Consider the following 288358-nt stretch of genomic DNA (forward strand, 5'->3'; position numbering starts at 1 on the left):
CTGCGTGCAGCCTTACAAATACAGATTAAGAAAGCCCAAGGGTTCCTCACATACACACAAGTTAAGACACACATATGGCTTTGAGCTTCCTGACAGATGATACATAAAGAAAATCTATTTATTATTTACCTGATTCTTATTGTTTATATATACTATTTCTCATTTGCATAAATAACAATACAATGGAAATGAAAGTCCCTCTACATTCAAAGTTGTGCAAGCTTTGAGCTTCTGACTCTTAAATTTCAGAGTTATGGTAAATTCCGAGTTAGGGTACATGGTCTCGGTGTTCCAAGCAGAACCACCTAGTCTGTGAATCTAGAGTCTTAAGAACAGTACACCCATGCATGACTGAGAAGCGATGAGAAGGAGAAGGACAAAGAGGGACAAACAGAGCAGAAGACATTACCGTGACCAGGAAGAGCCTTCACACCAACAGACCCACAGGTACACAAGACCAGGAACAGAAGAGACGCAAGGAGCTGCACCCAGACACATGCAGGGTTTCCTTGCTTGGCCAGTCCATCCACATTAGGTGGTCTAGCTACCAGGGTGCCCACTGATTAATCACACTAGTGTCTCCTCCTCCCTTGGAGGGGCTGAAAATGCTATTGGCAAACACGTGTGTGGCCCGAAGAGAGTCCAGCATGCCAAAGTCTCTCTCACACCCTCTCATTTTTATTCAGTTTTAACCTATACCCAACAATAAAGCCAACTTTCAACCAGGGAAATGGTGTCTCGTTCAGGAGAAGAGCTCTTTCTGCAGCTTCCAAAGTCTAGCAGGGTGGGGAATTATTTTCACCTACTAAGTAGGTCAGAACCACCACCAAACATTAACTCTGGAACACATTTACTACTAGATTAAATTCTCTTGCAATTAGCTTCTCGTCGCAAACTGTGCCCAGCTACGCAGTCCAACGTGGTTCATAAGAAAGAGTCAGACAGCGAGCACCAGGTGTTGGTTCTTTCTATTATGGGGAGCAGAACACTGCCCCCAAACGAAGCTGAAGCAGAGAGAGGAATGTATTGTCTCACATAACTGACAAATCAAGATGTGGCACTGCTTCAGACACATGCTGTGTGGCATCAGATCTGGCTGACCTCCATCTTTCAGTCCTTCTACCTTTGTATGGGCTTAATTCCCAGGCAGGCTCCTTCCACGTGAACAGAGGACTAATATTGTCTTGGTGTGTACAACCTTCCACCTATTCAGCCTGAAAGAGAGCTGACCTGAAGGCTCATTGTCACATGCCTATCCCCGAAACAAGAATCCTGTGACAGATTGGCCAGGACTTTGACTTTCTCCAGCCCCCCAGAGACAAAATCAAACACTCCCAAACCCTTGGACTGAGAGCTGGAGAAGGATGGCTTAATAAAACAAAATAGGAGTGCTTTTATTTGCAAAGGAGGAGGACAGATAACCAACAGGCCAAAATAACAGATATTCAGGCACACAAATGGCCATGATATTCCAAATGTAAGAATGGAACATCTTCCCAAATTTGAACATAATGAACACTGTTCTGTATTACCATTTTCTATTTAAATAATGGAATTCACTATTCCATTTTACCATACAGACATGAAAATGCCAAATAAAACTGTATCTCCTTGGTAAATTAAAGTAGTAAAACAGTGAAGTCCAATATGCTTTATATCACAATTTTCTTTTGTGGCTTAGTTCAGATCCATAGATTTCATTCAGAAGCCAGGGCAAATCATAAACTTTTATCAGGCATTGTGGGGCTTGAAAAATATATCATCCCCTGAAATGAATGTAACACTTTAAATATTTCCAAAATTTAACAAAACCATGCAAGTCTTTGATAGGTCAAGAGGCAAATAATAGTCCCTACTTGTTAATGATGTTTAGAAAACACAAATGGTTCCTAGATAGCTAGGCTCATTGCTACATTAAATAAACTTGGAATGTTGTTGCTAAGGAAAAAATAGGAGTGGCTATTTTGGGAAAGTCTCAGTCTCTACCTACTCTCCTATAGGATCAGGAGGAGAAACGAAAAACATGCCCAAGGTCCAAGGTATCCTCTGACTAATAAGAAATTTTACACAGTTTTTATATTGGTAGATTAAGTAAAGCAAGGCCATGAGGTCATAGCCTGTGGGTTAATTATCACAAGGTTAGTGAGAAAATTCAATTACCAATGACAAATATAGCCCATAAATGTAAGTGAACAAATACAATTTCCTCACATATATGTTTTATAAGCCTTGCTTACAACCATAGCTTGCAGTTCAAAAGGTTACATTTTAAGGGAAAGCAACGGAACCTTTGTAGTTAATGGCCAAATGTGAAAGGAGAGTTTCTACCCTTCTTGGTGAAAGATAGAAGAAGGCAAATCCATGATGATAAATTGCTGAATCCCCAAGGATGCAAACTGAATAAGGCCTTTGTGCTTCTTGGGTGATACTTTAACAAATTTGGAGTCAGTGGAGATTGTTTACTAGCCCACTTTTATTTCCTCAAGGACTTTTTCATTAACCGTTATAACATACATTTTAATTTTAACATGAAAAGGATTAGTTTCTTTAAAGCTATAATTCTTAATTCTCATTAGCAGATAGTGGTGCTGCTAGTTGCTTTTCTATAAACCTGGAGGAAGCCCCAGATTATCTTTATGCTGTTCCCCTTGATGTTTCCAAAACCCAAGATATTAGAGGCCAAGAGTTGCAACTGTCTTGGTCAGATGCTCTGCCCTCATCTTTCCTTTCTTCAGCACTTAATTCCCAGATACTGAATAACCTTGACCACTTGAGTATCAGCATAAAATTTTCTTTCCATCTTTGGTAGCAGTGCTTCTAGCATGACCTGACTTCACCATTCCCCTGGCCAGGGTCAAGAAACAGATTAAATGCAAAAAGTTAACAAGATTCTCAGTAAGATGAAGATGAGCAGATTCATCAGCAACTATTCTGATGCTGCCTCCCAAGGTTCAGAAATAATAATCCAAAACTAAACATCTTCCCACAAAAGAAATCTGTCAGCACTTATCCTGGCCCCCCTTGTGGTCAACAAAAGTGCATATAGTCAAAGCTATGGTTTTTCCAGTAGTCATGTATGCATGTGAGAGTTGGACCATAAAGAAGGTTGAGCACCGAAAAACTGATGCTTTCGACCTGTGGTGTTGGAGAAGATTCTCGAGAGTCTCTTTGACAGCAAGGAGATCAAACCAGTCCATCCTAAAGGAAATTAACCCTGAATATTCATTGGAAGGACTGATGCTGAAGCAGAAGCTCCAGTACTTTGGCCACCTGATGCAAAGACCTGACTCATTAGAAAAGACTCTGATGCTGAGAAAGATTGAGGGCAGAAGGAAAAGGGAGCGACAGAGAATGAGATGGCTGGATGGCATCATCGATTCAATGGACATGAGTTTGAGCAAACTCTGGGAAGATAGAGAAGGACAGGAAAGCCTGGCATGTTGCAGTCCATGGGGTCGCAAAGAGTCGGACACAACTAAGGGACTGAACAACGACAACATCGTGGTCTGCAGTTATAGTTGAAGACAAACTTATTTTGTGATGTATCTTTCCTGACTCTAGCTAGAACTTTTCCATGTCCATATGGACCTCTAAGCTCTAGGAGATGGCTCTGTAGTCATGGCCTATTAAGAGTGCTGGCCCTGACCCTCAAGGAGGGGAATCTCAAAGCTTGGTGCCACTATTCTGTTTGAAGTAACCTGCCACCATCAACCCCCAGCAACATCATAGCCATGCACGGTGAAAATCACACACATTAGCCAAGTCTGTTTAATTCATTAGTGCATCAACTGTCTCCTGCAGAAACACTGTCTCTCTTCTCAGACCCTCATGACGCCACATGGAATGTTAATATCAAAGAGATGATCTGCATGCCTATGTATCAAAACAAACTATTGTCATTACCTAGTAGCACAGAACAAGGCAATAGAGGAGAAGATCATAGTCACATCTCTTTTGGCAGAATAATACAATTAAAATCACATTTATAACAATATACCTTTCTTTTAGAGTATTCATCACTGTCACGTGCTTACATTTATGTGTTTTATTGTTGACTATATGCCTGTCTCCCCACTAACTCTTTACTCTTTTAGAGCAAAATGAAACAACAACAAGAAAGTTCTGATTTGTTCATTACTTAATTGTGTGTGGGGGCTCAATCAAGTCCGACTCTTTGCAACCCCTCAGACTGTATATAGCCCATCAGGCTCCTCTGACATAATTTTCCAGGCAAGAATACTGGAGTGGGTTGCCATTTCCTTCTCCAAGGGATCTTCCTGATCTAGCATCTCCTGTGTCTCCTGCACTGGCAGGAGGACTCTATACCACTAGTGCCAGCTGGGAAGCTCCAGCTTAATACCACACCAGGGCTTCCGAAGTAACTCAGTGGTAAAGAATCCGCCTGCCAGTGCAGGAGACGCAGATTCAATCCCTTGGTCATAAAGATCCCTTGGAGGAAGAAATCAACCCACTCTGGTATTCTTGCCTGGACAATTCCACGGACAGAGTAGTCTGGTGGGTTACAGTCCATGGGGTCACAAATAGTGAGACACAACTGAGCAACTGAGCACAATATCATGCCCAGCATACAAGAAGCACTTGAACTTAACAGTAACATCTGAGCTTGTACTAGATTAACAATTCATTCTCATTTTTAGGGGAGGTATATTGGGTCTCGAAAACAAAAACAAAAAATAACCTTGCAAAGAGGGACTTCTCTACAAACATGAATCAAACTTGATTATTCACATGAATTTTCTAAAGTGTGGTCAGACACTCAGTCATGTCTGATTCTTTGTGACCACATGGACAGTAGCCTGCCAGGCTCCTCTATCCATGGGATTCTTCAGGCAAGAATTCTGGAGTGGGGTGCCATTTCCTCCTCCATGGAATCTTCCCGATCCAGGGATTGATTCTACATTGGCAGGCGATTCTTTACCACTGGGGCCACTTCAGAAGTCCAAATTTTCTAATATCAAATACTAAACAGAAAATGTTTCCCCAAATTCCTGAAGAGAATGTAATATTTGAGTTTAGTAATTTTTAATATCATCTCTAAATAAAAGCCAACAGCATGATTTATATTTCCTTCAGTTAAATGATTCCACCAGAAGTCAAGGCCCTGTGACTCACAAACTCAAGATATTCACTGCTTTGACTCAATTCAAGTTAAAAACAAATAAGCAAATATAACTTCAACCACAACCTGGAATATCTAAAGGAGATCTAGAGGATATAATAATTTCTTCCATATAGAGTTTCAGGAGGAGATGGATTTCAAAGTTATATTCTCTGCAAAGCACTGGATTATAAGCACCATGTTCTGTGGTATAAAAAACTACAGACTAGTGAAGGGCAGTGTTGACAATGATTTACAAATCCATAATGCCATCCTCAACAGATGGATATCTTACTTTTAGAAAGCAGGACTAAAAGTTTTCCTTTAGGGAGAAATGAATCTTTCCTGAATATATATTACAATTTGCTACAGTAAAAGATGGAAAAGGCAATGGCACCCCACTCCAGTACTCTTGCCTAGAAAATCCCATGAACGGAGGAGCCTGGTAGGCTGCAGTCCATGGGGTCGCTGAGGGTCGGACACAACTGAGTGACTTCACTCACTTTTCACTTTCATGCACTGGAGAAGGAAATGGCAACCCACTCCAGTGTTCTTGCCTGGAGAATCCCAGGGATGGCGGAGCCTGGTGGGCTGCCATCTACAGAGTCACACAGAGTTGGACACGACTGAAGCGACTTAGCAGCATAGTAAAAGATCAACCTATTAATCAAACCCCCAAAAGCTCTACACCACAGGTAAGAGCCTCCATCCGTGCCATTCAAATGTGCCCCATGGATGGATGGTGGTCTGGATATTTCTACCAGTCCACAGTGATATGAATTCAGAAATTAGTAATGAACATGACAAGACATATAACAATTTGATATTGGCATGCCACCCAAGCACACAATCAGTGCATTATACAAACATATTAGAATGTGACTGCATGAAAATTAAATATAGAATAAGAACTACAACAACAAAATAGTTCTTTATCACAGATGATTTAAGAAGCTTTGACCTAAATGGTTTCACTTGTAAAGTTTTCAAAAAAAGTTTTAACAGTTGCTTAAAATAACCAATAGAAAATTCTCATTAATGAAATTATATAAAACTTTGTTTGAATAGGGGCATCTGCTAGGATTAATTATTTGCACAATGTGTCTAAAAGTAACCAAATGAAACGATTTATTTTAGTGAATGTTATCAAATAAAGTGATGTTAATGCCAGATTGATTCTTTGTAAGGCATATATTCTGATAGTAGAATTGTCCATTCAAGCCAAATAAAACAATGCATTATCATAATATGATCAACAGAATTTACTTGCACTTGGAAAAAATAAAGTTTATTCTTTTTACTATGCAACTCTTCTTACACACAAACTGCCTTCAAAAAAGGATGAGGAATGTTTTGAGAGAGAGAGGTGAGTATTTGGGAAGAGATGCCTAAGCATGATTTTTTGGAATGAAATTTTAAAGCTGCATGATGTCTTTAATTTTCATAAAATATGTATCTTCCAGTAATGACTTACAGAGTAAGAGGGAAAAGGATAGTAGTATTTGGAAATACAAGACAGCATTGCTCTTGCTTCAATGTTGACAGACACCAAAACAAACAACAGAAGGCAGAAATTCTGAAAGTGGAGCCAGTTATACCAACTTTACATACAGGAGGATGTTTGTCAGTGTCTTCTCAAAAATACACAAAAATTTAACTCAGAAGTTTAATCAGCCTTAAATTACCATTTAACACGAGATGAAGTCAGGCAACTCAAAACCGTGATTTAATTTGTCCCTAGAGCATTTGTACCGACCTAATTCTCCCAGTGGTTCTGGCTTATGGCAGTATAAGCAACACTGAACAAGGGTTCATACTGAGTTCTTAGGTGATAACCCACAAAAAGTTCCCTTCCACACAGAGTCCAATTCTGAACTAAGGAAGAGTCACATTATGTATTATGTTCCTGTCATAAATTCTCCAGAGAGTGACAGAAGGAGGGTTAATATCCAAAGAAGCTCCTTGCTCTTCATGTGACAGCGTGATTAAAGTCCTCAGACTTGACATTGGTCAGAGGAAGCTCACAAAATTTAGATGCAATGCTTGGACATTTTAATACAGGTAAGATACAGACGCATTTGTATAAACATGGGATAAACCATGCTGTTTCTCAGAGCAAAAGGGACTTATAAGAAGCTTAAATTACACTGTTCTTGGAATAGTAGTTTTTAAAATCTCTAGGACACAGATAACTGAAGATCTAAGTCCTTGAGTCATTTAAGTAATTACAGTGTTTGGGCAATTGTACTATATGAAGCAGTCGAAGTATTCCAACCAAAGATGGATAGAAGACAATTCTGATAATTTTCCTGCCATTATTGAGATGGAAAATTAACTATCAAGTTAAATGTAGTTCAACACTGGTTTGAAAGGACAAACCCAGTATCTCTACCTGAACTTACGGTATTTGAAATATTGGAATATTGGAAGCTATATGCAAAAGGGTTAAATAGGCTGAGATCTTTAGGAACCCTTTCCATGAGTCTGTCTCACTTGCCTCACTGATTTTCATCTTGCTGCTTCTTTCTCCCTCACATAGCACTTGTCAAACCAAGAACTTTAAGTCTAAAACCTACATTTTTCCAAACATGAAACAGACCAGATTTATTAATTCTCTGCTGATAAGAGAAGAGGAATCATCACTTGCAAAACAGTGAAGGCATTTTGAAGTATTCTTAAAAATAGAATAAAAGAGAATAAAAACTTTCCTTACTTTTTCTTGCTCTTTTCAGAATTGTCATCTCACTAGTCAACATATGGATACACGTAGACACAAGAATACCTACAACCACATCAGATAAACCAAGATACTTTGTCTAAGGCTGAAAAAGCAAATGATGAATTCACTGTAAAGTAACCAGTAACACTGCCTTGGGGGTTAAAATATACATGAAGTTTTCCTAAATATAAAAGTGACTTGCTTTCCAAATCTGCCCCACAGGCTATCTACTCGAGTATTCTTGCCTGGAGATTTCCACGGACAGAGGAGCCTGGTGGGCTACAGTCCATGGGGTCGCAGAGTTGGACACGACTAAGAACTTACACTTTGACTTTACTTTCTACACTTGACTTGACTTCGCTTTCTACACTTGACTGAACTTTTCCATTTATTTCATTTAGTGAAGTAAAATTTTATATGTAAATATAATACAATGAGAAATACGTTTTCCATTAAAATGACTCAGCTCTTTGTAAAGAAACGTACCATCTTAAAAGTTTTCCCTAGAGCAGATTTTCTGCAGGTACCTACAAAAGTCTTGGAAGAAAAGCTATGACCAACCTAGACAGCATATTACAAAGCAGAGACATTACTTTGCCATCAAAGGTCCATCTAGTCAAAGCTATGGTTTTTCCAGTAGTCATGTATGGATGTGAGAGTTGGACTATAAAGAAAGCTGAGTGCCAAAGAATTGATGCTTTGAACTGTGGTGTTGGAGAAGAGTCCCTTGAACTTCAAGGAGATCCAACCAGTCCATCCTAAAGATCAGTCCTGAATATTCATTGGAAGGACTGATGCTGAAGCTCCAATACTTTGGCCACCTGATGCAAAGAAATGACTCATTGGAAAAGACCTTGGTGCTGGTAAAGATTGAAGGTGGGAGGAGAAGGGGAAGACAGAGGATGAGATGGTTGGATGTCATCACCGACTCAATGGACATGAGTTTGAGTAAACTCCAGGAGTTGGTGATGGACATGGAAGCCTGGCGTGCTGCAGTCCATGGGGTCAAAAAGAGTCAGACACAACTAAGTGACTGAACAGAAGTGAACAAAAGTCTTCACAAATAATCATTTCTGGTATATACTAACATATAATGTACTATAAGGACTTTGCAGGTAGCCTAGTTATAAAGAATCTTCCGGGAAATGCAGGAGACACAAGAGACATGATTTTAATCCCTGGGTCAGGAAGATCCCCTGGAAAAGGAAATGGCAACACAGTCCAGTAATCCTGCCTGGAAAATCCCACGGACAGAGGAGCCTGGTGGGCTACAGTCCATGGGGTCACAAAGAGCTGGACGCGACTGAATACACACACAGAATGTAATATAATACCATAACATATAATAATGTATATTATATATGGTATATAGTCAAGTCAAAGAGTTATTACAATTTAATTCAAAATCTGAGCAGGCATCTTCTGCTTTGGTGGGAGTGTCAAATGCACATGATAAATCATATGGAAAAGTAAAGGCAGGTAGAAGGCAACTTTTAGTGGGGAATATGGGTCAAAGGAGCTTCCCTGGTGGCTCAGATGGTAAAAAATCCACCTGCAATGCTGAGACCTATGTTCCATCCCTGGGTTGGGAAGATCCCCTGGAGGAGGACATGGCAACCTACTCCAGTATTCTTGCCTGGAGACTCCCTATAAACAGAGGAGCCTGGCGGGCTACAGTCCATGGGCTCGCAGAGTCAGACATGACTGACCACATATAGCACATATGGGTCAGAGAGTTTAATAGCTTTATCTCTGCCTCCCCAGTACCAATTCCCCCTTTACAGTTGGCAAGTATAAGGGCTTAAAACATGGCACCTGAGGAAAGTTATTTTATAAAATTGCAGGTTGCCTCTAAACCTATAGTATTAATATCCAACAGAAAACCTCAAAAAACCTACACCTGAAGATTATGCATTAGTTTTCCTGCCAAGCCACAGTTCTGGAAACAAACCTTGGAATTTGTAAGGCAATCTTCATAGAATCTGCCAAACATGAAAAAACACATAAATCTGTTGGCACCAACTGGAAAGATGGAGCTTACTCAAACCAAGGATTTAAGGAATGTATGTGGGTTTCTGATGAGAGAGAGAACGAACTGTCTGTCTGGAATAGGTCATGTGCCCAGGTCCTGTGCCAGCTGGAAAGGAAGCCCAACAAGTACTACTTCAAAATATTTCTGAGAAGAATGGGACAGGATGCTGATAAGGGAAAGCCTGAGGGTTCAATTACCCACCATTGTATATCATTCTATTAAGTGGTGGTGATCAGTTTGGCTTTCAAAAGAGAAAAACTGTCAACGTCTAGAGAAAGTGAAGGCAAAGTGTAAGTCGCTTAGTCATGTCCAACTCTTTGCGACCCCATGGACTGTAGCCCACCAGGCTCCACTGTCCATGGAATTCTCCAGGCAAGAACACTGGAGTGGTAGCCATTCCCTTCTCTAGGGAATCTCCCCAATCCACAGATCCAGCCCGGGTCTCCTGCATTGGCAGCCACATTCTTTACCATCTCAGCTACCTGGGAAGCTTGTGAGTTTTAATTTACGCTCTTTTTATTTTTTCTAAACCTAATACTCTGCTTCACATTGTGCTGTTTCTACAGCATGCCCTGTTGAACTGTGGTTAAACTGAACTGAACACATGCTAATCTCTGAGAAAAAGATGAGGTTTTCGTCATTCTAAACATCCATCATGCTGAAGACTCTTAAATCTAGTAGATCACTTTACATAATGGGAGTTTTAAATCAAAATTCTATTTTGGGGACTGTCATTAATAATTTCTACAGGCCCACTTCTACAAAGACATTTTTTAGTTTATACTGGAGCCGAGTCAGTTTATGAAGCTTATGTTGGAGTGGAGTCAAATTCTCCCACACTCTTCCTGCATTTCTTTGTATAATGACCCCCATTCCCCAAACTCAATCTCTGTTGTTAATTTCCTGAGGATTGTATAGAATGCCGCCTAAATGAGAAACATCAGTTTTAAGGATGTAGGCAATGCCTTAATTGATCAGATAAACATGGTCCATTTAGTTTTGCTTTAACTCAGACTTCAAAGTACCAAGCTGTATGTTTGCTCCATTTTGGCAGAAGCAAAAAGCCTGAAACTCTTCAGGAGGTAAGGAAGCAGTGGAAATTAGGCATCTGCCCAACATCTAGGATGAAGAATAAACACTTAGAATCCCTTTTAATTTCTCCTTTGAACTGAAGAGAGAAGGACTCATGAGAACATTTGAAGACAGGAAAAGTACAGTTTTCAAGACCATGAACTTGAACCCATTTGACAGCAGAGGATGTGCTCTCGGGGCCACGGAATACTGGTCTTTCTTCACTGAAGCCCCATCATCCCAATCAAGATATAACATAGGCTCTAAAATCCGCACTCTTCCACCTACGTGCACTTGCCTGTTGTTGTTTAGTCACTCCTAGGCAAGAATTCAGGCCTAAGCTTGGAGAATTCCATGGACTGAATAGTCCATGGAGTCACAAAGAGTCGGACACGACTGAGCGACTTTCACTTTCACTTTCTCAGGCAAGAATACTGGAGTGGGTTGCCCTTTCCTTCCCAGGGGATCTTCCTGACCCAGGGATTGAACCTGAGTCTCCTGAACTGCAGGCAGATTCTTTACCGCTCAGTCACGGGGAAGCCTGGACTTGCCTGGGGAGAATTTACATATGCCTTTTTGAACTTCTAATAGAGTCTCTCTTCTGAGTAACCATTTAAAAGAAGATTAAATTTAATTAGGCTGTATCTTTTTCCTGTGACATGCTGCCTTCAAAGCCCACTTTATTACATCCGTCTACCCCAGCAGAGTACTAATGCTGGCTGACACAGGGCACCTTCAAGATGCAGGAGGAAGGACAGAGATATTTGCACACTCACTTTATCCTCTGGGAGTATATTGGAAAGGGCTGACATGCGACACCTATGCCAGTCCAGCAACATGCCTGAGTAATTATTACTCAGGGACCAATTGACAGGCTGAAGGAGTCACCTGACACCCCCACCCCCGACCTCAGCCACCTGCCCTAGGTAGGAGCTCAGAGCCACCTTGAGTTCTATCATCCATTTACACCCTATTTCTTTTCTAACACTCTATCATTCTCTGAATTTATTAATAACAACTGCACCTCAATAGTAGTTGGTATGAACTCACTTAAGGAGAAGCATCTGTTTTATCCTGAAACCTAGGCATGATCTAATTTATGAACTTCTCAGTCTCATTCACTCTTGAGACAGTGTTCACACATATACTGTGAATAGTATTCATTCAAACAGAAGCAGTGTCGATGGCTTTAAAAGGATTCATGGGAAGCAAGTAACTCATCTGCTATTCAATAATTAGTAAACCACTTGGAAATCATTCCATGTAAGATTCAGAATTTTAATTTTTAATAGGGTAAACTATTAAGAAAAGAGAAAGAAATATGATAAAAAGAACTAAGCATGAAAAAAGATGAAAGTCAGTATCTTCAAGCTGGTATTAAGGATCCATTCCTCTTAAAGGGGAAAAGCAACGCAGCTGCTTTAGAAGCCTTCAATTCTATCAACATTGTTGAGGAGCATAGACGAATATGGTTTTCTCGCTTCATAATCATGTTTTGCTTTAACCAGGATGCTACGGCATTTTACCAACCTTTCCCTACCCAGCCACATCTTTTACAAAGATGAAGAAAGAAAACCAACAATTTTTAAAGCAATTCCTTCTTCATTTTGGTGTGTTTTTCAGCCATGCTGGAGCATCTCTGTGGCCTTGGCTGTGGGCTTACTGTTCAGTTCTCTGGCCTCTAAGGCTCCCCCACTGCTTGGACAGGGGGAGGCAGAAGGTTTGTTTGTGATTTCTCAGTTTTTGCTCTTTCACGGGCATGACAGTGCACAGCAGTCTAGCCTATCCTTTCATTTTTCACTGGTGTAGAGGTGCATAGTCACTTAGCAAAAAAATCCACTGTCGGCTAAAGGCAGCAAAGAGGGGAAAAAAAGGAGTTGGCCAGCCTGGCCTTTCTCTGGGGCCTGAAACTGCCTGAAGTTAATTGCTTGCATAAGAAGAAGAACTGGTGGTGCTGTAATTGAATTTTTATGGAAATAAACAGGTGGCAGATTTACTATAGCTGTGGGGATAGTAGGGGGCGAAATGCTGTAGCCACATTAACCTGTTTAATTTAATAGCTTCAGTACTCATAGGAAAAAAAAAAAGGCAATGTTGCTTCTGGTGTCAGTTGGATGCCAAATGTAAATAACTACGATTACCCTAGCAAGCCCATGTGGTTGAGCCAGAAAAGGGCACTGTGCCAGCTTCCACTCAGTTTGCATGTTTATTAATTAAGCTCCTGGAAGTTTCAAAATAAGAGTTTTAACTCACCAAGAACCCTGGAAAAAGAGGGAAAGGAAAGAATTTGACAAAGAAAAAACATACTGACCGGCAGGTGGACAGACAGACAAAAGCAGTGCTTACATTAAAGGCACAACGGTCCTTGACCAGGAGGTTTTACCAAGAGTCTCCACTACCTGGTACATGAAGGATAAGCTAAAGGCTAACTTTGCACTATGCTTCCCCCCAGTGGTCAAGTTTTGGAAATGCATTTTTCTAGTCAGGAAAGAAAAGCTGGGGACCATTTGGGCGACATACACAAAGAATACCATTAGCTTCTTAATGTATGGAACCCGATGCTCACTTTTAAGCGGAATAATAAAAAGGGAGGTTTGCATTTAAATTGTTGCCAATTTGCAAATATAAAATGTATATATTTGAAACACATTCTAAAGAAAACATATTAAGGGTTATAAGAGACAGATCATATACTATCTAGGAGGCACACCCCTAGCATTGTGAACAGAAAGGTAAAAAAACAGGGGCTTTCTCTGCCAGATTTCTCAAGCTTGGGAAATGTCCTAGATCAGCAGTTTAAATATAAAGCAGGGCTTTCTGAGTACTGTAAGAGACACACAAGAAATGGGGATAAGAGTAAAAGAGTATCAGAAAGTCACTAGATAAATGAGAAATGCTTTATACTTTATTTGAGTCAATAAATCAAATACTTAGTCACCAACATTATCAGAACCAGAGGATCTGAGGGTGAAATTTTATAGTTAGTTTTACTATTTTAGGGTAAGCTTGCAGAAATGACAGGGCCTCTTTAGGTGCTCTCCTTTCTCTCCTTTTCCATCAGTTTTATTTCTTAAGCCCATAAACCTTTAATGAATCATTGCTAGGTACAGTGACTGTGCTCACTGCATTCCAGGGGGGACCAGCACCTTATCTTCTGAAGTCCTTCAGGGCACATGCTTGGGCTTTTCTCTTATTACTCCACACTTCTCCACATCTCTGGCCTCACTCCCCATCTACGGACCAGTGACCCCCATATTTATGATTATTTCAACACCAAACTTGTTCTCCTTCAACCTTGTGTCTAATTTTTCACTCAACATCTTTACATAAATCTGTCAGACCCCTCAATCTCTACAGGTCCAAGAACAAACCTATCATCGCCCCCATTTTATTATCATTCAGTGACATATGGATAGACATATTTTCCAGTGAGTCCAGATTATAGTGAAACAAATGAGCCAAAAATGAGACCCACTCCAGTCAGCTCAGATTAGACAGATAGATAGATACGGGCTTCCCAGGTGGCTCAGTGGTAAAGAGTCCACCTGCAACGCAGGAGACTCGAGTTTCATCTGTGGGTCAGGAAGACCCCCTGGTGGAGGGCATGGCAACCCACTCCAGGATTCTAGCCTGGAAAATCCCATGGAAAGGGAAGCCTGGGAGGCTACAGTCCATGGGGTTGCAAAGAGTTGGACATGACTGAAGCAACTGAGCATGCACAGATATATAGAGATAGAGAAATATTTTCTGCTATACCAGCTAGAAATATGAAAGTATTGTTTTATGTTTCCTACTGCTGGGTACCCAATATTCAATCCGTCATCAACAGCCCATCACCAATCCTCTTAATAGCACTTCCTAGAATACCTCATAAATTCACCACACGATTTCTACATCCATACCACAAACGCTCACTTGAATTGCTGCAACAGCTCAGTGATATCCTACCACTCTCTGTTCAGACCCCTACTGCAGTCAATGAAGTCTTTTAAATATCTGATCATGGCATTGTACCTACTTATAACCATGCACTTGACTTCATGGATAGTCAAGTAAGAGCAAATCCGGCAAGTTTCATCCCCTGTCGACTACTTCAGCATCCTCTCTTGTCACTTCGCCCTTCACACTCATCACTCCAGCCACACTGTCCTTCATCAGTTCCCCAAGCACACACTTCTCTCCTGCTGTCCGTGGTGTCAGCTCCCCCTGCCCCCATTTTGCAAAGCTATTAACAACACCTGCCTCTGCTCCCGAGGACATCTAAGTGTAACTAACTAAAGAAGGACTTCCCTCACCTTCCCTGCTCCCTCCTCCAAAGTCCGTCTGAACACACATACACACAAATGCCAGGGCTCCCTTATAAAACAAGCACTTAGAATTATCTTGAGCAAAAACTGCTTAATTATCTTGAGCCCCAAAATATCTGTGCCACAAAAGAAAGACTCATGAGGATTTGCTCATCAATGTACCCCTGATATCTGGCACAGAGCATGAGTCTTGGTTGGTACTAAAAAAATGTGTGTTAAATGGATAATTGGGTATAATTTATAATCCCTCAATGTATCTCCACGTCTTCTAAGCCCATACTTCTTCCAGACAGACCTAAATAGAGACATGTAAAAAATCATCGACTCTCCATCTTTCATGATGATGTCTTTCATTTTCATGATTCAACTCTGGATGCAATATCACTTTGGATTTTAGTTCTCTGGTAGCTAGGAGCAACTCCAGAAGAGTGGCATTTCCAATTGCAATAGCCATAGACATGGTACAGGGACCCAGTGGAGGTTCCCGCCAGAGACCTATTCCAGTCAGGTAGTCAGAAAAATAACCAGAAGACCAGACCACCTAGAGTCACGCTCCAATCAAAACTCAATTCATAATCTGAAGTGCAATTTGCTGTTCTCATCAGTAGATCACAGCGGTTTTCTCAGTCTCCAGGAATTAGGTAACTCAGCATCAGTGTTTAACAATATCTCATAGCCGTTTTTTCCCCTTTCCCAGGGCATGCTTGGGATATAGATGTTCACTGTATGGAATTTTACAGCTCCTTTCTATTCTATTCACATGTAGATAATACCTAGCATGAAATGCCTGTGTAGCCAGTTTCTAGAAAGTGTTTGTATCCGCATGACCTGAAATGTAAGCAGTCTATTTTTGTCACAAAATCGAAACAATAACATTTGGTACCTGAAAATGTTTATGTGAATGCTGACCCCTGAAAGCACATTACCCTCAGAATGTAATACCGCTATTCTTAATATTTGCTAGATCACTGGTATAAAAGAGCCATAGTTCTTTGGAATTCATTTTCCAAAATGACAGCATCTCCCAGCCATTCAGAATAAATCCACAACAAAGAATAGGCAACCAAATTAAGGGCTCTATAGGAAATAGCCACAGACCCTTTGGTGAAGGCGAGGAAGGCCAGGAGTGATATTATTGCAGTCTATCATCAAGGAATTATGATTATGGAGACAAATCTAAGAATTGGGTGAAAAAGGGAAACTCCCTGTAATGATAGTCCATGTCAGACCTGTACTTCCCAGTTGTAGAATGTTTTCCATAACGCAAATCAAGAAAGGCTAAGGTACTGTCTCCCATTTCAATCCAGGGACCCAGTGGTTCACCAACCATGACCAAAACTTCCTGTAATTCACAACATTCTGACCGATGAGCTTGCCCTGCTGCCCATTATGGTAAGCCAAAACAATTTCACCTTTGAATTCTGTCATGTGACCTCAGATGCCCTACAAGAGTCTCCTCCTCATCTCTATCAAGGAAACAATTTCAACTGAAGAATCAGCCACCAGCATCCTCTGCCTAGAAAGAGCCACAGCACAAACTCTTTTCAAAACTCCCCTCACCAACACATTTCTTAAGACCTTTTTCAGAACCTCTTGGGGGACAAATTAGAGTGAATGTAATTTGTATATGATTATTTTACCCCAGAGTCACTTGCCACCCTTCTCTGTGTTATTCAAGGGATTTTCAGAATCTCAGCTTCACCAACCTAGCCCTCCCCTGAATCCAGATTATAGTCGAGCAAATGCTCCAAAGAACAAACACACGCCTGCCAGCACAGACTGACACAATCACTTCTTTGAAAAACTATGCTTTATCTGTTCAATGTTAATCATTCATATTAGACACCATTTTTCTTACATATATCCCCAAGTTTGGTCAACAACTTTGTCAAAAAAACATAAAAGGATAAAACGTCTTCAGTCAGGTTTTGCAATGCAACCAACTCCCCTGGGACATGTTGATTTGAAATTTGGGAATGACAGTAGGTCTGTAAGTTGGAACTCCCTTGCAAAGTCAGCCCCAGAGAAAAACCAATACAGTCTCCAAGCAAGAAGAGACGGCCCTATCAAACAAGCCGGAAGTACTTCTGAAATCTCAAGAATAGTGATGTGCTGGTAAATGTTGAACAACCCACTCCAGCAAGAGGGGGAGAGGTGCTCCCAAACTGTAGCACCATGGTTGGCATTTGATGTCCATGTGGCCACAGAGAACAGAGCTGGGAAAAAGTAAATGCAACTGTCCCACATAATCCCATGGACAGAGGAGCCTGATGGGCTACAGTCTGTGGGGTTACAAGAGTCAGACACGACTGAGCATGTAAACCACCAGCAGCAGCCATAAAGAGCCAGCTCCAAGAGACCACTGAAGCACAGGGAAAAGGCTAGGGGTCCAGGGCATTGTGCCTCTTTAGAATCAGACCACATGGTCCCATTCTGACCAGTGCTTTCACTCCCACATAAAAAGACCAGCAGGATATTAAGGTAATTGGTATTATGATTCAGCAACCATATCAAACCCGAGTTTCATTTTCAAGTGCATGGAAGTTGAAAGAAGCTGAGAGAATGGAGAGACTCTTTGAGCATTGTTAGAATTCCTGAGATCCAGCCTTTGCCCCAATCAAGAACTTAAGAGGAACAATTTATCATTTACCTTTTCCAGCTAGTTAGTGTTCTCAAAACATTCCTGGTATCCCTATAATCTTTTATTTTAGCTAGTTAGTGACAGCAGCAATATGGTTTCCCCAAAGCCTTTCCTTGAACAGACATTTCATTCCAAGGGAGTCTTTCATTCCAGAGGAAAGAGGCTGTGTTTAATTAGCTCTTCACCACTGCATGCGATGAGCTGCCAGGGTTCTGTCCCCAAAGACAAATGGGATTCATCATTTTCAGCCCCGTTTGCTAATAAGTCCCACACCCTCACTCTTCACTCCACTCCCCCAAAGGCTCCATTCCATTAAACCCATTCCTAAGTACCATTATCTGTATCAGTGAGGTCTTTTAAGTCAAAGGGACATAAACCAAATATGTTTCAGTGAAGGAACAAAAGACATTTACAGAAAAGATATTAGTTAGCTCAAAGAATGATGTGAAACTTGAAAAACCAGGATCAGAAAGGAGAAAGGACCCAAAAGAGATGAGTCAACCAGAAAATACTGCAAAGAAAAAGCCGAGTTTGAGATACAACAGACTTGATGGCCAGCACCATCACCTCTGTCCCAGGCTCTGTGGCTGCTGCTGCCGCCTCTGTTTATAATTTCTCCTCCATCCCCAGGCAGAACCATCCAACTCCCAAGCCAAGACTGCATGCCTGTCTCTAGCTGTATCTCTTCAACCTTAAACATGATCCCTGCCTTTTACCAAATGTGGAAATTCGAGAATTCGCCCCTGAGAGAGAGAGAGTGCTCAGATGCTGAATGGTCGAAAACCATGACAACTGTATTCAATACATAGAAATTGTGCACTTTCATAGAACAGTTTCAAAGAACGGAGAGCAGAAAATGAGATTACAATACAGAGCAGTAAATGAAGAGGAGAGACGACAGAAGCTGAGGCTACTCTTACAAGAAACTCTGTAAGAATAAAAGCAACAATAGCTCGAAAGGCAATGTAGTTTTGGAAGAAATGTTTTCTTTTCCTTTATAAAAGCTAAATGCAAGTCAATCCAAGGGATGTCTTTAAGAGGAAAAGGCTGAACATTTTAGTAATTAAGGGAATAAGAATGAGTAAAATCGGGCAAAATTAATAACACATGTGTTTGGATTAACTTCCTAAAGGATTAGGATAATTCTTTCACTAAAACTGGGGGACATGAAAAAATAAATTCAGGGACACTGTCAGTCAGAGGAGCAAGTTGCAGTTGCTTACTAAATGATTTCTCTCAGCCAGCCCTGACCTGTTTACTTAAACAGGAGGTATGAGCAGTGATCAGGGCTGAAGGGGTGAGGCAGCATTAGAAGTGGGGAGGGGGTCACTGGAAACCATTTAGAAAAGCTACTATGAAAAGGAATCATAAACTAGGCTTGAATAAATTACCTACTCATGGACTTGAGGAACACTTCCCATCTGACTGGCTACAAAGCTGTTACCAAACAGTCACTGAAGTTGGGCTGACAGAATTTTCCATTAGGGGAAAAATGTATATACTAAATCCAGCTTCCCCAGCCATGGTAACAGCCTTCAGCGTGATTATACAAACAACAGATGCAGGAGAAGATGTTAGCTGCATACCCACACACATAAAAGGCACAAATACCTTCCTGCAGTCATGTTAAGTTGAAATAAAATATTGCAAAGGATGAAATGATTGTGACAGATGGCAAATAAGCACCAAATTTCAGTGTTTGGGGCAGCTTTCTCTGTGGTTTTGCGCTGTCTTTGATGGCTACTTAAAGGAACTAGAATTCAACCACCCATTGAGAGAACATAAGAGCACAGATCAGACCTTAGATTCACCTTGGTCTTCTGAGGTTTGTCCCTGTTCCACAGTCTTCCAGATGCATTCTGTAATGACACTCTATCAAGCCATGGAGATGGACTGCCAAAGCCCAATCTGCTACAGGAATCTTCCTAGCAGAAAAGGATGTTTCATCAGAGGCAGTCATTCATCCTAGCCCACACCTCGCCTGCTTCTGATCTTCCACTGTTAAAAACATAACACACTGGAGGAAGATTGTGCTATATTTCATGAGTGCTCCGTGCTGCCACCGAGGGACAGTTCCATCTGTTATTTGCTCTCAGCATTGCTTACTGATAAAACAGGAAGGACAGCTTGCTGATGGGCTCTTTGAAGCAAATGGCTCCTCTCTTTCCTGCAATTAATGTTAATCAATTATTTCTACAGTAGACAGTATGTATGGTACCATGATTTCAAAATTAGTTTCAATAAATTAAGGGCCTGCATTGATTACAAGTGGAGCTCAGTTACAACGCACCTCATGGAGCTTAGTGTTGAGGGCTACCTGCAGGAAATCAAACAATCATCAATGCTGTTTATCATCCCCTCCCAAGATTTTAAGATTGGATGTACACTTGTTGAAATTTCATTTCAGGCACAGTATACCAGAGGGTCTTAGTTTACAGAAAACAGGATTCTCAGTTCAGTTCAGTTCAGTCACTCAGTTGTGTCCGACTCTTTGCGACCCCATGAATCGCAGCACGCCAGGCCTCCCTGTCCATCACCAACTCCCGGAGTTCACTAAAACTCATGTCCATCGAGTCAGTGATGCCATCCAGCCATCTCATCCTCTGTCGTCCCCTTCTCCTCCTGCCCCCAATCCCTCCCAGCATCAGAGTCTTTTCCAATGAGTCAACTCTTCTCATGAGGTGGCCAAAGTATTGGAGTTTCAGCTTTAGCATCAGTCCTTCCAAAGAAATCCCAGGGCTAATCTCCTTTAGAATGGACTGGTTGGATCTCCTTGCAGTCCAAGGGACTCTCAAGAGTCTTCTCCAACACCACAGTTCAAAAGCATAAATTCTTTGGTGCTCAGCTTTCTTCACAGTCCAGCTCTCACATCCATACATTACCACTGGAAAAACCATAGCCTTGACTAGGTTCTAGGGCACCTCAAAATTTAAGAGACTATTTTAGTAAGTAGCCCTTTGGTGGCAGCAAAGGGAAATGGTTCATGAGACCAAAGCACAAATATAACTAAAGTGATTTATTTCTCCCCCAAATTACTCTGCCTTTCCAATCATATAGCATTCCTGTGGTAGAGAAATGAATATATATTTCCTGGCCTCTGCACTATGTTAAAAGAGATTTCCACAGACCTAGAATATGAATCACTTTTTCTAAACTGGAAAATATTCTTTCACCTCAACTTGTCATGCATCCTTTATTTCTTTGGCTTAATACCTGGGACAAAATTTGTCTAGATTTTCTTTCTAAACTAAATATTTTCTCATGTTCTATAATGATCCATCTTCTAAGAAATAATGACTATAAAACTGATATGAGGCTTGTCACTTTTACAGTTTTAGACTAGGAAATTTAACTTTCCAAGCAACACCTATTAGTTCAAAACCCAAAAAAGAAAAGAAAATGAAATCACGATTTCTAAAGACTCCAGGTTAGAGACAGAAGCCTTTGAACAACGCAAGAGTCATTAAAAGACTCTGAAAAGCCCAGGGAGGCAACCATCTCTTCATCCTCGTGGGAGATCAGATGAGAAATAGAACTCCTGCAAGGAAGGAGGATCAATGGAGACAGGAACACCAAGATTGCCGGCTACACAGAATAATGCAGCATACCACCCAAAAGCGCTCCTCCTCAGTACATGTTAATAATAGAAAATGGGAAGAAAGAATTACTGGCACACGAAGAAGGAAAAAGAGGTCTGAGGCACTCCCCGCCATTCACAGGATGCATATAGGAGAAACATTACAAAAATGCAGGCCAGTGCTTCTTCACTCTCCGTGACCATTTCATCTTGGTTCATAGCAGCTCGCAGAAGACGATCTGTGTCGTGTGTGCCCATGGAACTATGAGAGTAAATTTAAAAGCATAGCAGAGATTTGAAACCTAAAGCCTACTGCTGAAAACACAACTGATTGAATTATTAACTTTAGTGAAATTTGAATTACAGCATTCTTTGTCAACTCCATCATTTACTGGGAAAGAAAATAAAGCCCCTTTGAGATGGGGCCACATACATTCATAAAGATCAGAAAGAATAAAATGTCCACTGTGTTTTATTTTTGTCATTAAATCTGTTACCTTCATTGTTTTCTAACTTTCCAAGTACCCTGCCATTCTTAGTAGATTGAAGCAGTATTCAAAACAGCATCAGTAGCAGATACAAACTACTTTGTATAAAACATACAGAAAAGGTCCAACTGTATAGCACAGGAAACTACATTCACTATCCTGTAATATAAAATAGATAATAAGAACCTTCTGTACAGCACAAAACTATTCAATATTCCGTATTATCCTATATGGAATAACCAAAACAAAGAAACAGAGTGGATATATGTATATGTATAACTGATTCACTTTGCTGTAAACCTAAAACTAACAACATTGTAAATCATCTGTATTACAATAAAAATAAATAAAAACAAAAAATCCTGTAATAAGCCATAGAGGAAAAGAACACACACACACACATATATACATACATGCTGCTGCTGCTGCTGCTAAGTAGCTCCAGTCATGTCCGACTCCATGCGACCCCATAGACAGCAGCCCACCAGGCTCCTCCGTCCCTGGGATTCTCCAGGCAAGAATACTGGAGTGGGTTGCCATCTCCTTCTCCAATGCATGCATGCATGCTAAGTTGCCTCAGTTGTGTCTGATTCTGTGCGACCCTATGGACAGCAGCCCACCAGGCTCCTCTATCCACAGGATTCTCCAGGCAAGAACACTGGAGTGGGCTGCCATTTCCTTCTCCATAAACATCTATAAATACACACACAACTGATTCACTTTGCTTACAATAGAAAGCAATACCACACTGTAAATCAACTACATTCCAGTTAAAAAGAAAACAGCACTGATGAAATGAAGAAGTGATCAGAAAATACAGTTACAAAAAACTAATTGAAAAATTATTTTTTAAACACCTCATGATGAGATTAAAAGAAATAGTTACCAGCAAGGTAATTGTATTGTTTAAAAGAGCAGGAACATCACTGGCCTTTGTGTGATGGTTAAATTAAATGATTTTCCTATCGAATCTAGTTATCTCTTTAGGGGGAAATTTAGATAACCCAGGAGCCGCTGGAATGACTACACATTTGACAAACCTCTCTGGTAAGTTTATACTCCCCAAGACATCAGGGAAATAGAAACATTCACAGAGGTTAGAGGAATGAATAGATTCAAGTATTCTATTAAAAAAAAAAAAAGGGAATAGCATGCATTGAACCCAGAGAATAGCCTACCATGTAAAAAATTTCAGCAAAAAATGGTAACTCTGTTTTCCATAATTATGAAGAACACACAATTTAAAAAAGAAAAAAAAAAGGATGTAATATGAGAGACTGGAGTTGAATCCATGGCAACATACATAGAACCAGAAAGATATCAACCTTCTTTTGAGTTTTAGAAACACATGTGTGAAATACTGTAGCACCATCCTTATTATACAGAGAAGGCAATGGCACCCCACTCCAGTACTCTTGCCTGGAAAATCCCATGGATGGAGGAGCCTGGAAGGCTGTAGTCCATGGGGTCGCAGGGAGTCGGACACGACTGATCGACTTCACTTTCACTTTTTGCCGGGGACCAGCCCCGGCTGATCCAGGGTATTCGAAGGAGAGACGGCGTAGGCGAAGATCAGGAAACAATTGCTTAATTAAACGTTAATTAAGGATATAAAGAGTAATAGAATGAGGATAGCTCAGTGAGGAAATTCAGTGGAGAAAAGAGGCTGAAATAAGGATAGCTCAGTGAGGAAATTCAGTGTAGAAAAGAGGCTGAATGATTCAGCCAGAAGGTAAGAGAAAGAACGACATGGTGAGACCAAGTTTCGGTGAACAAGGCCCGCACTTTATTTTCCAAAGTAGTTTTTTATACCTTAAGTTATGCATAGAGGATAATGGGGGAAGGGGTAGACTCATGCAGTAAGCCAGGCTTTCTTCCTGCAAACTTATCATATTCTTCCTGCAAACTTATCATATGCAAAAGTTTAGGTGATTTGCATCATCTTCTGGCCCGGAGGCCTTTTTCTCTAAAGGTGATTATTCTAAAGTCAGGCGCCAGCCTCCAAAAAGCATTAGATAAATTTGCATTCCTGCAGAGCAAAGGTGTGGTGGGCTATAACAAGAAAAAGAATTAACTCAAGGGTCCCAGGTTACAAACATTAAAGCTACTACTTACACCAATTATATTAATCAATACACTGCCAGGGACACAGCAGGTAAGGGATATGGAGACTTAGCAGCAAATATTGGCCCAACAAGTGAAAATCCCTTCACCAATACAATTTCTAATCAATCTTTTAACTGCTCAAAGGAATCTGTATTTAGACAGTTTAGAACATCTCATGCCTCTCACAGTTGGGAGGCTCTGAACAATCACGTGTGGCCGGAAAAACCTATTCAGGCAGGCTAGAGGATTTCCAAAGGAGTTTGTAGGTTGAAACACTGTCGCACCCAGGAATTATTAACTGGAGCTGTAAGCTAACTCTTTTTTCAGAGAGAGGTAGTGGGGGACAGCCCCCCATAAAGTCAGAGGTGTAGGTGAAAGCACAAAGCAGAAAGTAGGCAGACTCTGGTTTTGGGGGTAGATTGCTCGAGAATTTCCAGGGAGACTCCTGAGGCTTGATCCCGCCTTTGCGTATGTCAAGCCTCCTTCCTCGTGACCTTTGCCATGGGCGGAGCTCGCTCCCCACATCTCCCCCTTTTTTATTTCTTAAAACAGCCAGATGCAGCTCAGTCGCGAGCTTCTGAATGTTCTGCCGAAGAATCCTGACAATACAAGGAAGAATGATTATGAGAAGCAAAATTAAAGCACCAGCAGCGATGTATCCAAGGATATTAGACAGAATGTTTTTTCCTGAAATGAAGTTAGAGAAAGTGTGAAAAAAGTCATTAGCTGCTCCAGCGGTGGTAAAATCCAGTTGAGAGTGTTCCAGGGTCTGTATTTGATTATGAAGTTTCCCTAAGTCCAGGCCAATGTCAGAGCTGTTCCAAACACCTGAGATATGATTTTTGATTTTTTCCCATTCATAATCTGTCTCGTTTACCTTTAAAGATGTCACGCATATCCACCGGTAATCAGCGTGGCAAGACAGAGCCATTTTCACTTTTAAAGCCTGTAACTCAGTCCCAATATGCATTATTGCCTCTTCTAAGGCGTCTACTCTCATCTCTAATTTCCTATCTATAGCTTCCTGTGTTGCTAGAGTTAAATAAACATTTTTAGACATGGTATCAACATATTGGGCAGTATGCACTTGTTGAGTCAATGATATTGCTGCCGCAGTAACAGAACTAATTGCTGCTATTAAAGCTGATATTCCTAAAATAAGTACCCACAAATCGTCATGATCACATTAAATCTTGTAGTTGTTGTAACACAGTAAGACCATAGCTATCATTTCCTTTTTGTTTCCCTCTTTCATTCTCCCTTCTTCCTTCTTACTACCTTCTCTTTCTTTCATTTCTTTTCCTTTACCCTCTTTCTAACTTTTTCTTTCCTCCTCCTTCTCTTTCTCTCTGTATCTCTTTTTCTAACTTCCTTTTTTCCTTTCTCTATCTTGCTGCGTTCCCTGATTCCTTCCTTCTCTGTTCCTCTCTCCTTTTCACTCTTTAGTTCTTTTTCTATCTTTAGATCTTTCTCTATTTTCTTTCCTTTTTTCTTTTTCACTTTTTTTTCTTTTTTCTTTTTATTTTTCTCTCTTTTTTTGCTTGGGTGAGGCCCCGCTGATGGGGTTTTTCTGCAAGGAGCAGGCTCTGTATATTGTGTATTCTTTAAAAGCTCCTTTGTTTAAAAGAAGTCTTTTTTATCTTTTTCAGCTTTAAGCAATGCTCTGGGAGACTTTGGATGTAAACTGGGGAATTTTTAGGCCCTGGGAGGTGCAAGCGGAGGTGGAGTAGTCGCCTTAAATCAGAAATTGTTGGATAAATTTTTAAAGGTTTGTGTAGAGGGGGAGGGGGCTCGCCAGGGCGCCCAGCCGCAGCGTCCTGTAAGCCCTCTCCTTCCTCAGGAGGTAGAGCACAGTCTCCCTCCTTTTCTTTGTCAATGGCAGAAAATATGATCTGCACAGAAGGTGGAGACCCACTACCATCCACCGCTATAGCCTCTCCCATAGGCTATCCCACAGCCTCATGATGAGGGTCCAGAACATTTTTAATCATATTTATAGGATAAGTGTTTAGTTGTTTTTTCACCTTCACCAAAGTATCTAAATTAACAGTAGCCTCTTTAACAGTTTCAAGATTACTGTATAAAGAGTTGCCATTCTTAGTTTCAGTGTTATCCATGTCAGAAAGTTAAATATAATAGAAGATAAAGCTTTTAGCTTTCAAAAGATCAGGCTTTTCTTTGGCCTTTTAACTTCAGAAACCATTTTTTCTCTCTAACTCTTTAACACTTTCAACACTTCCCACTCCTCTCGCCCTGTCTATCCTACAGGGGGGTCCGCGGCACCCTCGAGTGGGGTCCTAGCCGTCCCGAACCCTGGAAGAACAATAGGGCTGGTGGCCCAGATTGTTCCGGGGGAGGAACAGTAGGCTGGTGACCCAAACTGTTCCAAGGGAGGAGCAGTAGGGCTGGTGACCCAAACTGCTCCGTGGGGGAACAAGAGGGCTGGTGACCCAGTTGTTCCGAGAACGGGGAGCAATAGGGCTGGTGACCCTGATTGCTTTGGGGAGCTTACCTTCGAAAATCCCTGTCTCGGGCACCACCCGAGTTTGCAGGAAGAAAGCCTGGCTTACTGCAACTTTTCACTTTCATGCATTGGAGAAGGAAATGGCAACCCACTCCAGTGTCCTTGCCTGGAGAATCCCAGGGACGGGGGAGTCTGGTGGGCTGCCGTCTATGGGGTCACACAGAGTTGGACACGACTGAAGTGACTTAGCAGCAGCAGCAATCCTTATTATAGACCTACTCGTGATGATCAGCCCTAATATTATTCCCTCTGATACAGTTTAGAAAATAAGTTTCTGCAATTAGCAAATGGACTGAATCATAAGCAACTGTCTTTTGTTCCTGAATTGGCTGCTTTGATTACTCATAGATTCAACTAGTCAATATTAGGGGGAAAATGCTCGTTTTTTCTTTGAAAGAAATTAAGTGCCTATTTTTTGAGGACTTATTTTTTGTGTTATTTTTCAATGAAAGCTGACTGATGTTTAAGGGTGGCTACCTAGATAGCATATTAAAAAGCAGAGACATTACTTTGCCAACAAAGGTCCGTCTAGTCAAGGCTATGGTTTTTCCAGTGGTCATGTATGGATGTGAGAGTTGGACTGTGAAGAAAGCTGAGCGCCGAAGAATTGATGCTTTTGAACTGTGGTGTTGGAGCAGACTCCTGAGAGTCCCTTGGACTGCAAGAAGATCCAACCAGCCCATTCTAAAGGCGATCACTCCTGGGTGTTCATTGGAAGGAATGATGCTAAAGCTGAAACTCCAATACTTTGGCCACCTCATGTGAAGAGTTGACTCTTTGGAAAAGATTCTGATGCTGGAAGGGATTGGGGGCAGGAAGAGAAGGGGACGATGGAGGATGAGATGGCTGGATGGCATCACTGACTCGATGGACGTGCGTCTGAGTGAACTCCGGGAGTTGGTGATGGACAGGGAGGCCTGGCGTGCTGTGGTTCATGGGGTCGCAGAGAGTCGGACACGACTGAGCGACTGAACTGATCTGAACTGAGGACAACATGATCACTGGCTACTAGTAACAGGTGGTTTTCTTTTGACACAGAACTTAAAAGTTTTTAATTATTATTTTGAAATTTTCAGTTGCCTAATGAACACAGGGAAAATGGGCAGCACAGGGCTAGTATTCTGGAAAAAGACTAGAAGTTCTTAAACAAAACAACACAATAGGTGACTACAGGGAGACAGCATTATTTAAGTGTTAAAACTACCTATCATTCAAATGAATGTTTTTATTCAAAGTAACCTCCACTAGAAGCTGTTATTTCAGTGACAACTTTGTTCTAAGTATTTTGAAAATGTCAGTCTTGGAATTAATTTTGTACACAATACCAGCTGTGCAAGAAATCAGGCACTATAGCTTTGCATGTCCTATGTTCTTGGTTCTTTAGTCACTCAGTCGTGTCTGACTCTTGTGATCCCATGGACTGTGACCTGCCAAGCTCCTCTGTCCACAGGATTTCCCAGGCAAGAATACTGGAGTGTGTCACCATTTTCTCCTCCTGGGGATCTTCCTGACCCAGGGACCAAACTCACATCTCCCATCTCCTGCATTGCTTGTGAATTCTTTACCACTGAGCCACCAGGGAAGGCTTGCACATTCTATGTAACAGCTCAAATTCCGTGGCCTCCCCCCAAAATAGCAAAATAAATGTTATTTACTTAGAATATTTGCTGCCTCCTCATGTCATTGATAAAGCCATGCAACTAAACTGAAGAGCTTTTAGAAATTTTAAACTTGTACTGAGAACTATTAATTTCAATACATAATCATAGGCTTAAATTTTTGCATCATCATGTGCTAAACAGACCATGTGAATGGTCATGAACCAAATCACTAATCCACTCTGATTTCACCATTGATTTGGTTACATGAGGTACTCTGTATCACCAGATAAACATGTAGGAAGAAAAGTTGCCTACATAGTGCAGGTGAGATGTCACAAACCAGTTAATATATTTTGGTCCTCGATTGCCACTTTATACCAGCTCAATATTAGTGCAAATTCTGCAGCCAGCTAAGGACTATCACGCACTCCTGACACTGCTGTTTACAATTTCAAGAATGATCATGTCCCTCCACTTAGGAAGACAAACATTTTAGGAGCAAAACTCCTTAAATTATAATCTCCAATCTAAACAAAACCTCTCATTTCTTATCATGCTGAATAGAATTATTCCTCCTTAAAAATTGTTGAAATATTGGCTGATGGAGTATAGCAGCATGGCGAGTTTTTTAAAGGAAAAAAAAAAAAAAAAAACAAGCAAATGCCAATAATAAGTAGTGAAATAAAAGGACATAATTCCTGTCTTACAAATATTTATACTGTTTCTATAATGGATAATGGCAATATAGAGTATAATAATCCTCCAAAGTCATCACCATATTGCCTTCATTATTGTTTTCAATAAAACATCTTGCTTTCAAAGGGATGGTGGGAAATGTGACTAAAAATGTTTGTAGGTTAATTGCATAGATTACGTGTCTACTGTGTGCTCTATTAGCATCAGTTCAGTTCAGTCCAGTCGCTCAGTCGTGTCCAACTCTTCACGACCCCAAAAATCGCAGCACGCCAGGCCTCCCTGTCCATCACCAACTCCCGGAGTTCACTCAGACTCATGTTCATCGAGTCAGTGATGCCATCTAGCCATCTCATCCTCCATCGTCCCCTTCTCCTCCTGCCCCCAATCCCTCCCAGCATCAGAGTCTTTTCCAATGAGTCAACTCTTTGCATGAGCATAATAGTAGTTAATATTTCTAGAGAACTTACTATGATCTGGACACTATGTTTCACCTGTAGAGAAAGCACTACCAGCCCTATTTCAAAGAAGAGTAGGCAGGAGCTCAGAGAGGCTAGTAACTTGCTTTTGGTTTCATCCCTAAGAAGTTAGTAAAGCCAAAATTTAAATCTAGGTCTAACTCCAGTTTGCATTCTTACTATTTCTGAGAGTTTTGACTAATCCTAGTTGTTGAAATTTTTAGTAGGAAAACTCTCAGTCTCTTGAGGCTGAAATAAACTGTTGTAAATGACAATATCTGTCAGCTAGAGAAACACAATTTAAAACCATGTTTAAATCTGAGACTAAATTCCATGTCCTATTTATCATTTCAACAACAATTAAACAAATTTCTTTCCCTGATGGATTAACACCAGTGTGGCATATGATATATTTGGAATCCACCACCCAGTCTCAAATGGCCAGAAAACAGCAGCAGCTTTCATGTCATTTCTAAGCAAAAGTTGAAAGCCAAAAAAAAATCACTGGCAAAATTCACTCTGGTGAGACTTTCAAGTTTATTCTCCCCTGAGGTTCAAACAAACTTCAGATAATCATCATGAACATGGTAATGAACCAAACTCAGATTCAGGCTATGGCTTCTCAGAAAGTGAGCCCTTCCATTTAGACTGAGGCACAGCTTCAAGTGAGAAGCCAAATGGGGTCAGATGTTCAATAGTTGGAGAAAGCCTCAGCTGTCATATTGAAACAATGTTGACAAGATGGCAGGCTTTAAATAAATCTCCTGTGGAGGTTATTGACAGCATTCTTCCTTTCCCTTCCTTCTTATCCAGCCTCACTGTTTTCTCAATCACATGCCAATAATGCACAGTATTTACCAAGAACAACAAGGACTATGCCACATGACAATATTTTAGCAACAGGAGTCTGTCCTAAGCACACACACAGAGCACTTCCTTGACTCCTCAGCCCAAGATAAAACGTGCTGCTGATATATATATATATATCCTCAGAAAGCCACCACAAGCCTCAGCCACCAGAAATTAATCCTTTTCAGTTAATTTTACTGAATAAACTGGGCACTGAGCACCATGAGTTCTTCTTTTAAATAATCCATTCTGGCAAATGTCCTAAGACTATGGATTGATTCCAGGTAGGTGACATCAATCTATCTTTCTAGTAGCGAGAACCTGGCTTACCAACTTTGAATTAAATACCATATAAGGTTTAGAAATGGGGATCCATTAACTGTTTGAGTGGTACATTTCTCTACAATAGTAACTTGGAATTCATCAAGTATAGCCTAAAAGTTTAGTCCAAATTATGACAACACTAAACTGTGAGATTTCATGATCTTTCAACGGGCATGTGCCATTATCAACTGTAGATTAAGAGCTAGCAAGGCTGTAAGGAAAACTAACTTTTGATACATTACTCCTCTGTTCTAAAATAATTGATCATCCTATAGATATATGAGAATAATAGGAGAATGATATAATCCCAATAAATATAATTTGATATTAAGGAGATATTGTTTTAAATCACTAAAAGCTATCTTTGCCTTTGGAATCTATATAATACTTAATTTCAGCCCATATACCTTTTAGTTGGAGAAGATAATGGCTACCCACTCCAGTATTCTTGCCTGGAGAATTCCATGGACAGAGAAGCATGGTGGGCTACAGTCCATGGGGTCGCAAAGGGTCAGACACAACTGAGCAACTAAGCGTGTGCACGTGTGCACACAGACACACATGTTTGTGCACACACACACACCTTTTAGTTACAAGATTCTCAAGTTGGTAGATAGATATCTCAGTAAGCTCACTGGGGTGTCCTAAACCATCAGGACACTCAGGTAAATGGCTTTATTACAATGAAAAATTGCAAAACTATTAAAATGAAGGTAAACATTGAGAATGTTTAAAATGGGGTCTTAGAATTACCCCATTCTTAGGCTATTCATATTTTTAGTAGTCTAGGAATATTAAAGTCATGGATAATTTAAAAGCTAGACCTTGAAGGCACCAGAAGATGATTTGATTCCATCCTTTACAAATGGATTGCAATGCTTTATTCAAAGGCTACTCAAAGGTGATAGAAGCGTGATTCCCCTGCCTGCTTCCATCACAGGTCTTTTCAGCAGTTTCTCTTGGGAAAATAAAATTGTACTGTTAAGAGAAAAACTAAAAACCATAGATCTTATCCACTTTCTTTTACAAGGGAATAAATTATACACTAATAATATAGATATAATATAAAAATAGATATAGATATAATATAAAAATGGGCTTCCCTGGTAGCTCAGCTATAAAGAATCAGCCTGCAATGAAGCAGATCCAAGTTTGATCCCTGGGTCGGGAAGATCCCCTGGAGAAGGGTATGGCAACCCATTCTTGCCTGGAGAATTCCAAGGACAGAGGAGCCTGGTGGGCTACAGTCCACAGGGTCACAAAGGGTGGGACATGACTGAGCAACATTCACTTTCATCTATAAAATAGATCACCAACAAAGACCTATTGTATAGGTCTATACAAGGAACTATACTCAATACTTTGTAATGCCTATAAGGGAAAAGAATATGAAAATATGTGTATGTGTGTGTGTGTGTGTATAACTGAACCACTTTCTGTATACCAGAAAGTTACACAACATTGTAAATCAACTATACTTCAATTTTAAAAACGGAAGTTGAGAGAGGTGAAAAGATCAAGCCAATGTCACCCACCAAGGCAACGACCAGCTCATAGGCGCAGCAGCTCCTCCCACTCCTGACACTATAACACGTCAGTCCCTTTCAAGAGACAACAGTTTTGTTCATGCTCTTTTTTCTTCTGTCTGCATCACCCAGTCCTGTGTGATTATTATCCTGAAACGTCCTACTCCTTTTTTCCAGCATAAATCCATGAAGCCCTTTAGGGACCCCAGGCAATTTTGTTTCTGTCACACCACTTACCCAAAACCAAAAGGAAACACAAGGAGAAACTGGTGTCAGAGAGAAAAGCCAAAGCTAGGGGGGAACTTCCAATTCAAGATTATCCATATCATTGTCACCATGATTATGCCATCATCTTCATCACCGTCCATTATATTAAACATTGCACACTATAATACACATGTCACTTCATTTGATGACCAATCAACAAGAACTATGAAGTATATTAATAAACTAAGTGCTGGGGAAAAGCAGACTGCTTTGTAATCTCCACAAGTTGCTTAGCATGTGCAATTTCTCTCAGAAAATAGATTTTACAACTTTTGAAGTCGTCTGTTATGCCTCCTGTTACTTTTTTATTACACAGATCTCTAACAAAGAGATGCATTTATAAAAAAAAAACAATCTGCAGATGACTGGTTCACGAAACTAGAAAGAAAACCAACACCCTTCACCACAGAGTCCAGCGACTAAAAGTCAGGCTGAAAGTGGAATCAACCACAGACGAACTGCAGGGAGGCAGCAGCCCCAGTGACCTCTCTGTGGCTCCTGATGCTAATAGCCAAGCCCTCCTTCCTGAACCTTCCATTTCCTTTGTTTTATATATCACTGCTCTCTTCTTGGCTCTTTGAAGCTTCCTTCTCAGTGCCATTGTATGGCTTTGCTGACCCTCCACAGATTTTCACACTTCTGAGCATTTGCTCATGATATTCTTTTCTTGCTTTCCCTCTGCTTGAACTTCTTATCTTCCAAGATTCACCTCAAACACCACTTCCCTTCTAAAGTCTTTTCTGACCATCTAGGCTGGAATGACTTGCTCTCGCCTCTTTTTTAAAAAAAAAAAAAATACTTTTAGTTTTTCAAACAGATAATGCATTCACAGGGTTCAAGAGCCAAAAAACATAAATAGGCATGCACCGAAGTCTCCTTCACCTTTTCATACTGTTCAGGGAGATGGTGAAGGACAGGGAAGCCTGATGTGCTGCCGTTCATGGGGTCGCAGAGAGTCAGACACGACTTAGCAACTGAACAACAGCAACGAAGTCTCCGTTATACCACTGTTTCTGTCATCCATTGTTCCCCATGGGTTGGGTTTTCTTCTGTTTCCATAGATATACAAATAAGCAAAGACAAGTGTAATTTTTGTCTGGTTTTGTACAAGTGGTGGCATACCACAGTATGTTTTGCATGTTGTTGTTGTTTTTTCCCCACTTAATGGGGTGTTTTGGAGAGAGGATATTTTCCTACTAACACAGAGAATATGGCATCATTCTCTCATATTCTCTTTATGTGGAGTATTTTATTGCTTAGTCACAAAGTCTTGTCTGACTCTTGGCAACCCCATGGACTCTTTGCAAGCCCCAGGGACAGGCTCCTCTGTCCACAGGATTTTCTAGGCAAGAATACTGGAGTGGGTTGCCATTTCCTTCTCCAGGGGTAGTAATTTACTGCAGAGCTATAAATAGTATATTTTACTTCTCTTTTATTGATGGAAATTTAAGGCATTTCTAACTTGCTATTTTAAGCAATGAAACAATAGTCTAACAACATACTTTTACACACACATACTATTATATCTACAGAATAAACTGGAATTCTATAAAAAAGTGTGAAATTTTGATAAACGTTTTCAATAGTCCTGAATATTTGTGTTGTAGGAATGCATATATTCTCAAGCAATATGTGAAGTGCTTACCTGCCCCCCATTCTTGATAACACAGTATTAACAAACTTAATGTATCTTAGTCAATCTTAATAGGTAAGAGATGTTATTTCAGTGCAATACTAATTTGTATTTCTTCTTTTATGATTAATATTGAGTACCATTTCATAGTTTTAAGAGGTAAGAATATCATCTTTTTAATGAATTATTTGTTTATACCATTTCCACATATTTCTACTGGGTAATGTGCCAGAGTTAAAGCCTCCTGGAACACACTGAAGATTTTGTGCCAAGAGTCCTAGTCCCAGGAATCTATTTAGAAATGATAGCTTTGAAGTCAATAAATAGAAAAATTCAAGGAAATAAGAGACTTGCCCTTCAAAGAATCCAACATCAATTAGTACTACCTCTGTTCTTTATTTTCCTCCTTGCATATCCTAAATACAAATTTTATGGGTTTTTTTTATAGAAAGAAAAGAACATTTCTAGGATCAGCCACTTATTCTCATTCTATTGCTTCTCAAGTGTTTCCGTGGTTGAATGAAACACAGTAGCATTGTGTTGAAAGAAAACACAATGAGAACAAAGGTTATTGTCCAGTTGTTCAGCAGGGGCGGAAGGCATGGAATACCACACACACGTTCACCCGTAATTTTCTCTTTGGTCAGACTTTAACGAGAATCCGTGATGTCCCATTGCTTTGTTCAGATTCGAGACCTCTGTGCTAGCATGCAACTGTTTAAGAGCAATTCACCCAGACTCACCTTCCCTATTTAATTTTTGTCTTTTTTCTCTCTCTTTTTTTGCCACTGATAATTGCACCAAAATAAACAGCTTTCCTATGGTGCTCAACAGCATTCAAATGTGCCAGGGCAAGGACCCCTTTTCTAGAAAATGAAATAAAACATATGGAAGGAAACTAAGCACTCTTGTCAAAATTATTCCACTGTGAAATTAGTTACATTCCACAGGAAAATATAATCACACCGAGGGGTTCTTTCTTCAGTGACTCTCACACAAACTGCAGCAGGAAAAAAAAAATCTAGTGTTCAGCTTCATAAGCTGTCAGTGCCATTGGCTACTTAAACCCATTCATATTTGATTATTTTCAGTCCACTGCAATTTCTATACAGCCCTGGTGGATATTTCTTTGGTTCATTGAATAAAACATTCACATCAGTCTATGATTGTGTTGCTGCTGTCTTTGCTATAATTAACACAGCAACAGATTAAAAAATACTACTTAAAATAACTGGTATACATTCACTTCCAAACAGAATACACATAAAAAAGATTATTCAACAGAGAGCTGCCAAATGTACTGTAAACTGGAAGTGTTTCAATATCACTTAAACACTCGGCTAGAAGCTAAGTGAACCACATCTCTGCTGTCAGCAGAGCATGAAAGTCTGAGATTTGTTTCAGTTTCCATCCGGTCTCTGCCAGTTAAAACTAAAGACTTCTACAGGCTAAATACATATTTCCATTTTTACTGGCATTGTCCACTTACTCTTTTCTAAGCAATACAGTTCCTTCTCCAGGATGCTTGATCCTTTTATGAAGAAGATATTCTGAAAAGCATTATGGTCTGACAAACTTTTCCAAATTTCATCACCACCCTCATCTCTATGAAGCCTTTCTTGGATGCTCACAGTTGTGAATGGCACCATAGAGAAAATCTAATAGATGCCATTCCTTTTCCTATGAGAACATATCACACACACACACACACACACACACACACACACACACACACACTTGGGTGCACACAGTTGTGAATGGCACCAGAGAGAATCTAATAGATGCCATCCCTTTTCCTATGAGAATGTATCACTCACACACACACACACACACCAGAAAGAGAAACAAATGCAAACAGAAAACCTGCTCCAAATCCTCCACTGAATTCCTCTTTATTATCAAATCAAATCAAATGTTCTCAGCATGTCAGAGACTCCCACAATACAAGCCTAGATTCTCTCTCTCTCTCCCCAATGTGTTCTACCAATCACTTGAGTGCATCTCCTATTCCTAGTAAACCAGATTACTTGCAGTTCCTGTGACATTAGCATTTTCTCCTGATCTGATCCTGCCCCCTAAATAAGCAGAGAACTGGGGCCCTGGAGTCTAGAGTAGGGTATGTTAGATGCCTGATTCAGAGGGAAGGGAGGGAAGGGCCTAGGGAGGAAGAAGTATTCCTTGTAATCTTATCCATGGGTAGCTGGCATGCAACTAAGAAAATCATCTGAGCCAGATCATCCCTGAGTTGCTATGGAGGAAAGTCATGCAGACCAAACATGTTGTCAGTTTAAATGAGTGCTGCAGAAATAAGGCTTTGGTGATGAAACCAGGATGAGAGAGATAGGAGACAGGAAATATTTAAAAGTGGAGGGGTTGAGATGCAGTCAAAGCTGCAGAAATGAGAGATCTAAAGACTTCCTATAATTGCTGCATCTCTGGGTGGTTGGGGACAGAGTGTGAAGGATGTGAATAGAAGTAAGTGCCGCCTCAGTGCTTCTACTCATGGCATTCTTTCTGCAAGGAATGTCTCCTTCTACTCATCCCAATCATACGCATTCATCAAAACCCATCTTAAATACCGTATTTTCCAAGAAACCTGTACCTATCCCTTCAAAAGAGGCCACTGTCCCTCTTTTTCACTTCATCAGACATGGTTGGTACTTCTTCATGGCCTTTCTTAGGTAGATCATATATTACAGTCTTCAGTTTATTCGTCCCTTTACTATATTATATAATACTGTAAAATTATGGATTTCTTCTTAATATCAACTCTGTGTGTGCACGCACAATCTCAGTCATGTCCGACTCTCTGAGGCCCCATGGACTGTAGCCCACCTGGCTCCTCTGTCCGCGGCATTTTCCAGGTAAGAGTACTGGAGTGGAGTGCCATTTCCTATTCCAGCTGATCTTCCCAACCCACGGATCGAATCTACATCTTTTGTGTCTCCTGCATTGGCAGGTGGATTCTTTACCACTAACATCACCTGGGAAGCCCAATATCAAATGTAGCAACTACAAACCCTGGTGCATAACTGTAACTCAATAAATACTGTTAATATTATTTTAACTAACATCTAGGTAGGGAAGAAATATTTGCATGATCTATGGAACAAGGAAAAGGGTAAATGGTCCAGATATGTCTCTAGATGTTCTCCCAGGCGGCCAGCATCACTGGCGTTCCCACGATATGTTTTACAGAGATAACTAGAAATGTTCAGCTTATATTGAATATTTATCATGGGCCTACTTACTCAATTTGCTCATGTGTCAGAGAAAAATCATTCACTATATTCTCAAGGTATATGAAGAATGTTTAATAAATATCACTGCAGAAATATAGAAATGTCCATTTCAATATTCTCTTCCGTTTTTCTGGGCACATCCAGGAAGCCATTTCATCCCAACTAAATCTCTGAGACCAAGACTAATTTAGGTTATGTTGTGACTAAAATTTAGCTTGCTTTCTTATTTAACAATTATCTCTCACTGTATTATCTTTTTGCTAAATATATCATTTTGGAAATAGATGCTTGATATACATATTTCACATAAACCAATGGTAGGATCCATAGGAAAAATCTTACACTGTTACAGGAAATAAAATACTTGAATGTTGTTTATGTCAGCTGCTAGAAAGATTGAGGTCAAATTTTCAGCCAAGCTATAGCAAAGCCTATTGGACATTATGGAATATAATCTATGTTTAAACATTATCCCCAGATTTATTTTACTTTTCCTATTTATTTCCCTATTTTCCAATTTTATTACCTAAAAAAATGGTATCTTATAAGCCCTTTTAAATATTTATTTTAAAAATGAGGGCTATAAGTAATAAATACATAAAATTAATCTACTTTTCTTGAGACTGCAATATCCTAAAGTCAAAAATATTACACAGGTGTATAATTCTATTAAATAAAAAGAAATTACCAGCTTTAGGATATTTTCTTAAAAGTAGAATGATTTTAAAATTAGTTGGAAGGTGCAAGAAAACTCTAAAGATTTCCTAATTTGCTCCTAATGTTGAGATAAGCCATTTATTCATTTTTATCTATTTTTTTCCCTCTAAGGGTAAGGTAAATAAAACTTCCACCTGGCGATCTCACTTTTACAATTTTATCATAAAGTACAAAGGTTAGAAATCTTGGCTTTCAAAATTCCTTGCAATACTCACAGAGCTATAAAGTTATAAGAAATGCAGAGTGGTACTATTCACTAAGAATCTTGTTTTCCAAGGCTACAGCCATGCATCAACTAAACAAACTATAAATATGAAATATTATTGGCTATTCATCATCTGAAAGACCTTCAATTCAGTTTGGTCGTTCAGTCATGTCTGATTCTTTGCAACCCCATAAACCACAGCACACCAGGCCTCCCTGTCCATCACCAACTCCCAGAGTCTACCCAAACCCATGTCCATTGAGTCGGTGATGCCATCCAACCATCTCATCTTCTGTTGTCCCCTTCTCCTCCTGCCCTCAATCTTTCCCAGCATCAGGGTCTTTTCCAATGAGTCAGCTCTTCGCATCAGGTGGCCAAAGTACTGGAGCTTTAGCTTCAACATCAGCCCTTCCAATGAACACCCAGGATCGATTTCCTTTAGGGTGGACTGATTGGATCTCCTTGCAGTTCAAGGGATTCTCAAGAGTCTTCTCCAACATCACAGTTCAAAAGCATCAATTCTTTGGCGCTCAGCTTTCTTTATAGTCCAACTCTCACATCCATACATGACCACTGGAAAAATCATAGCCTTGATTAGACGGACCTTTGTTGGCAAAGTAATGTCTCTGTTTTTTAATATGCTATCTAGGTTGGTCATAACTTTCCTTCCAAGGAGTAAGCATCTTTTAATTTCACAGCTGCAGTCACCATCTGCAGTGATTTTGGAACCCCCCAAAATAAAGTCTGACACTGTTTCCACTGTTTCCCCATCTATTTCCCATGAAGTGATGGGACCGGATGCCATGATCTTCGTTTTCTGAATGTTGAGCTTTAAGTCAACTTTTCACTCTCCTCTTTCACTTTCATCAAGAGGCTCTTTAGTTCTTCTTCACTTTCTGCGATAGGGTGGTGTCATCTGCATATCTGAGGTTACCTTTAAAATGGGCTTCCCTGATAGCTCAGTTGGTAAAGAATCAGTCTACAATGCAGGAGACCATGGTTCAATTCTTGGACCAGGAAGATCCCCTGGAGAAGGGATAGGCTACACCCTCCAGTATTCTTGGGCTTCCCTTGTGGCTCAGCTGGTAAAGAATCTGCCTGCAATGTGGGACACCTGGGTTTGATCCCTGCGTTGGGAAGATCCTTGGAGAAGGAAAAGACTACCCACTCCAGTATTCTTGCCTGGAGATTTCCATGGACTGTATATAGTTCATGGCGTCACAAAAAGCAACTTTCACACTAGTCACAAACACACCTTTAAAATATGTAGTTCTCTCACTAAAACAAGATGAAAACTTAGAATTTGAAGCTGATTAACAGCAAAAATCACTGCAAGTGTCATGAAATTTCATCAGAACTTATTTCCAAAATTTCCCATCTTTAGTAATGCCATGTCATACATATTTTGCTTTTATTTGTATACTTTCATTTCCAATTAAAATGTTTCAAAAATTAATGTTTTGAGTAAAAAGAGTCACTAAAAGGCCAACGCAAAATATGAAATTTTACAAAAACAGTCTTTTAAAAAATATGTCTCAGATTAAAAGGTTTTTTATGAACTGGTTATTTAAATGTGTGGAAGTGAGCAAATGTTGTATTATTGCTGACTCAAAAGAAGACACTTGCTGTGTGGGCAGAGAATGTGGAAGCTATTTGTGAAGGGAAGAGTTTGTCACTTGAATTAATGTGGTAGACTTGCCTCATAAGTCATCTCCACCATACTGCTCTACTACACTGCTGGGAAGAGTCAAGGTCAATATTCTACTCATTTAGAACATACAGAGCCTATTTATTTACTAAAGGACTCATATCCCTTCATGTGGTCAGGATACAATAAGACTCAGAATAAAAGCTTCTTTAAGAAACCAATTACTCAGGGAAATGAATAAACTATTACATTTGAACAAATATGTCAAAATCTTGCTTGCTCTCCTCTGCAGCTGAATGCCACGCCTCGCCTATCCACACAGAGGAGGTGGTCACCTACCAACTCAGATTTCGGTCCTACTGAATAGGTTCCTTATTACAATGCAATATTGTTTCTCTCTTTATGTCTTCCTTGAAGCCCTGATTTCTATTATATTTTCCCAAAGTCCTTTAAAAAAGAACAAAGCATTCCTTTGCGCAATAGGATTTAAGAATTGAACTTGTTTATGCAGAAAGAGCTCTGTCTTCAACATGGCGGCCAAGCTCTCAAAAAGCAGAAAGTCAAAGCAGTACATGGGAATGTCAGAGAAAAAGAGACACTGAAAGTGTTAAAAACAAACTTTAGCGGGGGTCAGCATTTTGTTTCTGGTTCACTTTTTGCTGAAGGTAAGAACATACTCCATATACCTAGGATAAGAATTCACTCTGAATATTCATATTGATGATTTCTATTTATAGGAAATAATCATGGCTGGTCATAAAAATAACTGAATATGGAACAAATGGACTCTTCCTGGCCCTGTGGGCCAGTTTCCAACAGTGAACATATTCTTGGTACTATTTTGTTCCCATAGATTCACAAAGAGTGGCTGCTTTGGTTTTCTTGTCCAGAGAACTGGTCCATTCAGCACATCCATATGGTGCCCTAGATTCTATTGAAAAGTCGATGAATCATGTGGGTGAATGGACCACTTCTATGTCCTCATTTTCTTTTCCATTATTTGGGGCTTTAAAACTTTGGTTTGAGTTCATTTTGATTGCTAACTATTAATATTGACTTTATGCTGTGCTCAGTCACAGTCGTGTCTGACTCTTTGCGACCCCATGGACTGTCACCCTCCAGGTTCCTCTGTCCATAGGATTATCCTGGCAAGAACACTGGAATGGGTTGCCATTTCCTGCTCCAGTCTCTCTAGCTGGTTAGAACTGTTAAAGGAGCTAAGAAAATGGTGGGAAAAGGCAAAAGGCTGGGAAAAGACTCAAGGTTGGCACAGGCATGCAGCCAACTAGGATGTCCATTTCCTAATGCTCTGGAAAGATCTCTGTATTAAGCTTTTCTGCTAGTCTTTGCTTCAAACCAAACTGATCAGCAACTTCTGTCAGGGGATATTTTAAAAATACTCATTAAGCACTAAGTATACATGAAGCACTGTTAGAAAGACTTTCAATTACAATTTTTTTTTTTAAATAATTCCTATTTTCACAGAGCTCAGGGTCCTTGTGAAGTCACCATGGAAGTAATACACCTGAATAAAAACTTCTCCAATGACTGGGGGCAGGTTATGAAGAGATGAAAGTGTCTCAGGAGATAAGATATGGAAAGGTTATCTAGCAGAAGAAACAAAGACTATGATAAAGAAAGCGTCATAAAACTGCGACTGAGAAATATAATATCATTTCAACATATGAGAAGCAGGGAATCACTTCCAATTTCTCACCAACTGGGGAGATAATAATACAACTGGAGCTTTGTGTTTCTACCCCATGCACTTTTAGCTACCTCCTATTTCTATTTATGCACCATTAGCTGGTTGCCTGGAATCTCTGCTACCACATGTTCATCATCCCTGCTCCTCTTTCATTTTTTATGAAAAATGACTCAATTTCTGTAAACAAATGTTCTCATAGGTCTCTATTTCCCTATAATTTTATCATCGTTAGACCTTTCCTTGACCATTTGTAAGCTCTCTAAATTCAACTGTAATGGAGTTTTCAGAAGGGCAGAGGAATCAAACCTGGAGCACATCAAAATTGGTTTCCCTCCTCCCCTGTGAAGTACGGTTAAAATGAATATCAAGGAAATCTATGAAGGCAACTAAACAGATAGGAGATCTCTTAAAACCAGTGAGAAGAAAAATGAAATGAAGCAAAAAGTAATTAATCCCTGCTTCTTCCGCCTGTGGAGGAAATACTGTCACAGGGGCGGGAGTGGGGACGCAGCCACGGAGGGCTCTCCCACTTTGTCTCCCTGCGTTTTCCATGCGACATAAAGCAATCAAACCCCCGGTGCCCGCTTCAGGCCTGCATGCAAGTTGCATCCCTGTGCTTGCAAAAACCCTCCATTCAGCTGGAACAGAGGGGACTAACTTAGTTCTCACAGCAAGGAAGAAAGCACATGGAGCAGAAGTTCAGCTGCAGAACAGACAAGAATACACCGGTGTCTCAGAGGGCCTCCAGCAACCGGAAGCAGAAGAAACCAGGCAGAGCACACACAACACAATCCAGAGCAGAAACGCTTCCGCGTGTTCAGCACGCATTCACCACCCTGCCCTTTCTGCCCGTCAGTTCTCCAATAACTGTCTTAGGTACTGACACTGTACCTCTCCCATTAGTAATATTTTCACTTGTCCAAATATACTTCTGCTCTCAACCTCCTGGTGTAGGAGATAGGATGGTAGAATGGCCACTATTCTCTTGAAAAGCAGATCCCATCTTCAGTTGTTTACTGAACGGCTGACAATAGTTCACTCCTACCAACCACTTCCAGAAAGTCAGAGAAGGAACTGCCCATCACCCTGAAGGAGAAAGAAAGGTAATTTCTCTGTGATTTTTAAATGCATGAAAAGAAAAATCTCTACTGCAGCATTAACTATAAACTGCACAAACATTAAATTGTTTTGAAGATTAAGCTCCCAAGAGCTGCCATGATTAATACGAATCAATGGCATCAGCAAATTTTACACAACAGAAACACAGCAATTGTGAAAAACCAACAAGCACAACTAAATTTTGTTGTAATTGGCTCAAGTCTTCTTAGATGTCATGAAAACGGAAAATAAAACAGTATTAAATGGTACAAAGTTTAGGAATCCTGAATTTGTACCGAAAGAGTTTGATTTTAATTGTAAAATTTTAGGGTAAGTTTTGATTCATAATGTGTTCCCATTTTCAAGGATGTAGTTTTCTTAGGCCAAACACATAGTTTACCATTAATGTAAGATTTTTTCCTATATTTTTGGATCTTTGACAAAAATACTTTATTTAACCCCTTTTCATATCCTTTATTTTTTCTGCCTACTGGAATAAGTTTGAGGTGAATGAATAAGCTATCCAATTTAGCAAGCATTTTCAACCCTTAAAAAGCTGATGTAAAGGTGGCTCTAAGAGATACCCAAGAAAATAGAATGGATCAGTAGGATAATCTAAAGCAGAAGGGTTGTCTCTGATCTTTTCTGCACCTCTACTTATTGTCTAATGCAGGATATAGCATAGACTAGGTTTTCAGACTTGCTGGATGAAACTGGTTAAAGATGAATATGCTTATATTGTAAGAATACAGTAAATTATCATTTGTCACCCAGTTCTTTCAACATGACCTCCACAGAAGAGAGCACCCTGACTCTTGGAAGTAAGCCTTGAAAGATGGATTTGCCAAAGGAAATGTCAATAAGGCCAGTTACAGGATCATCCTTAATAATCAGATCAATCTGGGCTAAAAATTTAGCTCTGTATGTGTTAATTAGAAGTGATATTATTGGAGTTTTAAAGAGTGAGACTGCACCACAGTTTAACTCAAAATGTCTCTTCAAGGAGGAGTCATGTAAAACAGAAAGAGCACTGAGGCAGGAGTCGGCTGACAGAACTCTATCTTGACTGACTGTGTCCTTTTAAATGAATTTCTTTAATTTTTGAGGTCTCAGTGTGCTCATCTACAAAATGAAACAAGTTGAATTCCCAAATTTCCTATGTATGTCAGGGTGAAACTTTTTAAGTAGCTTGTTGGCTTTCATCTAGAAAACCAACAAATGTGAGATAACCAAAATGGAGGTCTTTAAATTTTAATAATTAATAACAAAAATTGGAAAAAAATATGTGATGAAGGGGGCATCTTATTTGATTTCTTCCCCAGGGCCTTGTCTTTCATCATCATTTTTCTTCCTCATTTTTATGCTGTTAGTATCACGGGAGAGCATGTGTGTGCACATCTGATCCCATTTTGACTACCTAGAGGGCTTAGTTTCTTGGATTTCCCATGAGATTCAATTTGCCTGCCTGCACCAGCTCTTTTGTGATTTTTAGTAACTGTTCTCTAATCTCCAATATCACCCACCCTTCCAGAACATCACTTCCTCATCAAGGCCCCACATTTGTCTATAGTCTAATTTTTTTTCCACAAAGTCTAATAAATCTTTTATTCCCATGGAACTTAGACTGGCTCTGTTCTCCTAACTGAAAGCTGATGGGTACAACGGCATGACATACCACGCTGACCACCAATCAAGTCTCTGACTTGTTTGTACATGTTGAGTCTCTATCTTCAAATCTCTTTGTCCTCAAGAAGATACCCCAAGGGAAAAGGACAATGAACTTCCCTGACAATGTGATACATCCAAAATCACTGCATATTATACATCTATTTTTTTAATTGGAGAATAACTAGTTCACAATATTGTGGTGGTATCTGCCATAAATCAATATGAATCAGTCCTAATTATATTTATATGTATAAAAAATACATATTATATATGTGTGTGTATGTATGTGTGTGTATATATATATATAGAGAGAGAGAGAGAGAGAGAGAGAGACTCTCCGACCATTTCACCACTCCAGGTCATCACAGAGCACCAGGCTGGGCTCCCTGTGTTATACACCTTTTTTTCACCACGTGGAACATGAGGTCTTAAGGGCTGCTTCTTGCTGAAAGAACTTCCCTGCCTATTCTGTGGGTATAAGAAGACAATTAGTATGAAACAGAAATCTTTCTGGGCAGTTCTCTTTTTTAGTATCATCTAAAACTGTGGAAAATTCTTTTAAGAGATGGGAATACCAGACCACCTGATCTGCCTCTTGAGAAACCTGTATGCAGGTCAGGAATCAACAGTTAGAACTGGACATGGAACAACAGACTGGTTCCAAATAGGAAAAGGAGTACATCAAGGCTGTATATTGTCACCCTGCTTATTTAACTTCTATGCAGAGTTCATCATGAGAAACGCTGGGCTGGAAGAAGCACAAGCTGGAATCAAGATTGCTGGGAGAAATATCAATAACCTCAGATATGCAGATGACACCACCCTTATGGCAGAAAGTGAAGAGGAACTAAAAAGCCTCTTGATGGAAATGAAAGTGGAGAGTGAAAAAGTTGGCTTAAAGCTCAACATTCAGAAAACGAAGATCATGGCATCCGGTCCCATCACTTCATGGGAAATAGATGGGGAAACAGTGTCAGACTTTATTTTGGGGGGCTCCAAAATCACTGCAGATGGTGACTGCAGCCATGAAATTAAAAGACGCTTACTCCTTGGAAGGAAAGTTATGACCAACCTACATAGCATATTCAAAAGCAGAGACATTACTTTGCCAACAAAGATCCGTCTGGTCAAGGCTATGGTTTTTCCAGTGGTCACGTACGGATGTGAGAGTTGGACAGTGAAGAAAACTGAGCACCAAAGAATTGATGCTTTTGAACTGTGGTGTTGGAGAAGACTCTTGAAAGTCCCTTGGACTGCAAGGAGATCCAACCAGTCCATTCTAAAGGAGACCAGTCCTGGGTGTTCATTGGAAGGACTGACCCTGAAGCTGAAACTCCAATACTTTGGCTATCTCATGCGAAGAGTTGACTTGTTGGAAAAGACTCTGATGCTGGGAGGGATTGGGGGCAGAAAGAGGGGACCACAGAGGATGAGATGGCTGGATGGCATCACTGACTCAATGGATGTGAGTCTGAGTGAACTCTGGGAGTTGGTGATGGACAGGGAGGCCTGGCATGCTGCAGTTTATGGGGTCGCAAAGAGTCAGACACAACTGAGTGACTGAACTGAACTGAACTGAAAACTGTTCCTGAAGGTAAGAGACAGGAAACTAATTATCAGGTGGAACTCATGTCACTGTCCCCAAGACCTTTACACATTTTAAAATCTATGCTTTGTCTCCTAATAAAAATTAGAGTGAACTGCAGAAAATAGGAAAATGAAAACCTGATATGAAGGATGTATTTAGTTAATGAAAGTCAGTATCAGATGTAAACATACTAAAAAATAAAAGCAAAACTATTTTATTGACAAATAGATTTCAAGTTGTTCAATGACACAGAAACGTAATCACTAGTCCAAGTGAAGGAAAGTATGACCTTCACTACTTTAAAAGGCACTCTGTCTTCTTTGTCCTATTGTTTTTCCAGTCCATTTCTAAGTGGCAATGCCCTATCAAATGCTCAAATGCAAAAACTTGAGTTCACATAATTGTCAGCACTTATCTGAACTCTTTTTTATTCCATCTTACATTTCTAAATCATGTTTATTTCATAAAGTTAAACTCAAGCCAGATGAAATCCCTTGACAAAAGAATCGAACAAGTCCAAATTGATCTCTTAAGTGGATCAATAGAAACTTAACTGAAATGGATTGGGGATTTTATCAAACTTGATGTAGTAGAACACTAATAAGATCACTTCCAATTCACACATATAGAACGAAATTTTCAGCACAAATTGATCTTATTGCTAAGGATGAATGGTCACCTTTAATAATGGACTAAGGTGGTAAAGAATTCTCTTTTTATTCAAAAATCTTTTTTTTTTCTTTTAAACTATTGGAGATTGTCTTAACTTTTTCTCTTACATTGAACTTTACTCACTTTTTACATGATCAGGTTTGAGGTTTAGGATTGTTTTAATTTTCATAATTTGACCTGGATTTTTAAACTCAGAAATATCTTCTGATGTGTTCTCAAAGGAGAATTTTGTAACAGCCAGAAAATCCATGATGATACAAATGTATTGCTCCAATAAACCATAACATTCCTACAAGCTGTTTGTAAAACAGTGCAAATAATAGTTAGTAAAGCTGTCAGTATGACAGAGGATTGTACATTTGAAGTGCTAGGTTTGTCTATTTGTGACTATTAATGTGATAATCAGGTATGTTTCTTATATCTGTTACATGCTAGAATTTATTAATATTATTCATAAAATGTATGCATGAAAATTTGATGATCAATCTTCTAGGTGGTTTCGGTAAAGACAATATAGTGAAGAATAAAGGCCAAAGACTTTATCTCTTTAAAAAACCCTAATCTACCTCCAATCCATTTGTTTGTTTGTTTTCATTTTATTTTATTTTTTAACTTTACAATATTGTATTGGTTTTGCCATATATCAAAATGAATCCACCACAGGTATACATGTGTTCCCCATCCTGAACCCTCCTCCCTCCTCCCTCCCCATACCATCTTTCTGGGTCGTCCCAGTGCACCAGCCCCAAGCATCCAGTATTGTGCATCGAACAATCCATTTGAAATATCAGAAGATTTATCCATCCTAAAATCCATCTCTTCATGTCTACATGCAGAGACTGGCCTCTGCAATGGTGTCAAATGTTGGTTCAGATTGCTCCCAGCAATTTTTGCTGCTCTTCAGTAAAAGAGAACTGCTATGAAACGTTCAGATACTTGGAGATTTTACTGGACACTTTGCCAGTGAATGCATGTGGACGTAACTTTTCCAGAATGTTTCTTCCTCCATCTCATATTAGTTAAATAGATCCAAAAGAAGAAAATGTCTCTATACCCAAGAAAATGTTCAAACATTCATGTAAAACTTTGTATCCTGTTCTTGCACTCACTTCTGCCTACTGGTGGGTGTGCTCTGAATTATAAATTCTTAACTGTATTTGCAAACATTTAAGGCATGCTGCAGTCCACGGGGTCGCAAAGAGTCAGATACAACTGAGCAACTAAACTGAACTGAAACATATTTGTGCTTCAGTAAGGAAATACTAGGCTTCCCTGGTGGCTCAGACAGTAAAGAATCCATCTGCAATGCGGGAGACCTGGGTTCAATCCCTGGGTTGGGAAGATCTGCTGGAGGAAGGCATGGCAACCCACTCTAGTATACTTGCCTGAAGAATACCCATGGAGAGAGGAAGCTGGCGGGTTATAGTCCACTGGGTCGCAAAGAGTCAGAAACAACTGAGCGACTAAGCACAATACAAGTAAATAATAAGATAGGTAATATGGTGTACTCTGCTTTTATGTTCTTAAACCTAGAAGGGCTTCCCTAGTGACTCAGATGGTAAAGAATCTGCCTGCAATTCAGGAGCCCTGGGTTCGATCTCTGAGTTGGGAAGATCCCCTGGAAAAGGGAATGGCAATCCACTCCAGTATTCTTGCCTGAGAAATCCCATGGAGAAAGGACCCTGGCAGGCTACAGTCCATAGATGGTTTAGATGGAGAAAATCCACCCAAAACATTCTTGATCTTTTTGGGGCAGGATAACTCAGAAGAGTTTTATATTGGAGTATGGGTCTAAATATGGAGTTCTATATATGGAATTATATGAATTACCATATAAGAATTATATATTATATGGGTAAGACTAGCGATCTCTTTAAGAAAATTAGAGACCCAAAGGGAACATTTCATGCAAAGAAGGGCACAATAAAGGACAGAAATGGTATGGACCTAACAGAAGCAGAAGATATTAAGAAGAGGTGGCAAGAATACACAGAAGAATACACAAAAAAGATCTTAATGACTCAGATAATCATGATGGTGTGGTCATGCACCTAGAGCCAGACTTCCTAGAGTGTGAAGTCAAGTGGGCCTTAGGGAACATCACTGCGAATAAAGCTAGTGGAGGTGATGGAATTTTCAGTTGAGCTATTTCAAATCCCAAAAATGATGCTGTTAAAGTGCTGCACTCAATATGCCAGCAAATTTGGAAAACTCAGCAGTGGCCACAGGACTGGAAAAGGTCCATTTTCACTCCAATCCCAAAGAAAGGCAATGCCAAAGAATGTTCAAACTACTACATAATTGCACTCATCTCACATGCTAGCAAGTCAATGCTCAAAATTCTCCAAGCCAGGCTTCAACAGTACATGAACTAAAACTCCCAGATGTTCAAGCTGGATTTAGAAAAGGCAGAGGAACAAGAGATCAAATTGCCAACATCTCTTGGATCATAGAAAAATCAAGAGAATTCCAGGAAATCATCTACTTCTGCTTCATTGACTATGCTAAAGTCTGACTGTGTGGATTACAACAAATTGTGGAAAATTCTTCAAGACAGGGGACTATAAGACCACCTTACACTACCATATGTAAAATAGATAGCCAATGGAAATTTGCTGTATGACTCAAGGGAACTCAAGCTGGGGTGCTGTAACAACCTAGAGGGGTGGGAAAAGTTGGGAAGTGGGACAGAGGTTCAAAAGGAAGGGACATTTGTACACCTGTGGTTAATTCATGTTGATGTATGGCAGAAATCAGACCGGTATTATAAAGCAATTATCTTTTAACTAAAAATAGATAAATTTTTAAAAAAGAAAAAAAAATACCACCTTACCTGCCTCCTGAGAAATCTGTATGCAAGTCAAGAAGCAATAGTTAGAATCTGACATGGAACAACTAACTGGTTCCAAATTGAGAAAGGAAGATGTTAAGGTGAATACTGTCACCCTGCTTATTTAACTTATATGCAGAGTACATCATGTGAAATGCCAGACTGGATGAAGCACAAGCTGGAATCAAGATTGTTGGGAGAAATATCAATAACCTCAGATACACAGATGACAGCATCTTTATGGCAGAATGCAAACAGGAACTAAAGAACCTCTTGATGAAAGTGAAAGAGGGGAGTGAAAAAGCTGACTTAAAACTCAACATTCAAAAAAATTAAGCTCATGGCAACTAGTCCCATCATGGCAAATAGATGGGGAAACAATGGAAACAGTGACAGACTTTATTGGTGGGGGCTCCAAAATCACTGCAGATGGTGGCTGCAGCCATGTAATTAAAAGACACTTGCTCCTTGGAAGAAAAGCTATGACCAAATTAGATAGCATATTCAAAAGCAGAGACATTACTGCACTGACAAATGTCCTTACAATCAAAGCTTAGGAATTTCCAGTAGTCTGTATGGATGTGAGAGGTGGACCATTAATACAGCTGAGCATGGAAGAATTGATACTTTTCAACTGTGGTGTTGGAGAAGACTCTTGAGAATCCCTTGGACAACAAGGAGATTATACCAGTTGATCCTAAAGGAAATCAGTCCTGAATATTCATTGGAACAACTGATGCTGAAGCTCCAGTATTTTGGCCACCTGATGCAATAACTGATGCATTGGAAAAGATCCTGATGCTGGGAAAGATTGAAGGCAGGAGGAGAAGGGAAAGACAGAGGATGAGATGGTTGGATGGCATCATCAACCCAATAGACATGAGTTTGAGCAAGCTCCGGGAGTTGGTGATGGAGAAGGAAGCATTGCATGCTGCAGTCCATGGGGTCACAAAGAGTTGGACACAACTGAGCAACTGAACTGATATATGGAATATGGAAATATCCCCTGGAGGAGGGCATGGGAACCCACTCCAGTATTCTTTCCTGGAGAATCCCCATGGACAGAGGAGCCTTGCAGGCTATAATCCATAGGGTCATAAAGAGTCAGAGATGACTGAAGCAACTTAGCACATGGGTCTAAAGCCCTAGAAACTTCTGCAGTGTCTTTTCCCCCCGCCATGGGATGCCTTCTCTGTTCAGCATTGCCCAAAAGCTTGTCTGCATACATACACACACATATACACACAAAGACATAAATGCTGATTTGTCTAATGTAGATTTAGATATGTGTTTCTAAAAGTAATACTGCCATAAGGAGGGTCACACACATCTTTTTAACACTGGGGAAAGTAATTAATATAAAAAACGAACAAGATATTATAAATACTATCAAGTGACATGCAATTACCACTGACTTCCCTGAAGTCAGTCTCTCCTGTGTGTGTGTGTTTGTGGGTGTGCATGCATACACACATGTGCTTAATAGTTGAGTTCTGTCCAACTCTTTGAGACCCCTTGGACTATGCCCATCAGGCTCCTCTGTCCATGGAATTCTCCAGGCAATAATACTGGAGTGGGTTGTCATTTCCTATTCCAGGGGATAATCTGGACCCAGGGATTGAACCTGCATCCCCTGTATGGGCAGGCAGATTTTTTTTTTACTACTGTGCCACCTAGTTCAGTTCAGTTGCTCAGTCATGTCCAACTCTTTGTGACCCCATGGACTGTGCCATGCCAGGCCTCCCTGTCCATCAACAACTCCTGGAGCTTACTCAAATTCATATCCATTGAGTTGGTGATGCCATCCAACCATCTCATCCTCTGTCATCCCCTTCTCCTCCTGCCTTCAATCTTTCCAAGCATCAGGGTCTTTTTTAATGAGTCAGTTCTTTGCATCAGGTGGCTAAAGTATTGGAGTTTCAGCTTTAACATCAGGCCTTCCAAAGAATATTCAGGACTGATTTCCTTTAGGATGGGCTAATTGGATCTCCTTGCAGTCCAAAGGACTCTCAAGAGTCTTCTCCAACACCACAGTTCAAAAGCATCAATTCTTCAGTGCTCAACTTTCTTTATAATCCAACTCTCACATCCATAGCTTTGACTAGACAGACCTTTGCTGGCAAAGTAATGTCTCTGCCCTTTCATAAGCTGTCTAGGTTGGTCATAACTTTTCTTCCGAGGAGCAAGCGTCTTTTAATTTCATGGCTGCAGTGACTTTCTGCAGTGATTTTGGAGCCCACAAAAATAAAGTCTGTCACTATTTCCACTGTTTCTCCATCTATTTGCAATGAAGTAATGGGACCAGATACCATGATCTCAGTTTTCTGAATGTTGAGTTTTAAGCCAACTTTTTCACTCTCCTCTTTCACTTTCATTAAGAGGCTCTTTAGTTCTTCTTCACTTTCTGGCATAGTGTGGTGTCATCTGCATATCTGAGGTTATTGATATTTCTCCCGGCAATCTTGATTCCAGCTTGTGCTTCATCCAGCCCAGTGTTTCTCATGATGTACTCTGCATATTAGTTAAATAAGCAAGGTGTCAATATACAGCCTTGACGTACTCCTTTTCCTATTTGGAACCTTTCTGTTGTTCCATGTCCAGTTCTAACTTTTGCTTGCTGACCTGCATACAGATTTCTCTAGAGGGATGTCAGATGGTCTGGTATTCCCATGTCTTTCAGAATTTTCCACAGTTTCTTGCGATCCACACAGTCAAAGGCTTTGGCATAGTCAATAAAGCAGAAATGTTTTTCTGGAACTCTCTTGCTTTTTCGATGATCAAGCAGAAGTTGACAATTTGATCTCTTGTTCCTCTGCCTTTTCTAAATCCAGTTTGAACACCTGGAATTTCATGGTTCACATATTGCTGAAGCTTGGCTTGGAGAACTTTGAGCATTACTTTACCTGCATGTGAGATGAGTGCAATTGTGCGGTAGTTTGAACTTTCTTTGGCATTGCCTCTCTTTGGGATTGGAATGAAAACTGACCTTTTCCATTCCTGTGGCCACTGCTGAGTCTTCCAAATTTGCTGGCATATTGACTGTAGCACTTTCACAGCATCATCTTTTAGGATTTGACATAGCTCAACTGGAATTCTGTCACTCCCACTAGCTTTGTTCATAGTGATGCTTCCTATGCCCACTTGACTTTGCACCATAGGATGTCTGGCTCTAGGTGAGTGATCACACCATCATGGTTATCTGGGTCATGAAGATCTTTCTTGTACAGTTCTGTGTATTCTTGCCACCTCTTCTTAATATCTTCTGCTTCTGTTAGGTCCATACCATTTCTGTCCTTTATCGAGTCCATCTTTGCATGAAATGTTCCCTTGGTATCTCTAATTTTCTTGAAGAGATCTCTAGTCTTTCCCACACTATTTTTTTCCTCTATTTCTTTGCACTGATCACTAAGGAAGGCTTTTTTATCTCTCCTTGCTATTCTTTGGAACTATGCATTCAAATGGGTATATCTTTCCTTTTCTCCCTTGCTTTTCACTTCTCTTATTTTCACAGCTATTTGTAAGGCCTCCTCAGACAGCCATTTTGCTTTTTTGCATCTTTTTCTTGGGGATGGTCTTGATCCCTGCCTCCTGTACACTCTTTAATTAAAATGTTTTGGAAAATAAGTTCATTGTATTTTTTCTAAATGTAAAAGCAATAATGTGCTTATTATAAAATAAATGTTTGGAAAATATAGAAAACTAAGACAAAATTAAAGATATAAAAACTCATTTAATACCACAAATCAGAGGAAAATCACTACATTTTAGTGAGAAACTAGTCTGGGCTTAAGCTGAAAAGTTCTGGAGCTAAAGTGTTGAACTGGAAATGTCTTTCTGTTTCTATACCAAATCCCAAATAGTGGTCACATGTTTCAAATATTCAATGGAAGGAAAGACCACCATTGCAGAAAGAAGCAGAAAGAAAAATGTTTAGGATATTCACAGAGAATAGTTACTTTATTTTTTTACTAAAAGCTAACTAGTTCCATCCCCATTCCACTCACTCGTCTTACCTGATTATATCAGAAATAATTCAAAAGGGAGAGAGAGTAAATATGCATGATCTGACAACTATGAGAGAGAGGATGCTCCAGGCTACTGGCAGCACCAGCGCACTCCATCTCGGCACAGAGAAAGCCCCTATCCATTTTCAGCTGGAAGATAATGTCTCTGACTTTGAGCAACTCATCTCCTTAAGGCCCACTGAGTGGAATATTCCTACCTCTTCTCAAATAAAGAGTCAGAATGTTGTGAGAGGAAACAATGTTTGAACTCCTTGAGAGTCCAGAACCATAGCACAAGATATGACATGAGTATGGGTAACTAACAGGGAGTGGCGACAATTAATTAACGTGAAATAGTGCACTTCCCATGTGGCTCATCGGTAAAGAATCCATCCGCCAATGCTGGCGATGCGGGTTTGATCCCTGGGTTGGGAATATCCCCTGGAGAAGGGAAAGGCAACCCACTCCAGTATTCTTACCTGGAGAATTCCACGGACAGAGGAGCCTGGCTAGGCTACAGTCCATGGAATAGCAGAAGCGTCGGACATGCGTCAGTGACTTCACCACCACCACTACAAAGTGGCCAAGTTATTTAGTGTGAGACAGTGGAGGCAATGAGAGCTGAGGGTCACCTGCTGTGAGGTCCAATGTTATTCCTTCCCTTCCTTTAGTGCCCCTCTTGGGGGGATGCTTCCACTTCCCCACTCTGCTGAACCTGAACTTCCTCTGGCCAAACAAACATGTGTGAAGTGCTGTGAGCTAATGAGGTGCAGAGCTTTTAAGAGCCTGTGAGTGGTTTGCCATGCCTCTTTACTCATTCCAGATAGCTATGGTTCCATCACCTTAAGTTCTAAGGGAAATAAAAGGAACAGATAACTAATTTCTCAGGCAGGATATAGCATGAGAAAAATAAATATGACAGTTATAAGTTAATAGGATTTATGTGTTATTTTATGAATAATAACCTATTCTGATGGATATATGCCAAGTACCAAAGATTTCACCTCAAAGATGAGAGATGTAATAGATGACACCAACAAGAAGGAGTAGAGCAAACACAGCTGTGAGAACTGCAAAAGAGATTTGTTTTTTTAATATAAGAGTGAAAGGGAAATTTCTGGAAGCTGCATACACTCAATTTTTCCCCCACGTATTTGATTTTGAGTCATGTTGATTTTACTCAATGTAATACTGTGAACATTTCTCATGTTTTGAACATTTGGGGAAAGCAACATTTTTAATGCTTATCTATCTCACTTATTTACTTATTGCACCACTGACATTTATCTCCTATTATATGCCATTTCAATACTATAAAAACATCATTATCTTGATACTCAAATTTTGAATATACAATTTTCTAACCTTAGTTGACTATGGATTTTACTTATTTAATATCTTTTTTGTACTATCTCTTGTATTAGATTATAGCTCCTTATATGTACATTTTATGTTTATTATTTTCTCTTAATTTCCCTTGATACTTATCCCAGTAAATTACATAGAGCTAATACATATAGTCATTATAACTTGCCAATTAACCAAATAGTGCCATGAACATGCTTTTCTCCGACTCTTATAGAGATAACTAACAGGATGGTGGGATGTTAACAATAGCTTATGTATGGGTGATGTAACAGCATAAGCTTTCATATTTACTTATAGGAAGGCTGATTCTGATTTTATTATATTCTACTTTTGATATAGATGGTCAGGTTCTCATTAAAGTTCCTTAGACAATTTAAGAAAAATAGCAAAAGCCAATACTTAATATATCCAAATATCTATTTTACTTCTTATTCAATAATTAAAAGCTATGAAACACAGTAAGATGTTACAAAATCAAGTTCATGACTGATTCAAATGTGAAACAGATAAGTATGTGAATGAAAGAAAAACTAAAGTCTTTACAATTAATCATCCGTAGATGATAAACATTCATGCGGACAATTTAGATAACCCAGAAGGGAGAGAAGGAAAAGAACTAAGCTTCACTCAAATTATCATGTATGCTATACAATTAGATTCTAAATTCACCAAATGTAATGTATTGATAAGCTACAGTAGGGTGATAGTTGAGAATGATAGCCAAAATTCTGACTTGAGCAGCAAGGTGATACCATTCTCTAAGAGGGGGAAATATAGGTTGAGGGGCTGAGTTGAAGAGCAAAATTCTCAAATAATCATGGACATGTGGAAAAATGTGAGACCAGGGTGTCTAATGTGTATATACACACAATTATCCACTTGTCAGATTGGTGGTAATTTCCTATACTTATAAACCTGGTTGGCACAGTATCTAATCCTATTCATTAGCTATTAATAGTTATGTCCTGTGATTTAAACTTACAAGAGGACAGAAAAGCAGTGGAAAAATAGCAAAGTGTTTTACTAAGGCAGTAAAGTAGAAATAAATGCTTACACAATAATATGCTTTAACTCATTTGGAGTAAGTGTTGGTCATTAAATATAGTCAAAACAGTTACCATGCTGTGAATTACAGGGTCTTAAACATTCCTTTCACTGATACTTGACTTGTTAAAGGATAATGGTGGGTGGAGAGAGGAGTATCACAATAAATAATTGAAGACAAATTCTAGGCCTGTCAGCAGTGATTTCTTATGTATTATTTTCACTTAAACAGTGAAAGAAATGACGAAGGCATAAATAGAATGAAAGCCAATTTAATAAAGTCTCTCTTTCACAGTTCAGCAACGCTGAATCTAAACCAGTTTTCAGGCAGGGCAATTTTGGCACTAGAATCAGATCTCATGACTGGTTTTCTGGGATCAAAACTGAGATGCACTTCTAGCATTGTCTTTATTAGAATGAGCCAAAATGGTTAATATCTTCATATCATCTAACTTTTTGCATTTTTTCAAATTGATGGTGTCTGCAATATCCTTTTAAGTTTACAAGATTTATACTGTAGGTAGAGATGGGCTTCTCTGGTGGCTCAGATGATAAAGAATCTGCCTGTAATATAGGAGACCCAGGTTCAATCCCTGAGTTGGGAAGATCCCCTGGAGAAGGAAATAGCAAACCACTTCAGTAGTCTTGCCTGGAGAATCCCATGGACAGAAAAGCCTGGTGGGTTACAGTCCATAGTATTGCAAAGAGAAGGACATGACTGAGCGACCAATACCACCACCAGAGATGTGCTGCAGATTAGTGAATACTAAGTTGTTTCAGAGTTTTGCGAGCAGCAGTAAATCTACATGAAGAAACACTAGAGACTTTCAAAAGCTAATGGGTCTCCAGTACAAGTCAGTCTACTTTTAGCTTCTAAGAGTGTCTATCTGAACTGCCACTGATCCAAATTTACATCATCACTACAAAATCAAAGCAAGTCACAGTCGTAAAGAACAATCCTATGGACACCAAGTGGGAAAAGGGGGGTGGAGGGTGGGGATGAATTGAGAGATTGAGATTGACACATATATACTATTGATAATGTGTATAAAATAGGTAACTAATAAGAACCTATTATATAACACAGGGAACTCTATGCAATGCTTTGTGGTAACCTAAGTGGGAAGGAAATTCAAAAAAGAGAGGATATATGTACATGTATAGCTGAATGGGGAGAAGGCAATGGCACTCCACCCCAGTACTGTTGCCCGGAAAATCCCATGGATGGAGGAGCCTGGTAGGCTGCAGCCCATGGGGTCGCTAAGAGTCAGACACGACTGAGCGACTTCACTTTCACTTTCCACTTTCATGCATTGGAGAAGGAAATGGCAACCCACTCCAGTGTTCTTGCCTGAAGAATCCCGTGGACGGAGAAGCCTGGTGGGCTGCAGTCCATGGGGTCGCACAGAGTTGGACATGAGTGAAGTAACTTAGCAGCAGCAGCAGCAGTAGCATAGCTGAATGACTTCGTTGTACAGTAGAAACTAACATGCCATTGTAAGAAACTATACTCCAAAGAAATTCCTTTTCAAAAAAAGCAAGTCAAAGATTATACTGTATTGACTTGCCACATACTTATAACTGTCTAGAAACAAACTTTGCTTCAAGAAAGTCAGTTAGTTCTGTATATTAATACATACATTCAACCATTTTATTGAGAAGGTATTTAATGTCAGATATCAGGTCAATACTGATATAATCAAAATATTAAGTGTACCTTCCCCATCTCTCTTTGAGACCTAGATATATGACCTGAATTGTGATGGCTGATTCATGTGAATGTACGGCAAAACCACCACAATACTGTAATTAGCCTCCAATTAAAATAAAATTAAAATAAATAAATAAAATATTGGGAAAGTCAAAGCCTTTCTCACAACTGATGTTTCCAGAGCCCTGTTTTATCTTGAAGCCATCTGCTTCCACACCCATCCATTTGTGAAACTTAGTGCTTCTAATGGAAGGCACACGCATGCGGTGGGGGCTCAGTGGTGAAGAATCGCCTCCAATGCAGTAGCCACAGGAGACACAAATTAATCCCTGGGTTGGGAAGACCCTCTGGAGGAGTAAATGGCAACCCTTTCCAGCAGTACTGCCTGCAAAATCCCATAGACAAAAGAGCCTGGTGGGCTAGATAGTCCAAGGGGTCGCAAAGAGGCAGGCACGACTGAAGCAACTGAGCAGGCATTCCCACACATGCACACCTGGCTATTTCTCAAGTTTAATGATGCTGTTAAACAATGTGCTCCTGGGGCCTCCCTGGTGGGCCTGTGGCTGAGTCTCCACACTTTCAATCCAGGGGGCCTGGGTTCAATCCCTGGTCAGGGGATCCCAAGTGCAGCAACTAAGAGTTTGCATGCCACAAAGAAAGATACCTCAAACCACAACTAAGACCAGCCAAACAAATAAATATTTTTAAAAATGTACTCGCGAGTATGAAATTAACATGGCAGAATGTATAGCCTTCTCCCAGCTCTCTAGTTCCCTGTGTCTCTCCACTAAAACTCTCTTCTCTTCCTCCACTCTCCTCCATCTCTCAAGACCTAAAGGGCAGTGTGCTCCGTGTTCAGGCAGATCTTGCTTCAACAGTGTTTGGAAAGAACAGATCCAGGGACAGCCCTTGTTGCACTCTCTGACCACCCTCCAACCTTTTTTTCCAGCTGGAACCTTTGGAATCAGCCACTCAGCTGTTCTCCGCCACCTTGACCAACCAATTTCTTTTCTTTTCTTTTTTTTTTTAGCTTAAAATTCCTTATTACCTATCATCCACGAGCTCTTGGATTCCTCAACTTATTCCAATGAGGTGGAGGCTATCATCAGACACCGGGTCAATGCGCATCTGCGTGCCTCCTACACTTACCTTTCTCTGGGCTTCTTTTTCGACCTCCACAACGTGGCTCGGGGCCGCTTGGGCCACTTTTTTTCCCCACAAAACCGCGCAGGAGCAGCAAGAGGGGGTCAGGCCTCTCTTCAAGTGCAAACCACTGCTGTAGCTGTTCCCTCCCCTTCCTGAACGTGCTGAAGCCTTCTCAAGTCATTGAGTGGCGTGAAACCCAGCCCACTGTGGAAGTCCCCGTGCTCACAGAGAATAACCTGAAACATACCCTTGTGGATCGCACGTCCCAGGTCCTGCCCTTGCAGACCCCTACCTCTGTGACTGCCAGGAGAGCCACACACTAGGGAGCAGGTGAAACTTATCAAGAAGATAGCGACCAGCTAACCAATCTCTGCAGGCTGACTGGTTCTCAGGCTCGGCTGGGCGAGGATCTCGTGGAAACTCTCACCTGTAAGAAGGACTAGCAGCTTCCGAGGCCCACCAGTATTTGCGGTGGGGGGGCGGGCCCTTCTGGTGTCAGGGCTTCTATCTGAAGCCCCTCTCTGCAGTCACTAGTTGGATTTTTAACCACCCTGAAGTTGTCTCCCAAGCCTTGGACCAAATAGAAACAATAAAGCTTCTTGCAGCAAAAAATAAATAAAAGACCTAAGCAAATTCTTTTTCCAGATGCATGCCTGATATTTCTGTCTTATTTTATTGAAATGTTCTAAATCAAACACAAGCCTCTCTCTAGAGAGTCTGTTAAGTTGTATGTTCCAGTAAAACCTCTAATTTAAAGAGCAAGGTTGCTGAATATAACTCATTGCAATGAAGGAAATGTTCAATATTCATCTTGTCCATAGAATAGCCATGTGACTACTAAACATCTTAAGTGTAGCTAGGACAAATAAGGACCTGAAGTTTTATTTAATTTTCATTAACTAATGTTTAAATAACCACATGTAGCTAGAGGCTACTATATGGAACAGCACCACTCTAGAGCAAGTAACTTCTGCCAAGCATTCAAGTACTTACTTAATAATCAGGGTTATATTAGCAACCAAGTCAGTAAGTGTATCCTTATAGACCTCATTTTATTCACATTAAATATTTTAAACTCTTAAAAAAAAAAAAACAAGGACTGATTTAATGAATTAGACTCACCTGAATCAGAGTTTCAAACTTTGAAAGTGAAAGTGTTAATCACTCAATTCTGTCTGACTCTCTGTGACCCTGCTAAGTCTCCTCTGTCCATGGAATTCTCTGCGAAGAATACCAGAATGGGCTGCCATTTCCTTCTCCAGGGGACTTTCCCAACCTAGGGACTGAAGCCAGTCTCCAGCATTGCAGGCAGACTTTTACCATCTAAGTCTTTTGATTTTTAAATCAATCTTTGAAACAAGCAAAACAAAGAGGGCTAGAAGCCCTCCTACAGCTTCCCTGGTGTTTTCTCGCCACATCAGAATACCTTCCAGCCCTGATTAACATGAGATCACTAATAATATATGTGCCTACACTACCTACACAGAAGGGATCTATTTTAATTGTAAAATAACTTCATTTTATACCAAATACCATGACATTTCCTGAAAGGTGATGCCCACACATCCGTAGATTTCATTCCCCCAAATTCACAGATTCCCATAAGCAATCATGGACAGACCACAGCCTTTCATAGATAGAAGACTCTCAAACTGCTAAATACCATTAGTGCATTTCCCAGCAGTTCTGTAATTAGGATGTTTATAAGAAGCCTTCTAGGTCACCTTTGTTCTTTCTTGGAGGCATTTTCCAAGTAAAGGAAGAGAATGGATCAAAGACTTGATGCTTAAACCTTCACTTCCTACTCAAGAAACTGTGTTCACTGAAGCTCTGCTGAATCTTATGTGCATCCAACAGTTAGGCAGCTATGGTGAGCCCACTCCAGTACTCTTGCCTGGAAAATCCCATGGACGGAAGAGCCTGGTAGGCTGCAGTCCATGGGGTCACTTAGAGTCAGACAGGACTGAGCGACTTCACTTTCACTTTTTACTTTCATGCATTGGAGAAGCAAATGGCAATCCACTCCAGTGTTCTTGCCTGGAGAATCCCAGGGATGGGGGAGCCTGGTGGACTGCCGTCTATGGGGTTGCAAAGAGTCGGACACAACTGAAGTAAGTGACTTAGCAGCAGCAGCAAGATGTAGTTCTATATTTGGTTCAAGTTCAACAATATTAGGGGAGCACTGAAAATGAACTCTTACTATCAGCTTCAGGTTACCTATAATATGGAAATCTAGAGTTTTAATGTCTAATATAGAAGCCACTAGACACATGTTGAGTCCTTGAATGTGACTAGTTCAAATTGAAATGTACTGTGAGTATAAAATGCACACCAGTTTTTGCAGAATTAGCATTTAAAAAAGGAATGTGACATATTTCACTGATAGTTTTACATTAATTACATGTTTAAGTGAAAATATTCTGGATATGTTTTGTTAAATAAATTATTAAAACTAATTCCATTATTTATTTTTACTTTTTTAAATGTGACTACAAGAGCATTTTAAATTACCAACGTGGGCTTGTCTTTTGCAATTCACATTATATTTCTATTGGGCACCACTGGCCTAAAATATCCTAATTCAAATATACTTTTTTTGTTGTTAAAATTCAAAGCCTCTTTTTGATCTCTTGAAATTCTAAGATTTTACATTTCCATGGCACTTCTGCCAATACTTCCTCTATACACACTATCTCTGTTTTGCTCTATCCCAGCTCAGCCCAAAATTCATAACCTTTATCAGTTATTGATTTAAATGAAAGGATTTACAAGTACAGAAATGTTATTGACAATTTATGGGCCAGAGTTGTATCTTAAGATCTCCTGCATTCTCTTTGCTTTCTTACTTTTTCTTTTTATTCTTTGTTCATTCTTCCTTTTCCTCTCCTCTCTCCTCAGGAACAAAACAATCTATCTCTCTTTCTCCCACAAAGCAGTTTAGCAGGCATGGTATTTTGTTTAAGCATGCTTTTGAGGTCTGTCTCTTTACCTGAAGACAGGCAAAATTTCTCCCCAGGATAAAGTCTAAGGAATGCTTTTTCTCCTCATCTTTTTATTCTTGCAATACAAAGATGAAAGCCACTGGGGAGATTTTTAAGTGTGTTCATAATCTAGAGGAGGATACAGAGAAGTAAAACAAAAATGAAAATGGAATATGAAAAGAGCCACAATCAAACTTTGCACAAGATGCTTTGAGACTATAGGGAACCAACAACACGAATCGTTAATTAAACAGATTGACAAAAGCAATCACAGCTGCATCATTTTGGCTACATTCACCCTATGCTCTAGCCAAGCAACTATGTGACGTTCATCATTCACTCTATCCCAAATTCTCTACTCTGGAGATTTTCATATTTTAATACAATTCTATAACAAACACCCTCATTTAAATAAAACCCTATGGGAAAAATGTGAGCATATGACTCAAATAAAAGCACAGTCATTTTGATTTTGGTGACAGATGCAGGGTCCCACTTATTCACTCCTTTTTGCTATTGTGAAATAGGTAACCCCTAGAGGGACTTTGAGGAGTACAATGTAAAAACTATTGCTCTGTTGTCTTGGCTCCTGAGATATTCTCTTCAGCAATTTTCTAACAAAACCTTTTTCAGTCAGAATTGAGGGCTTTTCTTCCAAACATCCCTAACGTCGGCTTCTTGTTGTTCTTCCCACCCTCAATTTCTTCCGATGTGTTTTCTTCCAACATGGCCTCAACTCTGCTGTCTAAAGGCTGAAAACATCCAAATCTAGACTTCCAACACAATTTTCATCCAGGTTTCAGGTTCTGATAGCAACATGTCTGCTAGATAACTAGATATCTCTTGTTGGCTTGAAGTTCCACAGGTACCTCCAGATCTACGTGCTCCACACCTCACATGTGAGTTGACAATTAGCATAACCTGAACAATTCTTCCTCCAGTATACCCCATCCCCATTGATGGCACCTCTGAAAGTCAGCTAAGTTAAACAGCTAGGAGTGTTTCACTTTCTCTTTCACTTATTCCACACCATCTTCATAAATTACTGCTGCTGCTGCTGCTGCTAAGTCGCTTCAGTCATGTCCGACTCTGTGCGACCCCATAGACAGCAGCCTACCAGGCTCCCCCATCCCTGGGATTCTCCAGGCAAGAACACTGGAGTGGCTTGCCATTTCCTTCTCCAATGCATGAAAGTGAAAAGTGAAAGTGAAGTTGCTCAGTCGTGTCTGACTCTTAGCGACCCCATGGACTGCAGCCTACCAGGCTCCTGTGTCCATGGGATTTTCCAGGCAAGAGTACTGGAGTGGGGTGCCATTGTCTTCTCCATCATAAATTACTAAGTCCTCCTAAATATTTTTTCAACTTGTCCCTTGTGGTAGACAGAATAATGACTCATCAAATATGTTTCCATCTTTATCCCTCACACCTGTTCATACATGGTAAAAGGAACTTTGTAAAGGGGATTCAGGTAAGGATTTGTGAGATGAGGATAATAATACAGGATAGTATTATCTGGGTGAGTCAATCCCAATGTGAGTCATTATAAGAGGGACACAGGAGGGTCACAGTCAGAGATATGATGACAAAAACAGAAGTCAGAGTGATGCAAGGAAGAGAAAATGAAGCAAGGAATGCAGGAAATCTGGAAAAGGCAAAGAAGCAGATTCTCCCCTAAAGCAACCAGAAGGAACACAGTTTTGCTGATATCTTGATTTTAGCCACTTAAGACCTATTTCAGACTTCTGACCTCCAGAAATTTGCATTGTTTTAAGCCATTTAAATATGTGCATGGGTGCTAAGTTGCTTCAGTCATGTCTGACTCTTTGTGACCCTATGGGCTGTAGCTCACCGGCTCCCCTGTCCATGAGATTCTCCAGGCGAGAATACTGGAGTGGATTGCCATGCCCTCCTCCAGTGGATATTCCTGACCCAGGAATATCTTGCATCTCTTATGTCCCCTGCATTGGTGGGTGGGTTCTTTACCACTAATACCACATGGGAAGCCCCCATTTAAATATGTAGTAATTATTAGCACCACTGTATTGCAGCAATAGAAAATCAATACACCCCTTTATCTCAGTCTCAATGTCCACAGCTCTGGTTTAGTTCTTGATGTGTCTTGTCTAAAAAACTGTCAGAACCAATTTACTGTGATTCTTCTTACATGCTAGACTCTAGTCTCTACCCACTACGGGGTTTTGTGAAACTTCCCCTTGCTTCCCCCAAGGAATCATATAAAGATTGTTCACCAGTGTTGTATGTCATTCCATGTGACCTCTGCTTACTTCTCCAGCTTTATGCTTTTATACCTCCCACAAACACCACTTGAGGTCCTGTAGTAGAGAAGAACAAACTTGATTCCATACTGGATCTGTTCCTTATTCCTAACTCTAACCCTTGTGTTCTGTTGCCTGTGCTTAGTCATGCTGGTCCAGCTCCTTTTGTAAAAGAATGTTACCTAAAGCCTGAAACTACAGAATGGCCCCATTCTCAAGGCTCTAATCTTTAAAGGAATAACACTTTTCCATTCATATAGAGATTAAAAAGTTGCAGACAGAGAATAACATAGGAACCCCATGACCTGACCCATGTAGACAGCTGCAAGAACAAAGGATTCCTGAAATAAGGAGTGTGCAACAACCAGCCACACTCCCTCCCCTTTTTGTATAAAATAAGCCTGAATTCTAACCTAGGTAAAGATGATTCTTTGGAACACTAACCTGCCACCTTCCCGGTCTATTTGCTTTCCAGATAAAGTCGCTCTTCCTTTCCCCAGCAGCTTGTCTTTTGATTTACTGGCCTGTCCCGTGGTGAGAAGCACAAGCTTGGAGCCTAACATGGTCTCTGTGCACTCTGTACAATTTCTTCCTCCATGGCATTACACACATTGCACCCACTAGCTAGAATGCTTTCCACAGTCTCCACCCTCCCATACCCCCTTTGCCTGGGTAACCTTTAACGCCAGGTTGATTCATCACCCCTCCAGGATCTCATCTCTATTCTCTTTAGGTGGGATTTGGTTTTACTCTTAAAGGCTCCCATAAGCCCCCCATGCATGCCTCTATCCAGCCCTTATAACACTGTCTTAAATTTGTTTATGGGTCTCTTTTTCACTGTTAATTAGTTGAGAAAAACAGTACACAACAGTCAACTATGGCACACAGTAGTTGCTTTTCTATGTTGCATAAATTTAATTATTCCATTAAACTACATAATATTGTACATCTATGCAAAGACTAGTTTCTAACAAAGGGATGGAAATAACTTAACAGCAAATTGGAATATTGAGAAACTGTGATAGAAACATATGTCACCAGTGAGAGAAATCTTAACGCATGTTATAAAACATCACAACTCATTCTGTTATTTATAACCTGGAAAATCCATCTAAGATAGGAAATGGTGTATAAAACAACCCAGGGTTGCAATGGTAAATTTCTAGTTTAAAAGTAGAAATTACTTTTGCATTGGTATGATGCAGATAAGACTCATATTTGCTCAATGAAGGAAAAAGATTTTATAGGATAAGAAGTAATTTTAAATTGATATTCATATTGGAACTCAAATGAAAGTCTCTGGAATGATCTCCCTTTGCCATATTTATCTTATTATATAGCTGAAAGGTTAATAAGCCCGTCTCAAGGCTTCTTTTTGTTGCTTCATTTAGTATGGAGTTAAATTGTGGAGACTATTTTATGATTCATGCGATATTAGTATTTGAAAATTATACTACCTGGAAACTTCAGATGATTAGGTCAAAAATTTGGCCAGGCAAGCTGAGAAGTGAGGAAGTTTGTTCTATGCTTCGTTTTTCTCTGAAACCCAGAAACAGGAATGAATTCCCTGGATAATGAAGCAGAAGATTGCAGTAATCCACAAAGGAAATGGACTTCTCTTGCTAACATGGCAAACTCACCATCTTTATTCTTCTTAATGTTTTACTGTCTTTTATGGATGACAGATGCATAAGTAACTAAAAAATTGATGGTAATTTATAACATGCATTGACATTTCATTGGTACAAACATTTCTATTACAGCTCCTCAGTATCAATTTAATTTCCTGTAAAACAACCCCCTACCACTGGACAAGGAAATGGCAACCCACTCCAGTATTCTTGCCTCAGAAATCCCATGGACAGAGGAGCTTGAGGGGCTACAACCCTTGGGATCCCAAAGAACTGGACACAATTTATGGACTAAACAACATCAATCATTCTAAAAACTGATTTAAATGGAACACATTCTTATTGCATTACTGCAGTTAATTTTTTCAAAACTATTATCTTTTTAAAATACAGGAGAAGGCAATGGCGACCCACTCCAGTACTCTTGCCTGGAAAATCCCATGGACAGAGAAGCCTGGTAGGCTGCAGTCCATGGGGTCGCTAGGAGTCAGACACGACTGAGTGACTTCACTTTCACTTTTCGCTTTCATGCATTGGAGAAGGAAATGGCAAGCCACTCCAGTGTTCTTGCCTGGAGAATCCCAGGGATGGGGGAGCCTGGTGGGCTGCCGTCTATGGGGTCGCACAGAGTCAAACAGGACGGAAGCGACTCAGCAGCAGCAGCAAGCAGTTTCTCAGTTCATGACCTGTCATCTTGAACAACATGTGCAATGCCTCTGCTGGTTTTGTGGCTGTTATACTGTTGTTATTATTGTTGATTTCCCCGTTCATCTGCATCTCCATTCTCCTTGCCTTCAAAATTTCCCTCCTAAATGCTTTAACTGTCACGGAAAATTGCTGGCTGGTTTGTGCTCTTCATTATCATGTAGTTCTAGGTATTCTATAAATTTTTTACCCAAGAGTACAGATTTATAGACTTTAAAGCTATACTTTTCTAATTTCTAATTTACCATATTATCATCATAGTCTCCAAGATACTGATTCCTTGAGATTTAGGTGGTTTTCCTTGAGTTCCAACAGAAGCTAAATATCTGTGGGTGGTACATGGATGCTCAAAATAGTATTTGCTTATTGGTATTAAATACACACATATGTATATACAATTTTATACATCAACATATAATTTATATGTAATTAATTATATAAATATAATTACTATTTTCAAACATTCTATAGCTTCATGTCTTATGTGTTTGATATAAACAATTTCTGAGGAAATGTTAAAAACTTCCAGTCAAAATTGACAGTTCATCCAAATCTCCCTGCCGTCCTACCCACTGCTCACCCCCACTGCATCCCTACTAATAAAGTTTCTGAAGCCAAGAAACTAAAAGGAACATGGAATTGTTAGTTAGAAGTAGAATCATTTTTACTAGCTATAGGCTCAGGGTAGGATTGCGGAAGTCAGGTCTATAATTTGAGTTAAATTGTTTTACTATTTGCAGGATTTTCCAGTGGTAAGAGAACCCGGCAAATTACACTTCCACTCTTAACATCTTCCCACAGCTGGATAAGGTATCCTCCAGGTGAATATCAGCACACCCTGTGACCTATGAGTATCCCAAAGAACCAGTAGTACTATCACCAATCCTTTCCATTATCAATCCTTTTACCAATGGAGGTTTCCTGAACTTTTTCTCAGTAAGCAAATGCAATAATTATGAACAGACTAAAAATAAAATATTTGGTGGCTGGAGAATATGAATAATTTTTAAATGTTTTTATTTAAAGACATCTGAAATGTTCCAGACACATACTGTGTGATTTTGGATGTTTTGGGCTTGATTCCAGCTTGCCTTCATTTTTTTCCTAAGAATACTGCTACTGCTGAGTCGCTTCAGTCGTGTCCGACTCTATATGACCCCATGGACGGCAGCCCACGAGGCTCCGCCGTCCCTGGGATTCTCCAGGCAAGAACACTGGAGTGGCTTGCCATTTCCTTCTCCAATGCATGAAAGTGAAAAGTGAAAGTGAAGTCGCTCAGTCGTGTCCGACTCTTAGCGACCCCATAGACTGCAGCCCACCAGGCTCCTCCGTCCATGGGATTTTCCAGGCAAGAGTGCTGGAGTGGGGTGCCATTGCCTTCTCCGTCCTAAGAATGAGGACCTCCAAATGTTGTTATCACATTAAATGAGTTAGTGTATAGTGCTTAAATAGTGCTAAAGGCAGGTAACATGCATTTGTTAAGCGTTAGCTATTTTTATCTTGCTGGTTGCATTTCACTCTTCCTAGTCATTCCAGCTTCTGGATTTATTCATGTTTTACATGAATGTGTCTGTGTATGTGCGGTATGTGTGTGATAGAGAGGAAACATTTTATAGTGAGTGCAGCCTCTGAGAATTCTTCCTCCTCTAAAATATGTATCCATTCAGTTGTGCAGGAACCTGAAAATCATAACTGGATTCTGCTTGGGGTTAAAATTCATTATCTGACTAAAAGATCTGAGAGTTCATCTGAGTTTTTCTCTTGATTGGAAGATGTGCGTAAATTCAGGCACTGGATACAGAAGGACAGTACAGGGGAAAATAGAGGTAGAATAGAGTCACACAGAGATGGAGATAAGGAATGGAGAGAATGTTTCCCAGCTTCCTGGAGCTCTCTGTTCCAGGCCTGGGCCCTCTCTGAGGCCAGACCACATTCCTGACAAATGGTTCTTCAAGGTATGGCTATAACCATACATCCCATTTCCTCTTTTGCTTCATTACTTGAACTGGTTTCTGTTACCTGCATCTAATAAAGTCTAAGTAATATGTCACAACAACTTGGTTAAGGCTGAAACATGCCCATTAAGGCTGAAAAATGCCCATTAAGGCTGAAAATTGTGTTTTTGATGGATCAGAAGATGAAACAGTAATCACTGTTGGACATCTTTTCTTTAATCACATTCCTGAAACCACAAAGGCTAGAATAGCTGTCAACTTGATCAAAATATGGAAAAAATAGAGAATGACATCAATGGAAGTATTCTGAAACTACAACACATCATGTCGTCATGCAAAATAGACAGCCATCTCAGATCTACAGTCATACTAGGTGCCCTCTGTCCTTTTCCCACTTAATTCCCTTAATCCCCTTGCTCCATTTCCTGCCCATCTCAGGCAAGTTCATTCCACGGGGCTACACTTTTCTCTTTTTACTCTCTGCAATGGAAATCCACCAACTTGGATTTCTGCAATGGAAATCCACCAAGTTGGATTTCTGCAATGGAAATCCATCATTTTCAACTGACAATTTTATTTACCCATTTAATCAAAAACTATTTGTTGGGCAATTAATATTTTCCAGGTACCAGATTATCAGATTGTAGATACGAAATACGTATTTTCTGAACCCGTGAAGGTCCGTTTCTATACAGAGCACTTCTAAAGTGTTGGGGTGAGAAAAAGAAGTGGTTCTTTCCCATAACTGATATTTACTCCCATGTAGAAACCACCATGAGACACTCTTGGCCTCATTCTAGAAAAGTAGTGCCCTAATCTTACTGGTGAGTTTGGAAAGAAAAAAAAAGAAAGCTGACTATACATCTTTTCCCTCTTGGGAGCCATCCTGGCCTCAGAGGGCATTAATTCTGCTGTCCTGCTTCATGTCTTAAGTTTTCCAGGGCCAGAGACCCAAAGAAAGAGGTGTGAATGGGTACAAGACTGCCTGCAAGGGAGTGAGGAAATCTTTCTAACCCCAGAATTCAACAGTAGAAAGCCCACTTGCCCTTAGCTTCTAATATAGAAGAATCAGATTCTTCTATATTAGCTGCATCAACAACAAAGGTGATCTTTTATTCTATCTGCTTTAAAATTTCCACTTATAGCTTAATTGATTTATAATTCAAAAAAGGAAGAGAGGTGTTATGTATAAGCCTTCCCAAGAATATTAACAATGTGTATCTAAATCCTCTCCTCTCACCTGAGTTCTTGACTTATAATCTGTTCATCAGGGGATGTGTCCAGATGGAATTATCACTATCTCAAATTTAGCACTTCACAAATGAAAATGTGCTCTAATCTCCAATCAGCTCAAAAAAGGAAATCAGAAGTTTGCCAGCAAACATGTCTGTTCAGTCACATGCTCCTTTATTTATTTATTTAGCTCGTTCAGGTTGGGCTTCCCTGATGGTTCAGCAGGTAAAGTATCTAGCTGGAATGCAGGAGACACAGGAAATGTAAGTTCAATCCCTGGATCAGGAAGATCCCCTGGAGAAGGAACTGGCAACCACTCCAGTACTTTTGCCTGAAAAATTACACAGACATAGGAGCCTGGTGGGCTACAGTCCAATGGGTGGCAGAGTTGGACACGACAGCACAGCACAGGCTTCACACCATGGAGTCACCTATGACCCCTGCTCCTCTTAATCCTCCAAAGTAAGTCAGGCACAAAGGTTTGACTTTTTTGCTAAATTTCTTATTTATCTGCCCTTTTATCTCCAATCCCAACTAGACTTCTTCATGCCTGTTTATTGCAAAAACTCTTCAGCTAGATTTTGCTGAACCCAGATTTGTCTTCATAAACTCTAGCAGAGCTGACAACTGCCCAGTTGCCACTTTGACCATATGATTCCCTTCAGAAATGCCTTCAGTGGCTTCCATCCTCAGATCACGCTCGTTCTCCTGATTTAAAGGTACTGCCATAAGTGACCAGGATACAGTCAACTTCTCTGTATTTACCACCCTCAATTCTATTTGGACTTACATCCTTTATGAACCAAAGGCAGACTATCCTTTTAATATATGCCTTTCACCAAATTGTAAACCATATATACACATCATCCAAATCAACTTCTACTCTACAATCTCCTTCAAATGTTTAAGGACTAATGCAAAGTCCAACACACATTTTTCAGTTAATCCCATAATGTATTCAATTATGTGTCCCTGTGGTTTATTACAGATTCTTCTTTATCCAAGCTGAATTTGTGTGAGATTCAGCTGAAGAATCATGGTACATTTCCCATACCATAAAGTTCACTGTAAATCATAGATATGAAATAAATATTTAATGACTGATTGACTTACAAATATAAGAAAGTAATTGTTTTCAACCTAAGCGATGATTTGATCCAACATTCGGGAACTTAAGAGTGATTTAAGTAGTAATCAGAATTTCTACTCTGATCTCTTTGACTTTCTCTGTGGCTCGAGGCAAGCATTTTAGCTATTTTGGACTCATTTTCTTAATCCAAAAATGGAAGTAAGACTTGTCATCTGTCTTATTCATAGAAAGTGTTGAGGAGTATCCTAGTCAATGCAAAGCACATGGCTAATACAAAGTTTAATAAAAATGATAAATAACATCTATTACGAAATTGAACCATTGTTCAATTTCTTCTGCCCTTTCAGTCCTTTGATTCAATATTCTCTCACTGGAATCTGAGAGCTGTGATTTGCGAAAGTGCTTTACTAATAATCATAGACTTTCCACATTAACCTTTTCTTATCATTAGCCACACCTGGATGATATCAAATTATTCTTTTAAGGAAATCAATATATCACTATAAATACAGAGAAACATCTGGTAATGGGACTTCAGATTAGGGAGACTTGGGTATGGAAAAACTGCATCAGAGCAAAATGGCAAAATGGATGGTTCCTGACTTCAGTTCCCCTCACAGAAAGAGTGACTAGCAGTGCACACAGACAGACAAGATGCCTTTGTGAAGATCCCAGAACATGGGGACGAAGCTGAAGCACACACCTGGACCACAAAAACCAAGGAAAAACATATTAAAAGGGTCAGGGAACTTGCTTCCTTTTGGCCAAATCTCTCCTACCCCAGGCCAGTATGCTGCCACACCAGGAGGTTCCCCTTCCCCACCAACTTGACCTGTAATTTCTCCAGGGAAAAAAGGAGGGCCCAAGGCAGATACCCAGCTTCTCCAGCATGCAGAAAGCTTCCCAGGAAACCCTCTGAGGTATTGCCTCATGGGATTTCCCTGGGGAACAGCTAGAATTGGGATGGAGGAGCTTACAGATCTTGACAGACAACTTTCTGCTGGTGGTGACGCCTGATCTTAGATTCCAGCCAGCAGCTCTGTCCATCTGTAGACCCAAGTCAGTGGCCCTGTCTGGCCAGACAGCTTAGTAGGAAGTTTTGCTCAGTTTCAGTCCACAGCCAGTAGGCTGTCCCAGTGGCAGGGCCCATTCTGTACACTTGCCTAGACAGTGAAGCAAGTCTGCAGCTCCACTCAGCTGCTAAACATAGCCTCCAGCCCTGCCTGACCAGCAAGCCCAGCCAGAGACCTTGAGCAGCTGTGATGCTCACCCTGGAACCCAGCTGAGGCAGAGAGCCAAGTTGGGTGCCCCAACCAACCACAGTACATAACTTCCAGTCCCATGGCATGGCATGGGAGCCCAAAGCATGACCCTAGGCATTCTCGTGTTGAGCCCACACTGCCGCTTAAAGGCTGAACACAGCCATCTTCCTCTTCTGGGCAGAGCCCAGCCGGCCACCCTTTCCCAGCCATGGTATGTAGACTGAGGCTCCACGTGCCCAGGAAACTTGGACAGCAACCCTTACAGATCACAGACTCTAGCACCACCCAACTGCAAGGTACAGCTGGAGGGCCTGCTCCGCCAGGGATCCCAGCCAGAGACAAAGAGTGAATTTCAGCCAGCAGACTCCATGATTACAGACTGTAGCCAGGACTGAACACAGAGTCCAACCAGGGGCACCATCCAGCTGGGTGGGGCACAGCCTGATGAACACAGATTCAAGTATTGTGAACAAAATACAAGCAAATGAAATTCAACATTAAAAGGATTGTACACAATGACCATGTGGGATTTATTTCAAGGATTGTAAAGATGGTACAAATCAATGCAAATCAATAAATAGGATTCGTCATATTAATAGAATGAAAGATTAAAATCATATGATTTTCTCAATAGATGACGAAAAGGCATTTGATAAAGCAGAATACCCTTTAATGATAAAAACTCTCGAAAGATTGGATACAGGAGGAATATACCTCAACATACACATGTATGGCAAACCAAACAGCTAACACCATATTTAACGGTGAAAAGCTGAACGCTTTTGCTCTAAAACAAGGAACAAGAGTGCATACTCACCACTCCTATTCAAAGAGTACTAAAAGGCCTAGCCACATCAGTTAGGCAAGAAAGAGAAATAAAAGGAGTCCAAATCAGAAAGGAAGACGTAAAATTGTCTTCGTTTGTCGATGACGTGATTATATATTTACCAAAAAACTCTTAGACAAATACTTTCTGATCTCACTAATATGTAGAATTTAAAAAGTCAAATTCATAGAAAGCAGGTTTATGGCTACCAGGGACTGAAGGGTGGCAGTAATGGGGAGATGGCCAAAAGCTACACATTTTCTGTTATAAAACGAACACATTCTACACATGTAATATACAACATGGTGACTGTATTAACAATACTGTACTGTACACTTGAAATTTGCTAAGAGAATAGATTCTAAATGTTGTTAACACAGGAAAAAGTGGTTACTGTATGAGACGAAGGATGTGTTAACTAACTTTACGTGATAATCTTTTCATAATATGTATCAAATCATCACCTTGTACTAAACTTACACAATAATATTTGTCAATTGTATCTCAACAAAGCTGGGGGGAAAATGGTATCAGAGAACTCCCTATTTTCCATGGATCTGTTCTTTAAATAATCTCAAATCGTTTTTGTCACTGTTCTTCCCAATTGCTCAAATAAAATTCTTGTTCTCCTGTTGGAAGTGTCACTTTTCATCAATTGTTGATTATGAAGACTGGGAAAAAAATACTAAACATTCTTCTCCATATTTCTACAGAACCAGAAAAATTTCGAATATTTATGGTATTGACATTTTTAAAATTAACCCATTAGAGTCAAATGTATGATACTTTTACCTGTGAGACAATGACTCTATTATAGTAGGTCATTCAAGGTAGACTTTTGTTTAATATTTTCATTTGGACAAAAAATAAATTTAGAAGTTAAGAAGAGATGTAAATTTATAGCACCAGAGGACTACCTCTCAAAAAAAAATTACAAACCTTCCTAGAGATGATAGTTGATGAGGTTCAACATTGTAGATCAGATGTGATCTAACTTGAACAAAAGAGGGGAAAACATGCTAAGGAGAGCCAGCAATAAAATTCCTGGAAAGAGAGATTTATCTCTTTTGTTGATTACACATTCCTGTAGTTACTTTCTCTTTCAATATTATATGTTGAGCCTATTGTACTTTGCAAATACTTCTGGCAGTGTGAACTAATTAGATAAGATATAAGAATAACAAAGTGGTAAAAAACAATTCATCATTTACTACTGAAATAATTATATTTAGAAACTTTACAAAACGATAAAATTTGAAATTTTGATAAGGTTCAATGTTCACGCCACATGCGAATTTCATTTGTCTCTACCATCTCCATCATACTGGGTAAAGACCACAATTTTGAACATTGCCTAATAAGTCCTCTGCAACTGCTCTTCTTCTTTGGAAAGTACATTATGATTTTGTGTTGTGCTCTAGGAACACTGATCTTGCATCTATTTCCTTTAACAAATGTTGCTTTTTTTGGCTCAGGGCCTTTATCACACAGACTGCTTTGCCTATAACCCTTCTCATCCCACTTCCACTTTACCTGGTTAATGAGCACCCATCCTTCAATATGAATTCACATCATATCACTAGGAAAGCCTTCCCCAACCTCCTAGACCAGATCATATCGGAGTATACTGCATTCTAGCATCTGAGATTTACCCTAATTCTTAACAAGACATATGAGTGATTAAGGGAAAAATATCTATGTCCTCAACTTTTTGAATCATAGGCAATACTAACTCTTAAGCACTGTATCTCTAGCATCATTATACTGCTTGGCATAGGGCAGGTGCTTGAATTTTTGTCAAATCAGTAAATGAATAATTAAACTTTGATTTTAATACCTTAAGTAACAAATTTGAAAGGAAAATGACAATGTGGGAGTGAGAAATAAACATAAGTTTAAGATAGAATCCAGAACATGAAAGAAAATTTTATGGTGTATTGAGATTTTAGAAAATGGAGTACAGAATGATAATAATGACATATTGTATATTTACAATGTTAATTACTATGAGAAAAGTAAGATTAGTCTCTTATTTTTAACAAAAATTAGAATGAGAGGAAAATAACTGGCTTACTCATACATTTCTTAGGGTTATACTCATTTATACTTACCAATTTACTTTATTATAGCTAGAGGGTATTTCAATTTTTATAGTAATTTAACCTGAATTAACACCTTTGAAATTCTCTTTCATGTCTTTCAGAGATTAATAAATCTTCAAAGCTAAACATTTAAAAGGTATTGAATCCTAATTATATTTTTATTTCTAAATTCTTTCAAACATAAAACATTTTAAGATCATAGTTTTGAGTTAATGTCTGCTGGGGACCAGGTGTTCTTAAACTTAAGACCATAAAAACAATAACGTGGCTATGAAGACCCAACCTTCAAAGTCAGATTTCTAGAAAGTCTGAAAATGTAATTCCAGGGCATGTGGAGGCAAAAGCAACAATTCAGTTATTTAGGACCTGCCTACCCATTCCAGAATCAGTTCAGTGCAGTTCAGTTGCTCAGTTGTGTCCAACACTTTGCGACCTCATGAACTGCAACACGCCAGGCCTCCCTGTCCATCACCAATTGCCAGAGTCCACCCAAACCCATGTCCACTGAGTCGGTAATGCCATCCAACCATCTCATCCTCCGTCATCCCCTTCTTTACCTGCCTTCAATCTTTCCCAACATCAGGGTCTTTTCCAATGAGTCAGCTCTTCGCATCAGGTGGCCAAAGTATTGGAGTTTCAGCTTCAACATCAGTCCCTCCAATGAACACCCAGACCGATTTCCTTTAGGATGGACTGGTTGGATCTTCTTGCAGTCCAAGGGACTCTCAAGAGTATTCTCCAACACCACAGTTCAAAAGCATCAATTCTTCACTGCTCAGCTTTCTTTATAGTCCAACTCTCACATCCATACATGACCACTGGAAAAACCATAACTTGACTAGATGGACCTTTGTTGACAAAGTAATGTCTCTGCTTTTTAATTTGCTGTCTAGGTTGGTCATATACATCAGCTCAAATTTTTATGAATTAGAAACAGCCTAAAATTCACAGTAGAAAATGATTAGATGTAGTTCAGGTGCAAAGTCATTGTGAACCTAAACCAGGAGGTTTAAGAGCCTAATTATGTGTTTTCTAATTTTTTAACACATTTTCAATAAATACATTTCTAGTTATATTCATTAAGATAAGTATATAAAATAAGTATAAATACATACCACATGGTTTGTATTTCTCTTCAAGTGTTTAAATTTAACAGGTGCAAAAGTTATTAATAGTTTCCTTTCTTATTGTTCTCCTAAAATATATTAGGAAAAAGTGCTACTTAATCTCCTGTGTCTACTTCAAAGAGAAGCTGAATCATCAAAGATATAAATTTTCTGTCTATTTCAGACCATTATTTGTTTTCATGCTACTGTTATGAAAAAGATACCTTATCAAGACTGCTGCTGCTGCCAAGTCGCTTCAGTCATGTCTGACTCTGTTCGACCCCATAGACAGCAGCCCACCAGGCCCCGCCGTCCCTGGGATTCTCCAGGCAAGAACACTGGAGTGGGTTGCCATTTCCTCCTCCAGTGCATGAAAGTGAAAAGTGAAAGTGAAGTCGCTAAGTCGTGTCTGACTCTTAGTGACCCCATGGACTGCAGCCCACCAGGCTCCTCCATCCATGGGATTTTCCAGGCAAGAGTGCTGGAGGGGGGTGCCGTTGCCTTCTCCGTTATCAAGACTATAGGAACCCAAATATCTTTCATGGGATGAGTTCATAGTAGGTCATTTGCCATTTTTTCTATTCAAGACCCACTTAGCAACATGAACTAGCAATGCAGGAGGGTGTAGAAAGAAAGGAGAGGAGAAAAGAAAGACTGAAACTCTCTACTTTTCTTATGTTCTGAAGGTAAGACATTTCATAGAACTCCACAGAATCGAAAAGATTGCTTAAAGGTAATACAAACTGCTTCCAAAAGAAAAAAACCTTACAATGAAACCTAATGAATAACCATTACTGTTCATTTATTGAATGTATGAATCTAAAACACTGAAGACTTCCCAGGTGGTAAAAAAAACCACCTGCCAATACAGGGGACATGTGTTCGATCCCTGGTACAGGAAGACTGCACATGCCAGGAAGCAACTAAGCCAGTGCATCCCAAGTACGAGCCTGTGCTCTGGAACCCACGAGGCACAACTGCTGAAGCCTGCATGCCCTAGAGCCCATGTGCTGCAGCATAGAGAAGCCACTGCAGTGAGAAGCCTGCACACTGCAAGTAACAGTATCCCCCTCACTGCAACTAGAGAGGAGCCCCCCTTGCCACAACTAGAGAAAGCCTGCACGCAGCAATGAAGACCCAGCACAGACATGAATAAATAAATAAAAATCAAATAAAACACTGGGTACCTATTATATACTTCAGTTGAGTAAAAGATAACTACATGTTGCAAATCCGGGCAGAGAAAGGAATTAGGCAAAATCAATTTCAACGCTGTACTATGAGTTCCACTAAAGAAGCGTGCTGCAGAAGATGAACATGGTCGGCAGTCAGATCCTAATCCAACTTGGAAGATGGAATTAGTGACTTTGCTATGGTTTTTCCTGTGGTCATGTTTGGATATGAGAGTTGGACTGTGAAGAAGGCTGAGCGCCGAAGAATTGATGCTTTTGAACTGTGGTGTTGGAGAAGACTCTTGAGAGTCCCTTGGCCTGCAAGGAGAGCCAACCAGTCCATTCTGAAGGAGATCAGCCCTGGGATTTCTTTGGAAGGAATGATGCTAAAGCTGAAACTCAAGTACTTTGGCCACCTCATGCAAAGAGTTGACTCATTGGAAAAGACTCTGGTGCTGGGAGGGATTGGGGGCAAGAGGAGAAGGGGACGACAGAGGATGAGATGGCTGGATGGCATCACTGACTCGATGGACGTGAGTCTGAGTGAACTCCGGGAGTTGGTGATGGACAGGGAGGCCTGGCGTGCTGCGATTCATGGGGTCGCAAAGAGTCGGACACGACTGAGCGACTGATCTGATCTGATACTCAAACTTGAATGTTGGGTAGAAGTATGCTATGTTGGGTGTAGAACATCAATGGGGGAGATTAATATAATTCCTGTAGGTATCTGCAGAATCCCTACATTGTTTCAACTATGTCAGATGAAACGATGGTATCTTTTTCTTTGTTAGACTACTAAAAAGGCATTCAATATTGTGGCAGAGAATATGGAGGTGGCCATTTGCAGCTGGAGAAAGAAATGTGGCAGATTATGGAAAATACTGCATGCTATACAGAAGTATGGGTTTTACCCACCCAGGAAAAAAAGTTAATAAATGTGAAACTATCGAGGATTTTTATCATCGCTGTGTTTTAGAAAGAACATCCTGGGGAAAACATGTGAGGCTGAATTAGAGATAGACAGGAGATAAGACTTTTGTTAAGACACAAGAAATAAGAGGACCGAACTAGGACAGGCAAAAAATGGAAGAGAGAAGTTGCTAGATATTTCAGGGCAAAGGACAGATGAATGTAGGCCATGAGGAGGAATGTCTACAGTGTTGCTGAATTCACCACCACTTTCAGGGTTTAGTATAGGAAATTGTTTTGAAGTGAGACACTCCAACAAATTTACATAATTAGTGAAAAATCCAATCATTAAAACCAAAACCTTCAATTTAATGGAATGTACACTAAAAAATGTATGCTAAATAAAAACACAGCATAAATTTTTTTGGTAAACTATCAAATGTTTATTTAATTTCCATTTAAAGTATTTTCGACTAAAAATATGTACAAAAATATGTATTCAAAGTTTGAACCAGAAGCATGACAGGTATACATGTACATAAATACAACTGAAATAAATGCAATGCAACACTAACATCATATTGCACCAAAATTTATTCCACAAGAAAACACATGCATCAAGAGTTTCCACCAGATGAATGCACACTTATTTCATAGTATCTTACCACTTACACAAATAGCCCATAAACACCATCTGGTAGTGTGATTGCTGTACCAGAACTCTCCCCAGAGGGCAATCATTAAGCTGTAGAAAAATCCATTTTATTTCACATATCACATGCTGGTATAGGTATCAGTGCCAGAGAATCCTAAGAAGCACTGCACACTCCACAAACGAAAGTCCCTTTGCATCATTTGAATTTTCATAAATCTTAGTACTTCTATTGTCTTGGAATACAGATGCAGAAAAGGAATTTTGCGCCTTAAGAATTTATCAATGGATACTGTGTAAAATGTGTATAAAATACACACAGTCCCATTTGCCAAGGTTCACAATCACAATGCTAAGAGGCAGAAACACTGCCGCAGATGAGGACCAGTGAGAATGGTGAGGCTCTCTCCCTCCGCCCGACTTCTCCTTCTTCTACTTGAGAGCATCAGGCCAACCCCACCTCCCTCCCTCTTCCAATCAGAGAAACATTCCAAGGTCTTGGGGAATGCATTCCAGACCCAAGTTAATGGATTAGGCTGGCTGGCTGGTCTATTCATTACAATCTAAGCCAGATCAAAGAGACAGCTGCCGACACAGCCCTCCAGGGTAACCGAACTCTTTTCCCACTGGGCTAAATTGATTCCCTTGGTGCAAATTACTGGTTCTTGCCAGAGACTATGAAAGACATTTAAATACATTCACATATAGTACCTAATAATATGTTAATGACATACCAATACATATGGATATTTTCTGTCCCTTGATAGTTGAAAAAGAAATTATTGTTACCAGGTCAAATCTGAACAAAAAATTCACTAAACCCATTTTTCATAGGGTCGATACAGTTATATATATACAAAAGACAACATGAAAGATTCAAAATGAAATGAATTCTGAGTCAATAAGTAAAAACCATCTCTACCAGTGCATTGCTACCGTCTATGAAAACTAAAACCCAAGCACAACAAAGCCCAGCATCAAAACTTTGATAGCAAACTAGGAAAAATTAAGTTCTCAAAGCATCCAGTACAAGAAGTCCTTTGTTTTTCCTCTTTGTGACTTGTATTTATTATAAAACTGCAGGTAATCAACATGTAGTATCAGTTAAACAATTCTACACCACGTTTGTCCACCCTAAGAGAAGACACTGCATTACATGGTAATAAGCAATGTTTTTGTTTTGTTTTGTTTTTAATACAAAACATCCAATGCTTATGTTTGCAAAGTTCCCCAAATACTGAGAGGTACCACTGAAAATTCATTACTATAGTGCTATAATCCATCTACAAAAAGATAAAAATTTGGGGCAAATGCCTGTGTTCACAATAAGCAAGAATAGAGTGATATGCCATTCTTAGAACATGGATATTGTCAAAAGATGAACCCTGTTTTCAAGATATAAGCATCAATAGTTTAGTTCTAGATTTATAACAGTAGTAATAACATTCACAAGGGAAAACCATTAGATAAAACATTTCTCCAAAAAGAGGATCGAAATAATCCCAGACTTTAAAAAACAAAGAAGAAATAATTCTAGACCATTTAAAATCTTTGAAGGGTTCTTGTGGTTTGTGTGAAAACCATAGTTATATGCTTCCAGAGCAATTAAAAAGTGCTGTGTGGTAGTGTTTGAAGTAATTGACATACACAGTAGTTTAATGTAGATAATTTCTATTCTATTATAATCATACATTCATTTGAAACAATCTGTGTTTTACTTTTCCAAAGTATTTTTACTTTATAGTCCATTAGTCAGTGAGTGAAGATTTGGAATGAAGGAGGAATGCAAGGGAAAAAATAATTCAGAAATCCTTTAAAATAAGACAGTTCAAACTCAAACCAGGGAACCGTACTGCATCACCCTCTAGTGCACTGTGAATGTGTTTCCAAGTGTGCACAGAAAGATGCTAATCAGTAGAAATAAGCTGAGTCCAACTTCACAATCCTCATTTAAGTCAGGCCTCTCAAACCCAACCAGCTACACAGCTGTGACATCCAAAGGCCTAAACTGTTTTCCCACAAGATTCTGTGCAAAATACCCTGTTGCACAAAGTACTCAAATACAGTCACTACTGCAAATGAGATAAATAACTGTGCGTTGGTCTTTTTTTTGTCTCTCTCTCTAGCTTTCAACATGCCCTTTAGAGGCTTCAACAAGAGGTAACAAGAGTCCTTGTTAGGACTCAGGAAGCAAATCTTCTAACCAAGAAAATTAATTCACTTGAAAGTCATACTTTCAAAAATAAAATCAGTAGTGTATCTGTTGAGGGAAAAACGTATGCTCACTTTCAAACCAGTGCATCCATCTGTATGGGCTCCCAGACATCTAATGTTCCACAGTTTCTCTTTCTTGAGAGATCATTATCTATAAAACTGTTAAGGCAGTTATTGATACTATAAATGTACCCTTGGTCCAAGTAGCCAAAACACACACAGGTAACAGATAGCTATCTGGAGACTGTAACCATCCTCCACCAATATTTTAAAGCCAATGGTAACAAAGAGAAGGTTGTGGGGACTCCTAAGTACCCACAACTAACCGAAGTGGTAGCTTCATGCTAAGAATATCAAGTAATTGTGTAAAAGTAAATTAAGGCTCACTCTTATTTTGAAAATAACTTGTCAAAAAAAACGAAAAATAAAAAGAATCACTGATTAACTAAAAGGAACAGAGAAATGCTTCAAAAATATCACTTATCCTGATGAGGTGACAATATCTCACAACATATGGAAAATTGATGAACTTTCTGTGAGACCATAATGAACACCTTTGTGAATTTGTATCAGATCTAAAAATAGATCAAGCATTTATTTTTAGATGCCAACTAATTTCTAAATGCAACAGAAAGAAGAAAGGATTATCTCTCAAAATTGGCTATTAAAATATCTTCTTAAGTACAGTACTAATAATACCTAGAGGTTACACTTCTAGGTAATATATATATTGAGATATGTTAAAAATAGTTTATCAGAAAATTAACCTAAAATACATTTATAGGTAATAAACTCTGTCCATGGGATTTTCCCAGCAAGAATACTGGAGTGGGTTGCCAGGCCCTCCTCCAGGGGAATTGCCTGACCCAGGGATCAAACCCACATCTCCTGCATGGCAGATAGATTCTTTATTGCTGAGCCACCAGGGAAGCCCTAATAATTATTTTATATATAAATAATGTAAACAGAAGCTGTCAAAATGACTCATTATCTACTCTAATTTGCATCCACCGTGAGCTTCTCGTCAGTTACACAATGACATGCTTTGATTCCTGACTTTGAATGGTTAGGAGAGTTAGGAAATGTAGCTCTGTAAACATGATCAGTACCAACATACAGCATATTACACAGGGTAAAATGAAGCAGGGTTTAACTAAAATCAAATTTCTTGACTCATCTGCATTCAAATCTCAAATACCTCCATATTTCTTTCCAAACTAAGAAAAAGAGCTACAATTAAAATCTCATTCATTGTTTTCCTATCATTCAGAATTGACACATAAAATGTCAAAAGTGCAACTCTCTCCTTATATACTACATATAATATGTATTAGGAGAAAGCCACTCTATAGTTACAAAGAGATAATTTAATTAACTCACAACTATATTCCTTAAAAAATATATCCAACAAATATCCCATGCTTATTTCTAGTGGAAAAAGGAGTGAGAATCCTTTGTTCTCTCTCACAGGGACAGATGCAGATTTTGTAGGGCCAGAAATAAATATATAATTTTGCCAATCTTCTTCAAGAAAAGTAATACAAAATTCTTAATGCAAAATGAGATACAGGACCCTAACAAAGGCATGTCTAAGTGACAGGCACTGAACCTTACATTTCATTAGCTTTTAGGGGTATCTGTGTACAGCAGTTAATTTTTACAAATTTCTCTGACTATATTGCATAATGTTAGACCAAAGTATTGCTACCTCCAATCACATACTACCTTTCATTTCCTGCTACTCTCTATCAGCTTCTATCTTTTCATAACCCATTCCTTGACTGTAAGAAACCAGCTACAGGTCAAAGGTGCGCCCTTTTTCAGTTAGCATTACATACATCTCAAATACTAGAGATAATGAGTTTCCTGAAGACTGATTCAGTTCAACATGGAATTCTATTGAGTTATGTAATTTTACTCATGTTAACCATTTGTTGATATATCAAATAGCAATGGGGAAACAATTGTACCAGACACACAAAACAGTCTAGAAACTTCCTTCAACATATATTATCTTAGTGTTAGAGAAACTCTCATGAGCTGCTAATGTAACCTAATACTCTGCCCTAATTTTGCACCTCACAAATGGGATAGATACAGTACAAGTACGTATGCAAATATGTATATATTTTACATATGCAAATGTGTGTATATACATATTGTTATATGTATATAACAATCTACTGTTTATGTTTGGCCATCTTTTCTAAGACAAATCTTTAATCTCCTAATGAAAGACAAGAAGGGAGTTTATTTCTAGCTGACCAAGACACCATTTATAACGGTCAGTTTTCTTCATTACACAGAAGAAAAAAATCTCAGAAAAATAACCCAATATTTTTTAATGGGGGTCAAAAACTTTTACTGAAATATTCATAATTGTGTGAGGAGAGTCATTCCATTTCATCTATCAGACTGCTTGAGCTTTGGAAGTCATTACTAGGTCCATTTAATTCATAATTAAACACTTGAGAATCTATGTTCCAAAAAAGCAGAACATTTGAAAATGTTATATTAGTTGTTGTAAACTATACTGGCTACTTACACTTTTTGCATTATAATAAACTGATAAAATGTATCTAAACATTTGAAAATGTACATTGGTACAAATATATCACATGCAAAAGTTCAATATATAAAATATATATATGAGAAAATTTTTCCTAAAGATATGAGAAAAAATTATTTAGTATAAAAATACACATATACAAAAAAGTGTGTAGGAGAGTTTTCAAACTAGAATCTGCTTGACATAAAACCATTACGAATAAATGTTGTGAATATTAAATGAATGATTACAGAAGGTCTGTGTCTTGTCATGATATATCTTAAGAATAAGTAGAAATACAAATTAATCATCACTTTAAAAAAATTGCTGACTTTCCATCTCATTAAAATGGCATTACAATTAGAAATTTAACAATGATAAAATCATTTTTTAAAATGATGAAAATAATGTGTAATCTAGTCAATTTGTATAATGATATATTTAAAAGAGAAAGTGAAAGTGAAGTCACTCAGTTGTGTCCAACTCTTTGTGACCCCATGGATGGTAGCCTACCAGGCTCCTCCCTCCATGGCATTCTCCAGGCAAGAGTACTGGAGTGGGTTGCCATTTCCTTCTCCAGAGGATCTTGTCCCAACCCAGGGATCGATCCTGGGTCTCTGGCATTATAGGCAGACGCTTTACCATCTGAGCCACCAGGGAAGTCCTTTAAAAGAGAAACTAGAACCAAAACTAAAGAAAAAATAAAATGAGGAGACCTATCTGTCACTGTTGATATAAGCACATTAACCTCAGGAATAATCCAGAAGTATACAAACTTCTCCATGATGCTTCACCATTATTTTTTTCCATTGGGGGGAAAAAAAATTCCAGAAGAGTTTTCTGGTTTAGATTATATGGGCCTAGACTAGAAAAAATAGTATACAAGAAATTTGTTTTTACTTTTAGCAACTATTTAGTGGGAAGAGACATAGACAAATGGGTAAAAGAAGTATAAATTTCACATCCAATTTTAAGAACCCATGGTAAGAGAAAAGGAAGGAATTTTTGTAAATTCATTTAAAGACCCAAACACTAGGTTTGGGCAAAAAAATTTCAATCTCAGATATATATTAAATTGAAATTTAATTAATCAAATTTTGAAATTGAAATTAATAAACTGAAAGTTAATGAATTGTAATTGCCTCAAATTATCAACTGTCTATGAACCCAATATCCGTTACTAATTTTAATCAGTATAATTTTTCAAAAAATTCTTTTTTTCACATGGACAAAAATTAAAGAATGAAAAATATTCTGGCTGTGACTATTCAATCCAAGACTTGAGTAAGAGTTAAGAAATTTCATTATATTATTCTTATTTGAAAATTCCCCAATGTTTTCTAAACCTGGCATAATAGTACCTGCCTGAATATATACACTGCATGCAGTTTCTTTGAGTGAATTTCTTATTAGTTATCTCTTTCACAAGTTGAATGATAATTAAGGTGAAGAGATTACTGACCAATCCTAAATGCAGAAATGGAAAATTTTTTAGAAACATCAATTGTAAATCTTATTTAGCGGTGACATTTCTTCCTTAGCATGCGTGCATGTTGTCACGTCCAACTCTTTGAGACCCCATGGACTGTAGCCTGCCAGGCTCCTCTGTCTGTGGGATTTCCCAGGCAAGACTACTGGAGTGGGTTTCTGTTTCCTTCTTCAGGGGACCTTCCCAACCCAGGGACTGAACCCAAGCCTCCTGCATATGTCTTTTCCTAATTGATCTGGACAGTTTTGCCCAAAGAGAAAATGTACAAACTGTCAAAATTCATCACTGTGTAAAAACAGCTATGAAATTAAAATATTATTCAGAATCACTAACAATGTATACAGATCTATAGATCTGGGCAATATATTTTGGACATTTTCTCTCTTGGTGATTTCTGTCTTCTGTTGATATTGTTAACTTGAAGATTTAAAATGCACATATTTAGATAAATTTATCAAAGAGTAAATTATTAGTGAAACACATGACTGTGCTTAAGAGAATTTAATACCAAACCGACTATTGCTTTACTCTAAGAAAGGTGCTACATCCTCTCCTGATCAATTAGGCTACCATGAAAACAAAATGGCATGTATCCATGGAGCTTCCTGATAATGAATGAATAAAAAAATCCTAACAATATTCTCAAGAATATTTTTTGCTTAAACATAATTCCTGGATTTGCCTCCTAAACAATAACCCCTAGAAGCTCTTCTTTAATGGATTCATTAAAATTAGGCATACCCTCTCTGTTCTTTGTTCAAAATGCTCTGGATACAATCCATTAAAACATGAATGATATCTAAGTTGGTATCTATGGGAAGCAGTGCTATGCCCACGTAAAATAAATTTCTTTCCACTGTCCATAACGATGGCACACACTTTTCTTTACCCAAAAGAGTAGAAATAATTTTCACAGTACAGTCATCTACAGTATATAAAAATTGTTTTTACAAAACCCTTATATGCAGAAAACATCTCAGTCTTCAATTTGAAGGTTCTTAGCCATAAGATATCTTACAGACAAAGATGACTAGAATTGTACATTCTACAGTCTTTTTCCCTAACCTCAACAGGTAGGTATAGGGAACTCAATGATCATACGAACTTATGGTATATCTACATGTCAGCTTTCTAGAACTACATGGAGTAATAGTAACTAAATTTCTTAGTAACCACTTTGAAAACACTGGAAAATTAAATAGAAATAACCAATTCCTTTCATCCATCCCCATAGTTGCAATCCTCTGGATTTTCATAAAATGGAGTGAAGATCCATTTTTTTGTTTGTTTGTTTCAGCCTTTGGACAGAAACAAAGCCAAGGATTGAATGCCAAGATTTCAAATGCATTAATTCATAATTTATGACAATCTTCTTCTGGCACAACTTCCAGTATTATTTGTAATGTTCTGGTTATAATGTCTACAAAGAAATAAAGAAGACAAATTTAAAATGCATGGATGTCAGAAATGCATACAAACAACTAAATGCAAGTTATCTGGGGTTGAATATTGAAAACCCACAACCACCTATTTCATAGAGCACTTTCAAGAAATATTTATTTCATTAGAATCCTATCATGTTCAATTAATTTACTTGTCACCTCTGTAACTTCCTATGATGGCTTCTCAGCAAGAGTACATTAATATTTTGTGTTCAGATAAAGACTTTTATTCATGAACCAGGAGGCTAAGAATCTTTTGAGACAATCGGACCAAGGTATAAATAAATGTTCAAAACTACACTTCATCTTGAGTCTAAAATTGGTTTGTTGTTTTTGCACCTACGAGAGTACATCCAATTCTGCAGCAAAATCAGAAGAATCAGAATATAATTTCCAGTCTCAACTTGTAGTATGTTATTGAGCAAAACATATTATCTCCTAGGTAGGGCCTCATTTGCTTCATCAATAGAATGAGGGACCTGGGAATGACATCAGCAAGACAGAGGGCAGGGATGCTTATCTTCTCCCCCTAAACCAAGCAAACAAAAAAAGAAAACCAAGAACAATAAACAGCTACAAATGGAAGAAACCAGCTCAGGCAAAGCTCTAGACAATAAAGAAGCAGTAGCAAAAAGCATGGCGAGCTCAAAAATCAAGGATGGCCACATGGGAAAATAAAGGCAGCTTTTGGCCCCCATTATCCCATTTCCCTGGAGGGAACTGCTAGGCACCAGAAGGAATCCTTTCAGAGGAAGGTCACCACATGAGGAGGAGAGCAGAAGGACCACAGCAAGCCTCACCATCATGGGTGTTAGCAGCTTTGGGTACAAGGGTCTCAGTCTTCAGTGATGCTGACCCTAGCTGATGGAGCAGTCTGTAGCATCAAGGCTCTGGGCTCTGGATCTACTCCCAGAGGCTGGAGCTGTTGCCAAAGTGAGACCTACCCTCAAGGGGCCCAGTTGTTGCCATGCCCCACTCTCACAGATTGGTACCACAGCACACCTCCCCATATGAGACCAGAGCCGCCACTGTTCTTTGCCCACCCCAGTCCCAGGCTTTGCTCCACCATTACCAAGGCAACCTTCCTGGCCTGAGCCCTGCCTTGGCAGGTAGTGGGGGTTAAGACTCAGATCCATCATTGCTGGGACTAGGCTGCCTGTACCCTGAGCTTCACCCCTATCCCAGGTTGAGGCTCTTGAACCATCACTACCAGGAGGGCTACCCATCAGGTTTCAAGTCAGGGCTCTGACTCATCAAGGCTGGGACCAGGCTACCACTGCCCTGAACCTCCCATCCCAGCTTGAGGCTCTGAACTGCCACTGCCAGGGCCTTGCTACCACTGCCCTGTGCCCAGTTCCCCAGAGTCTCAACACAGAGCTCTAACCAACAACTACTGGGGCTGTACCACTCTATCCTGTGAGTGTTCTGCATGGTGGGGAGGGGTGCGGGCAGACTGGAGACTTCAACCTACCACTCCAAGGCTGTACCACTACTGCATTCTGCCTTCTGAGCCCAAGCCACCAGTGCACCTTGTCACCCCAGGGCCCTTGTCACCGCCATATTCCCTCCCCTCATCACAAGTCGCAGCAGAGAGCCTGTGAAACCCAAGGACCAGTTCCACAGGCTACGCACACATGTCGACACCCTACACACCTGTGCCATGCCCACCGCAACTGTGCCTATGCTCCAGGACCCTGGCACTGCAGTAGTTCCACGAGTGCCTGGTCCTATGAGCCCTAGCTCTGAGAGTCAGCACATCAGACCAGGCACCAAGAGGGGTCTCCTCAACTAGACCTCTCCCACAGGCAAAGAGCAACCTCAGACTCCGAAGATACTAATAGCCCCATCTGCTGCCTGTCCTCTGTAGCCTTAGGCATAAAAGACCCCCTATTCCGGCCAAGGTCAGCCAGTGCAGTAGCATGGAGTCTGAATCACTGTGCCTCCTCGGGAACCAAAGACACTGCATCTCACCCAGCAAGTGCTCTCATAGCTACCTCCGGGGGAAAGGCTTTCCCTACTGAAGCCAGTCTGAAAAGGCCAGAAGAGATGACTTCACCTCAAAGGCATAAACATCAGCACAAACCCATCAAAAATATGAAGGAAATACGACACCACCAAAATAATGCAATACTACTCCAGTAACTGACCCCAAGTAAATGGAGGTCTGTGACCAAACTGAAAAAAAAAAAAAAAACTGAAAATAATGATTTGAAAGAAGCCAAGTGATATACGAGAGAATACAGACAAGTGAATTAACTCAGGAATAGTACATGAAGAGAATGAGGAATTTAACAAATAGAAATCATTTAAAAAATCAAGAAATTCTGGAGAATAAAATACATGAAATGAAAAATGTGATAGCTTCAACAGGTAGGCTCAAAAGAATCTGTAGGCTTCAAGACAGAGCTCTTGGTGTTATCTAGTCAGAGGAGAATAAAGAAATCAAAATAAAAAAGAAGCAAGCCTATATCAACTGTGGAACATGATCTAAAGAAAGAATATCCATATTTTGGGAATCCCAGAAGAAGAGAAGGAGAAAGATACAAAAAATTTATTTAAAAATATAATGGGGAAAACTTTCAAATCTGGGGAGAGATATGGCCATAGTATTGGTATGAGAAGTTCAAAGATTCCCAAACAGATTCAACCCAAAGAGATCTTTATTGGATGCATTGTAGTGAAACTCTCAAAAATCAAGGACACAAAGAAAATCTTGAAAGCAGCAAGACAAGAAAGAATCATCACATATGAAGGAATCTTGATATGACTATCAGCAAATTTATCAACAGAAATCTTACAGAGATTGGGATTGGGATCCCAGGACAGAATGGGATTATATATCCAAAATACTCAGAGGAAAAAAAAAAAAACTACCACCAAGAATACTTTACCCAGAAAAGCAATCATGAAGAAATGAAGGAGAGATAAAGACTTTCCCAGACCAACAAAAGCTGAGGGAATTTGTAGCCATCAGACATTCCCTATAAGAAATCCTATTAGGAGTTCTTTAAGCTGAAACAAAAATACACAAATCAATAACATGAAAATATATGAAAATATGAAGAAGAGGGAACACTTCCAAACATTTTATGAAGCCAGCATTGCCATGATGGGCTTCCCTGATGGCTCAGTGGTAAAGAATCTGTCTGCAATGTAAGAGATGCAGGTTTGAACCCTGGGTCAGGGAAGATCCCTTGGAAGAGAAAATGACAGCTTATTCCAGCATTCTTTCTGAAGAATTCCATGTTCAGAAGAGCCTGGAGAGCTACAGTCCAAAGGATTGCAAAGAGACACTATGCAAAGAGAGTGACTGAGAACAATTACCCTGAAACTAAGTACAGACAAAGACCCTGAAGAAAAGAACATTACAGACAAATATTTTTGGTGAATACAGATGTAAAACTTCTCAACAAAATATTAGCAATCCAAATTCAACAACACATTAAATGGATCATTCACCAAGATCAAGGGGGATTTATCTCTGGAATGTAAGGATGCATTCAATATAGTAATGAAAGTTCTAGCCAGAGCAATTCGGAGAAGGCAATGGCAACCCAGTGCTCTTGCCTGGAAAATCCCATGGATGGAGGAGCCTGGTAGGCTGCAGTTCATGGGGTCACTAGGAGTCGGACACAGCTGAGCAACTTCACTTTCACTGTTCACTTTCATGCATTGGAGACGGAAATGGCAACCCACTCCAGTATTCTTGCCTGGAGAATCCCAAGGACGGGGGAGCCTGGTGGGCTGCCGTCTATGGGGTCGCAGAGTCGAACACGACTGAAGCAACTTAGCAGCAGAAGCAGCCAAAGCAATTAGGCAGAAAAAAAAATAATAAAAGGCGTCCATGTCAAAAACGAAGAAGTAAAATAATCTCTGTTCACAGACAACATGATCTTATATATAGGAAACCCCAAACACCAGTAAAAAGCTGTTGGAACTAATAAATGAATTGCAGTAAAATTGCTGGATATAATACCAACACATAGAAATCAGTTGCATTTCTATACATTAACAATGAATTATCTGAAAGAGAAATTAGAAAGCAATCTCACTGACAACAGTATCAAAAATTAAAACAACTAGGAATAGATAAAACCAAGGAGGTGAAAGATCTGTACACTAAAAACTACAAGACTAATGAAAGAAATTGAAGAAGACAAACCAATGGAAAGATACCCTGTGTTTCTAGGTTGAGAGGAGGTCATACTGGGGAAATGTCCACATAACCCCAAGTGATCTAAAGATTCAATGCAATCCCAATCACAATTCCACTGATATTTTTCACAGAAGAAAAAAAAAAAAACTATCCTAAAATTTGCTTAGAATCACAAAGTAATCCTAAAAGATCAGGAGAGAGCTGGACACATTACAATACTTGATTATATATCAAGCTATATTATAAATAGAGCAATCAAAAGAGTATGGTGTTGTCATAAAAACAGGCCTACAGATCAGTGGAACTGAATGAAGAGTCCATACATAAACTCCCATGTATACAGCCAACTAATTTTTGACAAGAAGGCCAAGAGAATGGACAGTTTCTTCAATAAAATGTATTTGGGAAAACTATATATATATACACCAAAAAAATAAATGAGTAAGTAATATAAAACTTAACTTATACCTAATACCACTCACAAAGATTGACTTAACATAGATCCAAGATTTAAACCTAAGATCTGAAAACATAAAATTCCTAGAAGAAAACATAGGGAAAAAGATCCTTGATATTGGTCTAGGCAATGATTTCTTGGATAAGTTACCAGAAACACAGGCAACAGAAACTTGTTGATTGTCCAGGAAAGCTGCAGGCCAGTGGCCTCCAACTGCATCCCTACACATATAAGGTCTTTGGCTTTCGGGATAAATCAGTCCCACAATATTTCTCTAAATAAAGTTGAGCTACTGAGTCTGCATTTGATATTCTTAGTTATGTAAAGCCAAACAGCAATTGTAGGATTTTTAGCTTTGCCTTTCATGTTCAGTAATTGTTTTTGAAATCAGATGAAACAACTTCTGACCCTGCAAATCTGATTTACCCAATCATGCCTGGTACAAGCACAGGAGCTACAGCCAAATGTGAATAAGCCTACTGAAGTATTGGCACAAAACCAAGCTTTCCCAGAAATCATAATAAGAATAACAGTATTTACGTTTTTTTGAAAAGCCTTCAAAACCCTTTCACAGGCCTGGCTACATTTCACCCTTACAGTGAAGATGGTTTGACCTCCTGAGAAATGTAGACAAGCTTAAACTCATTGAAAAGCTTGCCTGCAGGTTTCACGAGGAGTCTGTCAAATGCATGCAGCAGCTTTCAGTGAAATACCATAAACAAATTATCACGACACACTGTATGCAGACTATGCTCTCAGGACTCTGATTTTGCAAAATCACTGTCCACCACAACGGACTACAGTCACTCTGCTGGTGCTGCCCAGTGTGATCCTCTATAACTCAAGATTCTGTTTAAATACAGCTGTCCTCCACATCATGCCCGGAGCCAGAAGCATCAGCTTCCAGTCATCCCATTCAGTCTCAGCTGGGATGAGGTTTGACTGATAAAGAGAGGCAGCCAAGTAAAAGGGCTGCGGGGAAGCCTGGCTGGGCTTTGCTGGCTCTAGCTAGCTCCATGAATTGCACTACATCGGTGGGGTATCTGCTCCTTTTTCCTTGGGTGAGAAGCTCGTGCCTCTGTAAATAAATAAATAAAGATCCAGAAGAATTAAACACTCCGTCACAGATGGCGGAAAAAAGCTCTCTGCACATCCGACTGTTCCCTTAAGAGCACGTTTTTTTCTTCTCATCCCAGGAACGCTGTCAAATGAAACGTGGTTCAATACTGGCATCCTGTGGCCACAGAAATTCATCAAGTCTCTGAAACTCAGCTCCTCCGGGTCTGCAGTTCCCTGGCTATCTGAACTCAGCAGTCTACCTCCCTGTTTTCTGAATGTTGTTCTGGCGACCTCTTTTTTTTTTTTTTTTTTTAATGGAAGCATCCTCGGTAAGATGGGTTTTGATAAACTATCATTTCACAGGGCTAATATGTTCATGTATATTTGGGTGAAAATATGGTATCAAGGCTAAAGAATGTTCCCCAACAGAACAATCTGATGTTAAATCTGTACACAGGGCACCAAGCAGAGGCTCTCTGGCCTCTGAGTTCACACTGAGTTTCTCTCGCCCCAAACAGAAACAGTCGGGAGAGGAGGTGAGACAGTGGTTCAGACTCTGCTGTGTTGTCTGTGTGTGTGATTTGTTTTGGCCAAAGGCTAGGAAAATACTTGCTACAGCCGCAATAAATATTATGAACTTTCTTTATTTTACTACAAGAATGCTGCCTAAGAGGAAAATCAAACAAAATTACGGAGGATTGTTGCTTTTTGCAGACTCACTTTCAAGGCAGCTATAAAGATAAAGGGTTACAATGATCGCAGTTTAGAGGCAGATTTGCCACGCTCCCTGGTAAGACTCAATGGCGTTGTTGAGAACCAAATAACCATTATGGGACTACTACTACTACTGCTACTTTCACAAATGGCTAACACTACATTTAGAGTCCTTGGAGATGTTCAAAACGCTATTTGAGACAGAAAAATAACAGAAAACTTCAAAATTACATGAGCACGGAAAAACATCAAAGGAGCAAGCAGGAAAATCAGTAGTTAATATGCACCAGCAAAGAAATGAAAGAAAATATGCACATGTTAGCAGAAGGAAAGCTTTGTTAGCATTGGCTGACTACAAACAGGAGGGACAAAATGTTTATTCAATAGGGGAAGTAAAAGGAACTCCTCTCATGCAATCTCTCTCATTGTTCAACTCTAAGGCAACCTGCTCTTCCTAAAATTCTCAAGGTTTTCCATGTGTTCAGGGATTTTAATTGTCTTTAGCTAGTTATTCTGCAATGGACAAAGACCTCCCAGTGGTAAATACTCATCTACTCTGAAAATTAATAATGAGCAATCCTAATGGTAAATATTGTGTAACAAGACTTGGATTTTTTTTTTTTTTTTTCAGAAAAAGCTCTATATTTACTGCCTACAGCAGAGAAAACTTTACTAAAGCTATTCTACAGAAAACTAGTGTGATCTGACAAGAAACAAGGATTAAATACACTGCTAGGCAAACAGTGTTGCCCTGTTAGCATTGAAGAACCTAACTTCTACTGTAACACTTCTTTGGGGAAGAATGTTGCTAGCTAGGAAACAAAATGCAGGTATAAATAGTAGTATAAGGTCTAAAGATATCAAATACCAAGCTAATAAAAGGCAGTAGCTTAAGTCTATGTTAAAGGACTAGCTTCTAAATGAGTTTGTACAGCACACTAGAGATGCAAAATGTACATAAAGTTGTTTGTTTTTTTATATTTAGTAACACTGACATAATTTATTAATAATTTTACCAGAACTCTCCCTGAACTTTTCACTAGACTTTAAAAAATTAATGATGGTAAAGTAAGTAAATTAAAATGAATGAGAAGAACAAAAGAGGATTTCTAAACTCACCAGCAAGAACACATTTGCTGCTCTGGATATATTTTTACTTCTTTCTCTCTTCCCCCAGGAACCCAGTAAAAAAAGAGCAGGAATTTGAAGTCCAGCAGCTATGGCTTCAAATCCCAGCTTAATAACATGGAAACATATACACTGCTGCTGCTGCTGAGTCACTTCAGTCGTGTCCGACTCTGTGCAACCCCATAGAGGCAGCCCACCAGGATGCTCTGTTCCTGCGATTCTCCAGGCAAGAACACTGGAGTGGGTTGCCATTTCCTTCTCCAATGCATGGAAGTGAAAAGTGAAAGTGAAGTTGCTCAGTCGTGTCCGACCCTCAGCGACTCCATGCACTGTAGCCTTCCAGGCTCCTCCATCCATGGGATTTTCCAGGCAAGAGTACTGGAGTGGAGTGCCATTGCCTTCTCCAAACATATACACTACCATATGTAAGACAAATGGCCAGAAAGAATTTGCTGTGTGATTCAGAGAACTCAAACTAGGACTCTGTAACAACCTAGAGGGGTGGGAAGAGATGGGAGGTGGAAGGGAAGTTCAAGAGGAAGAGGACATGTATGTACCTAATGTACATGACTGATTCCTGTTGGTGCATGGCAGAAACCAATACAATATTGTAAAGCAATTATCCTTCAGTCAAAAAGAAGTAAATTAAAACAAAAATGCTACATCTTCCTGCATTTTGGTTGTCCTATCTGGGTATAGAAATCAACAAATTCACACACGGATCTTGTGGAGGAATGAAAGAGATGATGATATAAGAGAGAATCTCCCAGCCCCTGACAGAGGGTTAGGCTTTTGATGGCTTTTGGCAGAGGCTATTCCTAAGTCCTCTTCCTACCTACTGTTTTACTGTATTTTCTCCTCCCTCAACACACCTGGTCACCAAGCTCTGTTGATTTTTCATCTTTAACATCTTTCATTTTCCTCTGGACCCTGCCAACATCACCTGTATTCAGACTTTTCTCAGTTCAGTCAGGATTACTGTGATAACCACTAATCACTACTCTTGAGAATGTCTTCAGCCTCATGCTCTCTATTCCATCCTCATTGTCCCTATCATCAGGATGACTTTTGTAAAGTACAAATCTGCCCAAGTTGGAATTCTAGGTCTTCTACTTAATATCTTCATGACTTGGAACAAGTTATATGAATTCTTCCATACTATAACTCAAAATCTATAAAATATGGATAAATTTTTCTAGCTCAGAAAGTTGATATAAGGATTAAATATGGTAATATATATATATATATATATGTTAACACAAAAAATCACTCAATAATTGTCAACTGCTCTTCTTTTCTTGATCATTCTTGCTGTTCCTGTGATTCTCCATGATTCACGAGTTGGGCAGTGTTATAATAAAAGAAACCATGATACTTGAGAACTTTTCAGACTCTACCTGACCCCCCACCAAATCTCACACCACTCATTAAGTAGTGTGTTATCATATAGAATCAATAAACTGCATTCAGCCCAGGATAAAAACAATTAGGTAAGTGAGGGATTCAGTAGAACAATTATGTTGTTTATAGTACTGCTGATAAAAATTCTATGCAAAAATTGGTTCTCCTAAGAAGTGATTAGAGAAAATCAAACTAAATACCCTCAAAGGATTCAGTGACTCTACCCTAAATATCCTTCCTGCCTTTTCTAGAATGCATTAATATATTCAAACTAGCAGTTTCCCAAGTGGTATTTTCAGACTTTAAGGTGTGTATCATATATGTACACAGAGATGGGCTTTCTACAACACAGTCTCTCAAAGGTCCTAAAACTGCTTAAAAGTCTTACCTGACATTCTTCGGAACCACTTGGGTTTCTTGTCCCATATAATAAAGAGATAGTAGGCAGGAATCCCAGTCAGAGTGATGATGAAGCCAATCCCTGTACTAAATGGGTCTGAGTAAAGGGAAAGGGCAACCATGAAGAGACATGTGAAGGAAAACAAAGCTGGGATGAACAGCGGCACCTGGAACATAGCAAAAAAGAAAACCACTTCAAACGTGGCTTGAGAGACAGAAGGTAGATTCAAGTTGAGCACTGCAGTCATATGATCAGGTGATACACTTTGATCATGCAACCAGGTGACAGGCACCATCCTACTTACCTTTCTATGAAAATCTCTTGACTAGGGCACAGAGCAGATACTGATTTAAAAACACTCCTTTAAATTAAAAATAAATCTTTGGGTAGAACAAAATCTAAGGATAAATAAGTGTGTTTCATTAGAGATGCTCTGTTTGAATTATTTTACTAGTTAAGTACCATTATGATTTACGTTTTTGATTGTAAAAGATTGCTTCTTTGATAATTATGATTAGAATCCACTTTAATGTAGAGCCAAGAGCACAGGCTGCTTGTTACATGTTAAAGCCTTTCAGTGCATATTGATTTTCTGTTGGAGATTCACAATACGAACTGACAGGGATAAAATAGGCCAACTCCTATTCAACCACTAATAAAGATGTCACTGGCATTAGGTAATGAATATAATTAGAAACAAATTCTGACAACATGATGGACAACAGTATCTGTGTTATTTCTTAAAAGCAAATACATAGTGAGTTCAAATCAAACCATGAACATTCAAGGCTGAAGCAGATGAGAAGCATATTCATCAGCCTTCCCAAAAGGAAATGCTTCGTTATGGTAAATGGACATTCTATTAAGTGGTAAATTCAGACATCTTCACTTTTGTATGTATTTTACATCTTTATTACTTCTGGAGTGCATGATGCGGAAAAGGGGCAATGTAACAAGTCATAACATTCAAGAATACTCAAAATGCCTTTTTTGAAAAGCAGCATCCTTTTTGGGGGCTTCCCTAGTAGTGCTAGTGGTAAATAATTGGCCTGCCAATGCAGGAGATGCAAGAGAAGCAGTTTTGATCCTTGGTTTGGAAGACCCTCTGGAGAAGGAAATGGCATCCCACTCCAGTATTCTTGCCTGGAAAATCCCACGGACAGAGGAGCCTGGCGGGCTACAGTCCATGGGATCACAAAGAGTCAGACATGATTTAGTTCTTAAATGACAATAATTCCTTTTTAGAGTATTAATTAGTGATGATTCCATATGTATCTGCCTCGCTCTTTCTCTGCATGATTGTCCACAACTATTCAGCATAAAAGAGTAGTCTATACTTTGAATGTATCAGATTAGGCACATTAATGAAAAATCAATGTAACGACCATTTAATGTTAATACTCCTTTTCAAAAGTGCGACATACAAAGCTCAGTACATCACAAACAAACTAATCAACAATTTTTCCAAACTAAAATAAATCCCATATGAAGGCATTACCTGCAAGAGTTAAACGTTTTATTTTAGAGGATTCTGCCCTCTGCCCAAGCTCCTCATCATCAAGTTATGACAGAGAGAGGACCAGATATTAGGAGGAAGATTTATGTAAACCCATGAAGATTGCTGAGGTTACCTTGAAAGGACGATGCATATCTGGGCGTTTGTATCGAAGATAAATCAGCCCAGCAACTGCCAGCCCAATAAAAAGCCACCTGGCAAAACTGAGGAAATTCAGAAGACTGTAGAGGTCTCCAGAGAAGAGCATTATCATTGTCAAAGGGTGCTGGGGGAAGGAAGAGAAAAATCACACTCAGTGAGTTAAAAGGGAACAAACATGATAACAAGCAATAACATCACTACACAATATTATTGTATTTTCCAAATGACTATTTCTACTGATTAACTAGCATCATGATTAAAATCTATACTCCACTACCCTCCTAGCTATATCTTACTCTTTACTCCTACATACACACATACATTGATGTGTTATTTTTCATTGTTTTTCATTAAGAGAATGTGTTTTCCAAGAGTAAAACACAGGACACTCAATAACTCAAAATTTAAAGATCCAGAGGGCAGCGATGGTTAATAACTAACAATAAAAATTAGAAGCGCATCCAATACAAACATTTACAGAAAGCTCTGTGAATGGTGTCTGGTGAGCTCCTGGCTGTGCACACACAGGAGAGACAGCCACGGGGTGACTGTGTGGTCTCCTGAATGCAAAACATGACCTTTCTTTCCCCCACACTTCCTTTCCCCATGTGCCTGCCACGTATGACCCTCAAGACCACAGAAAAGAATGAAGCACAGAGATCAGCATAGCAAGTCTCTCCAGCTGCACATACCAAGGACGGCATGACTGATAGCAGAAGCTTAAAGGGAAAAAAACCCTCTTCACAGAATAAATACATTCTGTTCCCAAAGTGACGTAAACATCCAGATGCCACACAGAGAGTAAACATACTTGACAAAGAAATTTCAAGGAGACATTTTGAAACAAATGAAATTCATGGAGAGAAAAAAAAAAAAAAGTGTATCAATGCATTCTATGGTGGTCCTGACAGCAGATTCCACCAGAGAAAAATGTTACAAAATAGTAAATAAAAAGGAATATAACATTGCCAATGAGGATTTGCGGACTTGCATACCTTCCACAGTCTTCTGTATCCCACATTTTGCAAATACTTTTCTCTGCTTAAAGAATCCTACAGCTCAAGTTTAAATTGTGGTGCTTTTATTTTTTTTTCCCTTTAGGCTGCCCTCAAAAGTCTCACTTTTAAGCACAAAATCACTGCAGTGTCTAGGATTTCATTGACTTTTTCTATGAATGTGTATGCATTTCATCATATGGGGCCTCTGATGAGACATCTGGATATTTGGGGACTGTAGCTTTTAGCTCCACTTTCAATAGAATTGGGACTTTTTACTCTATACCATTTTCTGCGGAGGCTCTAAGTCATTGACAAAAGCCCAGGTAATCATTTCCCTTCCATTTCACAAATTTTTACAAAGGTGAAAGAGAAGTGATTTGGTTATTGCTCCAAAGCATCAAAAGTGCATCAGAACTGATAAAGAATTTGCCTACAATGCAGGAGACCCCAGTTCCATTCCTGGGTGAGGAAGATCCCCTGGAGAAGGGATAGGCTACCCACTCCAGTGTTCTTGAACTTCTCTGATGGCTCAGATGGTAAAGAATCCGCCTACAATGTGGGAGACCTGGGTTCAATCCCTGGGTTGGGAAGATCCCCTGGAGAAGGTCATGGAACCCACTCCTGTATTCTTGCCTGGAGAATCCCCATGAACAGAGGAGCCTGGAGGGCTACAGTCCATGGGGTCGCAAAGAGTTGGACACAACTGAGCGACTAAGCACAGCACAGCATACTGGATAAAGGGAAGCAGTGGAAAGCATCCTGCCTCTCTAACTCCACCATGATACAAAGAGAGCCAATTTAGAGATGAATGAGAACAGAAAGAAATTCTCCTTACTAACCTGTCCTTTGAGGCTATATCTAGATACACATGTTAATATGCATTACCAAAACAATAACAGCTGGCAGAGGAGTGTGCTTCCGGATGTGAATCATGGAGAGGATTTCTGGAAGGTGACCCTCCCGGGATGCAACATAGAATAACCTGATGGGAGAAAAATGTATAATTGATCATTTCCAAGGGGGAAAATCCGGAAAGCTAAGAGAAAACTTGCACCTTCTTTGCACCAAATGGTGATTACTTAGGTTTTGCTTTTTAAAGTAGAGTACATTATGAGAAATCAAATTTTGAATTTTATAAATATCTGCCAAAATATGATTCCTTGAGGAGAAACAATAGCACCATCCAATTCAGTACAGCTCTGCCCCCATATACATAAGCTGGTGGGGAATTTAGTTCTAGATTCCTATTATTACCTGTGTGCTGTCAATCCAACACAACATACACACACACACACACGCACACACACACCAAACATTCATATTTATCTGATTGGGTTTTCATATTAAATCAAAAAGGATTTCTAGATGAAACAGAACAAAAGGGATGCAGATGGTGGGATGATGATTTTTTGTGTCTATGACTTTACTTTTTTTTCTTGTCACCTTTTCTTTAGAGAAACCAAAGATTTTATTACTAGAAATAAAATGCTGTTGTTATAGACATACATCCAAAAAAAAAAAACCCCTTGATGCCTGGCTTCAGAGTAGGCTATGAGCAGACAAGCAGTGCCCTCTAATGGACAGAGAAGGACGTGCTGAGGAAGATTTCAATCTCGCGTGTCCCTTTAAAAGCAACAAGTCTGGAGGCGCTATTTCTTTTCTTCTTAAACTTATCCTTATCACATCCCATCTCAAAAACAGAAATGCTTTTCTAGAAATGCTTGAACTACTCACCTGGAGACAGCAAACACACCACCATTCATGGAGCCAAAGCAGGAGAGGGCAACAAAGATCGGAACTGCTAATGAGAAATTTCCCAGGAGCCGCTCAGAAAAGGTCTAGTGAACAGCAGAAGGGAGCAAATTAATGCTTTGCCAGAAAGTAGAATAAAATGAAACAGTTTAGGCCAAACTCGCTCCATGACTCTCTGTTCACCTGGTGACACGTGTGTGTTTTACAATCCTTCTTTTGGGTTAGGGTCAGACTAACCTCTTAGGATAATAATCAAAGGCAGGTAGCCTTGCTTGCTACAAAACTGTGGACAACAGTCTAAACAAGCATCTTTCCTCTACCTTCAAAAAGCAGTGATCCATTTATCAAATCTATCAACTATGATATCTATTGTCTCTGACTCTGGGAAGTAAAAAAAAAAAAAAGCTCAATTTAGAATTTCTCCTTTTGGAGACAGAAATCCTTCTGTATGATACCTTCTCTTTAGTCTGGAAAGCCACATGTTTATAGTGAAGTACAAAGGAAGACTGAGAAGTGCTGCAGATACTTATTTCATATACCAATCCTAGTGTTATGACTTAGAAGTGTGATGAAAAATAAGTGATGACTTAATATGTGTATCATGGATAAGAACAGTTCTGAAAATCTTCTGCCCCGGAAAAATCACATCAGCTGCATCTCTGTTTATCAAGTCAATCCCACCCTCTCAGGTATCTGCCAATTCCTTCTGTAGTTTATTAAAAGCTTAGAATACCAATACAAGTCTGAGGGAATCAAGTCACAGAAAATATAAAAGAGAAGCGAAGTTTATGACATTTCCTTTTATTCTATGGCATGTGCAAGACTGCAGATTTTCATGAAGGATATATTTTAAAAAAAGAAAAAGATGTGGGATTCTTTACTTGTCCTTGAGCAGCTGGCGCTATGTAATTAATGGACCACATTACGCTCGGAGACTAAGTGCTGCCCTTTGTCTAGTAAGACGAGATGACGACCTGACATCAGAAAGCTCTGTGCATTTGGTTGTCTGGTAGAAGTTACAGCAGTGGGCAAAGTCTTCTTTAATACAGTGAACTCGTACATAGGTTCACGAAATGGGATAATTTGTTCCCTGTGGATGTTCCCTGCGGATGATTATTATGAGGTAATAGTGACTATTTTAAAAGGAACCGACATCTAGTGGTGGAAAGTTCTTTTTTTCCACCCTTCATTGTTACAAGGTCATGAATGAGCGCTCTCTTACTAGCTAAGTTTTTATACCAAAAAGTCTGTGCCACAGAAGAACAGTCCCCTAACATGACCTCTGGAAGCAAAAGATGGTCTTGAAGTCAAATAAATTTTGGAAAATGCTGTGAAATTATAAGTATCCACTTCTTTAGGAGTTAAAATACACATTAGCTTCTGTGATATTCTGAGAAGTACAATAAAAATGACATCTGTTTAACTTTGAATAACTCTATTTCCCCAAATTAATAATATCCTAGGAGCTAGTATTCAAAAGGATATATATACTAGGAAAAAAAAACACAAATGCATATGGTCTATTTGGAAATTCTAAAGTGATACTTTGGGGAAAAGATTTTAAGTTAGCATTTAAAAAGTGTCTAAACAGGAAAGAGTACAGAATAAATTGCAATTTGCATATCCCCAAAATGAATTCATTTAAATTCAGTAACTGCCCACCTGTACTTAAAGACACATTGGAAGAATAATGCCTTCTATTCAATGTGTATGTGGAAATGTGTTTTCAAGCTGGTATATGTGGACATATTTTACATGAAATTAATAATACAGAAATTGTATAGGATTGTAGTTGTATCAATGGCTACAGCTGTAGCTATAGCTGTAGTTTAGTTAAATGGAATACGCTAAGGTATGTCCTAAATTTTTAAAATATTCATTATCATTCAGTTCAAAAAAATTACTAAATTACCAAAACACTTTCCACTGGAGGGAACTACTCTAAAACTGCATCAATTCATTAGCCTAAATTCAAACCGGCATTAGCCCTACTTAGACTTACCACCGCCACTGCATTTGAAAGCATCAGTTCCTCGGCACTAATGGTTGTGAAGTAGGCCACGTTTGTTAGCACGTAGCCAACAGTGACAATGGCCATGGATATACATATCGCAAGGGGGATGGTTCTGAAATGCACAAAGGAATTGCTTATTAGTCATCTTTTGTTAGTCATTTCTCTGAGACCAAAGAAAATAACAGGCTCGTTCAAAGCAAAAAATAAAACAGTATGGATAATTACAGGCTCTGTTGGGTATGTATAAACACTTCATCTGGGTGAAGTACCACATAGTCCTTTGTAATTTAATAAGGGCCACGAGGGGAGATACTACATTTGTCTTGCCTACTGCTCTGCCCCAGAACATATGGGTCTGTCCCATTCTTTTACTCCATAGATCTTAGAGCAGTGTTTCCCACACTTGAGCGTGCATCACCTGGACGGTCTGTTGGAACACAGATTGCTGAGCCCACCTCAAGAAGTTCTGATTCAGGAGGATTTGCATCTGTAACACCTCCCTGGGTGATTCTGATGCTGCTGGCCAGGGTACCACACTTTGAGATCCACTGGCCTTTCAAATGCCTTTCAAATACTAATTCACTTGGCTTGACAACCTTTCTAAAACTAGTTTCCAAAAAGGTATTTTGCATTCAGTGTTTTCCCCTTCAGTAATTCTCCTTGCCATCAAATAAGTGTACAGTATTGGAAGCACGGGAACAGGAGGTATCTACCTTTCTAAATGATGGCAATAATAATTTTGTACATAACACAAAAAGCCTAAAAGTGCTTCCAATAATGGCTTTGCACTGCCCTGCTGTGAGTTCAAAGGAAGCTCAAGATCATGAGTATCTATTAAAGCCATAGCACAGATAATCCCATGAAATTAGAGGTGACATGCTGTGAAGTACATATGACCGGACAGCACTGACACCACGCAGCATCATGAAGTATCCGGCACAAATGCAATGTTATGTCTTCATTTAATGCACTTGGAAAGTCAGGAAGTTACTGACCCTAATAATTTGATTCCATGTTACCGATACACATTACTTGCTTAACATAATCACCTCTTCAGACTCTTTCCGGTTCAAGCAACTTAAACCTTCAGCTCCCTGCACAAAGGCTGATGGGGTTTTTTTAGCCATAGAACTTATCAGCCCTCATGGAGCCTTAACCCTGCTGGATGCCACTAATGAAGACCTCCATATAATTTCTTCCAAGATGAAAATACAGTTCTGAAAACAGGAAGGAAAAAAGGCACAGCCTGCCTCACTCCCCAAGCTGGGTGTGTTGAGCACACGAAGTCCCAGCTCATTACACTGAATTCTCTATCCCCTGTTGAGAACAGGCAAACCCAGCCAGTCAGCAACTGCCATTCATTACGGCGCTTGGAGCCTGACACTTCCACTGATCCCCAAAGCCTTAAGCCTCGATGGGGAAACACACTGACCTCTAAAATCCTGGCATCCTAACAGGAAAGGAGCAGATGTTCCACTTCCCCAGCGTGAAGAGGGTCCTATGGAATTTGCTGTTCACACCATAACACTCATTGCTCATTGTGATTGATAAATGCTAAGTGTAAGCAAAGGAAATCACTGGGCCAATACAAAACAGAGGGGTAAATGGCACAGGGCAAATTAAAGATGAATCCTGTTTCTTTGGGTACTTCCCTGGCGGCACTAGTGGTAAAGAACCTGCCTTCCAATACAGGAGATATAAGAGGTATGGGTTTGATCCTAGGGTGGGGAAGATCCCCTGGAGGAGGGCACTCCAGTAATCTTGCCTGGAGAATCCCATGTAAGAGGATCCTGGCAGGCTACAGTCCATGTGGTCGCCAAGAGTTGGACACAACTGAAGTGACTTAGCACACAAGGATGCCTGTTTCTTTGAAAGACAGGTGGCAGATCAATGCAAAGGCGGAAGCAGCTGAGCAAGAAGGTGAACAGGCAGCTTTTCAATCACTCACTGTATTCCTTTAAATTTGAATCCCCAAGCTTCTATAACATCCCAAATAGGGTTCTGAGTTCTTTCTGTGGAGGAGGGAAGCAGAGAGGGAGAGACTTTCTAGAGATTCCTCGCAAGAGGATTAAGAAATGCGAAGGCTCTGCTAATTAAAAGTGAAGTGATTTATTGTTCAGTGCAGTGAAGTCACCTAACCCGTCCAGGACAGGTAGTACTGTCAATCACGTGATGCTGCCACAGAGCAGAGAGAAGTGAGTCTGAAATTTGATGGTGGCTCTCCCAGCAGAGAACCTAGCCTCCCAAGGCAACCTCCCTGTTTCCTGCCCAGAGATTATGGTCTTTCTGAGGGGGGATTTCTAAACTGACTCCAGCAGAAGGGATCTTAAAAAAAATTGAAGTTTCCCGGTTAGTTTCCCTTTCTTTTTTTCCTTCCTCAACTTGTCAATAACAAAAACAACAGCAGCAACTCTGCTATGTACCCTCTACTTTACGTATTTGTCTCATTTTATCCTTGGAAAATTCTGTTATTTAGGAGCATCATCACCATTTTATATATGAGTAAATGAAGTCTTAGTTTAAAGAACTGTTCAGGATACACAGCTGATAAGTAGAACCTGAGAATTCAGCCACAGATCTAGCCTATCTTGAAGTCAAAGCACTTAAAACCACTAAAGAAAACTCTCTCTCATGGATGTGGGTCTTCAAACTCAATTTTCAGAGAAATCATAACTATTGAATATGTATAATGTTCATTGGAAAGCTCTTATCATGGCTGTATTCTTCATGTATTCACTGAAAATGCAGTTTCATGTAGTATGAAGGAAGGGAAAAGACTTATTTCAGGATTTTTGTAAATTATGAAACATTATAGTTCTTAAGAGCTATACTTCAGTGTTTCTGTCTTATGTGAACTATAATGTCAAGGAAATGTTTTCAAAAATCTCAATATTTAGGAAATACTGGTTCCTCCTTAATTTAAAAACAACAAAAGCTCACTGAATAAACTTCCCTAGACAACTCTTACAGAAAAGGAGGAAAAGTAAGCATACACATCAGATAATTTTAAATAGATTATTAACAGTTTTACTATCAGCCAAAAACACTGTATAGATACCAGAGTGGGGGCGGGGGCGCGGGAATCAAAGGAGTTTAAACTATAGGATAAAAGAGGAAAAGGGTCTCAACTTGCAGCAATTCGCAATAAGCCCAGTAATTCCTCTTGAGGTAAAATTAAGCCATGGGAATTGGAGAGGATGAGGCCAGATAGCCACTAGCTTCTGTCCTTAAGGTTCCATTTCACTTTCACAAAGGGAAGGAGAGGAGGTTGTGGCTGCCTTGGCATAAACAGCGATCATTTACCAAGAACAGTTCATTTGTTCAGAAGGGCTTGGCACCATGTGCGTAACTCCTGGATTTCAAGCAGCAAAGCCTAAGAGCCACTGGGTGAGCTGATAAAAGCTCTTAGGCCATGCAGAAGCAATCTTTCTGGAGGCTTTAGATGCAGAGGGCAGATAAGCACAGTTAGTACCCAAGATTAAGGCAAATGGCATATGATAACAAAAGGAATCAAGGGAACTGGTAGGCCACTGATATTTCAAAGCCCCTGTGTTACTGTGGGCTATGCATCAATTGTAAATGCAACAAAAGCATTGTCTTTAAGCTGAATAAAAATGATTTGCACCTATGACTTATACTCTCTCAAATGTTTGTGCATTTTTTTAATGATTAACAATATACTAATTATTAGAAAGATAGTATTGGGAAAAGAGACTTAATCCTTAAGAGCTTTTTTGTCATATCTATCTATATACCTGGCTTCCCAGGTATGGCAGTGATAAAGAATCTGCCTGCCAATGCAGGAGACAGGGGTTTGATCCCTGGATCAGGAAGATACCCTGAGGAGGATATGGCAACCCACTCCAGTATTCTTGCCTGGAGATTCCTATGGACTAGGAGCCTGGTGGGCTGCAGTCCAAGGGGTTGCAAAGAGTCAGACAAGACTTAGAAACTAAATAACAACAATAAACAACAAACTATATACACAGGTCGACAGACAGATGGATATAGTCTTTTCAATTATGTATTAATGGGAAGAATTAAGTGAGAATCTGATATTTTTATTAATTGAAAATAGTCTCCAATTAAAAGGTCTTGGATAGTCTTTTGTTGTAGGCTTATTTTAAATTGGCATCTGTAACTGGTCTATGTAACACATGGATAAATGTTTATTTTATCAGAAATTATTAAATGGAGGTCTCTGGAACATCTGCTTAGAAGCACTCTCATTCTAGGGGTAGGCTTCCTCAGAAATTTAAATAATCCCAATAGGAATGGCAGGTAGATTATATTTGCATAATCTACAAAGTGCTGGCAAATACATTTTATCTCCAAATACACACATGGCATATCATATCCTTTGTGAAATAAAATAGAATATGAACAAATGACAAAATCCAAAACTCACTGAAACAGGAGGCAATTTCCAAACAATTTTCCCTTGTTTGTATTTTCAAACAAGGGAATCAAGGCTCAGAGAGGTTACACGACTTGACAGGCCAAGGTCACAAAAGTAGTAAGCGTGAGAGCTGGATCTGAACCTAGATCTTCCAATGCTAAGTTCCACATTCATGGAGTTTATCTCATCCAGGATAACATGTCTGCTTTGTGCTTACCTGAACTCTAGGTACAAAGTTCCTAGGATTTTTACATGCTGACAAACACATACTCTATTTATAATACAAAGATCAGAAGGCTGATATCTTCTAATGTTACCATGTGACACATTTTAAGCCAAGTATATTTTACTATGCATTTAATCATCACAAATGATGCAGCATGGGATGCATTTTTTATACACTTTGCATCTATATGATTGAGCATCAAAAATGATCATTGTTTCCAGCTTCATATTGGCTAAAAAGACTCCTGCCACAAAAACAGAATTAACAAACCTAGCTTGATTCTTCAGAGCTGAGGAACCTGAAGGTCACAAAGATTTCTGATATTCAGACATCTGAGTAATTCTGTAATCACTTGAATTTCTGGATATTTCTAAAGCTGTTTTATAAATGGCATAAAATCTTCTGAGATTTCTGTGAATGAAAGTAAGTTTCATACGTTCCTCTGTGGATATACCCACTGGGGACCACAAAACTCCTTGGTCCCCAGGCATCTAAAATTGTCTTTGAGCCATGAACTGGGCATGATGACAGTTGCTAAAACCTACTCTTGTGTATACTGGAAACTTCTAAGAGAAGTGCTTGATTCTTCACATTTTTTTTAATTTAAAAATCATTAATATTTTAATGCAAGTATTTGGCATTCAGGAGGAAGCAGGGAGGGGAAAAAAGAGAAATTAAGAAGGGCAAGAACATTAGCATAAGCAAAATAGATAACCAGTGGGAAGCTGGGGCTTCCCCAGTGGCTTGGTGGGTAAAGAATCAATCTGCAATGCAGGCAACACAGGAGACACAGATTCTATCCCTGGGTGGAGAAGATCCTCTAGAGAAGGAAATGGCAACCCACTTCAGTATTCATGTCTGGAAAACCCCATGGAGAGAGGAGCCTGGCTACAATCCATGGAGTTACAGAGTCGGACAGGACTGAGCAGCTAAGTACTTTCCACTTAGTGGGAAGCTAAGTGTTGCTACATAACACAGGGAGCTCAACCTGGTGCTGATGCTCTGTAACAGCCTGGAGGGTGGGGTGGGGTTGGGGGATGGAAGGGAAATTCAAGAGGGAAGGGACATATGCATGCTTAGAGCTGATTCACGTTGTTGTATGGCAGACACCAACACAGCATTGTAAACCAATTATCCTCCAATTAAAAATTTTAAAAATAAAAATTAAAAAAATGGGCATGAAAACAGCAAACTTCTTAATATGAGATACAAATAAAAAGGAAAATGGGATTTTTCACAGAATTTTAAAATTTTTAGTAAACTTTCTATATAACTGAAAAAAAAGCCATGACTGATGTCAACACAAAATATTTAATATTATAAATACTTTTTTGCTTCTGAGTACTTTAGAATCATACATATTTCCCATTTTCTTTATAAGGACCCTGAGGAGACCTTGAAAACCTTTCTCTAGATCTGACCCAGAAGTGACTCAAGCATGTCTTACTAATCCCTTTTTGATCCACCAATTTAATTTTGAAGAATTATTCCATTTATTTTATTACCACTACTGTTAATTTTATCTCACTCCAAATATGTTACAAACCAAAAGATAAATAATAGTATATATCAAAGGAAATCTATATTTTTTCATTCATGTGATTCTTCTTTCATACATTTTTACATAATTTCCCTGTTTCTTGCTCATCTCAAACTCTCCAGAGATGCCCTCTAGAATGGAAATGTAATATCTGGCTAGGTGATTTCTGATGTTTCCAGCAGGGACTGTATTACAAAGAAGAGTTCTTGAATTGTTTTCCAGACTTGAAACAGTTAGATTACAGATGACTGGACTCTGATGAATTGCTTTATATGTTTTCAGTGATTTTGTCTCATTGTTATTTAGTGCTATCATATCTCTAGTTATACACCGCGAGTGGGAACTGGACTGTTAATAACACTACAAGAGAACTGCACTTGAGGAGACAGTTGGGAAGAAGGTGAGGGTTGTCACTGAAAGGAGAAAATGGAGCAAGAGGAAGAATACATTCAATAAAGCTATTTAGAAACATTCTTAGAGGTCCACGGTTCACATTCTAACTTAATGACAATTTCTGGGCCAAGGCTGAACACAGTGATGTGACAAGCAGATTGTCACATAAAGGTACACAGTGATCCCACTGACTTCAAGCATTAAACACCTGCCCTCTGCTTCTTAACTGCACTCTGGCAAAGTTATGGGTATTTTCACTGAGATGCTGTAAATTTCATTACCACTGATGTCTAATCTAAATCTCACCATTTTCCATTGTCCACAGATGAAGAACTCCATAAACAAAAAGAAGATAGAGAAACCTGTAGGGAGACGTAAGAAATGAACAGAAACAGATTAAAAGACTGCAGGCTCAAGGAGGCTCAAGGAACAATGTACACAGATACATGAAAGAGAGAGAAAAGTGCAGCAAAACCGCTCAGAAAAATGAACTAAAGTAGAAACTTACAATTCAGAAACAGGGTAATAAGCAATCAGAAGCATTAGTATAAGCATTTTCAGCCCTAACAACACTTGATTTTTTATCCCACTATTAGAATAAATTCATGCCTAAATAAAATTATTCAGCAAAATGTAAATAGCTTGAGAGTAAATTTTCATTTGCTTGAATTTCATATGCACAAAAAATTTGCATTGTCTGCATCTCATTTTTTCTCATTTTCTCAAGATTTAGAGTGTGTCTTCCAGATGTATTACAGTTATCCATATTTATCATGGATGAATGTAGAGATATTAGTAGGCAAGTTTGAGTGCACAAAAATAGAAACAAAATTGGTTTTTGATAAAATGTTAGCAAGTAAATAAATCAGAAGATAAAATATTTTAATAACAATAAATTACATTTCACACTAATGTTCAATCCTTATTTTTGTTATATTGTTTTTACACTATACTTTTTAAAATGTTATATTTTCCTTGGGATTTTGTGTAAAGTACTCTAAGGTGATACAAACCATTTTTTCAAAATAAGCAAATTCCTGAGATTCAGATGCATAAAGTGAAAGTGAGAATTGCTTGGTCGTGTCCAACTCCAGGTTGAAGTGGGTAGCCTTTCCCTTCTCCAGGGGATCTTCCCAACCCAGGGATCAAACCCAGGTCTCCTGCGTTGCAGGCAGATTCTTTATCAGCTGAGCAACAAGGGAAGCCCAAGAATACTGGAGTGCATAGCTATCCCCTCTCCTGTGGATCTTCCCAACCCAGCAATCGAACTAGGATCTCCTGCAATGTGGGCGGATTTTTTACCAACTGAGCTATCAGGGAAGGCCTCAGATACATATGGCTGAGAAAATGAACTACTCGTCACAATTCTGTGTTCTTCTTTCCAAAGTATTCCTGCGAAGCAGCTATCTAGATGGACATTTCCCAGACTCTCCAGTATCTAGGTGGGAGTGTGGCTCATTCATCCGTGTCGACTGATGTGGCAATTGCAGACAAGGTGGTTAAGAGTGGGTTGCCTTGTTCATCCCTGCACTCCACCCCTACTTCCCTAGTTGCAGAGGATCTACACAGAGGCAAAACCACAATGCGGAAGAAGGAATCTGGGCCACAGAACCAATACGTGGAATAAAATCCACCCGCAGCCAGGGACACCAACAGTGGACTGTTACATGATTTAAAAATTAAATCACGTGTATACCTGTGGCGGATTCATGTTGATATATGGCAAAACCAATACAATATTGTAAAGTTAAAAAATAAAATTAAAAAAAATTTTGAACTTTCGATTGTTAAGAGCCACTGAAAATCTGTGGCTCATTTGTTAAAGCAGCTAGCATTACCCTAACTAATAAGAAAATGAAGGACTTCATTTTATCAAGAGTTTTTGTCGATCTCAGTAAATTAATTTATATGAGACAAAATGGGTCCTCATTAATTTTTATCTTATGTCTTTTGTTTTGTAAGAGACTAGTATATGACATAAAGTCTTTAAAGTGATGTCCCACATGAGAATAAATTAAAAATAAATAAAATAAAATAAATTAAAAAATAAATTAAAAACATTTGAAAAAGTTAGAATAGTGAAAATTCTATTATTCTTCCAAATTCCCAGAAACAGAGCAAACATAGACCCCATTGTTCACTCTTTTGAAATATAATATCCCCTGCACTTCAATGTATAATTGAAATCAATCAGTATAAGTGAGATCAATGTATAATTGCCTTTTTTTGACCAAGGACACATAATAAGATAATGCAATGTTTAATAAATATACTCTTAGGCTAAGAACAAAGTGATGTAAAATAAATATATCCACTTTGGCATAGTAAGTGAGAATTAAGAGTCAAAATTCCCTCAGGCCATTAACATGAGTCTCAGAAGGAACTGATAACACTTCTCCTACTATAAACCCATAAATCAAATCCAACAGAGGAGCCTGGAGGGCTACAGTTCATAGAATCTCATAGTGTCTGCTGCTGCTGCTGCTAAGTCGCGTCAGTTGTGTCCGACTCTGTGCAACCCCATAGACAGCAGCCCACCAGGCTCCTCCGTTTCTGGGATTCTCCAGGCAAGAGCACTGGAGTGGGTTGCCATTTCCTTCCCCAAGGTATGAAAGTGAAAAGTGAAAGTGAAGTTGCTCAGTCATGTCCAACTCTTTGAAACACCACTGACTGTAGCACACCAGGCTCCTCCGTCCATGGGATTCTCCAGGCAAGAGTACTGCAGTGGGGTGCCACTGCCTTCTCCCCACATAGTGTCGGGTCCTACTAAAGCAACTTAACATACATACGTGCATAGATATAATAACTAATAGGTAAGTAGGTGAACCTATTCTCACTCACTTCAACCAGATCAGTGCTCTTTTACTTGTTTTATGTATTGATACACAACTGAAGTGATCCAGTGCTTTTGAATAGTTTTAACATCATTCCTCCAGATGCTACAAGTCAAATCATGTCTTTAGATAATTTTTGGACTCAATACTGGCTTCCTATTAAAGGTACATGAATTGGGTTCATAAATTGCCTATCTATGAATGATTGCATATATGGATATATTTGATCCTAAAAGTTAAAATAATTTTTCACTGCCACAAATCCTACATATAGGTAATTAAGGGAAAAATTCTTAGCAGGAAAGGTATAAAGTTGATAGGGGAGCTAATAGTTATGTCTTGACTTTAATCAAAATGGTAAATTCACAAGGCCAGGCTCCAGAGAACATGACACAGCAGCTTAATGGAGCTACAGAGAACGGCGAAGATGAGAAGAAAAAGAGCTGATAGGTTAAGCACCTTGCCAGTTAAGAGAGATAATATGTCATTATCAAGAAAGTGATGATGAAGACTCCTGTGTGGAACAGTTGACAGTTCCCTGCAAAGGTCACAAAGGCCCCCAGAATGGCAGAACTTCCTGCAAGCTCCTCTCTGCTCTCCTTGGGCTTTCCCGTTACCAAGACTTGTATACCCAGTAGAAATGGATATCGTCATCTTTTATCTTTCAGCTCAAAAGTTAAACCTTTTGAAAAATAAGCTTTTGTGCTTTATCTTGTATTTGCTAATGCCTTTTCTTAGATTGCAAGGATTCACAGGCAAGCTCTCTCCTTAGGGATACACTGTATTACAAAGTCCAACACAACATGCAATGGTTGAGGGGCCACCTGCCTCAGAAAGAGAAGTGGTTCCCTCATTCGCTCACCCTGTAATTCCCCTTCTCTTACATAGTCTCCCTTAGCCCCATCCTCAAATTCCTATAACCAAGAAGAGAAAAAAATGTACATACACCATCGCAAGTGTAAGCTTTCTTTATGCAAAACCTTTTCTCTGAAGTTTTGCCTTTGATGTTTGTTTTTAACTTGATTTCATAGAATTATGAAAAATTCTATGGACTCCAGTCTGAAGGCTGGTTCATGTTCCAATCATTCGCAGGGACCTAGAAGATCACTGGACCTCTTCAGGCTTAAACTTCCTCCTTAAAGAGGGTGCTGAATTAATGAAATGCAGTGTCCATTTCACTTGGAAGATCATCATTTGATCACTTTAGCAAATAAAGCTGATTTGTAAAGACCGTTTAATAGAATCCTTTGAATACTCAGCTAAGCCCTTGCTCATGTATCAGAGCATCCAAGGAAATGCCTGCTTTTGCCTTGTTCTGTCATCGCTCAGTCGTGTCCAACTCTTTGCGACCCCATGAATTGCAGCACGCCAGGCCTCCCTGTCCATCACCAACTCCCGGAGTTCACTCAGACGCACATCCATTGAGTCAGTGATGCCATCCAGCCATCTCATCCTGTCATCCCCTTCTCCTCCTGCCCCCAATCCCTCCCAGCATCAGAGTCTTTTCCAATGAGTCAACTCTTCGCATGAGATGGCCAAAGTACTGGAGTTTCAGCTTTAGCATCATTCCCTCCAAATAAATCCCAGGGCTGATCTCCTTCAGAATGGACTGGTTGGATCTCCTTGCAGTCCAAGGGACTCTCAAGAGTCTTCTCCAACACCACAGTTCAAAAGCATCAATTCTTCGGCGTGACTTTCAAACTCTTCTTCTGGGTCTTGAGATTATGATTCTATCCTCAATCAGGAATACCAGCACATTACAACTACCTACATTGTATCAGCCTGGCTGACCATTACAGAAAAGCATTTAAAGGCTAAGTGGTCTGTCCTTTCTCCAAATTCTAAGACAGTGTTTATAGATCAGGTCAGACTTCTGGATGCCACATTAAATGGACAATATTATCAAAGACATTTATATTTCATGCCTTTAGCTTTCATCAAAATGTTATTACAAATATATTTTTTAAAATTATATGAATTTTAGGACGACATTTGTAATAACATTATTAAGGATATTGTCGTTTTATCAGAGTTGTTTATAAAAAAGTTCATTCACTTCACCACTGTTTGTCAAATATCTTATTTATGCTAGACATTGTTATAAGTAAAGTGATAAAGATATAAACTACAATAAAAAATTCATTCTCTTATGGAATCCAAAATTTGAACAGGATAAGACATGGAGTTCCCCACCTCCCATTCTTCACATGATGCCCCAGTCAGTCAGGCTCGGATTGAAATCTCCCCTTAGAGAAGCCTCCTCTCTATTTCAGAGTATGCTCCACAACCCCTGTACTCCTCATTCTCTACTATTTTCAATGTGAGGAAAACAAAACATTTTTAACTCCAAAAGTCTTTGCAAATATCCTTGTATTTTTACACTTAACCAGATTCAACAGAGAAATTAAGAACATTCAACTGAGCACATCAAGTGTCCTGCAAGCATTTGCTCTAAAACTCTAGTGCAAATATTTTCATGAGGAGCTGTCAGGACTCTGTCACTCTCAAGGATAATTCTGCTTTTTACAAACATTGTAATCACATGTGGAGAGTTCCTGGACTATTTGGCCTCTATTATTCATTTATTTATTTGCTTTTTATCAACCTGTTATTTTTGGACATGTTCTAAAAGACATTAAAGCAAGAAGAGAAGATAACTACTTTGGATGTATAAAGGGATTAAAAAACTTAGAAGTATGTTTATAATTGTGATGGAAAAACTCAAAAAACTTAGCAAATTTAAATTACTTCAAGCAAACTAAGCTATCGTTTTGACTCTTCCTTTTATATTATTTTCACAGCTATGAGATAAATCTGTACAAATCTCCCAAAAGAAGACTTTAAAAAAATAAATAAATGGAAGCAATGAAGAGGAAAAAGGAGAAAAATGTTAAGAGGCAGCTTTAACGAAAAAAAGGAATGTTTATTCCATCCAAACCTCATGTGAATTCTAAATTATTAAATCTCTGCAAACACCTGATTTATGAACAGGATAACACAGCCCCTAGCCAAAATCATTTTTAATAAAAAGCAGGAGGTTTCCTGAAGTTCATCTCAGATTTAATATCAAACACAGCAGCCACACATGAACGTTTCCCCATAAAACATGAACACAGCATGGCAGCGTCAGCTGGCAACCATCGGCAGAGACATAGCAGTGCAAACAAACAGGGTGTCCACACCGTGAAAGGATCAGGGCTCGCAACCTAGAGGCGGCAGCCAGTGGAAAGCGATCACAGACTGAAAGATACCACTGAGGAAGGGAAAAGGCACGAGGAAGGCTCACTTCTAAATACGTGATAGCAACTGACTTACTCCCGGTCAAAGCACTGAGCTTCTTGATTGACTATTGGATTGAGAGAGCAACGCAATTGTGTCTTGAGATGATTTCTATACATACATTTGGAACTGTACCAAATAAGCTGGAACCACCACAAGAAAATAAGTGCTAGAAATGATATAATTCAATACTGCATTCTCATTTTGTAAGAAAAGTAGCAAGTGTCTAAGAGATGCATTAAAAACATGATTTGAGTATTTTCCCACAGATGTTTGGTTCAATGATAAGAAAGATGTCAAGGGAAAAACTTATTATTTATAATATATGTTGCTTAGGAATTGTGTATATTGCCATGGTTACACTCTGTGTGGCAAAAGATTATTTCTCAGGAGTATAAATTGAACTAGTTGGATACATACATAATAATTACATTCTTTCATGTTTAATCCCTTACATGGTTGATTCAACAACTATAAGCATCATAAAGAAATAACTTTTGCATGTTTCCACTGAAATTTCTATTGATATTCTGGCATTTGGCATTTTGTTTAAAATGTTTAAAAATATTCCACATTTGTTTAAATATTCCATATTTGTTTAAAAATATTACAAAAGGTGCTTTATCAGTAGAGATCAGGTGTTAAAAAAGAAAGGCTAAAGGGGAAAAGATTAAGACTAATATTATTAGCTGATAACTTGTAGGTTATTTTAATTAGTCAGCATTTAAAAAATCCAATAGAATAAAAAGAATAAGCCAGCAATTAACCATAGTACACAGCAAAAGAAATTTCTAGACTATAAAGAATTCAGTCATATATACAATGTGGGCATGCTTAGTCACTCAGTCATGTTCAACTCTTTGCAGCCCTATGGACTGTCACTCACCAGGCTCCTCTGTCCATGGGATGGTCCAGGCAAGAATACTGGAGTGGGTTGCCATTTCCTTCTCTATGCATATATGCAGAAAATATCTTTATATAGTGCAAGTTATGAGATAATATTACCAAAATAACTTGAAAAACCATGAGTTTTAAATTTCAAAGTACTGCATGGATTCTCTTCCTATGCATGGAAAGCTAAGAGTAGAAACTGTCTTTATACAAATATGTTATACTCATGTTGGTTTATTTAGAGAAAAAGAATACTGATTAAGGCCTCCTTTTCCTCTCAATTAAAAAAAGCATTAAAACTTTTAATAATAAAAATTGCATATTAATTGGTTGATATATCAATAGAGGAGATAAGTGAAACAGAATAGATTACCTTGAAATAAAACCTAGTACATGACATAGAAGCTTAATATATAATAACTGTAGTAAATGTTATAAACTAAGTAAATATCATAAGCTAAAGGTAATATGACTGTTCAAGAAATGATGGGATATTGGAATATTGGGGAAAAATAAAGGATAGATGGATACGTTGGATGGATCACACTTGAAGAAATCCATTTCAGATAAGACAAAATGTTCAATGGAAAAAAATCAAGGAAAAACAAACAAAACATGAGTGAAATTTAAATGATCTAGGATATAGAAACAGTTATGATATAAAAGCGATAGACAGAAAAAATTTTTAATGGTTACATTTAAATGTGCTGCTGCTGCTAAGTCACTTCAGTCATGTCCAATTCTTTCCAACCCCATGGACTGTAACCCACCAGGCTCCTCTGTCCATAGGATTCTCCAGGCCAGAATTCTGGAGTGGGTTGCCATTTCCTCCTCCAGGGGACCTTCCTGACCCAGGATCTAGCCAGCATCTCCTGTGTCTCCTGCATTGGCAGGCAGGTTCTTTACCACTAGTGCTACTTGGGAAGCCCCACATTTAAATGTAATAAATATTTAAACATTTTACTTATTAGTTACTATATTTAAATTCAAAGTTCTATAAGTTGAATCATAAAGAATAATTTATTTATATGAAAAATTCATAAAATGTTTACAAAAAAAAAAAACAACAGGATATAAAGAATCAGTGCCCATGATATACAAAGAATTCTGTTGAATCATGACTATTCATGCCCCCATGTGGCATCCACACAGCTACCTGACAAGGAAGAAGTATTAAGCCTCTTGTGTGAAATTGGAACTTAAGGAAGTTTAACTTTTGCTTTTCATTTAACAAAGATTTTTTATAAATAATGATACAATGCTGATTAAGTGTTCTTAATTATCACTATTGGGAAAGGAAATTGATATATGTACCCATTTTGGAAAGCAACTTGGTAATGCAAAAAGAGGCCTTTTAAAATTTCATTGCCTTTGGCACAGTAAAAGGCTCTTTTATCAATCTTCCTAAGAAAATCATTGACTATATACTAAGATTTACATATTAAATACATAAAAACAACATTATTAGACTAAGAAAACTGGGAACATTTTCAATGTCTAAAAGAAAAATGAGTACATACTGATGCACCTACCCAGTAAAATATTATACCACCATTAAAAATGGTATTAGATTTTAAAGATCTAGGAAAATAACGACATGAAATTTAAAAAGTGAGATAGATCTAGATAAAAGAAAGAGTTAAGCTTGACAAACAGCAAATCTAGATGGCAGAGAAGACTTCATAGTTTCTTCAAACTGTTGCGGATGCAGCAATGAGTGACACAGGAGAAACTGCCAATATATAAGCAAACAAGTAAGTACATATTAAAATGCCAAGGTTATGAAAAAATGCCTCTGTATATTTACCTCTACTAATACATGCATGGCACAAATACACACACAAATGGGACAAAACAAAACTATCAATAACAATGAGTACTTACATTTGATCTAATCATGAGATGATAGCTGACTTTAATTTCCTTCTACCTATTTTGATATTCTAAAATGATCATCTATTATTAAGATAAAAGGAGAGAGACTATAGACTGTTACTGAAAATACTATGAAAATCATAAAGTTTTACTTTGACATTTCCTGGTAGGGTACAGAAGACATAAAAAGAAATTTTCTGTTCTATCTCTTGACTAAATCATTTGACCACAACTACACATGGAAATTTGTGTCCTAGCCAGTTAAAAACGGAATAAACGAGGTGTGTTAGGAGAATTATGAGAACGAGATACAGGGTATCTTGTGTTCCTGGGTGCCCCTGGAGTAGCCATGTGAAGCTGGGGAGGCCAGATTGAGAGGTGGGGGACTTCTGGGAGGAGTTGCTGTAGAAATGGAAACTATGCTCCAATAAAAATTAACTGAAAAAAAGAAATAACAACAGTAGGAACTGAATTAGCACTATCTTTTAGAGAACAGGAAACTGCCGCTCTGTTTAGTCACAGAGTTGCATCATAAATTCGACAGTTTGAAAGCACCTACATATTCAAGTGAAAGCTTTCTCCCTTGCTGCAGTTCAGAGTTCAGGTTGTGGCTTGGCAGAAAGACAGTTTCATGGCCCAGACAGAGATATCACTGAGTTTAATTTGCAGCTCCATTCCACCCCCCATCTTTGCCACTGGATCCCCTCTCCCTGGCAAGATCACATGGCATTATGAGAATCAGTAGCTAAATACATACATTTAAAACACATTTAACCTTTCCTCTATCAGACTCCGAGCAGCTATAAAACAGTCTTTTAGAATCATGACCTCCTTTTGCTATCTATCTCATTCATTTTTTTTGTCATTTTCTGGCTCAAAGAAGAAAAAAAGAATTAATCGTGTCTTCTATATCAATTTCTCTTTTGCCTGCCTCAGGCCAAAATAAAGGAAGTGAGATTTTGACTGTTTGACAATATCAATGCAGGGAAATTAAATATTGCCCCTCAGAGAGACTTCAGAGCTCTTTTAAGAACTAGTCTATCTCTAAAGATTAGTTAGAGAAAAGTTTTTAAAAACCTAACCATTTCCTTATAATGGCCTAATATTCAATATTTCCTAATCATCAAGTTTCTGTTTTGATTTTGCAACTAAAAGACCTTCAATAAACGACCTGGAAGAGAATACTTAATTCAAGTAGCCTGGGACTTCTTTGATTAAGTGTGTGAATAACAGTTTTAGAAAGTCGAATGTAGGTAAATGTTAATATATTTGAAAAGCAGTTTTGTTCTCTTCTCAAATGACATACAGGTGATTCCTAATGATTATATTCTCCCCTCAACTGTTAACAATTTCAAGGCTACAATCTTGCCCTATCCATCTCTTAGATTTGTATTCAAACATTATTGCTGCTGCTGCTGCTGCTGCTGCCGCTTCAGTCATGTCCGACTCTTAGCGACCCCCATGGACTGCAACCCACCAGCCTCCTCCATCCATGGGAGTTTCCAGACAAGAGTACTGGAGTGGGGTGCCACTGCCTTCTCCAATTCAAACATCATTACCTGTTTAGAAAGAGGACTGGAAACGGATCAAGACTGAAACTCCTAAACACAAGCAAATTAACCCACCAATCCAACAACTGACTTCAACTGTTTTATCTTTACAAGGAAAGGGCTGGAAAATTTCATGGCTACTTTCCTTCAAGTTCTAACACCCCAGGCCTTTGTGGTTTATTTTTTCAAGGTCAAGTTCAATGTGTTGTTAATTGTGACAGTGAGTTAGTCTAATAAACTGGGCCACAACAATGCCAATGTGTGAATGGAAGAAGGTAAATGGGTAGAGAACTATTTTTACACAGAGGTAACATGAAAATTCAAACAATTTAGCCCTTTAGAGATATTATTACATGCTTTGCAATCTATTGTTGAATGAATGACCTTGACTGTACAATATTGGAAAAGAAGAGAAAATGACGTCATGAAAGGCCAAAGGAGAGACGATTTAGACACTTTAGGACAGCAGATGCCTATAAAAAGCTCAGTGTGATAGGCAACCTACCAGGTTCTGGAAACAACTCAGTTTAAAAAAATCATGCGTTATAATCGCTAGTCTCTTTCTCATTTTATGGTACATGATTGTATTATAAGCTTTACTTTTTCACATATTATAAAATATTTGATTGTTATGCCATAGACTTAATTTCATAAATTATCTTCCATATAATATAGTATATCCTACCATATAAAATATATGGTGACTCCGATGGTAGAATTCACCTGCAATGCAGGAGACCTGGGTTTGATCCCTGGATTGGGAAGATGTCATGGAGAAGGGAATGGCAACCCACTCCAGTACTCTTGCCTGGGAATCCCATGGACAGAGGATCCTGGGGGCTACAATCCAGAGGGTTGCAAAGAGTTGGACACAGCAGAGCAATTAAGCACAGCACACCGTATAAAATAGTGGCCTTTGTATTTCATCACTGCATTCTCAACAAATTTGCATCAGTAATGATTATTGTTAAGCTTTTGATACTTCTATCTGTCACATGTTTATAATTTTAAGAGAGGAATAAAGAATACCTAAAAGTGGGGTATGAGAACATGGTACAAGAGTAAATAGTTGCAAGAATCATCTGATGTTTAAAAGCTATGAGCTAGACTCCTCAGAAAACCGATGAAATACTACATGTCTTTGAAAAACAGCCTCCGATGTCAGAGATCGGAAAAGCCTAACTCTGAGACTGAGATAATTTCTGCTTCCCATGGCAAAGCATTTCAAACAAGGGTGTCTTTTACCTTGTCATAATGGATTGCAAACCCAACAATTAAGTAGTGCAAAAGAAAAAAAAAATACTTTGCCCAAGTTTACAAATCCTGATCTGATAACCCTTACTGGATTACAAAAGAGCTGATGACATGGTGTTTGATGACAAAAATAAAAAGTAAGTGGCCTATCATTAAATAAGCATCTACTATGACCAAAATAATGTCAGACACATCGGTATATTGTTTCTGATTGTCACCAAAACTTTGCAAGATAAGCATATGAATATCCACTGAACAGTTGAGTAGAAGAATGAATATACATTTTTGAAAGTCTTTACAAAAAAAACTCTCATTCCTTAGGTAGGAAGCATACAATCCTAAATAAATCAATAATTCTAACCTAATTATTGTAAATGTCTAACACTTAAGATAATAGAGCTATCATATATGTGATAAAATTAGTAAACAGATTCAGGGTTCATCATCACATTTTACTGATCATCCTAACAAGTGTATTAACATCTACATTCCTCTTGGCACACTCCACATATCATAAGATCCTGTGGTTAAGGTGGTCCCAATGAGTCAGTTTTCAGAGCTTGTATCTCCCCCTATATCTTCAGGTCTGATAAATTCTCACATTGGGATGAGGGTGGATGCCAATTGGGCTTTATTACCCCTACACGTCCATCCAAACTTCTTACCATTTTCTAAAGTAACTCAAACACTTCAGTCCTGTCCAATCTCCCAATCACTATGTGATCTAGAAAGTGGTCACAGTTGACACTTTTTCTTCCTCAGAGAGGTCTCATAAGTTTCATCCCTTGGCCATGCTCCCCAAACACCTTCTACTTGTTAACCTAGGTACTTGCATGTCATCTACAAGAATCACAGAACATACTGGAGTTGGCAGAAAATTCAAGATTTGCTATTCTACCCTTCCTTTTTTTGCACTGAGACATCAAAGGCTCAGAGAAGATAAAGGATGTAGTTACAGACACAAAATCAAGTATCTCCAGAACCAGACTCGTCATCACTTACTTCAAGTTCAGAGCTTTTTCTACACCAGTGAGAATCTCACTCTGCCTAGCAGTGCTAACTGCCTCCCAGCCCAACTTTTGTCCTGTACCGATATTGCTATTTTCCTTGCCTCCTTACACTCATTTCCCCTAGAATCCAAATGTTTGAATGTCAGATTTTTTAAACCCATCTTATTTAAATACTTCCAAACTCTGATACAGGATTTCTTTTTTTTCAACTATTTTTTTTAATTTAAAGATAATTATTTTACAATATTGTGATTTCTATTTGACCTTAAAAATCTAACTAAGAATTTCTGGATTTCATCTGTCTTCCTAGTATGTGACACCTTCCCCAATAATATAGACCTGTGATGCTGTATATGCTTCCCCACATTGGTTCCTATATATTCAGTAATCTAAAAAGAGAATCTTTATGTTATAGAACTGGAAGCAAGTTTAGGCAATGGTTTCTCTGATTTTTTTCAACCTGAATATCTAAATCATTGTGGCTAAATGATAACCTGTTTAGCTTGATTTTGATCATTCTAATGCCTAATCAAATTCTCTTTGTTTCAACACATATCAATAGAAATTGTATTCTAAAATGAACCCTCTTCTCATTTAATTTAGCCTCAGTTGCTCTTTTATTGGTATGGAGAATAAATGACACCATTTTTTTTTTTCATTAAAAAAGACAATTCTATAATTTTCAGGAGAGTTATATGTAGACTATGCTGATTCACTCTTTTTCTCTAAGTAGTTTGTTTAGTCCATATCTTTAGGCTTGGGAGTAAAGAGATTAAGATGCTATTTGATAGAATTTTCTGCCACGTTTTTTTCACCTTGTCTGACTCTAGCAATGGTTCAAGTCCAGGACACAACTACCTTTTCTAAGGTACATATAGCTGATTCACTTCAACGTACAGCAGAAATGAAAACAACACTGTAAAGCTCCAGTGTTGTCAGTTGTACTCCAATTAAAAAAAAAATCATATAAAAGAAGAATGAAATGTGACTTCTTCGATTGGAATTCTCTTCAAACTGTATATATGTCACAAAAAGAAAATCCACTGAACATGCCACCAGGGTCATCCTCCCCAATCACTGCTTCATGTACACCAAAAACATTCAACATACCCCTACACACCCCATCCCATAGGGCTCCTAGATCAGGTCCTAAATTTTTGTAATGGAGGATAAAGCTCACCTCACGCCAACACCCACATATTAACTACAACTGGGTCTTCTTATTCATCTTCACAATCCTTTGCTTTAGCTAAAGGAGTCCACACAATATTCCCTAAAACCCTGTGCCCATCCGCTATCAGAGATGCCCTCACTTCTCTATTCTAGCCTTCCAGGTTCTGCCCTTCTCTAAACTTCCTCTTTCAGAGCCAAGTTACATCCTTAGTCAGGCATTACACCATCACCCTGCATACCCATGGGTCACATCTGTTTTGCCTCCAAGGAGAAGAGCTGGCATTTGAGAAGAACTCTGATGGATGGACCTAGAGATTATAATACTAAGCAAAGTAAGACAGAAAGAGAAAAATACCACGATATCGCTTATATACAGAATCTAAAATATGACTCAAATGAGTCTACCTGTGGAATAGACTCACAGACTTAAGAAATAGATATGTGCTTGTCAAGGGGGAAGGGGGAGGAGAGGGGTGAATTAAGAGTTTGGGACTAGTAGATGCAAACTATTATATATAGAATGGATAAACAACAAGGTCCTACTGTATAGCACAGGGAACTGTATACAATTTTCTGTAATAAACCATAATGAAAAGAATATTAAAAAAGAATTATATATATGTATACTTATATAACTGAATCACTTTTGCTGTATACCAGAAACTAACACAGCATTGTAAATCAACTATACTTGAATTTAAAAAAAAAAAAAAAAGAAAAGAAAAGAAAAGTTCTGGAGCCAGAGAAATAGTCCATTATTATATCAAAATGGATTATAATCCTAGTCTTCTCATGTACTAATTACATGGCCACAAGACGTTAATTCACTTCTATGTGCTTTTTCAACTGAAGAATGGAAATAAGACACATTATATTGTTAAAAATAGTGAAGTGTTACCCTGAAGTAATCCATCTATTACTTAGATAACAAGTATCATATTTTCAATAATGCATTTTTAAATTAGGTGAACATTCACACACATACATACACACCTTTCAGGGCTAAACTAGTACTTGTGTTCTATTTTGTGTCAATTCCGTAGTTTCCTCTCTGGAAATAAAAATTTCAGCACATGATACCAGCCACTCAGATCAAGAACCTGTTTGTCAGATTTCATAAAGGAGTTTCTTGGGAAGAGAGGGAACCTAAAAATAGGTGACTGCACTGGAAATACAAATAGTTCATCCATTATGGCAGCACCATTGGCCAGTGGAGTGATGAAGACAGTATGGGTGTGGGTGTGCAAATATTTGGTTCAGACAGAAAAAAAAAAAAAAAACCTGCCAAGAAATTCATTCTGATTAAGATGCATGAGCTTATTACCACCTGAGGGAGGTTAGAAACTATTAAATAAAAAGCAGTTCTCATCATCTTCTGAACCCTTTAACTACTAATAATTGGGCACTTTGCTAATGGTGCAGAACAACTTTCCAAGCTGATTAATAGGTCATGTGTGTTGAAAAGGCACCTTTGTTCATAAAACAATTATGCGAATCCTCTAATTTTTTCCAAAGATTATTATATATTCTAATCTTTGAAGAACATAGGTTTGAGTTGCAGATGGTATTTGTATATTACTTGTCAGGCTCTTTAACATTTTTTTATTTTCACATATTTTATCCTTACAACCCCATGGGAACCACAATATAGGGATTAATACCCTCTATTTAAAGGGGGGTTAATAAAGATTCAGAAGAAATTTAGAGGTCTGCCCAAGGTGAAACATCTCATTAAGAGGAGACAACATTAGAATTTTTATTCCCTGAGCAAATGCTATTTTCAAAGATTCAGTAAGTAAATATTTTTATAGTTCATAAAACTGAAGGAAATGTTGCTTAACTGGAAAGTCTCAACTCTACTGGGTTCATTTTAGATGTTTACATTATTGGAATACATTTTTAGCTTACACCTATACAGATTCAAAAGTTGCTCATTTTCCTGAGTAGATCGATAAGCTGAGTCAATGTTTGAATACGACTAGAACAAAATTGTCAAAATTATTTCAGGGCATGGCAAGCACACAGCTAGTGGCCTACCCACATCTTATTTCTTCCCATGACGAACAATATGGGATATCCATCTATTTTTGTGAGAATCTTAAACTCTGTTTAACGAATAAATGAATACCAAGCAGCAGTTCAAGAACTAGATATTAGTGTTCTAATAAGTTTTTACCTAGTATAATCCAGAATGTAAGATTTAGTTATGAGCCATCTTTTGAGTACAATCATTGATTTTCAAATCCAGGCATAGAGAAGGGTAGCTTATCTGCATAAAGCAGAATACTGATGATGGGAGCTCCTACAGTGATGAACTCAAAAGAAGGAGACAATCTAATGACCAACATTACTTCTAATTGCGGAAGGTATTTCCTTTCAGATAAGAGGATTCTAACTCTGCAACATCTAGGGTTTGAGGAATTAAATGACATTTGAAAGTGTTGGTGACTTAGTCATGTCCGACTATACGACCCCATGGACAGGTGCCCGCCAGGCTCCTCTGTCCATAGAATTCTTCAGGCAAGAATACTGAAGTGGGTTATCATTTCCTACTCTAGGGGGCACTTCTGATCTGGGGATCAAACCTGGGTCTCCCTGCATTGCTGGTAAATTCTTTACTGTCTTGAGCCACCAGGGAAGCCCCCAAAGGACATTCTTGTTGTACCTAATAAAGTCAAGACATTTGATCCACCCTATTTATGCCAGCCAGCCAATTTATCAATGTTTAAAATGCTTATAGAAATTAGCATGTTGATAATCAACAGATGCAAGTAAAAAATATTGGTACCCCAGTTCAAAAAGGCTACAGTAAGTTTCCCAATGTTTCTTATATGAATTTTATCTGTTTAAAGATATGGAGGAGATTCATATTTGGTAAAGCGTTAGATTAGACAGCATGCAAAGTCCCCCTCCAGTTCTGAAATTCTTTGATTCTATTCATCATACCACTTGCGGTCTCTTGTTTTACATATAATTAATGGGAACAGAAACATGGGGTAGAACCAACACTATTGTTCCTAAAACATATGTTTATGGATTTAGACTCAAAACATAAACTTCAAAAAAATTAAAATTCAAATTTAGAGACAACTAAATTGAAAGGACATAGAACAGTCAAAAGCATTCACCTTCAGATTTTTGCCTCATAATAGGGTTCGAATCCTAAAAATTAAAATATTCTAAATAAAAAAAATAATAATAAATAAAAATAAATAAAATATTCTAAATAACTTCCACAAAGCACATGAAGGATTAATATCTGTCTTCTTTGATTACTGCTTGATAAAATATTATAACATAATCCTGTAATTTCTGCACCACTTATTTGACACTTTAGCCTTACATGAACAAGCTGTGTTTGAGCCAAATTTATGCATATGTGAAGCTGAGAAATGCGAAAATTGTGATCGCAGGGTACATCAACCTCATGTTCCATTAGAGAGAAATTTTTAGACCGCACAAAGGCAAGGAGGAGTAACTTGGTGACCTTGTTCTCTGAACACAGAATCATCTCTTCTCTGTGTCATTTGTACAAATCCTGATCTTTTGTCTGCCTCAGTGGCTCAACCAGCATAATTATCCTCCTACTCTGAAAATAGTTAAAAATACATCTGCCAAACTTTTTATATATATTTCCAGAAGAAATACATAAAGTAGAATGATTTCAATTTAGGTTTCAATTATTTCAACAATTGAAGAGAAACACTGTCACATATTAAAATAATCCTAGCAATGCTTTATTGCCATTAATAAAGAGATGCCTCATTTTGCCAAAGAAATCTTTGTAAACTTGGGTATAAACTCAATTTTACAAATTAGCTTCATTAGGAGACATCATGTCTAAGAAGCTCATGTGGCAAAGACTTTTACAAATTAATTCTGCTTAATAATTCGTATTTTTCTAGATACATTTACCTATAGTGAGGTAATTTTCTGTGAAAATTAGTTTACATACCTTAAGAGCATATAACATTTAAGTATTTATAAAAGACACCTTGGGAATACTCTAAGAATGAAAACAATATTACTTTTTAATGTTAAAAAGATCACAAAACAATATTACTATAATCTGTGCATATATACACTATATGCTATTTTCTAGCAACTATTACATTAGAAAGCTAGAAAGCATTTAAGAAGACTTGTCTTTCATAGAAAATTACATCCTTTAAATGCCAAAATGCAAGACAAAAGATTTCAAGTCAACTTTTAATGTTTTGTCATGCAATTTTGCTTCAGCATATTTGGACAATTTTTAAATTGCGTTGTTTTACCATGACTTTAATCATATTAACAGTTTCGTATGTCCTATAAGCAATAGGCATATAAAATCATAAAATATTATTAACAAATGCCTTTACTCTGGCTTACTACAAATCAATAAGGATAAAAACATACATACTAAGAATTTAAGACTGCATCATTTGAACTGAATGTAAATAACATGGTTATGGACCATTTATGAACCACTCTGATCGATCCCAGGACCTTAAAGGTCTTTGGGCATTTTTCCCAAACCAAATTTCTCCTCTTCTAAATTATCATTGGTATAAGGTGTGATGACTTTCAGGCATCAATTCATACAAATTGAAAGCAGGCAAAGTATTAATTAAACTTGACACTCTGATTATTTAAACCTTCTATTAAAGCTGATTAATCATAGCATGTTGATAGCCTGCTCTTCAGTAATGACAGATGATATCAAGGCTTACTGACTTTCTCCAAGTCTACTATTTCCAACTCTTCAGAACAGAAGGAATAAATGAAGTGAGAAGAACACTGGAACAAGTCTAATAGACAGACTGACTAATCTCAGACCCCCAAGGTCAAACTAAAGCAATCCATTTCTTGGCTTTCATCAACACAAGACATGATTTATCCATGTGAAAGCAGGATTACAAACATTATACATCTCAATGATATGTTCTTTGCACCATGTAACTTTTTGAACAATGATAGATTGCACAGTTGCCAGAAAAGTAATGTCATGAAGCAAAAACTCATTATATTTTCAAATAAAAACATTTTGACTTTTAAGAACAACTATACACATTAACAATTATTACTATTGCACACTTCATTTTGGGGGGAAATATCATTTTAAAATTCAGATATTCCTTGGGACTATATATCACCTTAATGGTCCAAACTTTAGACATTTGTGCTCCTCAAAATATGATTCTTACTCTAATATTTATTGTTTGGGGAGCCAGTTACCATGCTATAAATAATTATTAAATGAAATAATTTTATATTACTACAAAATTTTAATGATATTCACTGTGTTTTCACATAAAAATATTTAATAACTCCTAAAGATGGGAATACCAGACCACCTGATCTGCCTCTTGAGAAATTTGTATGCAGGTCAGGAAGCAACAGTTAGAACTGGACATGGAACAACAGACTGGTTCCAAATAGGAAAAGGAGTTCGTCAAGGCTGTATATTGTCACCCTGTTTATTTAACTTATATGCAGAATACATCATGAGAAACGCTGGACTGGAAGAAACACAAGCTGGATTCAAGATTACCGGGAGAAATATCGATAACCTCAGATATGCAGATGACACCAACCCTTATGGCAGAAAGTGAAGAGGAACTCAAAAGCCTCTTGATGAAAGTGAAAGTGGAGAGTGAAAAAGTTGGCTTAAAGCTCAACATTCAGAAAACGAAGATCATGGCATCCGGTCCCATCACTTCATGGGAAATAGATGGGGAAACAGTGGAAACAGTGTCAGACTTTATTTTTCTGGGCTCCAAAATCACTACAGATGGTGACTGCAGCCATGAAATTAAAAAACGCTTACTCCTTGGAAGGAAAGTTATGACCAACCTAGACAGCATATTCAAAAGCAGAGACATCACTTTGCCAACAAAGGTTCATCTAGTCAAGGCTATGATTTTTCCTGTGGTCATGTATGGATGTGAGAGTTGGACTGTGAAGAAGGCTGAGTGCTGAAAAATTGATGCTTTTGAACTGTGGTGTTGGAGAAGACTCTTGAGAGTCCCTTGGACTGCAAGGAGATCCAACCAGTCCATTCTGAAGGAGATCAGCCCTGGGATTTCTTTGGAAGGAATGATGCTAAAGCTGAAACTCCAGTACTTTGGCCACCTCATGCAAAGAGTTGATTCACTGAAAAAGACCCTAATGCTGGGAGGGATTGGGGGCAGGAGGAGGAGGGGACGACAGAGGATGAGATGGCTGGATGGCATCACTGACTCGATGGACGTGAGTCTCAGTGAACTCCGGGAGTTGGTGATGGATAGGGAGGCCTGGCGTGTTGCGATTCATGGGGTCGCAAAGAGTTGGACACGACTGAGCAACTGATCTGATCTGATCTAATCTGAAACAATAACTCCTTCCATAGATCCAAAGCCACTTTTAGAGAAGAAAATATAAATTATAAGAAACACCATGGGAACATTTTTTAACACTACAAATATAATCACATAACAGGAATTTTGCCCCAAATTTTAGTGTTTTATAAGCTTTAAAGAATAGATGAGACTTAAGAAAGAAGTCATGAGCTATTTGGATTCCATTATTAATATTCCATTAATTTCCCAGTGTATCTCTCATTTGCTACATTAAGGAACTGTTCTATAAGTCATAGTCATAATAGCAGTTCAGAAATTATTCCATAGAGCAATGTTAGTTAATTTGAAAGATTTCCACTGAAATTAAATTATATGTAAAGGGTAACTAATTGTGATCATGAAACCTTATTCTACATTCTGTATATTTTAAACCACATCACTACTTTCACTGATCTAAATTAATGATCTCTTTTTCTATCAGGTCACAATTTTAGGGAAATTATACTGCCCAGGTGGAAAAGGACAGTAAAAAGTATTGTATCTCCAGCTGATGATTCACTTCACCAGCTGCCAGAATGCTGCCCATTACAGCACACCTGGACATATGCACCCCTGACTGATTGGGAAGCACATTTATCTTGGCACGTCACAAAGGAGATGGAATAATAATTATTCTCCCTTGTAACTAAAGGTATTTGAGAGCTGTGTCTCCCTACAAAATAATACAAATTACACAGCCGGACAAGGTCTGCATAATTTTACCATCTGTTCTCTATATTCAACCATCAATATTTCCCAAAGCAGTCTGTTTTTTTAAACAATTATGAGTTTTAAAAGACTTGGATTAACTGTCAACATTTCAGAGGATTATTATTTTTAAAATTAATGCATTGAATATTGGTTGATAAATACATATTACAAATTAATACTTTCCATTAGGTACTTTCCATAGTACTTTTTATTAAGGGGATTCTGCAAACTTCTCATATTCTGATTCTGAGAAAATAAATGTGTTGTCTGAGTTTTACAAAGAATCTTCCATGCAAAAAAATGGAATATCTGAGTACCTAACATAAAAGAACAGAAAGAAATCAGAGGTTTCTTTCTTCAGCTGAAGTCTTGGCAGTTACTCATCATCTTAAACTAAAAATCTAGGGATCTGTACTCTTTCCTGAAAAGTTCCTTAGTTTAAGAGCTTAAACTATAATTTTAAATTAAAAATATTCTAGGAAGAGTTAATGAAATTTGAAGAATCATAATTTGCAATAAAAGACAACATTTCATCCAATGTAACCAGTGATAACAACCTTAGTCTTATACAAGTTTCAATATGGTATGAAATAATGTTTTTGTATTTCCTTCAAAAACACCAGAAAAAAAGAATTGCTTAGGACATTGAAAACTAGAAAACATTCTTATGGGAGTAATATTTTACCTTGTTCCAAAAGTAAGAATATAAAAGTATTAGCAACAACCAATTGTGTAGAGATTAAAATAACAGTCACTAATCTACATTCTTTATACATATCAACTCATTACCACAATCCAATAAGACACATACTATTATTATGATTACTTTTTGAGATGAGGAAATCTCTTTGCAACAATGATGATGATGGAAAATCATTGAACCAATACATCAAAGTTCTTTAGTATTTGTATATCTATTGATCATGGACATTATCTATGTGTGAAACTAAGGCTCTTTAAGAAAAAGAAAAGGGGAGAAAGAGAATCCTTGACTGGCATCTCTCTGACAGAATACATCAAAAATTCAGATCAAGCTAATAATGGCATAGTCTTGATATGCTTAATATGCACAATAGTATTATTGTATACATTGAAAACAAAACCTATGCTGAAATTATTAAATAACATTAAAAAAGAATATGAATTATCTCCATGCCACTGAGGTACCATGTCATAAATGTTATATTATGGGTTCACATCCAAACCGACAGTTTGCCCTTGTTTTCAGAAGAAATTATCTCTGATAATGGATTTTAGCAATAGGTCTCTTAAAATGTTTTTAGACTTAAGAGACAGCCATAAACCACAGCTATCTCTTTCACACAAAGCAAATTCAATAAATACTTTACATGAAACCTAGTAAGAGAAGTCTTTTCTCCACATTGCTACTTACACATGAATTATTTAAAAAAAAAAAACAACAGAGCAACCTATTTATCTCTGTAATCAATAGATTTAGAGTCAAAATGTAGTTTATCATTTCAGAGTAATGCTAGAAAAACTAGTTTCTGGTAAATATATGTTCTCAACCACAGTTCTAGTTATAAAGATAAAAAGATTGCTATAAATTTATATTTCTCAATAAAAGAACCTTTTCACATGTTTAAATTTGCATAAAGTAATTTGCATAAAGGTTACATCAGATAGTATGAAATACTGTTTTAACCTCAATTGCTGGGTCGGGAATATCCCCTGGAGAAGGGCATGGCAACCCACTCCAGTATTCTTGCCTGGAGAATCCCATGGACAGAGAAGCCTGTCAGGCTACATACAGTCCATAGAGTTGCAGAGTCAGACATAACTAACTGACTTAGCATGCACACATGCTGGTTTATGTGTCCAAAATTCTGACAACTCTGGTATTTGGCCAGATTTAATCAGCTTCTAATATACTTGCCGCCAGAACTTTAGTCTACCTTCATTTGAATTGTCAACCCTTAGGCATGTTCTCTGAAGTCCAGGTTACTTCATACTGACTCACCTTCGTGCTTGTTTCCCTTTCTTCAAAGTCTGTCCCTTCCTCTCCCTTTATCTTCTTTTCTCTCTCTCCTTTATTACCTAAGGAACACCTGGGGCTTCTCTGGTGGCTCAGTGGTAAAGAATATGCCCGCCAATGCAGGAGACATGAGTTCAATCCCCAGGTCTGGAAAATCCCCTGGAGAAGGAAATGGTAACCCACTCCACTATTTTTGCCTGGAGAATTCCATGGACAGAGGAGCCTGGTGGGCTACAGTCCATGAGGTCACAAAGGAGTCGGACACAACTTAACTAAACAACAAGAATCACCTACTCATCATCTGAGTCTCTGTATAAGCAACATCTCTCTAGATAATATTTCCTCCTTTCATCTCTGTGAGACTGAGAAAATAATCTACTGTGGTACCAATCACACCATGTTACAGTTATTTGATTACATATTTGACTCAATGACTAGACAATAAAATCTTGAATGCAAGTCTTATTCATCATGTAAGATGATGCTCAATAGTTGGAACATGGTAGATATTTAATAAAAGTCAGATGAATTAAATAGCTTCAAAATTCTGTCTTTATCTTACACTGTACTACTTCAATTGTCCTTCTTTTGGATTTCTGGCCATAGATTATGTGATTTTCCTGTATAAAGTCCATTTTTTATACAAATCATAAAAATTCATTTTTCAAAGTTCTAGATTAAAAATAATTCATTTTGGAACATATATAAACCATCATGCCACCTAATTATAAAAGGATTCTTATCAACAACAAAAAGTAAAAGTAGTCGTCCAGCTTCTCAAATTTACAAGTTCCTATGATATTCTACAGCTATTTACAGGCTTTCATAACTACTTGTTCATTAATTACATCATTCTCCTTAGTTGGATAGTTATGAAAAAAATTCACATGAATCCTAGAAATACTCAAGTTTTGGAGTTCACAAATTACGGAACATTTGTGAGCAGCCAAGAGTCCATTTTAAGTTGTATGTATATTTTTAAGAAATGAATTACCTAAAATATAAATCTATTCTTTTATGCTTTCAGGTAATCAGACAATTTAAATATTGGATGTAGAATACACAATAAAGTTATTTACATCTAACTTACGATAAAATCAAGTACATTTTACTGCCCAAGACACTGATGATGATGATGATGAGAAAGCTAATTAGCCCCTGCTGAATTCCTTCTTTAGGTCCACTTTTTAACCATATAACCTTACATTTTATTCCTTATGAATATTTCACAGTAAATATAACTACTTACTTTTCAGGATTTTCTACTTCTTCAGTAACAAAGTTGAGATAAAACCTAAAAAGACATACATAAAGTACAAACCATTAATAAACTTTATGATCACTATCCAAAGTTTCACATTTTAAATATTTATAATCAAACTCAGAATTATAAAAATTTTATAAACAAATAACCTAAGATGAAATTCTCCAACACTAAATGCTCCCGCATTTTATTTTTTCTATTAAACATTATTTATGGAGTTCTTTTCTATTTTTTAATTTTTTTATGGAGGTATAACATGAACAGCAAACTGCTTAGTGAACAGTGAACAAATCTTAATGTATAAACATGTAAACAGTATGTAAACAGTAAATGTGTAAATATGTATAATGTATAAACAGCAAACAAATCTCAATGTATATTGATAAATTTTTATTTATTTATACATCTACACAACCAAAACAAAGATCAAAACATAAAACATTTCCAGCACCCTAGAAGGTTCCCTCAAGGCCCTTTGCAATCATCTCTTTCATCCTCCCATAAAGGCAACCACTATTCTGATTTCTATCACTATAGATTAGTTTTGCTCATCTCAATACAATAGACTAATAATATCTGCTTGTATAACTATTATACAATATTCCTTTGTGTTTTGTTTGTTTGTTTGCTGGACTTTATATCTGTTGGCTCTCATCCATGTTATTGTATTTAGCAATATTTCATCATTCTTTATTTTTGCTTTTCATTGTATGAATGTAACACCAATACAGCCTACCACTGATGGGTATTTGAATTATTTACAGTTATAGCTATTATGAATATGGATACCATAAATATGCTTGTGCATGTCCTTTTGGGGACCATACAATCATTTCTCTTGTGCATATACTCAGAATATGATCACTGGATCATAGGGTAGGTACATGTTTATTATTACATTATTATTATTTATTTATTTATTTTTTACCATTTTTGGATTCCTAATTGCATTCCAGCAATATATGAGATTATTATGTGTTAGTCACTGGGGAAATAAAAGTAGGAAATCTATAATCCCTCTCCTTAAAGAGCTCATTGTTCATAGAATGGTCCATTGTGGATATAACAACACAGGAGGCAATGCTAGAGCACGTCCAGGTTACCAGTAGCCAGGGGTGAGGTCAAAACCAGACTGGCAGGTCATAGAAAGCTTTTGAGAGGAGGCATCACCCAAGTTGAGGCTTCAAAAATGCTTAACTATTAGCCCTGGTGAAATGGCATAAGGACATTCCAGGTGGAGTATAACACATACACATGTGAGTGTGGTAAAGCTCTATATGCACAGAGATATGAGCTACAGATAGGTATTCTGCAGTACAAAGGGTGCCCAGGGAGAGAGAATAGAGTGTAAGGACAAGATGCCCTCTGGCTTCTGGGAATCTAGATTTCAGTAGGGGTGACAGGTCAATAAAAACTTGTAGGAAAATAGAAGTATGATAATAACATTTCTCAGTTTTAGGGAATTGGCTTACCAGATATGAACACTGAGGCAAATAGGAAATAAAAAATGGGATAAAAGATTTGCACTTTTAAATTGCAATTTGCAATTTGCACTTCTTCCTTTCAATTCAGTTTTCCAATATGCATCCCATCCAAATAATCTCAAGTCATAAGGCAACTATAAGAACAACATGAGGTAAATATGCCTTATGCATAATAGTAACTATGAAGTTGCCAATTTTTTTGTATATTTAGGCAGCTAATTTTAGGTCCATTGTTAGTCAATATACTATAGGCTGATACGAAAGAACATAACATTTTGAATATTTCCCCCAAGACCTGAACACTTCTGTCATCTCTTACATGACAAGAAGCATTCTAGACACATGATATTTCACTTTCTAGTCCCACAGGGTTGCAAATATTACCCTAAACTTATGGCCCAAGAAAAATTCAGATTCCTTTCCTTCACTTTACAACTCTCCTTATCCCACCCAGGAATGGTGGCTGCCTCGCATCCTTGACTTCTTTTTCCAGTCTAAAAGGACTGCTGGAGACCCTTTAAAGCCCTTAAAGTTCTCTTTCAAGGTTCCAAGATGCAGCAGACCCCTCAGATATGCACACATAGATAACCAAATCGTGAAGATGGGGAAACTAAGGGATCATAATGAATAGAGCTAGACATATAAGGACAAAGACCTTTCCATTTCTTCATTGTAGAGGCTTAGAAAATGTCCACAAAGTAAAAAAGTCATATTTTCATTGTACTCTTCCGTGTTCTTATTATTCCTTAGAAGATAAAATAGCCATTACATAGGTCCACAGAAGCACCGGTCAATAGGAACAAATTCTCTATATAATCTAAAACCAAGTGACTAGAATATAGTCCATCAGCCTTTAACATACTTAAAGTATCTCATAACTTAAAACAAAGATAAGAAAACCTGTCTTATTCCATCTTTATTCACAAGCAGGCACTTGATGCTCATAGTTGAAGAAAGCCAAGACAACAGGCCCAAAATGGAGTCGTTTATGCTTAAGCCTCATGCCACCAAACCAAAACATAATTCAGTTAAAGTTTCACACCTCCCAGAAATGGAATCCAAAACCAGTCAGTTAGGAATTGCATTATTTAAGTATTCTGCCTGGTAGACTCTTGCTAGCCCCTAAATGAAAATAACTCCGTAATAATCAACCTGTTTTTTAGCTTAGTATAACTTTTTTGTTCACACCCTTTCAACCTATAAAAAGCTTTCTCTTTTGTACAGCTCCCTGGAGTTCCGTTCTATCTGCTAGATAGGATGCTGTCAATTCATACCGATTTTTTCTCAAACTCTTAAAAATTTTAATATGATTCAGTTTATATTTTAATAAAGTTAAGGTGTCTGATATTTTAAGGACTATATGTGAAGCAGAAACATTTGAATATCTGAGAGAACGGTAGCAACAAAGGTGATCTAAAAGGTTAGCAGCCAAGGATATTTTTTAATGACTAGAAAGTAATTTTCTAAAAATAGAGGTTGTAGTTATACCAGGAAGGCAAGCAAAAATCAATACTTATATCTGGAATATGCACTCTGAGGGATTTGATGCGTTTGTTATAAGCCCAAGGCAATGGGAAGTACAAGAAGAAAATGAACAAAACAAAATCCAAGGAGGGAAAAAAAAAAAACTCACACAAAAACCACACACACACACTTAGAAATATTTCCAGGCCTCTCACTTCAAAAATAGCCAGTTCCTTCTAAACAGTTGTTTTAGAAACTGGTCTTTTTCCAACAACGTTAAGGAAAGAAAGGAAATATTTATGAAAAAATAACCCAATTTCAAATATTTTCCATAGAGAAAAGGAAAGGACTTGGGACATGGTAGCAGGGTGGGAAGGAGAAAGCTTCTTATTTTGGTCCAAACATTCACATCCTGTGGGAAATATACCTTTATGCTCTCCTAGTCTCCAGTCACGCATCCGTAGCGTTCTCTATACATCTACTCAAGTTCTCTAGAGAATGTTCACAAGATCTATTGTTCCAGCTTTTCCATGATTGCGTATAAAAGGCACCGCAAAGCTAGCAATGCATTCTAATACCCAACTATGAATTATTTTAAAAATAAAGCTTATTCTTTAGATTAGATTTCACACAATGCTAGAAAATAATCCCAGCAGATGCTTTAGAAGACTAAATCCCCTGAGGATACGATTTAAAGGGAAAACACACACACACACACACACACAATGAAAAACTATTTCCTATCACACGGTTCAAAAAAAAAAAAAAAAAATTCCCACCAAGCAATATTTAGCTTTGGATCAGGATATGGGACTGAAATTGGTTGAGTTCCCCTGGGCCACAGGGAGACTGACATATTTCTCTGAATGCAGACGTTGGCAATAATATTAAAGTTGTTCTGACCCACCTCTGTGACCTGGCTGGGTTAATGATTTCTTTCCCCCAATCATGTTTCTGTGAAGGAGTTTTCATCATTCTAAAAAGGTCCAGCACTCCTCATACACCAACAGCCTGCTCTATTCGCATCCAAGTTCTGGCCTTGCCTTTTTCCGATTCAATGGGTAGGTGGTGACTTGCTAAACGAACAAGGCCTCCCAGACAACAAGGGTCTCGCTGCTTTTACTTACACTGTGGGTGGTTAAGTTCTGAGGACAATGACTGATTCTGTCTCCTTATTTGCAATGCCCCCTACACTTTTATTTTTGCATCAAACATTGTCAGGGCAGGAGCACAGGGAGTGGAGGCTCATTTATGGTGCCCCACTTATAATTCCACAACATAGTCTTTTAATTCCATCATGAAAGACAAAGAAAGGTCAGAGAGGCAGGATCATATTTGGAAAGTGACCACATAACTCCCGCTTTGGGCACTCTTTTAGTTTCCATCTTGTTCCATTTATATCCAGATATTAACTTTTTCCTCTGGAATTCCAAACCAGCAGACTATTTCTTCTAAACACAGCTCCCTTTTTCTAAGACGGATGGCCACATATTAACAAGCAGGTTATTTCTACCTACCTGCAAAGCAGCATTCAGGTAGCTGAACAGCTGTTGGAGACATACAGTTATTTATCTGTCCCATACATAAATCACTTGTATCAGATGACATTCATTTAAAATCTTGGCCTTAATGTCTTATGACTGAACCCTCTAGAATATAAGAAAACCAAGTTTCCTGTTCTTTAAAATAGGACATGGACATGAGGATTCTATGAGGAAAAGTATAATATAAACAAGGGTTCATGTAAACCCCATTTGCCCTGTAAACAGAGTACTGAAATAAATTTCTATGTCTAAGATGGAGCCACTAATCTGCAAGTCAACCCTGAGTTCTACCCTTATTTCCCTGTTTTACATTCATTTTCCATTTTTCTCTTATTTGTTCCTTACTCTTCATCCCATAAAAGCTTCTTGTCTTCCACCTCATTTTTAAGTTTGGCTGGACTCTTGTTTATACCACCAAAACTGTCTTTTTAAAATCTTTCTAACAAGAGTAACATTTTGGGTTTAGTATCAACAAAACTAAAGATTAAGATAATAAGATAATTCAAAATGAAAAGACTCTTTATACTTGGAGAAAGCTATCAGCCCTCAAAAGCTTACAAAAGTGAAGATTTGCTCTCCATAAAGCAGGTGACTTGAGTATTCAGCCCTTGTAGTAGGGGAGTGAGTCGGGTAGAAGAATATTTTAAGATTCCGTGGGAACAGATGCATGGCACTCACAGGCAAAAGAAACTTCATTCAATAGAATTAATCAAAACTCCCTCATGAGGATCTCCACATTCCACATTCCTGACTGAATACTACCAAGCCCCCAACACTTGGCTCTAACTGAAAGCTTCTGTCACCTCCCCAACTTGCTCTGGCCCCTCCTGGTGACCCTCCCAGGGCTTGGCCACTGCCCCAGGGCACTGGAGCTCTGATCAGGCTGAATAGCCATAGAATAGATGATTCCACTGCTAACCCTGGGAGCACAACTCCTTTTTTAATTTTTTTTTCTTGCTCAGCACCACATTGTGCTTTGGACAAAAATAAAGACTTCAAAAATACTAAGACTAACACACATACACAATGGCTATCAAAATATTCCAAAAGTACACAAATATTTTATGCTAGACTCTTCAGAGCTACAATTTTCTAAGAACTTCAAACATTATGCTTCAGATGCCATGCTAAAATCTTTAGTTCCTTTACTTTCCTAATCCTCCTCTAGTGCTCTGAATTTCCATAATTCAGTGAGATTAATAGGGTAAAAATTTCATTTATTGAAAAATATATTTTTATATTCCATGCATTAGAGAATAAAATCCTAAAAACTGAACAAAAAGAAATTGTGTTTGTATTTGAGATGCATTTACATAATTTTAAGCTAGTATAATTTGTTGCTTTTTTAGGCTCATAGAACATTCCAACTGCAACTGTACAATTAGCTCGATAAATTATTTTTTTAAAGAAATATTGCTACTAATTACTTCAAAACTGAAATTTAATTTTACTACAATCATTTTGATGTTTAAATAATGGCATTTCTAGTGGCATTTCTTGCAATAATCACCTCAACTGAATCTTACTAGATCAATAAAATTTAATTAGAAAAAATTCCCACTCAGAACCATGGTTATTGTTATTTAAGTTCCTAAACAAAACAAGACATAAATACAAAGCTTAGTGCTTCAACCAAAATGTCATCACACTTTGACATGGATCCACGGAAATGTACCTATGCCACTGTGGTTTTATTCATCTTTTCTGCATTTTTTGTTTTCAAATGTCGAGGAAATTTTAAGGAATGCATAAAGTCCTTTAAAATGTATCAGACTATCTAGTACATCTGATTTCGCTATCCCGTTTACTCCTTCTTGCCTTTAGAGTACCATTTTACCTCCTGGGAACACGCTACTTATTTCTATATCTGAATTCTTTCTTTCTCATAGGAAGGTGGAAAAAAAAAAATCAACTAATCACTATTTGAGCAGACCTTGGAGCTTCAGCTTGGCAGGCTTTTTGACAAACAAAGTACTATTCTTTAATGGCTTTCGGCACTATTACGCCCTTACTGATCCATACTTATAAGTGATTTGTATTGGCTCTCAAGACCCAACATTTGTTTATTTTTTACATTATCATGTTAAATTTACATTATCAAGTTAAATCTAGTATGTGCCTTGACTGGAAACCTCAGTGATTTTGTGTTGAGTTGTATACACAGTGCCTGGCCTGGTGAAGGGAGCTACGTTACCTTCCTCTCTTCAAGTACAGCATAGCATGTTGAATTACGGCTGTTCACAATTACCTAGCAGCTCACTTGGCACTTGAAGTACTTGAAGGAATTAATGAATCATCCAAATCACCAGTTGATAGTGATATCAACTTACCAGCCGGCGTACGCATACATTCCATAATAAAAAGCCAGTGGCAACCCCATAATACTTGCATCTCTTCCTGAAAAGGCATCTTTAAAATACTGTGTTTGCCCTGAAATAGGAATAGAAAGATTAAGGACTTTTCAAACAGCTGGCTATTATTCATTCTTTAACCATAAACATGAAAAGGGGGAGAAGGGGGCTTGGGGATGAACTATATCATTTCAGGTCTAGATTTCTTACTCTCTGCTCATTTCCAACTTTATCTACTAATGCTGTATCCATTATAGAGAAGGAATCCCAAACATATGCTGATTGCCACTAACACTACTTAACATTTATTTTAATAAAATCATGGCAAAGAGGAAAACAACATTTCAAAAACAGTCCCTTGCTTTAGCATGCCTCTACTCTTAACAGAGTTTCACCACGAAAGAAGACTAAAGGATCATCTGTAAATTATAGTGTTTAGAGTGTGATATAATTCTCAACAGCGATGATAATACAGTGCTTAGGAAGAATTATTCAAGGGTCTATCTTCAATGAGGAGGTGGCATGAAACCCCAAAACCACCTTCTCACATCATTTAACTTGCTTTTTTGGCTTTCTCCCTATAGTTCATTAGATACCTACAGGGGTTGCAAAATGCTGTGAAACAAATCTCCTTGGCACTTCCAGGCTTGTTTTATAAAGAAAAACTTATTGGAGCACAGTTGGGCTTACTTATTCATCTAGATACCATCAGTTCAGTTCAGTTCAGTTGCTCAGTCCTGTCCAACTCTTTGCGACCCCATGAACTGCAGTACGCCAGGCCTCCCTGTCCATCACCAACTCCCGGAGTTCACCCAAACCCATGTCCACTGTGTCGGTGATACCATCCAACCATCTCATCCTGTTGTCCCCTTCTCCTCCTGCTCTCAATCTTTCCCAGCATCAGGGTCTTTTCCAATGAGTCAGCTCTTCGCATGAGGTGGCCAAAATATTGGAGTTTCAGCTTCAACATCAGTCCTTCCAGTGAACACCAAGGACTGATCTCCTTTAGGATGGACTGGTTGGATCTCCTTGCAGTCCAAGGGACTCTCAAGAGTCTTCTCCAACACCACAGTTCAAAAGCATCAATTCTTCTGCACTCAGCTTTCTATATAGTACAACTCTCACATCCATACATGACCACTGGAAAAATCATACCCTTGACTAGACGAACCTTTGTTGGCAAAGTAATGTCTCTGCTTTTGAATATGCTATCTAGGTTGGTCATAACTTTCCTTCCAAGGAGCAAGCGTCTTTTAATTTCATGTCTGCAATTGCCATCTGCAGTGATTTTGGAGCCCAGAAAAATAAAGTCTGACACTGTTTCCACTGTTTCCCCATCTATTTGCCATGAAGTGATGGGACTGGATGCCATGATACCATTAGTCTATGGCTAATTTTACTCTCCAACAATAGGGCTGATAATTGTTGCAGAGATCACACGGCACACAAAGTTGAAAACATTTACTATCTGCCGGTTTACAGAGAAGGTCTGTGGACCCTTACCTAGAGAACAGCACTGTTTCCTTCTAGAAGCATGGAAAAGAAACTATATTGAACTTTAAATAGGTTTAAACACATTGTTGCATCAACATGTAGACTGCTTTTATGCATCACAGTTTTCTCCTCTTTGTGATGGGACTTTTCTTCTATATCTTTTGGATAATTAAAAAATAGAAATTCAGATTTAGTCAGTCAATATTCAAAGTAAAGCATAATGAGTTTCTGTTTCCCAAAGAAAATACAAATGAGATTACCTAAATGGGAAATATGACTATTTCAAAATTGGCTATCACATAAGTAAATAAAAGGGGGGGTGGAAGATAGATGGTGTACATAAAACTCTCTTCACACTTAAACCTCAGTTTTTGTTTGCAGTTTCCAGACAACAACATATATATCAATACAGTGTGTGAGTTTTGAAGCCAAAAATGGAGAATATTGTGTTATCCACTAAATGACTCTCTCAAAATATCCAATTCCTAAATATATCTCATTTTTTAAAATGACACTGTCAATTGAGAAATATCTGTTTTACTAAAACATCTCTGTGTCCTCATAGAAGAAAAACATAAATCTTTGAACCCAGATTAAAAACATCTGCTGTATATTGCTTTATCATGATCTGTGGTCTCCTAGGCCTTATGGGACAATATTGCTAAAGTGCAATGCTGAATAATCAATAAAAGATACAAAACTTTGTAAAGATTGAATCCTGAGCACAAAGTGTTACAAAAGAGAATTGTTTCCAAATTTCAGGAGTATTTGGCTGCATACCAGAGATCTCAAGAAGATTAAAGTTATTAGATTCAGAGGAAAGTTTAACAAATCCTCATAAGAGAATACAGAACATACAATTATTTTCTGAATTTCATTAGATCAAAATAAATGTAGAATCTGGGTAAGTAAAAATTTTCTCCTCTTGAAGTTTTTTGTATTAATGTGAAACATATGTGATAAGTTAGAGACAAAGAAATATCATTGTTTTATAGTAATAGAGCAAATATACCTGCTAAGAATACTCTCCAAAATATTTAACTTACTTTAAATGTGGTAAAATTCCCAGGTCATTTCTCTGCTAAGTGAGATATATAAGGAAACCTGGTCACATTAAGCACTGATAATGAAACTGGAGACAGACCACTGCCATGTCCCCCACCGCGTGTTTGTAGAAAAGTTTTAGCCTCCTAGGCTTCCCTGAGTTCCAAAGAGCGATTTTAATCATAGAAGTGAGAAAATGCAGAAACAAAGGAAAGCAGTCAAGAAAGATAAAAGAGTAATAGTTTTGCTATAAAGCAAAATTAAAGTTCCTTAATTATTCCTTGGGCTTCCCTCGTAGCTCAGTTGGTAAAGAATCTGCCTGCAATGCAGGAGACCTAGGTTTGATCCCTGGGTCAGGAAGATCCCCTGGAGAAGGAAATGGCAACCCACTCCAGTATTCTTGCCTGGAGAATCCCACAGACAGAGGAGCCTGGCAGGCTACAGTCTGTGGGGTCGCAAGAGTTGGACACAACGTAGCAACTAAAACCACCACCACCATTTGTTCCTTAGGGCTACAGCTGACATCCTGAGTCCTATCCTTGAGTTGTTTCCCGGACATTAAAGCCTGTATCAGGAGGAAGAAGCTAATTGTAAGATGACCATAATCACATAGCCTGCAAATTGGCTGGAACCTAAGGATTGATAATGTTGACCTCTGTGACCTCACCTTTATCATCAACCTATCAGAGTATTGTGCAGGAGCTAATCAGGTACCCTGTGACCTTCTCCCTCACACTCTCTTTAAAAAGCCTTTCCTAAAAGCTACCGGAGAGTTTAGATTTTTTTAACATAAGCTGCCCATTCTCCTTGCTTGACTCCCTGCAACAAACACTATGCTTTCCTTCACCACAATTTGGTGTCAGTAGATTGGCATTGCTGGCCCTTGGGCAAGCAGACCCAAGCTTGATTCAGTAACAATACCATAAATATTAAAGGATCATTCTATTGTAAGTGTCAAAAAAAAAAAAAAAAAGCTAAAAGATATGTCATGACTTCTGCTCTCAAGGAATTTGCAATACAGTAACATTTGGGCAACTACACCTCACCTCACCAACATATATAATTAAGTGGTAAAAACTGACTACAGTCTTACATCAAAAAGAGAAGAGAAAAAAATTATCTTTGTTTTAAAGGACTGCATGTCATTTTTTGGAATCTAAATGACTCAGTTTCTGAACTTTCCAAAAATGTAAAAAATTCTTTACAGAAATATAAAGAGCCCAGAAAAGGAAAGCGGTAACAAAATAAGTTACTTTCCCTACATTTCTAATGGATCAGATAAAGTATGAGAAGGCCAGCTCTGTGGAGACCAACATGAATTAGAAAAGTTCATGTTTTCCCTTCAGTGTAAGCTATCGTATTAAAGCTCTTCATTGTGTTTATTTTGAGTTGGCTGAGGTTGCTGAATTTGATGCAAACATTTAGCCGGGAGAGTTCTAAGAAGTCCCACTAGGTTTTATTAAACGCACAGCAGTAGTTCCCTTTCCCCGGGTACAGAAGGACAAATCTTTCCACCTTTGTTGTCGTTTAATGCTTCTACCATCAGCAATGATTTTTTGTTTAATTTTGGAATTTCCTTTTGCCTTGAGTGATCCTACTCTTGCAACTTCATTAAATTTCTCTATAAACTCCTTTTCTTGGAACAGACAACATCAATGTGAACATGAAATATTTTATGTGCCAAAGTTACACATCACTCCTTTATCATTTCTTCTTACTTCCTTATGTATTTCCTACTACTGTACCCATTGTTAGTTAAATAACTCACTAGACCTCCTTCTCCGGAGAAGGTGATGGCACCCTACTCCAGTACTCTTGCCTGGAAAATCCCATGGATGGAGGAGCCTGGTGGGCTGCAGTCCATGGGGTCGCGAAGAGTTGGACACGACTGAGCGACTTCACTTTCACTTTCCACTTTCATGCATTGGAGAAGGAAATGGCAACCCACTCCAGTGTTCTTGCCTGGAGAATCCCAGGGACGGGGGAGCCTGGTGGGCTGCCATCTATGGGGTTGCACAGAGTCAGACATGACTGAAGTGACTTAGCAGCAGCAGCAGCAGCAGACCTCCTTCTCACCCAATAATTTCCCCTGAATCCAAGCAATTGCCTGTGCCTTCTTACCTAGAACAATTAAAACTCTAAATGACATCATTCTCAACCATCTCAACTCTAGAAAGGCAAATACTCCCAGAAATTGGTGTTACATTTCTACAGAAATGCAGATTTTACATTAAAAAAAGTAACAATAAAATACATTTTTACAACTATTTTTATTGTCAGATAGCATTTTTTTTAATGAATGCTATTTCCATATCTGACTCTCCTTCTGTCAAAATTCCATTCTCAAGGTAAAAGGAATAATTAAGAAAAAGTAAAACAATATTTTATCATTTTTCATTATTTTCCAGATATCTTTTTCTCTCTCTAATCTTTAATATATGCTTGAACTACTTTAAAGTAAAAATAAGAAGACATATTTATCTATAGTTAAAGCTAACAGCTTATTTTTTTTTCCACTTTGTGTTTTCACTACAAACAGTTTAGACCAAGAGAAAATTCACTGATGCCTTATTTTGCTGCTTGGCCCAGGCTTAATCCTCTTGTTGCCAATCAGCTGTAAATACCAATTCTCCCCCCACTGTTGTAGGCTTTCAAATCAATTAGATGACAGTATAGAGTCTAAGTTCCATGAGCAGAGAGACTAATTAAGGGATTCTGCTAGTACAAGTGAAAGCCAGTGTTGGAAGAGACCAAAAGCAGACACGTATTTTAAAAAGCATTTACTTTTCAGTCCATACCTTTAATTAGCTGCATCACTCCAGGGACTATAATTATCAGAATTGCTGTGAGCTTGCAAAAGGTTAGGAAAATCTGGATCCGGGCGCTCCAACTGACACTCATGCTATTTAGGACCATCACCACAGCTGCAAACAAACAGATGAAGTTTCAAAAGGTGAATCCTCACGAGTATACGTGAAGACGTCTTAGGTCCTGGCTACTCAAAGTCCCAACCGTGAACCAGCAGTATTGCCATTCATTACCTGGAAGCATTTTAGAAATGCACAATCTCAGATGCCACCCCAGACCTAAGGACTACAAACATGCATTTCAACCAGATCTCTAGGTGATTTTTATGCACCCTGAGGTTTGAGAAACTGGATAAAATCTGCAGACAGTAAAAAGTTATCTCTTGTTCTTTGTATGGGCTTCCCTGATAGCTCAGTTGGTAAAGAATCTGCCTGCAATGCAGGAGACCATAGTTTGCTTCCTTGTTTATGTCAGTAAGAGTGAACAAGGATTGTGGTGCCCTGCAAGGAGATCCAACCAGTCCATTCTGAAGGAGATCAGCCCTGGGATTTCTTTGGAAGGAATGATGCTAAAGCTGAAACTCCAGTACTTTGGCCACTTCATGTGAAGAGTTGACTCATTGGAAAAGACTCTGATGCTGGGAGGGATTGGGGGCAGGAGGAGAAGGGGACGACAGAGGATGAGATGGCTGGATGGTATCACTGACTCAATGGACATGAGTCTGGGTGAACTCCAGGAGTTGGTGATGGACAGGGAAGCCTGGCGTGCTGCAATTCATGGGGTTGCAAAGAGTCAGACACGACTGAGCGACTGATCTGATCTGATCTGATCTGAACAATCATATAAAAATACCTTCTAAGCAAATCCTGAGGTCATCCCACGCAGACTGTGACTCTAGCCTGACACAGCGGACAGCTCTTCTCCTCCCTCAATGCCCACATGCATAGTCACCTGCCAACTTGGGATCACATTAAAAAAGGGACAGAGTTGGGATCACACTCAAGAAGGGACAATGTGTGGAAAAGTGGGCTGGGACTTTATTCTACTTTCAGAATTAGCCTTAGCCAGAACTTTTTGTATTTTGTCTCTACTTTCCAATCAGCATAGTAAGGAGTGACTTTCAACCTACCCTAAATGTACAGGTTTCCAAGATATGTTTTGGAACTTGAAAAAATGTTTTGAATGATAAATCCAAAAGTGTTTCCAGAGTAGGGTGCACACGGGGTCTGAAGCCAGCAGAATTTCTCTTTCTTGGTGATGCTATCTACAATGTCCTCTGCAGTTCAACCAGCCACTCGCCCGCACTGTGGACCATGAGAATCTTGAGAACAGAACAAGCATCACTCATCTCTGTCTTGCTAGTATCCAGCTTCAACCATGGCCCAGGAAGATCATTAACAGTTTTGTTGAATAAATGAATGAGCTGGATCCTCAGTTTTTAAAAAAATCTATAATACCTTCAGCCAAAAAGGCGTGAAATAAATGGTGGTACTTCCAGGCCAGGCCTCCTATACTATTCTAGAATGACTGAGTTATTCTAGACAGCAGATTTCAACTTTATACACTTTCTAAACCCTCACACTTGGTGTCACTCACCCTCTCCTCCCCACTCCCAACAAATAAACTGCTTCATACCTGACATTTGTAGTTATTAGCTACAAGCTTTATTTTTAAAAGGTATATTCTCCCTAAACAAACAACAAAAATGAATGAAAATACTTCTTGGGGGATTAAAAAAAAACAAAACAGAATTCTTACAATTCAGGTTGCAATAGGAAGCTTTCCATATGTACAGTAATGACTGATCTTCATTGCCTGATACAATCATTAGCTCATTTCAGAATTTAAGAATTGGTACAAATGTTTTCAACACATAATATACAATAGCAAAAATATTTTAAATAATCTAGCCTTCTAAAAGTAGGCTGATTAAGGTATATCTTTTTAAGAGTTTACTATGCAGCCATTTAAAATCATGACACAGTTAAATATTTATTACATAAAAGATGGTTCATAACATGCTAAATTGACATACAGGAAGATAGATAGAAGACAAAGCTACAAACATAGAAAGGAAAGGAAAGGAAAAATTTTGAAGGACTATTTACCAAAACATGAAGAGAAGGTATCTATAGATGATAGAATATGGAATAAGTTTTAAGTTTAAAAGTTTATTTCTCTACACTTTTAAAATAATTCTTGCAATGAACATGAAGCATTAGGTAAAAAAAATCAAAAAAAGCAATTTTCATCTTTGAAAGAAGCTCAAAGATGGGAAGAATAAGGAACCATACAAAGTTAAATAGGGGGTTACTAATGAAGAAATGTTTCAAAGGAGAAATGATGAGAATGATTAGAAAGGCTGAAGCCCCGAATAAGCTATATGGTAGGCTGAGAGAAATATTCTACCTGTGTTTGAAGCTGGAAACATGAAGAACTAGACAGGTCCATTGTTAATTGCCAAGTGCATTATTTTATCAGAAAGATAAAAAGTAAAATGATTTTTCTCACCCCTGTAAAAAGCACTTATATACTGAAAATAATTTAATGCAACTCTGCACTCATCGTCATCATCCAGTGATTCTTGTCCTTTTTCTATGCAAATGACTCTGTGATAAATGAATCATCATATGAAAGGGATTGTTTTTTTAGTTAAGGAGATTCAGCATTGGTCTGAAAATAACTGGACTCATGTTCCCACCAACACAAAAGAGCACTGTTTCCTTTTAAGCAGAGCTCCTAAAAACCCAAACACCATTTCTGAGAGTACTCCACAGTAGAAAAGAGCTATTGTAAAGAGAGGAAGGGAAAAGAGGAGGAAGGAAGAAGAGAAAGAGGAATAGAGGGAGGGAGGAAGGAAGGAAAAGAAGGAGGGGGGAGGGAAAGGAGAGGCATCCTCATATTAGAACCTCTATGTATTTGGGAAGAGGAAAGAAGGTTTGTTACTTTCATAGAGGGTTAGAATCCAATGCCTATTGAAATAGAAAACAAAACTGAGTGCTGGGGATTTTATATTTTGTAAAGTTTTCTTAGAAAAAATGGAAGACAAAAATCAAACAAATATTATGAATTGATAATCTCACCTTGCTTTCCTCTCGGGCAGCTGAAGTCAAAATTCTGGTTAAGCCTGATTTCTCTCAAAAGGTTTCTCAGAACCCTGCTTAATCTGAGCATCCAGACATCGCCCTCATTACTCCGTACGCCAAATTCCAGCTGAGATGTACCTCTATGACCCTGAAGGGATACAGCTTAACAAGCACCGAGGCAGCCAGTACAGAGGCCTGCGGAGGTCCTCAAGTGGCGAGAACTGCTGTTCCATCATGTGTCTTTACACAGAAGTTTAAGTCCGCGTATGTTGCTTACCCAACAATATTGAAAAGGGATTTGGGATTCACTAAATGCTAAGAGCTTTCAGAGTTTCTGAAACAAATAGTATCTACTCTGGTTTTTATACACTATCTACTTACACTGTAATGATTAAAGAAATCTGAGCAAGCTTTCATCCTAGCTTTCCTTCCTTTGAATAATAATTGCTAAATTCATGCATTAGAAATTACCTGTATTGATTTGAGCTTATTATTTTATTTTTTTTGCTGACCTTAAATGTTACCAAAATGAAAATAGACATATAGCTTTTATTTACTTATTAATGGTGCTGATTGGTTCCTAAGAACTGAAATGCAGCAATGAAAGTTATAGGTATAAACTCTGGCAATCAGAAATACATAGGGAAGGGAGTTGTGTTTGAAGAGGATATTTAGGGGAGTGTTAAAAACTGATACAGTGATTTAAGGACTAGCAAGCATTTCTTTCTGTACTTCAGTAATTCAAGTTTGTCTTTTGTTTTGCAGAGTGAGGTTACTAAGTCTGGATATATTGGGTTTTTTTCCCCCCCAGGTTCAGGTTCTCCCTGGCTTCTGGCTACTTTTTGCTAAGCTGGTAAAATATATGGATACTGTATGGATGCATCATGGTGAGCTGAAGTGAATTGTTCCACTGTTCTTTGTAGCAGCTGCCTGGGTTGCCTCCATTTTTCTGTTAGCATTTGTTTCCTGGACAGATTCATTGCACAGAAGCTATGTAGCAATAAACACCTTTATGAAGGAGAGAGGCTATATCTAGGATCTCACTATTGGGAATAAAAATGGTAAGCATTAAACAAATGTACACTATTATATGACACATATTGTGCAAGGACCTTACATGAATATTATTTAATCCTCATATCTGTATGACTTGGTTACCATCATTAGCATTATTTTTCAGATGAACAGCTGAGAACCCGGATATTACTTAACTTGTCCATGTACACAAAGCTAAAGGTGAAGATAAGATTGAAGCCAAGTAAGCTGACTCCAGAGTCCACAATTTTACCAGCAGTGCACAGGTAACAATGAGGAAGCAGGTCAAAAGACACATATGATTTCACAAGTTCTCTCAAACATCTGATGCTCTCTCTCTGCTAAAGTGAAGTAGCTCAGTCGTGTCTGACTCTTTGCAACCCCGGGATCGCAAGGCCCTACCAGGCTCCTCCATCCCTGGGATTCTCCAGGCAGGAATACTGGAATGGGTTGCCATTTCCTTCTCCAGAAGATCTTCCCAACCCAGGGATCGAACCTGGGTCTCCCATATTGCAGGCAGACGCTTTACCATCTGAGCCACCAGGGAAGTCCCTCCTCTCTGCTAAGGATCATGTTTATCTTGGCTGGGATTTCAAGACACTTAGATTCCACATTTTATTTCTCATCCTTCTGAAGGGTATGATTGTTGTTTTGAAGTCCTTGTATATTTCAATACTACATATCTCTACCTAAGAATTGGTTGTCATGGTATTTAGTTACGGTAGAAGAGGAGTAAAGATAGTCCAATTTCGGGTTTAAACAGAGCCACTTTATGTGCAATATTTGAAAAGCTAGCACAGAACTCAGCCTAGACTTTCTTTCATGTAATTTAATGATGCTAGTACAGTTTGAGAAAATACAGTAATGCATTTATAGAAATAGCTATCTCTTTTTCTCACATCATAATCACAAGTGTTATTTTGTTTGCTTTCTCCAATTATTCCCACAGGTGTATAACGTTCTTTATTCACCTATGTAAATTAAATAAGAAAACTGAGACTCAGAGAGGTTGTTAGATGTGTCTGAGATAAGAGCCCACATCTGACATAAGGTACTTTTATTAGAATATTCTGCCAGTCAAGTGTATACTTAAACAGGGTCTGGTTTCAGGAGACGAGAACCAAAAACTAAATGTCATTTTAACTTTTGAACATACTTCAGTGTTTATTGAAGCTTCAAGGAGAGTGAAAATACATGAAGTTCCACAGAAAGTAAAGGGAGCAATGTCCCTTTACCTAGGGACACTGGGCTAGAGGAGAGAAGACAAATGTGAATATATAAGATTTCCCTACTCAACTTCCACATGCCTGACATGCTTGCCAGAATGGACAAGACTTGGAGTATGCAAAACCCTTTTTTCTTTAAAGATTTTTTTTTTTTTAATGTGGACCATTTTTAAAGTCTTTACTGAATTTGTTATGATATTGCTTCTGTTTCATGTTTCAGTTTTTTGGTTGCTAGGCATGTGGGAATACCAGACCACCTGATCTGCTTCTTGAGAAATTTGTATGCAGGTCAGGAAGCAACAGTTAGAACTGGACATGGAACAACAGACTGGTTCCAAATAGAAAAAGGAGTACGTCAAGGCTATATATTGTCACCCTGATTATTTAACTTATATGCAGAGTGCATCATGAGAAACGCTGGACTGGAAGAAACACAAGCTGGAATCAAGACTGTTGGGAGAACTATCAATAACCTCAGATATGCAGATAACACCACCCTATGGCAGAAAGTGAAGAGGAACTAAAAAGCCTCTTGATGAAAGTGAAAGAAGAGAGTGAAAAAGTTGGCTTAAAGCTCCATATTCAGAAAACGAAGATCATGGCCTCTGGTCCCATCACTTCATGGGAAATAGATGGGGAAACTGTGTCAGACTTTATCATTCGGGGCTCCAAAATCACTGCAGATGGTGACTGCAGCCATGAAATTAAAAGACGCTTACTCCTTGGAAGGAAAGTTATGACCAACCTGGATAGCATATTCAAAAGCAGAAACATTACTTTGCCAACAAAGGTCCGTCTAGTCAAGGCTATGGTTTTTCCTGTGGTCATGTATGGATGTGAGAGTTGGACTGTGAAGAAAGCTGAGCGCCAAAGAATTGATGCTTTTGAACTGTGGTGTTGGAGGAGACTCTTAAGAGTCCCTTGGACTGCAAGGAGATCCAACCAGTCCATTCTGAAGGAGATCAGCCCTGGGAATTCTTTGGAAGGAATGACGCTAAAGCTGAAACTCCAGTACTTTGGCCACCTCATGCGAAGAGTTGACTCATTGGAAAAGACTCTGATGCTGGGAGAGATTGGTGGCAGGAGGAGAAGGGGATGACAGAGGATGAGATGGCTGGATGGCATCGCTGACTCTATGGACGTGAGTCTGGGTGAACTCCGGGAGTTGGTGATGGACAGGGAGGCCTGACACGCTGCGATTCATGGGGTCACAAAGAGCCAGACACGACTGAGCGAGGCATGTGGGATCCAGTACCATGCAAAGGATCAAACCTGCACGCTCTGCACTGGAAGGCAGAAGTCTTAACCACTGGACCACCAGAGAAGTACTCCAAAACTTTTCACCTTTATTAATTTGAGAGAAATGAAGTTGAATACTTTCAAAAGAGGAGAGGAGTAAACCCAACCAGTCTCCTTCATTCACAGGATTTTCCAGGCAAGAGTACTGGAGCAAGAGTACTGGGATAGGTTGCCATTTCCTTTTCTAGGGGATCTTCCCAACCCAGGGATCGAACCCAGGTCTCTCGCATTGCAGGCAGACACTTTACTGTCTGAGCCACCAGGGAAGCCCCAGAGGGGTAATTAGTATTTAGCAATGCCACACTCCCACCCGACTCTCACTTCTCAAGTGATCGGTTAACATTTCACAAACCCTGAAATTCCTTTTCTTCTATGATTTGATGATAACAATATCCTTCAAGTTTGTTCTTCTACACTTGAACTAGAGAATTCAAACTACCACAAATTGCTTCCATCCCTGTAGGAGAACACAGGGAAGCAATTCACACAATTAAACTCTGTTTTCTACATCTCACTAACCTTTCACCCCCGGCAGGCAGAAAATCACCTCTCTCCTCGCTTTGAACCCTACAGAATGTGAGATTTGCCCCCAGGTAAATGTCTCCTTTTCTATCTCCATCTCCACCTGCTGTTGCTTTAAAGCTACGTTCTCAGAGACAGTCTGACTTTCCCAATTAGGCCATTGATTTATATCACCTGCCACCGAGTTGCAAGACTATCTCATTTCATCTTTCAGTGCTTCTGATCTTAGGAACAAATTTCCTCAGAAACTCAAGCTTGCATCAAAACCTGTAAATTGATGTTATAACTAATGGTAAAAAAGGAAGAACATGACTAAGTTCATCCAAGATTTACTCAGGCTCTTTGTTAGTTACACCATCACCAAACTCTACTACAGCTTTTGTAAACTGCAACATATTTAATCATTCTTACCTATAATTGCTTTAATTTTTTGATTTGAACAGTTTCCATTTACTCTTCTAAAATACAGTTTTCCCTTTAAAATGTTTAACAGAATTGGGACAAATAAAAGAGCTATCTAGATTTACCAAAATGGTAATGTGTTGTCATTATCTAATTCATTACCAGTCCTTCTCAATCCAAGCTGTGGATTTGTAAATGTTTACATAATATATAATGAAAGTTTGCTGTTACAGCTTTTAATCAGTAACCTCTGATTGGCAATTTACAGAGCTCTCAAAATGCTACCACTGTGTTTCTCTTTTCAAATACAATACTTGTGATATGATTCTGCCTCACTCAGTTGAGAAACAAAAATAAAATGAGTGTAACAGTGGCTACTGATCCAGTCCCTAAGTGGAACACTAGATTTATCAAAAACTTTCTATGAGCAAGGCACCACTCTGCTAAAGTCTTAAAAATCTAACTTCATCCTTCCAGAGCCATTCAAGATAAATTATCATCTCACAGATATTTTATGAATAAATAAAACTGATGCTTAATGAGATTTAATATTTAGCCCCAAATTACATAACTGAGAACCCCAACACTATTCCAGTTGTTTCAATTGCAGATTGTTTGCCTCCAGAGCCTGAGCTATAGCCACAGTGCTAAAATGGTTCCAAAAATCAAAATTTCATGGTGTTAGATCTGAGCAAAATCTATTTCATTTACCTCCATTTCCTGCTGCTTGCGAAACGTGAAGATGTGTAACCCTCTAAGTTTAACACATAGGCATTCCATTAGCTTCTCTACTAGAGAAGAATGCTTATATCTCTTCTAATTAAAATCAATCACGAACAAATATTAGTTGAGCACAAACAATATACTAGGGGCTATGTGAAGGGCTGGAAACACAGCACTTAGTTAATCCCCTGGTCTTATGGAACTTGATAAGACGTGTTCCCACAAGAGTATAAAAAGCTACCATTTGTAATTTCACTCTTTAAACTTTTCTAGCATTACTCCAGTGTTCTTTCCTGGAGAATCCCATGGACAGAGAAGCCTGGTAGGCTGCAGTCCATGGGGTCACACAGAGTCCAACACGACTGAAGCGACCTAGCAGCAGCAGCAGCAGCATTACTCAAAACACTGTATATACACTCTTTCAATATCATTTAATCCTCAAAAGACACCTTATGAGACTAAACATGATTTGTAAATAAGAACACTCAGGTGCAGAAAGGAGAAGTGACTTGACCCCAAGTCTCACAGCCGTAGTGTGTGGAAAGGGTAAGATCAATCGAGAACACGATTACCACTCCAGAACTTAGAAATATCTCATTCAAGTATTTTTCTTGGTCTCCCTTCAAATATTCCACATAACAATTATTTTGTTTCATGAATTAAGGGGGGAATCCAGGATGAATCTATTTAAGTGCAGAAATATGGACCCCGTACTAGAGATATTTTGTGTGTAACTCCTCACTCTTTCCTGCTAATCACCCAGCTGTCTACTGTGAAATGTTCACCTTTCTCTCACAACAGGAAGTTGGAGTCATATTGCGCCTCACATCACTTATGTCATGATGTGCATGTTCCTCTTTTTTTACTTCCTTTTTTTTAAAAAAAGGTTCTAATATCTGGGCCCAATGATGAAAATGAGCAACTTCCTAATTTGGAAATGATAAAGAAAACTCCTATTTGAGAAATGCTGCTGCTGCTGCTACTAAGTCGCTTCAGTCGTGTCCAACTCTGTGCGACCCCATAGATGGCAGCTCACCAGGCTCCCCCTGTCCCTGGGATTCTCCAGGCAAGAACACTGGAGTGGGTTGCCATTTCCTTCTCCAATGCAGGGAAGTGAAAAGTGAAAGTGACGTCGCTCAGTTGTGTCCGACCCTCAGCCACCCCATGGACTGCAGCCCACCAGGCTCCTCCATCCATGGGATTTTCCAGGCAAGAGTACTGGAGTGGGGTGCCATTGCCTTCTCCGTTGAGAAATGCTACTAATAATCAAACGTTGGAAGAAGACTCTAGTGACCATCAATGGACAGCTAAAATCTGAACACAGAGTGGCAGGTGGTAACACTAGAAAATTCATGAACATAACATATACACCCAACACACAAACACCATTCCATGAGGGTAAGTGCTTATACTTCTCCATGTTATTGCTAAGGAAGGATATTTTATAATTCAGAACATCCATTTAAAAATGGGGTTTTCCCTTGTAAAAGTCTCTTTTTATGCACAATCAAGTTACTATTTTACTAACAAGGTGTTTTGTTTGCCTGTTTTAAAAGATTAGCCATCACATGTATTGACCCAATACAAAATAGGCTTATAATGTCGTATCAGGCATTACACCAAACCCTTATTCTTTTCTTTGTTTTCCAACACAAACCTGGTGAGCAGTTGTAAGCAAGAACACCATGTGAGGAATAGTACCACTATGCAAAAAGTCTCAAGAAATTTTGTCTCCAATCACTTTTGTAGGGACTGTTTTATTTTTCATATTTATACCTATGATACTCACTTATGCCCACAGCTGTAATGAGCTTGATTGCAAGTTCAGGAATTTCACAGTGAATAAAAAATGGTTCCAGAATATAGCGTCCAAATGCCAGAGATATCACAGCAGTGGCTGCAGGGCTAGAAGAAATGCATATTTAGGTTAACCAAAGGAAAAAAAAAATCGCACTTTCACTAACTTTTTCTACCTTGAGGTACTGTTACTCAGCACATGGAACATAAATAGAGAAGTCTATGATTTTTAGAAATCTATATTTGATTCAGTTCAGTCACTCAGTCGTGTCCGACTCTTTGTGACCCCACGGACTGCAGCACGCCAGGCTTCCCTGTCCATCACCAACTCCCGGAGCCTCCTCAAATCATGTCCATCTCATCAGTGATCCCATCCAACCACCTCATATTCTGTCATCCCCTTCTCCTCCCTCTATCAATCTTTCCCAGCATCAGGGTCTTTGCTAATGAATTGGTTCTTCACATCAGGTGGCCAAAGTATTGGAGTTTCAGCTTCAGCATGTCCTTCCAATGAATATTCAGGACTGATTTCTTTTAGGATAGACTGGTTGGATCTCCTTGCAGTCCAAGGGACTCTCAAGAGCCTTCTCCAACACCACAGTTCAAAAGCATCAATGCTTTGGCACTCAGCTTTCTTTATAGTCCAACTCTCACATCCATACATGACCACTGGAAAAACCACAGCTTTGACTAGACTGACCTTTGTTGACAAAGTGATATCTCTACTTTTTAATATGCTGTCTAGGTTTGTCATAGCTTTTCTTCCAAGGAGCAAGCGTTTTTTAATTTCATGGCTGCAGTCACCATCTGCAGTGATTTTGGAACTCCCAAAATAAAGTCTGTCACTGTTTCTATTGTTTCCCCATCTATTTGCCATGAAGTGATGGGACTGGATGCCATGATCTTAGTTTTCTGACAGTTGAGTTTTTAGCCTATATTTGATTAGGTTCTCACAGATATTCCAAATGAAATACTGTCTGCAACTTTGATAGCTAGTTTTTAAACTTCATATCTGCTTAGGAACAAGGCTGGGTGCTATCAGTTTTTCCTCTTCCATCCCATATTTGACTTTTTCTTAAAAATCTAGTTTTTACTTGAGATCCAATAGGGCTGGGCCACACAAGAAATAGTCTCCTTTCTCAGTAAGTCAACAATTAAACTCCAGCAGAGTAGGAATGAGTTTTAATAGCACAGTCTAATGGGTTCAGAAAAGGAACACAGAACTCAACTTTAAAAAATTAGTATTAATAAGTGTTCATTGCAAATATATGCTTACATGCTTGACATTGTATTAGTCTAGATTTTTCCAAACAGAAAAACCTTGAGAGCCAAGTGATTATTCTTAATTCCATAGAAATATTTAGGTGAAAAGTATCTGTTGAAAAACAAAATTAGTCTTGTAATTTTATAGAGAAAACATGAATGAGATAAGAAAATGAAATAAGGTCAGGTATATAGTAAAACAGGTAGCAAATGATTCTATTTTAGCTTTTCAACTTTCTGTTAGAAAATGACACAGGCCTTTCCAGTTTAAATATACTGCATATGAATGCATGTTAGTACACAGGCAAGTCAATGGAATTATTAAATTTCCCATGCCAAGTCTTCCATTTCAGTTTATCTCCCATCTCATGCTTACTCAACCTCCAGGTCCAACCCTTAGATTGTCAGGAAACCAACCACCATTATGCATTCCAACCCTGACCTGCTGGTATTAGAAAGCAAGATAGATTTATTTATTTTTAATTGGAGGATAACTGTTTTACAATATTGTGCTGGTTTCTGCCATGCATCAATAGGCATACATATGTCCCCTTCTTCTTGAACCTCCTTCCCAGCTCCCACCCAACCCCAACTCCCCTAGGTTGCACCAGATTTGAGCACCAAATTTGACCTCCTTGCATCATATAGCAAATTCCCACTGGCTATCTATTTCATCTGTGGTAATGTAGATGTTTCAAGGTTACTCTCTCAAATCACCCCACTCTCCTCCTCGCCCATGTCCATAAGTCTGTTCTTTAGGTCTGCATCTCCACTGCTACCCTGCAAATAGGTTTATCAGTACCATCTTCCTAGATTCCATACATATGGGTGAATATACGGTATTTGTTTTTCTCTTTCTGACTTCATTGTGTATAACAGGCTCTAGGTTCATCCACCTCACTAGAACTGACTCAAATGTGTTCTGTTTTATAGCTGAGCAACATTCCATTGTATATATGTATTTCTTCTTTATCCATTCATCTGTCAATGGACATCTAGGCTGCTTCCATATCCTGGCTATCGTAAACAGTGCTGTGATAAATACTTGGGTGCCTGTGTCTTTTTCAATTATCATTTCCTTGGTGTAGATGTGCAGAAGTGAGATTTCTTGATTTTTTTTCCCAAGACAATCTCCTCCTGACCACAGCAAGACATTTTTCTTATTCTATATCATTTATAAATTTCTGATGTATAAATTAAAATCTAGTCATGTCATTTTAGTGCTTTCCAAACATAGAATCCACAAAAATTCTTCAATACAAGGCTCCATCTGGTCAAAACTTTTCCTTCCTCTTCAGTGTGCTTCCTCCCACTAGAAGGATCTGAATGCCCTTTGCCTAGAGCCCCTGAAACTCACTGACAGTTTCTTATATCTCAGGTCTTAGTTCAATCTTTTTCCCAAGGAAGCTTCTTCAGTCCTCTGATTGCATTAGATCTCCCAGAGTATACTCTCATATGGAACTTCATAGCTCCCCTTTCACATGTGTATCACAGTAGTAACTTTTTATTCTCTTACATGATGTCTTGATTGATAACTGTTTCCCTCACTTGACCATGAGCTTCATGCATATGACTGTGTCCATATTAATCACTATTTCATCCTCAGTGTATGGGTAAAGTGTCTAGTAAAGTGTCTGTCACACAACAGAAAACTAATAAATACATGGTGAATGTATGAATTCAAATGACCCCTGATGTATGATTTCTTTTTAAGATTTGTTACAGATTATTTCTGACAAAAGTGGCTTAATCTGAAGTACAATTTTAATAGTAAATATTTAGGTACCATGGGTACTTTCAATGGAAGAGGAATGTTATATTACTCAGGTATTTTGTCACGCTTCAAGTCATTCATTACTCTGAGAGAACAACTGAGTAATGTGAGTCCATATTACAAAGAAATACATGAATCCATTACAAAAGCTTCTAGAATATAGTTAGGTAATTGCTTCCATAAACACATACCCAGTGAAGTAGCTATCTAAGGTAATATGATTATAGGCTACTTGAGAATAAGAACTGAGGCTCACTTCACTTCAGATCTTTTTAACTTGCCATACACCATTCAGTAGCAGTTTGTGGAATGAATAGATGAATGAATGAGCACTGTGTTGGTGCTACTACTGCAAATGGAATGATCAAGTCCATTATAATGCTGAGCAATTAACCAAAGTATGGCTAACCAGCCAATACAATTAGCCAGTACATGGCTGGAGAGGGACTCAAGCTCAGCTGCATCAGGCCCCAAAGCCCACTATTCTGACAGGCCAGCACTCTAAATAAGTATTGTACTTATTTGAATACTGAGTGTATTTTATTCAAACTATTGCCCCCCAAAATAAAGTCTGACACTGTTTCCACTGTTTCCCCATCTATTTCCCATGAAGTGATGGGACCGGATGCCATGATCTTCGTTTTCTGAATGTTGAGCTTTAACCCAACTTTTTCACTCTCCTCTTTCACTTTCATCAAGAGGCTTTTGAGTTCCTCTTCACTTTCTGCCATAAGGGTGGTGTCATCTACATATGTGAGGTTATTGATATTTCTCCCGGCAATCTTGATTCCAGCTTGTGCTTCTTCCAGCCCAGCGTTTCTCACAATGTACTCTGCATATAAGTTAAATAAGCAGGGTGACAATATATAGCCTTGACGTACTCTTTTTTCCTATTTGGAACTAGTCTGTTGTTCCATGTCCAGTTCTAACTGTTGCTTCCTGACCTGCATATAGGTTTCTCAAGAGGCAGGTCAGGTGGTCTGATATTCCCATCTCTTTCAGAATTTTCCACAGTTTATGGTGATCCACATAGTCAAAGGCTTTGGCATAGTCAATAAAGTAGAAATAGATGTTTTGACTTTATTTTTGGGGGCTCCAAAATCACTGCAGATGGTGATTACAGCCATGAAATTAAAAGATGCTTACTACTTGGAAGGAAAGTTAGGACCAACCTTGATAGCATATTCAAAAGCAAAGACATTACTTTGCCAACAAAGGTCCGTCTAGTCAAGGCTCTGGTTTTTCCAGTGGTCATGTATGGATGTGAGAGTTGGACCGTGAAGAAAGCTGAGTGCCAAAGAATTGATGCTTTTGAACTGTGGTTTTGGAGAAGACTCTTGAGAGTCCCCTGGACTGCAAGGATATCCAACCAGTCCATTCTAAAGGAGATCAGTCCTGGGTGTTCTTTGGAAGGACTGATGCTAAAGCTGAAAGTCCAATACTTTGGCCACCTCATGCGAAGAGTTCACTCATTGGAAAAGACCCTGATGCTGGGAGGGACTGGGGGCAGGAGGAGAAGGGGACAACAGAGGATGAGATGGCTGGATGGCATCACTGACTCAATGGACGTGAGTCTGGGTGAACTCCAGGAGTTGGTGATGGACAGGGAGGCCTGGCGTGCTGCAATTCAGGGGGTCACAAAGAGTTGGACACAACTGAGTGACTGAACTGAACTGAACTGATTAGGGTTGGCTTAAAAAATCTGTTAAGGATTTTCCATGCCATCTTAATGGAAAAACCTGAATGAACATTTTGGCCAACCCAATATAACTTACTGAAAGATTGAAGATTACTAAATTTTTCAACTGCTATTCAGAAAGAATTTAATATATGACAATCAGTGCATTTAATATATGACAATAAGTAGTATTAGAGTTACAAAAAGTGAGAGACCTGGTTTTATATACTTGAAATGCTTGCAGTTTTAACAAGAAAACAGAGCACAGATTCCTAAAATATTCAATAAGAATATAAGCCAGCATGTTCAATGTCAAATGAGAAGCAGAGACTGCATTTTTTTTTTTCAGAAGAATTAAGAGAGGAAAGAAATACTATAAACTAGGGTGAACAGGAAATTAACTGTGGAAAAGACAGAACTTAAGTTGACCTTTGAAGAGTAATCTTCATGTTATCAGAAAATAGTGGAAGGCACCTCCCAGGCAAATCCCAGAGTTTAGAAAAGGAACAAAATACTTCTTTATCATTATTTCATAATAAAAAGTTTTAAATAATGCAAAATTGCTTAAAATGAGAACAGACTTAACAAAGATGTAAATACTATTCTAAGCTTTTTACTACAAAAGAGACTCCTAGGACTATAAAAATCAAGATTAGTGTTAAGTCAATACATATTAGCTCTGCATTTACCACTTAGCTCTAAATGATAGGATAAGAGCTCACAGGAGCTTTCAGCTGTGTAAGTCTGATAAGTTTACAGTAAGAACAAGTTTCTTTAATTATTTCTGTTAAATTCTGCTGTTAGAATGTGCTAGTCACATTTCATGGAAGCAGTTTGCCTTAAGGATAATCTGAAGACATCATAAGTTTCCCACAAAACTGGAGGAAATTTGCTATTCAGAGTGACTTAGCATTATTTGGTTTGATTTTAAACCAAGGCAATCAGGAAGGGGAATGTATTCTCACAACAATATAATCAAAAAGCGTTTTGCAACTGTAGTTTACTGATTTGTTTAATATGAGGTTATGAGTCATTGTGACAAGTGTGTGTGTTTTTTTTTTTTTTTTGGTAGAATATAAAACTCGATGACATACTAAGTTGCTAGGAATAGACGTTTCCTAGTCACAAAAAACTGAGTAAACTTAAGACGGCTTAATGGTGTAATCTACAAGAAGGAAAACCCCAGTTCCTAGGAGAACATTTAAATTTTGTCAAATTACAATTTATAATCAAACAAAAGGTCTGATTTATCATGGTAGATTTTGACAATTCATATTCTTTTAGGTCAGCATTTTTCCTGAAAATGACTTAGAGAATAGCTGAATATTAACAACAAGCAGATGCTTTGAAAGTTTGGCATGGTTAGAAGATTACTGCCAGCGGCAAAATGGCACTAAAAACATTAATTGAGAAAGGTAGTTCATCCCAGATTTTATGTCCTGAAGGAGACCTATTTACCACAAAGTCATGCGTATTTCTAATTATTTAAAAATAATCAAAGTGATTCAAAAATGGGATAATGAATAGATTTATTTTTCCTTAATCTTTTTTCTGTCTAGGCTCTTACCGTATAATGAGCAGTTCTACCCAGACTCTCACAAAAGCTGGTAATGGGCCAAAGACTTCTAGAATATATGTGTAATGACCACCAGATTTCTTTATACTAGTTCCCAGTTCAGCGTAGGACAAGGCTCCTGTGAAATAATTGTGATAAAAAGGCACAAAGTTAAAATATTACCAAGTCATCCGGCAGTAGAATGGACACAGCAATATTTCATGAGATGATACTACATCCTTTGGTTTGAATGACACCCTTTTTCAAAATAAACAATACGAATCAAATTCCTAAGAACCTCCAAATTCCCCTTGTAACTTCCTCATGCTTGAACTCTGGTTCATTCTGTTCAAGATAATTTTATTTGAAATGGTAAAGACAAACTTCTAAAACAATATAATATTATTAAGAATTTTAAATCTCAAATCTGAGAACAAGAGAAAGATGCCAATAACAATCCATTTTTGAACATAATTTCACATCAAGACAAAGAATTATATCATATTGACCTCATTATATTGAGCATCCTTTTAATAAATAATGTTTTTGTGACACATCAAAATAAATAAAATTACTCTCTTCTGTAAAGTATGGACTCAAGGTTTTGGAAGCCTTCATTCAATTTATAGGATATATTTTGTTTATCAACAAAATTAATTTGACTCAGATATTCTATTTTTAGGAAAGTTTGTTATAGATGTATTTCAGAGTATCCTTCCTGGGTGACTGAAATAAAAGTTTTGAAAAAGAGATGCTTTAACGTATTTATGAACATGGAGATAAAATTAATTACGAACCAATTTTTAACATTTAGCAATAAAATTCACAAAGGCTTGAGCAGATTATGTAATCTCCCCAGACCTCAGTTTCACCCTCTGAGAAATAAAGATTTTAATTCTCACTTCATAAGGGGATTGTGTGTGTAAGTATGAAAATGAATGCCAAGAATAGTAACGGGCCTGGTACACGGAGAGCACCTCATGAAATACAGCTTTACCTACTACTATGAGCAACTTATTGTATATATAATGAAAAGTATATCTTGACATTATATGAAAAGTTCTACCCATACTATTAAGTACTCAAATGTAAGACATAATTTCTGCCTGAGCTATTCTGGAGACTAAAAGCGTGAGAAATCATTACTAATCAGTAGAGCTTCAGGTAGAACTGTCCAACATAAATGTAATTTGGATATTCAGCAAAATCTTAGTGTTGCTTATCCTATTTCCAAAACTAGCACTGTATCAGAGTCACCTGGGAACAATTTTTTAATTAAAATAAAAAATACTAGCACTAAGGTCATCCCCCAGACCTACTCTCTGATCAAGAAAGGCCAGACTCTTCAACAGAGGTTCAAAGAAAATCTATTATTTTAAAATTAGCACAGCTAATTCTAAAGTAACTTAGTCTACAGATGGATAGTTGAGAATTACCAATACAGTTTGTCCGTTTAAAACTAACTATAATTAGTTGCAGTTCATTCTCTATTGGAAACCAGTTGCCATGTTGGTAGGCTGTACAAAAAATCATCCAATATTAAATGTTATTGGAAAGTGCCTTAAGAACCTCAGAATTTATCTCCAGAGACTCAATACCTAGACCTGTGTGTTCTTTGGTTAAACTCCAGGATGGTTGCCCCAGGTTTAAATTGAGTTCTGGGGAAGTGAAATTTTCATTTAAAGGTCTCAAGCTCCATAACCATATTAGTCAGATGAAAACAGTTCAAAATAGGATGCAAGAACCCATGTATTAAACCTGGCTTTAAACAAAATTGTAAACACAATATACACATTCTATGCTCTTAGTTCCAGAGTTTTAGGACAAAGAATTTTTTCCCTTATATTTTGCTTTGCTTCCTATTAGGAAGGCATTCCTGTCAAAAGTTCCTAGTAGCTCAAGTGACCAATGTAATGCAAACATCGATAAATAGATTAGTATAGAAGCATATTCCCTGTGATTAGTAATCAAAGAATACCAACTCAAGTGTAAACTTAGCTAGTCCCATTAGCTTATTTTTAATCACTTGAGATGACATACTTACGCAGAAGCATATTTTCTTAGTACAAGTCAACACCACTTTAACTAGTTAATGCTCAGAGCCACCCATTTTATCATATCTGAATAGCCTTTTATAGTGTATAAAAATGGAACTACGTACTGGGAGCTGCATGCACACAGGACATAAAACCCGGGAAACTGGTTATGGTTTCTCCTATTAGACAATGATTTATTCTGAATATACCAAGTGTTGGAGAAGATTAAAGGCTGAGGGCACACAAAATCATTTAAGAAGATCAATAATTAGGTTTCTTTTTGTCTATAAATGTGTATGCCACACCATATGAATACCATAAACCCTTTGTAAACACCTAAATATAATTCCTCTGTTGATATTTCTATACTAAGTTTTTATTTCAACAAGTTTTCTTTAAAATACTTTCTTCCTAACCATGAAAATTTGAGTTCTCTAGATAAATGCTCAAACCAATGCATGAAAACATTGCCAAGACCTTCAGAATAAACAGGCTGGTCCATGTAGGACCAAGAGTTAGTAGTACTTGGTCCTAGAGAGTTAGGACAAAGAGTTAATACCTTTAAAGAGCAGTATCTTTTGGAATAAAAAAGCACTATTTGCCAGAGAAGAGCAAATATGTCTTAGACATTTTCCCCATAGTATAAATACAATTTAATTTTCTTGACCATTCACCAGTCTTTAACACCTTTACAGCTAACCCAAGAAGCATTCCAGTCATATGCACACCTCATGAGGGGACATTTATTACCTCTTTATTATTAATTATCACATCAATAAAAGAGATCTAGGTTTTGAAAAAAGTTAAAAATCACATTTTTCTACCAGTTCTGTTGAGACTAACTCTGCAGATAGGTGGACCAATGACCTGTGTCTCCAAAGATCAAGTGAACTGTAAACGAAGAAAACAGCTGGGCAAAAAGCAAACTAATACCCAATTCCAATTTTACAATTCATATTGCAAAAGTTTATGGGTACTGGGGAGAGATGAAAAGTATAAAAAAATGTGAAATATGCTCACACCCTTGCAATAATCCGTTACAAAAGGAGCTGAATTATGTGCCATCACACTTCGATCCACATTCAAGGACTTTTGAAAGAAGACTAGGAACTGACAAGCACATGAAGTAAAAAAATTAAAAGGGAAAAGACTGCCATCCATTTGTTTTGCCAATAAAAAGTCAGTAAAACTTCTGCTGAGCACTCAGTTCTGTGTCTAAATAGGCCACACTGGGTTTCACTTCACAGGTGTTTCATTCAGCTTGCCAGCTGCCAAGACACCCCAAACATACCTTAACTGAGCACAAGTGCTGGGTACAGAAAGTTCACCTGTATTTTACTGGGTCATCAGAGTTAGCATCAACATTCAATGCCAAAGGGAAAAGTCAGAACATAGAGTGCCTTGGTCAGGAAAAGAGAGCATAGATTTAGGATGCAATTTCAGGGAACTCAGCATTCTGCCAACAGTGGACAGTGTGCTTAGATAGCTCGCATACCTCCCCTAAAATCAAAAAATCTGGGGTAGCCTTTGCCATTGCTTTGAAATCTCCCTCTGCTCTCCCAGACAGCACAGTGCTCAACCCCACAGACACACCCCCAGAGAAGCAGGAGCACTCACCAAACAGCGACAGGACCCCACAGACCGTCCAGACCACCAGGGACAAGCCCACGCTGCCTGTGTTCTGGAGCACGCCCTTAGGAGAGATGAAGATTCCTGCTCCGATGATGGTGCCAATGATGATGGAGATGCCTCTCAACAGAGTGATTTTCTTCTTCAGCACAACTTTCTCCTGCCCAGGTGGCTCCTTGCCGCCCAGGGCAGGCAGCCTCCCATTAACACTGCCCTGCAGGTAAGCCCCACTGGAGATGGTGGACACCACAGGCTTTCTGACCATGGTAGTGACCCGCAGGGGGGGAAAAGGAAATGGAAAAAAAAATTGTTTTTTAATTCCAAACTTTCAACTGTGGTGTCTCTTGGGTTGACTGACCGATCTGATCTCTCCTTTTTGCTTTCAGATTCGTTCTCAGTGATATTGTGCTGCCAGGTAAAAGATCTAAGGTGTATTTTCACCTTCCGCGATCTAATTACACCTCAGAAACACCTGTGTGGTCTTCCATGGTGTTCTGGCTCGTTCACCTCCCCGACTACCTCTGCTGCTGCGGCTGCTGCTGCCGCCCTATCACTACAGACCAGATCAGCTTCCTCATGGGCTGGTATTTAAGCGCCTGCCTGTCACACCAACTTACTCCAGCTAGATGATGATGCAAATTCTCCAGGTTTGCATCAGCCACATGAGAAAGCTCCAGCATTACTCAGCTCTTTTTTTTTTTTTTTTTAACACGAGCAGCAAGTTGCTCAACTGACCAAAGCTTTCAAAGAACAAAGCACACACTTAAAGGGGATTTTAACCAATCCAGAAGTAGTAAATTCAGAACAGACCTTCCCAGAGATTTCAAGCAACTCCTAGTGAAAGCTCTTTACACGAGAAGAAAATTAAAAATGAAACAGGAAACGATCACTACGTTGTAAGAAGTTTTTTTTTTTTTTCTTTAATGTACATATGAAATAGTTTACACCAACCTTTTAATCACGGAGCATAATACAAAGCTGCACTGTTTATAAAAACAAAATTTAGTTTTCATAATGCTTCCTGCTTACTTAAATTTCTTTTTATTTGGGGTTTCCTAGCAACACAGTCAAATCTAATATTTACAGAGCTAGAAGGATTCTGTATAGCTGCTGTCACGCACAAACTGTGAGCTTTACTTAAAGATAAAAACTATTTCTTACTACCAATAATACACCAGTACTTAAAATTGCCACCTGAGTATGACTACTTCAAAAATTAGTGACTCCAGAAAATAGACATTTTTTGATTCTTATTAGTGCTAGGTGACCTCCTAAACTAAGTATTCATAAAAGATATACCCTTCATTTGCATGTTATTCCAACAAATTACCAAAAATATCTAATTTCAAAATTAGCATTTAAATGATATAAAAACATGCATATAACAAAACTTGAAAACAGATACATAGAATAAAATTGAGAAAGTATTCACATTATACAGGATTTTTGTCTAAAGTGTACAGACTATTGTTACATTATGATTATAAATTTTAAATATATTAGAAATATAAGCTAAAATTAAAATGTTTTGTTTGAAATAGTAAGAAAGGCAAACATGTTTAAACCCTATTAACTTTCTTAATCAAGTGTTCATAAAACAAATACCAAAAGAAATCTCAGCTACCACTTTTGGCTGTGGTCATAGGTGGCTGTGGGTTTTAGTGAGGAAATTAGTTATCATTACTCTGAATCTACATTTACAAACACTATTAAATATGTTTCTAAACATCTGAGCAAAAACAGCAGCAAACGTGCGTGTGAGAGGTGGCAATGGGGATGAGGAGGGAAGCCAGGATGACACAGGAAAGAGGCAGCCACTTAAAAGTGGAGATCAGACCATTTTCTGTTCTGTTGGCACCTAAGCAAATTACACCACATCAATGCAAGTAACTGAGGCTGCATCATTTCCCTCTTGTATAATCTACCTAAACCCAAGTACTTTGCTTTGAGTATACCAAGTTAGGGTTTTTATCAAGCCAAAATAAATACTTTTTCCCAGCTGCATGTTTTTCAAAAAAATGAAAATGGTTAGTTTTCCTCATTCAATCTTGTTGAAATGCCAAAGAAAGAAAGAAAAGGGGAAAAAAAAGAAGCTAAAGGAAAATTCTTCCTCTATTTCTCTTCCTCCTCCTACATGTCCTTCAATCACACAATTCTCTTGATTCATGTACATAATGAAGAGAGGAGAGGCCTTTGTTTTCCAAAAAGGGGAAACAGATTAGCTGTGAAGAAATATGAGTTAAAAGTAGCATGTTAGAATCTCAGGGAACAGTTTCCCATCTCTAACTAACATAGAGCCACAGTTTAATTTTAAATTTTGTGCTAAATGACAGAGCTAATAAATTGACAGTAAGGCTGCACTCAGACAGAAGTTAGATAAAGTCTAAAGGAGGAAAAATATTCTTTTAAGAATAAATAACACTCCCCCTCCAAACAAGGGGAAAAAATGTTGTTGAAGTTTGACTAATGGCCAAAAGGATTGGACTATCATATAAATAGAGTCACATTCCAAAACTCTGCAAAGCAGCAAATAGTTACCAAAGACACCAGTATATCTCATCCAATCACATGGAAATCTGCAGAAAATGTAGTTTACAGAGAAAATGTTGAGTTATTTTCAGGGTTACCTTAGAAATCAATAGTCCTAAACTTATAAATTAAAAAATTGTATGGTCTTCAAATATGTGTTACCATAAAAATCAGTTCTAAGCAAATGCATTTATAGTCTCCCCCTGCTTTAGGCCTTATTTTAAGCATTGGGAGATTATTCTAGTGTTATTCACAAATATTAATTTAGTGCCCAAAGAATAGCCACCACAGCAGGGTTACCTAAATGTCCAACAGAGGAATGGATAAAGAAGATACGGTGTATATATGGTGTATATATACACCGTATCTTCTTTATATAATATTCCATATATAAATATAATGGAATATTACTCAGCCATCAAAAAGAATGAAATACCGCATTGCTCCGATATGGATGGACCTAGAGAGTGTCAAACTGAATGAAGTAAGTCAGACAGAGAAGGAGAAAAATAGTATGGCATCTCTTATGTGTGGAATCTAAAAAGAAATGATACAAATGAACTAGTTACAAAACAGAAAGAGACACATAAATTTAGAGATTGAATTTATGGTTGCCAGAGGGGAAGGATCAAGGAAAGGGATAGTTAGGGAGTTTGAGATGGACATGTACACACTGCTATCTTTAAAATGGATAACCAACAAGGCCCTATCCAGGGCAGCCTGGATGTGAGGGCAGTTTGGGGGAGAATGGATACGTGTCTATGTATGGCTGAGTTCCTTCACTGTCCACATGAAACTATCACATATTGTTAAATGGCTATATCCCAATACAAAGTAAAAAGTTTAAAAAAAAAGATCCAAATAGATAAAAGCACAGAATTAGGTATTGTGGGACAGAAAAGAAATGAACCTACAGAAACCTCAAACACTTTTACTATAATTTAAAGGAATTTTTCCATCTTCAAACTGCCTGGTAGAGCCATAAAAGTATTTATGCTCCCTGACTCCCTCCCAAGAAAATAATACAAAAGACAACCTATAGTCCCAGTGATATTTAATGCAACATTGTTCACAATCACAGATATTTTTAAAACAAACTAAATATCCAATTACTAGAAGTTACATGAACTATGAATTATAATACAGATCATTGAAGTTTACAAAGATTATGTGGAATAAAAAGCTATTAAATGAAAACAGAACAATTTTTGACACAGTAATTAAAACATTAAAATTATGTCTGCATAGAAGACAAGAACTAGAAGGTAAAATTCAGTTTGACTTGTCAGGGTGTTAGGGTGACTTGGCAGGGTGAAAAATCAGTTTGCCTTGTCAGGGTGTTAGGGTGACTGAATCCTTGTCATTTGGCTTCTTCTCTTTCATTTTCATTTCCATGAATGCTGTTCATGCAAAATTTTTAATTGCTTTTTTAAAAAAGAATCTAGCTATTGATGATCTATTTTATCTTAGATCCTATTTTACCCTCCATAAAATAGGGATAAAAATAATATTTAAAAAGATGTAATATATCATTGTAGCTCCCCTTTTCTGGTGATAACTTCTGTCCCATGATTATTAATATGGGCATATAATGAATACCCTGGCCAAAGATAATCATCTCCCCACCTGCAGGGTATAGGAGGAATGTGGCCTGAGCCAGGATATTTCTAAACCGATTAGGTTTATTTTTTCTCATCTGTTGGAAGTTGTAAAGATATGACCCCAGAACAACTGGTGGCCCTGTCCCCTGCCATGTTGAGGAAACCCTCATGAAATAAGAGAGTAAGCAGAGAAGTGGGATACTTAGAAAGTCCCAGTACCATCAAGCCCTCTTTTACTTCCTAAGTAACCCAGATGGGCTGTGGATCCCGAAAATCTTCCTTTAATTCTATAAAGCTATCATTAAAATGTGATTTAAAGTTCTTTGATAGTATCTACTAAAGTTAAACATATAGATACCTTTTGACCAACAAATCCCACTCTTATGAATTTGCCTCCCCAATAACAAGGCAGGACATTCATGTACCAAAATACATGGATGAGAATATTCATAGCAGCTTTACTTACAGTAGCCAGTACTGAAAATAATGCATATATATATATAAACAGTAGAATGGACAGATGCATCACTGTATTTGTTCTGTGAAATATTACAAGATAATGAAAAAGAATGGACAATATAACAATGTACAGCAATATTGATAGCTATTACATAGTGTTAGAAGACAGATGCAAAACATACATACTGTATGACTTAATTTACATAAAATTTAAAAACACGTAACTTCTATTGTGTGAAAACTCTGATAGCTATCTTTGGGGGATAAGTGGATTTAAGTGATTGGGGGAAGGGGGCACAGAGGCAGTTCTAGGATCCTGTGTGCAACTTAACAACCTGGTAAATACCTATGTCTTTTAACTGGGTTGCATACTTATATTTAATACTTTTCTGTATGCATGTTAAAATTCATTTTTTTAAAAACAGGTATTTTATTGGAAATTCATGGCATTCTCTCAAAAATAGATCGAGCAGACAAATAAGCACACCATAGAAAATCTGCAGATTATGATTAACAAATTTAAGATGGTCATTCTATAGAGAACTTCCTATTCACCAAATAAACAAAACACAGATTATTTTAGAGCATATAGAAAGCATTATCCAAAATGCCATGTCTAAGACACAACTGAAACCCAATAAAGTTTCAAAAAATTACACACAAGCTACACACTCTTACCATTATGCAATAAAATTAGAAAGCCTTGTCCCTGACTGGAGAATCCCAGGGACAGGGGAGCCTGGTGGGCTGCCGTCTATGGGTCGCACAGAGTCGGATACGACTGAAGCGACTTAGCAGCAGCAGCAGCATAAAATGTAAGACAATAAATCTTGCATGTCTGTAAGTTAAAAATCATACCATCAACTTGTTTTTAGGTTAAAGAATGATTGTGAGAATAAATATTCAGAAAATAATTAAAATTGTATAATAATAAAAAGTATATGTTTGAATTTGTGAGACTCCGTGAAAAGTTACTTAAAGGAAAACTGAAAGCTATAAATTACATTAATAAGAATATAAGGAAATTTTAGAGCAAAGTAGTTACATGTTTAACACAAAATTTGAGATAACTAAAAAATTCAGGAGTAAGAAAAGTAAGAATAAAAGCACAATAGAAAACATTTCTAATAGCAAACTGTAATTTTTGCCAAGATTAATATATAAGAGTTTGACACATTGAACAAAAACTTAGGAAATTAATTAAATGTAAAATAAAAATAGAGAAAATATCTTAGCAAGATGAAGAAAGTTTTTCAGTAACAAAGAAATATAATGAAAAGAACTATGTGCCAGTAATATAAAAATCTGTGGTAAATGGACATCTTTTTGGAAAACAGATAGATACTGAAATGGCAGTTAAAAAAAAAGAGAGAAAAATTAAACAAACAGAAAAATCGAATTACCATTTAAGGTGAAAATCAAGGATATCCTTAATGCAAAAAAAAAGAAAAAACTAGGCTTCATTTGCTTTACAGAGATGCGTGCATGTTTATTCCGTCAGTTATTTCAGACTCTTTGCAACCCCATGGACTGTAGCCCACCAGACTCCTCTGTCCATGGGATTCTCCAGGCAACAATACTGGAGTGGTTGCCATTTCTTCCTCTAGGGAATCTTCCAGATCCAGGGATTGAAACTGTGTCTCCTGCGTTGGCAGGTGGATTCTTTATCACTGAGCCTGGAATCACAGGAATCTGTGATTTACGGAGGAGGCATACCAAATTTTTATGAACTAAAAAAGTTTTTTTAGTTCTTATTTATTGTATAACTTATTTATGAATTAAGTAAGTTATTCAAGAGAATGAAAAAAAAGAGTAACTATCCAACTCATTTTTCTGAGTCTAGTGTAGTAATCAGCAAACTTCTGTAACAAGCCAGGTAGTAAATATTTGGGCTTTAAGGCCACACATATTCTTTGTCCAGTATTCTTCATGTGTGCATGCATTTGTGTTTTCCAACACCTTACATGTATACCTGTGGTGGATGCATTTTGATATTTGGCAAAACTAATACAATTATGTAAAGTTTAAAAATAAAATAAAATTTTAAAAAAAAAAAGAAAAAAATAAAAATGTAAAAATTATTCTTTGCTTTTGTGCAGTTTACCAACCCTTGGTCTAGTAGTACTTTGATTGCAAATAGGATAAAGTAATGCAAAGTCACTGAGCTAACTATGTCAGATGATTCTGTAAATAATGTTTTATTGAAGCATTGGCATGCCCACTTATTTGTATATGGTATTTGGCTGCTTGGACAGTATCACAGCAGAGGTGAATAACTGCAACAGAAACTGAGTAATTCACAAAGTGGAAAATGTTTACCATCCTACTCTTTACAGAAAGTTTGATGATGCTGGCCTAAGCTATCATAAAGGCCTAAGGGAACATACAAAAAGTTTGACGACCTTGGCCTAAGGGAACTGCTAACCCATTTCTTCTTTGATTTTCTCCTACTAATAACTCTTCTTGCACATTCATTGATTGCTAGTCCTATAATATAGATATGCTTCAGACTTAGGGCATTTGCAAATGCTGTTCCCTCTGCCTGAAATTCTATTCCCTTAATATTTACAGGTCTCATTCTCACCTCCTATACAAACTTTTATCACAAATAATCATTTTAATTCAATTAGTTTTATTCATTTTCTCTGTACCTCATTAGATTGTGAGCTCCCTCATCTTGGACTGAATTTTTATTTCTGTATCTTGAATGCCTACCCTATAATGTATTATAGACTAGTAAGTATTGGATATATATTTGACAATTATTAAATCCCTGAAATATAAACAATATTATTCTATAGCTCTATAGGGAAAGAAAAAGGAGTGGATTGAGAGAAGAAAGGACTAGCCAAAAAGTCACATCATTATCTTTCATAGCAAAAAGTTGATATATAACATACAAAGCAATAATAACTGCATTATAAATATAAATAATATTATAATTTATATTCTATATTTATATTATATATAAATGTATAATGTATATGTTATGTTATATAATCTATATTATTTGTATATAAGTATAAAATTTTATATTTTACAATTATAATGAAAACAAAAATAACTGTATTATGACAGGATATGCATATTATTTAGATATATAGACACAAATCAGGCTCTGGGGCATGTGTTGTGTTTGGGGAGCAAGAAAAAGGGTAGGGGAAGAATGAAAAGAGGTATTAAAAAATAGGGACATCTGTTCCTGTTAAAAACTTTGTAGAATAACTTGAATTTTCAAACTATCTTATTTTTGACTAAAATAAAACAAAAAAAATAAATAAAATCACTGACTCAATGCACATGAGTTTGAACAAGCTCCAGGAGATGGCGAAGGACAGGGAAGACTGGCATGCTGCAGCCTATGGGGTTGCACAGAGTCAAACACAACTGAAAGACTGAACAACAACAATAGCTAAATTCAGATAAAATAGCATAAAAATAGGAAGTGATCAAAATTTCTAATAGCTTTTTATTTGAGCATTAGGAAGGTAGATATATTAATCAATTTAGATTATATAGTCATGTATTCATATGAATTATTTAAAGTAATTATAAAAGGGGAAGGAAAGAAGAAACAAATGCAGGAAGGATAAAAAGAGAAAAAAGAAGTGATCCATGACTCCCAAATCAAAAGAAAAGAGCAAAACCTCAATTATCCCAAACTATAATTAGGAAAAAAGGGGTGAAAGGGCAAAGTATGGGCAAGCTAAATAAAATGAACAAAATTAGATTATAAAAATATATCAAAATATATGAGTAATATCAATAAATTTAAAAGGATTAAAAGCATATGTTAAAAGACAATGATTTAGACTGAATTATAAAGAATGAAGATACAGTTAGGTTCTATTTACAAAGAGCATATGAAATTAAAGCAAAATAACTTGAAGATAAAGAATTATTATGGATGAAGTCATTGTGAAAATTAAGACATTTATGTACCTAAAATATAGACACAAAATAAGTGAAGCAATTATGATCGAATTACAAGGAAAATTTCATACACAACTGTTCTTGGTAATATCAACACTATTAATATTTGTTGAATCAATAAAAAAGAGTTTTATCAATTGTAGGCAATTACTGATGTTCTACCAAATTTCCTTATATCACAATTTTTGTTTCTGTGTACCCATTTCCTGACTTGTTATTCTGGTTTATAAAGGCATAGCTGTGACTGTCCTCAGAGGACTGCCTGTAGACTATTGGAGTCATTTCCTAGGTTCATAGAAAGAAAAGTACCTCGAAGTCTACATCCCTTAAGAGATATCAGTCAATGACCCACTGATCTGATTATATGAAAGTCCAAAATCCTTGCCTTGAGTTGAGAAATTTTCTAAGGTATAATTCTTAATTATAGAGTTCTTCCTGAAGAATCAAACTGAAACTACCTGAAAAGTTGTATAACAAAAGTTGCATATTCACTATCTTATTTCTCCTCCTTGCTCTGCTTTCTGTATTCCTTTACTAGTTTTCATGAAAAAATTTCTTTATCAATCGCTTACATATGATCCTTCATCTCACAATCTTTTTCTATAGAATCTGAACTAAGATGATTGATATATTGAAAGTAGTCCAGAATGTAAATTCTAAAAAAAAAACGTGCTAGGGTTGTTTACTCACTCATCTGTCAAATGGCAGTGAGGACCCCATCACTAATGGCAATTAGAGCATGTATAGCCCATTTCAGGCTTTTATATTGCAATTACTAAGACTCTTGCCTAAGGTAAAATGGGGGGGGAAAAAACCTACCATTGGAAAGGAATGCATTGCCCCGTGCAAGCTCTTTGGTATTTGAGAACATGAGAAACATTCCTCAATATCAAAACTAAGTAAAAAAAAATAATATTTTGTTACCATTATTTAATATTATCTATGAGGTACTATCACAGCATTTAGACAAGAAAAATAAATATTTAAAATAAAAAAGAGAGGACAAAAATTCCATTTTATGATAAATTACCTGGGAAAAACAAAACATTCAGCAATAATAATAAAAATTCCTATAAGGGTCAAAGAATTTATAAAGTAATTAATAAAAACAAATAAATATAAAAATATATTTATAGATTATAAATATTTACATAGGCAAAAAGTTAAATGAAAACAATGAAACCAGTTATGTCATTTATAATAACAATGACAAATTTAAAATTAAACAGTGAACTTAAAAGAGATTTGTAAACTTGTATTTTTAAAAGAATCAGCTTCACCAAATAGAAGAGTATGTCATATTCGTGGGTAGGAAGACTAATATCATACAGCTGTCAACTCTTAGTTGATACACAGGACATGATCTAGATGAAAATTCTGAGTTAATTTTGTTTTTAACTAGAAAATAGATTCTGCACTTACAGAAGAATATTATTTCTTAATTATGAAAAATAAGAGCATTAAGGGAATACTAGGTAATCAAAATATACTACAGCTATTCATTAGTTCGGAGAAGGCAATGGCACCCCACTCCAGTACTCTTGTCTGGAAAATCCCATGGACAGAGGAGCCTGGTAGGCTGCAGTCCATGGGGTCGCTAAGAGTCGGACGCGACTGAGCGACTTCACTTTCACTTTGCACTTTCATGCATTGGAGAAGGAAATGGCAACCCACTCCAGTGTTCTTGCCTGGAGAATCCCAGGGACGGGGGAGCCTGGTGGGCTTCCGTCTATGGGGTCGCACAGAGTCGGACACGACTGAAGCGACTTAGCAGCAGCAGCAGCAGCAGCATTCATTAGTTAAAATGTATGGCACCAGTACATTAAAAATTGAGTAATAGAAGAAAAGACAGAGCCTAGTATTGATCCAAATACATTCAGAACTTTATGATAAAAGTATCATCTCAAACTACAGAGGAAAATACAGACTATTCAATAATGACATGGACAAAGCTGGATAATCATTTAGAAAAACAAAGTTGGGTCAGTTCTAAACACCAGAGAAACAAAACCCTAGCAGGTCAAAGGTATACATGGAAAAATAAAATCCTAAAAGTCCTATAATAAAACATGGCAGAATTCTTCAGAATCGAAGAATGAAGGAGGTTTAGTGAACTGCTAAAAACTCCAGAAGTCATAAAAATGATAATATTAAGAGGATATGAAATTTAAAATCCATGTAGCAATTAAGAAAAAACCAAATGAAAAAAATAAAATAGGAATGATATTTTAATATCACAGTCAAAGATCTAACCTTTTAAAATAGTTTTATACAAGTAAATAAGAAAAACCCTGGGTGTTCATTGGAAGGACTGATGTTGAAGCTGAAAATCCAATACGTTGGCCGCCTCATGTGTCAGGCATTACTGCGTTAGGCATTACTGACACTCATGTGAAGAGCTGACTCATTGGAAAAGACCGTGATGCTGGGAGGGATTAGGGGCAGGAGGAGAAGGGGACAACAGAGGATGAGATGGGTGGATGGCATCATCGACCCGATGGACATGAGTTTGGGTAAACTCCAGGAGTTGGTGATGGACAGGGAGGCCTGGCATGCTGCAATTCATGGAGTCGCAAAGAGTTGGACACAACTGAGTGACTGAACTGAACTGAACTAAGGAAAAAGACAATCCAACAGAAAATGAGCAAAATATATGAATAAACCCTTCATAGAAAAGGAAATACCAAAGGCATTCATATAAACAAATAATCAACCTAACTCATATTGAAATAAACACAATTCCATAAATCAAGGATGTATTCAAAAATGACAGAACTGGTCAAAAAAGACACTTTCTTGAAGCAGCTCCTATGGTACAAATTTGGGATAATCTGAGTATCAGAAAAGAAAATGAATACAAGAGATTATAACATACTTTTGTAATAGCAAATACGGTGTACTTAGGAAAGAGAGTGAGAGAGAAGGAAAAGGAGAAAAGAAGAAAAGTTTTCTAAAGACTCATTGCTAATATATGTAAAAGGAGGAAAAGAATTAGAAAATCAATATTCTTGCAATTCAATGCAATAATTGATTCAGATGAGGATTAATACTGAATATCAAAATCAGTGGATAAAATGTGTCATAAAAGAAAATATTCACATAATCTTGAGTTCTCTCTCCAGAGATCTGTTACCACCTTAGTTAAGTAATCAAAGTAAATATCATCAATAAAGACAATTGATGTAAACAATATTGATAAAACTCAATATCATTTGTGTAAAATCTTGCAGAAAAGGTCAGTTTTCATTCCAATCCCAAATAAAGGCAATGGCAAAGAATGTTCAATACCACACAACTGCACTCATCTCACACGCTAGCAAAGTAATGCTCAAAATTCTCCAAGCTAGGCTTCAACAGTATGTGAACCAAGAACTTCCAGATGTTCTAGATGGATTTAGAAAATGCAGAGGAACCAGAGATCAAATTATCAACATCCATTGGATCATTGAGAAAGCAAGAGAATTCCAGAAAAATATCTACTTCTGCTTCATTGACCATGCTACAGACTTTGACTGTGTGGATCACAATGAACTGTAGAAAATTCTTAAAAAGTAATGGGAATAGCAAACCACCTTACCTGCCTCCTAAGAAATCTGTATGCAGGTCAAGAAGCAACAGTTAGAACTGGACATGGAACAACAGACTGGTTCCAAATTTGGAAAGGAGTACATCAATGCTATATATTGTCACCTTGCTTATTTAACTTATATGGAGAGTACTTCATGCAAAATGTCAGTCTGGATAAAGCAACAAGCTGGAATCAAGATTGCAGGGAGAAGTATCAATAACCTCAGATATGCAGATGACATGACCCTCATGGCAGAAAGCGAAGAACTAGAGAGCCTCTTGGTGAAAGTGAAAGAGGAGAGTGAAAAAGCTGGCTTAAACCTCAACATTCAAAAAACGAATATCATGGCATCTGGTCCCATCACTTCATGGCAAATAGATGCAGAAACAATGGAAACAATGACAGATTTTACTTTCTTGGGCTCCAAAATCACAGAAGATGATGACTGTAGCCATGAAACTAAAAGACTCTTGCTCCTTGGAAGGAAAGCTATGATCAACCTAGAGTGCATATTAAAAAGCAGACATTACTTTGCTGACAAAGGTCCATCTAGTCAAAGCTATGGTTTATCCAGTAGTCATGTATGGATGTAAGAGTTGGACTATAAAGAAAGCTTAGTGCTGAAGAACTGATGCTTTTGAACTATGGTGTTGGAGTAGACTCTTGAGAGTCCTTTGTACTGCAAGGAGATCCAACCAGTCCATCCTAAAGGAAATCAGTCCTGAATATTCATTGGAAGGACTGAAGGTGAAACTCCAATTCTTTGGCCACCTGATGTGAAGAACAGACTCATTGGAAAAGACCCTGATGCTGAGAAAGATTGAAGGCAGGAGGAATAGAGGATGAGATGGTTGGATGGCATCACTGACTCTATGGACATGAGTTTGAGCAAGCTCTGGGAGTTGGTGATGGACAGGGAAGCCTGGCATGCTGCAGTCCATGGGGTCACAAAGAGTTGGACATGACTGAGTGACTGAACTGAACTGAGTGATAAAGAAACAATCAGAAAAATGCACAGTAGGAGAAAGTCTATTTAACAATTAAAATTTCAAAAACTCAGTGTAATAAACAAGGGAGTAGGGGGTGTATTACTATATTGCAGTGCATGCGTGGTAGTCATATCTGACTCTTAGCAACCCTATGAACTGTAGCCCACCAGGCTCCTCAGTACTAGAGTGGGTTGCCATGCACTCCTCCAGGGGATCTTCTTAAGCCAGGGATCGAACCTGCATCTTTTATTTCTCTTACATCGGCAGGCAGGTTCTTTACCACCAGTGTCACCTGGGAAGCCCATTCTATGTTAGAGGAAACTAAAGAGACATAATGCAATTTATAAAACTTAATTGGAACGCAGATTTAAAAAAAAAAAAGAATATAAAAGATTTATTTGGGAAATCTGGGGATATTTAAATACAAGTTGTGTTTTTTGGATAATATAGGAAACTTTTGATAATTTCCTTAAGCCTAATAAAACAATTGTGATGCATAGAAAAATATTCTTCAGCAATAGGTATGAAATATATGTCATGATGCATGCAAATTTCCAAATTGTTCACCAAAATATTTATAAAGAGAGATAAATTAAGTCAGTAAAATATTATCATATCATAGTCTGTAGTTATAAAGTTTCAAAACATCAATGCCCATCAAAATTGAAATGGTTTAATAATTATCCAAATATGCTCTTTTAAAAACTTTAAATATATGCCAATATAGATAGATTTATAAAATATAATATATATGATGTGATATATATGGAATATAATGTGAAATATATGAAGGACAATAATTACAGATATAAATGTCACTGCATAAGATCTCTGCAAGATAATTGAGCAGATGGGGTTAGAATAGGAGGGAAATTCTCACTATATACATTTTTTAGTGCTATTTGATACTACTGTGAATTAACATTTTAATAACCACAACAAAAATTATAACAATGGAGAAAGTTCCAAAAAACATAGACAAAAGAGGGTAATTAGGTAATAATAAAAGTGGAAATAAATAAAATAAGAAACAACAAAAGCAACATAGGTTTCTATGAAAAGCTATCAAGTTAAGCATACTTTTGGCAAGATGGATCGAAGTAAAAAGACTTGGCAGATGTTGATCCTTGTAAAAGAAAAATAGGGCTCATATGTACCAACAAAATACAGGTTTAGAACTATGCTAAAGTAGTACAAATTCAAAACAACTTTTTCAAAAATTATATTAAATGAGCCATCTTTAAAATATATATATATTACCACAATGATTCAAGGGTAAACAGAAATTTCAAATTCTTCAATAGCAATTAATCAGCAGTTTAAAAATCATGCATAACAAATGCACAAAAAGCATACAGGTATCTATGTAGGAAAGATCCATAAACAATCTAAGAATGCATAATTCATGTCTTAAGCAAACTGTCACCCAAAGTAATAAAAGAGAAAAAACTCCAAATCTTTAATTATATTCTTAATGTATTATACTTACATATTTATTAAATAATAATTCATAGTGATCATCAGGCTATCTCAGTAATATAAAGTAATTACCCTGTTTTATTTTTCCATCATAACAATTTATTTTTCATCACTGGTGAGATAGAAATAGAATATTTCCCAAGACCTAGTACCTAGCATGAAGTATTCCCTCAATAACATATGTAGAATTATAAAAATACCCCCAAAATTAAGTATTTATAAATTTATCACATTAAGTTGACACAAAAGTTACCATAAACATAGAGATAGGCCTTATCTGAAAAATAATATTTATTATTTCAATCAGAGAAACACAAAGTTTAGAATATCTATTTGCAAATCTATGAGAAAAGGTAAACAAGCCAAGACAGAAAGGGCTTAATCAAATATTTCAGATAAGAAAACCCAATTGGGAGAAAACATAAGAATGTGTACCTCATTAGGTACACAACCACTTTATTGAAAAGTGCTAGTAATAAATGTTACTGGAGGCCAGCACCACTTTGGGAAATCAAATGAGGTTTATGTACCAAAAGCACAGAGAAGGCAGCAAGTGCACTCAAGTCTATACCTCAGAGTTGTTAACTACATTCTGTGGCATAGACAGAGGTTCAAGTTCACCAGCTATCAGTTCAGTTCAGTTGCTCAGTTGCGTCTGACTCTTTGCAGCCACATAGACTGCAGCATGCCAGGCTTCCCAGTCCATCACCAACTCCCAGAGCCTGCTCAAACTCATGTCCATAGAGTCGGTGATGCCATCCAACCATCTCATCCTCTGTCGTCCCCTTTTCCTCCTGCCTTCAATCTTTCCCTCCATCAGGGTCTTTTTCAATGAGTCCATTCTTTACATCAGGTGACCAAAGTATTGGAGCTTCATCTTCAGCATCAGTCCTTCCAAGGAATATTCAGGACTGATTTCCTTTAAGATGGGCAGATTTGATCACCTTGTGGTCCAAGGGACTCTCAAGAGTCTTCTCCAACACCATAGTTCAAAGGCATCAATTCTTCGGTGCTCAGCTTTCTTTATGGTCCAACTCTCCCATCTATACATAACTACTGAGAAAAATGTAGTTTTGACTAGACGGAACTTTGTTGGCAAAGTGATGTCTCTGCTTTTTAATATGCTGCCTAGGTTTGTCATAGCTTTTCTTCCAAGGAGCAAGAGTCTTTTATTTTCATGGCTGCAGTCACCATCTGCAGCGATTTTGGAGCCCAGGAAAATAAAATCTGTCATTGTTTCCACTGTTTCCCCACCTGTTTGCCATGAAGTGATGGGACTTCACCATCTATGGACCATTCACCAGCTATCGACCATGACATACGAATGAGATGAGTGAGTTCCCCCTGGCTTTCTGTTAGCATGACAACTACTCTCCAGATCTGGCCTGATGTAATAATCCTGGGGCAATTCTGCATGTAAACTAATCTGAGTAAGTGCCTGGACCGCCTCCCCAGGGCCAGGTCTAACTTATCCATTTAAGGAGTGTACAACGCACTATTTGATAACTTTCTGTATGTCTTACTCGTAGACATCTTAGCCAGCCTCATAAGCCTCCCTGGGGTCAGTATAGTCTCATCTAAGACAGAATTAAAAGAAAAAACACACTCTTCTCAAATACACGTGGAACAGGTACCACGGTTGACATACACTAAAACCATAATACATATTTCACACCTTTTCTGAGAAAATGTATACACATTATGTTTTCTGACCATAACACAATTAAGTTAGAAGTTGAAAATAAGAAAATGAAAATACACATTAAACAGAAACTTTGATCAAAAAATAAATGGTAAGAAATTTAAAAATTCTTAGAGATGAATAAAAATAAAAGCATTATGTATCTAAATTTGTGAAGAATAGTTTAAGGCCTTTCTAGGAGGGGAATGTATAGCCTTAACTATTCACTTTAGAAGAGAAGAATGAATAAAAACTAAAGAGTAAATGTCCAAAATAAGAAATTAGAATCAAACAATAAGCCCAAAGAAAGTTAAAAAAAGAAAATAATTTTAAAAATGAAATAAAAGAGGAAGATGAATAAAGAGGTCAATAAACTCTAAGTTGGATATTTGAAAGATGACAAAAGCAATCCTCTGGTAATACAGATGGATGAAAGAGATGCAGAATGCACACAAAACTTTATGAATGATAAAGGAAACATAATCCTGATGATGTAATTGAAATTTAAAAAGATAGCAAGCAAATATCATCAGCAATTTTATTTAGATTTAATTGAAAACATAAAAAACTTCTTAATAGAAAATTCAGCTAACATAGCTAATCTGTGAAGACACGGAACACCTGAATTGCAATATAACTACTAAAGAAATTGAAGAGTTGTAGAATGTTAACAGTAACACAGATGGTTTCACAGATGAATCTTACCAAAACTTCTAAAAAGTAGTACAGTTGGAAATTACTTACCCTAAAACCCACCAATTCTACTCAGCAATTTAACTAAGAGAAAGATTTACACATCCACAAGAACAACCAGAAAGCAAAAAATTACAAACAACCCAAATTCCCTTCTACCGCAGAATTATTATGTTTTTTCCACACGATGGAGTGTGAAAATTAAGAAACGATACGCTGTATGCAACAACATGGCTGAATCTTGCATAATGTGAACTAAAATAAAGTCCCAAAACCACTCAATGGGAAACTCTCTTCATGAAGTTTAAAAGCAAGCAAAAGCAAATACACACACAAACAATTCCTAAGTGGCAAGGAAATGATAAACATTTTAAAATTCAGGGTTATGGGATCTATATGAGAGTTCATATGCATTCATGACATTATTTATAAACAAAGAGACAGGTAAATAAAAATATGGCTATGCATGGACTAGTAATGGTTTTGCATCTTGAACCTAGGGATATTATGAATGTAACACTTGCGATCCTAAAGGAAATAAAAGTAGTAATTGTACCTTCCAGTCTCCTGGTAACAAATCTTAACCAGCTGTTTTACAACAGGAAATGAAAGAAAAATTAACATTTCACCCCTCTCAGCTTGACAAATATGAAGATGGATAGCACCAACATTTGGTGAGGATATGGGGAAAAATAAAAATATTGATCTGAGAGTGTAAATTTATGCAACAATTTTAGAGAGCAATTTAGAAATATCTAGAGAAGGTAAAGTTGCACTTGCCATATGAGTTATAAATTTCACTTCCAGAAATCTACCTTAAGGAAATTCCCACTCAAGTGCTTAAAGGAGACAAGCACAGGATCTCACATTGCAACATGTTTATAATGGCAAAAAATGTGGAAACCTCTTAACCATTTGTCATAGAGGAGTAGATAAACTGTTTATTTCCTATAAAATGTGATACACTTGGTAAAATGCATGAACCAAATTTGCATGTATTAACATCTCAAAAACATAAGATTAACTGAAAAAAAGCAAGTTCCATCAGGATACACACAGCATGATTCCATTTATATAAAGCTTAAAAGTACAAAATACAATTCTGCATAGCATAGCATTTATGAATCCATTCTATATGTAGTGAAAGAACAAAAAACATAGGGAGTTAACGAACTCCAGAAGAGTGGCTACTTTTGAAGAGAAAAGAAAGGGGAAGAGTTACAGGAATGAGGCTCTGCTGGGATTGTTAATGTTTTATTTCTTTCAAATAAAACAAAATGTGAGCTCCAGAAAACATGGCAAAACAACCTCTGTTAAGTTCAAATTGTGCACGCTGTGTTTGTTATATTATTTTCCAAGTTTTCAGTGTGTTTAAATGATTTCATCAATAAAATGTAATGGAATCATATGACAAAAATCTGACATTTCAAAGTTCATGTAAAATCCCAGTAAGCACCATCATCTCCAGGAATAATTCACAACACACACCAGTAAGGGAATCACTGGAATCTTTAGTATGGTAGGATGTGTCTAGTCTTGCTTGTAATTATTTTACTTAACTAAGTCTAAATTGTGACTCAAAAGAGATCTGGGGAAGAATACTTATCCTCCTATTAACATACATTTTTTATCAGTCATCAGGGAATGTCTGAAAGCCCTCTTTTGTAACAGATGGTTGAGGCTATATTAAACCTAAACAAACTAAAATCATTCATAAATGAGCAATTTCAAAACACCTAGAGTAATTAAGATCTTCAGCTTTCTGCACTGTGGTTTTTTTGGAAAATCTGTGAACTCCAGAGAAAATACTCAGAAACAACAAAGGATATAAATTATAAATGTAGATATAAATATGTGCAATTTAAATATCATGATTCTTATGATATTTCCATTTCAGAAACTCAAGTTATAAACGAATCACATTCTTTGATTTCAATCATGATATTGAGTCATCACAATATAGGTATAGTCAAGTCTCAACTTGGATTTCCACTCTTTGTTCTTTTAAGAAGCAGGAAATCTTATAATCCCTGAAAAGGATACACCCTTTACTGCTACTGACAGCATAACTACAATCTAATTAATGTCAGTGTTCAGTAGATTCATTGTTAGAGGCCCTGTACTTCATATCAGGAATAAGCTTATTAAAGAAATTTTCCAAATAGTAGTAACAAATTAAATCATTGCTGTATGGAAGGGAGGGTGAAATCCTTTTCTCTCAGTTCAGTTGCTAAGTCATGTCTGACTCTTTGTGACCTCATGGGCTGCAGCATGCCAGGCTTCCCTGTCCATCACCAACTCCTGGACCTTACTCAAACTCATCTCCATAGAGTCGGTGATGCCATCCAATCATCTCATCCTCGGTCATCCCCTTCTCCTCCTGCCTTCAATCTTTCTCAGCATCAGGGTCTTTTCTGATGAGTCATTTCTTCACATTAGGTGGCCAAAGTATTGGAGTTCATCTTCAGCATCAGTCCTTCCCATGAATAATCAGGACTGATTTCCTGTAGTATGGACTGGTTGGATCTCCTTGCAGTCCAAGGGACTCTCAAGAGTCTACTCCAACACCACAGTTCAAATCATCAATTCTTCAGCACTCAGCTTTCTTTACAGTCCAACTCTCACATCCATACATGACCACTGGAAAAACCATAGCTTTGACTAGACATTTTATTCACACATTTTATCTGTTAAACAAAACAACTAATAAACTGTGAATTCAAACCTAGTTAATTCAGTCATGAGTTATATGAAAATCTCATTGTGAAATTCAGGGCCAAAATTCACCAAAGTAATTTCTATAAAATTTCTAACTCACTTTAGCAGGTGTCACAAAGTACTATAAATAAATTGCAAAATCAAAAACTAGTAATGTAAAATTATTTCACTGAAATTAGATTATTTTAAAATTTGCTTAGTAAGTATTTGAATTAGTTTTTTAAGCAAATTCTCTTTCCACTTGAACATCCCACAAAAGCATATAAATGATATATGAAGTCGTATAACCTACCATACATAGCTCTTAGATGAGAACATGCACTTTGGAAGAACCAACCCAATTCATTGACCTCTTCAATCTATGCTTTTCCCATGTGCATCTGTCAATTGACTCCTTCCTTCAGCAAACATCTGATGCATATTTAATCATGTGCCTGGCATTACACAAAGTGAGAATATTTAGTATGCTAATAAAAATAATAATAGTGGTAATAATTATGTGTGTTATATATTGATACCTGGCACTGAATAAACACTTTACCATCCCTGCCTTCATGAAGTTTATAGTTTAGTAGGGCAGAAGCAGCTAATAAGTTTATTTTGATTAGAATAATTGGTAAGAAAGGATTCTATAGGAGTCTAAGTGACAGGGAAATGGTCTGAAAGTCAGGATAATGTCCATGAGAAAGCACAGGAACATCCTTGATTTCCACCAACCACCCCTCCTTATTTTATCCCAGTTGCCCAATACTGCTTTTCTCTGAAAACCGATGCTGTACTCCACAGACCTTACTCAGCCTTTTCCTACTGCTTACCCCTTTCTTTCCCATGTCCTGACCTGCCCTTGATAATAAACTCATACTTGGCCTCCATCTCCATAGTTACGCAAATATCCTTTATCCTAATGAATGTGCAAAGACTCACATGAACACACACGAGCAGTTACTTTCTTGCATCAAATAAGCAAAACCAAAGAGAATGCAGGAATTACTGACTGAAAGCTACCTTTTCCCAAAATTCTTCTCTCATTCCTACCTTGCCATCCATCCTCTTTCATTGCAGAGGAATAAATGACAGCAAGAAGGAAGAAAGGAAGAAAGAATAAAAGAAGAGGAAAAAAGAACAGAAAGAAAAAAGTGGAGAGAAAAATGAAAGGGGGAGAGAAGAGCATCCAACAGAAAGTTCATGATCAATTTTGAAAACATTGGAGAATTCTGACATCCCTTTTTTATTCTCTCCCTTGTTTCTTCTTCCTCTCCCTTTTGTTTTTCTCCTTGTGTTCCTTTTTATCTCCTTTGGCCATCAATACACATAAATGCACAAATCGCATAACTTACACCATGAGATAAATATGCTCAGAGTTCCTTCCTACATGCAGATAACACTGTAACGCACTAGAGGTGGTGGTGGTTTAGTCGCTAAGTTATGTCCGACTCTTGTGACCCCATGAACTGTAACCCGCCAGGCTCCTCCATCCATGGGATTCTCCAGGCAAGAATACTGGAGTGGGTTGCCATTTCCTTCTCCAGGGTAATGCAATAATAAGTCCCTGGAAACAGCGTTGCATAGTATTGAGGTCACCTTCCTGATCTGGAGACTTTTGCCTGATAATCCTCCTTCCAGAGAGAATGCCAACTATTAGAAAGTTGCTAGTTACCCCTTACCTTCTTTCATCTTCTCTCTCATTCTCAGACCGCCTAGAGCTTCCCTCGTAGTTCAGTCGGTAAAGAATCCACCTGCAATGTGGGAGACCTGGGTTCGATCCCTGGGTTGGGAAGATCCCCTGGAAGAGGGCATGGCAACCCACTCCAGTATTCTTGCTTGAAAATTCCCATGGACAAAGGGGCCTGGCGGGCTACAGTCCATGGGGTCGTGAAAAGTCGGACACTACTGAGCGACTAAGCACGGCACAGGGAAACTCAAGCCATGGCAATTGGTTTGCCTTTGCCTCACTCCTAGTCCAGTCTATACTTAACACCAAGAGACATCATTCCACAGACCAAATCGCCATCACAGCCCTGGTCTCGAGAATGCATTTGCTTCACCAAAGAGGAATTCTTTCCTAGTTTTTAAACTAACAGGTTCTTTTTCTTCCTCACTATTATTTTGAAAATATAATTGTGAATAAAAACGCAAGGTAAAGCAAAAGCAAACAGAACAAATCAATCGCAAAGGAATAATATCAAAAGGTAAAATATGCTATAGCAAGTATGTTTACAAATTCTGGCTAGTGCCTTATAGAAGCGGCACTACACTGAAGCAATTATAATGGAATTCTCTCCCACAAATACAAGTTTTATTCACCTTGTATACATATATGTGTGTGTGTCTGTTAGGGGAAGCACACTGATTGAAAGCACCCACCCTGGCCAGGTACCATGGTAGCCATTTGCATGAGTTGTTTTATGACAGGAGATCCTGATGAGGAATATGGAACTAATAAGCCACCCCTAACCAGAAGAGTTTGGGAAAGGTCTAAAGGAGACACCACGTGTCCGTCTACTTCCCAGAATCCCTCTTGCTAGCATCCATCCTGCAACATGTCTATGTATCCAACAGTCTCTAAAATAGGAAGAAATAGTCTAATATGTGGCATAACACACTGTGAGGAGAAACGAAGAATTTAAACTATAGTGAGCAGTCAAGTGGTAAGAGAAACCTCAGAAATACAGGCACAGTGATTGTTACTGAGTTCAAGCTCGCACTGCTCACACAAGATAGGCCAATTAATCAAGAGATGAATTGTTGGGGCAAGAAATAGCAAATTTATTTGGAAAGTCAGCAGACTGCAGAAATGGTGGACCAGTATCCCAAAGAACCATCTTGCCTGGATTTGGGTGCTAATTTCTTTTCCAGAACAAAGATGAGGAGGTGAGAGGTAAAGTAAAAAGGTGATAAATTGTTGTGACTATTTCCTGTTTCCAGCCAGACACAGAGGGAATAGGGTAATTTATTCTTTCCTGAAGCCATTCACAGGTGGGTCAGGTCAGAATGTGTCCTGAGCGAAATAAAAGGTGTTTTAGCTTAACAGTCAGGTATGGGAGGCACAGTCCCCAGAGACGGGCTAATATGTATACTTTAAACTATAGGTAACATCCCTTTAGTGATTAACTTATAGCAAAAGCAATAGAACACAAAGGTTAATGTAAAAGAAACAGATTCAATGTGGTGTCAGATTCGCTCTTCCCTATTACATTATGACCATATAGGTTGTTCAAGTCTGTGTATGTATGTGTGTGTATTTCTATTGAACTAGAAATGACAACCACAAAACACACAGCAAGGTGTCCATTTGTTCTGCTTCCCCTTGAAACTCTGAGCTGATCAATCTGCCAAGTTAATGAGCAAACTGCAACACAGCAATCTGTCCCATCCAAGCCTGCGATGATCAAACACCACACTTGTGAAAGAACCAAAGAGGAAAGCCAGGATACAGCTAACCAAAAACATACATCACATCCCAGAAAAGTGTCAGTGAATCTGGAACAAACACTTTTAACACAAAGTAAAGGAAAAAATATCAAGACTTGACAGGTGTTCAGAAGAAAGCTGAAAAGGTAGGGAGAGGATGATAAATGAAGCTGATGTGGAGAGAGTGTGTTGACAATTTTGAAGCAATGCAGGTGGTTCTGCTGTGCGTGGGGATTGCAGACCCCAGTACAGCATGATTGACAGTAACTTAAATTTGCAAAGCTCTAAGTTGGAAGTGAGTTTTTAATTTGGCAAAGACGCCTTTTCCTTCCATGAACATCAAGTCAGAATGCATCCATTTCAGTTAAACAGCCAACTGCAAAATTCAGTGCATTTGTCATAACTAGTATTTGACCACATTTTTGTGGTTTTGACTTCTTAATGAGAATGGTAGGAAATTCTACCAATTACAGCACTGAAGTTTGTATATTTAATATGCCAAAAAGTAAGGTTCAAACTGTACCTACTGGTCTCATGTATCTTTTCTTAGCAAACTGAGTTAAAACTGGTTTGCATATTAAGAAAAGGAAAGAAAGGAGAAAGAAAGAAAGGAGGGAGAAGTAGATGGAGAGAGGAGAGAAATAAGGAAGGAAGTCACTTTTTAAAAAATATGTTTATGGCTGGATGTTTTATGGTCATGTTAATTGAGAATGCCATATGAGAAAAGCATCCAATTATAATAACTCATGTTTCTCTGACATTTTAAATATGAGAGGAAGAAATTGAAGTCGACCATTTTTATAGGTTTGACAGAATCAAAATATTTTTGCTGTTTTAAAAGATGAAGGTGGGGCAATGTATGACATGGAAAGTCTTCCAAAGAGAACATTTTTGGTGGCACACTTAAGGAAAATGGTAAATCAGGTTATTTATTGCTGTCATCCTTCAATCATCCTTTTTCCTCCTTTCAGCAGAACATGTGTTTGTTGTGTTTTTGATCTACTGTAATTCTTCAACTAAATCCACCTTTCGCTAAAGTGGCCCATACAGAGACATGGGTTGGTTCGATCCCTGGGTTGGGAAAATCCCCTGGAGGAGGGCATGGCAACCCATGCCAGTATTCTTGTCTGGAGGATCCCATGGACAGAGGAGGCTGGCAGGCTACAGTCCACAGGGTAACAAAGAGTCAGACATGCCTGAAGTGACTGAGCACAGCACACACAGTGAGGCTCGGCCTCACTCACTAGGAGTTAGGATCAGAAAGTCTTGTCACCATTTCCCCCATAGTCAAGAATGAGATCGCTCTTGGTCACCTGCATGCCCAATCTGTCTCAACTCCACAACACGCAAGCCCAGCTCATGTGAATAATTTTTTGCCTCAGTCTCTCCACACGTTGTCTTCACTGTAAGTAGACCCCTACTACCTTGAATGCATCTCTGCATGAGCCCTTGACCTTCCATCCCTCTCAGGAGCCAGAGTTCTGTAAAACTCCCACCCACCACCACCAGCAAACTGAATACACAAAGCCTGAGTCTTTATCTGCCACATTCAGCTAACATATCCTCATAAGGCTGTGAGGAACATGTGACCTAATGAACACAAAGTACTCAGTGCAGTGCCTAACAGATGACATAAAATGCTTTTGGCTTCCTTTCAAAAGAAGGGAAGTCATAGGGAGGCAGGAGACAGATGGGTCCAGGGCTAAGCAGCCGGAGTTTGTCCCCTGTGGACAGATAATCCAAAACAGCAGATGTGAAAGAGGAACTGGGCCCTGTGCAGATAAAAGACCACATATTCCTCATTCTCAAAGTCAAGGAGACCCTCCTGACAACACGTGAGCAGAAAGGCTCCTTGGAGATCAAAAAGGTTTGTGGTGTTGTTGAGTTCTGCCCCAAGGCCACAACTGTGAGGCCCTGTACCAAGGCCACAGAAGCAGAGCCCAGAACCAAAGTCACATCTGAAGCTGACTGAGCCTCTTTGTAACCACTAACAAAAGCACCTCATCCCCCAGCCCACATCATCACTAACAGGCTTCCTGACTGCCAGTTAGGCAAAGATGCCAATTCCAATAACCACTAAAGTGCCCTAAAGTGAAATTTGCTCAGTCGTGTCTGACTCTTTGCAACACCATGGACTATACAGTCCATGGAATTCTCCAGGCCAGAAAACTTGAGTGGATAGCTCTTCCCTTCTCCAGGGGATCTGCCCAACCCAGGGATGGAACCCAGGTCTCCTGCATTGCAGGTGGATTCTTTACCAGCTGAGCTAACCAATCACCTAACACCAACCTTCCAGCAGGAATTTTCTTCATCTTCAGGTTATAAAAATTGGCTACTAACCCACAAAAACTGTCAACTCTCCCTGGTCTATGGCCCCCTATGCTTGTAGTACGCACATTGTCTCTGCTCTTTGTCCTTAATAAACTCACTTCCTTCTGAAATGCTCTGTGTCTGGAAATTTTCTTCCAACCTGCGCTCAGACTGCCTCAATTGGTGTCACCTCACAGTAAGTGATATCAACTGCTCATAGCTGCCTCTTCGCTAGAATCCATCGTGGCTAAGAGATACATGTGCACATATGGGAGGACCCTGAGATTACCAAAAACAAACTCAGAACCAGGGAAATAAAAAAACAAAAATGGGGAGGACCCTGAGATATACCAAACACAAACTCAGAACCAGGCAAATACACAAACAAAAATGACTGACCAAAGGAAAATCAGTATGACTGCCTCATAAAAGTGATTCAAGCTACCATAAGAGTGAAACTGTCTGAGTCCAACCGTGTGTCTAGCCATAGGTACTCTTTTTTACTCCAAATAAATTCTTTACTTGTTTGACAACTCTGCAACTCTACATAGAAATCCATTTCTACACGTCTGATGGGCCAGGGCCTTGTCACTGACCCCTGGTCCCTGGTGGTCTAGTGGTTAGGATTCAGCACTCTCACTGCTAAGGCCTGACTTCAGTCTCTGGGTGGAAACTGAAATCCTGTTTCAAGCCACTCCAGGCCAAGGCCAGCCAAAATCAACAGAAAACAATAAGTATAAATTTATACTGGGCCCTTGGTTTATTTAGCAAGTGTCATTAAAAATTTTGACTTAAAATCCCTGAATAATGTATTTTTGCTTTTTGGAGGTTCCTCCATATTCTATTTAAGAAAACAAAGACAAAGAAGAAAAAGCTCCATTCCCCAAATTGTGCATATTTACAAATGATATTTGAAGTAGGAAATGGCAACCCACTCCAATATTCTTGCCTGGAAAATCCCATGGACAGAGGAGCGTGGTGGGCTACAGTCTGCCATGGGGTCACGAAACAGTCAAACATGACCAAGTGACTGAGCACACATACACAAACGACATTAAAAATTTCTGGGAAGATAAGACACGGAAAGCTTATTTTGGTATCTCTCTATATCTCCCATATAAGCAGCAAAGGCCTGAAACCCACAAATAACATCTACAACACAATTAAGTGAGAGTCTCATACAAATCCCGAAATAGGAGTCAGTGGCCACAATCCATCAAAAGCTTGAAGAACCAGAGTGTCTCCAACTGTTAAGGAAAATGTGGAAAGGCAGAGGGGACTTCTGAGGGCCCTGGTGGCTGGAGAAGCCAAACATTGCCAAGAGGTACTCAATGAAGAGCCAAGTAGGGCCGGTTCTACACAGCATCAAAACTTCAGGTGGATCTGCTGCTCCCGTTCGTAGGTGAGCACAAAGGGACCACAGAAAGGTGTGGTGTGGCTGTGCTGGAGGATTTGGGCCTACCAGGCTCCTGAAACTGAGCAGATGAAGCTACCTTCCAGGATGAAGCCTGCGCTAAGGAGACACTCAACCTGTAACATGACACTGGGGCAAAAATCTGAGGGAAATAGGAAGTATGCTCGTTTCCTACTGTTGCTGTAGTAAATTACCACAGACTCAGTGGCTCAAAGCAAGAGAAATTTATTATCTTGTACTTCTAGAGGTGAAAAGTTCCAAGATCAGTCTCACTGGGCTAAAGTCAAGATGTCAGCAAGGGCTGGCTCCTCCGGGAGGTTCTAGGGGACAATCCATTTCCCTGCCTTACTCAGCTTTTTGACACTCCCTGACTTCCCAAATGGCTCAAAGGTAAAGAACCCACCTGCCAAAGAAGGAGACGCAGGTTTGATTCCTGGATCAGGAAGATACCCAGGAGGAGGAATGGCAAACTACTCCAGCATTCTTGCCTGGAAAATCCCATGGACAGAGGCAGCTGGAGGGCTACAGCCCATGGGGTTGCAAAGAGTCAGACAGAACTGAGCATGCATACAAGCTTTCTTGACTCATGGCTCCTCCTCACTCCAAATTCCTTTTTCCTACTCTTCCCTCTGAGCTCCTGCCTCTTGCAGAAGAACCCTTGTGATTACAGAGGGGCTAACCTAGATAATCCCATTTTAAGATCCTTAAACACATCTTCAAGTTTTTTGTTGCAATACAATAAAATGGCATAATCAGAAGTTTCAGAGATTAGGATATGTGTAATCTTTGGGGGGATATTATTCAGCCTATCACTGGAAGCAAGCTAAGACTAGCCTTTCTTATGAAATGCAAAAGAGGAAACATCTTCACTTATGTTCACATTTCTACTAGAACTCTAAACAATTTCCTCAGGCTTCTCAGGAAAAGTTTGCGTGTTAACTGTCACTGGAACCTGAACAGAAGTCATTTCGAAGATTAAAAAAAAGAAGGTTTAGATTGAAGGTAAATATCTATTCACTTGAATCTATTTGAAACTCTGTTATTTCCTTAGAAATACTTAATTAGAATGCCAAATTGTACATCAGAATGTACTGTACAATACTGTACATCAACGTTTCACTATTAAGCATGACATTAGCTATGGGTTTGTCATCTATGGCCTTGATTATGTTGAGGTAGGGTCCCTCTCTGCCCACTTCCTGGAGAGTTTTTATCATAAATGGATGTTGAATTTTATCAAAAGCTTTTTATGCATTTCTTGAGATGATCATATGGTTTTTGCTCTTCAATTTGTTAATGCATTGTATCACTGATTGACTTGAAGATACTGAAAAATCCTTCCATTCCTGGGATAAACCCCACTTGATCATGGTGTATGATTCTTTTAATGTATTGTGGATTTGATTTGCTAGTATTTTGTTGAAGATTTTTTTTTTGTCTGTGTTCATCAGTGATATTTGCCTGTAATTTTCTTTTTCAGTGGTATCTTTGTCTAGTTTGGGTATGGCAGTAAAGGTAGTCTCATGGAATGAGTCAAAATGTAAAGAGCACACATTTATGAATCAATTTTTTAAATAGCCTGACACTATTGAGTATTAACATGTGAACTGAAATAATATTGATATTGACACAGAAAACTGTTTCCTGAGCTTCAGACCTGCTACAAAGTATATTAGGTGGAAATATAAAGGTATTTTCATCTTCTCATGGTCATTGATACAAAAGGCAGTGTATTTTATTAAAAACTAATAATAAGGCTTTATAGCAAAATAAGAATTTAAAGAAAAAGTTTTAAACACATACACAGACATAAACATTTTAAATCTCATCTAATGTCTTAGTAAGACTATTTTGATAGTAAGACTTGGTAAGATTATTTTGCATTTTATAAGAAAGGCTAGTCTTCGCTTGCTTTCAGTGATAAGCTAAATAATATCTCTCCAAAGATTGCTAAAGAAGACTATTAGAATCTGGACTCTGAAATGTGGAATTAGATCATCTAGAAAACCTCATGGATGGAGGAGCCTGGTGGGCTGCAGTCCATGGGGTCGCTAGAGTCCGACACGACTAAGCGACTTCACTTTCACTTTTCACTTTCACGCATTGGAGAAGGAAATGGCAACCCACTCCAGTGTTCTTGCCTGGAGAATCCCAGGTACGGGGAAGCCTGGTGGGCTGCTGTCTATGGGGTCGCACAGAGTTGGATACGACTGAAGCAACTTAGCAGCAGCAATGTGACTCACTGGCTTTATGATCTTAGACAAGTTGCTGAAACTCATTTTCCTCTCTATAAAATGAGAATAAGCAATGTATATACTACCTCTTAGATTAATTGTAAGGATTAGATGAGATTGAGAGTAAAAGTATTAATCATGTCTGACTCTTTGCAACCCCATGGAGCCTACCAGGCTCCTCTGTCTATGGAATTTTCCAGGTAAGAATACTGGAATGGGTTGCCATTCCCTTCTCCATATTATGCAATGTTAAATCTTTACAGGGTTTAGCCATTGAGTAAAGCTTTCGATAAACATATGCTATGCCTCTTATTTACTTATTCATTTCACATTTTAAGATTTTAAATAAATCATGTTCCCTTTTTCACAGATCACTGAGAATGCAAAACCCAGAGTAATTACTGTTCTAAAGCACTGAGTCCCCTTTGGTTGCTCCCCTGGCTTTTTACTGGGGCTTTGTGAAAGCAGAAGGGCCTGGAAGTTCCCTCAGTCCTTTTCTCTCCAGCATTTACTTCTCCCTTCAGTCCATTCCTGTATCACTTTCCTGCCAGTCCTGGGGAATGATTATTCCTTCCTGTCTCAGGGCATTTACCCTTGCTCTCTCCACTGCCTGGAACACTTGAGCCCCAGGAATCTGCCAGCTCCCTCCCTCTTTCCAGTCTTGAGCAGGGAGGCCATTCCTGACCACCCTGGATGAAATAGCTCTTAATTCCACACAGCGCTCCCAATCATTTTCTGCCTGATTTTTCTCCAAAGCATTTACTCCCTTTCTGTTATATGTCATAAATTACGTATTTATCTTACCTAATGCTTGTCTTTCCCACCCACATATAAACTCTAAGACATCAGGAAATTTTGTCTCATTTGTTCATTGTTACCTAGAATAATGCTACAAAGATATAAGATATTTAGGTGCTATTATTTAAATTGATGACTCAACCGTTTTTTTTGTTTGTTTGTTTTTGTTTTTTTCTATTAAGGAAGTGCCAGACCAGGGCCCTATTTGCACTGCAAACTTCTAACATCATCAGAACAGCATGTTCCCCTCTATTTTTCTCCATTGTCAGAAACAGTTTATGGGGTTTCCCTTATAAAAATTTTTATGTATACCTAACATAGAAGGCAATGGCACCCCACTCCAGTACTCTTGCCTGGAAAATCCCATGGACAGAGGAGCCTGGTGGGCTGCAGTCCATGGGGTCGCTAGGAGTCGGACATGACTGACCGACTTCACTTTCACTTTTCACTTTCACGCATTGGAGAAGGAAATGGCAACCCACTCCAGTGTTCTTGCCTGGAGAATCCCAGGGACAGGGGAGCCTGGTGGGCTGCCGTCTCTGGGGTCGCACAGAGTCGGACACGACTGAAGCGACTTGGCAGCAGCAGTAGCAACATATAGTTTGGAGAAGGAAATGGCAACCCACTCCAGTATTCTTGCCTGGAGAATCCCAGGGATGGAGGAACCTGGTGGGCTATCTACGGGGTCACACAGAGTCGGACACAACTGAAGTGACTTAGCAGCAGCAGCAACATATAGTTTAATTCTCAAGTCTCACAGAGAAAACCAAAAAAGACTGAAATATCTTCTATAATGGGAAAAGCCCAAAACTTCCTATTATAATTCAATGAAATGTTTCTTTCCCTAGCAACAGCCATCTAACTGCTACTGATGCTTTACCCTTCTAATCACATATGGTCCCACTTAATGCTTACAATAACTCTGTGGGTTATATGCTACAATCCTTATTTTACAGATGAGGGAACAGAATCTCAGAGAGCTTAAGAAACCTGACACAAGGTTAGTAAGTCCCATGAGGAGTGATTTCAATGTAGAGGCATCTTTTTCCAAAGTCTATGTTCTTGGCACTTTGCTATATTGACTCTTCAACTGTGGAAGGTCTGATATCATTTTCAAAGTGTCTTGAAGTCTAAAACCACATTATTTTCTTGTATCCTTAGAGATAAATTATTATTTGAAGTGCATGTGCAAATATTTCTACTCTGTGCAATTTCCCATAAAGATAAATGCTTTCTTTTTATGTTTTTTTTATAATATGTGAAACTCCAAATATAGCTTTTTAGTGAAACATCCTCTGTACCATTGTGGAAGGCAGTCATCACTTCTGTTGATAAAGGGATGGCGTAAGAATAATCAGGATATCTATTTAAGATATAACTTGGATCCAGGAAGAAACTCATTTATAACATTGACTAAGGAATAGAGCAAACCACTGGAAGGAAGCCACTTTCAAAAGAATGCAGACAAAACTAAAAACAAAAGGAGGAAGGGGAAAAAAAAACCACTGGAGTCAAGGCAGATTCTCTGTACTAAGAAAGAAATTAAAATAAAGATGGAGAAAACATCCCACAAGTGTGAAAAATTCTTCTGTGTGAGTAATATCAGATAGCATATAATGCTCACAGAGTTAGAGTTGAATTGTTGTCAATTGATTCTAGAGGGGCTTATTTTCCTGACAAATCAATGTGCATACTGCATCTTCCTAAAGAAAAAAAGTGCTCAATCTGAAAAAAGGATTACTCGGAGCCCTGCCAAGGAGATTACCAGTTTATTGGAGAACAGCCTATATTTTATTTCTGCATTTTATTGAGACCATTATTTTAGCAACACAAATATTTTTCAAAATCTATTCCCACCTCTTTCTCTCTTGGCTTTCTGAAAAGTATCAAAGCTCAACAGAAAAATGCTATCATTTTGAGCTGACTGGCTTGCATAAATTACTTCCAACAATCTCCAAGGATATTTCATAGCTAGAGATTTGTGTCATTCTCCTATTTTTAAAAATTATATCTAAATATACCCCAAATGTTTGTCCAATTATAGTTTTCTTAATAAAGTAATCGTGCATCTAACTGGCCAATCACTTTATCATGTATTTCATACTGCACTTGTTGACTAATAACTGTTTTAACTAAATTGCAATGTGTACATGTGTGTGTGCTTAGTCCCTCAGTAGTATCTGACTCTTTGTGATCCACTGAGCTGTAGCTTGCCAGGCTCCTCTGTCCATGGAATTTTTTCAGGCAAGAATATTACAGTAGGTGCCATTTCCTCCAGGGGATCTTCCTGACCCAGGGGTTGAATCTGAGTCTCCTGTGTCTACTGAATTGCAAAGATTCTCTACCTGCTGAGCAATTAAGGAAGCCCTAAATTGCAATATATAAATACACTATTCAAAAACTGGGAAATGTTAAATATTTTAAGGTCATAATTATACTTTATTCATTTTATTTCTAGGGGGAACATTCAAAGGGCATTGACTTTTTGCCCTTTTATTCATTTGCAATATATACAGGCACCAGTTTACATTTGTTACAGGGATTCAGTATCCCAATCTTATTTAACTCTCATTGCTCTGCATCCCAGATCAGGGAGATGTGAAAGCAAGTTTTGGCTTTAGCTAAAATCATTCATTTCCAGACCCTTAGAAAAAGTGCTTTTTCCAATATGCTGGAGAACCTTGGTGCCAACTATTGCTGCAAAGCTCTGTTGTAAAAGACAAAAATTTTGGTAGCTCATTTTTTTTTTTTTACAAGTTTCTGTCATTGGCTATTTTTTTTTCTTTAAACTTTATTATTATTTTTTTAATTTTATTTTATTTTTAACTTTACAATATTGTATTGGTTTTGCCATATATCAAAATGAATCCACCACAGGTATACATGTGTTCCCCATCCTGAACCCTCCTCCCTCCCCATACCATCCCTCTGGGTCGTCCCAGTGCACCAGCCCCAAGCATCCAGTATCGTGCATCGAACCTAGACTGGCAACTCGTTTCATATATGATATTATACATGTTTCAATGCCATTCTCCCAAATCATCCCACCCTCTCCCTCTCCCACAGAGTCCAAAAGACTGTTCTATACATCAGTATCTCTTTTGCTGTCTCGTATACACGGTTATTGTTACCATCTTTCTAAATTCCATATATATGCGTTAGTACACTGTTTTTCTTTCTGGCTTACTTCACTCTGTATAATAGGCTCCAGTTTCATCTACCTCATTAGAACTGATTCAAATGTATTCTTTTTAATGGCTGAATAATACTGTATTGTGTATATATACCACAGCTTTCTTATCCATTCATCTGCTGATGGACATCTAGGTTGCTTCCATGTCCTGGCTATTATAAACAGTGCTGCGATGAACATTGGGGTACACGTGTCTCTTTCCCTTCTGGTTTCCTCAGTGCATATGCCCAGCAGTGGGATTGCTGGATCATAAGGCAGTTCTATTTCCAGTTTTTTAAGGAATCTCCACACTGTTCTCCATAGTGGCTGTACTAGTTTGCATTCCCACCAACAGTGTAAGAGGGTTCCCTTTTCTCCACACCCCCTCCAGCATTTATTGCTTGTAGACTTTTGGATCGCAGCCATAGCTCTGTTTTAAAAGACAAAAATTTTGGTAGCTCTTGGCATAGTGAGAAAAGACATTCAAAATTACTGTGGACAAGGGGTGAAAATTCTTGAAGACTCAACCAAATACAACTACAATCAGAAATTTTACTACACCCACACAATGTATTTTTTTATATTTTGAGCAGAATCAGGCAGACACAAACAAAAAATGTATTCCTTAGAAACCCATTTTCAAGGCATATCTTTGTGCAGTAAAAATAGGCACCTTCCAAAAGACAAAATGAATAAAATTAGTTGAACTACAAATGTGAAGCACATAACATAGACAGGATGATTTGTTATGATCTTCAGATACAATGAGTCTTAGATTCATAAATAATTTCATGTATAACTGTTCATCTACTCTCTTGACATTGGTCATGCCACTACCAACAATGACTTTAACTAGATATTGAGTAATCGTACATTCACTTTCATAGGCAAAACATTCTCTGACATAAATAAATGCAAAAATAAACAAAGAGGATCTAATCAAACTTACAAGCTCTTGCACAGCAAAGGAAACCATAAACAAAAAGACAACCATGGTGTAGGAGAAAATATTTGCAAATGATATGACTCACAAGGGCTTAATTTCCAAAATATACAAAGAGCTCAACAACAAAAAACCAAACAACCCAGTGGAAAAATGGGCAGAAGACCTAAATAGACACTTCTCCACAGAAGACATACAGATGACCAATAGGCACAAGAAAAGATGCTCAACACTGCTAATTGTTAGAAGAATGCAAATGAAAACTACATTTAGGTACCACCTCACACCAGTCAGAAGGGCCATCATTTAGAAGTTTACAAATAACAAATGCCTGGAGACGGTATGGAGGAAAGGGAACCATCCTAAATTGTTAGTGGGAATGTACATTGGTGTAGCCACTATAAAAAACAGTATGGGGATTCCTCAGAAAACTAAAAAGAAACTTGCCATATGATCCAATAATCCTACTCCTGGGCATGTGACTGGACAAAACTATAATTTAGAAAGACACATGCACCCCAGTTTTCATAGCAGCAATATTCGCAGTAGCCAAGACATGCAAACAACTTAAACATCCATTGCCAGATAAATGGCTAAAGAAGATGTAGTACATATATGCAATGGAATACTACTCAGTCACAAAAAAGAACAAAATAACACCATCTGCAGTAATTTGGTGGCTCTAGAGATTATCATATTAAGTGAAGTAAGTCAGAAAGAGAAACCATATCACTTGTATGTGGAATCTAAAATATGACACACGTGAACTTTGCTAAGAAACAGAAGATTCACAGACATACAGAACAGAGACATGATTGCCAAAGCGGGAGAAAGGACAGGGGAGTGATGAAGTAGGAGTCTGGGTTACCAGATGCAAACTATTTTATATAGAATCGATAAATAACATTATCTTACTATACAGTACAGGAAACTATATTCAACATCCTATGATAAACCATAATGTAAAAGAATACTTTTTAAATGTATATTTATATAATCGGGCTTCCCAGCTGTCACAGTAGTGAAGAATACGCCTGCCAATGCAACAGACATGGGTTTGATCCCTGGGTTGGAAAGATCCCCGGGAGGGAGAAAATGGCAACCCACTCCAGTATTCTTGCCTGGAAAATCTCATGCACAGGGGAGCCTGGTGGGCTACAGTCAATGGGGCTATAAAAGAGACATGACTGAGCACACACACACACACACACACACTATTTTTACACATAACTGAATCACTTTGCTGTAGAGCAGAAATTAAAACAACATTGTTTAATTAGGTCCCATTTGTTTATTTTTGCTTTTATTTCCAATATTCTGGGAGGTGGGTCATAGAGGATCCTGCTGTGATGTATGTCGGAGAGTGTTTTGCCTATGTTCTCCTCTAGGAGTTTTATAGTTTCTGGTCTTACGTTGAGATCTTTAATCCATTTTGAGTTTATTTTTGTGTAAGGTGTTAGAAAGTGTTCTAGTTTCATTCTTTTACAAGTGGTTGACCAGTTTTCCCAGCACCACTTGTTAAAGAGATTGTCTTTAATCCATTGTATATTCTTGCCTCCTTTGTCAAAGATAAGGTGTCCATAGGTGCGTGGATTTATCTCTGGGATTTCTATTTTGTTCCATTGATCAATATTTCTGTCTTTGTGCCAGTACCATACTGTCTTGATAACTGTGGCTTTGTAGTAGAGCCTGAAGTCAGGTAGGTTGATTCCTCCAGTTCCATTCTTCTTTCTCAAGATAGCTTTGGCTATTCGAGGTTTTTGTATTTCCATACAAATTGTGAAATTATTTGTTCTAGCTCTGTGAAGAATACCGTTGGTAGCTTGATAGGGATTGCATTGAATCTATAAATTGCTTTGGGTAGTATACTCATTTTCACTATATTGAATCTTCCAATCCATGAACATGGTATATTTCTCCATCTATTAGTGTCCTCTTTGATTTCTTTCACCAGTGTTTTATAGTTTTCTATATATAGGTCTTTAGTTTCTTTAGGTAGATAAATTCCTAAGTATTTTATTCTTTCTGTTGCAATGGTGAATGGGATTGTTTCCTTAATTTCTCTTTCAGTTTTCTCATTATTAGTGTATAGGAATGCAAGGGATTTCTGTGTGTTGATTTTATATCCTGCAACTTTACTATAATCATTGATTAGTTCTAGTAATTTTCTGGTGGAGTCTTTAGGGTTTTCTATGTAAAGGATCATGTCATCTGCAAACAGTGAGAGTTTTACTTCTTCTTTTCCAATTTGGATTCCTTTTATTTCTTTTTCTGCTAATTAAACTTAAAAGCTTCTGCACAACAAAGGAAACTATTAGCAAGGTGAAAAGGCAGCCTTCAGAATGGGAGAAAATAATAGCAAATGAAGCAACGGACAAACAACTAACCTCAAAAATATACAAGCAACTCCTACAGCTCAACTCCAGAAAAATAAATGACCCAATCAAAAAATGGGCCAAAGAACTAAATAGACATTTCTCCAAAGAAGACATACAGATGGCTAACAAACACATGAAAAGATGCTCAACATCACTCATTATCAGAGAAATGCAAATCAAAACCACTATGAGGTACCATTTCATGCCAGTCAGAATGGCTGCGATCCAAAAGTCTATAAGCAATAAATGCTGGAGAGGGTGTGGAGGAAAGGGAACTCTCTTACACTGTTGGTGGGAATGCAAACTAGTACAGCCACTATGGAGAACAGTGTGGAGATTCCTTAAAAAACTGGAAATAGAACTGCCTTATGATCCAGCAATCCCACTGCTGGGCATACGCACTGAGGAAACCAGAAGGGAAAGAGACACGTGTACCCCAATGTTCATCGCAGCACTGTTTATAATAGCCAAGACATGGAAGCAACCTAGATGCCCATCAGCAGATGAATGGATAAGAAAGCAGTGGTACATATACACAATGGAGTATTACTCAGCCATTAAAAAGAATACATTTGAATCAGTTCTAATGAGATGGATAAAACTGGAACCTATTATACAGAGTGAAGTAAGCCAGAAAGAAAAACACCAATACAGTATACTAACACATATATATGGAATTTAGAAAGATGGTAACAATAACCCTGTGTACGAGACAGCAAAAGAGACACCGATGTATAGATCAGTCTTATGGACTCTGTGGGAGAAGGAGAGGGTGGGGAGATTTGGGAGAATAGCATTGAAACATGTATAATATCATGTATGAAACGAGTCGCCAGTCCAGGTTCAATGCACGGTACTGGATGCTTGGGGCTGGTGCACTGGGATGACCCAGAGGGAGGGTAGGGGAGGGAGGAGGGAGGAGGGTTCAGGATGGGGAACGTGGGTATACCTGTGGCGGATTCATTTCGATATTTGGCAAAACTAATACAATATTGTAAAGTTTAAAAATAAAATAAAATTTTTAAAAAATGTATTAAAAATAAAAAAATAAAACAACATTGTAACTCAACTATACTTCAACAAAAAAAATAAACTTACACTCATTGTAATTTAAAGACCATCTCGTTAAGATGATCCTAGTTGCTAGCTTTTTGGAGAGTTTGCTACATTCATTGAAGTGCTGGGCATTTATTTCTCCTTTTAATCTTTATAACAAGGGCATGAGAACTTACCTCAAGGGGTTATCTTGAGGTCTAATGAGTTCACATATGCAAAGTGTTCCTAGTTTATAATAAGAATTCCAATAATGCTAATCATTTGGTAAGTAAAATTATTATCTACATTTTACAATTAGAGATAACCCTTAAATTAGAATCCATGCTCTTGTCCACAATTCTGTGTTCAGTATGAACTATTTATACATGAAATTTGAACTCATGTGTAGGAGAAAGGAGACAGATTCTCTTACCATACAATTATACTTCCCTTGAGCTCATTTCTCACTAACCTCTATTTCATGGCCTCTCTGACAGTATGTTCTCTTGCTGCAGAGTGAATTTTGAGGCCCTAAATAGGCAATTTCTTACTTCCAGGAAAGCATATTGCATCTTATGTCTAATTGTTTGTTTCAAGGTCTCTATTTTCTGAAGCATTCTAGGGTTTGCTCCATCTCTTTTCGATCTCTAACCCACCTCATAATCCCTGACCTCTCAATATTTTTCATTTTTTCTTTACATTGAAGGGTATGCTTAGAAACATATCTGTCAAGCTTGCTGTTGGATTCTTAGAAAGTAGCAACTTTGTCAGAAGTCTGGGTTGTTTTCTACAAAAACCCAATTTACTAAAATTGTAAGCTTCTTAGGAAGCCTGGGTCAAGAAGCTGCATCTTTGGCTGACTTGCTCCAAAAAACAATACTCATCAGAATTATTTTTAAAATATCAGTTAACAGTATTCAAATTCCTACTATACCAAATATTGTACAATTGTGAAGCACAGTTCCAAGATTTAGTCTGCTTATTTTCCCTCCATTTAACAGGTCTGAAATACAAAAGCAAATTCACAACTTCCATCCATTAATAAATTGTCTGCTTTATCTAATGAGTGGAGTAGAGTGTACAATTACACAAGGACTACACAACACTCAAATAATAAATAACCTTGGTATTTAGAAAATATTGTGCCATGAATCAAATCTTTATTATAATCATAAGATATTTTATGGTATATCAGAGTGACTATGAAATATTACACAAATTTTCAACATGAAGTTTGTAAAATTTTCCTGATACTAAATTCACATTTTATACATATTACTATGATGGTCCTGCTCCCTAGAAGGATCCCCACACTGCAGGGTGAGTGTGATAGATCAATAATAGCCCTTGTAGTCCATTCTACACAGAATACTAACGGGACACCAGGCAAATGATTTGCCTTGTCTCCATCTCAATTTTTTTCATGTACAAAATGGATATATTAACACAATTCTGAATTGTTTATAAATTCTATCCAAAAAAATCTCTCAAAAGGCCATATAATTTTCAAAAAATTGATAACATATTATTCATAAGAATGATTTAGTCATCATATTGTATATTTAATATCTATGGTGTTCCTACTTAATAATTGAAATTTCATGCTACCACACCACATTTCTGATAAAATTAAATCATTTCCTATGCTACATGAAGCAGTTTTGTAATTTATCCTACTTAGAATGTCTCTATGATAAATATTTCATTGATCTTTATAGAAAAAATAATATCTATATGAAGAAAGCTTTGATAATATACAGATGTTGCACATAACTTTTCAACTGGGTACTTTTTAAAAAAAATTCTTTAAAGTTATTACAAAAATTAAAAATATTTCAGAGGGGCAGAAGTGTTTCATTTTATTGTTAGGATGCAAATTTTCCTACCAAATTATCTCTCTCCCCTTTGCCTGTGGGCTTCTATTTTCTACTCTCAAGTTAGAAATGCTGTGTGAACCAGAAAACACATCAGAAAGTAAACGCAAATGTACCACTGTAAATCACACCCATTTTCCAAGCACGGATATTGGTGTCGCTTTTATGAAGTTTTTATGTTTCTTTAGAATGATCTCTAACCACAACAACTTTGCTTATCAATGGCTTTAGAAAATATATTCAGACAGGAGGCACAATCAGCACTGAAGACCAGGATACTGGGAGGGGGGAATACAAATTCATTTTGGATAATACTAGAGATTTATTCAACTACATGCCCCTGGGTTATGATGTCTGATGGCTGTGTAAGAATGCAGTCATGGTATCTCCCTCTGCAGTAGCTGTCAGAAACAAGAGATTTGAATCACATTTTTTTTTTCAAGTAGGTTTTTGTAATGAGAGGGAACATATCAAGGAGAGTGGAAATCAAATTATTTTTTGCTCTTCCCTTCTAAATCACTTTAAAACAGACTCAGAGGTTGTTTTGCTAAGGAATTTGCTAGCAACACACAAATAACTCCGTTTTCAAAGTAAAATGAACAAGGATGGTATCACTATAAACACATCAGCTATCTTTCTGGACTTGTTCTGGTTATCTCATCACTAAGTTTTTGCTTGATGTAAGACTGATGATTCCTTTTTAGGATACTTATATTGGGAAAAAAACATGATTTGAAATAGAAAGCCAGAAAAAAAGATCCAAGCTATGGAGTATCAAAAGAAAACCTCCATTTGGCCCTACTGTTTTTCTCTCTAAGGTATTGGTCTTTATTGTTTACCTAGACTGTCAGGGCTAGGAATAAGCAACACAATTATCTAACCCATCTCCCCATTCTCAAATAAAGGACCTTTGGATTAATTAATGAAATGCAAAATTATTTCTGCACCATAATAATTCAATATTTCCTGTTACAAATGTTCCTTGCTTCTGTCCCTAATACTGCTGTTTGTTCCAGAGAACATTCTTCTCAACAAAGTAAAACTCAAAAGTGCACAGCAACTGGAAACTTTACTTTTGAATATATTTGTCAATATTACTGTCCAACTTTAAAGTCTTAGACTTAGGATTCAGTACAAATTTTTTATGGTTACCCAGTGACCTCAGGATAGGCCACACTTCATCAAACTGGTGGTATTATGTGCCGTTCAGTGTTAGGCCTGCTAAATCAATTAGAAGAAACTTAAACTGAAATACAGGCTGTGTCTTGCTAGAATGAAAATTCAGATGTTAGGTCTGTTTTACAGTTTGATATGTACCCTTGATCTTCAGTTGTCAGAGTAATTTTGGTTGTTTTTTTTTTTTTTTTATGGTTTAAAAAGTATTTACAGGTGTTAGACCACAGCTCTTTTAAGCAAAATTATTTTTTCACAGTTCAGATAATTTAATAAGTACTTTGTTTATAGACTACATCTTAGTGTTACTACTGGGATATAACGTCATAAAACAGTAAGACAAAAGTGCGACCTCTTATGGTCTAATAATTAAAAATATGCAAGTGGGTATTTATTGGTTATTTACAGATCCACTCACACTTGAATGTATATTAACTGTAAGTCACACAATCAAACATTAATACATCATGCGTAATTTAAATTTTTTATTCAAAATCTGTAAACTAAACACAAAGTTTGACAATTTGCAGACTTGCAAAGCACAGACAAGCATTTTCAGTAATCAGAAATGATGTGTTTTTTTTTTCTCTTTTCTCTGATAGGAACTCTGTGGAATCCCTTCAGAACATCAAAGGAATGTCTGGTGGCAAATGGAGTCAGGAAGTATATCTGTGATCATTTTCTCAACTGAATGGGAATAAAGGTTTTAATAGAAATTTGTGGGAAAGATGGTAACAATAACCCGGTGTACGAGACAGCAGAAGAGACACTGATGTATAGAACAGTCTTATGGACTCTGTGGGAGAGGGAGAGGGTGGGAAGATTTGGGAGAATGACATTGAAACATGTAAAATATCATGTAAGAAACGAGTTGCCAGTCCAGGTTCGATGCACGATACTGGATGCTTGGGGCTAGTGCACTGGGACGACCCAGAGGGATGGTATGGGGAGGGAGGAGGGTTCAGGATGGGGAACACATGTATACCTGTGGCGGATTCATTTTGATATTTGGCAAAACTAATACAATTATGTAAAGTTTAAAAATAAAATAAAATTAAAAAAAAAAAAAAGAAATTTGTGGGAAAATCTCATTGTTGATGTAACAGACAGGCAGGAAAGACGAAGGAGAAGAAAGGTAAAACAGAAACGAATGCTATGTTGAAGTAAATCTTTATCCTGTATCACATTCCACTGGATTTACTCAAGGCTACCCAGGGTTATAGGCTTCCCTGGTGGCTCAGTGGTAAAGAATCCGCCCGTAATGCAGGAGATGCAGATGTGGGTGTGATCCTGGGTCGGGAAGATCCCCTGGAGGAGGAAATCGCAGCCCACTCCAGTATTCTTGCCTGGGCAATCCCATGGACAGAGGAGCCTGGTGGGCTACAGTCCATAGGGTCACAAAGAATCAACATCTTTTCCCAATAAGAACTGTCTCTAAGCATACTATTTGCTAAAATCTGCATTGCTCCAAAGTAAACTATTTTTAGAAAACTAGATTCAATTTAATGGGAACATTTAAAACCAGGAAGTTTCTAACAGAATTTTCAAAAACTACCTAAGGCTTTGTGAATTTTTAAAATAAAAATTCCTATTATGTACAGATTATTGGGCAATATTTGTATTTTAAAAGAAATATAACTGTAAAACATAAACATAATTATGCTCGGCTACAGCATTTCACATTTTCCAAAATGTTTTAACATACTTCACCTTAGTTGCCACAACACTATATTATAGGTTAATTAGTTATTATTGTACACCCCGAGTATTCGCTGTGCAAATTGCTCTCCCTGCTTTCAACCAGCAGCATCTTTTGTTCTCTTCTATGACAACAAAAGAAAGAAACTGAGCTCAACCTGATAGGGAAGTCATGAAGATTTCATCTTCCATGCATCAGTTCCCTAAATCCTAATTCAAGTATTTGTTATCTAACTTTGGTCCCTACTTAAATACTTGAAGATCGGTATGTTCCCTTGTAGGGGAAGACTAGTCACTGTTGGTAGGGATGTGATAGATACCGTTTTTGTTACAATGCTTAAAACCTGAAACTATGTACATATCATGTGTCACAAACATCTGTATTTCCACAGACACAAACATGTGACTGCTATCTAAGTTACAAATTCAAGAGTGTGATAGGGAAGAACAAATCTGACTTCTTGTTAGATTTATTCCTTCTGATTTCATCTTTGTGCTCTGTGGCCTGTGCTTAGTCATGCTGGCTGTGCACCTTTTGCAAAAGAACGTTGTCTATAGCCTAAGATATACAGGACAGCCTATTCTCAAGGCTCTGACCTTCAAGCGCCCGTTCATATAGAGATAAAAAGTTGCGAAACAGAGAATAACATTTGTTTAGTTGGAGGTTTGTGGGAACATTGTGACCTGCATAGGTGGACAACTTTAAGAGCAATGGGATTGTGACACCAAAAAGTTTGCAACAGATAACAACGCCCCCTCCCTCACCTTGCCTTTAAAAGTCCTTTGCTGAAACTTTTTGGGAAGTCTGGGATTTAGGAGGCATGATCCCTTCCCTCATCTCCTTGCATGACCCTGCAATAAACCTTTCTCTGTTTCACATATTTTGGTTTGTTTGGCCTCACTGTGTATCAGGCACATGAACTTGCATTCAGTAACAAAAATGCAAAACAGGCAGCAGCAGAATTCAATGTGATGAGGAATATTTTATTCCCAGACTTGGAAAGATGACTTTTCGACTTTGGTATTCCACCCGTATCGTGGCAGAGAGAAGAAAAAAAGAATTTTAAACTGAGATTCCTCAGATGCTGACCATATTTAAAACTACAAACATTATCAGTTCTTTTAAGTACCTGGACAATAAATTGTCAATAGGGCAGAAGTGATTTAAAGATTTAATTCTTTACGTGGATGACTAAAAGTGAAATGAATATAAAGATTTTTAGTATATACATAATACTGACCAGTATTATTCTAAGGGTATTATTGATGTCTTATCAAGTGAGCAAAGAGACTGTCCCAGGTATCCTGGTCCTAACAATTTTGTGGTTTCCCAGAGTTAACCATGTTTCTGGGTTTCCCAGCCAACAGAAAGCAGAGATCAAAATTTGTAATTTATAGGTATAATATAACCCCAACTGTCAAATTTTACCTGTTGGTTTGCCCGAAAGCTGAAATTTCTCCCAGAGGGAAAAAATGAAATTTACAACTGTGTCTAAGTATCTACTAATGCTTCTTGGGACTGAGAGAGGGCAACCAAAAGGACCCATATTTACAGATGCTCATACCCTGAGAGAGCATATTTTACAAAGGCTGAAGGAGATGGTGAAGGATGCTGGATAGCCTCCTCTGACCATCAGAGGAGAACCTATCCACAGTCAATGACACAGGAAGCAAAGATGTGTTTACCACAAAGCAAATGAAGTTTTAAGGAATATCAATGTGCTTAAGAGTTTAAGGAAGTCTTCAAATAGTCATGAAGTTTCGTAAATTTAGCAAACATACAGTGTTTTATGTTGGACAACCAACTAATGACTATCAACTCCATCCCAACCTCTGCTCCAGTTGGAATGGTTGCAGGCATGTTTGGGATCCAGTAAAGCAGAGGTTGAGTCAATGATACATTTATATTGAGTTTAGTTAGTGTTAGTCGCTCAGGTGTGTCCGACTCTTTGTGACCTCATGGACTATAGCCCACTAGGCTCTCTGTCCATGGAATTTCCCAGGCAAGACTACTGGAGTGGGTAGCTATTCCCTTCTCCAGGGGATCTTTCTGACCCAGGGATCAATCATAGGTCTCCTGCATTACAGGCATATTTTTTACCATATAGTTCATCCTAAAGGAGACCAGTCCTGGGTGTTCATGGAAGGACTGATGCTGAGGCTGAAACTCCAATACTTTGGCCACCTCATGCGAAGAGTTGACCATTGGAAAAGACCCTGATGCTGGGAGAGGGATTGGGGGAAGGAGGAGAAGGGGACGACAGAAGATGAGATGGCTGGATGGCATCACCAACTTGATGCACATGAGACTGAGTGAACTCCGGGAGTTGGTGATGGACAGGGAGGCCTGGCATGCTACAGTTCATGGGGTTGCAAAGAGTCGAACACGACTGAGCTGAACTGAAACCACCAGGGAAGCCCCATATTGAGGTTAATGAGGTATATTCCTATGATTCTTAGTCACATATGTGTGTGGTTAGGTTACTGCCAGCTGGGTGAGGCTTCCAGGAACAGGTGACCACATCCATACTCTCAATTACATGATACAACAGGCAGATCCAGAGATTAGCTCTCAGTCGGAGAAAATCCTATAGAAAATCCTATTATGGAATCAATAGTAAGTGGTGAAAACATCAATAAAAACAAATTTTAATCAGATATCCCAGAGGAAGGATGAAATGATCTTCCTACACTTTACAGAAAATGTTATAAAATTCTTATGTGTAAAGGTGTTCAGAGAATATTCTGCCAAAATATGGAAGAAGAAAGTATTTTAGTGGTGTGGGGAATTTTTTTTTTTTTTTGGTGTTTTCAGCATTCAGTGCAGTTCAGTAGCTCAGTCATGTCCGACTCTTTGCACAGCCAGGCCTCCCTGTCCATCACCAACTCCCAGAGTTCATTCAAACTCATGTCCATCGAGTCGGTGATGCCATCCAGCCATCTCATCCTCTGTTGTCCCCTTCTCCTCCTGCTCCCAATCCCTCCCAGCATCAGGGTTTTTTCCAGTGAGTCAACTTTTCTCATGAGGTGGCCAAAGTACTGGAGTTTCAGCTTCAGCATCAGTCCTTCCAATGAACACCCAGGACTGATCTCCTTTAGGATGGACTGGTTGGATCTCCTTGCAGTCCAAGGGACTCTCAAGAGTCTTCTCCAACACCACAGTTCAGAAGCATCAATTCTTCGGCACTCAGCCTTCTTCACAGTCCAACTCTCACATCCATACATGACTACTGGAAAAACCACAGCCTTGACTAGACGGACCTTTGTTGGCAAAGTAATATCTCTGCTTTTCAATATGTTATCTAGGTTGGTCACGTGTTGTGATTTCCCAATTCTGTATCAATAGCTTCGCTCATAACTAAATTTGTACTCATACTGTGTGTGCTTAGTCACTCAGGCATGTCCAACTTTTGTGACCCTATGGACTATAACCCACCAGGCTCCTCTGTCCATGGACTTCATCAGGCGAGAATATTTGAGCGGGGAGCCATTCTCTTCTCTAGGGGATCTTCCTAACTCAGGGATCAAACCCAGGTCTCCCACATTGCAGGCAGATTCTTTACTGTCTGAGCCACCCGGGAAGCCCTGTACTCATACTGTTTTATCCTTTCCTTAAAGAGTTTCTACAGAATTATATAAGCTAAAGGCTCAATGAAATCCATGCCTTCCTTCTCCTATGAGGTGCATTAATAATTTTCCCTCATTTATATCTGAATCAGGATGTTAAACAGGGCCTGCCAGTGGTTGGAGATTGCTATATAATCCCAAAGCTGAGGATTATTGGTGTTAAATATCACACACACTCTAGAGACAACCAACCGACATATCACCACAGAATCTACTGAGTGTTATGGCTGCTATCCCAAACATCACACAGCCTACCCCAGCCTTCCATAAAAGCAGACCACCACATTCCAAAAGAATGAATAAGAATCAAGAGTCATTAGTCTAGGGAGAGACTGTTATGGCAGGTCCACCTTACAAGCCTTCTCTACGTGCCCCTACTCTGAGAGGCAGCCTGTCTGGACAGCATCAACGGGTTCTCACGCTCTCTGGCTGTCCTTGGGCGCCATTCTTGGGGAGAATTGGCACAATATGGTAGAGAGAAAGGAAAGCTGTTACCAAGAGCTGCAAGAGTCCAAGGGTACTAAATTTATTTATAAAGTCCAAGGGTACATGAATTCTTCATGAGATTCCTATATCCTTCCTACACCTTTTAAGAGAGTCCCTTTGTTAATGAACAAATTTTACTGTTTTACTTTGATCACATTATCACAAGTTAGATTTTCACTTTCTCATCCATAGGCTTTCCCAGGCGAGTTTTTTTCCACCCCCCTCAATTTTTGTGGTGAAATGTTCAACACTTTGTTAACCACTTGCAAGTGTACAGTTTAGCAGTATTAAGTATATACACACTGTTGTACAACCATCACCACTGTCCATTCCCAGAATTCTTCATTCTGCAAAATTAAAACTCTGTACCCATTAAACAATAACTCCCATTCTTCCCTCCTCCCAGTCCCTGACAAACACTAATCCACTTTCTGCCTTTAAAAAGACAACCCACAGAATGGGAGAAAATATTTATAAATTATGTATCTGATTAAGGGTTAATATTCATAATATATGGAGAACTAGTGAAACTCACCAATAGAAACACAATCTGATTTTTTAATGCCAAAAGGCTTGAATAGACATTTCTACAAAGAAGATATACAAATGGGCTTCTCTTGTGGCTCAGACAATAAAGTGTCTGCCTACAATGGGGGAGACCCAGGTTCGATCCCTGGGTCAGGAAGATCCCCTGGAGAAGGAAATGGCAACCCATTCCAGTATTCTTGCCTGGAAAATCCCATGGATGGAGGAGCCTGGTAGGCTACAGTTCATGGGGTCGCAAAGAGTTGGACACAACTGAGCGACTTCACTTCACAAAGATATACAAATGGCCAACAGGCACATTAGAATATGTTCAACATCACTTATCATCAACAAAATGCAAATCAAAACCACAAGGAGATATCACATCATAACCCACTAGGATTAAAAAAAAAAAAAAACACACAAAATAACAATACAGATGAAGCTTTGGAGAAATTCAAACTCTAATGGCAGCCCACTCCAGTACTCTTGCCTGGGGAGTCCCATGGACAGAGGAGCTTGGTATGCTGCAGTCCACGGGGTCACAAAGAGTTGGACATGACTGAGCAACTTCACTTTCACTTTTCACTTTCATGCATTGGAGAAGGAAATGGCAACCCACTCCAGTGTTCTTGCCTGGAGAATCCCAGGGATGGAGGAGCCTGGTGGGCTGCCATCTATGGGGTCGCACAGAGTCAGACACGACTGAAGTGACTTAGCAGCAGCAGCAGCAGTGCACTATTGGTAGGAATATGAAATGGTGCAGCCACTGTGGATAAAGAGTATGAGAAAAGAAAATGTTAGTTGCTCGGTCATGTCTGACTCTTTGTGACCCTATGGACTGTAGCTTGCTAGGCTCCTCTGTCCATGGAATTCTCCAGGCAAGAATACTGGAGTGGGTAGTCATTCCCTTCTCCAAGTGATCTTCCTGAACCAGTGAGTCTCTTCATTATAAGCAGATTCTTTACCATCTGAGTCAACAGAGAAGTACGGTAGTTGTTAAAAAAAAAAAAATACAGTTACCATATGCTCTACTAGTTCTACTTCTAAATAGGTATGCAGAAGAATTGAAAACAGGGTCTCAAAGAGATATTTTGTATACTCATGTTCACATGTTTAGCATTGTTCACAAAGCTAAAATAGAGGAGCAACCTGAGTCCATCAACAGACAAATGGATAGACAAAATAAATGTAGTATACATACACTGGAATGTCAGTCAGCCTTAACTAGGAAGTAAATAGTCTCTTTGTCCCTTAAATTTTTTTAAACACTCATTATTTTGACTCATTTGGAATGTGCTATTTCTTATTTTCATTCAAACCAAACATATCTACATAAACTATGTGACGGGGGTTTCAAGAAAACCACTAAAAGAAGTTAGATGTCAACCAAAAGGGGAACCAGGCTCTCAAATAACTTTGGACTTCAGCTTATTCAAAGAACTTGCTGACCTTCCCTCTATGCGGTGGGGTTTCCTGTCAGAGACAGGAGCTGAGGGGACTCAGAAGAGGTCAAACAGGAAGACAGTCTCATAGGTCAGGGAACTGAGCACGAGGCGGTCACCTGCAGAGCCTCCTGAGTATGCACGTGCCCCATGAGAAGGCCTCCATCTGAGCGCCTGCCACTCCAGGCAGCAAAGCAAAACTCAGAGAATCAGTCAAGAGGGAACGACTTAGTATCCTGTGCTCAGTTACACAAGACATTTTTCTCTTTCCTTTCCCCTTTTCCAAGCTCCAATGCCCTGGAGGATCCAAAGTCTATTAGAGCAGGGTGACCAGATAAAATACAGGATGCACAGTTAGATTTGAAATTCCAATCAACAGCAGCGACAAAAAACATCAGTGTAAGTATGTGCCATGGAATATTTGGAATATATTTATAATAAAATCAGTTCAGTTCAGTCGCTCAGTTGTGTCTGCCTCTTTGTGACCCCATGGAATGCAGCACGCCAGGCCTCCCTGTCCATCACCAACTTGCGGAGTTTACTCAAACTCATGTCCATTGAATCAGTGATGTCATCCAGCCATCTCATCCTCTGTCATCCCCTTCTTCCCCTGCCTTCAATCTTTCCCAGCATGAGGGTCTTTTCCAGTGAGTCCATTCTTCGCATCAGGTGGCCAAAGTATTAGAGTTTCAGCTTCAACATCAGTTCTTCCAATGAACACTCAGGATTGATCTCCTTTAGCATAGACTGGTTGGATCTCTTTGCAGTCCAAGGGACTCTCAAGGGTCTTCTCTAACACCACAGTTCAAAAGCATCAATTCTTCTGTGCTCAGCTTTCTTTATAGTCCAACTCTCACATCTATACATGATCACTGGAAAAACCATAGCCTTGACTAAACGGATCTTTGTGGGAAAAGTAATATCTCTGCTTTTTAATATGCTGTCTCGGTAAATAGTTCATCTAAAATACGAATATAACTTGAAATCTTGCTTTGCTTTTTATTGTTGTAGTCATGTTTTTGTTTGTTTGTTTTCTGAATCTGACAACCTAATGTAAGAGGAAAGAGACAATGTCTCAAGATTAGAGCTATTACCATCTGACCCACAAATACAGTTTAGGGCTGATCAGTTAGGAGGAAGAGAAGAGAGGGTTTTAGATCAGAAATGAGATTGAATTCTAAATTGTTCTAGATCAGACTAGACTTTTTTCCCATGAAGAAGGAAGGGGAAAGTTCTAGCCACTCAGTCATGCCCAACTCTTTGCAATCCCATGATCTGCAGTCCACAAGCCTCCTCTGTGCATGGAATTCTCTAGGCAAAAAAACTGGAGTGGATTGCCATTTCCTTCTCCAGGGGATCTTCCCAACCCAGGATCAAACCCAGGTCTCCTGCATTACAGCAGATTCTTTACTGTCTGAGCCACCATGGTGACAGGGATAAAAAAAGTCAAACAAGCTCATGTGTACGTGCCCCACCAATTTCAGGTTTGTTCTATAAGACAATTTAATGCTCAGAACTTGATAAAACATCAGATACAATCCTGTGTGTGTGTGTGCGCTCAGTCATATCCATCTCTTGAGACCCCATGGACTGTAGCCTGCCAGACTTCTGTCCATGGAATTCTCCAGGCAAGAATACTGGAGTAGGTTGCCATTTTCTACTGCAGGGATCTTCCCAATCCAAGGATCGAACTCATGCCTCTTGTGTTTGTTGCACTGTCAGGCAGATTCTTTACCACTGAGCTATGTGGAAAGCTACAACCCTGGACTGTCATTAATTCTATTGTGGAGCATATTTGTCTATACACAGGTAACTACCATTCTTAGAATAGACGCAATGAGTTTTCAGAACAATGGTCATGGATGTCTTCAAGGACAGATGGAAGAATTTTTTCTAATATAAACTTATTTATTTTAATTGGAGGCTAATTACTTTACAATATTGTATTGGTTTTGTTTGATAAGGATTCTCAGAGATCAGTGCAGACTTGGGAATTACCAAAAAACTGAGTCGGGGATGAAAATGAGGACTTTCCAGCCTCTTCTGTAAAGCCCTTTGCAGACATAAAGTGCTTGGCTAGAGGTTCAAGCGGAAGAGCATGAGTGCAGCCTTGATAGAGCTTGCTGAGTTCTCTGCAGCCTCCAGAGACCTCTCATGAAAAAGGCACATCTAGAAAGCGACACTTAAACACCACCTCAGATACTCTGTTTTTTTTTTTTTTCAGAAGACTGAATCCTTTTTACGTTTTAAAACAAATTTAAATTTAGTTTTTATTTTATACTGAACCTCTTCTTAAAGAAAGAAAAAAAAAAATGTTGTTTAAGAATGGCCCACATCTTACAACCTGACATCCCTCCCTAAAGAACTTGGGCATGACATCAGAGAAGGAGGCTCATTTAATAGAATAAAAAAATGATTGTGCTCTTTGGCCTTTTATGGAAATCAGGAAAGCATAAAAATACAGAGAATCCTGGACCTGTCCTAGGGGAAGAGTCTTCAGAGACCTAGCTAAAATAGATTATTGAGATACATGTCCAGTGTTCTCTCAAAGCTTATGAAGCTAATTTGGGAAAAGGAGGAGAGGGAGATCAAAGTCAGTGAAGACAGAAAGAGGAAAAGATGAGAAACTGTTGACAGTCATGAAGATCCTGGGCAGGCTTTAAACGGAACAGATAACTCCTTGTTCAGTGATAACTTCAAAGGACTGAGACTCGGGAAATCAGACAGACTAACCCTGTTTCCTTGATAGAGTGTTCAAGTATTAGATGCCAGTGTGGTAGATCTTCTCATGAACTAATGGAATACTTCTCAAAGGTGAAAAGTAATATAGAAGGCCTACCTTGCAGAGAGAGAGATAAATTAACCTGCATAAAACTGTTGGAGAATCCCTTTCTAAGGTAGCAGCATTTATGGTGAGGAGTCAGCCTTACAATACAGAGTAAGACTTCAAGGTGAAAAGCAGCTTTGCATGTTTGAGGTACTAAGTAGAAATCAATTTGGCTGAAGCACCATGAGAGAGCAAATGGCACCAAAGGGGTTAGGGAGGCATTGAAGAAATAAGTGAATAAACGTATGATTACTCTGAAGGCTGTTTGCACTCCACCGATCAGTCAGATCTGTGAAGAAAGGATGCTCTTGGTTCAAAATAAGTACTGGCTGTTTTTATACATGAAAGAAAAATAAAAGGAATCCCTAAAATCTACAGATAGAAAAGAATTTAAAGTCTTGGGACGGACAACATAAATGTGGGAAGTAGATACGGGTTTCATGGAAAACTTCTTGCTCCAAGAAAGCTGACAAGGCAGGGATTTCCCACCCCAGAGTCCGCGTTTTTGGAAAGTATCAGTGCAAAGAAAACTTCCCTTGTTTCTTTGCATGAAACTACAAGACGACCATCACTCAAAACAGGGGTTACAGACTGTGTGCTCAGGATTTTCTTTACTGGCAAAGAAAATCTCCTAGATGGCTGGTTTTTAAGGAGACAGTCATCATTCCAACTGGCAATTAGTAAGTGTCATATGGATTTCCCTGGTGGCTCAGTGGTAAAGAATCTGCCTGCAATGCAGCAAACGCAGGTTTGATCTCTGGGTTGGAAAGATAGCCTGGAGGAGGAAATGGCAACCCACTCCAGTATTTTTGCCTGGAAAATATTCTTGAGAATCCCATGGACAGAGGAGCCTGGTTGGGTGACAGTCCATAGCGTTGCAAAGAGTCAGACATGACTAAAGCGACTGAGCATACAAATGTCATATGGTCAATAGTAAGAACTATTAAGGTAACTATGACCGTAAGTGTCCATTTCTTGAGACTAAGGAGAATTAAGTCAAGAAAATAGGCCTCTAAATCATAAAAATTTGAAACTAGACAATAACTTGAAGTGCAAGTCATCAATCTTTCTATTTTGCAAACTAAGAAAGTGAAACAAAAATAAAGCAAGTGATTTAGGGACAGCTGTGACAGGTTCAATGACTGCTAATTTAGTGTATGTCCCCCCGTGTTCATCCTTTTACCTCCGTTTATTATAAACAAAACTTTAAATTCACTCAAGAAAGTAAGTGGTTTCCAAGAACAGCCTTTCCATTCATGAATTAAGTGAATGGAATGGAAGTTTTCATCTATTAAATTCTAGCAAGAGAGAACTCTGGTGGGGGAGGTAGTGCCTAACATTGCCTTCTCTCAGACTACGTAGTAACTTGCAGAGGTACTGACTTGTAGTTCACACTTATGATGTTGCTGGAGGAGCCAAGCTATAGCTGGCCCAGAGAACTTCCTGCAGGAACAACCAGTTATTAGAGAAGATAAGACTCTGAACTCAGAAACAAAGGTCTATAAGAATTCTTTGCCAGCAAAATGTAATGCAGAAAAAGTAAATACTCTTTTGAATGACCTTTTTATTTCAAGGACAAGCATCTACTTCTTTTTAGTATAAATAGTAAAACGTGTGTAAAAGATATAGTAAAATTTATACTATAAATTGTTTAAAAAGGGGCAGCAATTGAGGAATAATTACTAATATTAATTCTAGAGTTTGGGATTGTGAAAATTTGGAGATGTCAACATTTCCAAGCACATTTAAAAATCTTATATCTCAAAGTAGATTTAATATCTTTTAAATAATCAGCTCTTGTATTTCAGTTGCTTTTTGCTCCACAATCAGAAAGGTATTTTTCTCCCTTGAAGGTAAAATGTTAAAAATATATACAAACTGCTGATTTACAGAATGTGATCCTAGTAAAACATTTATCACCTCTGAATCTCCTAATCCACTGCAATCTGTAGTTCTTTTTGCTATAAAATGATGTTTTAGGCAGAATATGAGCCCCCCCAAGAAATGGCTATGTCCTAATCTTCAGAGCCTATGAATGTTAGTTTACACTGCAAAGAGCAATTTACTGTACAGATGGATTAAGGTGTTAATCAGCTGACCTTTAAACAAGCATATTATCCTGGAATATCTACATTGGCCCATTTAATCACAAGATCCTTAAAAATGAAAAAGAGGGCAGAATATTCAGTGTCAGAATTACAGTGTGAGAAAGACTTGAATGGCCATTGCAAGCTATGAAGATAGATGGGGGCTAGGGCAGTGGCACTCCTCTCCAGAACTCTTGCCTGGAGAGTCCCATGGACAGAGGAGCCTGGTAGGCTGCAGTCCATGGGGTCGCTAAGAGTTGGACACGATTGAGCGACTTCCCTTTCACTTTTCACTTTCATGCATTGGAGAAGGAAATGGCAACCCACTCCAGTGTTCTTGCTTGGAGAATCCCAGGGATGGGGGAACCTGGTGGGCTTCCAACTATGGGGTCGCACAGAGTCGGACACGACTGTAGTGACTTAGCAGCAGTAGCAGCAAAGTCAAGTTGGAAAAGGCAAGAAAACATGTCCTCCTAGAACATTCAGAGAGAATGCAGCCCTACCCTCATCTTGATTTTAGCCCGATGAGACTCATTTGGACTTCTGACCTCCAGAAGTCCAAACAATTTGACTGAAAGTTGATAAATTTGTATTGTTTTAAGCTACCAAGTATGGTAATTTGTTATAGAAGTCACAGAAAACTAATATCCATGACAAAGAAATGAATATCAAATGACCCAGGTTTGTGAACAATATTAAATTAGTGGATTTAAGAAAAATAACTGAATTTGGAAATTAACAACTTCATGCCTCACTTTCCAAAAGAAATTCAATAAATTTAGCTTCTAAAAGAGCATGAAAGCGGTATTTATGCACAGAGTATACAACGTGTTTAATGTTATTTTACACCAGCCACATTCTCTATTCTTCAGAACAACTACTTCTTTTAAACTTCTGCACTATTATAAATTTTAAAATTAATCTGTACCATTTTAGTTTCTTAAGTACTCAAATCAATCACTTAGTATTTACTGAGCTTTCTCTGCCCAGCTGTTCTCATAGAATTTACAATCATATTAAGTGACTGGTTTTTATTTTTTAACATAAAAATAATGGTACAATAAAAGTAGGGATATATAAATAAATCAGATGGAGTGATCTGAGGAGATTCTAATAAATATTCATGGGAATGTTAATAAAATGATGTTTTTAGTCAAGACTTTAAGGAAAAGGATTAAATTATTTGATATGTTTGCAAACTCTCAAAAACCAGAAATACAATAATACAGACACATGAAACAAATATAAGTGCTTACTTTTTAGAAAAATTATTTGATTCATATTTATATTATATAATAATGTCAGTCATTATTAACAAACAAGTATGGCTCACAATTTGAATAGGGTTACTCTTATAAGGAAAAAACTACATTAGTCATTACATATTACAAAGTCTTTACTTGGGAATTTTTATCTTCACATACATTGCATTTATTATTGGTATGCTTTATTAGAATTTACCTTGAAACTACAAAATCAACAAGTGTTTATGTTAACACACAGAGTAAAATAAATATGATAAAGAAAAAAATGACAAATCTTGTCTTCTCCTATCACTTGGTCAGTTAAGATACCAATATTAAAAGCTTAACAGATATTTTTCCTAACTTTTCTCTACACTAACACAAAATAACAAAAATGTATTTCTAAGTATTAGAATGTGTTGTTTTTATAAAAGTCTGGCCTTTTCTTAAGCAAACTTGTGTTTTCTCACTTGTATTTTCCTCTTTGATATTTCACGGATATCAGTATTATCTGTGACTGCATAATATTTCATACTTTAGATGGCAAATACACATCATTTCTTCAATATTTTCCATTAATGAATATTTTCAATTGTTTCCACAGAAAACAGTGCTGATTCACACATTGTTTTATCTGTATCCTTACATATTTATGGTTTATATCCTTAAGACAGATGCCCCAAACTGTACTGCTATGTTAAATGGAATCAACACTCTTAATGTTAGTAGATGTTATCAGATTGTTATCAAAAGTTGTGGAATGTAACTCACCGGAGTAATGAATGAAAATATCCAGTTTCCTATTCTCTAAATAACTGATGTTTCTATCTTTCAATTTTCAACAATCTTATTGGTGAAAACGGACTATTAACTGATCTTTTAATTTCTCTCAGATTAAGCATTTTTTCAAACATTTATGTTCTACTTGCCTTTCTGTTTCCATGGATGACTTACTTTGGTCTTTTGTTTAGTTTTTGCATCAAGTAGTTTTACCTTTCATCTCCTTCTTAACTAGGTAAGAGCATTTTATGTTTAGGATACTTATACTTTCTGCTTCCCAGGTGGCACTAGCGATAAGAATCTGCCTGCCGCAGGAGATGCGAGAGACATGAGTTCAGTGCCTGGATTGGGAAGATCCCTTGGAGTAAGCTATGGTTAGCTACTTCAGTATTCCTGCCTGGAAAATTCCATGGACAATAGAGCCTGGTGGGCTATAGTCCATGGGGTCACAAAAAGTCAGACATGACTCGGCAACTGGGGGCACACACATGCATGCACACACACACACACACACACACACACGTGTACACTTATTCTATCAAATGTGTTGCAAATATCTTCTCAGAAATGATTTTTTATATTTTGATGTTTTATAAGTGTGCTTTCTATGTCTAAAATTTTAATTTTTATAAACTCAAATTTGTAATTTTCTACTTCTGTAGTACCATTAAAAATTTTTATTGCAAGTAAAGTATTGACTAAGCACATTGCAGTGATCCTTCTAGTTTCCCATTTATTTATTCAGTATTGAAAGTATCCTGAAACTGACTTGCTTGAAGTAAAATACTAAATTCTCTAACATTATATTTTACTGAAAACTATTTTCAAAACACAACAATTCTGCTTTAAAATTCCTAAGGAATTTCTAAAATTGCATGCTTTTTTGTACAATGTCAATTTAAAGAATAGATTTTTATTTGATTATTGAGATATATTTGAGAGTTGACATTTGTTGATGCAATAGAGGTGTCATTGGCTAAATTGCTCCCTAGAATATTAAGAACATTCTATTATTATCAATATGAAATGTTGTCCCTGAAAAAAAGAAACAATCAGATAGATAAATGCATCCATGTGTTTGCCTGTAATCAAATGAAGAAATTTAGAGATGGATTGCTAGTTTGGGAGACAGGTAAATTAGCAGGCAGGGATAAACCCATCTGCAACTTGATATATAAAAAAGATTTTAGTTTAGAGTAAAATTGTATCATACTTTGTATTATCTGAATCTTCCTCAATCTAGTTTCCCCTTTATGGTCGTATGAAGGCAATAATAACTAAAGTAAAATTTTTTCATGAAAATCCAAAATCAGTGTAAAAGATAAATCTTACAGAAGACCCTCATTACAAGCAAATTGATGGGAAATTTCTCAGAATGATCACATTAATTCTGGCACATAGTCTGTATAGAAACCACCAGTTGCCAACTTGTTGTTGTTAGTTAGTCACTAAGTCATGTCTGACTCTTTGTAACCTCATGGACTGTAGCATGCCAGGCTTGTCTATCCTCTACTATCTCCCCGAGTTTGCTCAAATTTATGCCCACTGAGTTGGTGATACTACCTAACCATCTCGTCCTCTGAGTAAATCAAGTGGCAAAGAAAGTTATTCAAAAATCTGAGTGGCATAATATGAAAGACAGAAAAATACCATAATTTCAAAAACAATGACACCATTCTATCCCATTCAATTGAAAATTATCAGCATAACCAGTTTTTCTCTATTTGATAACCACTGTTTGCTCCTTAATGCAAAATAATTATACAAAGGAATCAATAAGAAAACAATGGATTATAAATCTCCAGGGAATCTTCCCAACCCAGGGATTGAACCCAGTCTCTTACATTATAGATGGATTATTTACCAGCCGAGCCACAAGGGAAGTCCACAGATTATAAAATTATCACTTAATTGTCAAAATGATAATACCCAATACTTTGTGTGTACTATGGGGAAGGAATCATTTTAAGTGCTTTAAATGAATTAATTTATTCCTAATAACACCTTGAAGTAAGGCCATTTGTTATCCTCATTCTACAGACGAAAAAAGTGAGTTATAAATAGGTTAAATTATATGCTTAGGTCACAAAACTACTAAATTGCAGACATGGGATTTAAATCCAGAAAATACGGAGCTAGAGTCTATACTCTTCACCATTATGCTACAGTGTATTGTGGAAACATACAGATAGAAGAAAGAATGTTATTCTTTTCAAAAATATGGTCAATGCTTAACTTAATAGCTTGTAATATTAATCTACTAGAGCACTTATATTGAAATTAAAACTTCTTCAGTTTAGCTAAGTTTATAATAAAGGGATTCTACTTCATTTAAAGACACTATTGTTACAAAAATGTGTTTATATATTCTGTTTATATGTTACTGATTTTAGTAAAAGTAGATCAGGTAATATAGACCAACTCTTCTGCTAAAAACAAATAGAAAGTTTAGGGTAAACATTAATTTTTTTTTTTTACACTCTCAACTATCTTAACTAAGCAGTCATGAATTTCAAAGCCAATATCTGGAGATGAGGAGAGAATGAAAGCTACAGTGGCTAAGAAAGTTATTTATAATTCTGAACACCATTATATGAGTGATTTGGAATTAGCACCATTCTGAAAAACCATTAGTCATCATTACACCATTGTATTCTATTCAGTTGAGCAGAAGGTGACAAGTGAATCTGGCATTTAGACCCTCTTTTCTGCCAGGGATCCCCTGATTTCTGAATTAGTATCCATCAGACCTAGAAACTGAGCAGAGCTTTTGTTATCCTTGTGAGGCAAAGGGAGAAAGTTTTAGCATCTAAGGTCCTGGTAAATCTCTTATTCTTTAAATTGGAAATCTAAAAGGTACAACTCAGTAATTAGAGCAAATAAGAAATACATCAACCTTCATGGGGACTGGAGCTTATCTTTAAAGGAAATATTCAATAAATGTGATAAAATAGTCTTGGAGAGAAATAATTCTTATCCATCTGAGAGAAGCCAAGACAAATAAAGATACTTGTATCTTAAACCTCAAATTATTTCTACAAATTTTCACACTAATAGTCAACACTTAATCACAAATAAATAAGCACAGGAAGAAAAGGGTTAATTTGATCAAAACAAGATAAACAATAAACAGTAGAAACAGACCTTGAGAGATCCAGATAAGCAAGAAACTTTAAAATAAATATGCTGCTTAAGTTCAAAAAGGGCTTCTCTCGTGATTCTAGTAGTAAAGAACCCACATGCCAACACAGGAGACATGAGACGTGGGTTCAACCCCTGGGTCAGGAAGATCCCCTGGAGGTTAAGCTTGGCAACCCACTCCAGTATTCTTGCCTGGAGAATCCCATAGACAGAGGAGCCTGGTGAGCTAGAGTCCATGGGGTCGTGCAGGTGGGCTGCCGTCCATAGGGTTGTACAGAGTTGGACATGACTGAAGTGACCACAGTGCATATCCAGAAGCAAGTCAAGAAACTAAAATATACAAATGAGAATTCTGGCAGAAAACTAGACACTATCAGAAAGACTAACCAAAGGTTACAGTGAACAGAATGTAAAGTCAGTGGACAGATTTAACAAAAAATTAGACACAACTGAATAAAGAATTAGCAAAGAAGAAAAGCAAAAAAGAAAGTAAGCAACATAAAGCATGGAAAGACAAATGCAATATATAGAAAAGAGCGTAGAAGATATAGGGGATATGGTAAAACGTAAAATGGTTTGATTGGAGAGGACAGAAGGAAGGGGACAAAAAGAATATTTGAAGACATAATAACTGATAATTGTTACAGTCACATATTTCCAGTTCCATACCCTAGAGTCTTCAAACGTTACAATCATACATTGAGATACTATAAAGAAATGAAAGTGAATGAGTTTCAGTTGCACCAAAACAGGTTGGATTAATTTTATGTACATAGAATTGAGACAAGGAAGCCAGACACAAAACTGCACATATAGATACTTATGATCTATATACATAATATAAAGTTCAAAAACAGACAAAATTTATTATAATGTCAGAAGTTAGAAGCGTAGTTTGGTACCTTTTGGACTAAAGAAGGGAATACTGATTAAAGGATCACCAGGGAGGTTTCTGAGTACTGACACTGTTCTATTTCTTGACCTTGGTGCTTTATCCAGGCACATTCACTTTGTAATAATCCCCGTATATTTTTGTTTACTTTGTAAATGCTTCATATACCTTAAATAGAAGCTTAAAAATAAAGCAAAAGTAATATTATAATGCATTTATTATAGAGAAAATATTAATTATAAAACAAAATTTCTTATTTTAACATGGCTCTTAAATTAAGAATTACATTTTAAGATTTATATTTTAAATATGAAACAATTTGTAGGACTAGAGACTGTTTTCATTTTCCGTCCTTTTCATAGTTTCTATAATTTGGGACTCCCATGATGAAAGAAAAGAGAAGGAAGTTTAATATACCTTACTTCAGAAAAAGAACTTTGTGATGATGCTTACACAATTCTTCCTCTATTTTCCATTTTCCTAATTCCCAAATGGTCAGATAGAATGCATCAGTACTGAAAACTATATGTGAATATCTATACTTTTTCAGAATCATTAATTTTTTCTATGCACTAAGATACGCAGGAGGAACTTTCTACCCACAATATTCATTCTGGTTTGGAAATTATCTGATTAAGCCGAGTGAGCAAATCTTGATTGCTTACTTGGCATGAAATCACTATTCTACAAAAATCTTTGTAATGGACCTTAAAGATCTGACCTTAAATCATATTTTAATGAGACTTGAAGTACATATAATCATAAGTAGCTGAAATAATTTAGTGATTTTAATAAGAAAACATCAGCATGCCAAACATAAAGCCAATGTGTAAAATCATCTTCTCACGATAAGGTGTGAATACTAAAACTGAGGAGTAATTTCATTGTTTAATAAACTTAGGAACGTGAAACCTATTTACAATTAAAACTGTAAATAACTGTTGATAATCTAAAACATTAATTATCCTGAGATTTGCCGAGAGACCTGAAAAGACAATTTTATAAGTGTAAGAAAAGCAATAACTTCAGTAATAAATGTTGAAATGTCAAAAGAAATATTATAATAAATAATCTATGCATCTCTGCATACTTTTAAAAACTGTACAGGTAGTTTTATCCTTTTGAAAGAGGGCAACTTGCAAAAGAATAACAAAAAGTTAATGTACATCACTGTATGTTTTATATAAATAAATTTATATATATAAATAAATTGTTTTATATAAATAAATCCATGAATAAGCAGGTATATAGATCCATCTGTATCTCTATTATTGTGTTTATCACATCATCCTAAAACTACATATTTATTTAGTCTTCCACTGCACTTCCAGCCATTAGGTGGAACAATACATTTTCATATCCCCAAGATCTTATGGTGCTCAATAAACATTTGTTGAACTAAACTGAACCTTTCAAAAGTAGTCTTATTTCTACAATTCCAACACCGTAACACTAGTTACCACTGTCTTATTCAAAATAAAGAGCAGAAAAATAAGGTTTGCGGCACAGACTCAAAATTCATTCTCTCCTTTTTATTAACAGAACTCCAATTTTCAGCTGTGCACCTGCTGCCCAATAGAAAGTCAACCTTTCCCTACCCAACTTGTAGCTTAGTATGAACATTTTAGCCTGGGAAAATAGACAGACATATTATGTATTAAAACGTATATTAAATTAGGAGTTTATACACACTGCTGCTGCTGCTGCTAAGTTGCTTCAGTTGTGTCCAACTCTGTGTGACCCCATAGACGGCGGCCCACCAGGCTCCCCCATCCCTGGGATTCTCCAGGCAAGAATACTGGAGTGGGTTGCCATTTCCTTCTCCAATGCATGAAAGTGAAAAGTGAAAGTGAAGTTGCTCAGTCGTGTCCGATTCTTAGCGACTCCATGGACCACAGCCCACCAGGCTCCTCCACCCATGGGATTTTCCAGGCAAGAGTACTGGAGTGGGGTGCCATTGCCTTCTCCATTATACACACTACTATATATTAAATAGATAATCAAAAAGGATCTATTTAATAGCACAGGGAATTATATGCAGTATTTTGTAATAACTTATAATGAAAAATAATCTAAAATATATATAAATCACTGTCATACACCTGAAACTAATATTGTAAATCAACTATACTTCAATAAGTATATATGTATTAAATTAATATATATAACTTTATGGTAAGCATACAATCAAATTCAGAATACTCTAATGCTGCAAGATGGCAGTGTGTCAACCACTTAACCATAGTATAAGAGTAAAAGAACAAACAATAACTATAGCTACAATAATTTGTCAATGAATACTCAGTATAAAAAGAGGCAAATTGAGAATCAAAAACATAGAAAATATTATATAGCAATTATAAACCAGAAAATTAATAAATAAAAAATTAAAACCAGAGTGACAACAAAAAGCCATACACAAAGGAATGGACTAAAATGATAGATTTTGTAGAATTGATCAAAATTAATTTGATATTACCATAAAATAGACTGTTATGTCTACAAGATGTTTTATGTGAACCTGATGGTAACCACAAGGGGAAAACCTACCAGAGATTCACAGAAGATAAAGGAAAGGAATTCAAAGCATAATACTATAGAAAATCATCAAAAGGAAAGCAGTAAAAGAAGAAGAGGAGAAGGCAATGGCATCCCACCCCAGTACTCTTGCCTGGAAAATTCCATGGATGGAGGAGCCTGGTGGGCTACAGTCCATGGGGTCGCTAAGAGTAGGACATGACTGAACGACTTCACTTTCATTTTTCACTCTCATGCAATGGAGAAGGAAATGGCAACCCACTCCAGGGTTCTTGCCTGGAGAATCCCAGGGGTGGTGGAGCCTGGTGGGCTGCCGTCTATGGGGTCGCACAGAGTTGGACACGACTGAAGCAATGCAACAGCAGCAGCAGCAAGAGAAGAAGAAAAGAAGGGAACTTACAAAACGATTAGTAAATGGTATTAGTAAGTTCTGACCTATCAATAATCACTCTAACTGTAAACTGATTAAATTCTTCAATCAAAAGTTGTAGAGTGGCTGGATGGAGGAAAAAAACAAGGCTCAAGTACATGCTATCTACAAGAGAATCACTTCAACTTTAGGACATACATAGGATCTATGGGAAGAGATGGAAAAATATATTTCATCTAAATAGAAACCAAAGGAGAGTGGAATAGTTATTCTGAGACAAAATAGACTTTAAGACAAACACCATAAAAATAAACAAAAGTTCAGCATATAATAATAAAGGGGTCAATTCATCAAGAGGATATAATGATCATAAATATCTATGCAACCAATATTGAAGTATCTAAATGCTAACAGATCTGAAGTGAGAAATACACAAAATACAATAATAGTAGGGGATTTTGGTACGTGATAGTCAATAAGGAAAAGTCATTAAGACAGTCAAAGAAATATTAAAATTGAAATACACTTTAGACCAAATGAATCTAAATAGAACATTCTATCCAACAGCTGCTGAATACACATTTTTCTGAAGTACACAAAGAAAATCTCTAGGGTAGATTATATAATAATTCACAAAACAAGATTAAGCAAATTTAAGATTAAAACTGAATCAAATATATTTTCTAACCACAGTGGTTTGAAACTAAAAATCAATAACTGAAGGGAAAGCTGAAAGTTCAAGATATGTGTAAATTAAGCAACACATTCTTGAACAACCAATGGGCCAAGGGAGAAATTAAAAATATCTCGAAACAAATAAAAATAGAAATAAAGCATACTAAAATCTATGGGATATAGAAAAAACAGTTCTAAGAGGGAAGTTTATAGTGATATATGCCTATATTTAAGAAAAAAGAAAGATCTAAGACGTACAACCTAAGGTTACAAGGAATTAGAAAAAGAAAAACAAACCAAAACCAAAGTTAGTAGAAGGAAGGAAATAACAAAGATCAGAGCAGAAACAAATGAAATAGAGACCAGAAAGATAATAGAAAAGATCAACGAAACTAAGCAATATGTTTTGAAATGATAAGTTTACAAACCTTTGGCTAGACTAACAAAGGAAAAAAGAGAAAAATCCAAATACATAGAATCAGAAATGAATGAGGAGACATTAAAATAATAGCACAGAAAAACAAAGGATTTTAAGAAACCATTGTCAACAATTATATTCCAACAACTTGGATAATCTAGAAGAAATTAATACATTCCTAGAATATAGAACCAACCAAGACTGAAGCAAAGGAACAGACAATGTGAACAGACCAGTGACAAGTAGGGAGAGTGAAGCAGCAATTAAAATTTTCCTAACAATGGAAACATCAGAACCAATTCTTCTTAAGCTATTCCAAGAAGTTAAAAAGGAGGCAACATTTCCAAATTCGTTTCACAAAGCCAGCATTACCCTAACTTAAGTCAGATAAGGATGTTACAAGAAAGGAAAGCTATGTCAATATTCTCAATAAATGTAGATGTAAGATCTCTGAATGAACATTAACAAACTCAATTATATGACACATAAAAAGGATTATACGCCATGATCAAGTGGAATTTATCCCTGGGACGTAGGAGTAGTTCAACACAGGTGAATCAATAAATGTAATGCATTACATAAATAGAACAAAAAATATATGATCATCTCAGTAAATGCAGAAAAACCTTTAGGCAAAATACAACATCATTTCATGATAAAAGCACTCAACAAATTGGAATATAGAAGGAACATGAGTCAACATCATAAGCAACAAAGGAAAAAGTAAGTATATGGGACTTCATCAAACTAAAAAAATATTTTACTTTTGCATAGCAAAAAAAAACGAACAAAATGAAATGGCAAAAATGTTGCCATTTCTAAAAAATGGTAGAAAATATTTGCAAGTCATATATCAGATAAGGGGTTAATATCCAAAATATAAAAGAAATTCATGCAACTCGATAGTAAAATGCCAAACAATCTCATTTAAAAATGGGCATAAGTACTGAATGACCATTTTTTTCCAAAGAAGACATAAAAATAGCCAACAGGTACATGAAAAAGTATTCAATTTTACTAATTATCAGAAGAATGCCAATCAAAACCACAGTGAGATACTAACTCACTCCTGTTAGAAAGGCTATCACCAAAAAGACCAAGAGATAACAAATGTTGGTGAAAATACAGAGAAAAGGCAATCTTTGTGCACTGTTGGTGAGAATGTAAAATGGTACAGCCATTATGAAAAGCAGTGTATAGTTTCCTCAAAAAAAGCAATCCCACTTCAGGGTATATATCCTATGGAAATGAAATCAGGATCTCAAAGAGATATTTGCACCCCTATGTTCACTGCAAATGACACTAGATCGTGTCTTAAAACCCAGAAACATCACTTTGCTGACAAAGGTCTGTCTAGTAAAAGCTATGGTTTTTCCAGTAGTGATGTACAGCTGTGAGTTGGACCATAAAGAAGGTTGAGTGCCAGAAAATTGATGCTTTCAAGTTGTGGTGCTAGAGAAGACTCGTGAGAGTCCCTTGGACTGCAAGGAGATTAAACCAGTTAATCCTAAAGGAAATCAACCCTGAATATTCATTGGAAGGACTGATGCTGAAGCTGAAGCGCTGAATCAGTTGGCCACCCGATTTGAAGAGCTCATCACTGGAAAAGACCCTGATGCTGGGAAAGATTGAGGATAGGAGGAGAAGGGAGCAACAGAGGATGAGATGGTTGGATGACATCATCAACTCAATGGACATGAGTCTGAGCAAACTCTGGGAAATAGTGAAGAACAGGGAAGCCTGGCATGCTGCAATCCATGAGGTTGCAAAGAGTCAGACACAACTTAGTGACTGAACAACAACAAATGTTCACTGTGGCATTGTTCACAACAGCCAAGGTATGGCAACTACCTACGTATTCAACTATGGAAGAATGGATAAAGAATATATGGCACATATGTATGGCGGTGTGTGTGTGTGTGTGTAACCTATGTGTGAGTGTATATACACACATAGGTAACGACATTCAACCATGACAAAGGAGAGTCTCCCACTTGCAACAAGAGGGATGAACCCAGAGGATATTACGCTGGGTGACGTAAGCCAGACAGAGAAAGACAAGTACTATATGATCTCACATACATGTGAACTCTAAAGAAGCCAAACTCCTGGAAAGAAAGAATAGAATGAGGGTTGCCAAGGGCTGGGGCTGGGGGAAATGGGGAGATATTGGTTAAAGTTTACAAACTTCCAGTTACAGGGTAAATAAATACTGGGGATCTAATACACAGCATGGTGATTACAGTTAACAGTACTGTATTGTACATTTGAAAGCTGTTAAGAATCTTACATGTTCTCACCACAAAAAAAGAAATTGTAATTATGTGAGGTGATAGATATGTTCACTAATGCTACTCTGGTAATCATTTGACAACATCTGCGTGTATCATATCAACACATTATACACCTTAAACTTGCATAATGTTCTATGTCAATTAAATCTCAGAAAAGCTGGGGGAAAATAACCTATGAAATAGGTAGCAATGCCGTTCCTGTATTACAGGTGAGAAGACCAAGTCACAGAGAGATTATTTTGCCGAAGGTCACTGACTTAGTAACTGGGTTTTGAACCCAGAATTCTGGCTCCCAAGTCTGTGCTCCTAACAACTATCACTGTTTCTAAAGTACTTAGGTAAAGGAGAGTTAGAAACAAAAATATTTCTGTAAAAACTCTTCAAGCTGTACACTTATTTGTGCATATTTCTGTATGTATGTTACATCTTAACTTAAAAATTTTAGTTTAAAAATACACTTTAAATAGAACTAAGGGAATTCTTATCACACTAGGTACAAGAAGTTTATAAAACCAGGGCTGCTAACTTTCAGAAGGTTCTAGGCAATTAAAACCTGACATTTGTTAGGTAATAACAAATAATGGAAGAAGAGGAAGTCCGCAGATTTGAAAGGAGTTATTTTAGTTAAAATATCATTTTTTTAAACCAAAAGAACTTTAAAATCAAAAGACCATATATATTCAAAGACAGCAGAGAATAAAGGAACTCATCAATAAAGGAAGACAAAATTAAAAGCAAGGGCACGTATGATTTGACAACAGATAAATTCATCACACAAAGATGTCGAGAGCTGGGGTTGCCAAATAATACGACCCACAGGGTAAATTCATCCCACTTCCTATTTTTGTTAAGCACAGATTTAGTGGAAAATAGCATTGTGGCTTAATTTACTTATAAAGTTGTTGGGACAGAGATACAATAGACTATAGACACTGAAAATAATTACTATCTGGCTCTTTATTGAAAAAAAATTGGCAATCCTTGATCTTGAAAAGGTTAAAATTTTTAATAACCTGTGATTTTTAATTATATTCTGTGAAATGGGATCCAATCTAATTTTTAAAATGTCTTCTAGAAAGGCAATGCGACTGACTTTACTTTCTTAGTACTTCTAGTGTATGTACATGTGTGTGCTTAGTGGTAACTGCATTTTGAAATCAAGGCCACTTAACTGTTAAATTAGAATTGGGAGTATAGATACAAAATGTTTTAAATAAAATGGAGATTAATTAGTAATTCAAATGCATTAACATTACATGAATGGTCAATTAAACAACTAATTATGTTGAAAAATTAATTGCCTGCTTAAGTAGATGACCACACCTCACCATGTAGTCTTTCTCAGCCCACACAGGTGTTCCATGTCTCCTAGACTTCAAAAATGATTTGGCATTCATATTTAATGATTGGAATAGCCAGACACATTTTTAATTGTTCACTTATCTAGTCACTCTACAAGCATGCAATGAATGAGTATGCTAGGAAGTATGTTAGCATTTAGGAATATAGCAAAAAAAGATCATACCTAACCTCAAAAAGTTCACTTTTCTCTCATTCTCTCTTCTATGTTTTAGGTTTCATTCAAAAAGCTACATATTCCTATGGCATTAAGTTTATACACCAAGCCATCTCTGTGGATGTGGAACCCACAGATACAGACAACCAACTAAACTTCTATAATAGAATGGACAAAGAAAGAAACATTTCTAATGTACAATTGATGTTGAAGGAAGATTGATGGTTGGTAAAACATTTTCCTGGACCCATTGGTTGTACCCAGGCTGGCTCTCAGGATGGTGTGGAGGAAAGAGGTGAAATTAAATTGAGCCAGTTTATTCTACATAACTAAATACCATCAACTTCTTTTCATTTATTTTTTTAGTTGCAGGATAATTGCTTCACAGAATGTTGTTGTTTTCTGTCAAACCTCAACATGAATCAGCCATAGGTATACATATGTGCCCTCCCTCTTGAAACTCCCTCCCATCTCTCTCCCCAACCCACCCCTCTAGGTTGATACAGAGCCCTTGTTTGAGTTCCCTGAGACATACAGCAAATTTCCACTGGCTATCTGTTTTACATATGGTAATATAAGTTTCCATGTCACTTTTCACACATCTCACCCGCTCCTCCCCTCTCCCTGTGTCCATAAGTCTGTTCTCTATGTCTGTTTCTCCATTGCTGCCCTGCAAATAAATTCTTTGGTACCATCTTCCTAGATTCTGTATATATACATTAGTATATGATATTTATCTTTCACTTTCTGACTTACTTCACTCTGTATAATAGGCTCCAGGTTCATCCTCCTGAGTAGAACAGACTCAAATGTGTTCCTTTTTATGGCTGAGTAATATTCCATTGTGTGTAGGTACCACCACTTCTTTATCTATTCATCTGTCAATGGACATCTAGCTAGCCTCCATGTTCTAGCTATTGTAAATAGTGCTGCAATGAACAATGGGATACATGTGTCTTTTTCAATTTTGGTTATCTCAGGGAATATGCCTAGGAGTGAGATTGCTGGGTCATATGGCGTTTTATTGCTAGTTTTTTTTAAGGAATCTCCATAACATCTTCCATAGTGGCTGTATCAATTTACATTCACACCAACAGTGCAAGAGGGTTCCCTTTTATCCACACCCTCTCCAGCATTTATTGTTGGTATACTTTTTGATGATGGCCATTCTGACTGGTGTGAGGTAATATCTCATTGTAGTTTTGATTTGCATTTCTCTAATAATGAGTGAGTGACATTGAGGATCTTTTCATGTGTTTGTTAGCCATCTGTATGTCTTCTTTGGAGAAATGTCTGTTTAGGTATTTTCCCCACTTTTTCATTGGGTTGTTTGTTGTTCTGGTATTGAGTTGTATGAGCTGCTTGTACATTTTGGAAACTCATCCTGTGTCGGTTGTTTAATTTGCTATTATTTTCTTCCATTCTTTGGATTGTCTTTTCACCTTGCTTATAGTTTCCTTTGTTGTGCAAAAGCTTTTAAGTTTACCCATGTCCAACTTGTTTACTTTTGTTTTTATTTCCATTACTCTAGGAGGTGGGGCATAGAGGATCTTGCTTTGATTTATGCCGAGTGTTCCGCCTATGTTTTCCTCTAAAAGTTTTATAGTTTCTGGTCTTACATTTAGGTGTTTAATCCATGTTGAGTTTATCTTTGTGTATGGTGTTAGGAAGTGTTCTAATTTCACTCTTTTACATGTATCTGTCCAATTTCCCAGCACCACTTATTGAAGAGGCTGTCTTTGCCCCACTGTATATTCTTGCCTCCTTTGTCAAATAAAAGGTAACCATAGGTGCATAGGTTTATTTCTGGGCTTTCCATCTTGTTCCATTGGTCTATATTTCTGTTTTTGTGCCAGTATCATACTGTCTTGATGACTGTAGCTTTGTAGTATAATCTGAAGTCAGGAAGGTTGATTCCTCCAGCTCCATTCTTCTTTCTCAAGACTGCTTTGGCTATTCAGGGTCTTTTGTGTTTCCATATGAATGGTGAAATTTTTTGTTCTAGTCCTGTGAAAAATGCTAGTGGTAATTTGATAGGGATCCCACTGAATCTGTAGATTGCATTTGGTAGCATAGTTGTTTTCACAATATTGATTCTTCCTACCCAGGAACAAGGAATATCTCTCCATATGTTTATATCATCTTTTATTTCTTTTATCAGTGTCTTATAATTTTCTGTATACAGTTTTTTTGTCTCCTTAAGTAGGTTTATCCTGGATATTTTATTCCTTTTGTTGCAATGGTGAATGGGATTGACTCCTTAATTTCTCTTTCTGATTTTTCATTGTCAATATATAGGAATGCAAGTGATTTCTGTGTATTGATTTTGTATCCTGTGACTTTTTAAAATTCGCTTATTAGCTCTAGTAATTTTCTGATAGTATCTTTAGGGTTTTCTATGTATAGTCATAGAACATAGTCATAGTTCTATAGACATAGTCATGTCATCTGCAAACAATGAGAACTTTACTACTTCTTTTCGGATCTGGATTCCTTTTATTTCTTTTTTCTTCTCCAATTGCTGTGGCTGGGACTTCCAAAACTATGCTGAACAATAGTGAGAGTGGACACCCTGTCTTGCTCCTGATCTTAGGGGGGAATGCTTGTAGTTCTTCACTATTGAGAATAATGCTTGCTGTGGGCTTATCATATACTATCTTTGCTATGTTGAGGTAGGTTTCTTCTATGCCCATTTTTTGAAGAGTTTTAATCATAAATGAGTGTGGAATTTTGTCAAAAGATTTTTCTGCATCCATTGAGATTACCATACGGCTTTTATCTATTTGTTAATATGGTGTATCTCACTGATTGATTTGAATATATTGAAGAATCCTTGCATCCCTGGAATAAATCCAACTTGATCATGGTGTACGAGCTTTTTAATGTGTTGTTGAATTCTGTTTGCTAGAATTTTATTGAGGATTTTTCCATCTACGTTCATCAGTGATACTGGCCCATGGCTTTCTTTTTTGTGTGTTGTCTTTGTCTGATTTTGGTGTCAGGGTGTTGTTGGCCTCATAGTATGAGTTTGGAGGTGTTCCTTCCTCTGAAATTTTTTGAAAGATTTTTAGAAGTATAGGCATTAGCCCTTCTCTAAATATTTGATAGAATTCCCCTGTGAAGCCATCTGGTCCTGGGCTTTTGTTTTTTGGGAGATTTTTTTATCACAGTTTTTATTTCAGTGCTTGTAATTGCGTTGTTCATAATTTCTATTTCTTCCTGGTTCAGTCTTGGAAGACTGAACTTATTCTAAGAATCTGTCCATTTCTTCCAGGTTATTCATGTCATTGCCATATAGTTCTTCATAATAGTCTCTTATAATCCTTTGTATTTCTGCATTGTCTGTTGTAACCTCTCCTTTTACATTTCTAATTTTGTTGATTTGATTCTTCTCTCTTTTTTTCTTGATGAGTCTGACTAAAGGTATGTCAATTTTATCTTCTCAAAGAACCATATTTTAGTTTTATTAATCTTTACTATTGTTTCTTTCATCTCTTTTTCAATTATTTCTGCTTTGATCTTTATGATTTCTCTCCACCTGCTAACTTTGGGGTTTTGTTCTATTTTTTCCAGTTGTTTTAGGTTTAAAGTTAGATTGTCTATTTAGGTTTTTCTTGTTTCTTGAGGTAGGATTGTATTGCTATAAACTTCCCTCTTAGAACTTCTTTTGCTGCATGCCATGGGTTTTGGGTTGTCACGTTTTCATTGTCATTTGTTTCTAGGAATTTTCTGATTTCCCTTTTGATTTCTTCAGTAACCTGTTTGTTATTTAGAAACATAGTTTAAGCTCCATGTGTTTGTGTTTTTTACAGTTTTTTTTCTTGTAATTGATATCTAGTCTCATAGTGTTGTGGTCAGAAAAGATGCTTGATACGATTTCAATTTTCTTAAATTTACTGAGTTTTATGACCCAAGATGTGGTCTATCCTGTAGAATGTTCAATGTACACTTAAAAAGGTGTATTCTTCTGCATTTGAATGAAAAGTCCTGAATATATCAATGAGATCCACCTAATCTAATGCATCATTTAAGACTTATGCTTCCTTACTAATTTTCTGTTTGGATGATTTGTCCGTTGGTGTAAGGCAGGTGTTAAAGTCTCCTATTATTATTGTGTTACTGTCAATTTTTCCTTTTATGTCTGTTACTGTTTACCTTATGTATTGAGGAGCTCCTATATTGGATACATAGATATTTACAATTGTTATGCCTTCCTCTTGGATTGATCCCTTGATCATTATGTAGTGTCCTTCTTTATCTCTTGTAATATTCTTTATTTTAAGCTCTACTTTGTCTGATATGAAGATATCTACTACTTAAGAACAAAACTAACTAAAGCACAAACTGGAAAACAAAACTAAAGCAAGGTGCCAACTGAGAATAAAGCAATGAAGACAAAACTAACAAATATGGTGAGAAAAAGAAAGAAAGAATAGAAATGCAATTTAAATAGATGTAGATAAAGATGATTTAGATATATTAAAGATTAAATGCAAGGGGGAAAGAACAGTCAGAAAAGCAAACAAACAAATGTAGAAAAATAATAGGTTTAAAATATTTAAAAATTAAAATTTAAAAAAGAGGAAAGAAAAAGAAGAAAAACAACAAAAAAAGGAAAACTCCATAGAAGCGCAAAAGGCCAATGTACAGGAAGAGGTTTATAACAGCAATAAAAACTGTGATTGAAAAAAACCTCAAAGGCTTAATTAGATTTCATAGTGCTAATAAAATTGACAACTACAAAAGAGGGGGGATCAAAGGGAAAAACAAGGAAAAAAATCCAAAATAAACTACAGAACAAGTCAAAATATAAGAATAATAAAATTTTTTTCTTGAATCTGTGCTGTCAGTGTCCTTTCCCCTGCTGGGAGTCACAGTCCACCTCGCCTCCCTAGGACAGCCTCCAACACTGCGCTGGTCTCTGGACATGCTGTGGGGGCAACTCAGACTCTAATCTGGTCTTACTCCTGTGTGTTCTTGCTGTCAATGTCCACAGCTATCAGAACTAGAGTGTTTTCTTTTGTGGGAGCTCGCAATGTTCTTCTATATATTCTATAGACACAGAGTCAGCCTAGTTGGTTGTGTGGATTTAATCTGCAGCTTGTACAGCTGGTGGGAAGGTTTTGGGTCTTCTTCCTTAGCCACACTTCCCCTGGATTTCAATTGGGATTTTATTTCCACTTCTGCATATGGGTCATCCACTGGGGTTTGCTCCTGAGGTTGCCCTGGAGGACTTGGGTCTGCCCCAGTGAGGGCCAGATGTGGAGGTGGTACAGCTGCTTGGGTCTCAGCGGTTCTGGCAGCACCAGGTACTCAGTGGAGTTGGTGGCTAGGGCAGCAGAAAATACAGTATTCTAGAAGGGTATGACAACCAGTATTGGCCAATACACTCCAGTATTCTTACACGGAGAACCCCACTAACAGAGAAGCCTGGCAGGCCACAGTCCACGGTGTCACAGAGTTGGACACAACCAAAATGACCCCACATGCATAGACAAAGGACTTTCCTTTGCCTGTGGCAGCTCTGCCCTAGTGAGGGCTGAGTGTGAATGTGGCACAGCTGCTCAGGTCTCAGGGACCTTGATGGCACCAAGTGTGCAGGGACACAGACTGCCTCAGCTGCAGGAGTTATGGCCCTATCAGAGTCTTTTTTGCAAGCCTCTGGCAGCTGGCGAAGGCGGCCTCTTTGGCTAGTCTTTCTCCATAGCTCTGCCCATTCAGGCACTTAGAGGACTCCCTTGCCTGGGGTCCACCTCTGTCGTTTGGTGAGTCAGGCACATATAGAGGCCCCCATGGTTGGGGTCCTACTCTGTAGATTGGCATGTCAGGCACTTAAAGGGGCACCCTGGGTGCGATCCTACACTGTGGTTCCACTCATCAGGTATTTGATGGGCCGGTCTTTCCATTGTTCAGCTGCCAATGTTGGTGTAGGGGGAAAGAGAGGCTACGGTGATGACTCCACCCGCTATGCGTGACTCAGCAGTATCACCTTGCTTCTATGGCTGCCTGGCCTTCCTCCTCCCTTATGTCCCCTCAGTCAGTCTCTCCACAGCCAACAGCAGCCTTCGCCCTGGGATTGCTCCACAATCCCTACACTTCAGCCCCCGGCCACTGCGCCTTCTAGGGGACCTGCATCCCTGTCTGGGATACATATGACTGCGACAAGGACCGTCTCCTTCTCATTTCATTTAGGCTGCCACAGATCAGCTGTTTCATTCTCAGCCTTAAATGTTTCTCCCCTAACCCAGACAATTGCCCTGATGTGGGGATCGGACCCCTGCTTCAGTTCCCTCACCCACCAAGGGCACGTCCAGTCCTACTAACACTGCTGTTTCTTCCCCTGGTTCCTTCATCCTACCAAGTTTTGCATGGTTCTATGTATTCTTTTCCAGTGGTCAGGTACTCCCGTCTGCTCCCAGCTGGTGTTCTGCAAGTACTTCTGTGTCTGAAGATCTGAAGATGTATTCCTGATGCCTCTGTGGAGAAAGATGTACTCTACATCCACCTACTTCTCTGCCATCTTTCATCCAGTTTTGTATTTTCTTTTTTTTTTAACCATCAACTTTTGATTCCTCCTGGATAACTTGGAAACTTTCCTCTATAACATTTTGGAAATAGAGATGGAAGATGGGTTTTGGGTGGAAGGTGAGGGTGAACCCCAGCAATATTTGGGAAGTCTGGGGCCCAAAGAAATACATGAATGAGTGATTTACATACATGAAGAATATCTGACCAAAGTAAAAAAATTCAGAATAACATCTAATATTCAAGTTTAACTGGTTTCCTATTCTGAACTATAATGAGTTTCCATTGTTTCTGTTACAGGAAAGAACTGACTCCAAGTTGGATCTGTTTCTTTTACTTTAACCTTTGCTTTCCAGTTGCTTCTGTTCACTAAAGAATACTGTTTATACATAATGGCCTGCCTAAGGAAACCATCCATTCTGAAGATCAGCCCTGGGATTTCTTTGGAAGGAATGATGCTGAAGCTGAAACTCCAGTACTTTGGCCACCTCATGCGAAGAGTTGACTCATTGGAAAAGACTGTGATGCTGGGAGGGATTGGGGGCAGGAGGAGAAGGGGACGACAGAGGATGAGATGGCTGGATGGCATCACTGACTCGATGGATGTGAGTCTCAGTGAACTCTGGGAGTTGGTGATGGACAGGGGGCCTGGCTTGCTGCAATTCATGGGGTCGCAAAGAGTCGGACACAACTGAGTGACTGAACTGAACTGAAGGAAACTCTGCCCCTCAGATTGAATATTAAACCAAAATGCCTTTGTTCAGGACTATAGCATGGCTACAGGAAGGAAGAAATTAACACATCCCCTCTCCAGGCTTGCCATTCTAGGTGATATTTGCAAGATTAATGGCCTTTTCACTTTATAATATTTCCTCACCTCTCCCCATCTCTAGTCTTTGAAAGAATCTGGCACCCAGACCTTGATGGGATGATTATTTGGAGAGATTAGTCTGCCATCTTCTCAGTCAGCTGGCTTTCTGAATAAAGTCATATTGCTTGCCTCGACACCTCCTCTCTGTGGCAAGCAAAGGGGGTTTGGACTCAGTAAAATTTCTAGATTTCTCAATTTCACAACACAACAACCTTTGGCTAATGATTCTCTTCAGGATTGAAGGAGAAATGTCCAAAGTAGGGGTAAAGCCCCAAGAGACAGGAAGGTACAGGCAGGGGATGATGAGAAATGATGCAGGATAGAGTCTAGGGTTGCAGCTGCAGGCAGGCATGCACTGGGAGAGTATAAATGCTGGCAGACAGGAATTCACAGAAACCCTAGAAAATGACACTGAACGTCTCACAATGTGTGGTATGGGGTCTTGAGTGTTTTATTTGGACATAAAAGAAAAAGGCCCCAGGAAGCCTTGGGGGCTTGGAAACTTTCAGCATATTATTATAAACCTGATTTTTGCCTTATGTTATGCTTATTTAAATCATAATGACCTCCCCCAGTAGAGTTCAAGCACATGTTGTGTTCATATTTCTCCAGTACCAAGTTAGTGTGTTATAGAATAGGGGCTCATTAAATTAAAGAGGGAGCGGATTTTAGAAGTAGCAGGAAGACTGCATAAAGATGATGATTTTAGCCTCAATGTAAGAAACAATATAGAATTGGCTGAGGGCTAAATAAATTACATTTTTCTAGTTGAGTTTCTGCAACTGAAAACAGTTTCTCTACCATTAAGAGTGAGGCAGGGTGGGAAGTAGGTCAGGGAGTAGATGTTCAGAATAGCTGTGAGTGAATTTGAAAAATGGAAAGAACTTTTTCTGTCACAAAATGTCAAGCTGGGAGAAAACAAAATTAAAGAAGAGAATATATTTGCTTTTGAATAAAGAGAAAATAGAAACCCCTAACATTGATTTTGTAACAGAGAAGAACAAACCTGATTCTATGTTGAATCGATTCCTTTAGTGCTAACTCCTGTGCTCTGTTGCCCGTACTTAGTCATGCTGGCCCTGCACTTTTGTAGAAGAATGTTGCCTACAGCCTGAAATATACAGGATAGCCCATTCTCAAGGCTCTGACCTTTAAAGGTATAACACTTTCCCATTCATATAGAGATAAAACAGTTCTACAACACAGAATAACATCTGTCTTTTTGGTGGTTTATAAGAACACCATAACGAGATCTACATGGGCAGCTGCAAGAACAAAGGACTCTGGTATCAAGAAGTTTTCACCAATCAACCACATAACCTCCCTTTTCAGTATAAAAGAAGCCCGAATTCTAACTTGGGTAAGATAGTTCTTTGGGACACTAAGCCACTATCTTCTCAGTCTGTTGGCTTTCCAAATAAAGTTGCTATTCCTTGCCCCAACAACTTGTCTCTTGATTTATTCACCTGTCATGTGGTAGGCAGTACTAGCATGGACCTGGTAAAAATTGGCTTGTTATGTAGATCATACACGATATAGATCAGAGATTTCTAAACATGACTGTACAATATGGAAAACATATGCTCAGGTTCAACATCTGGACATTCTGATATTTTTGGTCTGAGCAGAACTTTGAAATCTGTATTTATACTTCCTACAACATACTGAAATCCTAAAGGAAAGTTTCTACTCCTACTGGTCTTTTTTAATCTTAGTCTTGCATGCTTACTGAATTAATGATGTGTTAACCATGTAATATTTGCCTGTTGCCTTCAGAAATTCAAAATTGTTCAATAAAGATATTTTAATCTAATCGAATTTTCACTCTGTTTTGCTTTAAATGAATCCTCACCATACCAGTATTATATAAACCTAATCCACTCAACATTCTGCCTAATAAGCAGAAAACTTAGGGAATGGCTAGTGTAAGGCTTTTGATTAATAAAAACATTGGTAGCAAAAAAAAAGAACCAGAAAAATATGTAACTTTTTTACTATGTCATTAAGTGGACAAGATATTAATAGTAATAGAAACATAGAGAAAATTTTGTTTTCATGATTCAGACTATCAATTTGTAATTGTTTTCTTGCATTCACCTTACATACTATAATAGATCAATTGATTAATTACTTGAGAAACAGAAATAGAAAGAGAAAAAGATAAAGACAACAAGGAATCTTACAATTCAAAACAGGACACACAAAAATCAAATTAGAAAAAGAAAGGAAAATCCATATTTCCCAATGTAAGTTATTCATTTGTTGTTTTACCTTAAATCTAATAATATCCATTTCTGGCATATAATTATGTGGTTCTGTTTCAGATGGTGATGTAATAAAGGTGACTTCCGTGCATTTACTCATCATCTGCTCAAGAGATTCTAAGCTGGGCCACCAGTTTTGTCTAGCAACTTAAATGGAGAAGGTACAAGACATTTTTAAAGAAAAAGAAGAAAAAAATTGTTGCAAGACATTTTTAAAGAAAACTAAGAAAAAAAATTGTTACAAAGCTCATTTTCTGATAGGAAATAGAATAGTTTGGTGTCTACACAATACCCACAAATGTTGTGACATAAAAGTTTTAATGATTTGAAACTTCCTAAGGAGGAAAAAAGTCTGCTTCCTCCAATTGAAAAAGCACAATCCTGAAATAGGTAATCCTATTTCAACCCTGCTCACACCATACCAGAGCTTTCATATTATTTATATAACATTACCATCATGTTTCCAAAATGTAGACTCAATTTTCAAACATACACATACAGCTTTCTGAAAGAGGATTCAACTGATGAATACATTTTATTTAGTTTATTTTCCATGAGAACTCATAATAAGTCAAGAGTATATTTTATAACTGATAGAATATTAAAAATGAGAAAATACTGCATTCAATTCCCAAATTTAGTTAGTGATTTTTTTTTTCTGTGTCAGTGAAACTGTGTTATGCTGATGCTGAGTCTAGCCTAGATAAAGAGGAAATTCCTTGAAGTCATGAGAACTGGGGAAAAGATCAGGGTGATATCGATTGTGCATTTAGACCAGGTGCTATTAATTTAACAAGTTATTGGACCATCCAAAGGTCATAGCTATTCCAGTACTTCATTCACTTTCCACATAATCAGAAAGGTACTTCCCTGTCCCTGTTAGATTAACAGAAACTGACTAAGACCTGACAAGTAATAAAAATAAACTGAAAGAAGAAAATTCAAACAGTTTTAAAGTTAACCAAGATAGGTCTCGCATTCACACTTTTCTAAAGAAAGAGAATAAGTATTTTTGTAAGCATGCTGAAACCTACTCCTAAGTACTCCCTAAAGCTGATTGCTGAATTTTCAAGAATTTGGTGAGCCAGTTGTTAAATTATAAGCAGCTTGAAACTAGCCATAGTAGAAGTATCTTCAATAGGGAAGTCAGCAAATGCTATAAGTCTGGGCCTTCTTTTCCCCCAGAGAAGCAATTTACCTGCACAGCGCATACAAAAGCATGTTATAGTAGAATGCTTGCATTTTAGAGGGTTTCCCTTATGGCTCAACTGGTAAAGAATCTGTTCGCAATGTGGGAGACCTGGGTTCGATCCCTGGGTTGGGAAGATCCCCTAGAGAAGGGAAAGGCTACCCTCTCCAGTATTCTGGCCAGGAGAATTCCATGGACTGTATAGTTCATGGGGTCGCAAAGAGTTGGACATGACTGAGTGACTTTCACTTGCATTTTAGAAAGAGATAAAAAATATCTTTTTATTGAAAAACATTTGCTTTGGGACAACCGATTCTCTTTTTCAAGATGCAATCACTTTTTATGTTTCTATTTTTAAAAATTATCTGGAAAACAAAAAACTCTATGATCAGAGTTTCTATTTTTTAGAAATTATCTGGAAAACACACAAAACTATGATGTTTCTATTTTTAGAAATCATCTGGAAAACACACAAAACTCTATGAGGAGACATAATTTATCTTTAAAGCAGTATTTTAGATCAAAAAATAGTTGCCCTAGTTTCAACTTAGTCAAATGACCAAATGTCATTTTCAAATATCAATATTTCTAAAGATACATGAAGTCTTCTCACCTTAAGCCAAATGGAAGCTAAATAAAAACTAAATTACACACACACACATACATACCCCTGACTTAGGCCATGCTCTTCAATCCAAATACAGTGATAGTCATCCACAAAGATGACATCCCTTTTGCTGTCTGAAATCTATAGGGAAGATAGTAGTGCTCTTAGCAGGCATAACCCAGCTAAATGTGTTGGGTTATATCTTCTCTGAAGATATCACAAAGCACCAAACAATAATCCTTCACTTGAAATTGGACTGTCTGCTCCAGTGAAAACACAGGCCTCTGTGACCCTGTATTGGGAATAAAGGGAAAAAATCTCTGATTTGACCTAAAATTGTTATATATGAAGATTTCATATGTGAATATTTTGAGAAAAAATTAAAAAAATTTTTTTAAACCAAGACATTTTAGAGCATGAAATTTGGTCCAACTATGGGACTAAATGGGTCATCAATATCACAGTCTGTCTTTAACATTATAATAAATACTGAAGAATATATTTCTTGGGAGCATAACAGTATTCATATAATTGATTTTCATATTAAAAAGTGACCAGGTCTCCGTGAATCTGTTTATAGAAAGGCTCACCATATTGAGAGAAGAAGGCTATTGCGGAGCAATATAACATAAATAGATGTATATTTGCTACATGTTCTGTGAAAAGAAAAAGTCCATATAAAGCTTTTATGAAGCTTAAGACTCTTGAATCAAATCTTAGTAGCAATTTTAAACAAAATTTCTTTTCTAAGAAAAAGCAATGAGAATGCCAGCTCACAGGAGCACAAATATTCTACTGCACATTTTGTTAGGAAAGATGCTGTGTTTACAGAAATAAATAGAGGTTAAAGTTTAAAATAAATGTGGATGAGTTTTTTAATTTAACTCCATTTTAGTTTGGTCATGAATACTAAATACACATATCCAAAATCTGCTCTAATGAACACTAGTTGGAGTGTCCCTTGGAGTCCCTATAATACTTACGTTATGTTCCCATCTCAGGGCCTTTGCATGTGCTATTTTCTCCATGTGAAATGTTCTTCTCCGTGATATCAGGATGACTCACTCCCTCACTTGCTTCAGGCCTTTGCCTAAATACTACCATGTGAATGTGTCCTTCCAAATAAAAGAGCAAATTTCACTCCCTCCCTCCATCCTGCATTTCCAGTCTCCCTCAGTCTTTCTCCAAATCACTTAGTATCACCTAATACAGAATACGCACACTTTTAAAATTATTGTTGTCTATTGTCATGAGAGCAGAATCATTATCTATTTTATTTCTGAGTCCCCAAAGCAATGTCTACATGTCGTGATAGTTTAATTAATAAATCTGAAATAAATGAAAATAGCCACAAGGTCAGAAGGAACCCAAGTGTTCCCTGACAGCGTCAACATTAATTTATTGCAAAACCACAATTACTGCCCTTCAAAATAAAACATTGTTGCATTTAAACATAGTAAATACTATTTCTGCAGAATCATTTTATTGAATCTTTGTATTATTCTAAGGCATAAAAGTATTTTTATACATCATCAAAATAAAGCTATTTATATTTATAATTTTATAGTCTAGCATGCAAAATATAAGAGAACAAAGAGTTTTATGAGCCAAAATTCTAGAGGTGGAGAAATTAAATCAGAATATCAACTGAATCTTAATAATACTGAATTTGTGTTTCCAATAGAGAAGTGTAATTAATTTACAAGTATAAATTGAACATCAACCTATAGTTTGATTCCCAGTTACTTTAAAAGAAGTATTATCTGAATTATATATTATATATATATGTAGCCCACAGTGATGGATGTTAATTTCAAACTCACAGACTTAATGTCTGAAGTGAATAATAAACATCTCTAGAAGGTAAGAATAACCACTATTACCAGCATACTTTCTATGTTTCAGGAATTGTGCTTATATTAACCAATATCCTACAACAATCCCGCAGGCAGGTTTTTCTTTCCCATTCTCATGGACTTTTAAAAGAAGAGGTACTAGGATTTTTGCACAAATTTATGTTGAAGTAATCAGAGAACATTTGGGTTCTTCCTGACCCTGTGATTACATTAATTCATTTAAGGTGTATTAACTGAGTGATCACTATATACAGACACTGCTTAGGTTCTTAGCAGTGAATAAAACAGATAGTGATAAAATAAATGACTGAACAAATAAATAAACCAGGGAAGAAGTGACAAATCTCGCTCACAGATGAATTCAGAATAATGTATGGAGATATTCTCCTTTCAAGGATATGGAGTTAAAACCCCTCCTACTTTTGAGTGTGGGCTATACCTACACACTGACTGACTTTCTTCCAGAGAAGAGTGCAGAAAAGGGAGAGAGAAGAAAAGGGAGAAAAAGGGAGAAAGCTGGCCACATTTCTTCTGCAGGTGATCAAGGATAACATCATCAGTCATGGTGATAGCCTGTGTACTTGACATGATGTGATGGGAATTGTACTTCACCTCTATGTTCTTCCCCAAAAACAGATAACCTGAGTCTAAGCATGAGGAGAATGTCAGATAAATCCAAACTGAAGGACAGCGTACAAAATACCTGATGAGTCTTCCTCAAAACTGCCTAGGTTCTCAAAAACAAGAAAAGTCAGAGAAACTGTTACACAGAAGACTAATGGGCATGGCAACTAAATGTAATGTGCATCCGAAAACAGAAAAAGACCTGAGGGGGAAAAATGAGTGGAATTCAAATACAATGTGGAGTTAAGTTGATAATAATATACTAACACTGGCCCTTTCACAGTGACAAATGTACCATTTGGGTGCACGCTCAGTCATGTCCGACTCTTTGCAGCCCTATGGACTGTAGCCCGCCCAGCTCCTCTGTCCACAGAATTTTTCAGGCAAGGATACTGGAGTGGACTGGAGGAAATGAAAAATGGTTTGCCATTTCCTCCTTCAGGAGATCTTTCCGACCCAGGGATTGAACCCATGTCTTGCATCTCCTGCAGGGGCAGGCGCATTCTTTACCACTAGCACAATCTGGGAAGCTTTGCTGTCACAAAGTCATGTCCAATTGTTTGAGATGCCATGAACTGCAGCACGCCAAGCTTCCCTGTCTTTCGCTATCTCCAGAAGTTTGCTCAAACTAATGTTCATTGGGTCGGGGATGCCATGCAACCATCTCATCCTCTGCCACCCCTTTCACCTCTTGCTCTCAAATCTTTCCCAGCATCAGGTGCTTTTCCAATGATGTAAAATGTTAATAGAGGAACTGAGATAGAAACAGACAAGAATTCTCTGTACTATCTTTGTGACTTTTCTGTAAATCTAAAAACATTCTAAAACTAAAAAGTTTTAAATATTTAACACATTTAACCCCTTAGACAAAAATTAAAAAAAAAAAATACTCCCATTCCCAGACATGTTTTCCAAGCTATCCCTATGCGCACGCGTGCACACACACACACACACACACACAAACAACAACAATGACAAAAATGATGTAAATTGCTGTCCAACATATTCACACCGGAACCACCACAGACAGTGATCACCTTGGATGAGTGGGGGTGACTCCATTGGCCAGACAAAACAGAGACATTGGAAAGTGTAATTACCTGGATGAAAGATTTCGGTTTTTCTAATTTCAGGGATGGATAAAAGCTTTGCAATCTCAGTTGAGCACTGGTGCAACAGGGAAATTTCCTTCCCATGCATGAGCAAGGGCTCATTAAGAATATCTGTTACTTAGGATAAAAATCAAGAAGGGGTTACTTTGGAGATGTTGGAAGTAGACTACAAAAGAGGGGCGCTCTGGGAGCAGCGAACCACAGGAAAACAACTGCTAGAGAGACCTTGGGGAGTCCAGGGGGAGGGAAGCTTGTCTGCTCAGCGGAATGTCAGTCTGAATGTTCTGAGGGAGAGATTCCTGACTGAGGGAGACCATGAGTCAACAACTCTGTGGGTCCCACAGGCACCATATGGGAATTGGAGACGTGAGGTTCACTGGTTTTGTTGCTGCTAATTAAACCTCTCTGTAAAATCCACGTTAAGAACATTTGCAAGTTAGCATATACTTTTTACCATGTGGCACAAGGCAGTGAATTTTCATCCTCTCATAGTGTAAATTTACAATCCATGACACTGGTATTTTGAATGTAAGGAATTAGGTGTAATTTTCAATATAAGAGAAGCCCAAACAAAAAAATGAGGGCCAGAGGAAGCAGTATCACAAGCTGATTTTTGTGCATTCTGCATCTCTTATCATGTCTACATTCCTCAAAGAAAAAAGGAAAAACACTTTGTATTTGAAAATGAAATCTTTCTTCTGAAAAAGAACCAAAAGAAAACATGCATACTTCGTGCAAAATAAAAAGTGTGTGCCTTTCTGTTGTGCTCTGGTCACTTATTGCTCATATGTATGATTGCCCTCCCTGGTGTAATAATTTATTGCCTATTTGTTCACTATTCTGTAGGCCCACTTCTCTGTCTTTGGCTGCATGGATGACTCCATTCGTGGTAATGAACTATGTCGTGGGTAATTACACCATCAAGATCCATCTACCTTAAGCCCCCACATTTGAAACCTTCTCAGCATTCAGTCCAGGAAAGTGAAAAAGTGCAATGACCTGCAAAAATAGAGACCTGAGAACCTCTGGAGATATTAGGTTTAAGCTTAATAGTGAGTCATTAATAAATAAGATGCAGTATAATTATCAATATGAGCCACATTTAATAATTAATACCTTGCAAACAAAAGAGAAATGAAATACTGAGTGGAATTAGACAGAGGTTATATTCTGTTCCCCTTGAAGATCCTGCTTTGAAGGGGAAATCACAAACTACTGAAAATTATAGAAGAGCCATTTCCCCAAAGCTCACGTAGTGAATCACTTAGCAAACAGGATTCTTAGCATTCATCCATCTGTGCTCTTACAAGCTTTCCTCATGCTTAATTCTAAATGTACAACTCCTCCCATCTAATTACAATTTTTCACCTTTCATTGAAGTATCAAAAGGTTTTGGTAGAAGTGTGTGATTAATAAAAATGAGTGGGAAAAGTAGTTAAATATAGCATCTTTCATATGCCATTCTTATCATCTGGGATTCTTAGGCTAGAATTTGTTGGCTGTAACCTCTAGTTTCTGCTAATTCCAATTTTTGATGATCTATACTTTGTTGAGTAAGGAAGGGAAGGGAACTAATAATTACAGAGCAATCATCATGGGAGATGGATTATCCCATTGGTTATTTCATGGAATTCTCTAAATAAGTCTCTGAGATCAGGCTTGTTAACACCAATTACTAGACCAGAAATTTCAGGTTAAGAGAGGCCAAGTTAGAGACCCAAGTCTTTAGTAATAGATTAAGAATGCAGAAACTTCTGGTCTTTCCAACTCCTAAGCCTGTTATTTTCCAATTCTGGGCCCTAAATGTATCTATAAATAGAATATGAAAATGCTTTGTAAGTGACCATATCTAAAGTTAAAGCTATTTATCTAATATTTTATCAATACTCCAAAATTTTAAGTATGTCAACAGTTAAGAAAACAAAGAATAATCACACTTTCCAAGTCACTGATTGAGATGTGAATCCAGTCATTACCAGCACTGCTGGCCAACTGAGTCTGTAATAAAAGGAGAGAAATAAGCTTCTGCTATCACTCATAAAACCAGCCATTTTACCAACCCATCTCCACTGCACCAGCCACTGAGCAATACCCAGATGTTAGAGGGAAGGGTTACAATTTCTTTCCATACTTTTTAACTAGCACAGCAATTCTAACCCTCATCATGATATTCCAGTTAAGTTGGAATAAAAGCAGAGGGTCTCCAGATATGTTATAGAGTATCAAATGTAATGTGTTTCTTTTTTTTTTTTTTTCTCACTATCTTCTGCTAGGAGACCAAACACTTACCAGGATCTGAGTTTGTTTTTTTTTTTTTTTTTTTAATGGAATGTTGGTTTCATAATGATCATGAACCCAAGCCCTGTAGCATCTATGGTTTCAGTTACCCCAATTTCAATTTTTCCCACAGGGCATCTTTTAGGGTGCTGGGAACACAGTAGGCATTCTATACCTTTGAAACTGAATAAATGTGTGCACGGATCTCAGATTCTGTTCATCTGTTCAAAATACTCATCAGATTCTGTTCATATTTTTAAATCTTACAGTCAAATTTTACTGAAAACACACTTGTAAGAGAATTATAATAGTAACAATAGTAAAAACAAATACTGCATATTAAACAAGTGTAAATACTTAAACACTAGGAAAAGGACTCAATGCTTATATTAGTCAGTGATTTCTCTCTGATTAGAACAATACAAGGAAGACTTGCATTTTAGAAATTCTCTGGCTGCAAAGATCACACAGGCAGTTAGCATCACCTCCGACGATCAGAAGAAAAATGAAAGAGAAACAAACATACCATAGGAAATATGAACTTGGTATAAACCTGTCAAAAACAACTATTCAAAGAAAATTAAATTCAGATTCCCTAGATAGATAATCTCTCAGAACAGCTGCAAAGGAACACATTCACCCAATTTCAGGAAATGCCCTTCCTGCTTTGCAGTGGTGCCTATTTGAACTCAAGCCTATTTAAATTCTAGCCACTCTTTCAAAGCTCAGGTCATTGTATCTCCTTCCTGAAGCCACTGGTTTTTGTTTTGTTCCTTTTCCCCTTTCCTAAGTGACCTAAGTGAAGGTAGGGTTGCGTCTCACAAATTCACATATAGCACATACAGTACAAGTTTCTCTGACATCGTAAGGCGGTACACATATTTTCACATGTCACTCTCATCACTAATACAAGAAACTGAGCCACCTGAATGTAAAAGTTGCTAGCAGTGACTACATTTCTTCCCTGTAGCTAGCAGTGAGCTGGACACAAATTACACTCAATAAACGCTCACTGACTGACTTCTGGGTAAATGCAAAACAATTCGCTGGTTTTCTGTGCAATGCTGTGTTTTGGCATGTTTTCATCTTTAACTATTTTGTTAGAAGTTCTTTATCTCCTTTCAAATTATTTTCTGAACCCTGACATGCAAATATTTTCCTCTCCTCTTGATTAATCTAAATGCAGATCAGATCAGATCAGTTGCTCAGTCGTGTCTGACTCTTTGCGACCCCATGAATCGCAGCACGCCAGGCCTCCCTGTCCATCACCAACTCCCGGGGTTCACTCAGACTCATGTCCATTGAGTCAGAGATGCCATCCAGCCATCTCATCCTCTGTTGTCCCCTTCTCCTCTTGCCCCCAACCCCTCCCAGCATCAGAGTCTTTTCCAATGAGTCAACTCTTCACATGAGGTGGCCAAAGTACTGGAGTTTCAGCTTTAGGATCATTCCTTCCAAAGAAATTCCAGGGCTGATCTCCTTCAGAATGGACTGGTTGGATATCCTTGCAGTCCAAGGGACTCTCAAGAGTCTTCTCCAACACCACACTTCAAAAGCATCAATTCTTCGGCACTCAGCCTTCTTCACAGTCCAACTCTCACATCCATACATGACCACAGGAAAAACCATAGCCTTGACTAGACGAACCTTGTTAGCAAAGTAATGTCTCTGCTTTTGAATATGCTACCTAGGTTGTTCATAACTTTCCTTCCAAGGAGTAAGCGTCTTTTAATTTCATGGCTGCAGTCACCATCTGTAGTGATTTTGGAGCCCAGAAAAATAAAGTCTGACACTGTTTCCACTGTTTCCCCATCTATTTCCCATGAAGTGGTGGGACCGGATGCCATGATCTTCATTTTCTGAATGTTGAGCTTTAAGCCAACTTTTTCACTCTCACACCTCATTAAATCTGATCTGTAAACTGCCTCTTCCAGGAAGTCCCCCCAAGGCCCAGGTGGGTAGCCATCTTTCCTTTAGCAGCTGTCACTTAAATAATGCTGTTAAGTTGGTAAACCCCTGTTACCTCACACTATTCTTCAGTGTTTTCCACTGTACCTCTTACTTCCCCAAGTAGATAATAAACTCCCTTAGCTCAGGGGTATGTCTTCTACTTTCTTTGTATCCCCCACAATAACAGGCACATGAAATCTAAAGAAATGTGGATTGCTCTGGTTTCTCATTGATATGCTCTGTATTAATTTTGTTTTTTCTTCTATCCTTAGTTAGTTGATCCATCGTATACTTTTTTTCCCGCCAAAGAGTGATTGCTTTTTACTTTACAACTTATCCACACAGGGATTTTATTAATAGCTCAGACTACTTAATATGTGCAAGACATTTCTCTGTGATTTCCAATATGGTGTTTTTAAGAAACTTCCAGTTCTTGAAAATTTTTAAGTTTTTTTTTTAAACTTCTCATTTCAATTTTTTTTTCTAGTATTTGGCCACAGTTTCTTTTTCTAAAATCAAGGAATCAAATAATGGATTTTTCTTCATTACAGCCGTAATATTTAAATAAACTTAGGCCACCTCATGCGAAGACTTGACTCATTGGAAAAGACTCTGATGCTGGGAGGGATTGGGAGCAGGAGGAGAAGGGGACGACAGAGGATGAGATGGCTGAATGGCATCACTGACTCGATGGATGTGAGTCTGAGTGAACTCTGGGAGTTGGTGATGGACAGGGAGGCCTGGTGTGCTGCAATTCATGGGGTCGCAAAGAGTCGGACACGACTGACTGACTGAACTGAACTGAATTATGTTATGATAAGGCATTCGCCATTAATTACTGTATCCTTTCCTTTTTGCTCCTTATATGCACTCCATGTGTTTGTCCTATGAGCTATGAAAGTCTTGCTTAGAGAAGTAGCTGTCTTATGAAATCACTGACAGAAATATTATTTTTTTTAAAAGTCACACTTTCTCCCATGCTATAAATCTGTAAATTATTATACTGAATATATTTTTATTATTAAATTAACAGTGAGTTTACAGAGAAAGGTGTAAGTCTCTGAACTTCCTAAAAATTGTTAAAATTGAGGTAATAAAGTTTTGCTTCTTTGTTTTCTCAAAGAGGTCTCTAAAAGAAGTGCATTAGTCAAATATATTTAATATTCATGTATAAAGTGAATACAGAAAAATAGTATGATAAATAGAGTATGTAAATGTTAATGGATATGGACTTTACTGGGATGATTTACACTTTTATCATCATTTGCAGAAAAATATAACTCAAACATTTTAAGATTTTAATAAGGAATTTGAACAATAAATACACACACATTTATGAAATTGTCAGTTACTTAATCTAGACAACTGAAATGTCATTTGTTAAATTAAGACCTCATGATAAAAATGTGTCTCTTCTAATTATTCTATTGGTTAAAACAATGCACTCTTTCTATCAATATCAGAGATTTATAGATTTATGAGCTTCTTACCATTGTAATTGTTCTTGCTCCATAAATAATATGTGCTTTCTTCAAAGAAATTGTAACTCTGAAGTGGGAAAAGTATAAAGTTATTTTATGTATAGATCAGTCTTATGGACTCTGTGGGAGAGGGAGAGGGTGGAGAGATTTGGGAGAATGGCATTGAAACATGTATAATATCATGTATGAAACGAGTCGCCAGTCCAGGTTCGATGCACGATACTGGATGCTTGGGGCTGGTGCACTGGGACGACCCAGAGGGAGGGTATGGGGAGGGAGGAGGGAGGAGGGTTCAGGATGGGGAGCACGGGTATACCTGTGGCGGATTCATTTTGATATTTGGCAAAACTAATACGATATTGTAAAGTTTAAAAATAAAATAAAATTAATTGAAAAGGCTAAAAAAATTTAAAAAAAAAAATAAAAAGTCATATAAAGGAGATGAGGAATATTGAAGAATAGAAGTTAATATTGAGGAGAATATATATTGAAAATAACTGCAGGTTTCATAATTAACTATATAAAATAGACTCAAGGCTTGAGTACTTTCATTTTTTTAACAGTGAGTCATGTATATATGGCTTGTTATAATAAACATATGTCTGGCTGCCTGAATGCCAGCCCACTCCACTTCTCTTTCCTATCATCTCTTCTTCCTTTCAGTATCAACTCTCCCAAGCCCCTTCCTCAATTTATCTCTTAGTTTCTAAATTTATAATTAATTTCGATGTGAATAATGAATTATTTTGTGACCATTAAAGCGACTGAAACAGGCAAACATCATGAAGTTTAAATATTAGTCATCAGGTTGTGTCCGACTCTTTGCAACCCCATGGACTGTGGCCTGCTAGGCTCCTCTGTTCATGGCATTCTCTAGGCAAGAATACTGGAATGGGTTGCCATTTCCTTAATTTAAAAAATTAATGTTCAATTTTCCTGATGCTAAGCAATGAAAGATTCTGGGCATAGCATCATGCTGTCTGAATTCTGAGATGTCTCTCTATAACTTACAGTAAGGGTTGCTGCTTATTTTTCTATTTGAATCTTTCTTTACTGGCACCCCTTACCATGTATCGTAGGCCTATGGTATCTTATGTTTTCCACAGTGCTGAAGTGAGATGGAAAAGTAACATCGCCACAAAGCTCTGAGAGCAACCTAGAGAGGGGCTCCCGTTTCTTACATGCCTCTTTTATTTTTTTTTTTTTGCTTCAAATTCCTTCCCTTCTCTAAACTTCCTTTCCTCCTCCTAGCCCTCAATCAGGACTCAGCTGAGGCACCCCTCTTCTTGTTTCTCTGCCTCTGTGCCCCCTGCATTCATCTTTCTTGGTCCTCACTACTGCTCTGTAATTGCTTGTTTCCTTGCTTATCTTCAAACCACTCTGCCGGCCATACTGACGGTCCCCTCTAAGTGGGCATTCAGTCTTCACTTCTGTGTCTCTGCTCAATATCCACCATGGTGCCTGAATTACAAACCTGAATCAATGAAAACATGGCAGAATACATGAGCAGCTCTTTCTTCTCACAGGACAGTCTAGACTTGTATCCTGGCTCAGACTTGTCCTCTTCCTCACTCACCTTTTTATCTCCTGTAAATTACTTCAGGACATCTGGTCACTCAAATGGTCTAGTCATCCAGGACCTATCCTTTCTCACACAGGCCATGTCTTTCTAATTAAAAGACTTTCTATACTGTATGCAGTGAATATCAAGACTGGGTTCAAATGCCCCTCCCTCCTGGTTCCCTGAACACGTCATTCATAACTCTTATATAGCATGAATTACACTGTCCCATAGCTAGTAATGCATCTATCCCTCTTTCCCATCACTCTGAACTCTTCACCAGAAAAGAACTGTTCAATTTGTCCTTTTACTTTCAGAAAGTATAACTGATTTTCTCAAGGCCACAAAGCTGGCAAAAATGCAAAGGCAAGCCCAGATATTCTGCCTGTAAGTCTAGCACTCTAAAAATATTTTCAGAATTTCACTTTCTTTATTTTTTTTCAGAATTTCACTTTCACTTTCACACATGCCCAGGAACTTTATTACTTTTAATAATATTAACAATAACACCAAACATGTGTGCATACACACACACACACACACACACAAAACACACCTTTTCCTCTCTCTCTAAATTATGCCTCAAACAACCCTGGAAACCAAAATAAATGTAGATGGTGAATAAAGGGGCTGTTGTTAGGAAAAATTTTAAATAGAAAGCCAGATATCAGCATATATTCCTAAAGCTATGCAAAGTCCTATTGGTGTTATTTTCCATTATTATGCAACTTCCTTTGCTCATGTTTCCCACTAAATCATTAGAGTCTTGATGCACAAGATGAAGACTAATGAAGGCCACCTAAGTCGTTTTCACATCTCTACATGGAAAAAAAACTTCTGAAATTTCTCTCTGTGAAAGCCAGTTTTTGAGAAGAAACTGCCAGTTAGGCTATATTGGAGCCCAACTGCAACCAGCCAATATCTGGTGTATTTTCTAGACGGTAGACATCTTTCCTATTTGCTGACAGAGCTCAAATAACTCAACAAAGGGTGCTGGGCAGGATGAGGGCGGGAGGACTTATTAAGTAGGCCAAGGCAACTTGAAATAAGTGCAGTCTGAGCACAGGTCTTGGATTCTTGAGGCTTTCTGAACTGTAATCCTAGCTCAGACACTGATCCCTCCTGTGACCTGGGATAACGACTCAACCTTCTTCCCTGGATTTCTAGATCCTCTAAATAGGGATAATAATCCTGACCTCAGAAGGCTAGCATATGAATTAAACATCAGAGACTTCTGATCTTAAGGACAGGCAGAATGAAGCACTGCATTCCTACAGATTAGTAACACTTTCAACTTAAGTTACCCAGAACTATTTCTGCTGAAGGGGCAAGAGATGGCTGATTCAGGTATTTTCTTTCCTACAATAAGAGTTTGCTTTCCTACAATAAGAACAGAACAAAACACGGTGGTGATTTGTTCATTGAATTAGTGATTTTATTGCTGCATAACCAATTACCTCCAAACCTGTGGCTTAAAACAAAATATTTATTATCTCACAGTTCCTGTTAGTTAGGAACATGAGCATGGCTTAGTAGGGTTCTCAGACTCAGGGTTTTTGACCATCAAGATGCAATCAATATGTGAAAAGGAACTCCAATCATCTCAATGCTCAAATGAGAAAGTACCTGCTTCTACACTCACTTAGAACATAGTTGTCAGCGGAATCTAGTTCTGCATAGGCTGTTGGACTGAGGGCCTCAATTCCTCACTAGCTATTGGCCACAGGCTGCTCTCCATTCCTTACCATATGGGCATCCATGTATGGCAGATTGGCATCTGACAATTGGCATCTGACATTGGCATCTGACAATCAACATGGCAGATTGATCAACAAAAAAGGTTTAAGTAAGAAGAGAGTTGTGGGGAGAGAGGAGGTGAGAGAGAGACAACAAGGAGGAAGTCAGTCTTTTGTAACTTAATTTCAGAAGTGATGCCTCTTTTGCCATATTATATTAATTATAAGTAAGTTGCTAGGTCCGAGCCCACATTCAACGGGAGGAGATTACCCAAGGACATGAACACCAGGAGTTAGGGTCCACTGGAGGCAATATGAGAAGCCTATCTGCCACAAACTTCTGTATGCTTTGTGCTGTGCTAAGCTGCTTCAGTCATGTCCAACTCTGTGACCCCATGGACTGTAGACTGCCAGGCTCCTCTGTCCATGGGATTCTCCAGGCAAGAATACTGGAGTGGGTTGCCATGTCCTCCTCCAGAGGATCTTCCCAATCCAGGGATCAAACCCACGTTCCTTACACTCCTGCATTGGCAGGTGGGTTTTTTACCACTAATGCCACAGCCAGATCCCTCTGTACACATTCAGTTCAGTTCAGTCGCTCAGTCATGTCCAGCTCTTTGCGACCCCATGAATAACACCACGCCAGGCCTCCCTGTCCATCACCAACTCCCGGAGTTCACTCAAACTCATGTCCATCAAGTCGGTGATGCCATCCAGCCATCTCATCCTCTGTCGTCCCCTTCTCCTCCTACCCGCAATCCCTCCCAGCATCAGAGTCTTTTCCAATGAGTCAACTCTTCGCACGAGGTGGCCAAAGTATTGGAGTTTCAGCTTCAACATCAGTCCTTCCAATGAACACCCAGGACTGATTTCCTTTAGAATGGACTGGTTGGATCTCCTTGCAGTCCAAGGGACTCTCAAGAGTCTTCTCCAACACCACAGTTCAAAAGCATCAATTCTTCAGCCCTCAGCTTTCTTCACGGTCCAACTCTCACATCCATACATGACCACAGGAAAAACCAAAGACTTGACTAGACAGACCTTTGTTGGAAAAGTAATATCTCTGCTTTTTAATATACTGTTTAGGTTGGTCACAGCTTTCCTTCCAAGGAGTAAGCTTCTTTTAATTTCACGGCTGCAATACCATCTGCAGTGATTTTGGAGCCCAAGAAAACAAAGTCTGACTCTGTTTCCACTGTTTCCCCATCTATTTCCTATGAAGTGATGGGACCAGATGCCATGATCTTTGTTTTCTGAATGTTGAGCTTTAAGCCAACTTTTCACTCTCCTCTTTCACTTTCATCAAGAGGCTTTTTAGTTCCTCTTCACTTTCTGCCATAAGGGTGGTGTCATCTGCATATCTGAGGTGATTGATATTTCTTCTGGCAATCTTGATTCCAGCTTGTGCTTCTTCCAGCCCAGCGTTTCTCATGATGTACTCTGCATATAAGTTAAATAAGCAGGGTGACAATATACAGCCTTGACATACTCCTTTCCCTATTTGGAACCAGTCTGTTGCCCCATGTCCACTTCTAACTGTTGCTTCCTGACCTGCATACAAATTTCTCAAGAGACAGGTCAGGTGGTCTGGTATTCCCATCTCTTTCAGAATTTTCCACAGTTTATTGTGATCCACACAGTCAAAGGCTTTGGCATAGTCAATAAAGCAGAAATAAATGTTTTTCTGGAACTCTCTTGCTTTTTCCATGATCCAGCAGATGTTGGCAATTTGATCTCTAGTTCCTCTGCCTTTTCTAAAACCAGCTTGAACATCTGGAAGTTCATGGTTGCTGAAGCCTGGCTTGGAGAATTTTGAGCATTACTTTACTAGCGTGTGAGATAAGTGCAATTGTGCGGTAGTTTGAGCAGTCTTTGGCATTGCCTTTCTTTGGGATTAGAATGAAAACTGATCTTTTCCAGTCCTGTGGCCACTGCTGAGTTTTCCAAATTGGCTGGCATATTGAGTGCAGCACTTTCACAGCATCATCTTTTAGGATTTGAAATAGCTCCACTGGCATTCCATCACCTTCACTAGCTTTGTTCATAGTGATGCTTTCTAAGGCCCACTTGACTTCACATTCCAGGATGTCTGGCTCTAGGTCAGTGATCACACCATCGTGATTATCTGGGTCATGAAGATCTTTTTTGTACAGTTCTTCTGTGTATTCTTGCCATCTCTTCTTAATATCTTCTGCTTCTGTTAGGTCCATACCATTTCTGTCCTTTATCGACCCCATCTTTGCATGAAATGTTCCCTTGGCATCTCTAATTTTCTTGAAGTGATCTCTAGTCTTTCCCATTCTGTTGTTTTCCTCTATTTCTTTGCATTGATCGCTGAGGAAGGCTTTCTTATCTCTCCTTGCTATTCTTTGGAACTCTGCATTCAGATGCTTATATCTTTCCTTTTCTCCTTTGCTTTTTGCTTCTCTTCTTTTCACAGCTATTTGTAAGGCCTCCTCAGACAGCCATTTTTCTTTTTTGCATTTATTTTCCATGGGGATGGTCTTGATCCCTGTCTCCTGTACAGTGTCACAAACCTCCGTCCATAGTTCATCAGGCACTCTGTCTATCAGATCTAGTCCCTGAAATCTATTTCTCACTTCCACTGTATAATCATAAGGGATTTGATTTAGGTCATACCTGAATGGTCTAGTGGTTTTCCCCACTTTCTTCAATTTAAGTCTGAATTTGGCAATAAGGAGTTTATGATCTGAGCCACAGTCAGCACCCAGTCTTGTTTTGCTGACTGTATAGAGCTTCTCCATCTTTGGCTGCAATGAATATAATCAATCTGATTTCGGTGTTGACTATCTGGTGATGTCCATGTGTAGAGTCTTCTTTTGTGTTGTTTGAAGAGGGTGTTTTCTATGATCTGTGCTTTCTCTTAGCAAAACTCTATTAGCCTTTGCCCTGCTTCATTCTGTACTCCAAGGCCAAATTTGCCTGTACACCTTATACGACATCTAATTTCCTCTCCAGCATGATTGATATTCAGCAGTGTTTTTCAGTGTTAGCATAAGCTTTACTACTTAGTAAAAACTTGTATAACATTGTTATAAGATGCAAAAGAGCTCTTAAAGTGTCGCAGCGAATGTTAAAATAACACCAGAAAAGTCCCCCAAATCACTTGGGGAAGTACAAGAACACTGACTTATCACCAACAGTGTGGATTGCAGGAGACCAACAAGGATGGCAGGGGGTCTGTGCCAGGGATAAGGTGACATTTCCTGTGACAACAGCATCAACTCAGTTTATTCAATTAGTTCAAATGTGTTTTCTAATACCGGCTTGCAAATAATGCAGTTCTTGAAAATTGGAGGCGGGGGGAAGCTTAGATTTGCCTTAGTTCATATTCGTGAGACTTTATTAACAGGCTTCGTCACACTGTCCCAAATTTGTATAAAATATGCTCACACTCTATGTCTTTGATATGTGAATATGTTTGTAAAAATAAAGCCTGTATTCCATAGATATTTCTATGTAAAATGTTACTGAAATTTGATGTTATTTTATTTAGATTGCAGTGTTAATTCAAAGTCATATTGTTGATACTCATGTAAGTTATCTAGTCTTGCAAGAGGAAAAAAATTGTTCCTGAAAGTATGATCCTATTTCTGTGTTGTTATGTACACACACATGTTTATGTATATATTTGTATAACATATATAACTGCGATTGTTCAAATAATGTGGACAGATTAGAGGAAAAATATATTACTGCTCTTATGAAAACAATCCAAGTTACATTATTTACAAAGAGAGAGTCAACATCATGATTTATACATATCTGCTCAACAGTAATCATTTGCTTGGAAAGATAATACTTAAGAACACCTAGTCAACTTCCACTGTAATATTGTTGAATACATATTTAATGAGACATGCTCCTTTAAAATGCTTACTGAAAGAATCCTCTAACAGTTGTGGAAGATACTTTTGCTTACCAGTCACTCTTTTCCACAAATTTCTTCTTTTTCTGAAAAGTTTTGTATTTGTTATTTCCAAGCACATGGCTATTTAGATCATCCCTAATCTAGTGGTCTGAAATAAGATACATGACAAAAGATATACTTTCATTTCTGCATCAAACAGAACAGAGGAGAAAAGTAGGACTTTTTTCCCCTCAAACTTTGTTTCTATGATGAATTAGTTGCTGACTTCATGGAGAAAAATTCCCTTCCACAAGGTTTCAAAGTGTCATTTGTGGATCTAAAAAGCAGAAGCTCACTGTGAGCCAACAGTTTGAGCTCTTAAAACTCTATGACAACCTAGAGGGGTGGGGTGGGGTGGAAGGTGGGAGGGAGGTTCTAGAGGAAGGGGACATATGTATACCTATGGCTGATTCATGTTGATGTATTGCAGAAACCAACACAACACTGTAAAGCAATTAAACTCCAATTAAAATAATTTTTTTAAAAAACTCAAAAAAAAAAAAAAAGAAAAACTCAATGCAACTTAGTTTGTGTTAATAGAGGAACAGTAACTACAAAAAAAGGGAAAAAATTGCTCATGTTTCCACTCTCTTCTGTTCACTTGTCAGACCATATTTAAAATAAAGGGTTTAGTCTTGGCATTAAATTCCAAGAAGGACATTGATATACCAGAATGACTGTGATCAAAGGCCATAGGATAGTAGTGATATAAAAGATAATCAAAGGATTCATGGACGCTGTATTAGTCTGGGAGGGTTGCCATAACAAATTGTGTATCACAAACTGGGGGTATTATCATAGCTCTGGAAGCTGGATATCTGAAATCAAGGTGCTGACAGAGCTGGTTCCTTCTGTAGACTGAGAAAAAGATCTATTCCATGTCTCTCTTCTTCCTGTATCTTCATATCATCTTCACTCTATGCACATTCCTATGTCAAAATTCCCCTTTTCATAAGGACATCAGTTATATTTGATTGGGGTCCACACTAATGACCTTACTTTAACTTGATTACTTCTGTAAATACCCTGTCATCAAAAAAGATACAGGATTATGATTCAGCACATGAATTTGGGGAGGTACTAGGGTTAGGAATCCAACACATGAATTTGGGAAGGACACAATTTAACCTACAATGAATTTTTATGTTTAGTAAGAAATGTATTAGAAGGTATATATAAGTATTTCAAATTTCTAAATGACTGGGCTGAGACGGATGATTTTTTTTTTTTCCTGGGCTACTCTGAAAGAATAAAATCTGAAATGAATCTATGAAGTTAGGGAAGTTAGGGAAATAAAAGATTACCACTAAATATAAGGATATACATTCTTTGAGAGGATGTATAATCTCCTATAAGAAATGCTTTGTATCTTGCAGTCACTGAGAGAAGAATGTAAAGAATGTAACTGCTAGCTACTGACATTGGACTTCTTTTTTAATTTCTCTCTGCCCTGGCTATTGTCTGCATGCTATTACTGTTTAGTAAAATGAAGATAGATAACTAACACCTACTTCCTATGGTTTCTCTGAAAGCTAATTTAGAGGATGTATATTTAACATCCAGCACAGTGCTCAGCACAGATTAGAACCTCAGGTAAGATAGCTATTAATATCATTATTATTACTAATAGGAATTTTCTAATGATTGTAAGGTGTTGAAATAGTTCTTAGGAATGAAAATTGTGGCTAAAGGACCATTTTACTAGATATTATTATAGGAATTCTTATGCTGTTCAAAGGTTGGATTGAGGATTTTTTAGGTCACTTGTAAATTATTACAATTTATGGTTCTAGAAGGTAGATGATAATTTGAAAGTAGATTCAGCAGCTTTGTTTATATTGAATACATATTCCCCTCTGAACACATACTAAGGTTTCTATTACTTGCTTTGGTTGTATTATCACTCCTCAACTACTTAATTTCTTAACTTGTTGCAAAATTTTCCCATCATGTGTTTGATTAATGTTTAAAAATATCTGTACAAACACTAACATCAATTTTAATGTAATCTCCAATGTCAAATTTTATCACAAAAAGCAGTACTGAATATTCTACTGATGTAGCAGCTCTTGGAACTGAATGTGTGCCTCCAAATTCAAGTTCATTGTGAATTTATTAGAATAAGTTCAAGTTAACCTCATTCTCATGCAAAGATATATACAGACTACATTACCATTCATTTATTGATTCCTAATTCACCAAAATACACCTTGGTACCCTGTTATATGCCACTCTGTGCTAGGCTTTAAGGACACAAAAATAACAACAACAACAAAATTCCCATCTTCAGAGAGTTTTCAGTTTAGTGCTAAAAATATCTAGGAAGACATTCCATTTCTGATGTATTAGTGCTACAACAGGTGAAGCATAAGTTATCATGGGGGTAGATGGGATGAGCACCTAACTGAAATTTTGATGGTCAAGAAGGACTTGGCAATAGAAATATTTCTCAGCGTAGACCTATAGGGTTAGTAGGAGTTCACAAGTGAAAAGGAGGGAAAACGAAGATTCTAGAAAAGAAAAATAGTATGTGTGAATGCTTGGGATCAAGGAAAGTCATGTATCTCTGTGAAAATATTGAAAACTGAGGACTGGGTATTTATAGAAACTCTTTGCTACCTTGATACCTTCTTTCTTACCTCACAACTACACACTTTAAAATAAACACATAACTGAAGACAAAGAGACAGAGGTCACCTGGGTGGGCGTCAGATCACCAAGGTGCTTCTGAAATGCAGACTCCTGGCCCCACTGCAAGCCCACCATGTTAAAAGTGAGAGTGGATACAGGGTGGAAGTGGGAATTGAGACGCTGCGTTTTAAACAAGTTATTCAGGTGATTTGTATGAACTCTAAAGTTTGGGAAGAACTGCTATCTATCTACTTCCAGTCCTAAGAGGAAAGACTGAGGGCCTTTTAAGTATTTCATAGTACTTCCAAAAACCTTCACAACAGACTGGAGTGTTGAAAATGGTATTTTCCATCTCAATTATTCACTTTCATTCCTCTTCCTAATAGTACGTCTATCTTTTGCCATGTGACTTGCAGTGTTTCTCTTTGGGAAAGTCATACTCCACCGCCACCTCATTTACACTTTACTTGACCATGTATGTGGTTAGCCAAAAAGTTCATTTGGGTTTTCCATAAGGTGGTATAGAAAACCTGAAAAAAACGTTTTGGCCAACACGATACCTAACTATGGCCAATGCAATGTAAGTAAAAGTAATAGGGATAAAACCTGGGCAGATGCCTCAAGTGCCATTGGATGGCTCCATCTCTGCTGTTTCCCCCACCACAGGACTAAGGCCTTATCTTTATTAGTCTGGAGCCACAAATGAAGAAGTTATATGATACAGAGTCACAACTCTTCTGGAACCTACATAGTCTTGAGCAGAAACAAATTGATGAATAGACCAGAAACAAATATTTCTTTAGCAAAGATGAGTTTATTGAGATCAGCAGAGGACTGAAATTTGGGGTGTGCAACTGTGGTAAGCCACATGCATATTCCCCCACAGCAAGGAAAGGAGAATTCTTTTATAAAGGGGAAAAGGAAGTTGGTAGGGCTGTAGTAAACAAAGAATTCATGGGTTTTCATTGGCTCAGCCCTTGCCAGGAAAGAAGAGGAATCTTTCTTCCTGTTGGACTGTGCTATCAACTCAGGACATGAGACATCCCCTTTCTGGGCTCCCAACTCTATAAAACTGAGCTTTGTGTTTATTAATTTTTTGTGGTGGATAGAGTGAGAAATAAACTATTAATTTTGTAAAGCAAGGAGATCTTGAACTTATATTTTATTAAGGGTAAACATGGGTTTCTCAGGTGGTGCTAGTGGTAAAGAACCTATCTGCCAGTGCAGGAGATGTAAGAGATGCAGTTTTGACTCCTGGGTCTAGAAGATACCTTGGAGGAGGGCATGACAATCCAATCCAGTATTCTTGCCTGGAGAATCCAATGGACAGAGGAGCCTGGCGGGCTACAGTCCATAGCGTCACAAAGAGTCGGACACGACTAAAGTGACTTAGCACTTAGCAAGGCAAAACATAGAGAAAGATTTCTGATCCAAAGAGATAAAACAGTTTTTTAAAATGTTTTTCCCTAAGACAAAATGTGGCCTAAGGTAGGTAAGGCCACAGTAACATAAAAAGGAATTTGCAATGCCTCTAAGTTGCTGCAGTATGTGCACCTGGCAATACTCAAAAAGGCCAGACCCGATATGTACACAGTTACCTACTAGTCACCAAGCCAGGCTTCAACAGTACATGAATTGTGAACTTCCAGATGGTCAAGCTAGTTTTAGAAAAGGCAGAGAAACCAGAGATCAAATTGCCAATATCCATTGGATCATCAAAAAGGCAAGTGAATTCCAGAAAAACATCTACTTCTGCTTTATTGACTATGCCAAAGCCTTTGACTGTGTGGATCACAACAAACTGGAAAATTCTTAAAGAGATGGGACTACCAGACCACCTGACCTGCCTCCTGAGAAATCTGTAGGCAAGTCAGGAAGCAACAGTTATAGCTGGACATGGAACAACAGATTGGTTCCAAATAGGTAAAGGGGTACAGTCAAGGCTGTATGTTGTCACCTGCTTATTTAACTTATGTGCAGAGTACATCATGAGAAACGCTGGGCTGGATGAAGCACAAGCTGGAATCAAAATTGCCGGGAGAAATATCAATAACCTCAGATATGCAGATGAGACCACCCTTATGGCAGAAAGGGAAGAAGAACTAAAGAGCCTCTTGATGAAATTGAAAGAGGAGAGTGAAAAAGTTGGCTTAAAATTCAACATTCAGAATACTAAGATCATGGCATCTGGTCCCATCACTTCATGGCAAATAGATGAGGAAGCAATGGAAACAATGACAGGCTTTATTTTGGGAGGCTCCAAAACCACTGCAGATGGTATTGCAGCCATGAAATTAAAAGACGCTTACTCCTTGGAAGGAAAGCTATGACCAACCTAGATAGCATACTAAAAAGCAGAGACATTACTTTGCCAACAAAGGTTTGTCTAGTCAAAGCTATGGTTTTTCCAGTAGTCATGTATGGATGTGAGAGTTGGACTATAAAGAAAGCTGAGGGCCAAAGAATTGATGCTTTTGAACTGAGGTGTTGGAGAAGACTCTTGAGAGTCCCTTGGACTGCAAGGAGATCCAACCAGTCCATCTTAAAGAAGATCAGTCCTGAGTGTTCACTGGAAGGACAGATGCTGAAACTGAAACTCTAATACTTTGGCCACCTGATGCAAAGAGCTGACTCATTTGAAAAGACTCTGATGCTGGGAAAGATTGAAGGAGGGAGGAGAAGGGGACGACAGAGGATGAGATGGTTGGATGGCATCACCGATTCAATGGACATGGGTTTGGGTGGACTCTGGGACTTGGTGATGGACAGGGAGGTCTGTCATGCTGCAGTCCATAGGGGTACAAAGAGTCGGACACGAATGAGGAACTGACTGAACTGAACGGAGCACAGTAGTCCCACCCCACCATGGCTCCCCAGCCTGCACTGTCTCGTGAACAATGAGAGCTCTAATCTGTCTTCAAAACACTACAAGGAAGGCTTGCTTGGCCTGCTCCTCTCCTACACACACACACACACACACACAGTTTGAGCAAGAAAGAATACCACTGCACAAACTGCCTATAAATATGCAATCTATCTAATTTCTTCCTGGCTTTTCCTGTCTGCTTTTCCAAATTCACCGTCTCATCTTCCATGGCAACAGGACAAGACAAAATGATTCTGTTTTAATATTCAAGGGCTGTTGCTCCCAGACAATGTAGAGCTGTTCAGCGAAAAGCACTATTCAGCATACAAAAAACTCCTTTAACTCTTCCCTTCTCATCACTTGTGAATTAAAGATTCTCTGAACAATATTTTGCCAGATCCCTGATTTAATGTTCCTGACAATATAGGCTACAAACATGAATCAGCATGAAAAATAAAGTGCATGGTTGAACCATTTGCTATCCACTCATTTCTTTCTATAAATCAACAAAATAGCAGGATTCTGAAATGGATATGTAACATTAGCTTGGCAATAACCATTTGGATTTGGAGTCCTATACATGGAAAGAAATTCCCAGAAGCTATCTTTTCTAACTCCTTGTCTTCTGAAGTAAATAAAAACATTATGCAGACTTTTAAAAAGAAGAGTTCTGAAAGATGCTGGAAACAAGTTTAATATGATTATGCTAAAAATATGCATGCAGGTCTGCTCTGTACCGAGGTGACAAATAAGTCAAATGGAATTTTATTAAAGCAATTATCACATGCCATTTGTGCTTCACGATTAGTCTGGCATCCCTAGATAGTATAAAGGCAAATGTCTCTGATGATAAAAAGCCACTAATTCCTCCAGGTATAATTAGAGTCATATCATTTGGCATAATGTGCTTTAAAATGGTATGTGGCTACGTTCAAGGCCCCAAGATATATCAAATATAATTTTTCAAGTGTGCTTAAAGTTGCTAACATAAGCTGTAGCCCCTAGTTTCCAAAATTTACTTCAAGTGCAAAGAAGAAATGCTTCCATAGGAACAGAGGTGTTCAGGAGTCACAGTATCCTTCACTCCATGACCCAAGCCAACTGAGTCAGAGATAATGATAATTGAGGTCCCTCTTATTTCCTGTCTTGGAAGACCATGATTCTGCTGAACTGTTTATATTCAACTCATAACAAGATCCCAGGATCATCCTGCAGTTTCTAATGTTGTGGTCAATACTGGGAACACAAGGGTGTTCTAAACTCCACCAAGACTTACTCCACGGGAGCAATTCCTGGCCCAAGATAACCACTGGAAACCCCATGAGCTATTTATGAGTTCTTTCCCCTTCTTCCCGACCAAGGAATCCAAGATAGTCCTAAAAGTCTAGGAGCCACACAGTGCCGCACTTCCTGGAATACCTCAAATGGGCCCAGCATTGTTTTCTAATCTTAAGGAACCTCCAGATTCTTAGAACTGACAGGAAAGAACATACACACACACATGCACTGATTATGGGCTAGACTATGTGCTCAGAGTTATAGTCAAGCAAATACTAAGATGCCTCTTCAAAGTTATGGGGCACAAAGTGTCAGGTTTCGTTCATGAACTGGCAGTCACTACAAGCACCCCCAATCTATTAAATGTACCATCGCTCTGACAGGGACGAGGATGCCCTCCATCTCCCAGGGATTACTTTACTTCTCTTACACATTCTTCTTACCTAAGTTTCTTTCCTATTGCCCCTTCCAAAATGTACGGCCATACTAAGAATGCCATCCACACTGGTTAGGGCATTTGCTCATTAAAAAGCCAACTCTGAGCTACATAAAGAGCCCGAGATCATTAGAGGTGACAGAGCATAGAATTTTTGAAATGAGTACCTCCCATAAGGCTTCAAATATCACCTTAGCCGTTTATGACTCTCTCGGTGTGTATTTTATACACCATTTATTTAAAACAGCTTTGAGAGAAGGTCATTCAGGTATTTGGATGTGGGTTAACATCTAAAATGAACCATGGTTTATTATTATTCTTATTGCCCGCTTAGTAAGGATAGAATAGTAGATGGTGGAAGACTATGGCCTCATTTGAGAAAGTGCAAAAACAGCACCTTTCCTTCACTCACATTAGAATGAATTTTTAATATTTAAGTCTATAACCCTTTAGGAGTGAAAGGTAATTTGGTGCAGAGTATATCTGTAGCTCATTCTTCTAACTCTCAAACATAATGTTCTAACCCAGGTAGAGAAGAGCTGTAGCAAAAGGATATTAGCGTCTGTAATAGTGTTCTGTTCAAGTGCATTGGGTCTATAAGACAATCTTATCAAGTGTGTTTCAGAATAAGTGGCAGCTTTATGTTGAAGAACAAGAGGAAGTAGTGAAGGATACCACGATGCATCATAAACTTGCAAGATTTTTTACAAGCTGAGATAGATGTTGAGATAATGAGAACAGATTTACTTGTCAGAGGCTCTGATGTCAAAAACCAGGGTTTTCTATAATTTTCAAAAAGAATATTTTAAAATATATTCACAACACAGTAGCACTCAATAGCAAATGATGATACACAGAAATGTATGTAAATTAATTTTGAAAATAAGCATCTACCTCTGATTGTCAGGAATGCCTATGGGTAATATGAGAATTACTTTAAACACTGTGATATTTTTGAATGTTAACTTTTGCAAGCTTATCTCAAGTTTGTTCTCATTTTTCTGGAAATAATTGAAGGGTCATACACAGAAAGACTAAAAACAATTCATTTGAGACTCTGAGTAGATTTTTATGCAACTTCTCCACAATTGGAAAACTTAGTAATCACCAGGCACAAGATGAATCTCCATCATAAAAACATTTTTGAGAAGAACAGAGAAGAAGTTTAAATGGTTAGTATTCAGAATATAAAGAGGTTAACCTGGGATGCCCCAAAAGTGTATTTTAAAACTCCTGATGTTCAATGAATTTATTAACTTCAGAAAACAGTGGGTTGTGAAGTTAAAAGTTTGCTAATATTACAGAAGTGTTAAAAGAATTCAAGAATGAGGATTTTAAGAGCTTCCAGGGGCCATCCTATTCCTTTCTATGATGCCCTCTGGGTAAAGCCTGGGTACTCAGAATCATGCTAGAAAAGATACTTTAACCATTTGTTCCTTACTGATAAATGTAATCATTGGACATTGAGTAAAGAATCTATTTGGAAAGTATTCAGAATCAAAAACTTTTTTGAAGATTGTCTCAAACTGGCTTAAGAAATGAAAAACTGAAGAAAAACACAGATTGTGCCAGTGTATAATGCAGACACATGGTGAACACCATTTTCGAGTTTGACAAGCAAACTTGGTAGAATTTTATTTTAAAAATGTAAGGGGATTTCAAGCGCTAGATCCTATTATTTCCCTCAAGACCAGTACCCCCAGCTGCTCCAAGTGGAGCAGCAAAGTGAAATTAACCAATTCCCTTGAAAGGCTGAAGTGGTTCAGCTTCAGGGGGCTTGTTAATTTCCCTTCTCCAGGGTTCTCAGTGAGGCCTGGGAGCAGAGCTGGGAGGCAGACAGAAAAAGTGAAATTAACAAGCTTTCTAAAGTATTGCAACCCCTACTTCTTTCAAGGGAATTGGTTAATTTCACTTTGTAACTCCATTCAGATCAACTCAAGTTTGAGAAAAGTTCCAATTAAAAAGAGGGAAAGGGGAGACAAAGACAACTGGGTAGGAAAGCAGGAAATGGATAGAATTTAAATCAATGACCTCAATCCAAGGTATTCCCCCCAAAACACTCAAAACATGTTACCTGTGGGGATTACAAACTATTTTTTTTAATTTAACAGAGTAAAAAAGCTTATTTTTCATTTTTTGTTAGTTTTATTCTTCCTTAGAATCTTGACAGAATTTCTGGAACACAGACATATTCTACTTTATCTGAATCACATGGTTAAAGCCTCTTTGTTTATGTCTGATCCATAAAATCCTCATTCACTGTCTCCAAATCTGGATGATATCAATATCTGTACCCATTTCCAATGGGAAATAACACTATCAAGTATTTTAAAATGTAAAAAGAAAGAACGAAAGCAGCAGCTAGAAGTGACTTCTTATAAACATTTCCTTTAATTTAGAAAAGGGAAAAAATGAGAACTAAATAAGAAAGTAAGAAACAATTTTTAAAAATCAAAGAAACTAGTAGACAAACTAAAGGGATGATAAGTGGAGAGGCTTGAAGGGAAGAGATGTGAAAATAGTCAAGTGCATATCAATATCAGTTCAGTCACTCAGTCATGTCCATGGACTGCGGCGTGACAGGCCTCCCTGTCCATCATCAACTCCTGGAGTTTATTCAAACTCATGTCACTGAATTGGTGATACCATCCAGCCATCTCAACCTCTGTTGTCCCCTTCTCGTCCCTCCTTCAATCTTTCCCAGCATCACAGTTTTTTCAAATGAGTCAGCTCTTTGCATCAGGTGGGCAAAGTATTGGCGTTTCAGCTTCAACATCTGTCCTTCCAATGAACACTCAGGACTGATCTCCTTTAGGATGGACTGATTGGATCTCCTTGCAGTCCAAGGGACTCTCAAGAGGCTTCTCCAACACCTCAGTTCAAAAGCATCAATTGTTTGGCCCTCAGCTCTCTTTATAGTCCAACTCTCACATCCATACATGACTACTGGAAAAACCATAGCCTTGCCTAGATAGACCTTTGTTGACAATGTGTCTGCTTTTTAATATGCTGTCTAGGATGGTCATAACTTTTCTTCCAAGGAGTAAGTGTCTTTTAATTTCATGGCTGCAATCACCATCTGCAGTGATTTTGGAGCCCCCAAAAATAAAGCCTGTCACTCTTTCTTTGCTTCCTCATCTATTTGCCATGAAGTGATGGGACCTGATGCCGTGTATTAATTTCCTGAATGTTGAGCTACAAGCCAACTTTTTCACTCTCCACTTTCACTTTCATCAAGAGGCTCTTTAGTTCTTCTTCCCTTTCTGCCATAAGGGTGGTGTCATCTGCATATCTGAGGTTATTGATATTTCTCCCGGCAATCTTGATTCGAGCTTGTGCTTCATCCAGCCCAGCATTTCTCATGATGTACTCTGCATATAAGTTAAATAAGCAGGGTGACAATTCACAGCCTTGATGTATTCCTTTTCCTGTTTGGAGCCAATCTGTTGTTCCATGTCCAGCTATAACTGTTACTCCCTGACCTGCATACAGATTTCTCAAGAGGCAGGTCAGGTGGGCTGGTATTCCCTTCTCTTTCAGAATTTTCCACAGTTTCTTTTAATCCACACAGTCAAAGGCTTTGGCATAGTCAATAAAGCAGACATAGATGTGATTCTGTAACTCTCTTGCTTTATCGATGATCCAATGGATGTTGGCAATTTGATCTCTGGTTCCTCTGCTTGAACATCTGGAAGTTCACAGTTCATGTACTATTGAAGCCTGGCTTTGAGAATTTTGAGCATTACTTTACTAGCTTGTGAGATGAGTGCAATTGTGTGGTAGTTTGAGCATTCTTTGGCATTGACTTTCTTTGGGATTGGAATGAAAACTGACCTTTTCCAGTCCTGTAGCCACTGCTGAGTTTTCCCAATTTGCTTGCATATTGAGTGCAGCACTTTGACAGCATCATCTTTTAGGATTTGATATAGCTCAACTGGAATTCCATCACCTCCACTAGCTTTGTTCTCAGTGATGCTTCCTAAGGCCCACTTGACTTCACATTCCAGGATGTCTGGCTCTAGGTGAGTGATCATACCATGGTGATCATCTGCATCGTGAAGATCTATTTTGTACAGTTGTTCTGTATATTCTTGCTACCTCTTCTTAATATCTTCTGCTTCTGTTAGGTCCATACCATTTCTGTCCTTTATCGACCCCATCTTTACATGAAATGTTCCCTTGGTATCTCCAATTTTCTTGAAGAGATCTCTAGTCTTTCCCATTCTGTTGTTTTCCTCTATTTGTTTGTACTGATCCCTGAGGAAGGCTTTCTTATCTCTCCTTGCTACTCTTTGGGACTCTGCATTCAGATGCTTATATCTTTCCTTTTCTCCTTTGCTTTTGGCTTCCCTTCCTTTCACAGCTATTTGTAAGGCCTCCTCAGACAGCCATTTTTCTTTTTTGCATTTATTTTCCATGGGGATGGTCTTGATCCCTGTCTCCTGTACAGTGTCACAAACCTCCATCCATAGTTCATCAGGCACTCTGTCTATCAGATCTAGGCCCTTAAACCTATTTCTCACTTTCATTGTATAATCGTTAGGGATTTGATTTAGGTCATACCTGAATGGTCTAGTGGTTTTCCCCACTTTCTTCAAATTTAAGTCTGCATTTGGCAATAAGGAGTTCATGATCTGAGCCACAGTCAGCTCCCGGTCTTGTTTTTACTGACTGTATAGAGCTTCTCCATCTTTGGCTGCAAAGAATATAGTCAATCTGATTTCGGTATTGACCATCTGGTGATGTCCATGTGTAGAGTCTTCTTTTGTGTTTTTGGAAGAGGGTGTTTTCTATGACCTGTGCTTTCTCTTGGCAAAACTCTATTAGCCTTTGCCCTGCTTCATTCTGTACTCCGAGGCCAAATTTGCCTGTTACTCCAGGTGTTTCTTGACTTCCTACTTTTGCATTCCAGTCTCCTATAATGAAGAGGACATCTTTTTTGGGTGTTAGTTCTAAAAGGTCTTGTAGGTCTTCATAGAACTGTTCGACTTCAGCTTCTTCAGTGTTACTGGTCGGAGCATAGACTTGGATTACTGTGATATTGAATGGTTTGCCTTGGAAATGAACAGAGATCATTCTGTCATTTTTGAGATTCCATCCAAGTACTGTATTTTGGACACTCTTGTTGACTATGATGGCTATTCCATTTCTTTTAAGGGATTCTTGCCCACAGTAGTAGATACAATGGTCATCTGAGTTAAATTCACCCATTCTAAGGCATTTTAGTTCGCTGATTCCTAAAATGTGAACATTCACTCTTGCCGTCTCCTATTCGACCACATCCAATTTGCCTCGATTCATGGATGGTGACTGCAGCCATGAAATTAAAAGATGCTTACTCCTTGGAAGGAAACTTATGACCAACCTAGATAGCATATTAAAAAGCAGAGACATTACTTTGCCAACAAAGGTCCATCTAGTCAAGGCTATGGTTTTTCCTGTGGTCATGTATGGATATGAGAGTTGGACTGTGAAGAAGGCTGAGCACTGAAGAATTGATGCTTTTGAACTGTGGTGTTGGAGAAGACTCTTGAGAGTCCCTTGGACTGCAAGGAGATCCAACCAGTCCATTCTGAAGGAGATCAGCCCTGGGATTTCTTTGGAAGGACTGATGCTAAAGCTGAAACTCCAGTACTTTGGCCACCTCATGCGAAGAGTTGACTCATTGGAAAAGACTCTGATGCTGGGAGGGGTTGGGGGCAGGAGGAGAAGGGGACGACAGAGGATGAGATGGCTGGATGGCATCACTGACTCGATGGACATGAGTCTCAGTGAACTCCGGGAGTTGGTGATGGACAGGGAGGCCTGGCGTGCTGCGATTCATGGGGTCACAAAGAGACGAACACGACTGAGCGACTGATCTCTAATCTCTCTGATGGATGCAACATTCCAGGTTCCTATGTAATATTGCTCTTTACAGCACCGGACCTTGCTTCTATCACCAGTCACATCCACAACCGGGTGGTGTTTTTGCTTTGGCTCCATCCCTTCATTCCTTCTGGAGTTATTTATCCACTGATCTCCAGTAGGAGATCACCTACTGACCTAGTGCATATAAGTCACCTTAAGGACATGAGGCATCACATTTTTTAAGGTATTGTTATAATAGAGGAGAACAAACCTGACTTCTCACTGGGTCTATTCCTTCAGCTGTAACCATTGTGTTCTGTTGCCTGCAGTTGGTAATGCCGGCTTCGCACCTCAAAGAATGTTGCCAATAGCCTCAAGTACACATAATTATCCTTTCTCAAAGTTCTGCCTCCCAGGCTTAACCTTCAAACCAATAACTCTTTTCATTCAAATAAAGATAAAAAATTTTTGCAGAACAGGGAACAGCATTTGTTTTGTGTAGGTTTACTGGAATATCATGATCAGAACTACATGGACAGCTACAAGAACAAAAAATCACCATGTCCCTTCCAAGGTCTGGCCCAGTACCAAGGAGTGTCCAACAATCAGCCAAACTCCCTCCCTTTTCAGTGTAATAGGAGCCTGATTTCCACCTTGGGTAAGATAGTTTGGGAGGTCATTGGTCTGCCATCTTTTTGGTCTGCTGGCTTTTCAAATGAAGTGGTTATTCTTGCCTCAACACATCTCTCAATGTATTGGCCTATTGTACACTGAGCAGTACAAGCTCAGGCTCAGTAACACAGTGAAGGAGACAAGTAAATACATGTATTCAACTTATAATATCACTAAATAATGGGAAACGTTTTACTAAGAAGCCCTAGAATATGTAAAATTACTGAAATAATGCAATATATCTCTTTGTTGTTATTGTTCAGTCGCTCAGTCACATCCGACTCTTTGTGACCCCATGGACTGCAGCATGGGGTATACCCCCTGAAATACAGCTCTTCGCCTAGTGTAAATAGCTAATCATTAAAATACTAGTTTCTTAAAATATCTATAGACCATTTCTGTTCATGTTTTTCTTTTATAAAGTATGTAAAATCCTTTCTTTAGAAATAATCTTTTATCTTCAACACACATCAGCCAACAATATTAAAACATTTAAGGATATATAAAGTATTTTTGTAAGTACCATGATGAAATAGAAAAGGCACAGCTTTGATGCCAGATCACAAATAAAATCTTAGTTTACCAGTTTCTAGGTAGATTCCACACATGGTCTTGGGTAAATCACTGGCCTTTTCAAAGAAAGAAATGTCAACTTTTAGAAAATTAGGTAATGAGATCCACCATGAGAGACTGCCTGATTAGAGGATATGTATGTAATGTTTCCAACACAATGAATGGTTAGTGTCCAGTGAATGGTGGCTATCATTATCATTTTTAAATTTCAATATAGATAAGCCTAAAGCTGAAGTAATTTAAGAAATTATCTAGTTTAGTGGTTCCCAGAACTAGTTTTGCCTCACTTACCTGTATGGAGCTTTGTAAAGATAGAGATTTCAGGATCCCACCTCAAATTTATTAGATCAGAATCTCTGTAAGTGTTGTCCAAAAATCTATTCCCAATCCAAGATATTATGTTTATGAATGATACTTAAATAACTTCAGTCATTTGCTAATACCTCACAGCAGCAACAAAACTAGAACTGAAATTCTGTGTATGCCAGCTTGAGCTTTTCTGTTATGCACTGTATCTCTACAGTCAGCTACAACATTATGGTGCCTTAGGAGTCCAATTAGTCTTCCTATTTTTTTTTTTTAACATTTTGTGGTCTGATTCTATTTACAGTTGGTAAATCCCACTATCTTTTTTTCTAAATTCCAGATTATTCATGGCACACAATATGCAAGCATATATTTTGACCACTTTCTATATATTTTTCTTATTACTTTCTCAGCTTTGTTTATAGAGACAGAGCTAAATCAATAATTCAGATATATCAGCTTCAATAACAACATGTTTAAAAAATACTTAACTTTAATATAAAGTTATACTTCTAAACAAGATAGAGTAACAAGAACCATGTTTCTCTTATATAAAACAACTGCAAACCTGGGCAAGATATATAAAAATGACAGTTCTTAAGATACTGGACGTCAGGGGCTCTTAAACAAGGAAGTTTAGAACATGCTACCCCAAAATATGTTCATTTGGCATATTGGCTATTTTGAGCTAAAGGTATCTGAAAAAACATCAGATGCAAGAAGAGCACTTTTCTTCCTAAAAGCAAGAGATAAAAATTCCAAGGAAAGATTCCTTACCTATATCAAGAGGAAAATAACATTCTCATCATCAAAGACTGGGAGTCAAGGCCAAGAGAAATCTATACAAACATACTTTGTTAAAATAACTCTAACTTTCTTTTAGCCTTCTCATACATGTTACTTACTTTTCCACATTACTGCTTTGTTCAACCTATTATATAAGCACTTAAGCCTAACCAGTTGGGTCTTCATTTTTCCCATGGAAGGCTCACAAGTGCATGTAAAAATAAAATTTGTATGCTCTTCTCCTGTTGATCTATCATATTTCAACTTAATTCTCAGGCCTAGATCTCAAGAGGGCAGAGGAAAAGTTTTACCTCCCTTCACACTGAAGGGCAATGATCCTTGCCTAATTAAAAATAAAAAAGATAGTGCTTGCAATGCCCCAGCTGACATCCTAAAGAGAGTTTCCAGGCCAGAGTGTAGAGAGAGAGCTTCCCTGGTGGCTTAGATGGTAAGGAATCTGCCTGCAATGGGGGAGACCTGGGTTCAACCCCTGGGTTGGGAAGATCCCACCCCCAGAGGAGGGCATGGCAACCCACTCCAGTATTCTTGCCTGGAGAATCCCATGGACAGAGGAGCATGATAAGGGTCCATGGGGTGGCAAAGAGTCTGACACAACTGTGTGACTAAGCACAGAGCACAAAGCGTAGAGAGAGGAGAGTTGGTACAAGCTAAAAAAAAAAGCTCAAATCATACAAAATATCTTCTCTGACCACAATTTAATTAAATTAGAAACTAACAATGGAGGAATTTCTGGAAAATCTCCAAATATTTGGAAACTAACACTCTACTAAAGAATCCATGGGTCAAAGAAGAAAGAAAAATTGAAATAAGAAAGTATTTTAAAATAAATGAAAACACAAATATCAAAATTTGTGTGATGTAGACACAGCAATACATGAGAGGAATGTACCAGTATATATGTTTTTTAAGTCTTCATTCTCCTTTTAAATGATAATTTCTTAAATGGAACAATTATTTAAAGCCACTAGCCTCTCATGTGTGTGCAATCATGTCTGACTCTTTGGAACCCCATGGATGGTAGCCCTCCATGCTCATCCACCCATGGAATTTTCCAGGCAAAAATACTAGAGGAGGTTGCCATTTCCTACTCCAAGGGATTTTTTGACTCAGGGATCGAGCCCACATCTCCAGTGTCTCCTGCACTGGCATGCAGATTTTTACCCAGATTCTTTACCGTATGAAGCTCTGTATAGGACTAAGATGCCTATATCAGAAAAAGAGAAAGGTATCAGTTTCCAGCTATAGAAAAAGAAAAGCAAAATAAATCTGAAGTATTAGATAAAAGAAAAAATAAAGTGGAAATCAGTGAAATAGAAGTCAGTAGAATAGAGAAATGAATTTCTGTAACCAAAATTTATTTTAGAAGATTAGTAAAGTCTACAAACTACTAATCATACTGACAGATAGGGAAACATAAATTATCAATAGCAGAAATAAGAGGGGTGACATCATTACTGATTTTATAGATATTAATCATATTTGCTATTTGCTAAGTCACTTCAGTCGTGTCCGACTTTGTGTGACCCCATAGACGGCAGCCCACCAGGCTCCCCGGTCCCTGGGATTCTCCAGGCAAGAACATTGGAGTAGGTTGCCATTTCCTTCTCCAATGCAAGAAAGTGAAAAGTGAAAGGGAAGTTGCTCAGTCGTGTCTGACTCTTCGCAACCCCATGGACTGCAGCCCACCAGGTTCCTCTGTCCGTGGGATTTCCCAGGCAAGAGTACTGGAGTGGGGTGCCATCACCTTCTCCATATTAATCATAAGGGGACAACTTATGATTGTTAACAACTTTATATTAACATGTACATTTGTTAGACAAAATGGACAAATTCCTATAAAGACACAAATTATCAACTTAATTTAAAAATTGCCTAAATAGTCCCATATATGCTAAAGAAATCAAACTCAAAATAAAAATCTTCCCACAAAGAAGAATGGTAGGGAAAGATAACAAGTGGAATTAGGAAATTTTGGGAAATGATAGGTTAATTTTATTGTGGTGATGTTTTCAAAGGTGAACACATGTCTAAAGACATCAAATTGTACATCAAATATTTACATATGTGCAGTTTATTGAATGTTAAAGAAACTGAGAAAAATATGATGTAAAAAACACTGACTGCATTCACTAAAGCTGTGATAGTTGGTAGACAATTTACTCAAGAGGATACCAAAAATTAACAAACAGAAACATGTAGCTCCAAACTTCAAAAGTGGTCAAAGAGAACCTTCAAGCAGAGAGTAAAAACGCTTCAAGTTTAATGACATGGTAGATCTTCTAGAGTGTTATTTTCCTTTTCTGGGTCAAATATGATTGTTTGAATTTCTGATTTTAAAAAATATGATATTCTTTAAAAATTCTGCTTATTATACTAATGGAGAAAGAAAACTATAATAATTATTACTGGAATGTGGACACTATTCATTTCTCCCAGTTTTTAACACTAATATCTGCTTCATTTTTTTTTCGGAGGCCTCTTACGAGAATAAAATAAAATAATGTGTCTGAAAAAAGGTTTTTCCTACAAAGGGTTTAAAGTTTCTAATACCTTGAGTAAGCCAGACCACAGGGTGTAATAGAAAACATTGTATTCTTTCCTTGTCTGCCTGTAGATACCCATTCAAAGGTGATTGTTTCAACCTCCAGCACCCCCTACACATACTTCTGGTTTACACTAGAATCTTGGGAAAGTCTCATGATTTTTCTGATAAAGCTCACATAATTAAAAAGTCTTCTTCAGTCTCTCAAGCTGTTCTGGGACCTTAATGACTCAGTTCAGTTCAGTCGCTCAGTCGTGTCCGTCTCTTTGCACCCCATGAATCGCAGCATGCCAGGCCTCCCTGTCCATCACCAACTCCCGGAGTTCACTCAGACTCACGTCCATCGAGTCAGTGATGCCATTCAGCCATCTCACTTCTCCTCCTGCCCCCAATCCCTCCCAGCATCAGAGTCTTTTCCAATGAGTCAACTCTTTGCAGGAGGTGGCCAAAGTACTAGACTTTCAGCTTTAGCATCATTCCTTTCAAAGAAATCCCAGGGCTGATCTCCTTCAGAATGGACTGGTTGGATCTCCTTGCAGTCCAAGGGACTCTCAAGAGTCTTCTCCAACACCACAGTTCAAAGGCATCAATTCTTTGGCACTCAGCCTTCTTCACAGTCTGACTCTCACATCCATACATGACCACAGGAAAAACCATAGCCTTGACTAGACAGACCTTTGTTGGCAAAGTAATGTCTCTGCTTTTGAATATGCCATCTAGGTTGGTCATAACTTTCCTTCCAAGGAGTAAGCGTCTTTTAATTTCATGGCTGCAGTCACCATCTGCGATGATTTTGGAGCCCAAAAAAATAAAGTCTGACACTGTTTCCATAATGACTAGGTTCTGCTCAGAGTACTACCAACTCTGTATTAAATTTAGTGCTAAAGCATCTTCTCTGATTTGTATTGACCACCTACAGTGGAGGCAGATAGAATGAATGTCTCCTTTCCTTTTTTTCCTCTTTGTGCTTCAAAACCTATTCCCTCCGCTTGCTACTATGAATGTATCATCTCTCTAGGATCTAAACAAGAGGTAAAATAGGAAAAAAGACAGGAGAGTTCCTATATAACAGGTACCAGTATCTCTGTATTGCCTTTTAAAGCAGACCCTTTGCCTTATGGGAGCACTCATGGGTTCTTGGGAGAGCCTCAACACAGGAAAGCTTTTACTAACAGTTCTCAATGCAGGTACTCCTTGTGTAATTGTTTGTAATTCTTTTCTAAGCCCCTGGGCATCTGGTTGTATACTACCAATATCTTTCAGCTGAGTAATCTTTGCCTCTTCAAGCAGTCCTCTTGAACAAGATCTAAAATGACCCTCTACCACCTCTTCTCTCCTGTAGCTCACAATCTGTCCCTGGGAAACTGCCTAAACTTTGTTGTCATTAAGAATGCAATTACATGCTATATTTATTTCACCAGGCTTCCCTGGTGCCTCAGCTGGTAAAGAATCTACCTGCAATGTTGGAGACCTGGGTTCAATCCCTGGGTTGGGAAGATTCCTTGGAGAAGAGAAAGGCTACCCACTCCAGTATTCTGGCCTGGAGAATTTCATGGACTGTATAATCCATGGGGTCACAAAGAGTTGGACACAACTGAGTGACTTTCACTTTATTTTCTAGGGCTGTGTAACAAAGTACCACAAACTAGGGGGATTAAAATCATAGAAATATATTGTCTCCCAATTCTGGAGACTAAAAGTCCAAAAGAAGGTGTTGACAAGGCCGTGATGACTCAGAAACCTGCAGGGGAAAATCACTATTGGCCTCTTGTACCTTTTAGTATTTGCCAGTAATCCTTGGCATTCCTTAGCTTATATAGATACATCACTCCAATCTCTGCCTCTGTCATCACATGGACATTATCTTCTTGTGTGTCTCTGTCTTTCCTCTTCTTAAAAGGACACTAGTCTTACTGAATTAGAATGGCAACCCACTCCAGTACCCTTGCCTGGAAAATCCCATGGATGGAGGAGTGTGGTAGACTACAGTCCATGGGGTCGCAAAGAGTCGGACACGACTGAGCGACTTCACTTTCACATAATTCAGTATTGCCTCATCTCAACTTGATTACATCTACCAAGACCTTATTTCCAAATTAGGTTACACTTATAGGTACTGGGGGTTGGAACTTCAACAAAGTTTTTAAAAGGGAAGAAATTCAACCCACAACACATACTAACAATTCCAGTGGTAGCCCTGAGCCTTAGTGCCACTAGATCTTCAAGTTGATGCTCACCTTGCCAATTTCTCAGACATGAGACAAGCACCAACCTCAGTGTCCCTTAAGCTCTCTGAATGACTTCTTTAGAGCTCCTGTTATTGCATTGAGGTGAGAGTCAAACACCCCCTTCCCATCCAACATCCACTTCCTTTAAATTCCCACATAGCATGGACCATGGGGAGAGGTAGCAGTCATTGTATTATGACCTCAGTCAAAGCTGAAGCCAAAATAGCTCAATATTTACACATACAATTATGGGAGTAGTTTAACGACATTTCTGTTAAAGCAGATGCATACCAAGCACATGCACATATGTCATCAGAAATTTCATTCTCAGAGGTTTAAATAAAATCCTACCTCTTCCAAAATAAAAGTGTTTGCCTTCTTCTTGCCTCCTTAATGGGTGAAGCTAGATGATCTTTATGGAAAAGGTGCGTGGTATTGTTATTCAGTCACTAAGTCGTGTCTGACTCTTTGTGATCCCATGGACTACAGCATACCAGGCTTCCCTGTCCTTCACGATCTCCTGAAGTCTGTTCAATTTTGCATCCAATGAGTCAGTGACGCTAGCTAAACATCTCATACTCTGCTGTTCTCTTCTCCTTTTGCCTTCAACCTTTCCCAGCATCAGGGTTTTTGTGCATCCATAGGTAATAAATCCAAAAGCACAATAACTAAAATCAATCATGAATAAGACTGAAATTAGCTGTAGCCTAAAAAGACATCCCTCCATAATATTTTTGTTAAATAAATAATAAAATTGGTACTTTGACATCTTTCACCTAATTGGCTTGTAGGTGAAATTCAGATGAGAATTAAAGTGGCTGAAAATAAGCATGAAAAAGCAAAAGTGAAAGAAGAAACTTAAAAGATGGGAATAATCGAGAAACTAACTGTTTCGAGAGTTATTGAATACATTTAAAATGATAAAAGGTAGAGTAAAAAGTGGTTTTATTTCACATGAGTCATGAAGAAGCTAACTTTTGTAGAATCTATTATGAGAAAACGATTAGCTGCACATATAAAATATAACATTATATGACTGCATTTATAATCATTCTTGAAAGATGGAATGTACATGATCACATACTTATAACACACATGGCCACCCATTGCATAGCTCATGGCCCCATTGATCACAATTTTACTTACTAAGTACCAAGAGCTATATGAATTCTACTTGGGAGAGGATCAGATCAGATCAGATCAGTCGCTCAGTCGTGTCCTACTCTTTGCGACCCCATGAATCACAGCACGCCAGGCCTCCCTGTCCATCACCAATTCCTGGAGTTCACTGAGACTCATGTCCATCGAGTCAGCGATGCCATCCAGCCATCTCATCCTCTGTCGTCCCCTTCTCCTCCTGCCCCCAATCCCTCCCAGCATCAGAGTCTTTTTCAATGAGTCAACTCTTCCCATGAGGTGGCCAAAGTACTGGAGTTTCAGCTTTAGCATCATTCCTTCCAAAGAAATCCCAGGGCTGATCTCCTTCAGAATGGACTGGTTGGATCTCCTTGCAGTCCAAGGGACTCTCAAGAGTCTCCTCCAACACCACAGTTCCAAAGCATCAATTCTTCGGCGCTCAGCCTTCCTCACAGTCCAACTCTCACATCCATACAAAGTACATACATACAAAGTAGGGAAAACCACTAGACCATTCAGATATGACCTAAATCAAATCCCTTATGATTATACAGTGGAAGTGAGAAATAGATTTAAGGGCCTAGAGCTGATAGATAGAGTGCCTGATGAACTATGGAATGAGGTTCATGACATTGTACATGAGACAGGGATCAAGACCATTCCCATAGAAAAGAAATGCAAAAAAGCAGAATGGCTGTCTGGGGAGGCCTTACAAATAGCTGTGAAAAGAAGAGAAGCAAAAAGCAAAGGAGAAAAGGAAAGACATAAACATCTGAATGCAGAGTTCCAAAGAATAGCAAGAAGAGATAAGAAAGCCTTCTTCAGAGATCAATGCAAAGAAATAGAGGAAAACAACAGAATGGGAGAGGATAATAATAGTTAATTCTTCTTTTCTAAGTTTCATCAAATAACATCTTTTTTTCTACCAATATATATTGATACATCCATTTGAGCTTTTAATCTAATTATGTATGTCCAAACTACATCATTGTGTCAAAAAAGCTGCTTTGTGCTATAACAATTTTAATCATGTATAGTAACACCTCTCCCTCCTCTGACTGCCTGCATTTACACGCAATTAATTTAAACTGCTTCCCTAGTATATGCTTTATTCAATTATACCAAATTACACTATTCTCTGTGTAGTACTTTTTGTAAGTCATGCCAGCATCAGTGACTTCCTATGACATGTAAGTGGTTAGAATTACAATATCTTCTTAGGGAAACTATGACATTCTCTCACTTCTTTATTTCACCACCCCAATCTCTAGCTCTTTGAGACCCTCCATTCTCCCACAGAATGATTCCAACAGATCTATTTAGTTCCCATTTTATGAATGAAAGTCATCAAACTGATCTCAGCTCCAGCTCATTATCCAAACTTTTGAATAAATGTTGAAAACACATGCTATGTTTGAGCAACAAATACTCCAAGCAAATTGGGGTTCACTTATGTGGAACTTAATGGAGAACCTTAGAAAATGTGGGAGGTAGAAACAATAGTTTTTCACTCCTTTCTGTTACATTCCACACAATTGCACTCATCTCACATGCTAGTAAAGTAATGCTCAAAATTCTCCAAGCCAGGCTTCAACAATACGTGAGCCATGAACATCCAGATGTTCAATCTGGTTTTAGGAAAGGCAGAGGAACCAGAGATCAAGTTGCCAACATCCACTGGATTATCAAAAAAGCAAGAGAGTTTCAGAAACACATGTATTTCTGCTTTATTGACTATGCCAAAGCCTTTGACTGTGTGGATCACCACAAACTGGAAAATTCTGAAAGAGATGGGAATACCAGCCCACCTGACCTGCCTCCTGAGAAATCTGTATATAGGTCAGGGAGCAACAGTTAGAACTGGACATCGAACAACAGACTGGTTCCAAATAGGGAAACAAGTATGTCAAGGTTGTATATTGTCACCCTGCTTATTTAACTTCTATGCAGAGTACATCATGAGAAATGCTGGGCTGGATGAAACACAAGCTGGAATCAAGATTGCCAGGAGAAATATCAATAACCTCAGATATGCAGATGACACCACCCTTATGGCAGAAAGGGAAGAAGAACTAAAGAGCCTCTTGATGAAAGTGAAAGTGGAGAGTGAAAAAGTTGGCTTAAAGCTCAACATTCAGGAAACTAAGATCATGGCATCCAGTCCCATCACTTCATGGCAAATAGATGGGGAAGCAATGGAAACAGTAGCAGACTTTATTTTTTTGAGCTCCAAAATCACTGCAGTTGATGACTGCCACCATGAAGTTAAAAGATGCTTACTCCTTGGAAGAAAAATTATGACCAACCTAGACAGAATATTAAAAAGCAGAGGTTTTAGTTTTCCAACAAAGGTCTGTCTAGTCAAAGCTATGGTTTTTCCAGTAGACATGTATGGATGTGAGAGTTGGACTATAAAGAAAGCTGAGAGCCGAAGAATTGATGCTTTTGAACTGTGGTGCTGGAGAAGACTCTTGAGAGTCCCTTGGACTGCAAGGAGATCCAACCAATCTATCCTAAAGGAAATAAGTTCTGAATATTTATTGGAAGGACTGATGCTGAAGCTGAAACTCCAATACTTTGGCCACCTAATGTGAAGAACTGACACACTGGATAAGACCCTGATGCTGGAAAAGATTGAATGTGGGAGGAGAAGGGGACGACATAGGATGAGATGGTTGGATGGCATCACTGACTCAATGGACATGAGTTTGAGTAAACTCCAGGAGTTGGTGATGGACAGGGAGGCCTGGTGTGCTGCATTCCATGGGGTCGCAGAGAGTCGGACACAACTGAGAAACTGAACTGAACTGAACCATTATTTTCTCCCTCTTCTTGCCTGCCCTCCTTTCATTCTCCAGTTCTCTAGCACTAACATGATGGTCAATGTGAAAATGGCCTAAATTCATTTACAAGAAGGCATTATATGTCTAATAACTTATGCCTTAGGAATAATTATATTTCCAAATACAAAGGGAAAAAACTCTTTAAAAACCTGGACCAGTACAAAAATAAATGAGTTGCAGAACTGGAAGAAACATTCATCTTTCCTCAGATCTCATTTTATTCAACAGATATTTTGAGGGCCAGTATATATTTTCATGATGATAGCATCCTTTTATATTACCCCAATCTATTCTATCCCAGTATTAGTTAACATTTGTCTATTTCTCTCTGACCTGTGAACTTCCTTCAGGCCAGAATAATAGCTTATTTAGTACTGACATGATAAATGTCTGAGAATTCAGTTCTATCCAGTTCCTCACTTTATAGTTAAGGGAAAGAATATACTGGAATGTTCGGGGACTTCCCCAGTATCATACATATGGTCAGTGGAAAACAAGTGAAAACCACTAGCATTTTAGGCACTGGTATAGAAAAATACCAATGATGCAAACCTAGAATAACCTGGGAGGAAGATGGCAAAGGAAGTGAATACTGTATAGAAAATGGCTGGAGTATTAGGGGATTTTGGACCTTCAGTATAAAGGATTTCAGGGGCCTATAAATTCTATTTTTCAAAGTCTTGAAGGTATTTAATATGACAAATGAATATACTTTTGTGTCTATCTTCAGAGACAGTAATAAAACCAAGGTTTGGAGAAGTGAAAGGAAATCAGATAACTATCAGTTTAGGTATAACTGATTTATTGAATCAGCTGGACTCAGTAGGATGCAAATAGAAAGAAAGCAGGAAGAGAAGGAAGGAAGGGTGAAAAGGAGGGAAGAAGAAAACAGTCCCTCTGCCCATTCAAACATGCTCAGGGGGTCCCTCTGTCCCCAGCACTAAGGGCATCCAGGGCCAGCCTCTTAGCCCCATCTAGTCACAAGAACAGTCTCATCTCAATAATTTTAAAAGCCTCATCCAATAATGTAAAAATTCTGAACCTCATCCTCTTGGAAGCTCGCTCTTCCCTCCCTTCCCCGTATCTGGGCTGGAAATCAGAAGTGCATGAATGACTGACCACCTCTCTCTTCCCAGTTCGCCCTCTTCTCTTGATTCATTTGATGGCTCCAGGATCAGATGCAGAGAGTGAACAAAGTTGTGTGAGGTTGCGGGAGTTACTGTGGTCAATTGTCTCATTGGTGTTTGTGTAGACTCCTTGTAGATCTTCAACTGAGGATCCTCGTCTGCAGTTCACTCACCATGAGCAAGGCTGTTTCTCCAACTGGCAGTTTAAGACTAATCTGGACCTCTGGTGGTCACCTCTGCTGAGGTCTTCTTGCCCCTTTAGTCAGTCCTTGTGGGTAGGATACCTTTCAAACTGACCTAAGTCAGTTCCCTTCAAGCCTACATGTTGGTGCAGACACAGCTGGAGCAAATATAGCTCATCCCCAAAGATTTGCTTCCATCTGCCACCAGGAAGGGGCAGGTCCAGTCACAGCCTCTCACTGTTAGACTGAAATCTAGCAGAACCCTAAGGGACCTTCTCAGGACAGACCCCTCCCCTTCATATCCTCTGCCTGTCTCCTGTTTGTAGAAAAGCTGCAGTTGCTCAGGCCTCCCTTGAGTCACAAAAGCCTGGCTCAAGAATTAATGACTAAAGGATGTGAACATGTAGTGATAAATGAAGCAGTTGGGCAAGGAGAATAGGTAACAATTTACACAGTACATTATCCATATGGCGGTCACAGAATCTTTAGCTTGTCACTGAAATAAACAGATAGCAGTACCTGATGCACACTTCCTGAATTGATTTACAGATACTAAAATCCCCATGGATGGAAAAACTTAACTACGTGATGACCAGGAGACCTATTGGAGCCTGAGGGTTGGTAATGTTAATCTCTTTGACACCATGCTGTTACATCACCATCAACCAATCAGCACTGTGCATGAACTGATCACATACCCTGGGATGCCCCTCCTTCACCTGGCCTTTAAAAATGCTTTGCTCAAGTCAACTGGGGAGTTCAGGCCTTTCGAGCACCAGTGGTCAGGACTCCTTGCTTGGTGCCCTGCAGTAAACACTGCACTCTCCTTCAGCACAACCCAGTGTCAGTAGATTGGTATTACTGGAAGAGGTAAACCTGGTTCAGTAACAAGACTGGTTACAAACAACTTGAGTAACACGTCTTTAAATATCAAGAGCTTGACCAACACACATCAACTAGGAAAACCTCTTTGCTCATTGAAACCTGATCCCTTCCCTAAAGCCTTCTCACTTAGAGTGGGGAGGAAAATAATTAATTCTTCTTGCCCCATTCCAGCAACACATAGAAGATATCGCCAAAGAAATATCTTCCCTAAAGCCTTTTTAACCTCCATCTTTCATTTAGGGCTGTAGGTGGGTATAATAGTCCATACAGGCAGACCCAGGTTAGGATCTAGCTCCTTTGCTAGACTCTACAAGTCTAACTCCTTGATTGAGAATGTTTTCTAAATTATTCATTGGACTTTACAGGTGGTGCTGGTGGTAAAGAATCCGCCTGCTGATGCAGGAGACATAGAGATGCATGTGCAAGACCTGGCTCAGGAAGATTCCCTGGAGGATGGCATGACAACCCACTCCAGTATTCCTGCCTGGAGAACACTATGGACAAAGGAGCCTGGTGGGCTACAGTCCACAGGGTCACAGAGAGTCAGACATGACTGAAGTGACTTAGCATGTCTCCAATTTGGGCCTTTGGAGAAAAGACCACTGAATATCCTGTTGCTTACATACATTTTTTTAATAATTAGAATCGTACAGAAAATGTAATTGTCAGCCTTGTGAATACCAAAGGAGTTCAAACAAAGGCTAGATCTCAGTTTGAGACAGTCATTGCATAGCAAAGTTTGTAGCTCGGATTGGGAAGTCAATCATCTCAAAGGTATTTTTTAGCTCTTAAGACTTGATGGTCTTAAGACCATTGCTTCTGTAGAAAATGTGTAGAGAGGTTTCCCTAGTTCTCAAGGACAAACAGAGGAAAGAACTTCAACAGAAAACTAGAATATGATGCAACTCAGTAAACATCTACACATGTCCTACTTGGCTATCATTTATTTGATCTCTTCTCATTTTGTTTGAATTGGCATGTCATGATAGAACCAAGCTTGTTATTTCAACTTTAACATAAGATCCCTAGAGGGATAAAAGGAGAGTTCTGGGTTCAGATACACCGGGGATTCAGATAATCAAAAGAAGTTTAAAAATAAAATAGTAACAACATAGGAATAGTTATGTGGAGACAGTCAACATCACTCTATTTAGAAATAATTACTAATAATTACAATAATAACAATGTAATTTTGTTCTTCTTTCCTTCAGGTTCCTTCATTTTAATTGCACTCTGGTATTTTAGTGCCTAGGTCAGATATTATCTGGCACAGTTAGGGTCCTCCTTGCCTCTTACAAAGTTATTTTGGTTTAATTTTTGTTCAGTAACTGAAAGAAATATTTAAACTCTAGAGTAGCTTTTTTCTAATCCTCTTACTCTGGAGTTCATCAACACACATACTTTTTGTTTTGTTTTACTGTTTCTGAGAAAGCCTGGATGTGGGATTCATTACTTCTCTAAGTGGTCTTAAGGAATTCAGATGCACACACACACACACACAAATATATAAGCAATGCAGATCTAATATTTTCATAAGTAAGATGGGTGAAAAGGTTAACATTTCATACTCCATAACCAACAACTTAAACTCCTCAGATTGTTTTGCCTCTACTATCCTCTTCAGCTAAACCTCCACGAAAGTTTTTTTTTTCTTCTTCTTCTTTTGACCTCTCCCTTCCCTCCTGCAGTATCAGACTCTGCACTCTTTCTCCTTTCTCCCAGATTTCCCTCAGAAACTTCCAATTCTTCTCTTCTTTATATGCAGAGTAAATCCTCTCTACCTTAGTACCTACTGTGCATTTGCACATGTGAACACATCCGGGAGATGTTGAGCCAATAAAACTTCCTTATGACAGGTTCTGCCTTCCTGCAAATACAATATTAACTCCCACTTTTGATTACCAGAACATGCTCCCATGGCTTGCCCTCTGTCTTCCCTAGAGGTTCATCCAGATATTCTAGCAAAGGAGAATCCCTATGTTTCAATATGACAGCTGAGTGAAAGAATGCACATTTTCTTCGTGAATTGCTTCTCTGTCCTGTCAACTAAAGCTTATTGGAAAATCCCTGGTAGTCACAGCATAAAATTCAATCAGATGACATGAATATGTGACAAAGCACGCTCTTAGTTATGGAAAGTGAAAAAGATGGTATCACTGTTGTCCTGAGCCCTGG

General features: G+C 38.1%; 1 protein-coding gene across 2 annotated transcripts; it reads right to left on the bottom strand.

Moving 5' to 3' along the window:
- Positions 1–23933: 23933 nt before the first annotated feature.
- Positions 23934–165274, bottom strand: SLC7A11 (solute carrier family 7 member 11). Of its 2 annotated transcripts, none has more exons than XM_070386539.1 (12): positions 164870–165274; positions 161229–161355; positions 154939–155054; positions 144847–144972; positions 139490–139589; positions 132653–132697; positions 101902–102025; positions 99882–99985; positions 99033–99129; positions 97124–97273; positions 95481–95658; positions 23934–24659 (listed from the first exon to the last, which is right to left on the bottom strand). In XM_070386539.1, exons 1-12 carry the CDS (start codon positions 165144–165146, stop codon positions 24604–24606), a joined length of 1500 nt encoding a protein of 499 aa, XP_070242640.1. In that variant the 5' UTR covers positions 165147–165274; the 3' UTR covers positions 23934–24603. The 2 variants fall into 2 exon arrangements, with proteins under 2 accessions (XP_070242640.1, XP_005895896.1); XM_005895834.2 differs by lacking the exon at positions 23934–24659 and adding an exon at positions 78264–86155.
- Positions 165275–288358: the final 123084 nt, after the last annotated feature.

Source organism: Bos mutus, chromosome 17, assembly GCF_027580195.1.
Source record: "Bos mutus isolate GX-2022 chromosome 17, NWIPB_WYAK_1.1, whole genome shotgun sequence".
NCBI classification, from domain to species: Eukaryota; Metazoa; Chordata; class Mammalia; order Artiodactyla; family Bovidae; genus Bos; species Bos mutus.

What these genes read in the sequence shown, in the direction of transcription:
- SLC7A11 (XM_005895834.2), bottom strand. Translation starts at nt 165,146, where the DNA reads ATGGTCAGAAAGCCTGTGGTGTCCACCATCTCCAGTGGGGCTTACCTG. An exon ending in CATTACAGCTGTGGGCATAA is followed by an intron (nt 144,973 to 154,938) that starts GTGAGTATCATA and finishes GTTTGTTTGCAG; the next exon opens with CTGTGGTGATGGTCCTAAAT. An exon ending in GAAGTAGAAAATCCTGAAAA is followed by an intron (nt 102,026 to 132,652) that starts GTAAGTAGTTAT and finishes TGTGCATTTCAG; the next exon opens with AACCATCCCCCTTGCGATAT.